The 271,334-nt window shown below is 45.8% G+C and overlaps 2 protein-coding genes across 2 annotated transcripts; both read left to right on the forward strand.

The window, feature by feature from the left end:
- The first annotated feature begins 9,837 nt into the window (after nt 1–9,837).
- Nucleotides 9,838–144,310, forward strand: dync1li2 (dynein, cytoplasmic 1, light intermediate chain 2). The gene is made up of 13 exons (XM_068049063.1): nt 9,838–9,946; nt 10,471–10,544; nt 10,959–11,075; nt 28,732–28,962; nt 64,099–64,265; nt 93,007–93,100; nt 94,322–94,457; nt 100,169–100,280; nt 101,652–101,711; nt 105,771–105,812; nt 108,261–108,363; nt 133,654–133,773; nt 141,451–144,310. The coding sequence occupies exons 1-13, from the start codon at nt 9,861–9,863 to the stop codon at nt 141,558–141,560; spliced, it is 1,452 nt and encodes a 483-aa protein (XP_067905164.1). The 5' UTR covers nt 9,838–9,860; the 3' UTR covers nt 141,561–144,310.
- Nucleotides 144,311–178,743: 34,433 nt separating this feature from the next.
- Nucleotides 178,744–266,228, forward strand: cmtm4 (CKLF-like MARVEL transmembrane domain containing 4). Its single transcript, XM_068049064.1, has 4 exons — nt 178,744–179,341; nt 237,598–237,774; nt 261,316–261,414; nt 262,792–266,228. The coding sequence occupies exons 1-4, from the start codon at nt 179,159–179,161 to the stop codon at nt 262,966–262,968; spliced, it is 636 nt and encodes a 211-aa protein (XP_067905165.1). The 5' UTR covers nt 178,744–179,158; the 3' UTR covers nt 262,969–266,228.
- Nucleotides 266,229–271,334: the final 5,106 nt, after the last annotated feature.

A 271,334-nucleotide genomic window follows, 5' to 3' on the forward strand; every position in this document is an offset into this window, starting at 1 on the left:
ATTAAATCAAGTTAGGGAATTCCCTCCCTAAACCTCTCTGAGTCTCTACCTCTTTCATTCTTTAAGATGTTCCTTATAACCTACCTCTTTGATTAAGATTTTTGTCATCAACAACAACAACTTGTATTTATATAGCACCTTGAATATAATAAAATGGCCCGAGGCACTTCATAGGAGCTATATAGAGCAAAAATATGACACTGAGCCACATAAGGAGATATTTGGTCAGATATCCAAAAGCTTGGTCAAATTGGTAGGTTTTAAGGAGTATCTTAAAGGAGGTAAGTGAGGTGAAGAGGCAGAGAGGTGTAGGGAGCGTATTGTTCAGTTCAGTTCAGAGATACAGCACTGAAACAGGCCCTTCGGCCCACCGAGTCTGTGCCGACCATCAACCACCCATTTATACTAATTCTACACTAATTCCATATTCCTACCACATCCCCACCTGTCTCTATATTTCCCTACCACCTACCTATACTCGGGGCAATTTATAATGGCCAATTTACCTACAAACCTGCAAGTCTTTTGGCTTGTGGGAGGAAACCAGAGCACCCGGAGAAAACCCACGCAGACCAAGGGAGAACTTGCATACTCCACACAGGCAGTACCCAGAATTGAACCCGGGTCGCTGGAGCTGTGAGGCTGCGGTGCTAACCACTGTGCCACTGTGCCGCCTGTCACCTCAAGTGTGATGCCACCACCAAACGCATCTTCCCCTCCTGTCAGCATTCCAGAGAGATCGTTCCCTCCGCGACACCCTGGTCCCCTCCTCCATTACCACCACCTCGTCCCCTTCCCACGGCACCTTCCCAGGCAATCACAGGAGGTGTAATACCTGCCCTTTTACCTCCCCTCTCCTTACCGTCTAAGGCCCCAAATACTCCTTCCAGGTGAAGCAGCGATTTACTTGTACTTCCTTCAATTTAGTATATTGTATTTGCTGTTCACAATGCGGTCGCCTCTACACTGGGGAGACCAAAGGTTGATTGGGTGACTGCTTTGCGGAACACCTTCGCTCAGTCCAAAAGCATGACCCCGAGCATCCGGTTGCTTGCCATTTCAACACCCCACCCCCCACCCCCTGCTCTCATACCCAAATTTCTGTCCTTGGCCTGCTGCAGTGTTCCAGTGAACATCAACGCAAGTTTGAGGAGCAGCACCTGATCTTTCGATTGGAGACTCTACAGCTTTGCGGACTGAACGCTGAGTTCAACAATTTCAGAGCATGACTGGCTTTTTTTATATTTCTCTTTTTTAATTATTTCATCATTTGCCTGTTTTTCAAATAACAAAACTGCTTATTATTCTGCCATTAACACTCTTTCTGGATTAATGCTTTGTCTTTCACCACAAGCATTACACACTCTTTGCCTTTGTCCCATGACAGCTTTGTTATTTAATCTCTCCTGCCCTCTGCCCTATCACACACCTTCCCTTTTGACCTCCTCTCCACCAACCCCACGCCCCCTTCACTTACTTAAAACCTAACTCTTTTCTAACCTTTGCCAGTTCTGATGAAAGGTCACAGACCTGAAACGTTAGCTCTGCTTCTCTCTCCACAGATGCTGCCTGACCCGCTGAGTATTTCCAGCACTTTCTGTTTTTATTATCGCCTCATATGTCATTGGGAAATTGCTGGAGTCCACAATTAAAGATAGGGCAAATGAGCACCTTGAAAATTTTTTACCTATCAGAGCCTGCATGGATTTGTAAAGGGTAGGTCATGCCTGATGAACATGATTAAAATAGTAGACAGGGTATTGCCTATGGATTTATATGGACTTCCAGAAGGCATTTGATAAAGTCCATGTTAAGTAAAGTTCAAGTGAAGGTAAATTATTGACCTGATTAGGAAATTGACTGAGCAGCAGGAGACAGAGTAGGGATACTCTGATCGGCGGGATGGATACTCCCTGTTTAATTTTATCCCATTGAGGGAGTTAATGCCTTCAGCAAACATAAGATTATTAGAGATAAGACCAGAGCCAAGCAACCCTAATGTTGAAATCACATAAGCTAAGATGAGAGAGATTCTAGTGAGGGTCTCAGCAAAAACTAAATTGAAATTTTAGGGTTTTTGAAAAAACAATAACTGCAAAATAAACCTAAAACTACAAGCCTTAGGCATGATACTGTTTATGCAACACTGCACATTTATGTAAAAGCAAAATACTGCGGATGCTGGAAATCTGAAATAAAAACAAGAAATGCTGGAATCACTCAGCAGGTCTGGCAGCATCTGTAGAAAGAGAAGCAGAGTCAACGCCTCGGGTCAGTGACCCTTCATCGGAACCGACAAACACCAGAAAAGTAACAGGCTACAAGCAAGTGAGGTGGGGGTGGGGCAAGAGACAACAAAGGAGGTCGAGACTGGACCAGGCCACACAGCCGACCAAAAGGCCATGGAGCAAAGGCAATTATTCTAGAGGTTGGGGCCTAGGCCTGGCCACCGAAGGGAGAAAATCAGGGATGCACAAGAGACCAGAATTAGGTGAACGCAGATATCTCAGCGGGTTATGGGGCTGGAAGAGATTACAGAGAGAGGGGGGTGTGAGGCAATGGAGGGATTTGAAAACAAGGATGAGAATTTGAAAATCAAGATGTTGCTTGACTGCGATCCAATGTGTGTCAGTGAGCACAGGGGTGATAGGGGATCGGGACTTGAGCAAGTTTAGACATGGGCAGAGTTTTGGATGACCTCAAGTTTACGGAGAGTAGAATGTGGGAGAGTAACCAGGAGTGCGTTGGAATAGTTAAGTCTAGAGGTAACGAGAGTTTCAGCATAAGATGAGCTGAGGCAGGTGCAGAGTCGGGTGATGTTATGGAGGTGGAATTGGGCAGTCTTAGTGATGGTGCTGAGATGTGGTCAGAGGCTCATCTCTGAGTCAAATATGACAGCAACCTTGGTGTCACATTGGACTCACAGATGAGCATCCTACCTCATATTTCCATCTCCAGACATCAGCCGACTTTGTTGATGCAGTAACGGCAATATAGTTCCAAGTCAGGATGATGTGTGACTTGGAGGGGAACTTGCAGGTAGTGGTGTTCCCATGCATCTGCTGCCCTTGTCCTTCTAGGTGGTCATGGGTTTGGTACAGTTAAGTTTCTGGTCAATGGTGACCCCCAGGATTCTGACAGTGGGGGATTCAGTGATGGTAATGACATTGAATGCCAAGGGGAGATGGTCAGATTGTCTCTTGTTGAAGATGGTCATTGCCTGGCACTTGTGTGGCACAAATGTTACTTGCCACTTAATCAGCCCAAGCTTGAATGTTGTTCAGGTCTTGCTGCATTTCTACACTGACTGCTTCAGTATCTGAGGAGTTGCGAATGGTTCTGAACATTGTGCAATCATCAGGGAACATACCACTTCTGACCTTATGATGGAGGGATGGTCATTGATGAAGCAACTGAAGATGGTTTGGCCTAGGACACTACCCTGAGGAACTCTTGCAGTGATGTCCTGGGACTGAGATAATTGGCCTCCATCAACCACAACCATCTTCCTTTGTGGTAGGTATGACACCAACTAGTGGAGAGTTTTCCCCCAATTCCCATTGACTTTAGTTTTGCTAGGGCACCTTGGTCACTCTCGCCTCACCTCTTGAGTTCAGCTCTTTTGTCCATATTTGGACCAAGGCTGTAATGAGGTGTGGATCTGAGTCGACCTGGTGGAACCCAAACTGAGCGTCAGTGACCAGGTTTTTGGTGAGTAAGTGGTGCTTGATAACGCTGTCAATGACACCTTCCATCACTTTGCTGATGATCGATAGTAGACTGATGGGGTAGTAATTGGCCGGGTTGGACTTGTCCTGCTTTTTGTGTACAGAACATACCTGGGCAATTTTCCACATTGCCAGGTAGATGCCAGTGTTGTAGCTGTACTGGAACAGCTTGGCTAGGGGCATGGCCAGTTCTGGAGCACAGGTCTTCAGTACTATTGCTGGAATGTTGTCAGGACCCATAGCCTTTGCAGTATCCAGTGCCTTCAGTCATTTCTTGATATCACGTGGAGTGAATCGGATTGGCTGAAGACTGGCATCTGTGATGCTGGGGACCTCAGGAGGAGACTGAGATGCAAATGTTTCAGCCTTGTCTTTTGCATTGATGTGCTGGGCTCCCCATCGGTGAGGATGGGGATATTTGTTGAGCCACCTCCTCCTGTTAGTTGTTTAATTGTCCACCACCATTCACGACTGGATGCGGTAGGACTGCAGAGGATAGATCTGATCCGTTGGTTGTGGGATCGCTTAGCCCTGTTTATCACATGCTGCTTCCGCTGCCTGGCCCGCAAATAGTCCTGTGTTGTAGCTTCACCAGGCCGACACCTCATTTTTAGGTATGTTTGGTGCTGCTCCTGCCATGCCCTCCTGCACTCTTCATTGAATAATTCAGGGGTGTAAAAGGCAACTCTCTCCCCAAAATTTTCTAGGTGTTGGGGGGTCAATTTAAATTTTCAAGACGGAAATTGATAGATTTTTGTTGGGTAAGGGTATCGAGAGATATGGAGCAAACGAGAGTAAATGATGAGGTACATGATCTGCTTGATTGGTAGAACAGATTCGAGGGGCTGAATGGCCTCCTCTGTTCCTTTGTTCTGCTGTAGGCTGCAAGTACTATTAACAGAGCCAAGCTGCACTTTGGAAAGTAAGAAAATAATTCTTATTTGAACAAAATAGCCTTTAGCAACAGTTTTACTTTGATTAATAAGATTATTAATACATTTAATATCTGTTTAACACCTAATATTTGAGTTCTCCATGATAGTGATGGTCCAGTGAGTAGAAGAACCATACAAACAGGAGGGTCCCAGGTTTGATGCCCCTATTTGCATCGAGTTCACTGATCTCAGCCCTGTTTACAATAGGCTTCTAGTCCCACTTCCTCTGATCACTAACAACTGACCCTGGTGGAGGGGATGTGTGTGTGTGTCCTTCACCCCACCATTGACACTGTGCCTTCAGCCATCTTGGCCTAAGCTCTGTGATACCCTCCCTTACCCTCTCTACCTCTCTCTCCTCCTTTAAGACACTCCTTAAACCCTCTGACCAAGGTTTTAGGTCACCTGGAATAATGTGGTTTAACGGGGCATTTTCGAGTTGGCATGCTGTAACTAGTGGAATGCTTCAAGGATCAGCGCTGGGGCCTCTGCTATTTACAGCCTATATTCATGACTTAGATACAGACACAGAGAATAAACTATCCAAGTTGTTTCCAATCCAAAGTTAGTTGGGAATGTAAGCTGTAAGTAGGAAACAAAGAGGCTGCAAAGAGATATAGACAGGTTAAGTGAGTGGGCAACAAGGTGGCAGATGGAGTACAATGTGGGGAAGTGTGAACTTATTCACTTTGGTCATAACAGCAGAAAAGCAGAGCATTTTTTAAAAAGTGGGAAACTTCTAAATATTGATGTGCTCGTACAAGGCACACAGAAAGTTAGCATGCCAGTATAGCAAACAATTATGAAGGCAAATGGCATGTTGGCCTTTATTGCAAGGAGATTGGAGTACAAGAATAAAGGAGACTTGCTACAGTTGGAAGGGCTTTGGTGAGACTACATCTGGAATCCTGTGCGCAGTTTTGGTCTCCACATCCAGTCTCTGGATAAGGGGCTGATCATTTTAGACTGAGATGAGGAGATGTTCACTCAGAGGGTTGTGAATCTTTGGAATTCTCTACCCCAGGGGGTTGTGGATGCTCCATTGTTGAGTATATTTAAGGCTGAGATAGACAGATTTTTGCTCTCTTAGGGAATGAAGAGATTTGGGGAATAGGTGGAAAAGTGAAGTTGAGGCAGAAGATCAGCCATGATCTTAGTGATCGGTGAAGCAGGCTTGATGGGCCGAATGGTCTACTCCTGCCCCTATTTCTTAGTTTATTTCCTTTATTTGACAATTTCTCCTGTGAAGCATCTTGGAATGTTTAAATGAGTAAAAGGTGCTATATAAATACATGGATAGATTGGAGAGGCTGGGGCTGTTCTCCTTCGAGAAGAGAAGGTTGAAAGGAGATTTGATGGTGGTGTTCAAAATTATGAGGGGCCTGGACAGAGTAGATAGAAAGAAACTGTTCCCATTGGTGGCAGGATCGAGAACCAGAGGACACTGATGTAAGGTGATTGGCAAAAGAACAGAAAGCGACATGAGGAATAACTTTTTTACACAGTGCGTGGTTAGGATCTGGAATGCACTGCCTGAGAGGGTGGTCGTGGCAGGTTCTATTGTGGCTTTCAAAAGGGAATTAGATCAGCAACTGAAGGGAAAAGATTTGCAGGAATGTGGGGAATGGCAGGGGAGTGGGACTAGGTGAGTCGCTCTTGCAGGAGAGGCCAGCTTGGGCACAAAGTTGTTCTTGTTGGTGGAGACATTTGTCTTAGAGTTGCTCCACAGCGACACTGCAGATCAGTTGGGGAATTGCAACAAAGGAAAGTCATGGCTGCAGTTCACCAAGAAACCAATGGTGTCACTGTGGAACCAATTAGTGGCACAGATGAAACGCTGAATGGGACAATAACAGAAAGACTCACATTTCTATAGCGCCTTTTGCAACCACCAAACATCCCAAAACGCTTTACAGCCAATGAAATACTTTTGAAATAAAAACAGAAAGTGCAAACACAAAATACTTTTGAAGTGTAGTCACTGTTGTAGGAAATGCAGCAGCTAATTTGCACACAGCAAGGTCCTATAAACAGCAATATGCTAATGATCAGATATTCTGTTTTTGTAATGTTGATTGAGGGACAAATATTGACCAGGACACCACTGAATCAGTGCGTTTACCACAAAGTCGTTGCATTTGCAAGTGGGTCACTGCGTTTAGTGAAAGTGAAACTAAGACAGGGCGGCACAGTGGCGCAGTGGTGAGCACCGCAGCCTCACAGCTCCAAGGACCCGGGTTCGATTCTGGGTACTGCCTGTGCGGAGTTTGCAAGTTCTCCCTGTGACCGTGTGGGTTTTCGTCAGGTGCTCCGGTTTTCTCCCACAGCCAAAGACTTGCAGGGGGCGATAGGTAAATTGGCCATTGTAAATTGCCCCTAGTGTAGGTAGGTGGTAGGGAATATGGGATTACTGTAGGGTTAGTATAAATGGGTGGTTGTTGGTCGGTACAGACTTGGTGGGCCGAAGGGCCTGTTTCAGTGCTGTATCTCTAAATAAAATAAAAAATAAAATAAAAGGAGAAGCCTTTGTGTTTAGGTGCTGCAGTCTCTCTGTCTTTGCTTCATACCTTATACTAAACTCACCTAAATCTCACTCCAGTCCTCAGGACATTACAGAGGAGATTACAAAGATAGTAAGGGATTTGAACATTTGGAGGAGAATTCGAGAGGGGTATATGTGGTGAAGGCAGGTGCCAAGTGAATTGGGCATGTTGTGTAGATCCTTAATAAAAACAGAAAGTGCTGGAAATACTAGGGCGATCTGGCAGCACCTGTGGAGAGAGAAGTAGAGTTAATGTTTCAGGTCAGTGATCTTTCATTAAATCCTTATTGTTAAAGAGCCTGTGATCACTCACTGTCTAGCTACGTGAGGAAAGTGGGGAGCGGGGGCTTATGGAGGATGAGTTCTTGAACCGCTACAGTCCATGTGGGGTAGGTACTCCCGCAGTGCTGTTCGGAAGCGAGTTCCAGGATTTAGATCCAGTGACAGTGAAGGAACGGCGATATAGTTCCAAGTCAGGATGGTGTGTGACTTGGAGGGGAACTTGCAGGTGGTGGTGTTCCCATGCATCTGCTGCCCTTGTTCTTCTAGTTGGTAGAGGTCGTGGGTTTTAATGGTGCCTTGGCAAGTTGCTGCAGTTAATATAGTATGTAAATGCATTATTTTAAGGAAGAAAATTGGCGCATCCATGGGCTCAAAATCAGTCGGTCTTTCCAGATCAGATACAATTGTCAGTCCTAAAATTCCCCTGAAGTTGACAACAAGAACCTATGTTTATATAGTGCTTTTAACACAATAAAACTTCCCAACGTGCTTCCTAGGAGCATTATAAAACAAAGTATGAACTGAGCCACAAAAGGAGATATCATGTCAGATGACCAAAAGCTTGGTCAAAGAGTAAGGTTTTAAGGAGTGTCTTAAAGGAGGAAAGCAAGGTGGAGAGGTAGAGAGGTGTAGGGAGGATATTCCAGAGCTGAGGGCCTAGGCAAATAAAGGTGTGGCCACCACTGGTGAAGTGATTCGAATTGGGGATGCTCAAGAGGCCAGAATTAGAGGAGCACAGATATCTGAAAGGGTTGAGGGGCTGGAGGAGATTACAGAGATAGGGAGGGGTGAGGACATGGAGGGATTTGGAAACAAGGATGAGAAGTTTAAAATCAAGATGTTGCTTGACAATGTAGCTCAGCAAGGACAGGGGTGATAGGGGATCGGGACTTGGTGCGAGTTTAGACACGGGCAGCAGAGTTCTAGATGACTTCAAGTTTACAGAGAGTAGAATGTAGGAGACCAGCCAGGAATGCGTTGGAATATTCAAGTCTAGAGATAATATAGGAATGAATGAGGCTTTCAGCAGCAGATGAGCTGAGACAGGGGTGAAGTCTGGCGATGTTACAGAGATGGAAATAGGTGGTCTTAATGATGATGCACATATGAGGTCGGTAGCTCATCTTGGGGTCAAATATGAGACCATGATTGTAAACAGACTGGCTTAATCTCAGACAGTTGCCAGGGATAGGGGTGGAGTTGGTAGCTAAGGAATGGAAGTTTGGAGTGGGGACTGAAAACAATGGCTTCAATTTCGCAATATTTAATGGGGGGAAATTTCTGCTCTTCCAATACTGTATGTTGGATAAGCAGTCTGATAATTTAGTAACAATGGAGGAATTGAGAGACGTGGTGGTGATGTAGAACTGGGTGTCATCAGCATACAAGTGAAAACTAACGCTGTGCTTTCAATGATGTCTTCGAAGGGCATCATGTAGATGAGAAATAGGAAGGGGCCGGTCACCAGAGCTAACGGTGCGGGAGCAGGAAGAGAAGACATTGCAAGTGATACTCTGGCTGTGATTAGATAGATAAGAGTGGAACCAGTAAAGTGCCTTATCCAGCTGGACAACAGTGGAGAGTCATTGGAGAAGGATGGTGTGACCAACTGCGTCAAAGGTTGCAGACAGGTCGAGAAGGATGAGGAGGGAAAGTTTGACATAGGCTCTCATTTGTGGCTTTGATGAGAGCCTTTCTGGTACTGTGGCAGGGGCTGAAATCTAATGGGAGGGATTCAAACATGGGAGCTCCTGGAAAGATAGGCTTGACTTATATCTTCCCTTATCTGTGTGCTTTTATTGTTAAATCCCCACAGGCAATGCACATAAGGCTGCATTTATCTGGTCTCTGTTGACCAATAGACAGAGCAGATTGTGCTTGGTCACAGTCTCAGCCCCTTTAACTTGCTGAGTCAGAGTCAACTCCATCTCCAAAGATGTCATTGACATCATGGACCATCACAAGAGGGCCTAACTCTCAACCTCTGCCCATACAGTTGCCTTACAAAAATAACATTTAGAAACAGAAAACATACAGACCAGCTAAGAAATGAAAAAGGCAAATAATACTAATATTAATTTTCAAAGGAGAGAACAGCTGCAGGGCGGTCAATGACATCATTGGAGAGTCACGTGACTACACCTCATTGTAGCCGTCTTCAAATCTGCCTGAAATATCAAAATAAATTCGAATAAATCTGAGTGCAGGAGTGATAACCAATTTATTTTGCATGAATATCTCTATAGTATTTCAATTAAATAAATAGATGATTAAGTATATAGTTACAGGCGGACGCCGGGGTCAGTCCCGGGACCCTGCGGTTACTGGGGTGACGTCATTGATCCGGGTCCTCGGCCGGGCGCAGTGGCCAAGATGGCGCCCGTGGGGGAGAGGAAGCTTTTGGGCGGAGTGGCGGAGGGACAAGAGGCAACGGAGGAGGACGAGGGCCAGAACCTGTGGTAGGTCGGCCGGGCTGGACGGCGGTGACAGTGGGAGCGGCCTCCCTGTTCCAGCCACCGGTTGCTGCCGCCTCCTTGGTGTGAGAGCGGTGCGGGCGGACCCGGCCGGCCGGCCCAGTGTTTGTGAGCGGTGCGGTGCGGGCGGGCCCCTCTGTAGTTTTCCTCTCCTCCATCTCCCAGCTCTATTAGTGCGCGGGCGGGTCTGTTTTTCTGTTTTGTTTTCAACAACAGCAACTTATATTCATAATCTATAGCGCCTGTAAGGTAATCAGACGCCCCCAAAGCGCTTTACAGGAGCTTTATAAAGCAAAATTGGACACTGAGCCACATGAGATATTAGGACAGACGATTCAAAAGCTTCGGTTTTAAGGAGCGCCTTAAAGGAGGTGGAGAGATTTAGGGAGTTAATTCGAGAGTTTAGGGGTCAGACAATGGTGGAGTGATTAAAATCAGGGATGCTCAACTAGTCAGAGTTAGATGAGTTTTTTCCTTTCCCTCCCCTAATGTCCCTTCTATCTCTGCAGGACCTCCATCCTGAGTGAAGTCTCCACCCGCTCTCGGTCCAAACTACCCACTGGGAAAAATATCCTTGTGTTAGGTAAGCATGAGGATGATAAATTAATGCAAAAAAAAATCTGTCCGTAATACAACGTTAAAGCTTCGGTCTTAAAGTCTTTGTTCAATACAGATGTAATTCAAATCAGTTGTCTTAATCATTTCTGTAATTCCTAGAAAGAAATGTTTGTAATTAGTAAGGAAAAGTATTACATGATGGGGTGGATGTACCATAAAACAGTAGATTTTCTTTAAAAGCATCATTTCTGTATATGTAATGTAAGATTTAAATAGACAATTTGAATCATTTTGAAATGTAAATTAATATTGCTTTCTGTATGAGGGAGCGGGATCTGTATTAGCTTTCTGTGTTTTGCTGTGTCGTCTTGTCTGTTTATTCCTTTTTCAGTCCAGTTTCATTGTTAGTAATTGTTGATGAATGTTAAATCTCTTGTAGGTGAGGATGGATCAGGCAAGACGACACTCATGGCCAAACTCCAGGGAACAGAACACAACAAGAAAGGGAGGGGACTGGAATATTTATACCTAAATATACACGATGAAGACAGAGATGGTCAGTGAGACATCTGTGAAAGCAGCATGGTGATTGTGTGTGTGTGCGCATGTCAAATGCTACTGTGATATGCTAGGGGTTGGTTGGTGAATACAGCAGAGCAGACTTTCACCTGGTGTGGTGTCTTTCTACCATGTGTTCAATTTTTTTGTGCTTTCACTTTATTTTAGTTCAGTGAAGTGAGACTTCTGTGCCGGGGGGGGGAGTGTTGGAGTGATCTAATGGTTTCAAGGTATTGTGTGTTCGGCTATTGCAAGTTCCTCTGTTGACAAACTGCAGTTGAAATGCTTTCACCAGGCTTCTCTTGCCTCCCCTCCCGCCCAAACCTCCAGTGGCTGAGCCAAACACAACTGTCGGAGTGACCCCAGGCCCTTCCTGAAATGTGTACTGTTGGGATAAACTTGCTAAGCCATCGGGAGCTGCTTGGAAGTAATGGTTATCTGGGAAGTTGCTGTGCATTGGAGTGATTGGATTGTAAACAATTAAGGTTTAGTTTATACTGTGTTGCATATAGGATTTTTTTTTAAAGTAACAAGTGAGTTAGGAAGCAATGTGTGTGCAGGTTAATGTTTTTTGTTGGCAGGTGATCAGGTTTGGGGTGTGCCCGAAACACAGACAACCAATGCACGACTCTGTATGATACCTGCTATTTGTATCCCGCAAGTTTTTAAAGTTATTCCAGTTTTTTTGGGGGCACTTCAGTTTTGGGTCTGCTTTTGTGCCAACTGCCAGTATTTTATTTCCATGATTATTTGTCATTGGAGTAATAATGAGCTTTGTTACCAAGTTTGGTATGGTGAATTGTTTTCAGTAATAAATGCCCCAAGGACTGAGTCGCTCACTGTCCAATGTTGAACAAAGCTATACAGATAAGGTTCAGGGTTTGATTCCTGGTTAGTTGATTTCAGCAGTATCAGTGGTATTGTTGGTCTCTGTCTCTGTGTCTGGGTTTTAAGAATGTTCCTACTGCTGATTGCTATCCTTGTTGGGAAGTGTTTGTGTTGAAGTCTGGTGAGGGCAGAATTGAGTTCGTTAGTAATATCCCATGTGGTTCAGTTGCATCCTGACACTTATGCTCAGAGTCACTTGATCTAAGAATCAGAACTGTTGCTGATTGTGGAACTGGACACCAGAAAGAATCTGTTTGTTAGAATGGGGAAGAAAGCATTCAGAATTTATTGTAGAAAAAAAAATATATTGACTCAAAGTAATGCTGTTTGTAAAGCTGTTCCATGTTTTGGGTGAGACTGAGGCATTTTCTGTCTGTTTGAGTGGTTCAGGTGGACATCAAAGATTTCAAGAGTGTTTGGTTCTCTTGGTGTCTGGCCAACACTGTCTCAAACCACTGCATAAAACTGAGTTTCTGACCCTATATCTTCTCCATCACGAATACAGCCTATTTCTATCTTTTTAATATTGTCTGCTTATGCTCCTACTTAAAGGCATCTGCTGCTGAAACCTTCATCCATTCCTTAGTCCCCTCCAGATTTTACTATTCCAATGCTGTCCTGCTGGCTGGGCCTACTTAAAATTCATCTTTGACTAAGCTTATGCTCACCCCTCCCAATACCTACCTGTTCCTTTGGCTTGGCATCCATTTATTTCTGATTATGCCTCTGATTATACCACTTCCTCGGGACATCCCAAAAGTTCTTCATAGACGAACTTTGCAAGGAATTTCTTTCCTGAAGGTGACAGGATAAGTTGAAAGGTTGCTAAAAAGGCATATGTGATCCTTGGCTTTATGAATAGCTGCTGAACCTTTTATAAAGCTCTGCCTGTGGTGGGGGGTGGGGATTTTATGCTGTCCCCTGCAGCGGTTTTAGAGGCAGGGAGAGCATATAATTGGGTTGGGGGGTGGGAACCCCACCACCTTCCTGCCTCTGCCAAAATTAAGGCTTGAAGGTCAGTGAAAGGCAGCTCTCAGAGGGCAGGGCTTCTGTCACTGGGGTCCTTCGTGGGGAAAGCCTGCCGCTGTTCAGTTAAGTGCATAATTGGCACTTGATTTAGCAGGCCTCCAACAGAAAAGATGACGCGGGGCTCTTGGCATCACCTTTTCTAGCTTCGAGGCCCCTGTCGCCCGGATAACATTCCAGCCTCGGCCTCAGCTGGAGTGTTGTGTCCAATTCTGAGCACCACAGTTTATCAAGAATGTCAAGGCCTTGAAGGTGCAAAAGAGATTTTCTAAAATGGGACCAGGTTATGTGAAGAGCCTGGAGAAACTGGGGTTGTTCTCCTTAGAGCAGAGGAAGTTCAGAGGAGATTTGATTGAGGTGTTCAAAATCCTGAAGGGTTTTGATGCAATAATTAAGGAGAATCTGTTTCCAGTGGCAGAAGGGTCAGTAACCAAAGAGCACAGAATTAAAGTGTTCGGGAAAAGAACCAGAAGTGATATAAACTTACCTGGCAAGTTATGATCTACAATGTGCTGCCTGAAAAGGTGGTGGAGGCTGATTCAGTAGAAACTTTCAAAGGGAATTGAATAAATACTTGAAAAATGATAACTTGCTGGGCTGCAGGGAAGGAGCAGGGGAGTGGGACTGGTTGGATGGCTCTTCCAAGTAACCAGGGCTGGCACGATGGGCCGAATTACCACCTGTGCTGTATTATTCTATGATTCTAAGTTATGTAGAGTGTTAGAGGCTGGAATCGAATCAAGGGTTCAGCTGGTTTACCGAACGAGTAATGGATACCTGGGATTGGGCTTTTGAACTGAAGGAGAAGAGCCATGATTTTTAGGTTTCTTAACTTGGAGTGACGGACAATAATCATATGGTAAGGTTATCAGTTCCTGCACACATTTTGTCGGTGTCTTACTGTCATTGTGGATAGCTGTCATTGATTACTTATAATTAATGAGGACCCACCCTAACTCCCACCAAGTCCCGCTTGCCCATCACCCCTGTCCTAACATCACTGACCTACATTGGCTCCCAGTCTGACAACACCTTGATTTTTAAAATTTTCATCCTTGTTTTCAAATCCCTCCATGGCCTCGCCCCTCCCTATCTCTGTCATCTCCTCCAGCCCTTCAACCCTCCCAGCTTCTGTGCTCCTCCAATTTGAGCCTCTTGTGCATTTCCGGTTTCCGTCGCTCCATCATTGGCAGCTGAGCCTTCAGCTGCTGAGGCTCTGGAATTTCTCCCCCCTTTTTTCTCCCCTCCCCTAGATCTTTCTGCCTATCTACCCCTCTGCTTTTTTGTATTGGTTCGGGGGATGTGGGTGTCACTGGCTAGGCCTGCATTTATTACCCATCGCTAATTGCCCTTGAGAAGGTGATGATGAACTGCCTTCTTGAACCGCTGCAGTCCTTAGGGTGTTTGGAAGGGAGTTCCAGGATTTTGACCCAGCGACAGTGAAGGAACATACGAACTATAAGCGGGAGTAGGCCACTCTACCCCTCGAGCCTGCTCCGCCATTCAATAAGTTGATGGCTGAACTGATTACTCCACATTCCCACCTACCCCCAAAAATCTTCCAGCCCCTTGCTTATCAAGAATCTATCTACCTCTGCCTTAAAAATATTCAAAGACTCTGCTTCCACTGCCTTTTGAGGAAGAGAATTCCAAAGACTCCGACCCTCTGAGAGAAAAAATTTCTCCTCATCTCTGTCTTAAATGGGTGACCCCTTATTTTTAAATAGTGACCCCTAATTTGAGATTCTCCCACAAGGGGGAACATCCTTTCCACGTCCACCCTGCCAAGACCCCTCAGGAGCTGATCTGTTTCAATCAAGTCGCCTCTTACTCTTCTAAATTCCAGCGGATACAAGCCTAGCCTGTCCAATATTTCCTCATAAGACAGCCTGCCCATTCCAGGTATTAGTCTGGTAAACCTTCTCTGTACTGCCTCCAACGCATTTACATCCTTCCTTAAAGAAGGAGACCAGTACTGTACACTACTCCAGATGCGGTCTCACCAATGCCCTGTATAGCTGAAGCATAACCTTCCTACTTTTGTATTCAATTCCCCTCACAATAAATAATAACATTCTATTAGCTTTCCTAATTACGTGCTGTACCTGCATACTAACCTTTTACGATTCATGCACCCAGATCCCTCTGCAATCTCGCACCATTTAGCTGATAAGCTTCTTTTTTATTCTTCCTGCCAAAGTGGACAATTTCACAGTTTGCCACATTATACTCCATTTCTCTGGTCTTTGCCCGCTCACTTAACCTATCTATATCCCTTTGTAGCCTCCTTATGTCCTCTTCACAACTTAACTTTCCTACCTATCTTTGTGTCATCAGCAAATTTAGCAACCCCATACCTTCGGTTCTTTCATCTAAGTCATTTATATAAATTGTAAAAAGTTGAGGCCCCAGCACAGATCCCTGTGGCACACGACTCGTTACATCTTGCCAACCAGAAAATGACCCATTTATGCCTACTCTCTGTTTCCTGTTTGCTAGCCAATCTTCTATCCATGCCAATATGTTACCGCCTACACAATGAGCTTTTATTTTCTGCAATAACCTTTGATGTGACACCTTATCAAATGCCTTTTGGAAATCCAAGTACAACACATCCACTGGTTCCCCTTTATCCACAGCACATGTAACTCCCTCAAAGAACTCCAATAAATTGGTTAAATGTGATTTCCCTTTCACAAAACCATGTTGACTGCCTGATCATCTTGATTTTTTTTCTAAATGGCCTGCTTTAACATCTTTAATAATAGCTTCTAACCTTTTCCCTAATACAGATGTTAAGCTAACTGGACTGTAGTTTCCTGCTTTCTGCCTCCCTCCCTTTTTGAATAAATTTGCTATTTTCCAATCTAAAGGAACCTTCCCCGAATCTAGGGAATTTTGGAAAATTAAAACTAACGCATCAACTATCTCACTAGCCACTTCTTTTAACACCCTAGGACCTGGGGATTTGTCAACCCGCAGCTCCAACAATTTGTCCAGTACCGCTTCCCTGGTGACTGTAATTTTCTTGAGTTCCTCCCTTCCTTTCATTTCCTGACTCCCAGCTAATACTGGGATGTTACTTGTATCCTCAATAGTGAAGACCGATGCAAAATATCTGTTCAATTCATCTGCCATCTCCTTATTATCCATTATTAATTCCCCAGACTCACTTTTTCTAGGACCAACGCTCACTTTGTTAACTCTTTTATTTTTAAAATATCTATAGAAACTCTTATTATCTGTCTTTATATTTCTTGCCAGCTTTCTCTTGTACTCTAATTTTACCTTCTTTCTAAATCTTTTAGTCCTTCTTTGCTGTTTTTTATATTCTGTCCAATCTTCTGACCTGCCTCCCAACTAGGCTTTATAGTTCCAAGTCAGGATGGTGTGTGGCTTGGAGGGGAACTTGCAGGTGGTGGTGTTCCCATGCATCTGCTGCCGTAGTCCTTCTAGGTGGTAGAGGTCGCGGGTTTGGAAGGAGCCTTGGTGAGTTGCTGCCGTGTATCTTGTAGATGGTACACACTGCTGCCACTGTGTCGGTGGTGGGGGGAGTGAATGTTGAAGGTGGTGATGGGGTGCTAATCAAGCGGGCTGCTTTGTCGTGTATGGTGTTGAGCTTCTTGAGTGTTGTTGGAGCTGCACCCATCTAGGCAAGTGGAGAGTTTTCCATCACACTCTTGGCTTATGCCTTGTAGATGGAAAGGCTTTGGGGAGTCAGGAGGTAAATTAACTCACCGCAGAATTCCCAGCCTTTGACCTGCTCTTGCAGCCACAGCATTTATGTGACAGAAACAAAAACAAGAAATGCTGGAATCACATCAGCAGGTCTGGCAGCATCTGTGGAAAGAGAAGCAGAGTTAACGTTTCGGGTCAGTGACCCTTCTTCGGAACTGACAAATATTAGAAAAGTCACAGATTATAAGCAAGTGAGGTGGGGGTGGGGCAAGAGATAACAAAGGAGAAGGTGCAGATTGGACCAGGCCACATAGCTGACCAAAAGGTCACGGAGCAAAGGCAAACAGTATGTTAATGGTGTGTTGAAAGACAAAGCATTAGTACAGATTAGGTGTGAATACACTGAATATTGAACAGCAGCAAGTGCAAACCTGAAAAAAACAGTGGGTAAGCAAACTGAACAAAGTAAGATGAAATGAAATAAATGCAAAAAAAGATTGTAAAAAAGAATGTAAAAAAAAAGGAAGAAAAAATAACTAAAAATGAAAGTAAAATGGGGGGCTGTCATGCTCTGAAATTATTGAACTCAATGTTCAGTCCGGCAGGCTGTAGTGTGCCTAATCGGTAGATGAGATGCTGTTCCTCGAGCTTGCGTTGATGTTCACTGGAACACTGCAGCAATCCCACGACAGAGATGTGAGCATGAGAGCAGGGGGGACATTTCAACACTCCCCCCTGCTCTCATGCTCACATCTCTGTCCTGGGATTGCTGCAGTGTTCCAGTGAACATCAACGCAAGCTCGAGGAACAGCATCTCATCTACCGATTAGGCACACTACAGCCTGCCGGACTGAACATTGAGTTCAATAATTTCAGAGCATGACAGCCCCCCATTTTACTTTCATTTTTAGTTATTTTTTCTTCCTTTTTTTTTACATTCTTTTTTACAATCTTTTTTTGCATTTATTTCATTTCATCTTAGTTTGTTCAGTTTGCTTACCCACTTTTTTTCAGGTTTTTTTTCAGGTTTGCACTTGCTGCTGTTCAATATTCAGTGTATTCACACCTAATCTGTACTAATGCTTTGTCTTTCAACACACCATTAACATATTGTTTGCCTTTGCTCCGTGACCTTTTGGTCAGCTATGTGGCCTGGTCCAATCTGCACCTTCTCCTTTGTTATCTCTTGCCCCACCCCCACCTCACTTGCTTATAATCTGTGACTTTTCTAATATTTGTCAGTTCCGAAGAAGGGTCACATACCCGAAACGTTAACTCTGCTTCTCTTTCCACTGATGCTGCCAGACCTGCTGAGTGATTCCAGCATTTCTTGTTTTTGTTTCAGATTTCCAGCATCCGCAGTATTTTGCTTTTATTTATGTGACTGGTTCAGTTCAGTTTCTGGCCAATGGTGACCCCCAGGATGTTGAAAGTGGGGGATTCAGTGATAGTAATGCCATTGAACATTAAGGGGAGATGGTTAGACTGTGTCTTGTTTGAGATGGTCATTGCCTGGCACTTTTGTGGCGCGAATGTGACTTGCCACTTATCAGCCCAAGCCTGGATGTTGTCCAGGTCTTGCTGCATGCGGACACGGACTGCTTCATTATCTGACTAGTCGTGAATGGTGCTGAACATTGTGCAATCGTCAGCAAACATCCCCACTTCTGACCTTATGATGGAGAGAAGGTCATTGATGAAGCAGCAGAAGATGGTTAGGCCTAGGACGCTACCCTGAGGAACTCCTGCAGTGATGTCCTGGGACTCTTCCTGTAAGATGTTTCTTAAAACTTACCTCATTTTGATCACTTGTCCTAATATGTCTTTATTTGGCTCGGTGTCAAAATAGGTTTGATCGCTTGTGTGAAGCACTTTAGTAAGTTTCGCTATGTTAAAGGCACTAGATAAATGCAGGTTCTGTGAGGCCATTACTAGTTAACTTGAGGTTTAATCTGGGGGTCTGATCTGGACATTTACTGAATCCTGGCCTTGTTTACAACTTTCCTGATGTCCTTAAGTGGAGAGCTGGAGGAGTTTTGCTTGAAAAACAGATTTTGTTCCTGCTTACTTTGGCGATAGTGTTGGTTTGCATAGTGAAGGTTGCTTTTACACTACTTTTAGTCTGGTATCTCTCAAGGATCTACCCTCGACACACTCCTATTTCTTGACGACATGCTGTCCCTTGGTGACAGCATCTGAAAACACAACGACAAGTTCTACGTGTAGGAGGGCTGACGAGGCACAGCACTACTGCACCGTCACCATTCTCAACCCTTTTACTGTCTCTCTAACTTGACAGACTACTTGTCCAACATCCAGTATTGGATGAGCAGAAATTTCCTCCAACTAAATATCGAGAAGATCGGAGTCATTGTCTTCAGTCTCCGCCACAAATTCCGTTCCCTTGCCCTGGTAACTGTCTGAGGCTGAACCAGACTGTTCACAATCTTGGTGTCATGTTTGACCCAGAGATGACTTTCATCTGCACCACTTCCGCAGCATCGCCCGACTCTGCCCCCTGCCTCATCTCGTCTGCTGCTGAAACCCTCATCCAAGCCTTTTGTTACCTCAAGACTTGACTATTCCAATACACTCCTGGCCGACCTCCCACGTTCTACCATCCGTAAATCTGCGGTCATCCAAAACTCTTGCCCATGTCCTAACTTGCACCGGGACCCATTTTTAGAAACAAAGAAAATTTATGGCACAGAGGGAGGCCATTTGGCTCATCGTATCTGTGCCAGCCGAAAAGAGCTATCTAGCTTAATTCTACTTTCCAGGTTTTGGTCCGTAGTACTGTAGGCTATGGCACTTCAAGCATATATGCAAGGGTTTTTGTTGTGATGAGGGTTTTTGCCTCTACCACCCTTTTTAGGCAGTGAATTCTGGACCCTCAACTTTCCTCTAATTCTGCCAATTACTTTAAATCTGTGCCCTCTGGTTATAGACCTTTTTGTTGAGGGAAATAAGTCCTTCCTATCCGCTGTATCTCGGCCCCTCAGAATTTTATACACAATTAAATCTGCCCTCTGCCTCCTCTTTTCCCCAAAACACAACACAGCCTATTTGATCTTTCCTCATAGCTAAAATGATCCATCAGATAGTCTTTCAAAAAATGCTCGGAAACTATGCAAACAAATCTCCTTGTATGGAATCATACAGCACAGAAGGTAGTTTTTTGACCCATCTTGCCTGTGCTGGCTCTTTGCAAGAGCTGTCCAATGTAGTTTTAGCTCTTCAAGTATATTTCCGTAGATATGGAAGAAATCAAAATACTTTGTGGGAATTTGCTGTCTGCCCTCTGACTAAAGCTGAAGTTCCTTGGGACCTTTCACTACATGGTTGGTTGACATCCTTCCATCAGTGAAAGATGATGAACACAAAGTGAACAGTCTGTTTCGGTGGGGTGCCTTTTCTTTGTGCACCTTTGCTGATGGCACATATCAGGCACCATATAAATGCAAGTTCTTGAAATGTTGAGTTTCTCGGATCTCCTTCGGAGTGAAATTAATATTTCCAAGATGGGTTCTAATAAACAAGGCCCATTGGATCTCCTATCAGGATATTAACACTACCATCTTTTTATTCATACATGTAGCTGTTTCTTAAATAGGTGCAGTGACTTCCTGGACATTTTCCCCTTTGCAGCATGAACCTATACCTCCTTGTCCTTGTGTATTTTAAAGCATTTGGGTCCCTAACATTCTCTACCTTAAGTGTATTGAGTATTTGGGTACAATGTTCCAGTAGTATTTCTGCAGCAAAGTAAAGTAGTTTAGGTTTGGGTGGCTGCGATAATAACTGGAGTCTCACAGTGGCTGTGTGCAGCCCTTGTTTAAACTGGTTTTGAAGTAGTTCGTCACTTTGCTCCTCATTTCCGTGGTGTAAGTTCCATACATACAAAGTAACTTGCATAGTATTACCACTTGCGAGTGCAAAAGACTTATTCATTTACTGATGTACACTGCCTTTTGAGACCAGAACGCTTTGAAATGCAGTGCCTGTCACCAGCTGTGTTAATATCTAACAGTGAGTTGAATAGTTTTTTTTTGGTATGCTAGTTGTCCAGGACACCAGGAGAACTTGCTGCTTATATCTCAACAGCAACTTGAGATTTTATTTACCAGATCAGGCAAATGGGACCTTTCTCATCCAAAGGATAACATTTCCATCAGGGGCAGTATTCCCTTGGTACTGCCTGGACTATCAGTCTGGATCATGGGCGTCACGATTTATCATGGAGCTTTGTGGGGCCGCACACACAATTTTAAATCCACCTTTCAATAATTTAACATGTTACGGAAACTGTAGAAGCAAGCAAATCTTGGCCTTCTGATTGAGGATTTATCCACTAATGAGACAGCGGTGCTGAAGACGGATCTTTTCAAACCTCCAGACCAGAAAGTTAATCGAGACAAAGCAATGAGGAAATAAGCACAAATAGGACTGAGTCACCTTGGCTTTGAAGGCCACGGGCTGCGTTACTAGGACTGCTATTGGCGAGACGCCCCAGGCCTAGATTACACAATGGGCGGTCAGTAGTACCCTGGGCTAGCTGCTGTCTCGACTCTGGCAGTGGTGGTGCTTTGCTTAATAGTGTTGCTGCAAACAGCAGCTTTGGTTGAAGAAACCACTCGCGTTTCTTATCATTTGGGCTGTTTGAGAGTTTCACAGGGCTTAATTCCTGTGAGAAGCATATCTGTTGCTGTATCTCATTGCAAGGCTGGATCTGGTTTGTAGACTTCTGCACAGCATGGGAAAGTTGCATCAAATAGTTAATTATCTGTAAGATGCCTGCTTCCTGGGGTAAATCTGTTAAACCTATGTGTATCGGGTTCTCTCCTGTGATCACTCCCCATAACAGCCACATTAACAGATGTTACCGTTGAAGCTTGTCTAATGAAAAAAAGATTCCAGTTGAGCAATAATTGATGTGCATTTGATAGCATAGAGTTAAGGCGTAACAACGAAAGGCTAATGGCACTGCCTACAAGCTCTCTAACTAGAGATGAACAGTGAATGCTGGAAGTAACAGCAGATCTGTCAGTGTAGTGATACACTGATGATTTGAACCATTTTATTTGCTGTTTTTATTTTTGGAATTTTATACTGCTGTACGTCATGCAGGGAAACAGCAGCTTGCTAATTGACCAATAGAATTCCTGCTACGTGCCGCTATCAACCCATTACTACTTGAAATAGGCGAGGGTAGAATATCTTAATTATCTGTGTAATGTAGTGTGTGGTCATGAACAGTACTTTAACTCAAATATTAGCCGGCCCCCTCCTTTGGTCAAATGTTTGATTCCTGATGTCAGTAGTTATTGCAGTACCGTCTTCCTGTGACTTGTAGTGATGGACTGCTATGATTCAACCACCCAGCTCAGTCTTCGAAGTCAACCACACTATGCTGGGTGGATGCCGAGTGAGGTCCTTTGCGGTAGAAGGGTCGAAGAAATCAGCAGTATCCAGGCAGTTGCTGCTCTTCTCTTGGTTGACTCTAGCAGCACAGTTGGACCCTGTGGTCTATGGACAACTGGTCCCAACTTGTTTGCAGGAAGGTTGCAGTCTAGAGAAACCAAAATTGGAGAACAGGTTAGGACAATGGAAAGCAATGTGTCTTCAAGGGAAGCCCAAATTAGTCGCTGGGGACGAGGGTTACTGGTTCCTAGTGACTTAATAAGTCAAATTCTGTTTTTTAATATCACAAGGTAATTATGAATGGGGAGGCCATTTGGGCCATCTTGATTCATCTATCTGCAGAGATCCTAATGTTCCCTTTATTGTATCATCTAATTGTTAAATAATTTCCGGGGTTTTGTTTCCAATACTCTTATCTGAATGTTTAGTTTGTAATTCAACCATTCTGTGAAGAATTATTTCCTGATATCAGTCTTTAAATATTTAAGCCCATGTCCCTGAGATCTTCTACAGTCTAATTTAGTGCTCTGGGCTAAGTTTTTCTACGCTGTTAGTCATGATACCTCGAGATTATCTCTCTGCTGCTGCCTTTTCAGGCTAAAAAGCTTAAATTGCTCCAGTCTTTTCTTCTAACTCATCTCTTGCTGCTAGGGATCATCTTGTGGTTCTTCTCTGCACATTCCAGGATTTTTACTGGTGCCTTGGGAATTGCATTCTTTTATCCATGAGGACTGCATTGCAACATCCTTGATGACCTATTTTTATCAGATTTGATACTGCGGTTTCATCCATCCTGTTCACCCAAATCACATCAAGTATTCGAATGCCAGTAGCTAGCAGTACATTGTGCCAAGGGCAGTTAATTCCTGTATTTTAATCTTTTAAAATTTCGGTGTCCTTTATTTATTTTCTGAAACCATGACTTCTCACTGAAGCAGTTTTGTGCTTGTTGGTCACATATTTGTCCAGCTAGCTGCTACTGTGTATAGCTGGACAACAGCTTGCATTTATACACCACCTTGAACAGTCAAACAGCCCAAAGTGCTTCACAGGAGCATTATTGGACAAAATTTCACACCGAGCCACATCATGAGATATTGGGACAGGAGGTGGAGAGGTTTAGGGAGAGAATTCCAGAGCTTAGCACCTGGACAGCTGAAGGCAGTCACCAGTCATGAGCAAAGGAAATTGGGGGATGTGCCAAAGGCAAGAATTGGAGGAGTTAAAAGATCTCAGAGGGTTGTATGGCTGGAGGAGGTTACTGAGAGTGTTTAGCATGCTTTTTGTTTGGGGCCATCAGCTCAATCGGGTATCTATATATGCATATACCTACTAGAAGGGGGTTACCAGATTGCAGTAAGGTGTGGGAACCTGGGCTAACTAACTCCCCCGGCACCCCAGCCCATGCTTTTCCTGCTAACCCCAGCCCTTAACCTAATGGGAGCAGAGTGCCATTGGAGTGTGCATGCTGCCATTTCAGCTGGCATCAGCTGTTCACTTCAGACCAGGAGCTGAGCCTGGTATTTCTTAGATAAAAGCAAAATACTGCAGATGCTGGAAACCTGAAATAAAAACACGAAATGCTGGAAATACTCAGCAGGTCTGGCAGCATCTGTGTGTGTGGTGCAGTGCTACACCATGTATTGGTGTTAACTGCTCTGCCTTGGGGATTAAGATCTTCATTATTTTCTACTATCTTCATTCACTTTGATTCCAGTTTAATTTTTTTGTTTTTAAAAAAAGGCGCTAATCTTTAGATGCTTAAATAGAGTTCAACCCTGGACAGAGACACGAGGAATACATCCAGCCCCGAGAAGGGTCACGAGACTGATTTGTAAAGTTAGAGATCCAAGGGTTATAATCTCCTAAGTGAAATGGGATACTCCTGAGTACCAGTTCAAGTTAAACCATGACTTCAGGACAAGGGAATGCAGTTGTACACTGGCAAAAGGCAAGTCTAGGACTGATATAGAGCAATGCTTCTTCGAACAGTATGATGGATACCTGGAATGGCCAACAACCCAAGCTGGTATTGGAATAGTCTTGTGGAAGAGTAGTGCAGTCACAATGTGTGGTGTCAGCTGACAAACAATTAAATGCTTCGATTGGGGAGGGGGAGAAATCTGTCGGTTTCTCTGCTTTATAAGCATGTTAGCTGTAGATCAGTCAATAGCACTTTCGCCTCTGAATCACAAGATTCCGCATTCAAGTCCCACTCCAGGACGTGAGAACAAAAATCAAGACTAACATCTGAAGGAGTGCTGCACTGCCACCTTTCAGATGAGGTGCCACCTGCCTGCTCTGCTGGATGTAAAATATCTGATGACACCACTACTCTTCAAGATAGTGCCCTGGCCAATACTTATACCTCAATCAACATCACAAAAACAGATCATCTGGTCAGTATTGTATTGCTGTTTGTGGGATTTGCTGTGTGAAAATTGGCTGCCATGTTACCTGCATTTCTTTTCTTTCGGGCCTCCTTATCTCGAGAGACAATGGATACGCGCCTGGAGGTGGTCAGTGGTTTGTGAAGCAGCGCCTGGAGTGGCTATAAAGGCCAATTCTAGAGTGACAGGCTCTTCCACAGGTGCTGCAGAGAAATTTGTTTGTCGGGGCTGTTGCACAGTTGGCTCTCCCCTTGCGCCTCTGTCTTTTTTCCTGCCAACTACTAAGTCTCTTCGACTCGCCACATTTTAGCCCTGTCTTTATGGCTGCCCGCCAGCTCTGGCGAACGCTGGCAACTGACTCCCACGACTTGTGATCAATGTCACAGGATTTCATGTCGCGTTTGCAGACGTCTTTAAAGCGGAGACATGGACAGCCGGTGGGTCTGATACCAGTGGCGAGCTCGCTGTACAATGTGTCTTTGGGGATCCTGCCATCTTCCATGCGGCTCACATGGCCAAGCCATCTCCAGCGCCGCTGACTCAGTAGTATGTATAAGCTGGGGATGTTGGCCGCCTCGAGGACTTCTGTGTTGGCGATACGGTCCTGCCACCTGATGCCAAGTATTCTCCGGAGGCAGCGAAAATGGAATGAATTGAGACGTCGCTCTTGGCTGGCATACGTTGTCCAGGCCTCGCTGCCATAGAGCAAGGTACTGAGGACACAGGCCTGATACACTCGGACTTTTTTGTTCCGTGTCAAGTGTGCCATTTTCCCACACTCTCTTGGTCAGTCTGGACCTGTTACCTGCATTACAACAGTGAATACCTTTAAAAAGTACTTCATTGGCTGTAAAGTGCTTTGAGTTGTCCTATGGTCATGAACAGCACTATACAAATGCAGGTTTGTCTGTCTTTTTTCAGCACACACTGATTCCATTTAGTCTCTCTATCTGAGTTGAATTCCATCTCCAGTGTGTAGTTTGCCTCTGTTCTAAAGCAGCCACTGCAATTTATCAAATTACTGTTCCCACACTCGTGTTATGGTATGCAGTGGGATAGAAATCTTGTCACTGAGCTGGCAGATGATCGGAAACTGAGGCGTTCCTTCATGTCTGACTGCTTATTAACCCTTAAATAGACTGCAGGCTGTGGACTAGGCATTAATGTAATTCACAGACCTCTTGAAATGTTTTTGTTTATTTCCAGAATTATTGGTTGGAGAGAATTTCTTTTGCTACTTTTGTACAAAATCCAAGCTTTTCATTTGAACAATTGAAGGGTGTTATTACATGAAGTTTAGTGTAGGATCTGAGATGTTATTTTGGAAGAACAAAAGCTCGCCAGTAGGTTGTTTTCAAAATTATCTTCCAAAAGCAGCTAGTAGATTTTTAGATTTCCTACATTTTGGTTCTGCATGGACCTGTTGGGCTGAATCTCATCCTTGTTTTCAAATCCTTCCATGGCCTCGCCCCCTCCCTCACTCTGTCATCTCCTGCAGCCCTGCAACTCTTATATCTGTCCTCTGACCATCCATGGTTTTTAACATCCCTAATTTTTAATCACTCCACCATTGATGGCTGTACCTTTGATTGCCTTAAGCTCAGAATTCCCTCCCTAAACCTCTCCACCTCTCTTTCTTCTAAGATGCTCCTCAAAACCAACCTTACTCATCCGCCCTAATATCTCCTTATGTGACTGGTGTCAAGTTTTATTTGATAATGCTACTGTGAGGCACCTTGAGATGTTTTACTACATTAAAGGCACTATATAAATGCAAGTTGTTGTTGGTTTAAATGCTCATGAGGTGAAATCCACTCCATTTGCATTTTGGGCTGGTACCTAAAAGCAGCTGTGCTTTAAAGGGTGCAAGGCATTCCCTGATGGTGATGGTACCACCAGCAGCTTGCCCTTTATATAACATTTTTAATGTTGTAAAATGTCCCAAGGAGTTTCTCGGGAGCAAAATCAAACCAAATTTGACACTGAGCTACATGAGATATTAGGACAGGTGACCAAAAGATTGGTCAGAGTTAGGTTTTACGGAATATCAAAGGAGAGAGAGGTGGGGAGATTTAGGGAGGGAATTCCAGAGCTTAGGCCTCGGCAGCTGAAGTCACGGCTATCAATGGTGGAGCAATGAAAATCAAGGTCTTGCAACCCACTGCTTGATAATGAGCTGATCATCCCAGGCTTGAGACCAAATCTATCTTGAGCGTTTCATTTGAAGGCTTTTTGTGGGCTCAGTGCTGTGAGTGGGAACACTCATTCACAGTTACTGCTGCCAAGCGATCTCTTCACTGTAAAATTGTTGCCCGGTGCAGTTGTGATATCCTCTACAGTTGAATAGCCAACTGATGCTCTTTGCCAAAGCTCAAGTAAGAAGTTTTTTTTATTCATTCATGGGATGTGGATGTCACTGGCTATGCCAGCATTTATTGCCCATCCCTAATTGCCCTTGAAAAGGTGGTGGTGAGCTGCCTTCTTGAACCGCTGCAGGGTAGGTACACCTACAGTGCTGTTAGGAAGGGAGTTCCAGGATTTTGACCCAGCGATTGGCAACTTGGATGCCTGTGGCATTGTAACCTAACATCTGTCAACTTCAAAATACTGCAGATTGGGATGGAACCGAGATATACCATTGTATGTGATTTTGCAATGTTGACCCAGTGCAGATCCTGTTTTCACATCATTATTGCTGACTAATATATTGAAATCTGCTGCGTTCTGATTAAAAGGTACATGTAATGGTGAGAATTCAGCAGTTTGAGGATCTGTGCTCCAGTGTATTAAGCTTGGACTTTCTGCTGCACTCAGCAACTCTGATCATTTGAGCTTTAAGACTTTGGCAACTCCCATGCCCAACCTGTTCCACCTTCCTTGCTGTAGCGGTTCCCTCCTTGCCCTTAGGCTACTGTATTGGAGTCTGTAGGTGTAATTTGTGATGAAATTTGAACAGTTGATGACTTGCTTATATTCTGTCCCCTCAAAGCCCTCCAACCTTGAATATAATTTGCTTTGCTATTGGTTCTCCCTGAGAATCTATAGGAATGCTCTTTATAACTAAGTCTCTTCTAAGGCACCTATGCTGTCATCCTTCTGCCTAGTGTTCTCCACCTAGGGTGCCAATTGTCCTGGAGTATCTAGGAATTGAAGATTAGTCTCCTGGACACAGCTGCAAACAAACCAGCAACAGCACGGCGAGATAGGGAACTCACAAAAGAAACATCAGAAATAGCAGGAGTAGGCCATACAGACTGTTGAGCCTGCTTCGCCATTCAATAAGATTGTGGCTGATTGTTGACCTCAACTCTACTTTCCTGCCCTATCCCCACAGCACTTGCTTCTCTTAGTGCCCAAAAATCCTTAATCCAATCCATTGCCCCCAATCCTGAGTGATTGAGTACTCTTCGTTATTATTTACTGCTATAAAATGTGTGCGTGTGGAGATTTTGGTTGATACATAGGAACAGGAGGAGGCCTTTCAGACCATAGAGCATGTTCAACCATTCAGTTAGATCATGGATCTGTATCTTAACTTCATTTACCCCAATTGTTTCCATAACCTTTAGGGCCCTTGCCTGTCTATCAATCTAAGTTTTGGATTTAATTGACCCCTCAGCCTCAACAGCTTTTTGAGGGAGAGCATTCCATGTTTCCACTTCTTTGTGTGAAGAAGTGTTTCTGACATTACCCCTGAATGGCCTGGCTCTAATTTTAAGATTATGATCCCTTTGTACTGGACACTCTCAACGGAGTAAATAGTGTTTCTCTATCTACCCTGCCTACTCCTTTAAACACCTGTAAAATGTGTGTGGAAATTCTGGTTGATACCTCGGGGCCATTGAGCACCTCCAGCCTGTTCCACCGTTCAGTGTTTGCCGGGAGCGGTTGAATAGTGGTTATGTTACTGGGCAAGTAATCCAGAGACCTGATGGTCTGGAGCTATGTGCTCAAATCTCACCAAGGCATCTGGGAAATTAAATAAATCTGGGGGAACTAAAAGTAATGGTAACTAATGTTGTAATGTAACTAACTCGGAATGTAACTATCGGATTTTTTTTTTTAAAAACAACCCATCTGGTTCACTAATGTCCTTACAGTATGACAAAGTATTGCTGTGCTATTGCACAATCCTTTCTGTACTAACACTGCAGTTTCCTTGCCAGTGTAGTATAAAGGCTGAGCTTTCCAGGCTGACTAGTGAATGTCTTTAATCTAAGTGGGTAATCCCAGTTGCCTGTCTCTCCACAGATCACACGCGCTGTAATGTATGGATTCTCGATGGTGAACTGTACCACAAGGGCCTCCTTAAGTTTGCTGTTTCTGGGGACAACTTGAAGAACACACTGGCAGTCTTTGTGGCAGACATGGCCAGACCTTGGACTATCATGGATTCTTTGAGGAAATGGGCCAGCGTCTTACGCGGGCACATCGACAAACTGAAAATCGCACCTGAGGAAGCGAGGGAAATGGAACAGAAATGTGAGTATGGGAACATTTTTTAATATAGAATGGGGGGAAAGCTCTATTCAGTGTGCATCCTGTGGACTATTTTGATGAGTTGGATTGTATTAGATGCAGTGGAAAGAATGTTGGTGTTCTGTTCCACCTCTGGTGTTACTGGTGTGTTCTGTAACTACAATATTGAGAGCTCTAGTGACACTTAGTGTTGATTCTAGAAATGTTCTACCTATTAGAACTTACTGTGTAACTACTTCTTGTGGTGGTGTCCATTCTGTAATGTTATCTCAACTGCAGTGATGGGTCTGTCAATCTAGTTAGATTAAATTACTTTTGACATTCTGAAATGTCGTCTTTGGCCTCCTTATCTCGAGAGACAATGGGGAAGCACCTGGAGGTGGTCAGTGGTGTGTGGAGCAGTGCCTGGAGTGGCTATAAAGGCCAATTCTAGAGTGACGGGCTCTTTCACAGGTGCTGCAGAAAAAATTGTTTGTCGGGGCTGTTACACAGTTGGCTCTCCCCTTGCGCTTCTGTCTTTTTTCCTGCCAACTGCTAAGTCTCTTCGACTCGCCACACTGTAGCCCCGTCTTTATGGCTGCCCGCCAGCTCTGGCGAACGCTGGCAACAGACTCCCACGACTTGTGATCAATGTCACAGGACTTCATGTCGCATTTGCAGATGTCTTTAAAGCGGAGACATGGACGGCCGGTGGGTCTGATACCAGTGGCGAGCTCGCTGTACAATGTGTCTTTGGGGATCCTGCCATCTTCCATGCGGCTCACATGGCCAAGCCATCTCAAGCGCCGCTGACTCAGTAGTGTGTATAAGCTGGGGATGTTGGCCGCCTCGAGGACTTCTGTGTTGGAGATACGGTCCTGCCACCTGATGCCAAGTATTCTCCAGAGGCAGCGAAGATGGAATGAATTGAGACGTCGCTCTTGGCTGACATACGTTGTCCAGGCCTCGCTACCATAGAGCAAGGTACTGAGGGCACAGGCTTGATACACTCAGACTTTTGTGTTCCGTGTCAGTGCGCCATTTTCCCACACTCTCTTGGCCAGTCTGGACATAGCAGTGGAAGCCTTTCCCATGCGCTTGTTGATTTCTGCATCTAGAGACAGGTTACAGGTGATAGTTGAGCCTAGGTAGGTGAACTCTTCAACCACTTCCAGAGCGTAGTCGCCGATATTGATGGATGGAGCGTTTCTGACGTCCTGTCCCATGATGTTCGTTTTCTTGAGGCTGATGGTTAGGCCAAATTCGTTGCAGGCAGCCGCAAACCTGTTGATGAGATTCTGCAGACACTCTTCAGTGTGAGATGTTAAAGCAGCATCGTCAGCAAAGAGGAGTTCCCTGATGAGGACTTTCCGTACTTTGGACTTCGCTCTTAGACGGGCAAGGTTGAACAACCTGCCCCCTGATCTTGTGTGGAGGAAAATTCCTTCTTCAAAAGACTTGAACGCATGTGAGAGCAGCAGGGAGAAGAAAATCCCAAAAAGTGTGGGTGCGAGAACACAGCCCTGTTTCACGCCACTCAGGATAGGAAAGGGGTGTGATGAGGTGCCGCTATGTTGAATTGTGCCTTTCATATTGTCATGGAATGAGATGATGATACTTAGTAGCTTTGGTGGACATCCAATCTTTTCTAGTAGTCTGAAGAGACCACGTCTGCTGACGAGGTCAAAGGCTTTGGTGAGATCAATGAAAGCAATGTAGAGGGGCATCTGTTGTTCGCGGCATTTCTCCTGTATCTGACGAAGGGAGAACAGCATGTCAATGGTTGATCTCTCTGCACGAAAGCCACACTGTGCCTCAGGGTAGACGCGCTCGGCCAGCTTCTGGAGCCTGTTTAAAGCGACTCGAGCAAAGACTTTCCCCACTATGCTGAGCAGGGAGATTCCACGGTAGTTGTTTCAGTCACCGCGGTCACCTTTGTTTTTATAGAGGGTGATGATATTGGCATTGCGCCTGTCCTGTGGTACTGCTCCCTCGTCCCAGCACAGGCAAAGCAATTCATGTAGTGCTGAGAGTTTGGCACTCTTGATTATTTCAGGGGTAATGCTGTCCTTCCCAGGGGCTCAGGTTTGACATTCTGAAATGTAAAGTCCCTTTTTAAAAAAAAAAAACTTTTTTTGTTGGATTATGAATTTCTGATTTGGGTTTCCTTTTGCCTGCATACTGCTCTACAAAAAGGAGTTAAGCAGGGGAATGACAAATAAAATGAAGGAATTTGATGACAATTGGGAATGTTGAATGATCCGTGGAGGATGTTGATTTCATGTCATCCTGTGCAACATCTGTTTTCATCTGATGCAGAGCAAGAGAGCGGCTGTGCATCAGGAAATACTGTATCCCTTCCTTTCTGCTTACTTGATCCCTTAGTATTTTGTCAAGACCACAGAAGACTTTTTTTTTACATAAAATGCATTGTACTTTGTTATTGGGTGTAAATTGCATTTCATAGTCTTCAAAAATGAAATTGAATTCATTAATAGTTTGTGGGCCCACATCCCCAAGGAAGAAGCGTCATCTTTGGACCATGGTCAGATATGAGAGTGAGATTACAGTACCGCAAAGCTAAATACAAACGAAAGGAATTTTTTTTTTTCATTTGTCCATAGAAACCTGCAGTCGATCATGGTTCCGCCCTTGTTTGGTGACTGCACAGTCTACTCAATAATGCCCCCTCCGCTCCTTTCGCTGAGATCAGCACAAACTGAAAATCTGACCAGAGACGCACAAAACTGTATGACTCTGCCTTTACCAATTGAGCCTTCGAGGAACAGTAGGTTTTATTAATTTTGGGTTTTGGGGGCTGGTTAATGCAGTGGACCTTTTTTATTTTTTTTGGGATCTGGTCCCAAACCTGAGCCAAACCAAAAGTCGACTTTGCTGACTGGCAGTAAAGATCCTGCCTCCTTGGTCTGGGAAGCATAACCACAGCATCAAAAAAATGCTAACTGGCAGTATGTTTTTGCAGCTTGACAAGCTTCACCCTAGAGTATAATGGTTCCACACTTGAACTAATGGCATAATAGAATCATGATAATGTGGGTTTATGCATGCTTGTCAGCTTAGGAGAACCTGTATCAGGGGACTAAACATGAGAATCTAGTCTCCATCTTTGCGCTCCACAGGGAGAATGGCCTCCCCAGACCTGAAATGGGAATTATTTTAGTTGCCAGCATGAATTGGGAAATCCACTGGTTTAATATGCATCGATTTTTAGTGAAATGTGCATAGAAACTAATTCTTGCACATCACTGACTCTGTTGCTTTGATAGTCGACTGTGAGAAATTGGCATGTATATTGAAGAATGCTTCCTAACTTTAGTAGTAGATGCTTTTATATTGCTGTTGTCTGTAACAGGTGCCCTGTACTCCTGCTACTTACAACATGCTGCATTAGAAAAGGACTTCCAAGTGATGTTTTGGGTCTATCTGTTCCCATCTTTTTCCTTCCCACATCCCAGGAATGACCCCAAGGCTGCTTCCTATTGGCTCTTCAGATGCAATATGAATTTGTGGAAGCTGCTGATAAATTTTTTTAAAATGGCTTGGCGATGCTCTGACATTGCAGGCCTCCACTGGAACACTGCTGAATAAGCCAACCCAATGGAGATTTTCAGTAATGTTTAATGTGGAGATCAGTGATTTATGTTGAAATGCAGCATTTAAAAAAAAAAGTTAATTATATGTTATTAATACTGGCTCTAATACACTCTATTTGTTCGGGAGAACTGAGATTTCTACTTAAACAGTATGTATATTGTGTGTGTAGTAAAATATAATATAATTTTATGTATGTCTATATATATTTCCTGTATGTGACCAGGCTGGACACATTGCCTACAGAAAGCAATGGATATACTGTAAATGGCTTCCTTCTGTTGTGCATCATCAGTTGCTTTTTTTCTTCAAAATGGACTGTCTTTACAAAAAGTGCAACGGTCATTCCCATAGGCTGTGTTTATTCAAGAGTATGATATTTTCCTAGGCCAGTGTTATTCAGTAGAAATGTTGACTAACTATAGGTGTGGCTGTGCCAAATCAGTTTTGGCCACATATACTCATTATAGTAGAAAATGCTTGAACACAATTCAGGTAAATGCACTTCATGTGTTCATTTACTGTTACGACCGAGGTGGGAGGAGTGCACTGTTTATTCTAGTTCCACTTCTCCACAGGTCACAACATATATTTACATGTTTTCCCACTTACCAATGCTGTCAATCATAGGCTCTATTTTTATCCCAGAATAAAACACACCAACCAGGTTTCTTTAATAACAAAATTATCAGTTTATTATAAAACAAGTCTTAACCAGTAATGGAACAAAGTATAAACAAACAGATTGAAATATTAAAGTTCCCTTTTTACCTTAGCCTCCCCCCCTCACACGCACATACACCAGTTATCCATAAAAATAAAGGGATTTTTGTTTTTAGAGCTCTATTACAGATTTTAAAAAAACAGTGAAGCTGTGAGAGTTGCTGGAAAACTGAGCTGGGTTGTGGTCTTTCTTGGGAATTCTCTTTTCTCCTTGGGAATTCTCTCCTTTTTTATACAGTTCATCCGCAACTCAAAGCAATTCAAAATTGGAATAAAAACAAGAAATGCTGGAAATACTCAGCAGGTCTGGCAGCATCTGTGGACAGAGAAGCAGAGTTAATGTTTCGGGTCAGTGACCCCTCATCAAAAGTGGAACTGACAGCAGGAGGTCAACCTTTTAACCTCCATCAATCTTGACCAGTCACTTCTTTGTAAACAACTTCTCCAGGTGTCCAAGTTCTTTGTTGTTTTTTGAGCTAGAAGTCGGTTGGTTTCCCAGAAAGGCTGGTTTTCCTCACAAGACCTCTCGGTGTCCCGTTTAAAAAAAACATTTCCAGGGACTGTTTTTCAAAAACAAGTGGCCTTTACATGAAGCTGTGAGGGAGCAGCGGTGAGAGTTTATTAACAGTGAGCCTGTGAGGGAGCAGCGGTGAGAGTTTATAAACAGTGAAGCTGTGAGGGAGCAGCGGTGAGAGTTTACAAACAGTGAAGCTGTGAGGGAGCGGCGGTGAGAGTTTATAAACAGTGAGAATGTGAGGGAGCGGCGGTGAGAGTTTATAAACAGTGAAGCTGTGAGGGAGCAGCGGTGAGAGTTTATAAACAGTGAAGCTGTGAGGGAGCGGCGGTGAGAGTTTATAAACAGTGAAGCTGTGAGGGAGCGGCGGTGAGAGTTTATAAACAGTGAAGCTGTGAGGGAGCAGCGGTGAGAGTTTATAAACGGGGAAGCTGTGAGGGAGCGGCGGTGAGAGTTTATAAACAGTGAAGCTGTGAGGGAGCAGCGGTGAGAGTTTATAAACAGTGAGAATGTGAGGGAGCGGCGGTGAGAGTTTATAAACAGTGAAGCTGTGAGGGAGCGGCGGTGAGAGTTTATAAACAGTGAAGCTGTGAGGGAGCGGCGGTGAGAGTTTATAAACGGGGAAGCTGTGAGGGAGCGGCGGTGAGAGTTTATAAACGGGGAAGCTGTGAGGGAGCGGCGGTGAGAGTTTATAAACGGGGAAGCTGTGAGGGAGCGGCGGTGAGAGTTTATAAACAGTGAAGCTGTGAGGGAGCGGCGGTGATAGTTTATAAACGGGGAAGCTGTGAGGGAGCGGCGGTGAGAGTTTATAAACGGGGAAGCTGTGAGGGAGCGGCGGTGAGAGTTTATAAACAGCGAGAATGTGAGGGAGCGGCGGTGAGAGTTTATAAACAGTGAAGCTGTGAGGGAGCAGCGGTGAGAGTTTATAAACAGGGAAGCTGTGAGGGAGCGGCGGTGAGAGTTTATAAACAGCGAGACTGTGAGGGAGCAGTGGCAAGAATATAAAAACCGATCTCGCAGCACTATTTGATGTGCTTGGAATTCTCCCAGTCTTGTCGCAAATATTCCTCCCTCAACCATACATGACTAAATGAGACGGATTAAGTGGCCATTCACAGAATCATGGAATTGTTACAGTGCAGGAGGAGGCCATTTGGCCCATCGTGTCTGCACCAGCTCTCCGAATGAGTAAGTCACTTAGTGGCATTCCCCCCTGCCTTCTCCCCGTTACCCTTCTTCCTTTCTTCTTTTTCAGGTAATAGTCTTAATTCCCTTTTGAATGCTTCAATTAAACCTGCTTCCACCACACTCTCAGGCAGTGCATTCCAGACCTCAACCACACGCTGCATGAAAAAGATGCTCCTGATGTCGTTTTTGCTTCTTATACCAATTACTTTATATCTGTGCCCTCTCGTTCTTGGTCTTTTCATGCATGGGAAAAGTTTATCTCGCTCTCGCTCTCTCTCTTTTCCCCCCCCCCCCCCCCATCTGTCTAGACCCCTCATGATTTTGAATACCTCTATCAAATCTCCTCTCAGCCTTCTTTTCTCTAAGGAAAACAGTGCTAACTTCTCCAATCTATGTTCAAAACTGAAGTTCCTCATCTCTGGAACCATTCCCATGAATTTTTTATGTACTCTGTCCAATGCCCTCTCATATTTCCTAAAGTGCGGTGCCCAGAAACAGACGCAATACCCTTGCTGAGGCCAAACTAGTGTCATATGAGTCCAATATAACCTCCCTGCTCTTGTACTCTATGTCCCTATTAATGAAGCCTAGGATACTATCTGCTTTATTAACTGCTCTCTCAACCTGACTTGCCACCTTCAATGACTTATGCACATATACACCCAGGTCCCTCTGTTCTTGCACCCCCTTTAGAATTGTACCCTTTATTTTACCAAAATGAATCACTTTACATTCCTCGGCATTGAACGTCATCTACCACCTGTCCTTAAGAAATCCATGCTGGCTTTCTTTAATTAACCTGCATTTGTCCATGTGGCTTTTAATTTTGTCCCGAATTATTCTTTCTGGAAGTTTCCCCACCGCCGAAGTTAAACTGACTACCCTGTAGTTGCTGGGCTTATCTTTATACCCTTTATTGAACAAGGGTGTAATGTTTCAATGCTCCATACTCCAGCACCACCCAGTCTAAGGAAGACTGTAAAATATGCCCAGTGCCTCTGTAATTTTCACTTTCACTTCCCTCACTATCCTTAGATGCATCTAATCCTGTCCTGGTGCGTTATCCATTTTAAGTACAGACAGCCTATCCGAAACCACCTCCATCAATTTTAAACCCTTGTAGTGTCTGAATAACCTCCTCTTTCACCATTGCATCGTTCTTGGTAAAGACAGATGTAAAGTATTCATTTAATACCTCAGCCATGCCCTCTGCCCTCGAGCATAAATCCCCTTTTTGGTCCGTAATGAGCCCCACTCCTCTTTTTACCACCCTTTTTACTATTTATATGCCTTAAGACTACTTTGGGATTCCCTTTTATGTTAGTTGCCAGTCTTTTTCATACTCTCTTTGCCTATCTTATTTGCTTTTTCATGCCCCTCTGAACCTTCTATATTCAATCTGGTTCTCAATAGTATTTTCTACCAGACATCTGTCATACACACTTTTTTTCTTTATGTTAATCTCTACATGTTTTGTCATCCAGGGAGCTCTGGATTTGTTTTCCTTACCTTTCCCCTTCGAGGGAACATGCCTTGACTGTGCCCAAACTATCTCCTCTTTGAAGGTAACTACTGTTTTTCCTGCCAATCTTTGTTCCAGATCAGCTCTTACCCCATTGAAGTTGGCTTTCCCCAGTTAATTATTCTGAGTCTGGATTGTTCTTTGTCCTTTTCCATAGTTAGTTTAAACCGTGTGATACAATGATCACTGTCCCCTAAATGTTCTCCTACTGAAGTTTGATCCACTTGGCCCACCTCATTCACAAGAATCAGGTCGAGCAGTGCCTCCTTTCTCATTGGACTAGAAACATACTGCTGTAGAAAATTTTCCTGAACACACTATAGAAACTCTTGCTCCTCACTGCCCTTTACACTACTACTATCCCAGTCTCGCCTTTATTTTCCCCTTATATTGATGACTGTATCAGTGCCGCTTCCTGCTCTCGTCCAGAACTGAAAAATTGCATCAACTTTGCTTCCAATTTTTACCCTTCTCTCACCTTCACGTGGTCCATCTCCGACTTTTCCCTTCCCTTGCTCAACCTCTGTCTCCATTTCTGAGGGTAGGCTATCAACCAATATTCACCATATCCACATACTCCACAGTGACCGGGACTGTACTTCCTTACACCCTATTTCCTGTTTCTCTGTCTGTCACATCCGTTTAAATGATGTAACCTTCCATAATAGTGTTTGATATGTCTTCCTTTTCCCCTCACTGTGATTAACAGGGCCCTCGACCATGTCTGCTCTATTTCATGCACTTCTGCTCTTATCTTTTTGTTTCCCACCCCAGAACCACGATAGGGTTCCCCTTGTGCTCACCTTCCACCGATCAGCCTCCATATTCAACGGATCATTCTCTACCATTTCCACCTCTAAACACATTTTCCCCTCCCCTCACCTTTCAGCATTCCGAAGGGACCGTTCCCTCTGCAACACCCTCGTCTGCTCCTTAGTTACCGCTAACACCCCCTCCCTTTCTATGGCACCTTTCCATGCAAGTGCAGGAGATGCAATACCTTCCCTTTTACCTCTTCCCTTCTCACTGTCCAGGGCCCCAAATGCTCCTTCCAAGTGAAACAGCAATTTATGTACTACTTTCAATTTAGCATACTATATTCGCTGCTCGTGATGTGGTGACCTCCACATTGGGGAAACCAAACTCAGATTGGGTAACTGCTTTGCGCAACACCTCCATTTAGTCTGCAAGCACGACCCTGAGCTTCCTGTTGCTTGTCATTTCAATTCTCTACCTTGCTCCCACTCTTACTGCAGCAAGCTGAGGACAGAAAGGTATTCCAATGAAGCTCAAAGCAAGCTTTAGGAACAGCACCTCCTTTTTCGACTGAGCACTTTACAGCTTTCCAGACTTGACATTGAGTTCAACAATATTAGATCATAACCTCTGCCCCCATTTTGCTTTGTGTTTTTTTTGCTCGTTCATTTTTTAAAAATCTCTTAATCCCTTTACTTTGTGTTCAGACAGCTGCTATCTTGCCATTCACACCTCATCCAAGCACATCTTTTATTTCTTTACTTGTCCCTTTGGCCTTGTACCATGAAACCTTTTTGTCATTTAATCTGACCTGCTGTCCACTCCTTCATAGACCTTCCCTTTAGTTTTTGCCACTCTTTCTCCGCCACCCCCCCGCCTCCTTTCACTTGCTCAAAGCTAGTTCTGATGAAAGGTCAGAAACCTGAAACGTTAACTATGTTTCTCTCTCCACAGATGCTGCTAAACCTGCTGAATGTTTCCAGCATTTCCTGTTTGGTTTCTTCACTGGTTGTTTGTCATTGTTTTAGTTATTTGGCTAGTTGTTCTATGCCTGTTCAAGCCATTGAAAAGTTTGCTTAAAATGGGCAGTAAATGGAATATAGCTTGGTTTGAGTTTGCACCTCCAGCTCACACTTCACCACTGCTCACTGGGCTGTGCACCTCCTGCTAGCTGCTTACTCCCATGGTATCAAAACACACGGGACAATGAGCTCATCGGCTGGGGGAATCACTGGGAGCTCATCCCGAGCTCAAAAACAAAAGATGATGCAGTTTTTGAAGAGGTGATTACAGTACTGGATGTCATTTATATGGATGTCAGGAGGCATTTCCCCTCACTTGAGGCTTAGCTGAAGTTGAAGCACATGGAATTGAAGGCAGATTATTGAGCTGGTTAGTAAATTGGCTGACTGGCAGGATACGGAGAGTAGGGATAATGGGCAGGCACTCTAATTGGTAGGATGTGCCTAGTGGTGTCCTACAAGGAGCTGTGTTGGGGCCTCAACTATTCATTGTATTTTTTTTTAACGACTTTGATGTAATAGCCACAAATCCAAATTTGCCAATGACGCAAAGATATGTGGTATTGTAAGTAGTATAGATGGAAGCATAAAATTACTTTGGGCCTAAAAAGGATAGAACAGGGCATTTTCGAAATGGTGAAAAGCTAGAAACAGTGAAGTTCCAAAGAGACTTGGGGGTCCAAGTACATGGATCATTAAAATGTCATGAGCAGATTCAGTAAATAATCAAAAAGGCTAATGGACTGCTGGCTTTTATACCTAGAGGAATAGAATACAAGGGAACTTCAGCTGTAAAATTGAAAGATAAATTGAAAATAAACAGGAATGGGGACTGTGATAACAGGAGGAGGCCATTTAGGCTCTTGGGCATGTTTCACCTTGTTCTTATGTTCACCATTCATTTGGGTCAGGGCTGATTTGTATCTCCATCTACCCGCTTTGGTTCTGCAACGCCTAATACCTTTGCCTAACAAAAAAAAATGTATCAATCTCGGTTATGAAATCTTCAATTGGCTCCCCCATCCGACCCTCCCAGCATCAACAGCTTTTTGTGGAAGAGAAATCTAGATTTCCACTCTCCTTTGTGTGAAGAAATACTTCCTGGCACCATGCTTGAACAGTCTAACTCTAATTTTAAGCATAGGCCCTTTGTTCTGGACTCTCCCGCCATAGGAAATAGTTTCTCTCTATCTATCCTGTCGATTCCTTTAATCATCTTTAACACCGTTAACACAATGGTTGTTACTGGGAATTTTTATATTGCTGGCTGGTACTGTATATATGGTGCAGCTTCTGCAGCCAAGACAACAAAGAAACACCAAGTGATTCTGCTATTGAAGAATTGACTCACTGGCTGGTATGAGTGAAGTTGAGAGACTTTCTGGCAGTCAGGGGCAATGGCTGCCTGTAGCTGTGGCAAGAGTTTTTTTTTAGAATTAGAATTAGAACATTACAGCGCAGTACAGGCCCTTCGGCCCTCGATGTTGCGCCGACCTGTGAAACCATCTGACCTACACTATTCCATTTTCATCCATATGTCTATCCAATGACCACTTAAATGCCCTTAAAGTTGGTGAGTCTACTACTGTTGCAGGCAGGGCGTTCCATGCTCCTACTACTCTCTGAGTAAAGAAACTACCTCTAACATCTGTCCTATATCACCCCTCAACTTAAAGCTATGTCCCCTCGTGTTTGCCATCACCATCCGAGGAAAAAGACTCTCACTATCCACCCTATCTAACCCTCTGATTATCTTATATGTCTCTATTAAGTCACCTCTCCTCCTCCTACTCTCTAACGAAAACAACCTCAAGTCTCTCAGCCTTTCCTCGTAAGACCTTCCCTCCATACCAGGCAACATCCTAGTAAACCTCCTCTGCACCCTTTCCAAAGCATCCACATCCTTCCTATAATGCGGTGACCAGAACTGCACGCAATACTCCAGGTGCGGCCGCACCAGAGTTTTGTACAGCTGCAGAATGCCTTCTGGAAATCTAAGTACAATACTTCCACTGGTTTCCTTTTACCCACAGCACATGTAATTCCCTCGAAGAACTCCAATAAAGTGGTTAAACATGATTTCCCTTTCACAAAACCATGTTGCCTCTGCCTGATTACCTTGAATTTTCCTAAATGCCCTGCTATAACATCTTTAATAATAGCTTCTAACATTTTCCCTAAGACAGATGTCAAGCTAAGTGGACTGTAGTTTCCTGCTTTCTATCTCCCTCTCTTTTTGAATAAAGGAGTTACATTTGCTATTTTCCAATCTAACAGACACTTCCCCGAATCCAGGGAATTTTGGAAAATTAAAACTAACACATCAACCATCTCACTAGCCACTCCTTTTAACATCCTAGGATGAAGTCCATCAGGACCCGGGGACTTGTCAGCCCGCAGCTCCAACAATTTCCTACTTGAACTTTCTCTCTGACAGTGCTGGCGGCAGCACCTTTTGTGCAACTGCTTTGCCTCATCTAGTTCACTTTAGTTAAACTCAAGCAGTAAAGAATGTGAGCTGTTGGGCAGGATTCAGGATGGGCTTTGGTTGTCTAACAGTCTCAGGAATATGATGGATAGATAACTGCTCAAGTTTTGCTCTTGACATTTACACTTCCATTCAAAGCTCTCTTTACTACTGTAGTATTTTACAGTACCCTCCTATATTATGTGCACTACCTGCCAGATTCTGATTATTGTCAGACAGTCTATTGTTGACTCAGTTATGTTGCAAAGTAGTACTGCTCCCCTCATCCCAATGCTTTCCTTGTTGGATTCTCTTCCTCCCCCATACCTTGGCAGAGAGGACAGGCAGATGACCTGTTCCCCTTGGCTGCTTCTTCAGCTATTTAAAAAAATATATATATAGTTTTGCTAATTTTCCTCTCTGCTGAAGGCATAAACTTGAACTGGGTTACAGTTGCTTGAGTGTCTGGTATGTAGTCCAAGTGACCAATCTTCAGGTGACCCCAGGAAACGGGTGTAGTCCCCCAATTTGACCATCGAAGGTCTTCCAACCAAGTGCATTCAAATATTTGCCCTAAATCCAAGCATCACTGGACAGCATTCTGGATCCCAGGACGCTGGTTTCCTCTCCACTTGCTCATCAACCCCCCGCCACCCCCCTCCACCCCAACCCAAACATCTCACATTATAGGTGCTGAGGCAAATTGTAGCACGCTCAGTTGTTCCAGCAGAGTTCAGCTTACTCAGTGCAGAGAATTGAATCTCAGAAAGTTGTGCACATGGCCACTGCCCCGGGGAAACTCCTAAAGTTGTGCTTGACTATAAATGATGCGAAAGTACCCCTCATTTCTCTGTCTCTGCTCTCCTGATGAAGTATGTCAACTATGTTTTGGTGCTTTCCCCTAGATGGCGCTGGGGTAAGACTGTGCTCTTGCCTTGTTCGCAATGACTGCTACGCTGGCAAGTTTTACATTTTTTGGCAGCAAGTACAAGACACTGTGTAAATCCAGGAAATCATTGATAACAAATACACAAGACTGTGTGGATTTTCCCAGACTTCTGTGAAAGAATTTACATAGTAGCAGGGTCAGCACAGGTTACCAATTCCCCAGGATGATTGTTTTATGTGGGGGGTTGGTATGCATTCGTATTTACTCACTTGGAAAGATGAGCTCATGCATTGAACACAAAGCTCGTATTCTTGAATGTAGTGTACTGGCTGCCAATGAGATGACATCATAGGCAGTCCTTGTTTCTAATCCTGTGTATGGATAGATTACCATCAGAATGAAAGCTAGAATCAGATTTACATTTTTCTTTGTAAAAATGAGACGTGAATGGCTAGTGCAGCATGTTAGTGCTGGTCAGTGGCATAAAGTGGCGCGAGATGGTCTTTTTCTTCTGAATTTCCCCGCATTTGGCATTGACTCCGTGAGTAGTGGGGGTGGGGTCACCCTCTGCTACTTCATTCAAACATTCTTATGTGAACCTAAGTTCATTTAACTATTTTTTCAAATAGTATTATGGATTTTTTTAATGTCCACCTGAACAGGCAGACATTATGCATTCCTCCAACCCTGGCATCTCATGCATCTCTCCTTCCCTTCGCCCCACCATTGATGGCTGTGCCTTCAGCCTTCTAGACCCTAACTCTGGAATCCCTTCCCGAAAGCTCTCTGCATCTCACCCTCTCTCTCTTTAAAACACTTAAAACCTAACTCTTTGACCAAGCTTTTAGTTCCCTGTCCTAGTAATTCTTCCCTCAATTCAGTGTCAGTTTGTGCTCGGCTATGCTGCTTTGAACATTCTGCTATGTTGCAGGTCCTATATAAATGCAAGGTTCTTATCCTTCACTTTCTCTCTTTCTTCCCCTTTTTCTTTCCCACGATCTGGAAGCTGCTGGACAGTGATCAGAGGGAGAACCCTTGCTGTTTTTCCCCATCCCCCACTAGCCCAGATGTGCAATAGCCCTAATTCTATTTTGTCCTCTGTTGGCCTGTTTGAGGACAGACTAGGCAGGGATTGAAACTGGAACTTTTTGGTCTGTTACCAGTTTACCAAATGAGCTATGAGCACAGTACCAATCTTCATCTTAAGCCTAGAGGACTGAACCTACATGACACTGCCATGATAAGGAAGGGAGTATTAGCGTCTGAGGAGTTTCTCAAATGTGATGAGGCACTGTACATAAGTACAGTTCTCCCACTACATCCTCCATAACATTGCTTTTGGTTCCCCAAGTACAGTCTCTAATGCACATCACTGTCTGGCAGTTTCTTGCATATTTCGTGAAGACTGCTGATGGGATCTGGGTAGTTATGCTCTGCATTGGCACTGATGGCAATATCTGCTCCTTCTTTACTTAAAACAGTATGGATTCCTGCAGCTATCATTGGCTGTTCCCAGTGTTTTAAGGGTTGAATGGCTTGTTGAAGGCTGTGCATCATTAAGTACTCCCTGATATGTAAATGCGCCAAGCCAGTTTCCAAGTTAGAAAATGGAGCAGTCGCATCAAGATGATGAGACATTGATCCATTGCTCAGTTTGTCTTGCTGCTGTCACACAGACTGGAACTTTCAAATGCTATCCTACTCAAATGACAGGAAAATGTGTGCAAGCTCCTAATTTTTATAACCTGCTGTATAGGTATACTGGTAGAAATTAAATAAAACCAGTCACCCAGCTGCCAATTAACAGGTAGGTGGCAATAAGCAAGCAAGTTAAAACTACTCAGGGAAATGTACTTTGAAAATCCACTAAGTTCTGTAATTCTTCCTTCTAAACTGAATGCAACAGTAGTGCAGGGAGCATGAGTCAAAACTGATAAATTTCTGACTGATGTTAGAAGTCATTTACGTGAAAAATGATCAGCATTGGGCATTTAATGAGCAGGTGCAGTAATAGAAGAAAAAAACGTGGAATCGTTTAAACCATTAGATGCTATAACAAAAGGGCTGTCGAGTCTTTGTCATGGGAGAGCTGAGGGGGGAAATGACTTTCCTCACGAATAGTGACGATCTGAAATTTTGCAACTACTCACTACCCACTACCTGAGTGTTCAGGTGAAAACTCAGTCCAGCTTTCAAGAAAAGTGGCGAGTGCGCTCGCTCTCTGGCCCCTGCGCTCTCTCTCTGTGGAATGATGTGACTGTCATGCGCTAGCAATGTCCCACAGATAGCAAAGAGATGGATGATTGGCTAATCTGTTTGGTATTGGTTGAGGGACGACTGTTGCCCAGGACACTAGATGGGACCACAGGATCATCTTCAACTGCCTGAGCAGGCAAGATGAGACCTCAGGTCCACTTGATAGCACTTGCAACAATGCAGCACTCCCTCAGTACTGCACTGCAATGTCAACCTAGATTACCAGCTCAACTAGATTATCTGGCAACAGAGGTTCACCAGACTAATCCCTGGGATTGTTTTATGAGGCGAGATTGCAGAAACTGGGCCTATATTCTTTATATGGCTGGTGAGTCTAGAACCAGGAGACATAGTCTCAGAAGAAGGGGCAGGCCATTTAAGACTGAGATGAGAAGAAATTTCTTTACTCAGAGGGTGGTGAATCTTTGGAATTCTCTACTCCAGAGGGCTGGGGAAGCTCAGTCATTGAGCATGTTCAAGGCAGAAATCCATAGATTTCTGGATACTAATGACATCAAGGGATATGGGGATAGTGGGGGAAAATGGCATAGAGGTAGATGATCAGCCATGATCTGTTTGAATGGCAGAGTAGGCTCGATGGGCCGAATGGCCTACTCCTAATCCTATTTACTATGTTCCTAAGCCCCAGTCTGGATTCAAACCTACACCCTTCTGAGACAGAGACAAGGTGCCAACTGAGCCAAGTTGACACAGGTTGTAGCTGAAGTAAGTCTTCAGTGGTTAACAGGCGCTGCCACTCCTATTGTGGGTTGATACACCCTTCATTCTTTCAGTCCTTGTAACATCTACATGATATTTCAGTCTTGGGCAGAAGCCACAATAACGCACCAGACCAAGTGTCTGTGAAATGGGAAGTAACAGATCTAATTATAGAGGAGGAAGTGACTTGGTGTGCTAGAGTAGCAGTTTGGTTTACAAACGTGATGTGTATGTTTCCACTGTCTCATGAGATGAAGCAACCTGGGACCTCCGCCCATTGAGAACTGCGAGAGTAACTCAGTTGTCCAGTTTTAGTTTGATGAATGTTTGAAAAATACTTGTATTTTCACAGTACCATATGCCAATCTGAGAGAGTGGGAGACGATGGCTTAGTGGTAATGTCACTGGACTAGTAATCCAAAGGCCTAGACTAATGCCCTGGGGACACTGGTTCAATCTCATCACGACAGCTGGTGGAATTTTAAATTCAATTAATTAAAAATCTGGTATTGAAAGCTAGCCTCAGTAAACTATCATCGCCTGCCTAATATCCTTTAGGGAAGGAAATCTGCTTTCTTTACCTGGTATGGCCTACATGTGACTCTAGACCCACAGCAATGAGATTGACTCTTAACTGCCTGCTGAAACGGCTGAGCAAGCCACTCCGTTCAGGGGCAATTAGGGATGGGCACCCACTACTGCCCTTGCCAGCGACGCCCACACCCCATGAAAGAATAATGGCTGCGTTTGCTGACAACGCAACCACTAGTTGGCGCAGTGCTGACACGCGCACAAATGCAGCCTCATCCACTGAAAAGTCACTGCGATGTCTCAGGCAGCTGTCAGTAATAAAGATAGTACTGCTCAATTTGTCACACACAAAAAATTAAACCCAAATCCCCACAATAGCTGCGATTGCTGCCTCCAGCCCATCCCCAGCAGTATCCCGCTCTTTCCTGCCATTGCGCTTCTCTTCGCCGCTCCCTCCTGCACCCGACTGCTCATCGCTCGCTCCCTGCCTCACCGCTGCTTTCCCTCAGCCATTTGCTGCCACCCTCAGCCACTTGCTCCCCGCTTCCCCACACCCCCAGCTGCTCGATCCAGGCTGCCCGCTTCCCTCCTCTCGCTCCCACATCGCCCTGTCACCCCCTTGGCTGCTTGTGCTCCCTGCCTTGCCACATGGTGGCTCGTTCCCCACGCCCCACCGCCGCTTTGGGTGGCGCAGCGGGGAGTGATCAGCCCAAGGGTGGGGAAGCAACGAGGGCGGGAGCGAATGACTGACGAAAAGCAGCGGGGAGCGAGCGTCTGAGGGAAGACAGCGGCGAGGCGGGGTGCGAGCGACTGAGGGAATGCGGCGGGAAATTGAAAGCCGCAGTTGAAGCGGGGATAGCGGGAGGGAGTGGGGGAATGGAGCTGGCGATTGCGGCTGTTGAGGGATGAGGACTTCATTGCGTGGTGATGTCCATGCGCACATTCATACTGGAAAGCTGGCAAACGTTTGAGGCACTGATGACGTCCGTGATCGCTCTGCGTTGTCAGGAGTCACTGTGAAGAATAAAAAAACACTTCACGCAGTGAATTACTTTGGAGTGCAGTGACTGTCATCTGGGCAACCCCAGCAGCTTCAGCCAGCATCAGCAGAATCCGATAAACATGAATGAAATTAACCAAAACAAATGGAAAAAAAATGGAAATCAAAGCAAATGAGGAGTGAGAGTTACCACAGTAACAGCTGCGGCATTGCAAGAGTTGTGAAAAATGCTGTGCTTATATCACTGATTAGGATGATCACGATGCAAACCTTAGTCATGACCTGGACTTGGATATGCAGAGCACAATTCAAAATTTGGAGATGACACAAAAAGTGGAAGTATTGTGAACTGTGAGGGGGATAGTGATGGACTTCAAGAGGACAAGGACAGGCTGGGGGAAAGGTGGACTCATGCAGATGAAATTTAATGCAGAGAAATGTGAAGCGATACATTATGGCAGGAAGAATGAGGAAAGGCAATATAAAATAAAGGATACAATTCTAAAGGGAATGCAGGAGCAGAGGGACCTGGGGCTATATGTGCAAAAATCATTGAAGATGGCAGGGCAAGTTGAGAAAGTGGTGAATAAGGCATACAGATTCGTGGGCTTTATAAATAGAGGCATAGAGTACAAAACCAAAGCGGTTACAATGAACCTTTGTAAACTGGAGTACTGTGTCTAATTCTGGTCACCGCATTTTAGGAGGGATGCATTCGCATTGGAGAGGGTGCAGAAAAGATTTACGAAAATGGATCTGGGGATGAGAGACTTCAGTTACAAGGATAGACAGGCAAAGCTGGACTGTTCTCTCAACCTTCTCTAATTAGGAGACTTGATAGAGGTGTTCAAAATCATGAGAGGTCTAGACAGAGTAGGCAGAGAATTTGTTCCCATTGGCAGAGGGTTGAGAACCAGAGGGCGCTGATTTAAAGTGATTGGCAAAAGAACCAGAGGCGACATGGGGAAAAACTTTTTTTTTATGCAGCATGTGGTTAGTATCTGGAATGCACTGCCTGAGTATGGTGGAGGAAGATTCATTTGTGGCTTTCAAAAAGAGAATTGGATAATTTTCTGAAGAGAAAAGATTTGCTGGGCAATGGGGAAAGGGAGTGGGATGAGCAGAGTTGCTCAGACATGACTATGAAATTTCTATGAAATTGAGGGAACGGTGCTGATCACAGAATTGTTCCAGCACAGAAGGAGACCATTCGGCGCATTGTATCTGCACCCTTTCCGTGTGAGCAATTCACTTAGTACCATTCCCCTGCCTTCTCCCAGTCACCCTGTATATTCTTCCTTTTCAGGTAGCTGTCTAATTCCTTTTTGAATGCCTCGATTGAATCTGCCTCCACTGTCTGGCAGTGAATTCCAGATCCTAACCACTCATTGCGTGAAATAGATTTTCCCCATGTTGCCATTGTTTCTTTTGCCAATTAGTTTAAATCTGTGTCCCCTCATTCTTGATCCTTTGACGGGTGGAAACAGTTTCTCCCTATCTACTCTGTCCAAACCCCTCATGATTTTGAATGCCTCTATTAAATTTCCTTTGTTTTCTTGTCTCCAAGGAAAACAGTCCCAACTTCTCCAATCTATCTTTGTAAATGTAGTTCCTCATCCCTGGAACCATTCCAGTGAATCTTCTCTGCACTCTCCAATGCCTTCACATCGTTCCTTAATTGTAGTGCCCAGTATTGGACACAATACTCCAGCTGAAGCCGCACTAGATGTGTAAAAAGAATTTTCTAAAGGGCTGTACCGTGTGTTTAAGTGTGCAATCACTTATTAGTCCCTCATACTGACCGAGCCAGCTGAGTCCTGAAGCGCATATCTGCTGGACTGGGTCTGCGGCAGGTGGTGAGGGAACCAACGAGATGGAAAAACCTACTTGGCCTCGCCAATCTACCTGTTGTAGTTGCATCTGTCCATAACAGTATTGGTAGGAATGACCACTGCTCAATCCTTGTGGAGAAGAAGCCCTGTTTTTACACTGAGTGCCACACAACACCATGGAGTGTGTCTTATCACTGTGCAAATTGGGATAGATTAAGAACAGATCTAGCAGCTCAAAACTGGGCATCCATGAGGTGCTGTGGGCTATCAGAAGCAGCAGGGTTGTATTCATCTACAACCCATACCTCATGACCCGATATATCCCTCACTTTGCCATTACCATCAAGCCAGAGGCTCAACTCTGGCTCAATGAGGAGTGTTGGAGAGCATGCCAGGAGCAGCGCCAAGCATACCTTAAAATTAGGTGCCAACCTGGTGAAGCTACAACACAGGACTACATGCATTCTAAACAGCAGAATATAGACAGAGATAAGCAATTCCACAACCAGCGGATCAGATCAAAGCTCTGCAGTCCTGCCACATCCAGTCATGAATGTTGACAATTAAACTACTAACTGGAGGAGCAGGCTCCACAAATAGCCCCATCCTCAATGATGGCGCGGAGCCCAGCGCGTCAGTGTAAAAGACAAGGCTGAAACATTTGCAACCAGCTTTAGCCAGAAGTGCTGAATGGATGATCCATCTCAGCCTGCTCCTGATCCCCAGCATCACAAATGCCAGTCTTCAGCCAATTTGATTCACTCCATGTGATATCAAGAAACTGTGGGCGGCACAGTGGCACAGTGGTTAGCACTGCAGCCTCACAGCTCCAGCGACCTGGGTTCAATTCCGGGTACTGCCTGTGTGGAGTTTGCAAGTTCTCCCTTTGTCTGCGTGGGTTTCCTCCGGGTGCTCCGGTTTCCTCCCACATGCCAAAGACTTGCAGGTTGATAGGTAAATTGGCCATTAGCAATTGCCCCTAGTATAGGTAGGTGGTAGGGAAAATGTAGGGGACAGGTGGGGATGTGGTAGGAACATGGAATTAGTGTAGGATTAGTATAAATGGGTGGTTGATGGTCGGCACAGACTCTGGGCTGAAGGACCTGTTTCAGTGCTGTATCTCTAAAACTAAAACTGCTGAAGGCACTGGATACTGCAAAGGCTATGGGCTCTGACAACATTCTGGCTGTAGTACTGAAGACTTGTGCTCCAGCACTATCTGCAAGCCAAGCTATTCGAGTACAGTTACAACACTGACATCCCAGAGTGTTGAAAGAGGTGACTGTAGAGATAGTGGATGCATTGGTGATCATTTTCCAAGATTGTATAGATTCTGGAATGGTTCCTGAAGATTGGAAGGTAGCAAATGTAATCCCACTATTCAAGAAAGGTAGGAGAGAGAAAATGGGGAACTACAGATCTGTTATCCTGACATCAATCGTAGGGAAAATGCTCAAATCTATTGTAAAGGATGCTATAACTGGACACTTAGAAAATAATGGTAGGATTGGGCAAAGTCAACATGGATTTATGAAAGGGAAATCATATTTGACAGACCTGTTGAAGTTTTTTGAGGATGTAACTAGCAGAATAGATAAGGGGGAATCAGTGGATATGGTGTATTTGGATTTTTAGATGGCTTTCGATAAGCAGGAGGTTAGAAAGCACAATTAGAGCACATGGGCTTGGGGGTAATATACTGGCATGGATTGAGAATTAGTTAATGGACAGAAAACAGTAGAAATAATTGATTATTCTCAGGTTGGCAGGCTGTTACTAGTGGGGTACTGCAAGGATCAGTGCTTAGGCCCCAGCTATTTGCAATCTATATCAATGATTTGGATGTGGGGACCAAATGTAATATTTCCAAGTTTGCTGATGGCGCAAAACTATATGGGAATGTGAGTCGTGGGGAGGATGCAAAGCAGCTTCAAGCGGATTTAGCCAGACTAAGTGAGCGAGCAAGAATGTGGCAGATGGAATATAATGTGGAAAAATGTGAAGTTATCCACTTTGGTAGGAAAAACAGAAATGCAGAGTATTTCTTAAATGGTGAGAGATTGGGAAGTGTTGATGTCCAAAGGGACCTGGGTGTCCTTGTTCATGAGTCACTGAAATCTAACATGCAGGTGCAGCAATCAATTAGGAAGGCAAATGGTATTTTGGCCATTATTGCAAGAAGATTTGAGTACAGGGGTAAAGATGTCTTGCTGCAATTGTATGGAGCCTTGGTGAGACCGCACCTGGAGTATTGCGTACAGATTTGGTCGTCTTGCCTAAGGAAGGATATACTTGCCATAGAGGGAATAAAACGAAGGATCACCAGACTAATTCCTGGGATGGCAGAATTGTCCTTTGAGGAGACTGGGCCTATATTCTCTCGAGTTTCAAAGAATGAGAGATGATCTCTTTGAAGCATACAAAATTCTTACAGGGTTCGACAAGGTTGATGCAGGAAGGATGTTTCCCCTGGCTGTGTGAGTCTAGAACCAGGGGACATAGTCTCAGAATAAGGGTCAGGCCATTTAGGACTGAGATGACGAGGAAGTAAGGAGGCATGGGGTACAGGGAAAGTTGGCTGTCTGGATACAGAATTGGCTGGCCCATAGAAGACAGAGGGTGCTAGTAGATGGAAAGTATTCAGCCTGGAGCTCTGTGACCAGTGGTGTTCCGCAGGGATCTGTTCTGGGACCTCTGCTCTTTGTGATTTTTATAAATGACTTGGATGAGGAAGTGGAAGGCTGGGTTAGCAAGTTTGCCAATGACACGGAGGTGGCTGGAGTTGTGGATAGTGTGGAAGGCTGTTGTAGGTTGCAACGGGACATTGACAGGATGCTGGGCTGAGAAGTGGCAGATGGAGTTCAACCTGGAAAAGTGTGAAGTGATTCATTTTGGAAGGTCGAATTTGAATGCGGAATACAGGCTTAAAGACAGGATTCTTGGTAGTGTGGAGGAACAGAGGGATCTTGGGGTCCATGTCCATAGATCGCTCAAAGTTGCCACCCAAGTTGATAGGGTTGTTAAGAAGGCGTATGGTGTGTTGGCTTTCATTAACAGGGGGATTGAGTTTAAGAGCCGCGAGGTTATGCTGCAGCTCTGTAAAGCCCTGGTTAGACCACACTTGGAATATTGTGTTCAGTTCTGATCGCCTCATTATAGGAAGGATGTGGAAGCTTTAGAGAGGGTGCAGAGGAGATTTACCAGGATGCTGCCTGGACTGGAGGGCATGTCTTATGAAGAAAGTTTGAGGGAGCTAGGGCTTTTCTCATTGGAGCGAAGAAGGATGAGAGGCGACTTGATAGAGGGGTACAAGATGATGAGAGGCATAGATAGAGTGGATAGCCAGAGACTTTTTCCCAGGGCGGAAAGGGCCATCACCAGGGGGCATAATTTTAAGGTGATTGGAGGAAGGTTTCGGGGAGATGTCAAAGGTAGGTTCTTTACACAGAGAGTGGTGGGTGCGTGGAATGCACTGCCAGCAGTGGTAGTAGAAGCAGATACATTAGGGACATTTAAGCGACTCTTGGATAGGTACATGGATGATAGTAGAATGAAGGGTAGGTAGTTAGTTTGATCTTAGAGTAGGTTAAAGGTTCGGCACAACATTGTGGGCCGAAGGGCCTGTACTGTGCTGTACTGCTCTATGTTCTATGAATCCTGCGGCGAGTAACTCACCTCCTGACTCCCCAAAGCCTGCCCACCATCTGCAAGGCACAAGTCAGGAGTGTGATGGAATACTCTCCACTTGCCTGGATGGGTGCAGCTCCAACAACACTCAAGAAGCTCGACACCATCCAGGACAAAGCAGCCCGCTTGATTGGCATCCCATCCACAAACATTCACTCCCTCCACCACCAAAGCACAGTGGCAGCAGTGTGTACCATCTACAAGATGCACTGCAGCAATGCGCCAAGGCTCCTTCGACAGCACCTTCCAAACCCGTGACCTCTACCGACTAGAAGGACAAGGGTAGCAAATACATGGGAACGCCACTACCTGCAAGTAACCCTTCAAGTCACACACCATCCTGACCTGGAACTATATCGCTGTTCCCTCACTGTCGCTGGGTCAAAATCCTGGAACTCCCTTCCTAACAGCACTGTGGGTGTACCTACCCCAAATGGACTGCAGCGGTTCAAGGCAGCTCGCCACCACCTTCTCGAGGGCAATTAGGGATGGGCAATAATTGCTGGCCTGGCCAGTGACGCCCACATCCCATGAATGAATATATATATTAAAAAAGTATGATTTGTGCCTCACAAGTGCCAGGCAATGACTATTTCCAACAAAAGAGAATCTGATCATCTCTCCTTGACTTTCAATGGCATTACCACTGCTGAATTCCCCGCCATCAGCATTGACCAGAAACTTAACTGAACCAGCCATATAAATACTGTGCCTACAAAAGCAGGTCGGAGGTTGGGAAATCTGTGGTGAGTAACTCGCCTGACTCTCCAAAGCTTGCCCACCATCTGCAAGGCGCAAGTCAGGAATGTGATGGAAAACTCTCCAGATGCCTGGATGGGTACAGCTACAACAACACTCAAGTAGCTTAACACTATCTAGGGCAAAGCAGCCCGCTTGATTGGCACCCCTTCCACCACCTTCAGCATTCACTCCCTCCACCATCGATGCACAGTGGCAGCAGTGTGTACCATCTACAAGATGTACTGCAGCAACTCGACACGGCTCCTTCGATAGCGTCTTCCAAACCCGCGACCTCTACCATCTAGAAGAACAAGGGTAGCAGATGCATGGGAATATCACCACCTGCACATTCCCCTCCAAGTCACACACGATCCTGACTTGGAAATATATCGCCATTCTTTCAATATTGCTGGGTCAAAATCCTGGAATTCCCTTCCTAACAGCACTGTTGGAATACCTACACAACATGGACTGCAGCAATTCAAGAAGGTGGCTCACCACCACCTTCTCAAGGGCAATTAGGGATGGGCAATAAATGCTGGTCTTGTCAGCGATGCTCACCTGCCTTGAACAAATTTTTTAAAAAAAATTACCCTCATCAGAAAACTTAATCATGTTAATTAAACATTATTTGCCTTTAATAAATCCATGCGAGCTTTCCCTAATTACTCCGCAGTTGTCCAAGTGACTGTTAATTTTGTCCCAGATTATTGTCTCTAAAAGCTTTCCCACCACCGAGGTTAAACTGACTGACCTGCAGTTGCAGGTTTTACCTTTGCACCCTTTTTTGCTCAAGGATGTGACATTTGCAATTTTCTAGTCCTCTGGCACCATGCCCATATCTAAGGAGGATTGGAAGATTATGGCCAGAACCTCTGCAAGGTCCACCTTGCAGCCTCTGATGCATCCCATCCAGTCTTAATGACTTATCGATTTTGAGTACAGTCAGCCTTTCTAATACCTCCTCTTACTGCTCTTCCAGTAGTGTTGTGGGATCTTTTACTTCCACCTGAAGAGTGAAAATGGAGCCTTGGTTTAACGTCTCATCTGATCGACAGCATTTGTGAAAATGCAGCACTCCCGCAGTACTGTGGTATCAACCAAGATTGGATGTCCATTTTCTGGAGTGAGGCTTGAACCCGCAAATTTATTACTCTGATGCGTGTGCTGCCATTGAGCCAAGCTGCAGTCGTGAAAGTTTAAATCTATTTCTGTCTCCAAATACACAAATATTACGTATTGTACAGACTGCAGTGTCTTGAGACTTGCTATGTCGTTTTGAGATTGTCAAAGTTCCTGGACCACAGATAAGGAAACAAACTTGACATGGAGATATCCGCGCTCTCTTTTGAGATTGTAATATCATGTTTAATTTATGCTGAATCGACATGTCCTTTTTATTATCTGTGGACAGGGAACTGTTTCATTTCTTTAATGTTAATGTAACATAATAGAAAACATTCTTGGAACAGGAGGGAAAAGCAGTTGTTTGGGATGATCAGTCAGTCTCTTTTAAACCAAACTCACAGACACCTCTTCCTACCTCCCTCTGGACCATGACCCCACCACCGAACATCAAGCCACCGTCCAAAGGACTGTCACTGACCTCATCTCCTCTGGAGATCTTCCCTCTACAGCTTCCAACCTCATAGTCCCGCAACCCCGGACAGCCCGCTTCTACCTCCTTCCCAAAATCCACAAACGGGACTGTCCCGGCAGACCCATTGTGTCAGCCTGCTCCTGCCCAACTGAACTTATTTCTTCCTATCTAGACTCTATCTTTTCTCTGCTGGTCCAGTCTCTTCCCACCTACATCCGTGACTCTTCTGACGCCCTCTGTCATTTTGACAATTTCCAGTTTCCTGGTCCCAACCGCCTCCTCTTCACTATGGACGTCCAATCGCTCTACACCTCCATCCCCCACCAGGATGGTTTGAGGGCTCTCCGCTTCTTCCTGGAACAGAGGCCCAACCAGTCCCCATCCACCAACACCCTCCTCCGCCTGGCTGAACTTGTTCTCACATTGAACAACTTCTCCTTCAACTCCATGCATTTCCTTCAAGTAAAAGGTGTCGCTATGGGTACCCGAATGGGTCCTAGTTATGCCTGTCTTTTTGTGGGATATGTCGAGCATTCTTTGTTCCAGTCCTACTCAGGCCCCCTCCCCCAACTCTTTTTCCGGTACATTGATGGCTGTATCGGTGCCGTTTCCTGCTCCCGCCCCAAACTAGAAAACTTTATCAACTTTGCTTCCAATTTCCACCCTTCTCTCACCTTTACATGGTCCATCTCTGACACTTCCCTTCCCTTCCTCGACTTCTCTGTCTCCATCTCTGGGGATAGGTTGTCTACCAATATCCATTATAAGCCCACTGACTCCCACAGCTACCTCGACTACACTTCACACCCTACCTCCTGTAAGGACTCCATTCCATTCTCCCAGTTTCTCCGTCTCCGGCGCATCTGCTCTGATGATGCTACCTTCCATGACGGTGCTTCTGATATGACCTCCTTTTTCCTCAACCGAGGATTTCCCTCCACTGTGGTTGACAGGGCCCTCAACCGTGTCCGACCCATTCCCCGCACCTCTACCCTCACCCCTTCCCCTCCCTCCCAGAACCGTGACAGGGTTCCCCTTGTCCTCACTTTTCATCCCACCAGCCTCCATATCCAAAGGATCATCCTCCGCCATTTTCGCCACCTCCAGCGTGATGCCACTACCAGTCGCATCTTCCCCTCCCTTCCCCTGTCAGCATTCCGAAGGGATCGTTCCCTCCGCGACACCCTGGTCCACTCCTCCATTACCCCCACCACCTCGTCCCCGTCCCAGGGCACCTTCCCTTGCAATCGCAGGAGGTGTAATACCTGCCCCTTTACCTCCTCTCTCCTCACTATCCCAGGCCCCAAACACTCCTTTCAGGTGAAGCAGCGATTTACTTGTACTTCTTTCAATGTAGTTTACTGTATTCGCTGCTCAGTGTGGTCTCCTCTACATTGGGGAGACTAAGCGCAGACTGGGTGACCGCTTTGCGGAACATCTCCGCTCAGTCCGCAAGCAGGACCCTGAGCTTCCGGTTGCTTGCCATTTCAACACTCCCCCCCCTTCTCTCATGCTCACATCTCTGTCCTGGGATTGCTGCAGTGTTCCAGTGAACATCAACGCAAGCTCGAGGAACAGCATCTCATCTACCGATTTAGGCACACTACAGCCTGCCGGACTGAACATTGAGTTCAATAATTTCAGAGCATGACAGCCCCCCACTTTACTTTCATTTTTAGTCATTTTTAGTTATTTTTTCTTCCTTTTTTTGCATTCCTTTTTACATTTTTTACAATCTTTTTTTGCATTTATTTCAGTTCATCTTAGTTTGTTCTGTTTGCTTACCCACTGTTTTTTTCAGGTTGCTTTTCTTCAGGTTTGCACTTGCTGATGTTCAATATTCAGTATATTCACACCTAATCTGTACTAATGCTTTGTCTTTCAACACACCATTAACATATTGTTTGCCTTTGCTCCGTGACCTTTTGGTCAGCTATGTGGCCTGGTCCAATCTGCACCTTCTCCTTTGTTATCTCTTGCCCAACCCCCACCTCACTTGTTTATAATCTGTGACTTTTCTAATATTTGTCAGTTCCGAAGAAGGGTCACTGACCCGAAACGTTAACTCTGCTTCTCTTTCCACAGATGCTGCCAGACCTGCTGAGTGAATCCAGCATTTCTTGTTTAGGTTTCAGATTTCCAGCATCTGCAGTATTTTGCTTTTATTTTCTTTTAAACCAAGGTTGGTAATAACCAAGCAAGCTCCTTGGCAGAAAGTCTGTCTACCTATCCCACTTCCAGGTATCTCCTGACAGAGTACTTGAAAGGTTGGAAGTAAGAATAGTTAATATATAAACACAATGCTGGAAATCCTCAGCTAAGGCAGCATTGATAGAGAAAGAGTTGATGTTTCAGGTGACTGACCATTCATCAGAATTGAAAATATTTCACCTCGGCTCCTTCGTGTTCCAGTAGATCAGAGCCCTGTCTACTGCACAGCTGCCCCTGCACAGAACAGCTAGGTCCCATCTTGGATGCCTTATCTGTGTGGGTTAGGTGTTTTATTTTTATTCTTTCATGGGATGTCAGCGTTGCTGGCAAGGTCAGCATTTGTTACCCTAATTTCCCTTCAGAAGGTGGTGGTGAGCAGCCACCTTGAACCACTGCAGTTCATACGGTATCGACTTTCCTATAGCAGTTTGATGCAACTGAGTGGCTTGCTCGGGAAGTTAAGAGTGAACAATATTGCACAAAGTCTGGAGTCACATGCCAGCCAGACAGATAAGGGCAGCAGATTTCCTTCCTTAAAGGACATTAGTGAGCTAGATGGGTTTTTACAACAATCAGTAACTATTACATATTATCATTACTGAGGCGAGCTTTTTGTTCCAGATTTATTTAATTAACTGAATTTAAAAAATTCCACCAGCTGCCGTGGTGGGATTTGAACTCGTGTTTCCAAAGCATTAATCCAGGCCTCTGGATTACTAATCCAGTAGCATTGCCACTATACCACCGTTCCCCTGTAGTCAGCTTCAGTGGCTGTAGTTTAGGAAGTGAAAAAGATTTTGCCAAGGCTCCTGATTGCTATCTAGTGATCACTGTTGAATTGATGTGGATGGATGTGTGGGTGTAGGATTTGGGGATCTCCCATGATGCCCTTAATAGACAAATAGCCTGCTAATCCTCATCTGGTCTAACAGGTATTGACCTAAGGAAGGAGGCAGACACATGTGCAATAATACCTCAGCATTTTTTGAGAGACAAAAATAAGTAGCAGTCTGAACAAATGCTTGCTGTACTTGTTATTGAATTAGAAAGCTAGGACGCTACTGTGTTACTCTAATGCTAGAGTTAGATTTTGACTCAACAGATCATGTGCTGCATTTTTCAGTGATTAGGTAAAGACAACACTGGTTTAATCATTGCAGTCGCTACTCAGAGTGTCCTCAGAAAATTCCAAAGAAAACAAGGAATGTTTGCCCTATAACTTGTCCTGTAACTTGTTGCAAAATAAAAACTAAACCAAAAGCAGAAAATGTTGGCAGCGCTCAGCAAATCAGTCAGGACCTGTAGAGAGAACGGGTAACTTAAGGTTTTAGGTGTAGACCCTTCATGAGAAGTTTAAAAGAAACCCTTAATGTCCTTTCATTTCAACTCATACCTTTGGATTGCAGGAGCCTGCTCGCTATTGCTTGCTGTGAAAGCAGATTGTTGCCAGGTCAGAATCTGAAAACAAAACAAAATTAACTTTCCGAGTGCTGCCCATTTATAGAATAATATGGGTTGGAGTGGAAAATGTGTATGTATAACTGCCCATGGGATTGAAGTGATATTAATAAAGTGTAGGTGATATCTGTTCTTTGCTCTGACTGCCTTAAGGCACACGGCAGCTTGTGTGTCAATGGGTTGTAATTGGGACTGTCTAGTAACATGGAAAGTGAAATTTTTTCCTGTGCTTTGATATTGTGAAAGCTCATTCTATTTGCTTTCCTCAGAGCATTTTCAGTTGTGCATATTGTGTTTAAATGTCTAAAAGTTGCTTCAGTACTTTCATCAAGGATGTGGTGAACGTACTATTTGTTGCCATTGTTGAATTGTACATGACTCTTCGTCAGTCCCTCTCTCCCCCTCTCTCTTTCCCTCCTTCCCTCCTTCTCTCCCTCCCACCCCCCCTTGCTTTAAGAGGGAGGTGTGTCAGAATAGAACCAGGATATCTCTCTGCAGTGTACAAACTTTTTTGCTATGACTTTTCAGTGCTTCATTCGTTAATTAGACTTCTATAGAAAAAAACAATGCAATTCTTTCTGAAAGGATTGCTGTAACTTTGCAAATATGAGGAGAGGTTTCTGTAGTCTCCAGTGTTAAACAATGAAATATTCTTTGATTAACATGGGTGTGGTTTCAGACATGATTTAGAGTCTTTTATATTATAGGATGAATCTAGGAAGCAGTACTGTTCCTAGCTTTATTTTTGAACTGCGCAGTCTGAGTGTGTCTGCCTGTGTGTGTGTCTCTCTCTCTGAACTGGCTGCAGAGGGGTAAGTACAGCTCCAGATAGATTACGCTGCACAGTGGCCAAACTGTCATGAAGTCGGTATCGTTCTACTCCAGACAGCAAAGATAGATCCCCATCCTAATCTTTAGAAACTTTAAAAGATTTTATATACAAATACACATTACAAGCATGCACCTCCAAACCCTAAAACCGCAGTTTCAGTTTGCTCTTATATAAGGGGGCACAAGTGAATCCTCAGTTAATGCCCACCATTTGAATATAATTAAACAATTAATATACAACAAACAATTAATATACAACTAACAATCAAATGATGTCACGAAGCGCAAAGTATGGGATGGGGACCTGTTAATGACTGGGTGCAGTTAGACTAGTGACAAGCACCAAGACCCAGGGATAGGGTCATAGCCATCCAGCACCCAACTATTCTAATCCCATATTCCTGCGTTTGGCCCGTAGCCTTGTATGCTATGGCGTTTCAAGTGCTCATCTAATTACTTTTTAAATGTTGTGAGGGTTCCTGCCTCCACCACCTCCTTTAGGCAGTGCGTTCCAGATTCCAGCCACCCTCTGGGTGAAATTTGTTTTCCTCAAATCCCCCTAAACATCCTGCCCCTTACCCTAAATCTATGCCCCCTGGCTCTTGACCCTTCTGCTAAGGGAAAAAGTTTCTTCCTAACTAACCTATTAATGCCCCTCATAATCTTGTACACCTCAATCATGTCCCCCCCTCAGCCTTTTCTGCTCCAAGGAAAACAACCCTAGCCTTTTCAGCCTCTCTTCATAGCTGAAATGCTCCAGCCCAGGAAACATCCTGGTGAATCTCCTCTGCAGCCTCTCCAGTGCAATCACATCCTTCCGAAAGTGTGGTGACCAGAACTGTACACAGTACTCCAGCTGTGGCCTAACTAGAGTTTTATACAGCTCCGTCATAACCTGCCTGCTCTTATATTCTATGCCTCGGCTAATAAAGGCAAGTGTCCCATATGCCTTCCTAACCACCTTATCTACCTGTGCTGTTGCCTTCAGTGATCTATGGGCAAGTACACCAAGGTCTTTCTGACCCTCTGTACTTCCTAGGGTCCTACCATCCATTGTATATTCCCTTGCCTTGTTAGTCCTCCCACGTGCCAGGGCGGCACAGTGGCGCAGTGGTTAGCACCACAGCCTCACAGCTCCAGCGACCCGGGTTCAATTCTGGGTACTGTCTGTGTGGAATTTGCAAGTTCTCCCTGTGTCTGCGTGGGTTTCCTGCGGGTGCTGCAGTTTCCTCCCACATGCCAAAGACTTGCAGGTTGATAGGTAAATTGGCCATTATAAATTGCTCCTAGTATAGGTAGGTGGTAGGGAAATATAGGGACAGGTGGGGATGTGGTAGGAATATGGAATTAGTGTAGGATTAGTATGGGTGGTTGATGGTCGGCACAGACTCGGTGAGCCGAAGGGCCTGTTTCAGTGCTGTATCTCTAAACTAAACCAAAAAATGCATTACCTCACACTTCTCAGGATTAAATTCCATTTGCCACTGCTCTGCCCATCTTACCAGCCAATCTATGTTGTCCTGTAATCTAAGGCTTTCCCCCTCACTATTTACGACAGCACCAATTTTCGTGTCATCTGCAAACTTACTTATCATACCTCCTATATTCACGTCTAAATCACTAATGTACAATACAAACAGCAAGCGTCCCAACACCGATCCCTGTGGTACACCACTGGTCACAGACTTCCAATTGCAAAAACAACCATCGACCATTACCCTCTGCCTCCTGCCGCTAAGCCAATTTTGGATCCAAATTGCCCTGGATCCCATGGGCTCTTACCTTCTTAACCAATCTCCCATGCGGGACCTTATCAAAAGCCTTACTGAAATCCGTGTGTACTACATCATCTACTTTACCCTCATCAACGCATCTAGTCACCTCCTCGAAAAATTCAATCAAGCTCGTTAGACACAATCTCCCCCTGACAAAGCCATGCTGACTATCCCTGATTAAACCCTGCTTCGCCAAGTGGCGATTAATCCTGTCCCTCAGAACTTTTTCCAATATTTTCCCAACCACTGATGTTAGACTCACCGGCCTGTAATTACCTGGTTTATCCCCACTACCATTCTTGAATAATGGTACCACACTCGCTGTCTTCTAATCCTCTGGTACCTCCCCTGTGACCAGAGAGGATTTGAAAATTTGTGTCAAAGCCCCTGCAATCCCCTCCCTTGCCTCACATAACGGCCTGGGATACATCTCATCTGGGCCTGAGGGTTTATCCACTTTTAAGCCCGCTAAAACAGCTAATATTTCTCCCGTTTGATGCTAATATGTTCAAGTATATCACAATCCCCCTCCCTGATCTGTACACCTACATCGTCCTTCTCCATAGTGAACACCGGTGAAAAGTAATCATTTAAAACCTCACCTGTGTCCTCCGGCTCCACACACACATTGCCACGTTGATCCCTAATGGGCCCTACTCTTTCCCTAGTTATCCTGTTACCCTTAATATACTTATAAAACGCCTTGGGATTTTCCTTTATCTTGCCCGCCAGTGTTTTTTCATGTTGCCTCTTCGCTCTCCTAATTACTTTTTTAAGTGCCACCCTACACTTTCTATACTCCTCTAGGGCCTCCGCTGTTTTCAGCGCTTGGGATCTGCTGTAAGCCTCCTTTTTTTTCCCCCTGATCCTCCACTCTATATCCCTTGACATCCAGGGTTCCCTGGGCCTGTTAGTCCTACCCTTCACCTTAACGGGTACATGTTGGCTCTGAACTCTCACAACTTTCTCTTTGAATGACTCCCACTGACGTGATGTAGACTTTCCTACAAATAGCTGCTCCCATTCCACTTTGGCCAGATCTTGTTTTATCATATTGAAATTGACCTTGCCCCAATTCAGTACCTTTATTTCTGGTCCATCTTTGTCCTTTTCCATAACTACCTTAAACCTTAGAGTTATGGTCCCGCACTGACACTTGACCGGCTTCATTCCCTAGGATTAGGTCCAGTACTGTCCCTTCTCTTGTTGGACTTTCTACAAACTGGCTCTAAAAGCTCTCCTGTATTTTAAGAATTCTGCCCCTTTTAAGCCTTTTGCATGAAAACTATCCCAGTTAATATTGGAGAAGTTCAAATCCCCTACTATTATTACCCTATTATTTTTGCACCTCTCAGATTCGCCTACATATCTGCTCCTCTGGTTACTGTTCTAAAATTTGATAATTTTGAGTCTAAGTCTATAGCATTTGGCTACCAACTCCCTTGTCTTACATCAAGCAACATATGAGGTTTGGTATTCTTGTATTGAGGTCCAACCACATTAGCCAAAATCTCAGCTGCTCTGTGCATGCGTTTCCACTTTGCCACTGGTTTACCAGGAGACCAAGGATGTTGTTTGAAAGCAAAGATGGGATAAAGGCACTCTTGGTAGTGGGGGAGGTCTGTTGTACAACGAAGAAGGCCCTTCACCTTCATTTGACTGCTGGTTGCAGGCAACACAAATTGGAAGGATCGGCAGCAGCTGCTAAGAACAATATAACAATTGAAGTGCGGCAGGCAGCTTCTAAGATGGTGTGCGATCACTAGTCTGTTCAGCCTCCAACACCTAGTTAATTCGTTTTTTCAATGCCTCTGAGGAAGGACATGTTAGATTACTGGATGTTCACTGGTAGTTGGGAGTGTGTTCGCTGTTTGTCATGTGGTAATTAGCTACTGCTGTTCAGGAGTTCCTTTCTTTCTGCATAGCTGCTGTCAGCCCGTGTTATGGTGAGGATTGTTTCGAGGTGTTTTTTACCAGCATTTTGTAGTTCAGATTGTGGGAGAGCAATGTTGGTTTACAACCCCTATGCCCCCCCCCCCCCTTTAAAAATATAAACAAGCAACGTGTGGATTGGGGCTGATCTCCCATGTGCCAAATCTACTCCAGTGTGAAAATTCCTCTTCTGTTCAGTTTCGGTGCTTTTATCTTTCTAGTAGTTCTGGTTTCACTTGATGTGCTGTCTTTGTGTTGTTGTTTGGTTCTGGTCTCTGTGTAGAAATAACTCTGAAACAGGAGCCCACACTGCTTCAAGCGTGCCCAGTTCCCAAGTGCTGACAATGTGGCACTGGGTATCCGTACATACATAGGAAATGTGACGTTAATCGTGACAGCAAGATCCAGCAAAAGATGTGTCTCGCTATCATTGATTGTCCGTTTACACCCACCAGTACCATTGACCTTACAATACGCTCTTGCCTGGAGTAACTGGCTAATCAAATTTCGAAGGATGGTGCCAGAATGAGGGGTTATAACTTATCAGTCAATGGCTAAACATACTGGAGCTCTTTAGAAAAGAGAAAGCTGAGGAGTTATCCAATAGATGTCTTTTAAAATTATGATGATAGGGTAGTTGTTGTGATGTTAGGGAGCCCAAAACTAGGGGTTATAAATATAAGACAGGCATGAATATATCCAATAGGGAATTCAGGAGAAAGTCCTTTACCCAGAGAGTGGAGAGAATGTGGAACCCACTACCACAAGTAGTTGAAGTGAATAACCTAGATGCATTTAAAGGGAAGCTAGATAAGTACATGAGAGAGAAGGGAATAGAAAGATTTGCTGATACAATGCGCTGAAGTCAAGTGGAAGAGTTTCAAGTGGGCTGAATGGACTGTTTTTGTGCAGTTCATTCTTTGTAGTCTGTTTTTAGTCGTGTTGGTTGAAGGAGGAATCTTGACAAGATGGGCGCTCCTCAAAGTGCACCTGAGCAGGCAGTTTGAGGTTTGCTCTAACTTGTCGACTGAAGTAATTTAGCACTTGCTCAGTACTGCATTTAAGTGTCAACCTAAACGGTTTGCTTAAATCTGGTGTGGGGCTTTAACCCAGAAACCTCTGATTTGGAGCAGAAAATGAAACCAACTGAGTCAATCTGACTTGTATGAAGGCAGTGAGAATGAGCTTTGTTGGTCTTTTGGTGTGGATAACATGAACGTTTTTGTAGTTAACCAGCTTCTCTGGGGAGAAAATAAATGATCTAACTATGATTCAGGAACTGGCTCTAATATTGAGTAAGATTGCCAACCATGGCTGTGATCAAGTTAGTCTCCACCTAGTGCTTTGCACTCCGTGTCTTCAAAATATGATGCAAGCACTGCTTGTACCTTTTGAAAACTGAAAATCAGGAACTTACTTTAGTTATAAATCTCAGTGTACTGTGACTAGCTTTTCCATGGGTTTCTACATTTTAACTACTAGACTTGCTAGAGACTGTGACTTTTGTAACTGGCTCGGATAGTGAGAACCCAACCTGAGGAGATATTACAAAATTCACAGCCTCAAGCAAGATGTGAAATTCGAAAGAAAGGTTTTCCCCACAGGACAGCAAAAATGTGAAATAGACTACTGCTGCAAGTAGCTAATTGTTGTTTCATTGATGCCTTTTTACAAAGGAACTGGATTTATAACTGTTGAGGATTAGAGTTGAGGATGCATCTGTTTTCAATCACATGGGAGTTGGGGAGAGAAAAAGTAGATCTTGGATTGCAGGAGTAAAGCAAAAGCTGGCTCCTGATTTGAAGTGAACTGACTATTGGAAGAGCGGGATTGATGATCCGGATGCCTTTTTTTGCTCCAGTTTTATGCCCTTTGTGTATTCTCTGTCCTTAGTGGTGAAGGAATTCCAGGAGTACGTAGAGCCTGAGGAGGGATCTCACGGGTCCCCACAGAGGAGAGCCCCAATGTCTGGTCAGGAAGACGAGGAGGTGGTTTTGCCGCTGGGCGAGAATGTACTAACGCACAATCTGGGCATTCCTGTACTGGTCGTCTGCACAAAGGTAGGATTGTTATCTCGTGAGGCTCAGCATTGCAAAAAAATAAATCTGCAAATTAGTTGAGTCGGAGCTAATTAAGGTTTTTAGTAGCTGGAGTGTTGCTGCGGGAGAATTCATCTCAAATGCAATCGCTGTTCTGTGCAGAAGTAGTTGCCAATTTTGTACTTGATACAGGTAGTGTGGTTGGTAAACGCATACTGCCTCGTGATCAGGTGATTCATTTAGATCAGGAAAGGCCCTGGTTTATACCTAGTTAGTTGATCTTCGGACCAGCAGTCAGTGCAGTGCAGTTGGGCTCATTGCCTTTTTAGTGGCCTCAGTTAGAAAGTGTGTGTGTGTGTATTTGATAAGTGCAGGATTGGGCCTCACATTGATTGCCTCCTCTCATCAAATAGCCTGACCCTTCTGTTTAGGCTCACACATGAGGAATGGTCAACCTTGCGATGCTGGCTGGCTGTCATTCCCATGAAACTCAACCCCAGCAACAGTCTGTGCCTTGAGAAGCGAGAATAACATTTTACTTGGCAATGTTTGTCGTGCCTGTTGGTGTTCTTGTCCCAGTAAGGATGGGGAATACAAACAACAGACATCTCTGCGATGTCATGTTGTAAGGGGATAAGAAAGAGCATTCCTGTTTGTGGAATATTGAAATATATCATGAACAGCAAAGTAACTCCCAAGTTATTTCTCAAATTACGCATTATCACAACTCTGTGCATTGATGTTCATCATTGCTATGTCATAATCCAAGAGCTTCCTTTGTAACAACATTTTAGGAACACCGTCACTCAGAGCAGTGGAGCAGTTTAAGTAGGTCCACCACCACTGCCCCAGGACAACTAGGGATGGCAGTACTAAGGCTACATCCCGAGGAAAAATGTAAAAAGAAGAAATATGTCGGATGTTGTTGTTTATAGGAAAGGTGAAAAGTGGAGGAATGAAAGTGCTGGAGTGATGTAGTGATTGGTTTTAGCAATGTGTATGTGGGAGTGGTGCATCATGTTTGTGATCGGTTCCATCTCGGTCTGAAGATACCCCTGAGTTTTCCTGCATAAATACAAAGAACTGAAAAGACCATTGTGTTGGGGGGACGATCACAAAATCCCGCACACTACTCACTCTCTCATAGAAAAATAAAAAATAGGAGCAGGAGTAGGCCATTGGGCCCCTCAAGCCTGCTCCGCTATTCATTGTGTTCATGGCTGATCATCCAACTCAGTAGCCTATTCCCGCTTTCGCCCCATACCCTTTGATCCCTTTAGACCCAAGAGCTATATCTAACTCCTTCTTGAAAACATACAATGTTTTGGCCTCAACTGCTTTCTGTGGTAGCAAATTCCACAGGCTCACCACTCTCTGGGTGAAGAAATTTCTCCTCATCTCAGTCCTGAAAGGTTTACCCCATATCCTTAGACTATGACCCCTGGTTCTGGACTCCCCCACTGTCGGGAACATCCTTCCTATATCTACCCTGTCAAGTCCTGTTAGGATTTTATAGGTTTCTATGAGATCCCCCCCCTCACTCTTCTGAACTCCAGCGAATATAATCCTAACCGACTCAATCTCTCCTCATACATCAGTCCCACCATCCCAGGAATCAATCTGGTAAACCTTCGCTGCACTCCCTCTATAGCAAGAACATCCTTCCTCAGATAAGGAGACCAAAACTGCACACAGTATTCCAGGTGTGGCCTCACCAAGGCCCTGTGTAATTGCAGCAAGACATCCCTGCTCCTGTACTCGAATCCTCTTGCTATGAAGGCCAACATACCATTTGCCTTTTTTACTGCCAGTTGCACCTGCATGCTTACCTTCAGCGACTGGTGTACGAGAACACCCAGGTCTTGCTGCATATTCCCCTCTCTCAGTTTATAGCAGTTCAGATGATAATCTGCCTTCCTGTTTTTGCCACCTGTATCATGAATGTATATTGTGAATAGCTGAGGTCCTAGCACCGATCCCTGCGGTACCCCGCTAGTCACTGCCTGCCATTCGGAAAAAGACCCATTTATCCCTACTCTTTGTTTCCTGTCCGCCAACCAATTTTCTATCCATCGCAATACACTACCCCCAATCCCATGCGCTTTAATTTTACATGCTAATCTCTTACGTGGGACTTTGTGTAAAGCCTTCTGAAAGTCCAACTAAACCACATCCACTGGCTCCCCCTCATCAACTCTACTAGTTACATCCTCGAAGAATTCTAGTTGATTTGTCAAGGATGATTTCCCTTTTGATTCTACCGCTGTTCTCCAAATGCTCTGCTATAAAATCTTTGATAATGGACCCTAGAATTTTCCCCACTACCGACGTCAGGCTGACTGGCCTATAATTCCCTGCTTTCTCTCTACCTCCCTTTTTAAATAGTGGGGTTACAGTAACTACCCTCCAATCTGTAGGAACTGTTCTAGAGCCTTTAGAATCTTGGAAGATGACCACCAATGCATCCACTATTTCTAGGTATGTCTCATACTCTTCAAGCCCCTCTCTTGAATTATATTGAAATATATATATATTTAAATATAAATATATTATTGACCTAGACCTTGGTGTACAGGGCACAATTTCAAAGTTTGCAGATGATACGAAACTTGGAAGCATTGCGAACTATGAGGAGGATAGTGTAGAACTTCAAAAGGACACAGACAAGTTGGTGGAATGGGCAGACAGGCGGCAGATGAAGTTCAATGCAGAGAAATGTGAAGTGATTCATTTTGGTAGGAAGAACATGGAGAGACGATATAGAATAAAGGGTCCAGCTCTAAAGGGGATGCAGGAGCAGCGGGACCTGGGTGTATATGTGCAACAGTCATTGAAGGTGGCAGGACAGGTTGAGAGAGCGGCTAATAAAGCATTCAGTATCCTGGGCTTTATTAATGGGGGCATAGAGTACAAGAGCAAGGAAGTTATGTTGAACTTGTATAAGTTCGGCCTCAGCTGGAGTATTGCGTCGAGTTCCGGGCTGTGCACTTGAGGAAAGATGTGAGGGCATTGGAAAGACTACAGAAAAGATTCACGAGAATGGTTCCGGGGATGAGGAATTTCGGTTATGAAGATAGATTGGAGAAGTTAAGACTGTTTACCTTGGAGAAGAGAAGGCTGAGAGGTGATTTGGTAGAGGTATTCAAAATCATGTGGGGTCTGATGAGAGTAGATAAACTGTTCCCACTTGTGAAAGGATCGAGAACGAGAGGGCACAGATTTAAAGTATTTGGTAAGAGAGGCGAAAGTGACATGAGGAAAAACTTTTTCACGCAGCGAGTGGTTAAGATCTGGAATGCACTGCCTGAGAACATGGTGGAGGCAGGTTCAATTGAGGCATTCAAAAAGAAATTAGACAGCTATATGTAGAGGAAGAATGTGCAAGGGAATGGAACTGAGGGAATTGCTCTTTCAGAGAGCCAGTGTGGACACGATGGGCCGAATGGCCGCCTTCTATAACAATTGTGATTTTGTGAATTGTTCGACACTGTCCATTTCTGTTGCCTTCGTTGGGTGGTCTGTCCCATATACTAGCTGCTGCTTGTGTAATTATGAACTGTCCACTCCCTTGTCTGGCTCATATTTTATGCACATACGAATTAGGAGCAGGAGTAGGCCACTTGGCCCCTCGAGCCTGCTCCGCAGTTCAACAAGATCATGGTTGATCTGATTGTAACCTTGACTCTGCATTCCTGCCTACCCCCCATAACCTTCCACCCCGTTACTTGTCAAGCATCTACCTAATTCTGCCTTAAAAATATTCAAAGACTCTGCTTCCACCGCCTTTTGAGGAAGAGAATTCCAAAAACTCCCAACCCTCTGAGAAAAAAATTTCTCCTCATCTTGCCTTAAATGGGCAACCTCTTATTTTTAAATCGTGGCCCCTGGTTCTAGATTCTCCCACAAGAGGAAACATCCTTTCCACATCCACCCTGTCAAGACCCCTCAAGATCTTATATGCTTCAATCAAGTCGCCTCTTACTCTTCTAAACTCCAACAGATATAAACCTAGCCTGTCCAACCTTTCCTTATAAGACAGCCCACCCATTCCAGGTATTAGTCTAGTCAACCTTCTTCCCCCACAAACTTGGGACACAATAATTGTTGCACCGCTGCCCCAACTGAGGTCGCTGTCTCTGCACAGGCTGGGCCCAATCCCAAACTCCAGATGTACCTGGTCTGTAGCTCAGTATCACGCCTGGCCTTACATTTCATTTATTCAATGAACTTCGGCGAGAGGAACAAGTAAATAACGATGAATTTGAATTAGTAATTCAGTCTGTGTCTGCTGATGTTCAAGACACTCCGGCATTGCTGTTGCTTGCTGTGTCACCAGAACAACTTGATTGAATTACTAGCATTTAGCTCACTGCTGGATGTTAATAAATTTCTGCTATATTTAAACTGCTGGAGTGGTTTTGCAAATGCGTCACAGAATACATCTTATTCACCCAATCGAGCCTGGTCATACTTGTTAAAATCTGTTTTTAATGTGGCATTGGATATTGTACTTCAGTATTCCTTAATTTTTATTGCTTTTCAAATACACACACATTTTGTGAAGTTATTGTCCATATAGAGGTACAGCCATTGTATTGTGTGGGACAGGCTGGACCAGAGAATCTTTTCCTGTCTGTCATTGGTTGCATAATTTGGTGAGTATGCAGATTTTGAGGCCACTGTACATTCACACATACACATTAAAACTGTTGTGCAGTTTGATTGCATCGGGCTTGAGGAAGGAATGGACTGATATATCCAGGTTTCTGTCTGCCTGCATTCCTGAGGCAGCTTCCTCAGTCTTGAATTCTAGGGCTTAGTTATGTCTGGTGATAGTATTTTTCATGTCAATCCTTTTCATTGTCTATTTGGTTTGTTAACTTAACATTGAGAGACTCTTAAACTTCATGATTCCATGGTTGTGGTGTTACTCCCCATCTCTTCTGAAAGCCTTGACTCATGATGGGGTACAGTCTCACGAGTGCAGGTAACCATTTTTCAAATATGGACCCAGAAAGGGGAGCTGGGGCATTCAACTGAAGTTGACAATGTTAATTGCCTATTAATTGTTTTTAATTGTATGCAGGTGGCTGGGCATTAACTGGGCATTCACTTGTGCCTCTATAAATAGACACAGACTGAAACTGTGGTTGTTGGGTTAGGAGGCGTATGCTTGCAATGCGTAACTCTTGTAAATAAGTACTTATAAAAATGTGCAAAGATTGTCTCGGGTTCCATCTGTCACTAACTGGCTTTTTGGATTATAATAGGCGTTACCTCTCCGTTTAACCAATGGCAACATTTTCATTTGAAGCAGTGATCAAGAGCCACTGTCTGATTTCCCACCTTCGAAATACACCTCTCCCCACCCTAAACCCTTTTTAACCCAGTGGGTGCAGAGACCGTTTAAAAAAAAATTCGTTCATGGGATGTGGGTGTTGCTGGCCAGGACGGCGTTTATTGCCCATCCCTAATTGACCTTGAGAAGGTGGTGGTGAGCTGTGCTCTAAGGGTGTGTCAGCAGTATAGTTTATTAGCACCCCCAGGACTATCGCCTGGCACTCCCTTTCATACGGACCTTGGCTCCTAGTTAAGCAGTGCCTTGATTAAAAATTTTCATCATTGTTTTCAATCCCTCCATGGCTTCGCCCCTCCCGATCTCTGTAATCTCCTCCAGCCCCACAACCCTCCAAGATATCTGCAGTCCTCTAATCCTGGCCTTTTGAGCAGTGCTGTAAGTGCTGCTGGAGCGGAGATCTGATTACAAAGTGAACCTGGAATCTTCCAGTATTAATCAGCACTCAGGCCTGTGTAAAGATTGGCAGTAACATTACAGTCAGTGGGCATGCATTCAGACACAGCCCAATTCACGCTATTGCTGTATCCTGATCATTTAGTCTAAAAGTGACATCTTCTGGCAAAGATCAGGTACTGCAATAGAATGCTGCATTGAACAGCACAGTAAGTGAGAAAGTTACGGAGGAATTACAACACAATGGGGGCTGTTCAGTCCAGCTAGTGCAAATTCATGGTTATCCTCCACGCACAGTAGTCCTGATCCCATGTGGGTGCCCTGTTCCCATATCCCTTTGTGCCCTTTTCTTTCTCTTTATCTTCAACCTTGCTAACCTGTTTTCAAATGCTGACGGTCTCTGCTTCATCTGTGCATTCCAGTCTCAGTACTCTGTGTAAAAACAGTAGCTCCCCTGCTCGCTCGCTCGCTCTCTCTCTCCCCCTCTCTCTCTCCCCCTCTCTCTCTCCCCCTCTCTCTCTCCCCCTCTCTCTCTCCCCCTCTCTCTCTCCCCCTCTCGCTCTCCCCCTCTCGCTCTCCCCCTCTCGCTCTCCCCCTCTCGCTCTCCCCCTCTCGCTCTCCCCCTCTCGCTCTCCCCCTCTCGCTCTCCCCCTCTCGCTCTCCCCCTCTCGCTCTCCCCCTCTCGCTCTCCCCCTCTCGCTCTCCCCCTCTCGCTCTCCCCCTCTCGCTCTCCCCCTCTCGCTCTCCCCCTCTCGCTCTCCCCCTCTCGCTCTCCCCCTCTCGCTCTCCCCCTCTCGCTCTCCCCCTCTCTCTCTCCCCCTCTCGCTCTCTCCCCCTCTCGCTCTCTCCCCCTCTCGCTCTCTCCCCCTCTCGCTCTCTCCCCCTCTCGCTCTCTCCCCCTCTCGCTCTCTCCCCCTCTCGCTCTCTCCCCCTCTCGCTCTCTCCCCCTCTCGCTCTCTCCCCCTCTCGCTCTCTCCCCCTCTCGCTCTCTCCCCCTCTCGCTCTCTCCCCCTCTCGCTCTCTCCCCCTCTCGCTCTCTCCCCCTCTCGCTCTCTCCCCCTCTCGCTCTCTCCCCCTCTCGCTCTCTCCCCCTCTCGCTCTCTCCCCCTCTCGCTCTCTCCCCCTCTCGCTCTCTCCCCCTCTCGCTCTCTCCCCCTCTCGCTCTCTCCCCCTCTCGCTCTCTCCCCCTCTCGCTCTCTCCCCCTCTCGCTCTCTCCCCCTCTCGCTCTCTCCCCCTCTCGCTCTCTCCCCCTCTCGCTCTCTCCCCCTCTCGCTCTCTCCCCCTCTCGCTCTCTCCCCCTCTCGCTCTCTCCCCCTCTCGCTCTCTCCCCCTCTCGCTCTCTCCCCCTCTCGCTCTCTCCCCCTCTCGCTCTCTCCCCCTCTCGCTCTCTCCCCCTCTCGCTCTCTCCCCCTCTCGCTCTCTCCCCCTCTCGCTCTCTCCCCCTCTCGCTCTCTCCCCCTCTCGCTCTCTCCCCCTCTCGCTCTCTCCCCCTCTCGCTCTCTCCCCCTCTCGCTCTCTCCCCCTCTCGCTCTCTCCCCCTCTCGCTCTCTCCCCCTCTCGCTCTCTCCCCCTCTCGCTCTCTCCCCCTCTCGCTCTCTCCCCCTCTCGCTCTCTCCCCCTCTCGCTCTCTCCCCCTCTCGCTCTCTCCCCCTCTCGCTCTCTCCCCCTCTCGCTCTCTCCCCCTCTCGCTCTCTCCCCCTCTCGCTCTCTCCCCCTCTCGCTCTCTCCCCCTCTCGCTCTCTCCCCCTCTCGCTCTCTCCCCCTCTCGCTCTCTCCCCCTCTCGCTCTCTCCCCCTCTCGCTCTCTCCCCCTCTCGCTCTCTCCCCCTCTCGCTCTCTCCCCCTCTCGCTCTCTCCCCCTCTCGCTCTCTCCCCCTCTCGCTCTCTCCCCCTCTCGCTCTCTCCCCCTCTCGCTCTCTCCCCCTCTCGCTCTCTCCCCCTCTCGCTCTCTCCCCCTCTCGCTCTCTCCCCCTCTCGCTCTCTCCCCCTCTCGCTCTCTCCCCCTCTCGCTCTCTCCCCCTCTCGCTCTCTCCCCCTCTCGCTCTCTCCCCCTCTCGCTCTCTCCCCCTCTCGCTCTCTCCCCCTCTCGCTCTCTCCCCCTCTCGCTCTCTCCCCCTCTCGCTCTCTCCCCCTCTCGCTCTCTCCCCCTCTCGCTCTCTCCCCCTCTCGCTCTCTCCCCCTCTCGCTCTCTCCCCCTCTCGCTCTCTCCCCCTCTCGCTCTCTCCCCCTCTCGCTCTCTCCCCCTCTCGCTCTCTCCCCCTCTCGCTCTCTCCCCCTCTCGCTCTCTCCCCCTCTCGCTCTCTCCCCCTCTCGCTCTCTCCCCCTCTCGCTCTCTCCCCCTCTCGCTCTCTCCCCCTCTCGCTCTCTCCCCCTCTCGCTCTCTCCCCCTCTCGCTCTCTCCCCCTCTCGCTCTCTCCCCCTCTCGCTCTCTCCCCCTCTCGCTCTCTCCCCCTCTCGCTCTCTCCCCCTCTCGCTCTCTCCCCCTCTCGCTCTCTCCCCCTCTCGCTCTCTCCCCCTCTCGCTCTCTCCCCCTCTCGCTCTCTCCCCCTCTCGCTCTCTCCCCCTCTCGCTCTCTCCCCCTCTCGCTCTCTCCCCCTCTCGCTCTCTCCCCCTCTCGCTCTCTCCCCCTCTCGCTCTCTCCCCCTCTCGCTCTCTCCCCCTCTCGCTCTCTCCCCCTCTCGCTCTCTCCCCCTCTCGCTCTCTCCCCCTCTCGCTCTCTCCCCCTCTCGCTCTCTCCCCCTCTCGCTCTCTCCCCCTCTCGCTCTCTCCCCCTCTCGCTCTCTCCCCCTCTCGCTCTCTCCCCCTCTCGCTCTCTCCCCCTCTCGCTCTCTCCCCCTCTCGCTCTCTCCCCCTCTCGCTCTCTCCCCCTCTCGCTCTCTCCCCCTCTCGCTCTCTCCCCCTCTCGCTCTCTCCCCCTCTCGCTCTCTCCCCCTCTCGCTCTCTCCCCCTCTCGCTCTCTCCCCCTCTCGCTCTCTCCCCCTCTCGCTCTCTCCCCCTCTCGCTCTCTCCCCCTCTCGCTCTCTCCCCCTCTCGCTCTCTCCCCCTCTCGCTCTCTCCCCCTCTCGCTCTCTCCCCCTCTCGCTCTCTCCCCCTCTCGCTCTCTCCCCCTCTCGCTCTCTCCCCCTCTCGCTCTCTCCCCCTCTCGCTCTCTCCCCCTCTCGCTCTCTCCCCCTCTCGCTCTCTCCCCCTCTCGCTCTCTCCCCCTCTCGCTCTCTCCCCCTCTCGCTCTCTCCCCCTCTCGCTCTCTCCCCCTCTCGCTCTCTCCCCTCTCGCTCTCTCCCCCTCTCGCTCTCTCCCCCTCTCGCTCTCTCCCCCTCTCGCTCTCTCCCCCTCTCGCTCTCTCCCCCTCTCGCTCTCTCCCCCTCTCGCTCTCTCCCCCTCTCGCTCTCTCCCCCTCTCGCTCTCTCCCCCTCTCGCTCTCTCCCCCTCTCGCTCTCTCCCCCTCTCGCTCTCTCCCCCTCTCGCTCTCTCCCCCTCTCGCTCTCTCCCCCTCTCGCTCTCTCCCCCTCTCGCTCTCTCCCCCTCTCGCTCTCTCCCCCTCTCGCTCTCTCCCCCTCTCGCTCTCTCCCCCTCTCGCTCTCTCCCCCTCTCGCTCTCTCCCCCTCTCGCTCTCTCCCCCTCTCGCTCTCTCCCCCTCTCGCTCTCTCCCCCTCTCGCTCTCTCCCCCTCTCGCTCTCTCCCCCTCTCGCTCTCTCCCCCTCTCGCTCTCTCCCCCTCTCGCTCTCTCCCCCTCTCGCTCTCTCCCCCTCTCGCTCTCTCCCCCTCTCGCTCTCTCCCCCTCTCGCTCTCTCCCCCTCTCGCTCTCTCCCCCTCTCGCTCTCTCCCCCTCTCGCTCTCTCCCCCTCTCGCTCTCTCCCCCTCTCGCTCTCTCCCCCTCTCGCTCTCTCCCCCTCTCGCTCTCTCCCCCTCTCGCTCTCTCCCCCTCTCGCTCTCTCCCCCTCTCGCTCTCTCCCCCTCTCGCTCTCTCCCCCTCTCGCTCTCTCCCCCTCTCGCTCTCTCCCCCTCTCGCTCTCTCCCCCTCTCGCTCTCTCCCCCTCTCGCTCTCTCCCCCTCTCGCTCTCTCCCCCTCTCGCTCTCTCCCCCTCTCGCTCTCTCCCCCTCTCGCTCTCTCCCCCTCTCGCTCTCTCCCCCTCTCGCTCTCTCCCCCTCTCGCTCTCTCCCCCTCTCGCTCTCTCCCCCTCTCGCTCTCTCCCCCTCTCGCTCTCTCCCCCTCTCGCTCTCTCCCCCTCTCGCTCTCTCCCCCTCTCGCTCTCTCCCCCTCTCGCTCTCTCCCCCTCTCGCTCTCTCCCCCTCTCGCTCTCTCCCCCTCTCGCTCTCTCCCCCTCTCGCTCTCTCCCCCTCTCGCTCTCTCCCCCTCTCGCTCTCTCCCCCTCTCGCTCTCTCCCCCTCTCGCTCTCTCCCCCTCTCGCTCTCTCCCCCTCTCGCTCTCTCCCCCTCTCGCTCTCTCCCCCTCTCGCTCTCTCCCCCTCTCGCTCTCTCCCCCTCTCGCTCTCTCCCCCTCTCGCTCTCTCCCCCTCTCGCTCTCTCCCCCTCTCGCTCTCTCCCCCTCTCGCTCTCTCCCCCTCTCGCTCTCTCCCCCTCTCGCTCTCTCCCCTCTCGCTCTCTCCCCCTCTCGCTCTCTCCCCCTCTCGCTCTCTCCCCCTCTCGCTCTCTCCCCCTCTCGCTCTCTCCCCCTCTCGCTCTCTCCCCTCTCGCTCTCTCCCCCTCTCGCTCTCTCCCCCTCTCGCTCTCTCCCCCTCTCGCTCTCTCCCCCTCTCGCTCTCTCCCCCTCTCGCTCTCTCCCTCTCTCTCCTCTCTCTCTCCCCTCTCGCTCTCTCCCCCTCTCGCTCTTCCCCTCTCGCTCTCTCCCTCTCGCTCTCTCCCTCTCGCTCTCTCCCCCTCTCGCTCTCTCCCCCTCTCGCTCTCTCCCCTCTCGCTCTCTCCCCCTCTCGCTCTCTCCCCCTCTCGCTCTCTCCCCTCTCGCTCTCTCCCCTCTCGCTCTCTCCCCCTCTCGCTCTCTCCCCCTCTCGCTCTCTCCCCCTCTCGCTCTCTCCCCCTCTCGCTCTCTCCCCCTCTCGCTCTCTCCCCCTCTCGCTCTCTCCCCCTCTCGCTCTCTCCCCCTCTCGCTCTCATCCCCCTCTCGCTCTCTCCCCCTCTCGCTCTCTCCCCCTCTCGCTCTCTCCCCCTCTCCTCTCTCTCCCCTCTCGCTCTCTCCCTCTCGCTCTCTCCCCTCTCGCTCTCTCCCCCTCTCGCTCTCTCCCCCTCTCGCTCTCTCCCCCTCTCGCTCTCTCCCCCTCTCGCTCTCTCCCCCTCTCGCTCTCTCCCCCTCTCGCTCTCTCCCCCTCTCGCTCTCTCCCTCTCGCTCTCTCCCCCTCTCGCTCTCTCCCCTCTCGCTCTCTCCCCCTCTCGCTCTCTCCCCCTCTCGCTCTCTCCCCTCTCGCTCTCTCCCCCTCTCGCTCTCTCCCCCTCTCGCTCTCTCCCCTCTCGCTCTCTCCCCCTCTCGCTCTCTCCCCCTCTCGCTCTCTCCCCCTCTCGCTCTCTCCCCCTCGCTCTCTCCCTCTCGCTCTCTCCCCCTCTCGCTCTCTTCCCCCTCTCGCTCTCTCCCCCTCTCGCTCTCTCCCCCTCTCGCTCTCTCCCCCTCTCGCTCTCTCCCCCTCTCGCTCTCTCCCCCTCTCGCTCTCTCCCCCTCTCGCTCTCTCCCCCTCTCGCTCTCTCCCCCTCTCGCTCTCTCCCCCTCTCGCTCTCTCCCCCTCTCGCTCTCTCCCCCTCTCTCTCTCTCCCCCTCTCGCTCTCTCCCCCTCTCGCTCTCTCCCCCTCTCGCTCTCTCCCCTCTCGCTCTCTCCCCCTCTCGCTCTCTCCCCCTCTCGCTCTCTCCCCCTCTCGCTCTCTCCCCCTCTCGCTCTCTCCCCCTCTCGCTCTCTCCCCCTCTCGCTCCTCTCCCCTCTCGCTCTCTCCCTCTCGCTCTCTCCCCCTCTCGCTCTCTCCCCCTCTCGCTCTCTCCCCCTCTCGCTCTCTCCCCCTCTCGCTCTCTCCCCTCTCGCTCTCTCCCCCTCTCGCTCTCTCCCCTCTCGCTCTCTCCCCTCTCGCTCTCTCCCCCTCTCGCTCTCTCCCCCTCTCGCTCTCTCCCCCTCTCGCTCTCTCCCCCTCTCGCTCTCTCCCCCTCTCGCTCTCTCCCCCTCTCGCTCTCTCCCCCTCTCGCTCTCTCCCCCTCTCGCTCTCTCCCCCTCTCGCTCTCTCCCCCTCTCGCTCTCTCCCCCTCTCGCTCTCTCCCCCTCTCGCTCTCTCCCCCTCTCGCTCTCTCCCCCTCTCGCTCTCTCCCCCTCTCGCTCTCTCCCCCTCTCGCTCTCTCCCCCTCTCGCTCTCTCCCCCTCTCGCTCTCTCCCCCTCCCCCTCTCGCTCTCTCCCCCTCTCGCTCTCTCCCCCTCTCGCTCTCTCCCCTCTCGCTCTCTCCCCCTCTCGCTCTCTCCCCCTCTCGCTCTCTCCCCCTCTCGCTCTCTCCCCCTCTCGCTCTCCCTCTCTCTCTCCCCTCTCGCTCTCTCCCCCTCTCGCTCTCTCCCCCTCTCGCTCTCTCCCCTCTCGCTCTCTCCCCCTCTCGCTCTCTCCCCTCTCGCTCTCTCCCCCTCTCGCTCTCTCCCCCTCTCGCTCTCTCCCCTCTCGCTCTCTCCCCCTCTCGCTCTCTCCCCTCTCGCCTCTCCCCCTCTCGCCCTCTCCCCCTCTCGCCTCTCCCCCTCTCGCCCTCTCCCCCTCTCGCCCTCTCCCCTCTCCTCCCTCTCCCCCTCTCCCCCTCTCCCCTCTCCCCTCTCCCCCTCTCCCCTCTCTCCCCTCTCCCCCTCTCCCCCTCCCCCTCTCCCCTCTCCCCCCTCCCTCTCGCCTCTCCCCCTCTCGCCCTCTCCCCTCTCCCCTCTCGCTCTCTCCCCCTCTCCCCCTCTCCCCCTCTCGCTCTCTCCCCTCTCGCCTCTCCCCCTCTCGCTCTCTCCCCCTCTCGCTCTCTCCCCTCTCGCTCTCTCCCCTCTCGCTCTCTCCCCCTCTCGCTCTCTCCCCCTCTCGCTCTCTCCCCCTCTCGCTCTCTCCCCCCTCTCGCTCTCCCCCTCTCGCTCTCTCCCCCTCTCGCTCTCTCCCCCTCTCGCTCTCTCCCCCTCTCGCTCTCTCCCCTCTCGCTCTCTCCCCCTCTCGCTCTCTCCCCCTCTCGCTCTCTCCCCTCTCGCTCTCTCCCCCTCTCGCTCTCCCCCTCTCGCTCTCTCCCCCTCTCGCTCTCTCCCCCTCTCGCTCTCTCCCCTCTCGCTCTCTCCCCTCTCGCTCTCTCCCCCTCTCGCTCTCTCCCCCTCTCGCTCTCTCCCCTCTCGCTCTCTCCCCCTCTCGCTCTCTCCCCCTCTCGCTCTCTCCCCCTCTCGCTCTCTCCCCCTCTCGCTCTCTCCCCTCTCGCTCTCCCCCTCTCGCTCTCTCCCCTCTCGCTCTCTCCCCCTCTCGCTCTCTCCCTCTCGCTCTCTCCCCCTCTCGCTCTCTCCCCCTCTCGCTCTCTCCCCCTCTCGCTCTCTCCCCCTCTCGCTCTCTCCCCCTCTCGCTCTCTCCCCCTCTCGCTCTCTCCCCCTCTCGCTCTCATCCCCCTCTCGCTCTCTCCCCCTCTCGCTCTCTCCCCCTCTCGCTCTCTCCCCCTCTCGCTCTCTCCCCCTCTCGCTCTCTCCCCCTCTCGCTCTCTCCCCCTCTCGCTCTCTCCCCCTCTCGCTCTCTCCCCTCTCGCTCTCTCCCCTCTCGCTCTCTCCCCTCTCGCTCTCTCCCCCTCTCGCTCTCTCCCCCTCTCGCTCTCTCCCCCTCTCGCTCATCTCCCCTCTCGCTCTCTCCCCCTCTCGCTCTCTCCCCTCTCGCTCTCTCCCCCTCTCGCTCTCTCCCCCTCTCGCTCTCTCCCCCTCTCGCTCTCCCCCTCTCGCTCTCTCCCCCTCTCGCTCTCTCCCCCTCTCGCTCTCTCCCCTCTCGCTCTCTCCCCCTCTCGCTCTCTCCCCTCTCGCTCTCTCCCCCTCTCGCTCTCTCCCCCTCTCGCTCTCTCCCCCTCTCGCTCTCTCCCCCTCTCGCTCTCTCCCCTCTCGCTCTCCTCTCGCTCTCTCCCCCTCTCGCTCTCTCCCCTCTCGCTCTCTCCCCCTCTCGCTCTCTCCCCCTCTCGCTCTCTCCCCCTCTCGCTCTCTCCCCCTCTCGCTCTCTCCCCCTCTCGCTCTCTCCCCCTCTCGCTCTCTCCCCTCTCGCTCTCTCCCCTCTCGCTCTCTCCCCCTCTCGCTCTCTCCCCTCTCGCTCTCTCCCCCTCTCGCTCTCTCCCCTCTCGCTCTCTCCCCCTCTCGCTCTCTCCCCCTCTCGCTCTCTCCCCCTCTCGCTCTCTCCCCCTCTCGCTCTCTCCCCCTCTCGCTCTCTCCCCCTCTCGCTCTCTCCCCCTCTCGCTCTCTCCCCCTCTCGCTCTCTCCCCCTCTCGCTCTCTCCCCTCTCGCTCTCTCCCCTCTCGCTCTCTTCCCCTCTCGCTCTCTCCCCTCTCGCTCTCTCCCCCTCTCGCTCTCTCCCCCTCTCGCTCTCTCCCCCTCTCGCTCTCTCCCCCTCTCGCTCTCTCCCCCTCTCGCTCTCTCCCCCTCTCGCTCTCTCCCCCTCTCGCTCTCTCCCCTCTCGCTCTCTCCCCCTCTCGCTCTCTCCCCCTCTCGCTCTCTCCCCCTCTCGCTCTCTCCCCCTCTCGCTCTCTCCCCCTCTCGCTCTCTCCCCCTCTCGCTCTCCCCTCTCGCTCTCTCCCCCTCTCGCTCTCTCCCCCTCTCGCTCTCTCCCCTCTCGCTCTCTCCCCCTCTCGCTCTCTCCCCTCTCGCTCTCTCCCCCTCTCGCTCTCTCCCCTCTCGCTCTCTCCCCCTCTCGCTCTCTCCCCCTCTCGCTCTCTCCCTCTCGCTCTCTCCCCCTCTCGCTCTCTCCCCCTCTCGCTCTCTCCCCCTCTCGCTCTCTCCCCCTCTCGCTCTCTCCCCTCTCGCTCTCTCCCCCTCTCGCTCTCTCCCCCTCTCGCTCTCTCCCCCTCTCGCTCTCTCCCCTCTCGCTCTCTCCCCCTCTCGCTCTCTCCCCCTCTCGCTCTCTCCCCCTCTCGCTCTCTCCCCCTCTCGCTCTCTCCCCCTCTCGCTCTCTTCCCCCTCTCGCTCTCTCCCCCTCTCGCTCTCTCCCCCTCTCGCTCTCTCCCCCTCTCGCTCTCTCCCCTCTCGCTCTCTCCCCCTCTCGCTCTCTCCCCCTCTCGCTCTCTCCCCCTCTCGCTCTCTCCCCCTCTCGCTCTCTCCCCCTCTCGCTCTCTCCCCCTCTCGCTCTCTCCCCTCTCGCTCTCTCCCCCTCTCGCTCTCTCCCCCTCTCGCTCCTCTCCCCCTCTCGCTCTCTCCCCCTCTCGCTCTCTCCCCCTCTCGCTCTCTCCCCCTCTCGCTCTCTCCCCCTCTCGCTCTCTCCCCCTCTCGCTCTCTCCCCCTCTCGCTCCTCTCCCCCTCTCCCCCTCTCGCCCCTCTCGCCCTCTCCCCCTCTCCCCCTCTCCCCCTCTCTCCCCCCTCTCCCCCTCTCCCCTCTCGCCCTCTCCCCTCTCCCCCTCTCCCCTCTCGCCCTCTCGCCCTCTCCCCCTCTCGCCCTCTCCCCCTCTCGCCCTCTCCCCCTCTCGCCCTCTCCCCCTCTCGCCCTCTCCCCCTCTCGCCCTCTCCCCCTCTCGCCCTCTCCCCCTCTCGCCCTCTCCCCTCTCGCCCTCTCCCCCTCTCGCCCTCTCCCCCTCTCGCCCTCTCCCCCTCTCGCCCTCTCCCCCTCTCGCCCTCTCCCCCTCTCGCTCTCTCCCCCTCTCGCTCTCTCCCCCTCTCGCTCTCTCCCCCTCTCGCTCTCTCCCCCTCTCGCTCTCTCCCCCTCTCGCTCTCTCCCCCTCTCGCTCTCTCCCCCTCTCGCTCTCTCCCCCTCTCGCTCTCTCCCCCTCTCGCTCTCTCCCCCTCTCGCTCTCTCCCCCTCTCGCTCTCTCCCCCTCTCGCTCTCTCCCCCTCTCGCTCCCTCCCCCTCTCGCTCCCTCTCCCCCTCTCCCCCTCCCTCCCCCTCCCTCCCCCCCACCCCCCCCCCCCCCTCCCCCCCACCTTCAATCTCTTGCATTTAATCATATCTATGACCCCTTATTTCTCAATCACTGGAAACAATCTTCCTTCTGAGCTGTAACTATTGAGATTCTGTAAGAAAGAATGTGCAGGGGAACGGCACTAAGTGAATTTCTCATTCGGAGAGCCACTGAAGACACGAATGGCCGCCTTCTGCGCTGTAACTATTCTGTGAAATATTTGGATGGCCGAAGCCATTGTATTTCGTCTCTGCTGCACACTCCATTCCCTAACTTTTGACTCCGTCCCTCTCCCTGCCACTGTCTGAGGCTGAACCATACTGTTCGCAACCTTGGTCTCATACTTGATCCACAAATGAGCTTCCAGCCACACAATCATGCCATCACCAAGACCACTTATTTTCACCTCGGTTACATAGCCTTGCTCCATCCATACCTCAGCTCATCTGTTGCTGAAACCCTCATCACCTCTAGGCTTGACTCTTTCAACACACACTTGGCCGACCTGCCACGTTCTATTCTCCATTAACTTGAATTCATCCAAAATTCTGTTGTGTCCTTACTTGCACAAAAGTCCCATTCAGCCATCATTCCCTTTCTTACTGACCTTGGCTCCCAGTTAGGGAGTTCCTCCGTGGCCTCGCCCCTCCCTATCTCTGTAATCTCCTCCAGCCCCACAACCCTCTGATATCCGCAGTCCTCTAATCCTGGCCTCTTGAGCATCCCCAATTTTATTTCTCCATAATTGGTGTCTGCGCCTTCAGCTGCCAAGCTCTGGATTTTCTTCCCGAAACCCCTCTGCCCTACTACCTTGCTTTCCTCTTTCAAGACACTTCTTAAAACCTGCCTCTTTGACCAAGCAATTGGTCATCTGCCCTAATATCTCCTTTCGTGGTTGTGTCAAATTTTGCTTTTTAATGTTTCTGTGAAGTTCTTTGGGATGTTTTATCATGTTAAAATCACTATATAAATACAAGTTGTTGTTTCTGTCTACTCTGTCCTGTCCCTTCACAATTTTAAACGCCACTATCCAATCATCCTCTGAGCCCCTCCGTTCTAACAAAACAGCCCCAATTTTCCAAGTCTTTCTTTGTACTTTCTCACACCAGGCAGCAGTGGAGTGAAAATAGTCCGTTCAATCTGCCGAGAACTTCAAAGACTCAAGGAAGCGTTGCTTTTTGAAATGGTGGCAGACTATTGTGGAGGTCTGTGCTGGAGAAGCGCAGCTCACAATTGGGCGCTTTGAACATGTTTTCATGCTTTCAGTGCTGTCCAACTGTTTGGGTGCCAAGGCAACAGCACTAAGAACAACCCCTGCCAAATCTCCACAACAGTTGATCAGGCGAAACATAAGCACAATAAGAAATATAAGGACAAATAGGGACAGATTTCCGGGCCCTTGGGCTGTAGTATTGACAGTCCTGCTCTGTGTTCTTCCAATTACTAATATTTCTTTGTAAAGATGATGTATAGATTGGATTTTCCAAACTCCTTGTTTATTTTGTGTGTCTTGCTGTGGATCAAAAATGTTCTGGAAACCGCCCCTCCCCAATTTAACGAAAGTCTCAATTACTTTGGAAAGCAGATAGGAGCAGCAATCTTCCACTTTTTTTTCTGTCTCCCCTTGGTTACAACATCTCTACTGCCGGTGTTGAGATTGCTTCACTCTGCACGTACAAAGCAATCAAACTTGGGATCTTCCTGGTCTAGATGGTCAGTGCTACATTTCCCTCAGTCAGCTACTTACTTTGTACAAGTTGTCATGCCAACTGGCTTTGTTGAATGATAATTTTCTTTGGTCCACTGACTGGAGAGCTGAATTTATTTTTTTTGAAGAAATTTTAAAAGAACATTTAAAAAAGGATAACTTTGCTGGCAACTTAAGATGGCTACCTAATTTGTAGCACTGCAACCTACGCTGCAGTGCTTGTGAGGAGGGAGACAAAATGTCTGCTTGTGCCCCAGCAAGAACCAAGACCCAGGAAGTTTAAAGGAACTACCTGTTCTTTTTAGCAAGAGAGAAATACTGCTAACTGCTATGTTTGAATGACTGAGTGACTGTCATGTAACAAGCCCCTCTCCATCTGTGGTTTTAAGCTCTTGCCTTTCTGCAGCAGAGAGAGAAGCAACTGGACTCTGACACATGCAGACCCGAGTGGGGTCTCTCACGCTCTCTCTTCCAGCTTGAAAGCTTTCGCATCCTGCCTGTTGACTGATCTCCGGCTACAATCAGAAACTCCGTTGGAGGAAATCATCAGCATCGCCGTTTCCAAGACACCAACTGAACCAGTCATCTACCTCTTTAAACCTAAAGCCTCAGGACCACCGAATTCAGCTAGAAGTCAGATGAATCACCAAACCCCACAGACTGTATACCCCTTTTTTCTATGGACGCTAACTCAACCAATCTAACTTTCCGCACTGTAACCTATTTGTGTGTGCGCAAACCTCTAGTGTGTATATGTGTGTTAGTGAAAGTTGGCTCGTTATTATTTTTATTAGTTCGGCTTAAGTACAATAAAGTTAACCTCTTGCTTTGTTAACCTCAAGAAAACCTATCTGATTGGTCCTTGTTATGATCATAGCAAGTAAGTAGTCAGATACCAACTGAATTGGCCATACGTCCACTTTAAGAAAGAATTAAACCTGTTGTGGTCAAACAAGGAGAGAGAAAAGATGGAAGCCCTTCAACCCCTCCTCACTTGACTGTAACAAAGTGGACCTAACCTTTTCTCTCCGCAGCCATAACTGTACAATGCTTTGGTTATTTTGGCCCCATTCATACAGGGAAATCTACTGCAGGCATGAGGGCAGAATATATATACATGCATACATACGTTCAGCCCAACAGGTCTATGCTGGTGGTTATGCTCCACACAAGCCTCCTCCCACTCTAATGCATCTAACCCTCTCTGCGTTACCTCTTATTTCTTTCTCCTTTATGTACTTATCTAGCTTCCCCTTCAATGTCTCTGGGCTATTTGCTTCAACTACTTCCTGTGGTGGCGAGTTCTACGTTCTCACCATCATCGAGGTAAAGAAAAGCTGGGAGAGCAGCTGAAGCAGTGCAGGAAGCGATTCCAGTTCGGGCTGCATGTTGAAACTGGATTTGCATAGCAGTGCGTGGAAAGAGGTAGAACCAGATAATAAACATCTCCATCAGCTGTGACTGCTGCCTGTACAGAGACCGCCCCTCAGCACTGCTGTCTCCCTTACCTCCGAGCCACTCGTCCCATTAGCAGGAAGACTCACTCGCAGCCTCCGGTTGCTTTTCAAAGACTGTCTGGAGGAAGCAACACTTTTGCTTTCAAAAAGGTTCTGAAAATGAAAAGAGGGGGAAACTGGTTTGTGCTAACTTTTTCTTGTGAAAATAACATTTCCCCCCTCCTCCTTCCGTGTGTGAAAGCGCCAACTTGGTATTGGGGGTAATGTGTTGGCATGGATTGAGGATTGGCTAACACACAGAAGGCAGAGAGTCGGGATCAATGCGTCTTTTTCAGGTGGGAAAGCCGTAACTAGTGGGGTGCCACAAGGATCGGTCCTAGGGCCTCAGCTACTTATTATCTACATTAATGATTTAGAGGAAGGGACAGAGTGTAGTGTATCCAAATTTGCTGCCGATACAAAAATAGGTGAGAAGGTATGTAGTGATAAGGACACAAAGAATCTGCAAAGAGATATAAATAGGTTAAGTGAGTGGGCAAAAACTTGGCAGATGGAGTTCAATGTGGGAAAGTGTGAGGTCATCCACTTTGGTAGGAAAAATAAAAAGGCAAATTATTATTTAGATGGAGAAAGACTGCAAAATACTGCAGTACAGAGAGATCTGGGTGTTCTTGTACATGAAACACAAAAGGTTAGTGTGCAGGTGCAGCAAGTAATTCGGAAGGCAAATGGAATTTTGGCCTTTATTGCTAGGGGGTTAGAGTTTAAAAATAGGGAAGTCATGTTACAACTGTACAGGGTGTTGGTGAGTACTGGAGTACTGCGTACCGTTTTGGTCCCTGTATTTAAAGAAAGATGTACTAGCATTGGAGGCAGTTCAGAAAAATTTCACTAGGCTGATTCCTGAGATGAAGAACGGCTGAACAGGTTAGGCCTTTATTTATTGGAGTTTAGAAGAATGAGAGGTGATCTTATTGAAACATATAAGATTTTAAGGGGGCTTGACAGAGTAGATGTTCAGAAGATGTTTCCACCAGTGGGGGAATCACGAACTAGGGGACATAATTACAGAAGAAGGGGGCAGACATTTAAAACAGAGATGCGAAGGAATTTCTTCTCCGCCTCAGAGAGTTGTGGAGGCTAGGTCACTAAATGTATTTAAGGAGGAGGTAGATAGATTTTTGAAATCTTGAGTCGAGGGTTAGGCAGAGCAGGCCCGAAAGAGAAGTTGAGGACTGGGTCAGATCAGCCATGATCTTATTGAATGGTGGGGCAGGCTTGAAGGGATGAATGGCCCACTCCTGCTCCTATTTCTTATGTTCTTATGTAACTTCATCAGTTCCACAGGCACCGGCTGCTCGCTATGTCCTCACCCCACGTGGCCATTTGTCAGGTGCAAGTTTACATGCTGGCAGGCTATTCAACTGTGGTGAGAATCAAAGCAAAGACTAGTCCTGTCCTCGCTTCCACATGCATCCATGTTCCAGCAGGGGTTATTGGACAATCAGGAACAGGAATCCTGAACCATTTCCCCACCTCCTCCCATAGCCCTGGGGGTGCTGATAAACCATACTGCTGGTCACAGTCTGCCTGAGATCGATTCATGGCACAGACCGCAGGGCCCTCCTTGAAACCCACCAGCCTGCATTTTTGTCACTGGTCCATCTTGACACCTTTTAATTATGTATATTTGACAAGAGTGTTGATTTAATAGAGAGGTAATAAAAGCATCCAAGTGGCCTAGCTAATGTGCTATCAGCACAGCACTGAGCACAAAATACCCATTTACAAACCATCAAGGAAATTTCAAAGTTAAGCTTACAACCGAGGTGGGAGGAGTACACTATTTATTCTAGTTCCACTTCTCCAGGGGTCACAACATATATTTAAATTTTTCCACTTGTCAATAGTCAATCATATACTCCATGTTTCCCAGAATAAAACACACTAATCGGGTTTCCTTCATGAACAACAAAATTATCAGTTTATTATGAAACCAGTCTTAATCAGTAATGAAGTAAAGCATAAACACACAGATGGAAATTTTAAAGTTCCCTTTTTACTTTAGCCCCTCACACTCGCACGCATACACTCCCACATGTACCAGTTAACCGGAAAAATAAAAGGGATTTTTGTTTGGAGCTCTGTTACAGACAAAAAAAAAATGCCTGGGCTGGATACTTGCTCATTCTTGAAGAAAACAGCAGATGGGATATGATGTGTTCCAAAACAGGCATACAGTCTGGCCTCCGAGTACACACAGGAGGGTCACTGCGATCTTTTAGCACAGATCTTTTCAGGCAGCCTTGAGAATTAATTTAGCAGGCTTCTCTTCAAAGACAGGAGACAAAATGAGTTTACACAGTTGACTTCTCAGGGTCTTATAGAGAGGTGCTGGAAAGATGAACTGGGTTGTGGTCTTCTCTCCTTCCTTGAGAATGCTCTTCTCTCCTTGGAAGTTCTCTCCCTTTCTCTGTAGGTTTTTTTAAGAGATGGAGCAGGCTGGGCTGAGCTGGGGTTCTGTCCTTCAGTTTTATTTTTTAAAACCCTAATCCCTTTTAAACAGTTCATTCCTAACTCCAAAATTCAAAAATGAAGCCGGAAACAGAAAGTCCACCTTCTGGCCTGTCATTTCTCTGCATACTTCTTCCCCAGTTACCAGGGTTTCTGTTCTATTTTTAACTTGTCATGTGGCAACCAGTTACCATGTGTTACTGTCAAACAAGTCCTTTCAGTGTTCTCTTGATGACCCTCTTGGAAAAAAAACTTGTCCAACATTTTTTCAGTTTGACTACGAATACTCAAAAAAAAAAAATCTTTTTAACAAAACCAGAAGCTTTCGTAGTAGGTGATTGAGCACAGAAAGGAGTTCCTTGGGCCATTGTGCCTGTTCTGACTGGCAGAGCTATCCAATTTGTCCCACTCCCCTGCTGTTTCCCCATAGTCCTGTAATTTTTTTTCTTATCAAGTATTTATCCAGTTCTCTTCTGGAAGTTACTGTTGAATCTAATTCTGCCAATCTTTCAGGAAGTGCATTCCAGATCATCATCATTTGCTGTATAATTTTTTTCCTCTCCTGTTGCCTCTGCTTCTTTTGCCAATCACCTCAAATCTGTCTTCTCTGGTTACGGACCCTTTTGTCACTGGAAACTGTTTCTCCTTATTTACTCTTATCAAAATCATTCATGATCTTGAGCGCCTCTATCAGATCACCTCGTAACCTTCTTTGCTCGAGGACTACCTCAGCATCTTTAGTCTCACCACATTTACTGAAGTCCCTCATCCCTGGTACCATCTTTTCTGCACCTTCTCCATGACGTTGACATCCTTCCGAAAGTGCGGTGTTTGGAATTGGGCACAATACTCCACCTGAGACCTAACCAGTGTTTTACAAAGGTTTTGCATAACTTCCTGGCTTTTGTACTCTTTGCCTCTTAATAAAGCCATATGCATTTAACAAACTTAACATCGGCCACCTTCAAACATTTGTGTAAATTCACCCCCAGGTGTCTCTTCCTGAACCTCTTTTAAAATGGTACTGTTTAATTTATATTGCCTTTCTTCATTTTTCCTACCAAAAGTGATTACTTTACACTTCTCTGTGTTAAATTTCATCTGATGTGTGTCTGTCCATTTCACCACTCTATGTTCCCCTGAGGTCTGTTACTCTCCTCCTCGTATTCTACATTCGAGTCACTATTACCTGAAAAACTTTAGAATGCTCTGTATACACAAGTCCAGGTCATTAATATATATTAAAAAGAACAATGGTCTGAATAACAACCCTTGGGGAACACCACCATATACTTCCCTCCAGTCCTAAAAATAAACTGTTTACCACTACCTTTTGCTTTCTGTCCTTTAGCCAATTTTGTATCAACACTGTTAATGTCCCTTTAATCCCATGGGCTTTAATTTTGCTAACAATCCTATTCTGTGGTACATTGAACACATTTTGAAAGTTCACATACACATCAATTGCACAGCCCTTATCCACCTCCACTGCTTCAACAAAGAACTCGATCAAGTTAGTCAAACATGAAATAAAAACAAGAAATGCTGGAATCACTCAGCAGGTCTGGCAGCATCTGTGGGAAGAGAAGCAGAGTTAACGTTTCGGGTCAGTGACCCTTCATCGGAACTGACAAATATTAGAAAAGCCACAGGTTATAAGCAAGTGAGGTGGGGGTGGGGCAAGAGATAACAAAGGAGATCTAGATTGGACCAGGCCACATAGCTGACCAAAAGGTCACGGAGCAAAGGCAAACAATATGTTAATGGTGTGTTGAAAGACAAAGCATTAGTACAGATTAGGTGTAAATACACTGAATATTGAACAGCAGCAAGTGCAAACCTGAAAAAAAAGAGTGGGTAAGCAAACTGAACAAACAAAGATGAAATGAAATAAATGCAAAAAAAAGATTGTAAAAAAGAATGTTTAAAAAATAACTAAAAATGAAAGTAAAATGGGGGGCTGTCATGCTCTGAAATTATTGAACTCAATGTTCAGTCCGGCAGGCTGTAGTGTGCCTAATCGGTAAATGAGATGCTGTTCCTCGAGCTTGCATTGATGATCACTGGAACACTGCAGCAATCCCAGGACAGAGATGTGAGCATGAGAGCAGGGGGGAGTGTTGAAATGGCAAGCAACCGGAAGCTCAGGGTCCTGCTTGCGGACTGAGCGGAGATGTTCCGCAAAGCGGTCACCCAGTCTGCGCTTAGTCTCCCCAATGTAGAGGAGACCACACTGTGAGCAGCGAATACAGTATACTACATTGAAAGAAGTACAAGTAAATCGCTGCTTCACCTGAAAGGAGTGTTTGGGGCCTGGGATAGTGAGGAGAGAGGAGGTAAATGGGCAGGTATTACACCTCCTGCGATTGCAGGGGAAGGTGCCCTGGGACAGTGACGAGGTGGTGGGGGTAATGGAGGAGTGGACCAGGGTGTCGCGGAGGGAACGATCCCTTCGGAATGCTGACAGGGGAAGGGAGGGGAAGATGCAACTGGTAGTGGCATCACGCTGGAGGTGGCGGAAATGGCGGAGGATGATCCTTTGGATATGGAGGTTGGTGGGGTGAAAAGTGAGGACAAGGGGAACCTTGTCACGGTTCTGGGAGGGAGGGGAAGGGGTGAGGGTAGAGGTGCGGGGAATGGGTCGGACACGGTTGAGGGCCCTGTCAACCACAGTGGGGGGAAATCCTCGGTTGAGGAAAAAGGAGGTCATATCAGAAGCACCGTCACGGAAGGTGGCATCATCAGAGCAGATGCGTCGGAGACGGAGAAACTGGGAGAATGGAATGGAGTCCTGACAGGTGGTAGGGTGTGAAGAAGTGTAGTCGAGATAGCTGTGGGAGTCGGTGGGCTTATAATGGATATTAGTAGACAACCTATCCCCAGAGATGGAGACAGAGAAGTCGAGGAAGGGAAGGGAAGTGTCAGAGATGGACCATGTAAAGGTGAGAGAAGGGTGGAAATTGGAAGCAATTTGTCAAACATGATTTGCCTTTGACACATCTGTGCTGACTTTCCTTTGTGAGCCCATATTTTTCCAAGTGCCAGTTAATTTTGTCCTGGATTACTGTCTCTAAAAGATTCTCTTCCCCACCCCCCCGGCAACTGTGACGCTGACTGGCCTGTCATTGCCAGGTTTATCCCTCCTTTTCTGAACAGGAGAATATGTGCAAGCAATTAAGAAGGCAAATGGTATGTTGGCCTTCATTGCAATGGGATTTGAGTACAGAAGTAAAGATGTTATTGCTTCAGTTGTATAAAGCATTGGTGAGACTGCACTTGAGTATTGTGTACGGTTTTGGTCTCCTTATCGGATGAAAGATATACTTGCCATAGATGGAGTGCAGCGGAGGTTCACCAGACTAATCCCTGGGATGGCGGCATTGTCTTGTGAGGAGAAATTGCAGAAACTGGACATATATTTTCTAGAGTTTAAAAGAATGAGAGGTGATCACATTGAAACTTACCAGATTTTTACAAGATGTGACCAGGATGGATGTGGATAGGATGTTTCCTCTGGCTGGTGAGTTTAGAACCGGGTGGGACACAGTCTGACTAAGGAGCAGGCCATTTAAGATTGAGATGAGCAGGAATTTCTTTACTCGGAGGGTGATGAATCTGTGGAATTCTCTACCCCAGAGGGCTGTGGAAGCTTAATCATTGAGCATGTTCAACAACATCAAGGGATATGGGGATAGTGAATAAAATGGCGTAGAGGTGGATGATCAACCGTGATCTGTTTGAATGGTGGAGCAGGCTCGATGGGCCCTACTCCTGCTATTTCCTATGATCCTTTAGTCTTCTGGCACCAGCCCATATCTATGGTGTATTGGAAGATTGTGGCCAGTCCCCCTGCAACTTCCATCCTTACTTCACTCAGTTACCTACAAGGCACAAGTCAGGAGTGTGATGGAGTACTCTCCACTTGCTTGGATGGGTGCAGCTCCAACAACACTCAAGAAGCTCAACACCAGCCAGGACAAAGCAGCCCGCTTGATTGGTGCCCCACTCACAAACATTCACTCCCTCCACCACCAAGGCACAGTGGCAGCAGTGTGTAACATCTACAAGATGCACTGAGCAATACACCAAGACTCCTTAGACAGCAGCTTTCAAACCCGTGACCTCTACCACCTAGAAGGACAAGGGCAGCAGATGCATAGCAAAACCACCACCTGCAAGTTCCCGTCCAAGTCTCTCCATCCTGACTTGAAATTATATTGCCATTCCTTCACTGTCGCTGGGTCAAAATTCTGGAACTCCTTTCCTAACAGTACTGTTTGTGTAACTACCCCACATGGACTGCAGCGGTTCAAGCCAGCTCACCACCTCCTTCTGAAGGACAATTCGGGATGGGCAGTAGATATTGGCCTAGCCATCGACGCCCACATTCCAAGAACATATTAAAAAAAAAACATGGATTCCATCTGGGCTGGGTGACTTTTCTGCTTTGTTGCCCTCCCTTAGTTCCCCCATTTACTAATGCCTCTCCCCAAATGTTCCCATTTTCTGGCCCATCCTTTCATTATTCTATTAACTGATCTTTTCCCCTGTTCTCTTTGTAGTTATGTGTTGGTGCACATTAGTCTGTGAATACCTGCATGTCGACTCCTTCCCTCCTTTACTGATCAAATTAGCCAAACGTGATTTGTCTTCAAGTCCATGCTGGGTGCGGTAGGTTAGTAGTTATGGTTAATAATCAGTAGGTCTGGTAGCATCTGTGGAGAGAGAAGTAGAATTAATGTTTCAGGTCAGTGACCTTTCATCAGAATGGATTTCTGATGAAGGGTCAGTGACCTGAAACATTAACTCTGCTTATCTCTCTACAGATGCTGCCAGACCTGCTGAGTATTTCCAGCATTTCTTTTTTATTTCAGATTTCCAGCTTCTGCATTATAGTAGTTATGGTTGCTGGACTAGTAATCCAAAATCTTGAACTAATAATCCACAGTGAGTTCAAATCCCATCATGGCAGTTCAAAACTTTAAATTTAGTCAACTAAAAAAAAAAATCTAGAAATTTAAATTTGCTGGCACCTGCCCCTAATTTCAGTATGAGCCAGTGGCTGCAGCTTGTGTTTAAATAAGAGCACAGTCTGTGCCATTAGCAATGCTGTTTGTTTTTGTAGTACAATCACTTTCGTTATTTGAATGTCTTGTGATTTTTTCTTTTCTCCACACCCCCCCCCCCCCCCCTTTACAATGTTTTGGATATCGGCCCAGATGTGCAGATGAATGGAATGTTATGAATGCTTGTTTTGGATCTAATTTTTGACCTTATTCATTGAATATCACTGCTCCAGTTAAACACAATTCCCTCTTGCAAAGTTTCTACCCTCTTCCTGAAGGTGCCCAGTCTTGCTGGGATGCCATTTTAATGAAGTGTGGTACTATAGTAGTTATGGTTGCTTAACTAGTAATCCAAAATCTTGAACTAATAATCCAGGTCCCATCGTGGCAGTTTGAGACTTTTAAATTGGCTGACTTAAAAAAAAAAATGTAGAAATTCTTTTTTTAAAAAAAAAGCTGGTCTCAGTAAATTGATCATGAAGCTATTGATAAAAACCCAACTGCTTCACTGTCCTTTAGGGAATAAAGCCTGCCGTCCTTATCCAGTCAAGGGCCCATAAGTGACTCTAGTCCCACATTAACTTGGTCAATTGTTAACTGTCCTCTGAAATAGCCTAATAAGGCACTCAGTTGTGTCAAATCAGCTTCTAACAGTTCTAGGAGATGTGAAGGAATCCGGCCATAATGAGGGATTATCAGTTTAAAATAATCATTCTCCTATGAATGAGGGATTTGAACATTTTTCTAAAAGGTTCATCTTTTGAAAAGTTACAAAAATTAATTTCTGTAATACAAAAAGCCTCAGCAAAAACTTTTGCCTCATCTTAGAACATAAAAGCAACTTCTGATGAGAGAGATTCACTCCAAAAAGTCACAAACCTCATCACACAGTAAAACATTGATAACATACAAACGGTCCCGAAAGCCACCACAGTTTAATACTTGATAAGGTAGTTTAATGTGGACAATCCTAGGTGGATCGTAACTAGAAATTAATAGTTATAGTTGGGAAATAAAGGGGGACAAACTTACTTGCAGAAGAGGTAACGCCCCCATATGTAAGAAATTAGTTATGCAAATTGAAACACAGTATAAATATAGGAAGCATGCACTAAATTTTTAGATTGGTTGGACACGCTCCACCGTGTCTCATGCACTAAAGAAATGTCTATTGGGGTGAAGCGATGATAATTCTCCCCTTGACTGGGACACAGGTATCTCGTTAAACGCTGTAGTCTTTTCTACTCGGGGATTTAAGGTAAATGTTACTTTAATTGATGGATGGCTTAACTATTTTACTGTAACAATATTTAGATTTAAAAATGGGATTCTCTACGAGAAACGAGATTGTACTCTTTCTTTTCTGAGGACTATTAACATTGTGATTGTTTCACCAACTGTGGATTGCATGTTCAGTTCTTTAGATATAATTCAGAAATTATATTGTCTCACATAGTCTTCTGTATCGCTGACTTCTGAACCCATCTCTACGCTCTTTGATGGGAGGTGTGTTACTGAGGAGAGATACCAGGATCCTTATAATATCTGGGTTATTATAATCTGGTTGAAAGTTGTTTAAAAAGGCTAACTGGTGGATAGTAATATTCTCAGCTGTTTCCTTTAGGGAGAGCTCGATCAGTCCTTCAGACCCATTTGGGTGTCTTTAATATCTGTCTTTCTCAACCTGGAGTGAGAGCGATCATCTGAGAAGTACGCCTGATCAGAGAGAGCCCCAAAAAGGGGCTAGGGTTATAATCCACCACAGAGAAAGCTCACAACCATCATCTTAAATGACTAAGGATGGGCAATAAATGCCAGCATTGCCAGTGATGCCAACATACCAAAAATGAGTAAAAATAAAATTTCAGAGATTGGGAGGTATTATTCATCTTGCGTCTCTAGGACCTCAGTTTGAATCTAGCTCAGAATGATGGGATAGACATCTCTGCACTAGTTGTATATGAGTTCAGACTGGTTATTTGTTGTCCAGAGAAATGCAGGCAAGGTACTTTGTGGAGCCTTTGGCCTTCTCTGACAATGTACTGGTTTCTTGTCTCTCTCTCCACTTTGTATGTATTAGAAACAGACTAAAAGGTTCTCAGGGTTCAAAGGTCTGTAAAATGCTGTAGTTGTATGTTTGCTAGATTCTGTTGTAGTTCATTTGTGCTGATCATTTACTGTATGAGCTCACCTCCCTTTTCTTTTCTCCTGCAGTGCGATGCGGTCAGTGTACTAGAGAAGGAACACGATTACAGAGATGAGCACTTTGATTTCATTCAGTCACATATTCGCAGATTCTGCTTACAGTGTATCCTTCAGAAATGACAAATGATTATCGCCATAGTGCAGATGTTGACCCCACTCTTGTCCTATCCTGTAGGGACTGCCTATGCTTGGCAGCTTCTCACACCACTCGTTAAATATGCAAACGAAGAAAGACAAATGGGAAGAGATCAGTTCATGTCATTGTTGCTTTTAGGACCTTTCTGTGCACAAATTGACTGCCATGTTCACCTGCAAAAACATTCTGTAGCTTTTCAATTGGCTGTGATGGGGTTTGCAGTGGCCCAAGATGCAAAAGGCGCTAGTTGAGTGCAAATGTGTTCTTTTGTCGTTGCTCTCTGCCCTTCTAAGAGCCATGAAGAAAATTTGCTCATTTTTGCAGTTTTGAATTATTCCAAAGACCAATTGTGGTTTTGTACAAAGCTAATTTCAGTGAGGAGAGCTTTCCTGATGTGTTCAGGTATTTTAGCTAGTTGAGTAGCTGAGCCATTCAGCTGAGGAAAGGTCTAGGTTCAGGGCCCAGCCTGTTGAGTCAGCTGACCTCAGCCAGGACATTGAGAAGGCTGCTGGGTTAGGGAGGGTAAATTCAAGGCAGGGTTTCCACTCCTGATTGCCCTCAGTCAAAAAGCTTCCTGATAACCACCGTCGAGGTTCATGCTTGCAGAACTAATTAATGGTGACTTGGGGAGAGGTATCAGCTGGCACCCTGTACCTGTGGAAACCAGGCAGGAGGGTGGGAGAGAATAAAAGAAGAAAATCAGTTTAAAAATAATTCTGAGGGGGTGGGGAGGGAGTGAAGGGCAGAAAACACACAACAGACATCAGTTTGAAACATTACCGTGTTGAATTGAGTGGTGGCTGTGTTGGTTTAAGCGTAACCAGAACCACAGACATGCCATTGTAAACTAGCCGAGAGCATGGGACACCCGATACCAGTTTGATTCAGCGATTCTCATGCGTTGCCTCAAAGTACTAAAGCAGTGTCATCACGTGCTACAGCTCATTTTTTAAAACATTTTTAAATCCTCAAATTCCTGAATGTTTGTCGAGCTCATTTTTTAATGTTCCTTCAGGCAGTGGTTAAGGTGCAAAATTAAGTTGAGGCCAAGAGAATAACGGTTTTAATTAGAGTGTGCTGAACAGGGTAGATTTCAATACCAGGGAAAGCAGTTTCCTCCTCCTCTGCCTGCCACACCTGCATCAAATGCGACACCCAGTCAGATGCTTTCCTTAACCAGCCTTTCAGATGGTGCTGCCTTGATTTACACGTCAATAAAAGAAGAGAAGAATATTGATCTCTTATATAAATACCTTGTCCACAAATTGTATGACTTCCAGTTTACTACGCCTGCCTTAGTGGTAGAGAAAGATGCGGTTTTTATGTAAGTATCTACCTTAACTTAATGTATTACACAGGTGCGCCAATGCACTAAAGTACATTTGCAGTGTGCCAGTGACTTGATGCTGACTGATTCTGATCAGCTTGAAACTGGCAGTACTTTTCAGTCTGCTATATTGTGTCAGTCATGGCTTCGTGGGCAGCACTCTCGCCTCTGAGTCAGAAGGTTGTGAGTTCAAGACCCACTCCAGGGCTTGAGCATCAAAATCAAGGGAGTGCTGCACTGTTGGAGGTGCTGTCTTTCGGATGAGACATTAAATTGAGGCTCCGTCTGTCATTTCAGGTGGACCTAAAAGATCCCATGGTGCTATTTTTAAGATGATCAGGGGAATTATTCCTGGTGTAATAAAAACAGAAAATGCTGGTGGGTCAGGCAGCATCCATGGAGCGAAAGAGAGAGTTAACATTTCAGGTTCAATGACCTTTCATGAGAACTGGGAAAAGTTAGAGATGTTACAACAGGTTTTGAGCAAGTGAAAGGGGAGAAGTTGGGGGAAAAAGAACCAGCCGGCAGCAGTTCATCATTCTGCCATTCACACCCCTAAACCTTTGTATGAGGGCATGAAAGCAGAGTTAGCTAAATTGAACTGGCAAATCTGGTTAAGGGATAAGTCAATAGAGATTCAGTGGCAGACATTAAAGGGGATATTTCAGAATACACAGAATAGATACATTTCAACGATAAAGAAAAATTCCAAGGGTGGGACCCGCCATCCGTGGTTAACTAAAACAGTTAAAGATAGTATCAAACTTAAAGAAAAAGCCTATAATTGTGCAAGGATGGGAGGCAGGTCAGAAGATTGGACAGAATATAAAAATCAGCAAAGAATGACTAAAAGATTGATAAGGAAGGTAAAATTAGAGTAGGAGAGAAAGCTAGCTAGAAATCTAAAGACAGATAGTAAGAGTTTCCATAGATATTTATAAAAGAAAAGTTAACAAAGTGAGTGTTGGTCCTATAGAAAGTGAGTCTGGTGAACTAATAATGGATAATAAGGAGATGGCAGATGAATTGAACAGATATTTTGCATCGGTCTTCACTATTGAGGATACAAGTAACATCCCAGTATCAGCTTTAAGTCCAGAAATGGAAGGGAGGGAGGAACTCAAGAAATTTACAATTACCAGGGAAGTGGTACTGAACAAATTGCTGGAGCTGCGGGCTGACAAGTCCCCGAGTCCTGATGGACTTCATCCTCGGGTGTAAAAAGAAGTGGCTAGTCAGATAGTTGATGAGTTGGTTTTAAAGATCCAAAATTCCCTAGATTTGGGGAAGGTTCCATTAGATTGGAAAATAGCGAATGTAACTCATTTATTCAAAAAGGGAGCGAGACAGAAAGTGGGAAACTACAGGCCTGTTAGCTTAACATCTGTCTTGGGGAAAAGGTTAGAAGCTATTATTAAAGACAGTATAGCAGGGCATTTAGAAAAATTCAAGGTAATCAGGCAGAGTCAACATGCTTTTGTGAAAGGGAAATCAGGTTTAACTAATTTATTGGATTCTTTGAGGGAGTTAAATATGCTGTGGATCAACTGGAGCGGTGGATGTATTGTGCTTAGATTTCCAGAAGGCATTTGATAAGGTGCCACATCAAAGGTTATTGCAGAAAATAAAAGCTCATGGTGTAGGGGGTAATACCTTGGCATGGATAGAAGATTGGTTAGGGCTCCTAGCCAAACTGTTCCAGTACAGCTACAACACTGGCATCTACCCTGCAATGTGGAAAATTGCCCAGGTATGTTTTGTACACACAAAGCAGGACAAGTCCAACCCAGCCAATTACCGCCCCATCAGCCTTCCATCAGAAAAGTGATGGAAGGTGTCATAACAGTGCCATCAAGCGGCACTTGCTTAGCAATAACCTGCTCAGTGATGCTCAGTTTGGGTTCCACCAGGGCCACTCAGCTCCTGACCTCATTACAACCTTGGTTCAAACATGGACAAAAGAGCTGAACTCGTGAGGTGAGAGTGACTGCCCTTGACATCAAGGCAGCATTTGACCAAGTATGGCATCAAGGAGCCCAAGCAAAACTGAGGTCAGTGGGAATCGGGGAAAACCCTCCGCTGGCTGGAATCATACCTAGCGCAAAGGAAGATGGTTGTGGTTGTTGGAGGTCAATCATCTGAGCCTCAGGACATCACTGCAGGAGTTCCTCAGGGTAGTGTCCCAGCCCAACCATCTTCAGCTGCTTCATCAATGACCTTCCTTCAGTCAAGAGGTCAGTAGTGGGGATGTTCGCTGATAATTGCACAATATTCAGCACCATTCGTGACTCCTCAGATACTGAAGCAGTCCGTGTAGAAATGCAGCAAGACCTGGACAATATCTAGGCTTGGGCTGATAAGTGGCAAGTAACATTCATGCCACACAAGTGCCAGGCAATGACCATCTCCAACAAGAGAGAATCTAACCATCTCCCCTTGACATTCAATGGCATTACCATCGCTGAATCCCCCACTATCAACATCCTTGGGGCTACCATTGACCAGAAATTGAACTGGAGTAGCCATATAAATACCGTGGCTACAAGAGCAGGTCAGAGGCTAGGAATCCTGAGGTGAGTAACTCACCTCCTGACTCCCCAAAGCCTGTCCACCATCTACAAGGCACAAGTAAGGAGTGTGATGGAATACTCTCCACTTTCCTGGATGGGTGCAGCTCCAACAACACTCCAGAATCTCGACACCATCCAGGACAAAGCAGCCCGCTTGATTGGCACCCCATCTACAAACATTCACTCCCTCCACAAACATTCACTCCCTCCACCACCGACGCACAGTGGCAGCAGTGTGTACCATCTACAAGATGCACTGCAGCAATGCACCAAGGCTCCTCAGACAGCACCTTCCAAACCCGTGACCTCCTCCAACTAGAAGGACAAGGGTAGCAAATGTATGGGAACACCACCACCTGCAAGTTCCCCTCCAAGTCACACACCATCCTGACTTGGAACTATATTGCCGTTCCTTCACTGTCGCTGGGTCAAAATCCTGGAACTCCCTTCCTAACAGCACTGTGGGTGTACTTACTCCAAATGGACTGCAGTGGTTCAAGAAGGCAGCTGATCACCACCTTCTCAAGGGTAATTAGGGATGGGCAATAAATGCTGGCCTGGCCAGTGACGCCCAAATCCCATGAATGAATTTAAATAAACAGGAAACAGAGTAGGCATAAATGGGTCATTTTCTGTTTGCCAAGATGTAACGAGTGGTATGCCACACGGATCTATGCTGGAACCTCAACCTTTTACAGTTTATATAAATGACTTAGATGAAGGGACCGAAGGTATGGTTGCTAAATTTGCTGATGACACAAAGATAGGTAGGAAAGTAACTTGTGAAGAGGACATAAGGGGGCTACAGAGAGATATGGATAGGTTAAGTGAGTGAGCAAAGACCAGGCAAATGGAGTATAATGTGGGAAAATGTGAAATTGTCCACTTTGGCAGGAAGAATAAAAAAGAAGCATATTATTTAAATGGTGAGAGATTGCAGAGCTCTGAGATGCAGAGGGATCTGGGTGTCCTAGTACATGTATCGCAAAAGGTTAGTATGCAGGTTCAGCACGTAATTGGGAAAGCTAATAGAATGTTATCATTTATTGCAACGGGAATTGAATACAAAAGTCGGGAGGTTATGCTTCAGTTATACAGGGCATTGGTGAGACCACATCTGGAGTACTGTGTACAGGATTGGTCCTTATTTAAGGAAGGATGTAAATGCGTTGGAGGCAGTACAGAGAAGGTTAACTCGACTAATACCTGGAATGGGCAGGCTGTCTTACAAGGAAAGATTGGACAAGCTAGGCTTGTATCTGCTGGAATTTAGAAGAATAAGAGGTGACTTGATTGAAACATATAAGGTCCTGAGGGGTGTTGACACGGTGGATGTGGAAAGGACATTTCACCTTGTGGGAGAATCTAGAACTAGGGGTCACTGTTTAAAAATAAGGGGTCACCCATTTAAGACAGAAATGAGGAGAAATCTTTTCTCTGAGGGTCGTGAGTCTTTGGAATTCTCCTCCTCAAAAGGCAGTGGAAGCAGAGTCTTCGAATATTTTTAAGGCAGAGGTAGGTAGATTCTTGATAAGCAAGGGGTTGGAAGTTTATCGGGTGTAGGTGGAAATGTGGAGTAATCAGTTCAGCCATGAACATCTTGAACGTCGGAGCAGGCTCGAAGGGCCTGGTGGCCTACTGCTGCTCCTAATTCATATGTTCCTTTACCTGTCCTATTACCACTCCTTTGGCCTTGCACCATGAACCCTTTTGTCATTTAATCTCTCCCAGCTTCCAATCTATCACAGGCCTTCCCTTTTGTTCTTTTTCCCCATCCTCCCTCCTTTCACTTGCTTAAAACCTGTTACATCTCTAACTTTTACCAGTTCTGATGAAAGGTCATCAACCTGAAACGTTAACTCTGCTTCTCTCTTTACAGATGCTGCCTGACCTGCTGAGTATTTCCAGCATTTTCTGTTTTCATTTCAGATTTGCAGCATCTGCAGTGTTTTGATTTTGTGTTATCCCCGGTGTCCTGGCCAATATTTATCCCTCCATCAACATCGCAAAAACTGATTATCTGATCCTTATCATATTACTGTTTGTGGAAGCTTGCTGTGTGCAAATTGGCTGGCCCGTTTCCTACATTACAATAGTGACTGTACTTGAAAAGTAATTAATTGGCTGTAAAGCGCCTTGGGACATCTGGTGGCTGTGAAAGGTGCGTTAGACTTAACAAGTCTTTTTCCCTTGAGCCAAACAATGAAGCCCTCATTCACCATCACCTATAACGACTGGACTTTGCAGCCTTGAACACTTCTATTTTTTTTAATCCCAGTCTAACCTGTAACTGACCCCACCATTGATTTATAGAGTCATTATGGCACAGAAGGAGGCCATTCGGCCCATCAAGTTCAAGATGGCTCTCTATAGAGCAATTCAGTCAGTTCCACTCCCCCGCTCTATCCCCCATAGCCCTGCAAGTTTATTTCCCTCAAGTGCCCATCCAATTTCCTTTGGAAATATTTCACCGTGTCTGCTTCCACCACCCTCGTGGGCAGTGAGTTCCAGGTCATGCCACTCGCTGTGTAAAGAAAGTTCTTCACATTGCCCTGCATCTCTTGCCCAAAACCTTAAATATGTGTCCCCTAGTTCTCGTACCATTTTTCCTTGTCTACCTTATCTAAACCTGTCTGCCTCTATCAAATGGTTGGCACAGACTCGGTGGGCCGAAGGGCCTGTTTCAGTGCTGTATCTCTAAATAAATAAATAAAATAAATCTCCCCTCAATCTCCTTTGCTCCCAAGGAGAAAAACCTCAGTTTCTGCAACCGAACCTTGCAGCTAAAATCTCTCATCCCTGGAGCCATTTCTGGTAAATCTTCTCTGAACACTCTCAAGGAGTTTCATGATGGCAGAGCAATTACATCTTGTAGTCTTGAAGCTGCACATTTAACAGGAAAATAATACATTCTGTTTTGCCAGCAGATCTCTGGTGGTATTGCTTACTGTGAGCAGAGGTTATGCTGAAGTGTGATGAGAAGTGCATTTTATATGCAAGTCTTTTAAAACATAGATTTTGATATGGTGTGACATGTCTGTCCTTGTAAAATAACTGATTTACCATGAGTGTCATTTATAATTGGTTTTAAAGGCATCTGCCGTGTGTTCTACTGTTGCTTCTCTCTATGCTTTTCAGTCCTGCAGGATGGGACAAAGATAAGAAAATTGCTATTTTACACGAGAACTTTGCGACGGTGAAACAAGATGAGGCCTATGAAGATATAATCACGAAACCCCTGATCAAAAAGGTAACACAATTGATAGAGTTCTGCCTGCACTAACCTCCCTGCATCACTCAGTTAAAGTTATGTGAAAGCAGCAGCTAGTGATCAGGACTGGGGAACCCCTCCCCTACCTGCCCCCCCCCCCCACCCCCCCTGGCTCAGCTGTGACACCCACCCAGCTCACAACTGAGAAGCCCGCTGACTCTGCCTGGATCCCCACACGGAAGAACGGTCATTTGGTGAGGTGCTGAGAGCTGTGCTGCTGCCCGTGCCCCGGCTGAAGGTTTGTCAAGTTTGCGGAGCTGAGCTGGGCGAGGGGTTACGAGAAATTGTTACATAGAGTATGAATAGAACATGGAGCACATTTTCAAGAGTGGCTACTGACATTGAGTCAATCCCATCTTTTAAGAGGGTGTTAGACAACCGCTTGGAAAATAGTAAGGTGGATGTGGAAAGAACTGGGGAATGGAGCCCACAGTGGGACAAACATGATGAGTGAAATGACCTCCTTCTGTGCTATAACCATTCTATGATTCTGAATTGCCAAGTGTCTCTGGTAGAATGCTTAATTTGCATATTTAATAAATAAAACAAATGTGTTGATTTTATTTATCAACAGAAAAAAAATTAATATAAACCCAACTCTGAATTATGACAATTTTTAATATTTTGCTATAATTTTGTCAGTGATCTCTAAAACAAACTTTGAGGCGTCTAATTAAGACGATTCTTTTGGCTATTGATTCTCATGATTTAAAAAAAATTTCTAATAGCACATTCAGAATAATTTATTGTCTCAGCTATATTAGAAAGAATAATGGTCACAACCATGAAACCTGATCCTCAAATCAAAGGCATAATCTGTAACCATGGTGCAGCTATACCACTCAAACAGGTTTATTTAGAGAACAATGACTTTCATTAAAATAAGTATTTGAAACTGTAAAGTGCCGCATAATTAGCTTTTCATCCTCTCAGTAAAAGCACAGCTCTTACTTTTCTTGACTTCATTTTTTTTTTTAAATGTTTTTTCATGATAATGCAGTCCAGCTAGGAAAGGTTGGGAGCAGCAAATGAGATGTTACAGCCACATGCAGCAGCAGAGCTGCAGGTTACAAACCCCTGTTCTAAGTGCTGCCTTCGAGAAATGGAAACAAATTGGGGAGGAACATTTTTAAAAAACAAAGTTTTCAGATTTATTTTTGGGCTTTAAGTTTTGACCGGAATGGAAATTGTGTTCAACTTAGATATAAATCAGCTGTGATCTAATTGAATGGTGGAACCGGCTCAAGGGGCTGAAAGAACCAACTGCTTGAGAGGAAAAAGGAGGAATATTGCTGCTTTCTCAGTGCCACTTTCTGTTTAATATTCACTCTAGACCATGTCTTTTTCCAGCCAGTCCATGATAAAGAAGTGGCCGCAGAGGACGAGCAAGTTTTCCTCATGAAGCAACAGGTGAGATTGCACCGCTGTGAGTGGTTGGAGACCTTCTGCCTCAACAACCTGTATCTTGTGAGACGAGAATGAAAATTTCTTTCTGGCTTTCAGTCTGGGAAAGGTGGAGTTTGTTGCCCTCTTGTGGTAACACCTTCCTGGGTATCGCTGTTAACACTTCATTTTTAGCTGTATTTTAAGTGGTCTTTTTTTACACTGCATCTGTTTTAATTCTGAATTGAGGTGGACTAGCGTATTAACCTTAAGAGCCGGCATAGACATGACAGGCTGATCGACATTCCATAAACGAGGTCATCCAAAAGATTTGCTGCCCGTGTCCTAACTCTCACCAAATCCTCTTCATGCATCACCTCTGTGCTCGCTGACCTACACAGGCTCCTGGTTAAGCAACACCTCTTTTAAAATTCTCATCCTTGTTTTCAAGTCCCTCCATGGCCTCACTCCTCCTTATCTCTGTAATCTTGGGCTGTGGACATTGCGTTTACTGCCCATCCCCTAATTGCCCTTGAACATGGTGGTGGGCCGTCTTCTTGAAACTGCTGCAGTCTGTGTGGCATTGTGATATAAATGAATGCCTTGCTGGGCCACTTCAAAGGGCATTCAGAGTTAGCCAATTGGTGTGGGGCTGGAGTCTCATATGCCAGACTGGGTACAGACAGCAAGTTTCCGTCCCTAGAGGACATCAATTGGATTTTTACGATGATCCAGCAGCTCATGGTCACTTTCACTAATAGCAGTATTTTATGTTTTAAGCTGAAATCAAATTCTCAAACTGTCCATGGTGGGATTTGAGCTCTTGTTCTCTGCATTATTAATCCAGGCCTTTAATTTGTGATGGAGAATGGGGAAATTACTTTGTGTCTGTCTTCAAGGAGGAAGAAACAGAAAATGTCCAAGAAATATTAGGGAACCCAAGGACTTGTAAAAATGAGGAACTGAGAGAAATTTCGAGATAGTTCTCGAAAAATTAACTGGATTGAAAGTTGATAATGACCTGGACCAGATGAGCTACATCCTAGAGTATTGAAGGAGGTGGCTATCGTTATAGTGAATGCATTGGTGGTTATCTTTCAAAATTCTATAGATTCTGGAAGGGTTCCTGCAGACTGGAAAGTAGCAAATGTAACCCCACTTTTTAAGAAGGGAACGAGAGAGAAAACGGACAACGACAGACCTGTTTGATGTCAGTAGTTGGTAAAATGTTAGAAACTATTATAAAGGTTGTGACAACTGGACACTTGGAAAATAATGATACGATTGGGCAGAGTCAACATGGATTTAGAAAGGGAAATCATGTTTGACAAACCAGCATGGTGAGGGTGAGAGTTAGAGTGACTGCCCTTGACATCAAGGCAGCATTTGACCGAGTATGGCATCAAGGAGCCTTAGCAAAACTGGAGTCAATGGGAATCAGGGGGAAAACTCTCTGCTGGTTGGAGTCATACCTAACGCAAAGGAAGATGGCTGTGGTTGTTGGAGGTCAATCATCTGAGCTCCAGGACATCACTGCAGGAGTTCATCAGGGTAGTGTCCTAGGCCCAACCATCTTCAGCTGCTTCATCAATGACCTTCCTTCAATCATAAGGTCAGAAGTGGGGATGTTCACTGATGATTGCACAATGTTCAGCACCATTCGCGACTCCTCAAATACTGAAGCAGTCTGTGTAGAAATATCCAGGCTTGGGCTGATAAGTGGCAAGTAACATTCGTGCCACACAAGTGCCAGGCAATGACTGTCTCCAACAAGAGAGAATCTAACCATCTCCCCATGACATTCAATGGCATTACCATTGCTGAATCCCCCACTATCAACATCCTAGGAGCTACCATTGACCAGAAACTGAACTGGAGTAGCCATATAAATACTGTGGCTACAAGAGCAGGTCAGAGGCTAGGAATCCTGCGGCGAGTAACTCACCTCCTGACTCCCCAAAGCCTGTCCACCATCTACAAGGCACAAGTAAGGAGTGTGACGGAATACTCTCCACTTGCCTGGATGGGTGCAGCTCCAACAACACTCAAGAAGCTTGACGCCATCCAGAACAAAGCAGCCCGCTTGATTGGCACACCATCCACAAACATTCACACCATCCACAAACATTCACTCCCTCACCCACCGCACAGTGGCAGCAGTGTGTACTATCTACAAGATGCACTGCAGCAACGCACCATGGCTCCTTAGACAGCACCTACCAAACCCGCGACCTCTACCACCTCGAAGGACAAGAGCAGCAGATGCATGGGAATACCACGACCTGCAAGTTTCCGTCCAAGTCACACACCAACCTGACTTGGAACTATATTGCCGTTCCTTCACTGTCGCTGGGTCAAAATCCTGGAACTCCCTTCCTAACAGCACTGTGGGTATACCTACACCCCAAGAACTGCAGCGGTTCAAGAAGGCAGCTCACCACCACCTTCTCGAGGGCAATTAGGGATGGGCAATAAATGCTGTCCTTGCCAGTGATGCCCACATCCCATGAATGAATAAAAAAAAAAGTTGCAGTTCTTTGAGGATGTTGCTTGTAGCATAGATAAAGGAGAACCAGTGGTGTATTTGGATTTTCAGAAGGCTTTTGATAAGGTCCCACACAGTAGGTTAGTGAATAAAATTAGAGCACATGGGATTGAGGGTAGTATACTGCTATGGATTGAGAATTGTTTAACAGGCAGAAAGCAGAGAGTAGGAATAAACGGGTCATTTTCAGGATGGCAGGCTGTTACTAGTGGGGTACCGCAAGGATCTGTGCTTGGCCCACAGCTATTCACGATCTATATAAATGATTTGGATGTAGGGACCAAATGTAGTATTTCCGAAGTCGCTGATGACACAAAACTAGGAGGGAATTTAAGTTGTGAGTAAGATGCAAAGAGGCTTCAGGGGGACTTGGACAGGCTAAGTGAATGGGCAAGAACATGGCAGATGGAATATAATGTGAATAAGTGTGTAGTGATCCACTTTGGTAGAAAAAACAGAAAGGCCGAGTATTTCTTAAATGGTGAGAGATTGGGAAGTGTTGATGTCCAAAGGGACCTGGGTGTCCTTGTTCATGAGTCACTAAAAGCTAGTATGTAGGTGCGGCAAGCAATTAAGAAAGAAAATGGTATGTTGGTCTTCATTGCAAGAGGATTTGAGTACAGGGGTAAAGATGTCTTGCTGCAATTGTATAGAGCCTTGGTGAGACCGCACCTGGAGTATTGTGTACAGTTTTGGTCTCCTTATCTAAGGAAGGAAATACTTGCCATAGAGGGAGTGCAACGGAGAGGTTCACCAGCCCATTCCCTTAGGAGAAATTGCAGAAACTGGGTCTGTATTGTCTAGAGTTCTGAAGAATGAGAGGTGATCTCATTGAAACTTACAATATTCTTAGAGTGTGACAGGGTGGATGTGGTTAGAATGTTTCCTCTGGCTGATGAGTCGAGAACTAGGAGACACAGTCTCAGAATAAGGGGCAGGTCATTTAAGACTGAGATGAGGAGGAATTTCTTTATTCAGAAGGTGGTGAATCTGTGGAATTCTCTACCCCAGAGGGCTGTGGAAGCTCAATCATTGAGCATGTTAAAGACAGGATTTGATAGACTTCTGGATACTAATGACATCAAGGAATATGGGGATAGTGGGGGAAAAGTGGTATAGAGGTAGATGATCATCCATGATCTGTTTGAATGGTGGAGCAGGCTTGACTGGCCGAATGGCCTACTTTTATTTCCTATGATTCTGTTACTGGTCCAGTAACATAACCACTACACTAACCCACTGTTATGGCTTTGAATATTTACAATGCTTCATGTAAGCAATAAAAATAGAAGGGATAAAGTCACTCTGTGCCCTTTTCTCCCACCCGCTTCCCCCAACCCAAACCTGCAAAATGGGGTTGGATCTCAAAAATGCAGGCTTTTGACCATCTGCATACGTCCCAAAGCTTAGCCTGAGCAGGAACACAAGCTGATATCAATGACTTGACAAAAACTGCAGTGTACTTTCCAGTTACTCTCTGTGCTGAGACAGTATGGCCCCTTTCAGATGTATTCTAACACTGGCTACCCTTTCTCTTGCAGTCTCTTCTTGCCAAACAACCTGCCACTCCTTCAAGACCTGCCGTAAGTCTGAAAAAAAGAGAGCTTGAACTTTCTGAAATGAAAACTTATGTTTGTTTTTTAAAACCAAAAGAAGGCTTTGTGTTCTTCTGGACTGCCCCATTATCCCCATGGAGTGAGATCCCTCTGCGCTTACCTGGTGTGCCTAAAGATGCCTGTATATTTGTGCTGCTTTATAATTTGAGTTCCAGGAGGCCAAGATCCGTGTGTTCACCTTATCCAACCAGCAAACTCATGGGCAAGAGTCTAGAGAATCTGCTAGTGCTGGGGACTTAGATTTAGTAGTGTGAATGTTGAAAGCTGGCTCAGGGATTCCTGTACTCAGATGCAATATAAAAGCAGGTTAAGTTGCTCCTTCTTGTTACCTCTTGCACTATAGAACTGCCAGTTGTAGAGGCAGCCAGAGAATGGGCAGCACTCCTGACTTGATGCTTGGGTGCAGTGTTCCCGTACGGTGCGGCAGAGCTGTCTATCGACATTGCTGCAGCAGGACTTTAGAATGTCACTTGGATGTGCTGTGTATGAGGAAGGGGAACAGGGAACATGAATTCCCCCACCCCCGCCATGTTTATACTGCAAACCAGCTACAATGCACTTCCAGCATTGGCAGGGCAACAACATATGCAGTTGACATAATGAAGTCATTATTCTTGCCCTGGACCTTCCTTAATGTTTTTTGAGGGTCTGGTCATTGGTGGGGGTGGGGGAGCATGATGTGGAAGATCTATTAATGGCAACAGTATAAAAGCTGTTTTGAATTATTGATGAAGGAGGCCATTCAGCCCATCGTGTCTGTGTTGACTTTGAGAGAGCGATCCAAAAGTAATTCTGTTGTTCATTGCCCTGTATCTTCCTCCATTTCAAATACTTATCCAGTTTTCCCTTGCAAGATGCTAAAGTCTCTGCCTCAACTAATCCTGTGGCAAAGCATTGCATGCTCCAGTGCTCAAAAGCAATTTCTCCTGCTCTCTTTGCTGTCTTAGTGACAATTTTAAATTGATGATTTTCATCCATAATTCCCCACCCTATTCATTACATCAAACCCTTCACAGTTTTAAAGCCCCTGAAATCTTTTAACCACCTTTGCTTTGCTGCCATATAAATAGAATCACTCCTTATAGAAGAAAGATTGACTTGAATGTATGAAACACCTTTATGACTTTAGCACTTCCCAAAGCGCATTACAATCAATAAAGAACTTTGGAAGTGTAGTCACTGCTGTAATGTAGAAAATATGGCAGCCAACTCGGCTTACGGTAGCTGAGTGGTTATACTACTGAGTTAGTAATCTTGAGGTCTGGGTTAATGATCTGGTGACATGAGTTCAAATCTCATTATGGCAGCTGGTGAATTTAAATTCAGTTAATTAAATAAATCTGGAATCAGAAACTAGTGTCCTTAATGGTGCCATGAACGACTGGATTGTTGTCTTAAAAAAAAAAATCTGGTCTGGCCTATATGTGACTCTAAAGCCATGGTAAAGTGGTTGATCTGAAATGGCCTAGCACCCACCACTCAGTTGTATTCAGGAAGGCAGCTCACCACCGCATTCTCGAGGACGATTAAACATGAGCAATAAATGCTGGCCTTGCCAGCGACATCCACATCCCTTGAATGAAAACAAGAAAAAATGGTGAACTGCAAACCCTACGAGCAGTAATGAGATAATGACCTGACCATCTGTTTTCATGATCGTTGAGGGAATGATTATTGGTCCCAGGATGCTGGGGACAACTCGCCTATTCTTTAACCCGAGAGTGCAGACTCGGTTTGAAATTCAAAAGACAGCTTGTCCAGCAGTCCAGCACTCTCTCATTACTGCCCTGGCATTGAGCGCTTAGTAGGATGAAATGAGAATAAATTGAACTCTGACAGTATGTACACTGCTCTGTCATGTTGAGAGATTAAATTAATGATTGAATAAGAAAGCTGGAAGGGTATCTCAGTGGGAAATAAAGTCTGGCAAAGAGATCGCAAGAAGCGAGTTTACATTCATTGCTTGCGATCTTCTGTTACTGAACAAAATGGAAAACCACAAGCTTTAAGATCTGAAGTTCACTGCCTGAAAGGGTGGTAAAAGCAGATTCAGTAGTAAGCTTCAAAATGAATTGGAGATATTCTTGAAAAGGAAAAAAAGTCAAGAATACAGGCAAAAAGGAGGGGTGGAACTAATTGGATAGCTCTTTCAAAGAGCAGGCACAGGCATGATGGGCTGAATGACCCCCTTCTGTGCTGTATGGTTTTATTGTGGCCTGGCTGTCAGGAAGACCCAAGCTGGAAGGCCACCTCTGTGGATTATGGGGGTAACATCAGTTCTGGGTTCAAAATGCCAGATGTGGTAAAAGTATTGCCACTTCCCAGCAATGTGAGCTTGCTCACGTTGTACTTTTCCAAATATATTAACGGATTTAAAGTCAAACGTGAGTGATGTTTTATTGTAATTGCTCCCAGGATTCTCCAAGGCAACCGGGTGGCTCCCCCAGAACCCCAAGACAACCTGGTGGGACAAACATGGTGACTGCAGTCCCACCCATCACATCTGGAACTCCGAAAGGTGAGTGCTGTAAGCCACAGGTGATTTAGTAACTGTTGGGTCAGTCTGCTGTGAGGAGTGAGATGCATTCATTTCTTTAATGAAAAGTGTGTTTATTTATTTGATATGGATCGTAAACTGAACAAAAGAAAGAACGTGCATTTATATAGCGCCTTTCCTGCCCTCTCGATGTCCCAAAGTGCTTTACAACCAATCAAGTACTTTTTAGTCACTGCTGTAATGTAGGAAATGTAGCATCCTATTTGTACACAGCAAGATCCCACAAACAGACATGGGATAGCCAGATCCTTTTTTTTTTTATGTTGATTGAGGGATAAATATTGGCCAGGACACTGTGGAGAACTCCCCTGCTCTTAAAAAATAGTGCTGCGTGTGAGGCAGGCAGTGCCTCAGTTCAACTCTGTTCTCCCTTCATTGAGAGTGTCTGCCTAGATTTTGTGCCCCAGTCTCTGAAGTGGGACTTGAAACCACAATCTTCTGATTCAAGGTGAGAGCACTACCCACTGAGCTGTGGCTGATTCCATGAAGCATTAAGGGAATATAAATTGATCACCAGCTCCATACAGTTATTCTATGAACTCCTCCCCTTGCTGCCATCAGCAACCAGAGCTGCAGTACAAAGGAATCTCACTGCTACCTTCTTGGGCTCCAGAAATGAGCAATAAATGTGGCGTCACTCGCATCTTGACCAATATATTGAAAAGAATTGCCTCTAAGTAATGCATTCCAGGACAGGGTGTAGTATTCCCATTATAATTCCCTACAGTTACCTGAGCTCAGGAAGTAAGTAACTTAGAATTACCAAGTATTTACAGCACAAACGAGCCATTTGACCCAACCAGTCTATGCCAGCATATATGCTCCAGTCGTGCCACCTTCAGTCCTTTCTCATCTAACTTTATCAGCATAACCCTATATTCCCTTGCTCGTATTTATCTAATTTCCCCTTAAATACATCTATGCTATTTGCCTCAATTATTCCTGTGGTAGTGAGTTCCACATTCTTATCACTTTCTGGGTAAGGAAGTTTCTTCTGAATTTTCTTGGTTGCTATCTTATATTGATGACCTTTAATTTTGCTCTCCCCACAAGTTGTGTCCTGGCCGACTGCACCCTTGCAGTGCAAATGTATTATCCCTTAATCTAACGTTCCAAGGGCCTTCATTGTCCTATTTCCAGACTTGTTGACAGTGATACCTTTCCCACATTTTTAAATCCCACTCGTACCCTTTTGTTTAAAAATTGCTGTTGTTCTTTGGACATTTCCAGCTGGCCACGGAAAGTATTGCCCTCCAGCAATTCCATTGTTCCAGCAAGGGGAAGTAATACCAACTCTGACAGTAAGAGGCCATTCAACCCTCAAGCCTATTCCACCATTCAATCAGAACATGGCAGCTCTGTACCTTAACTCCATTTTATGCTGTTGCTCCATAATCCTTGGTTATCCTTATCCAACAAAACCTATTGATCATCTCGGTCTTGACATTTTCAATTGACCCCCAGCTTCCACAGCCTTTTTGAGGGAGAGTGTTCCAGGTTTTCACTGCCCTTTGTGAAGACAAAATGCTTATTGGTTTTACTCCTGAAACGTCTGGCTCTAATTTTAGACTATACCCCCTAGACCGAGGCTCCACAGCCAGCAAAAATAGTTTCTCTCTGTCTACTTTATCTGTTCTCCTTAATATCTTGAACTTCGATCAAAATCACCTCTTATCCTACTAAATTCCAGGGAATATAACAATTGTTCGTGTAATATCTTATCCTAATTTAACCCTTGGAGTCTACGTATCATTCTGGTAAATCTGTGTTGCATTCCTTCCAAGGTGTGGTGCCCAGAACTGCTCGGAGCACTACAGATGTGGTCTAACCGGATCAATAACTTGTCTTTATCTATACCTAATGATCTCTTATGAGGGACTTTATTTGATGCTTTCTGAAAATCCACGTAAATAACACCCATAGACATGCCCATATCCACTACTTGAGTCACTTCTTCAAACAATTCCGTCAGGCATGACCTACCTGATCAGCTGAAAATTTTCAAGGTGTTCAGTAACACTACCCTCAATTACAGACACTAATAGTTTCCCAACACCAGATGTTAGGCTTCTTTGGCCTCCTTATCTCGAGAGACAATGGATAAGCGCCTGGAGGTGGTCATTGGTTTGTGAAGCAGCGCCTGGAGTGGCTATAAAGGCCAATTCTAGAGTGGCAGGCACTTCCACAGGTGCTGCAGAGAAATTTGTTTGTCGGGGCTGTTACACAGTTGGCTCTCCCCTTGCGTCTCTGTCTTTTTTCCTGCCAACTACTAAGTCTCTTCCACTCACCACACTTTAGCCCCGCCTTTATGGCAGCCCGCCAGCTTTGGCGGACACTGGCAGCTGTTAGGCTAACCTGTCGATAATTCACTGGTTTCCCCCCTCCCACTTTTCTTCATGGGGTGACATGCTCAATTTTACATAGAAACATATAAAGCAGGAGTAGGTCATTTGGCCTTTCAAGCCTGCTCCGCCATTCGTTATGATCATGGCTGATCATCCAACTCAGTAACCTGTTCCGGCTTTCGCCCCATACCCTTTGATCCCTTTAGACCCAAGAGCTATATCTAACTCCTTCTTGAAAACATACCATGTTTTGGCCGCAACTGCTTTCTGTGCTAGCCAATTCCACAGACTCACCACTCTCTGGGTGAAGAAATTTCTCCTCATCTTAGTCCTGAAAGGTTTACCCCGTATTAGACTATGACCCCTGGTTCTGGACTCCCCCACCATCGGGAACATCCTTCCGGCATCTACCCTGTCAGTCCTGTTAGAATTTTATAGGTTTATATGAGATCCCCCCTCACTCTTCTGAACTCCAGTGAATATAATCCTAAACGACTCAATCTCTCCTCATACGTCAGTCCCACCATCCCAGGAATCAGTCTGGTAAACCTTTGCTACACTCCCTCTATAGCAAGAACATCCTCCCTCAGATAAGGAAACCAAAACTGCACACAATATTCCAGGTGTGGCCTCACCAAGGCCCTGTATAATTGCAGCAAGACATCCCTGCTTCTGTACTCGAATCCTCTCGCTATGAAGGCCAACATACCATTTGCCTTTTTACCGCCTGTAGCACCTGCATGCTTACCTTCAGCGACTGATGTACAAGAACACCCAGGTCTTGCTGCATATTCCCCTCTCTGTTTATAGCCGTTCAGATAATCTGCCTTCCTGATTTTGCTACCAAAGTGGATAACCTCACATTTATCCACATTATACTGCATCTGCCATGCATTAGCCCACTCACTCAACTTGTCCAGATCACCCTGAAGCCTTTCTGCATCATCCTCACAACTCACCCTCCCACCCAGTTTTGTGTCATCTGCAAATTTGGAGATATTACATTTAGTTCCCTCATCTAAATCATGAATATATATTGTGAATAGCTGGGGTCCTAGCACTGATCCACTAGTCACTGCCTGCCATTCGGAAAAAGACCCATTTATCCCTACTCTTTGTTTCCTGTCCACCAACCAATTTTCTAACCATCGCAATACACTACTCGCAATCCCATGCGCTTTAATTTTACATGCTAATCTCTTATCTGGGACTTTGTCGAAAGCCTTCTGAAAGTCCAAATAAACCACATCCACTGGCTCCCCTCATCAACTCTGCTAGTTACATCCTCGAAGAATTCTAGTAGATTTGTCAAGCATGATTTCCCTTTTGTAAATCCACGCTGACTGCCCGATTCTACCACTCTTCTCTAAGTGCTCTGCTATAAAATCTTTGATAATGGACTCTAGAATTTTCCCCACTACTGACGTCGAGCTGACTGGTCTATAATTCCCTGCTTTCTCTCTACCTCCCTTTTTCCAATCTAAAGGAACAGTTCCCAAATCGAGAGAACTTTGGAAGATTATAGTTAGGCCATTTGCAATGTTCTCACCTACTTCCTTTAAAAGCTTGGGATGAAAACCATCTGGTCCTAGTGATTTGCCACCTTAGTCCCATTAATTTCTTCACTACTGTTATCTTGCCTGTTAATTTTGGTGAGTCCCAGTCCCTGATTCCATAATAGTTTCCTTGGGATGTCTGGCATGCTAACCTCATCTTGTACTGTAAATATTGACACATCTGCCATTTCCTTATTTTCATATCACCACTCAGTTTTTAAGGGGCCCACATTGCTCTTGATCACCTCTTTTGTAATGCAATTGTAAAAATGTTTGTGCTGATTCCAATATCTATACACCACTCCCACTGTGGTCTTGAATCCTTTTTCTACTTTTTAATTCTACCCATAATGTCTCCACTGATTGCTTCCCTCTTGTATGCTCCCTTACCATTAAAGTGATTTCATCCTTAATCACTAAGGCTACTCTTTCCCCTCTACCATTTTCCCTGTCCTTCCTGTAGACCAGTCCTGACTGGCTTGCAATTATGTCCCAGTCAAAACTACCATGTCATACCTTCCAAGTTAATTTTGCATCTGCAGTTCATCTTTTTCCTTACACTCCATGTGTTAATGTAAAGAATGTTTATTTGGACCACACACCCTCACCTGTCCTTCTGCCCTAATGTTTTTCTCTCATTTCTCTTCCTGGTTTAATTACATCTTTTAGCTTTCCCTTTACTTGCAGTGCCTAAAGCAAAATTTGTGACTGTGACTTTACTGTTCCCTTTTTTGTTTTTGATCTATTATCTATACTGCCATTTTCACCTGAGCTCTTTCTCCCCACCTCTCCTGCCCCCCCCCCCCCCCCATCCAGAAACTTGGTCTAAGAGGTAGGTTTTAAGGAGAGACTTAAAGGAGGAAAGTGAGGTGGAGAGGTATGGAAGGGCATTCCAGAGCTTGGGGCCTAGGCAACTGAAGGAGTGTCTATCAATTTGCATGTGGCTCAGGTAATATTCCAGAGATTATTATAACTCTTGAGATCCTGTTTTTTCTTTTAGCTGCTAGTTCTTGATACTCTCCAAACAGGACCTCTTGTCTGTTCCCTGTGTTGGTGTCAACATGGATTGCAACGACTGAATCCCCTCTCTCCCTCTAATATCCTTTCAAGCCAGTTTGACATTTCCTTCACTTTGGCACCAGAAAGGCAACTAGAATCATAGAACAACACAGCACAGAAGGTGTCCATTCGGCCCAACAAGTCTCCATCAGCTGCTTCAACAAGCAATCCAAATAGCCCTGCTCTCCTGCTCTTTCCCTATATCTGTGTAATTTTTTTTTCCTTCAGGTATTCATCCCATCTCCTTCTGAAGGCTGCTGTTGAATCTGTATTCACCACCTTATCAGGCAGTGTATTCCAGATCCTTACCACTCACTCTTTTTGGTTTATTCCTTCATGGGATCGGAGCATTGCTGGCAAGGCCACCATATGTTGCCCATCCCTGATTGTCCTTGAGAAGGTGGTGGTGAGCTGCTGCCTTGAACCACTGCAGTCCATGTGGGATAGGTACACCCACAGTGCTGTTAGGAGGAGAGTTCCAGGTTTTTGACCTGGTGAAGGAATGGTGATGCAGTTCCAAATCAGGATGGTGTGTGGCTTGGAGGGGAACTTGCAGGTGGTGATGTTCCCATGCCTCTGCTGCCCTTGTCCTTCCAGGTGGTAGAGGTTGCAGGTTTGGAAGGTGCTGTCTAAGGAGCCTTGGTGCATTGCTGCAGTAAATCTTGTAGATGGTACACGCTGCTACCACTGTGCGTCGGTGGTGGAGGGAGTGAATGTTTGTGGATGGAGTGCCAATCAAGCGGGCTGCTTTGTTCTGGATGGTGTCGAGCTTCTTGAGTGTTGTTGGAGCTGCACCCATCCAGGCAAGTGGAGAGTATTCCATCACACTCCTGACTTGTGCCTTGTACATGGTGGACAGGCTTTGAGGAGTCAGGAGGTGAGTAACTCGCTGCAGGATTCCTAGCCTCTGACCTGCTCTTGTAGCCACAGTATTTATATGGCTAACTGGAAAACCTTATCAACTTTGCTTCCAATTTCCACCCTTCTCTAACCTTTACATGGTCCATCTCTGACACTTCCCTTCCCTTCCTCGACTTCTCTGTCTCCATCTCTGGGGGCAGGTTGTCTACTAATATCCATTATAAGCCCACCGACTCCCACAGCTACCTCGACTACACTTCTTCACACCCTACCTCCTGTAAGGACTCCATTCCATTCTCCCAGTTTCTCCGTCTCCGACGCATCTGCTCTGATGATGCTGCCTTCCATGACGGTGCTTCTGATATGACCTCCTTTTTCCTCAACCGAGGATTCCCCCCCACTGTTGTTGATAGGGCCCTCCACCGTGTCCGGCCCATTTCCCGCACCTCTACGCCCACCCCTTCCCTTCCCTCCCAGAACCGTGACAGGGTTCCCCTTGTACTCACTTTCCACCCCATCAGCCTCCATATCCAAAGGATCATCCTCTGCCATTTCCACCACCTCCAGCGTGATCCCACTACCAAACGCATCTTCCCCTCCCTTCCCCTGCAATCGCAGAAGGTGGAATACCTGCCCATTTACCTCCTCTAACCTCACTATCGCAGGCCCCAAACACTCCTTTCAGGTGAAGCAGCGATTTACTTGTACTTCTTTCAATGTAGTATACTGTATTCGCTGCTCACAAAGTGGTCTCCTCTACATTGGGGAGACCACACGCAGACTGGGTGGCCACTTTGCGGAACACCTCCGCTCAGTCCGCAAGCAGGACCCCGAGCTTCCGGTTGCTTGCCATTTCAACGCTCCCCCCCTTCTCTCATGCTCACATTTCTGTCCTGGGATTGCTGCAGTGTTCCAGTGAACATCAACGCAAGCTCGAGGAACAGCATCTCATTTACCGATTAGGCACACTATAGCCTGCCGGACTGAACATTGAGTTCAATCATTTCAGAGCATGACGGGCCCCCCATTTTACTTTTATTTTTAGTTATTTTTTCTCTTTTTTCTGTTTATTTCATTTCATCTTAGTTTGTTCAGTTTGCTTGCCCATTGTTTTTTTTCATGTTTGTACTTGCTGCTGTTCAATCTTCAGTCCGTTAACACCCTATCTGTACTAATGCTTTGTCTTTCAACGCACCATTAACATATTGTTTGCCTTTGCTCCATGACCTTTTGGTCAGCTATGTGGCCTTGTCCAATCTACACCTTCTCCTTTGTTATCTCTTGCCCCACCCCCGCCTCACTTGCTTATAACCTTTGACATTTCTAATATTTGATCGTTCCGAAGAAGGGTCACTGACCCGAAACGTTAACTCTGCTTCTCTTTCCACAGATACTGCCGGACCTGCTAAGTGGTTCCAGAATTTCTTGTTTTTATTTCAGATTTCCAGCATCCGCAGTATTTTGCTTTTATTTATATGGCTACTCCAGTTCAATTTCTGGTCATTGGTAGCCCCTAGGATGTTGATAGTGGGGGATTGTGCGATGGTAACGCCATTGAATGTCAAGGGGAGATGGTTAGATTCTCTCTAGATTCAGCAATGGTAAGGCTGTTAAACATCATGGGGAAATGGTTAGCTTTTCACTATTTGGAGATGGTCATTGCCCGCCTCTTGTGTGGCACGAATGTTACTTGCCACTTAATCAGTGCAAGCCTGAATGTTGTTCAGGTCTTGCTGCATGCGGGCATGGACTGCTTCAGTATCTGAAGAATTGCGGAGGGTAATGAACACTCTGCAATCATCAGCGAAGTCCCCATCTCTGACCTTGTGTTGGAGGGAAGGCCATTATTGAAGCAGCTGGGTCAAAATCCTGGTACTCCCTTCCTCATAGCACTGTGGGTGTACCTACCCCACATGGGCTGCAGCGGTTCAAGAAGGCAACTCACCACCACTTTCTCATGAGCAATTAGGAATGGACAATAAATGCTGGCCTGGCCAGCGTCGCCCACATCCCATGAAACGAATGAAAAAAAAGCTGAAGATGGTTTGGTCTAGTACACTACCTGAGGAGCTCCTGCAGCAATGTCTTGGGGTTGCGATGGTTGGCTTCCAACAACCACAACCATCTTGCTTTGCACGAGGTATGACTCCAACCATTGCTGAGTTTTCCCCTTGATTCCCACTGACTTAAATTTTTCTAGGGCTCCTTGATGCCACACTCTGTCAAATGCTGCCTTGATGTCAGGGACAGTCACTCACACCTCACCTCTTGAGTTAAGCTCTTTTGTTCAATTGCAGGGACAGATGGCATCATTTGTAAGCAGGATTGAGAGTTCCGCATATATCCTGCATGGAAGGGAAGCTGTTTTGTACCAGTGCTACATTTGGAGCCGCCTTTTTGTTTTGCCAATCACCTTAAATCTGTGCCTTCTGGTTATCGACTGTTCAGGCTTTGGAAACTGTCCATTTATTTACTCTGTCTAAACCCTTCATGTTTTAAAACTTCTCTATCAAATCTCCTCTTAGCCTCCTCTAGTCTATCCATGTATTACATAGTTGCTCATCTCTGGAACCATTCTAGCAAATCTGTCTGTACCCTCTGCAAAATTTGCGACCTTCCTAAAGTGTGGTGCCCAGAATTGGACATTATGCCTGGAGTTTTACAAAAACAGACCAGTAATATATTTCATATCCCAAGCACATCTTTGGGTGCATTCTCAGTCCAACTGTAGTGTTCATGCAAAACAGTTTCCCTTCCTATCAAATTACAATACCATGTGGGACTCTTGATCCTGCTTACAAATGATGCCATCTGTCCCCCTAATTATTGAATTCCCTACAGCTACCACGTTATGTTTCTCCTCCTACTCTTCCCCACTTTGGATAACTGCCTGCTCCAAGGTGCCATGGCCGACATAGAATGGATACAGCACAGAAGGAGGCCATTTGACCGGTCATATCCATGCCAGCTCTCTGCAAGAGCAACTCACCTAGTCCCACAGTCCCATCATTTCCCTATTGCCCTGCAATTTTTTTCTCTTCGGAATATTATCCAATTCTCTTTTGAAGGCTTCAGTTGAATCTGCCTCCACCACACTCTCAGGCAGTTCATTCCAGATTCTAACCACTCACTGCGTAAAAAAGTTTTTCCTCGAGTCGTTGTTGCTTCTTTTGACAATCATCTTAAATCAGTGTCCTCTAGTTTGTGATCCTTCTGCCAACGGAACAGTTTCTTCCTATTTACTCTGTCCAGACCTTTCATGGTTCTGTCTATTCTTCTATGAGTCTTTTATCCTTATCTTCACTCACAGGTAGCAAGTACATTATACTTTTGGATAGGATCAGTTTCTGCGGTTCAGCATTGTTATCTCACCTGGACTTCCCTTATTCTTTACACTATTGCTCACACCAACTTATTCTGAACCTGCACCTCACCGAAGTCTGGAGAAACCTATCCAAGTACTGCTTCCCGGTGTCGGAGTGTCTCTGACTCGCACGAAGCTCATGAGTGAGCCAGAAAGATTCGAGACAGAACTATCTACTGCAGATTAGAGGCCTGCTCAGGTCGGGGGGGAAAAAAGACCTGACCTGAACCTGATCAATCCACAGCGGACCTGGCCCGAGTCCTTCCAATTTTGCCCCAAGCCCGACCTGACCCAAGACCAACCCGACTTGACCCTACCTGAGACCGACCCGACATCCCTTTACTTACCTTCCAACTGGTAAGCTTCGCGAAGCTGCAGCACGTGCGTGATGGATGTCATAGTGACGTCACTTGCTCACTGCACAGACTCAGTTTTGTCCCGAACTCCCAGCTCAGGTAAGTTTTTTTTTTTTTATTTCAATACTTTTCGGCAAAGCACTTACCGTGTGTGTCCGACTCGACCTGGACTTGGCCCGACTTGACCTGAACCTGACACGTCGTCGGGTCCGGGTCGGGAAGCAGGCCTCTACTGCAGATGTGTTTGCTTGGGACAGTCTTGCTGTCCACAAACTCCCACATACTGCCATCCAGACACACAGCCTACTCTGTCATATCCTAGTTTAGATTATTTATATCTACTTATGAGTTGAAGTTTTTTTCTTTTTCTGTACACGTGCACTAAACACTGGACTAAAATTTTAAATACTTATTGCCCAAGTTTACATGAACCAGGACAAGTCTTGGAAGCAATAAAGCAGCACCTCCTTCCTGCTCTGCAACAAATTCCTGAGTTTTGCATTCTATTTACACTGCAGTCTTTTTACAACCAGTCTGTGAGACCGACTCTTGTGTGTTAGCAGAGACTGCTTACTTTAGACACCTTTTTGAGCCACACTCAGGCTACAAATGCGGACGCAGATTCCTATAAACTGTAATTAGCGCCTATTCAGGTAGTCACTTGCAGCTGATTGACAGTTTCTATTAATTAGCTATAATAATTCAGAAGTTTAGTTCTAGTTCTGAAGAAGGGTCACTGACCTGAAACGTTAACTCTGCTTCTGTCTCCACAGATGCTGCCAGACCTGTTGAGTATTTCCAGCATTTCTTGTTTTTATTTCAGATTTCCAGCATTTTGCTTTTATTCTATTAATTAGCTTGCAGTTTTAAAGTTCTAAGTTAAATTCAGAATGTTAAACCAAATTTCAGTTTGAGAAATACTCATCTATGCTTTGAGAATTCCCACTCTCACTAAATTCCCAACTTTTGCCCTTTATTTACGTTGCGTTCTTTACACAATCTATGTGCGACCACTATTCTATACAATCCGTATACCTTCAAAAAAGAAAAATGGTGATTTACCTCAGGATTATGTCTGAGCTGCAAAGCTTAAAACTGGAGATAGGAAGGTCCAACAAGTTTTTAAATGAAGTATTCAGTATTCTAAAGAACACAGGTAAATTTAACCCCAGTACGTTTGACACAACTACAAACTCTAATGGGGTTGGGGCCGTCATGGTGGGTGGGTGATGGTGGATGCAGACTTAAGCTCAGAAGAAGGAAATGGGCAGGCAGTTTAGATTTTTTTTCTGACAAGGCATGTGGGGAGAATCTGACCAGTGTTTCTGGGAACTGGAAAGATAAATGTCAAATTAAAAAGGATTGATGATGAAAGGTAGAGGATCAAATGCTACTTTTTGAGCTTTGTGGCCAGTTATGTGTACTCTGGAGGTGCTGCACATTCTTCCCATTACTAAAAGTGATCCCTTGTATCTATTTTGGAAAAATTAATAATTGAAACAGATGTTGTAAAAGCTCACCACACTACTTTTTGACCTGATCGAACGCACTCAGTATGAAGTCTCTACTTCCAGTGCACTTATGAGACTGATTACAGCTGTAATACTGCAGTAAGCTCTTAACTGTGATTAAGTAACTTGTGAGTGTGTCAGTACAATTCATCTACTTTAGATTGGATTTCACTTGAGTAAAATGTGGGAAGATGGGTCTTTGTAAATCAAGTTTTAGTGACCGATTGTAATCTTGCCTGAGAGACTGAATTCAGCAGTATTTATATCTCAATTTATGGGAGCTGTTGTAAAGTTTAAAATCTCTCTTTAGCCTGCAGGTAGGAAGCCGATCACTAGAGGGCTCTCTTGTCTGGTTTAAATGTCGCAAAATTTGGGGGAATAAGATCCTTTTGATCTCGTTTCTTCCAGAGTAACAACACTTATCGCCACATCATTTCTGCACTTGACTTCCACCCGAACAGGCAGGCAAGGCTGTTTGACTGGTCATCTAAAGAAACCGCACTTCTGACAATGCAACACTCCCTAATGTATGGCACTGGATTATCAGCCTAGATTAAACACAGAAGTTGTGGTTTAATTTTCAAACACAATATGAACCAGCTGATGTTCTAATCTTGGCATTCCTGTACTATCAATAATGATTTGATATTGAGAAGGGTGGCTTTCAAGTGGACTGCCTGGTTCCTCAGTAATAAACAATCTTATTAAACTTTCAAAGCAGAGAAAGAGGCATGCTTTGGGAAGAGATTGGGGAAATGGGATTCATACAGAGCTTTGGGGAAAGGGCACGGCAGTGGGACTGGTTTGGGTTGACATTGGGCTGTGGGGAGGTGGAGGTCCAAAGAGACTTAGTTCAGGCACATCGATCATTAAAATGACATGAACAGCTAGAGAAAATAATCAAAAAGGCTATAGGAATGCCTTGGAACATCGAGAGGCCTGTAGTACAATGGGGTAGAAGTCATGCTTCAGCTATTCAAAACCCAGATTAGACCACACCTTGGATTACTGTGAGCAGTTCTGGGCACCCACACCTTTAAGGACTGTATAGTGACCTTGGAGGGTGCACAGCAGGTTTACCAGAATGATACCTGGACTCCAAGGGTTAAATTATGAGGAGACGTTATTCAAACTAGGGTTGTATTCCATGGAATTTAGCATGTTAAGGGGTGATTTGAGCAAAGTTTTCACGATATTAAGCGGAATAGCTAGGTGGTAGAAGTTTGGAACTCGTACGCAAGTGGCAGTTGATGCTAGATCGATTGCAGATTTTACTTGAGATTGATTCCTTTTAACGGTATTAAGGGAAATGGGGCAATATGGCGGGTATATAAAGTTTGGTTGCAGATCAGCTATAATCTCATTGAATGGCGGAACAGGCTTGAGGGACTGAATGGCCCACTCCTGTTCCTGTGTGCCTATAGTAGTGTGGGGAGAATGTGCAGCAGTGAGGCTGGTTTTGGATTGACGCAGGGCAGTGAAGAGTAGGAACAGGAGTAGGCCATTCAAGTAGACCATGGCTGATCATCTATTTCAGCGCCACTTTCCCATTCTATTGCCATATCCCTTGGTCATTTGTCTCCAGAAATTTATGGATTTCTGTCTTGAACATGCTTAGCTTGCACAGCCCTCTGGGTAGAGAATTCCAAAGATTCACCACCCTCTGAGTGAAGAAATTCCTCCTCATCTCGGTCTTAAATGGCCTCCCCCTTATTCTGAGATTATGTCCCCTGGTTCTAGACTCACTAGCCAGTACAGGGCAGTGGGACTGGTTTTGGATTGATTCAGGGCAATGAGACTGATTTTGGGCTGACGCAGGGCAGTGGGGAGATTGTGGTGCAGTGGGACTGGTTTTGGGTTGATGCAGGGCAGTCGGCGAGTAGGGGGCAGTGGGACTGGTTTTGGGTTGATGCAGGGCAGTGGGGAGATTGTGGTGCAGTGGGACTGGTTTTGGGTTGATGCAGGGCAGTCAGCGAGTAGGGGGCAGTGGGACTGGTTTTGGGTTGATGCAGGGCAGTGGGGAGATTGTGGTGCAGTGGGACTGGTTTTGGGTTGATGCAGGGCAGTGGGGAGATTGTGGTGCAGTGGGACTGGTTTTGGGTTGATGCAGGGCAGTGGGGAGATTGTGGTGCAGTGGGACTGGTTTTGGGTTGATGCAGGGCAGTGGGGAGATTGTGGTGCAGTGGGACTGGTTTTGGGTTGATGCAGGGCAGTGGGGAGATTGTGGTGCAGTGGGACTGGTTTTGGGTTGATGCAGGGCAGTCGGCGAGTAGGGGGCAGCGGAACTGGTTTTGGATCGACACAGCAATGAGCTGGCACAGATACTAAATGACCACTTCCTCCTGACCAGCAAACCTCTGCTTCTGTCAGAATTGTCTCAGGTTGAAGTCAACTATTTGACCCTGAGCTGAGATCCCTGCCCTATATTTTCTCCATCACCTCCAGCTTAGTTAGGCCAGTGCTATTCTGGTCGACCTCCATGCTTCGTTAAGTTCAACTCATTGAAATATCTGCTGCCCGTCTCCTAAACCTCATCACGTTTCCCTCATCCGAGTTCTCACTGACTTGCATTTGACTGCATTCCTCCAACTCTTTTAAGTTTAAAATTCTCATCCTTGTGTTAAAATCCCTCCATTGCCTCACCCTTCCTCATCTCTGTAACCTCCTCAAGCCTTACAACCATCTAAGATCTCTGCATTCCTCCAACTCTGGGCTATTTCACATCCCCAATTTTCTTTGCTCCACCATTGGTGTCCATGCCTTCAGCTGTCTCGACCTTAAGCTCTGAAATTCCCCTTCTAAATCTCCATCCGTAACTCCCTTTCCTCCTTTAAGACCCTCATTAAGAGCTCGCCAAGCTTTTTATCATCCTTCCGTCTATCTCGACTTTTGGCTCAGTGTCATTTTCTATGTAGCAATGTGGGTGTTCCATAACATTAAACTGATTATCTGGTCATTAGCTCACTGCTGTTTGCGGGGCCTTGCTGTGTGCAAATTGGCGGCCAAGGTTCCTACATTACAACAATGGCTTCATCTCAAAGTACTTCATTGGCGGTAAAGTGCTTTGGGACGTCCTGAGGTTGTGTAAGGTGCTATATAAATGCATGTTCTTTCCTTTCTGTTGAGTCTGGAATATGCTTATCTTCTGCAAAATTGTATTTCCATGAAGCTTTCGAATAGTTTAGTCTGGGGGCAGTGAGGAATGTTTTGAATGTACATCTCGACTGCAGTCACAATTTCCGCCTTCTGGTCTTGTCACATGAACAATCGATTTTCCTTGGCTTCTCCTGTGAGACAGTGTCATGAAGCAATAGTTTCTGTGTTATCAACCTTTTGGCATTTCCAAATTCTTATTCTTTTATCAGTGTTTTCTTAGAGGGGTGACTACTCAGCATTTGCCAGTCTCTGTCTTTATTTGCTGCTGCATTTCCTGCATTACAGCAGTAGCTACACTTCAGAAATGCTTAATTGGTTGCAAGGTGCATTGGGACATCTTGAGGTCGTGTAAGGTGCTATATACACGCAAGTTATTATCTTCTCTTCTGTTGGCCAGTCCTTCTACCAATCTTAATAGTGTCCCACCAAGTTTTGGTTTCAGGCTGTATCGGTGCTGAAGTCTGTTTTTATTTCAGGTTTTTGGCCGTCAGTTTTCCTCTTTGAGTGTAAAGCTGTGGAGATTGATTTAATGAGGGCGAAGGCTTTTAAATAGAAAGCAGGGGATGCTGCCACTGGTAGCTGATGGAGTGTGAAATAACAAGAACTGTTGGAATGATGAAGTGGTGATTTACTGTTCGCAGTAGATATTTTTCTAACTTGAAGGCGCTAGTGGAGTTTGGCAACCTAACAAAAAGTGTAAATATAACTTTCACTTGTATTTCAGTTCCCTGTAGCCTTGTATTATTTGTTAAAACTGGTTTTTATGTCGATTCAAGAACTCCTGCAAACATTCATGTGCGCACAGACCAAGGAAGGTTCCGTTGGTCAGTCTCCTCCAAGTTAGCTGATCTCGTGGAGAGTGGCCGTAGGAACACTGCAGTCAACTTCCTAACTGGTTGAGCAAGGAATTCAGGGAGGCTGCTTGGTCCCATCGACTGATGCCCCCAACCATCCCCTTCCCGACTGAATAGTGCTTGGTGAGGACAGGGATATCAGGTTCAGTCGTGATGGCCAGTAGCTAACCGACGCTAATCATCGTGGATAGCACGTACAGGGAGGTGGTCACACTGCAGGTACAGACTGCTCGGGCAGAAAGGGAATGGGTGAGTGCCAGCCGGAGTAGAAGAACTAGGCAGGTGGTGCAGCAGTCCCCTGGGTCCATCTCCCTATCTAACAGATTTTCCACTTTGGATACTGTTGGAACAGATAGCTTCTCAGGGGAATGCAGCAAGAGCCAAGTCTGTGGCACCTCGGGTGGCTCAGCTGCACAGGAGGGGAGGAAAAGGAGTGGGAGAGCTATAGTGATGGGGGATTCTATTGTAAGGGGTACAGATAGGCGTTTCTGTGGCTGCAAATGTGACTCCAGGATGGTATGTTGCCTCCCTGGTGCTAGGGTCAAGGATGTCACGGAGCGTCTGCAGGACATTCTGAAGGGGGAGAGTGAACAGTCAGAGGTCATGGTATATATTGGTACCAACGACATAGGTAAAAAGAGGGTTGAGGTCCTGCACCAAGAATTTAGGGAGCTAGGTAGCATATTAAAAAGCAGATCTCAAAAGTTGTAATCTCCGGATTACTCCCAGTGCCACGTGCCAGTGAGTATAGGAATAGGAGGATAGAGCAGATGGATGTGTGGCTGAGGAGATGGTGCAGGAGGGAGGGCTTTAGTTTCCTGGATCACTGGGTCTGTTTCTGGCAAAGATGGTACCTGTACAAGTTGGACAGGTTGCACCTGAACCAGAACGGGACCAACATCCTTGCTGGGAGGCTTGCTAGTGCTTTTGTGGGGGGTGGGGTGGTTAAACTAATTTGGCACGGGGACAGGATACAGAGTGGAGGTACAGTAGGAGGTGATGCACAGTCAAATATAGAAGAGAAACTGAGTTAGTTTGGAAGGCAGAGCAAATGTAGACCTGTTAAGGCACAAGTGAACAATGCAAGGCATTGAGCTTTTAAAGTCACTTGAGAAAGCATACTGACAGAGAAGGCTTGTGGGGCTGAATGTTCTCATGAGTGGGGGTGATGCCATTTTGAACCTATCTTGATTGTTCCCCCCTAGAACTTACGGGCATCTATACACTGGCAGTGGATGTGGGTCCAGACAATTATGGCTGGATGCTCTGTCATTATCACACCGTTGGACTAATCATGATACTCAGCATCCTCCGCAGGTCCTATTCTGTCAACATAGAAACAGGAGGAGGCCATTCAGCCCCTCAAGCCATTCAAGTAGATCATGACTAATCTGTACCTTAATGCCATCTACCTTGGTTCCATAACCCTGACTATCCTTGCCTAACAAAATCTATCAATCTCCATTCTGAAATTTTTAAATGACCCACACCCTCAACAGCTTTTTGGGGGGAGAGTTTTCCAGATTTCCACTACGGTTTGTGTGAAGAAGTGCTTCCTGACATCACCCTTGAATGGTCTGACTCTAATATTAAGATTGTCATTTGTCCTGTACGCTGCCACCAGAGAAATAGTTTCTCCTGATCTACTCTATCGAATCCTTTAATCATCTTAAACACCTGAATTAATCTTCTGTAGTCAAGGGAATAAAAGTCCAGTCTATGCAACCTGTCCTCCTAATTCATCCCTTTTAGCCTTGGTATCATTCAAGTGAATCTGCATTGTACTCCCTCCAAAGCCAATTTATCCTTCCTGAGGAGTGGTGCTCAGATTGAACTCAGTACTCCAGATAGAGCCGAACCAGAGCATTATATAGCTGTGGAATGACTTTCTTCTCTTTGTCTTTATCTTTAGAGGGCTGGAATACAATCATTCTATTGACCTTTTAAATTATTTGTCGTCCCTGTCCACTAGTTTGTAGAGATTTCTGTCCAAGAGCATTTGCTGTGTTGCTGCCAGGATGTGTGCATGGTACTCTCATCCAGGAATGAAAAATATTTCTCCTCCCCCTCCCCCATCCATCATTATTGGGATGATTCTCGCTTTCTCTTTATTCAAAAATACAGGTGAAGAACCCACACACACCCACAGAGTGGGACACCAAGGTTGGAAACATAAAGTAAATCAGGAAGGAGTCATTAGCAAACTCCCAAGTTTTGGATATAAAAGCCTGTGAATTGTAAGACAGAGAGGTAGAGTGGAGGTAAAGAGTTCCACAGTTTTGAGATTCTAGGAAGGAATGGGGTCAGAGAAGGAGTTAGTATGAAGAGCCTTGATGTTTAAGAAATTGCAAGGAATGATGTTAAACCAAGCCCCCCCCCCCCCTGCCCACCTCCATCCCTTGGGATGTAAAAGATCCCACGGCACTATTTGAAGAGTAGGGGAGTTCCCCCCAGTCTCCTGGCCCATATTTATCCCTCAACCCAACATTACAACAGTGATTACACTTCAAAAAGTACTTCATCGGTTGTAAAGTGCTTTAGGACACACTGAGCTTGTGAAAGATGCTGGAGAAATTCAAGCCTTAATTTAAATGCAAGTCTTAAAACCTTGTCAAATCGCAACCTCTAAATTTAACACCCCTCGTTTGAGAGAGGCACTGACCAGTTGAGCTGTGATGGTTAGTGAGAGTTTGGTGAGAACTGGGTTACCCACCAGAACAAATGCTGTTCCTGCATATTCTGCTTTTTATTGTATTCCCTTGGAGGGAAGGTGAGCCTAGAGTTTACTATTTAGGCTTCACAGTAACCTGGTGCCCTTGAATGGAACCATCCCCCTCCCCCCTCCCCTCAAGTATAAATTGCCCTTAATAATGTTGGGCCGCCAATCCTGGAGCCTGTAAATCAAACATAATATGTAAATACCATGCTCAATTCAGATCTCGTTTTATAAAGAGGATATAGAGGCACTGGAGAAAGTGGAAACAAATTGACAAAGATGATACCAGAGCTGAGAGGTTATAACTATGTGGAAAGGCTGGGGCTTTTTTTCTCTACAGTAGAGAAAGCTGAGTGGTCATCTGACAGGCTTTTAAAATTATTTGGGTGGTGTTTGATAGGGTGAGGAAAAAGGTCTCGGGCTCGCCTTTTGCCCTTTCTCTGGTTTGACCGCAACAGGGTTTATCCTTTTAACACAGTGATTTAACTTACCACCTCAGTGAGCACCTGTTCCTGCTTCTAATTATAATTGTAAATGAACTAATCAGATGGTTTTCTTGAGTTTAAACAAGATGTGAGTTTATCCGTCTAAACCGGTTAAAATTACTAAAATACACGATGCATCCACACTCCCATTCGTACGAGAGGCACAAGTGCACACAAGTAGATAGAGGGGAAAAACAGAGTGGGGAGGTTGGAGTAGAGTCCTTAGTAAAAATGGAATTTAAATACGGAAGTGTAGTCCCAGTGTCCTTAGGTGAAACTGAAGTCTTGAAGTCCTCGCTGGGCCATGTGCACAATTCGGGCTTGCTTCTCTGGTTCCAGAAGGCTGAAGAGAGGCTTTATCTGTCCTCCTTGTTGCTGACTGTAAGGATCTGCAGCTTTGAGGTCTAGCTGCAGCCGAAGCTCCCTTGGGACTTCGCTGAAGAGAGAGAGAGAGAGAGAGTTCCTTCCTTGGAGTTCAGTTACTGTCTGCTGTCTGAGGCACCATTCACACAAACTCTGAGTTACACAGGTAGTCATGTCATGTGACCACCTCTTTGTTTGAAACAGCACCTTCTGGAAGGATTTTTGAAATTCAAGGCTGTTCAGACATACTTGGTGGGGCGGTGGGGTGTGGATTGGCCCTTTCAAAGTCAGTGGTTGTTGATGGCTTTTGACGATCAACATTGACAAAACCATTCTAGGTAATTGCATCAGAGAGCATCCCGTTCTTCTAGCTAGACTGGGTAATCACTTCTGTCTCTGGTCGGCCTTTGGCTTTTCAGGTGCAAATTCGTGCGTGGCCATCTTTAGCTACTCATTTCTGCTTTTTAAAAGTTATTTGTAATAATGTCCGGTAGAAGTCTTCAGGCAAAGTTCCATATGACAAAATTAATATTTCCATGTGGCATATGGGGTTTCCATTACAACACAGAGGATATTTCTACTTGTGGGAGAATCCAGAACTGGGGACCAAAAATTAAAGATAGTCACTAATAAATCCAATGCAGAATTCACGAGCAACCTCTTTACTGGTGAAAATGTGGGTCTCGCTGCCATATGGAGTAGTTGAGGTGAGTATCATAATTGCATTTTAAGGGAAAGCTAAGTGAACATATGAGAGAGAACGGAATAGAGGGATATGCTGATAGGGTGAGATGAACTAAAGTGGAGGAGGTTCGTGTGGAGCATAAACACCAACACAAATCAATTGGGTCGAAAGGCCTGTTTTTGTGCGTTAAATTCTCTGGATGTCCTTGTCAATGGCTGGTTATTGAAGACATTCTTTGGTCTTAAATAAAAACAAAAATTGCTGGCAATATTCAGCAGGTCTGGCAGCATCTGTGGAGAGAGAAACAGAGTTCATGTTTCAGGTCGATGACCCTTCATCAAACTGGGAAAAGTTAGAAATGTAATAGGTTTTAAGTGGATCAAATGGGAGAGGGTGGAAAAAGAATAAAAGGGAAGGTCTGTGATAAGGCAAAAGTCGGGAGAAAAGAGTTGGTGGGACAAAGTCAAAGGGAGTAATAATTGGACAAGTAAAGAAACAAAAGATGTGTTGACAGGAGGTGTGAATAGCAGAATAATGAACAGCTGCCGTCCAAAATTAAAACAAGAGAAAACTAGATTAAAACAAAAAAAAAGAAACAAAGAGGGGCTTCTGGTGGCCTGCCATTTTATTTCTCCACCTTCCTCTCATGCTGACTTTTTTTTTGTTCATGGGATATGGGCTTCACTGACGAGGCCAGCATTTGTTGTCCATCTCTAATTGCCCTTGAGAAGGTGGTGGTGAGCTGCCTTCTTGAACCACTGCAGTCCATGTGGGGTAGGTACACCCACAGTGCTGCACATCTCTGCCCTCAGCCGACTACTGAGGCTTACAATGCTGCAAAAAAAAGAGTAGCAAGTCTGAGGATTGGGAGTGTTTTAGAAATCAGCAAAGGGCTACCACAAGGTTGATTTTTTAAAAAGGAAAAAAATAGAGTGAGAGTAAACTAGCCAGTAATAGAAAAAAGATTGTAAGAGTTTTAATAGGTATATAAAAAGGAAGAGAGTAGCTAAAGTAAATGTTGGCCCTTAGAAGCAGAGACAAGAGAAATTATCATGGGCAATGAGGAAATGGCAGAGGCATTGAACAAATATTTTGTCTGTCTTCACAGTAGAAGACACAAGTTTCATACCAGAAATAGACAGTAACCTAGGGGCTAAAAAGAGTGAGGAAATTAAGGAAATTAATATTAGCAGAGAAAAAGTATTGGAGAAACTTAAGGGACTAAAATCCGACAAATCCCCGGGACCTGACGGCCCTCACCCTAGGGTTCTAAAAGAGATATCTGCAGAGACAGTGTATGTAGCCATGATTTTCCAAAATTCCTTAGATTTGGGAACGGTCCGGTCAGATTGGAAGATTGGGGCGGCACAGTGGCGCAGTGGTTAGCACTGCAGCCTCACAGCTCCAGGGACCCGGGTTCGATTCTGGGTACTGCCTGTGTGGAGTTTGCAAGTTCTCCCTGTGTCTGCGTGGGTTTTCTCCGGGTGCTCCGGTTTCCTCCCACAAGCCAAAAGACTTGCAGGTTGATAGGTAAATTGGCCATTATAAATTGTCACTAGTATAGGTAGGTGTTGGGGAAATATAGGGACAGGTGGGGATGTTTGGTAGGAATATGGGATTAGTGTAGGATTAGTATAAATGGGTGGTTGATGTTCGGCACAGACTCGGTGGGCCGAAGGGCCTGTTTCAGTGCTGTATTTCTAATCTAATCTAAAAAAAGTTGGCAAATGTTGCACCGCTTTTCAAGAAAGGAATGGGGGAAAAAATCTGGGTATCCTAGTTCATGAATCGCAAAAGGTTAGTATACAGGTACAGCACGTAATTAGGAAAGCTAATAGAATGTTATCGTTTATCACGAGAGGAATTGAATACAAAAGTAGGGAGGTTATGCTTCAGCTATACAGGGCATTGGTGAGACACGTCTGGAGTACTGTGTGCAGTATTGGTCTCCTTATTTAGGGAAGGATGTAAATGCGTTATATACTTGGAATCAGTGGGCAATCTTGTGAGGAAAGATTGGACAGGCGAGGCTTGTATCCGCAAGAGTTTGGAAGAGTAAAAGGTGACTTGATTGAAACACATAAGATCCTGAGGGGTCTTGACAGAGTGGATGTGGAAAGGATGTTTCCTCTTGTGGGAGAATCTAGAACCAGGGGTCACTGTTTAAAAATAAGGGGTTGACCAATTAAGACAGAGATGAGGGGAAATTTTTTCTCTGAGGGTCATGATTCTTTGGAACTCTCTTCCTCAGAAGGTGGTGGAGGCAGAATATTTTGAATATGTTTAAGATCGAGGTAGATAGATTCTTGATGAGCAAGGGGGCGAAAGGTTATCGAGGTAGGTGGTAATGTGGAAAAATCAGTTCAGCCATGAACTTATTGAATGGCGGAGCAGGCTCAATGGGCCAAGTGGCCTACTGCTGCTCCTAATTTGTATGAGGGAGAGAGAGAGAAAACGGGGAACTACAGGCCAGTTAGACTGACATCAGTCATTGGGAAAGTGCTGGAAACTATTATTAAGGAAGTCTTAAAAATGCACTTAGAAAAGCACAGAATGATTACATGTCAACATGGTTTTCTAAAGGGAAATCCTGTTTGACACATTTATTAGAATTTTTTGATTATGTAACTACTAGGGTAGATAAAAGGGAGCCAATGGATATAGTATACCTGGATTTCCAAAAGGCATTCAATAAGGTGCCACACAAAAGGTTAATAGGCAAGATAAGGGCTCATGGAGTTGGGGTAATATATTAACATGGATAGAGGATTGGTTAATGGACAGGAAGCAAAGAGTGGGCCTAAACGGAGCGTTTTCAAGTTGGCAGACAGTAACTAGTGGAGTGCCACAAGGATCGGTGCTGGGGTCTGAGCTGTTTACAATCTATATTAATGACGTAGATGAAGAGATAGAGAATAATGTATTTATGTTTGCTGATGATACAAGGGTAGGTGGAAAGCTAATGCTGTGGAGAGGACACGGAGAGGCTGTAAAGAATTATAGAAAGGTTAGGTAATGGGCAACAAGATGGCAGGTGGAATATAACGTAGGGAAGTGTGAAGTTATTCACTTTGGTCTTAAGAATAGAAAAGCAAAATATTTTTTAAAAGGTGTAAAACTTGTAAGTGCTGATATTCAACTTGTACAGGGAATGCAGAAAGTAAACATGCAGGTACAGCAAACAATTAGGAAGGCAAATGGCATGTTGTAAGGGGATTGGAGTACAAGAATAAAGAAGTCTTGCTACAGTTGTACAGGGTTTTGGTGAGACCACATCTGGAATACTGTGTGCAGTTTTGGTCTCCACATTTAAGAAAGGATATACTTGCATTGGAGGCGGTACCGCTAAAGTTCATTAGATTGGTCCCTGGGATAGGGGGTTGTCCTATGATGACAGGCTGAGTAAATTGGGCCTATATTCTCTGGAGTTTAGAAGAATGAGAGCTGATCTCATTGAAACATACCAGATTCTGAAGGGGCTGGATAGGGTAGACACTGAATCAAAGAATCTCAGAATTGTTACAGCGTTAAAGGAGGCCATTTTGCCCATCGTGTCTGTACCAGCTCATCGAATGAGCAATTCATTGTTTCCGCTAGTCGAGGAATCTAAAACACACGGGCACAATCTCAGGATAAGGGGCCGATCATTTAGGTTTGAGAGAGGAGAAAATACTTCATTCAAAGACTTGTGAATCTTTGGAATTCTCTAACCCAGAGGGGTCTGGATGCGCATCATTGAATACATTTAAGGCTAAGCTAGATAGCTTTTTGGTCACTCGGAATCAAGGGATATGGCGAATTGGTGGGAAAGTGGAGTTGAAGCCCAAGATCATCCATGATCGTATTGAGTGGCAGAGCAGGCTGCAGTGTTCCAATGATGCTCAACGTAAACTCAAGGAACAGCACCTCACCTTTCGATTAGGCACTTTACAGCGTTGAGTTCAAAAATTTCAGACTGTAATCTCTGCCCCCATGTTGTTTCCTTTCTCTGCATGTTTCAGTCTTAATCTTGTTTTCTCTTGTTTTGCTTTCGAATGGCTGCTGTTCATTATTCTGCCATTCACACCTCCTCTAGGCACATCTTTTGTCTCTTTAGTTGTCCCATTATTACTTCCTTCGGCTCTGCCCCATGAACTCTTTTGTCATTTTACTGTCTCCCATCTTCCGCCCTATCACAGACTTGCCCTTTTGTTCTTTTTCCACTCTCCCGAATTTGAACGATTTAAAACCTATTACATTTCTAACATTTCCTAGTTCTGACGAATGGTCATCAACCTGAAACGTTAACTCTGCTTCTCTCTCCACAGATGCTGCCAGACCTCCTGAGTATTTCCAGCATTTTCTGTTTTTTATTTCAGAGTTCTAGCATCGGCAGTATTTTGCTTTTACATCCTTTGGTCAGGTTGATTGTGTTTCAGTCCACTTACTGGCAGGAACCAAAAAGTGAAACTGAACTCTGTACACGACAGCTGCTTTGTGCATTTGAGTTTTTTTTTACTGTCTTTGTGTGACTGAGAGGAAAGTAACAGAGCTTGGGTGTTCTAGCTCTTGCTGCTTGCAGCTATCTTGTTTTGTTTAAAGGTGATTGCTTTATTTAAAAAAAGACTGTCCCTGATTAATTTTTTGCTTGCTAGTTTACGGTGCCGGTGGAAAATCTGTATTAAGTTTGGGAGGGATCCTTACCAAGAAAGATGTCATCGCAGGCTAACCAATGAGATCAAGTTCATGCTTGCCAGAGCTGTAAAATATTCTGTTCTCCTTGAGTACACAACCATTCTGTATATTAAAAAAAACACAATCACTGTTTCCTTAATGACACACAAAATGCAAATGTTGTCAGCTCCATCAGCATCTGCATGAACTCTTTTTTTTGTCACGCTCTTTTGGAGGCTCAGCAAAGCATTAAAAGATCTCCCTATCACCGCCCCTTCCCCAACGCCAAAGACCAAACACCAGAAATGGCTAAGCAGCAAACAGGACAAGGGAGCACAAAGCCATACTAGTGAAAAGGAAAACTTAAATTCACTCTGGGGAAACACCAAGACCCACAACAATGGGGTTGACTCTTAACTGCACTCTGGAATGGCCTAGCAAGCCACTCATTTGTGTTCAGGAAGGCGGTTCATCATCATGGCCCTTGCCAGTGACACCCACATTCTGTGAATGAATCAGTAAAAACCCAAAGAGTGAGCAGCGTGAAATGGATGTCCTGATCAAAGACTTGAGGTAAAAACCCAGCATTCATTTAAGAAACTGTTGGATATTGTGATGGGGGAGAAGGTTATTGTCCCTCCCTGAATGAATGTTTTTTTCATTCTTTCATGGGATGTGGGTGTCGCTGGCATGGCCTACATTTGTTGCCCATCCCTAATTGCTCGTGACAACTGAGTGGCTTGCGAGGCCATTTCAGAGGGAAGTTAACCACATTGCTGTGGGTCTAGAGTCACATGTGGACCAGACCAGGTAAGGACGGCAGATTTCCTTCCCTAAAGGACATTAGTGGACCAGATGGGTTTTTTTTTTTACAACACGATGCCATGAAGCTGAGGCAAGCTTTCAATTCCAGATTTTTAAAAATTAGTTGTATTTAAATTCCACTAGCTGCCATGGTGGGATTTGAACCCGTGTCCCCAGAGCATTAGCCTGAGCCTCTGGGTTACTAGTTCAGTGACATTACCACTACACCACCATCTCCCCCAGCTAGGCAGACAGCCTTCCTCATGATGTCTTGATAGAAGCTGTATAGGTTTGAGCTATGTGCTGTTTTGTTGACTTCATTGTGTCTCCTCCTTCTCATTCTCCCAACCAACCCCCGTCTAATAAACAGGGGCACGATTGCAGGAATCCATTGGGAGAATGCCCCTGGTCCATCTGTGTACTTGAGGTCCAGGTTCTCTTGAAAGCATCAAGGCTGAGTTATTTTTTCCTTTCTGGTTTCAGGTCCTGCTGCTGCAAATGAAGGAGTGCTGGCTAACTTCTTTAACAGTTTATTGAGTAAAAAGACAGGTTCTCCTGGGAGTCCTGGAGCTGGAGGAGTACAGAATGCAGCCAAGAAGTCAGGTAAGCCCTTACCATCTGTGTTGGAAATGGCTCATTCAATAGCATTGTTAATTGCTGAGATTTCAGTAAAGCATCCCGGGGGTGGGTGGGGGTGGTGTGGTGGGGTGGGGTGCAGGGTGAAGGAAATTTTCATACATGCTCATGGGAAGCACCCATCAGTACTTCTAAATATGGGGACAGTTTTGACCAATGAATTCAGGGCATCTTGATGGCTGATCTGTGAGACTAGAAAGATCCCACATTCGATCCTTGGTTCATGCTGAGTTAACTGGTCACTGCCAAGACAGTGACATTTAGCTACATGTCCCTAGTTTATGGAAAGGATAATCATCTGTGGGTCACTGCTCCTGATCGCATGCACCATTTAACTAAGTTAAGCTTAAGATTAAAAATGGCAGGAGATCTCAGACCCATGTCATGCTCCTCTTGCTCAATGTGGGAGCTCAGGGACATGGCTGATGTCCCTGACTCCTTCACGTGCAGGAAGTGTGTCCAACTGCAGCTCTTGTTAGACCGCATGACGGCTCTCGAGCTGCGGATGGACTCACTTTGGAGCATGCGCGATGCTGAGGAGGTCGTGGATAGCACGTTTAGTGAATTGGTCACACCGCAGATTAGGATTGCTGAGGGAGAAAGGGAATGGGTGACCAAAAGGCAGAGAAAGAGCAGGAAGGCAGCGCAGGAGTTCCCTGCGGTCATCTCCCTCCAAAACAAGTATACCGTTTTGGATACTGTTGAGGGAGATGGCTCACCAGGGGAAGGCAGCAGTAGCCAGGTCCATGGCACCGTGGCTGGCTCTGCTGTTCAGAAGGGCGGGAAAAAGAGTGGAAGGGCTATAGTCGTAGGGGATTCGATTGTAAGGGGAGTAGATAGGCGGTTCTGTGGTCGAAAACGAGGCTCCCGAATGGTATGTTGCCTCCCAGGTGCACGGGTCAGGGATGTCTCAGATCGGCTGCAGAACATTCTAAAGGGGGAGGGTGAACAGCCAGTTGTCATTGTGCACATAGGCACTAATGATATAGGTAAAAAACGGGATGAGGTCCTACAAGCAGAGTTTAGGGAGTTAGGAGCCAAGTTAAAAAGTAGGACCTCAGAGGTAGTAATCTCAGGATTGCTACCAGTGCCACGTGATAGTCAGAGTAAAAATGAAAGAATAGTCAGGATGAATGCGTGGCTTGAGAGATGGTGCAGGAGGGAGGGGTTCAGATTTTTGGGACATTGGGACCGGTTCTGGGGGAGGTTAGACTATTACAAATTGGACGGTCTACACCTGGGCCGGACTGGAACCAATGTCCTTGGAGGTGCTTTTGCTAACGCTGTTGGGGAGGGTTTAAACTAATGTGGCAGGGGGATGGGAACCAATTGAGGTCAGTTGACAGTAAGGAGGTAGTAACAAAAGCCTGTAAGGAACTAGATAATGAAGTCAGTGTGACTAAGGGGAAGAGCAGGCAGGGAGCAGATGATGAATATAAAGGGACTGGTGGTCTGAGGTGCATTTGTTTTAATGCAAGAAGTGTAGTAGGTAAGGCAGATGAACTTAGGGCTTGGATTAGTACCTGGGAGTATGATGTTATTGCTATTACTGAGACTTGGTTGAGGGAAGGGCATGATTGGCAACTAAATATCCCAGGATATCGATGCTTCAGGCGGGATAGAGAGGGTGGTAAAAGGGGTGGAGGAGTTGCATTACTGGTCAAAGAGGATATCACAGCTGTGCTGAAGGAGGGCACTATGGAGGACTTGAGCAGTGAGGCAATATGGACAGAACTCAGAAATAGGAAGGGTGCGGTAACAATGTTGGGGCTGTACTACAGGCCTCCCAACAGCGAGCGTGAGATAGAGGTACAAATATGTAAACAGATTATGGCAAGATGTAGGAGCAACAGGGTGGTGGTGATATGAGATTTTAATTTTCCCAACATTGACTGGGATTCGCTTAGTGTTAGAGGTCCAGATGGAGCAGAATTTGTAAGGAGCATCCAGGAGGGTTTTCTAGAGCAGTATGTAAATAGTCCAACTCGGGAAGGGGCCATACTGGACCTGGTGTTGGGGAATGAGCCCGGCCAGGTTGTTGAAGTTTCAGTAGGGGACTACTTTGGGAATAGTGATCACAATTCCGTAAGCTTTAAAATACTCATGGACAAAGACGAGAGTGGTCCTAAAGGAAGAGTGCTAAATTGGGGGAAGGCCAACTATACCAAAATTCGGCAGGAGCTGGGAAATGTAGATTGGGAGCAGCTGTTTGAAGGTAAATCCACATGTGATATGTGGGAGGCTTTTAAAGAGAGGTTGATTAGCGTGCAGGAGAGACATGTTCCTGTGAAAATGAGGGATAGAAATGGCAAGATTAGGGAACCATGGATGACAGGTGAAATTGTGAGACTAGCTAAGAGGAAAAAGGAAGCATACATAAGGTCTAGGCGGCTGATGAAAGACGAAGCTTTGAAAGAATATCGGGAATGTAGGACCAATCTGAAACGAGGAATTAAGAGGGCTAAAAGGGGTCATGAAATATCTTTAGCAAACAGGGTTAAGGAAAATCCCAAAGCCTTTTATTCATATATAAGGAGAAAGAGGGTAACTAGAGAAAGGATTGGCCCACTAAAGGACAAAGGAGGAATGTTATGCTTGGACTCAGAGAAAATGGGTGAGATTCTAAACGAGTACTTTGCATCGGTATTCACCGAGGAGAGGGACATGACGGATGTTGAGGTTAGGAACAGATGTTTGATTACTCTAGGTCAAGTCGGCATAAGGAGGGAGGAAGTGTTGGGTATTCTAAAAGACATTAAGGTGGACAAGTCCCCAGGTCCGGATGGGATCTATCCCAGGTTACTGAGGGAAGCGAGAGAGGAAATAGCTGGGGCCTTAACAGATATCTTTGCAGCATCCTTAAACACGGGTGAGGTCCCGGAGGACTGGAGAATTGCTAATGTTGTCCCCTTGTTTAAGAAGGGTAGCAGGGATAATCCAGGTAATTATAGACCGGTGAGCCTGACGTCAGTGGTAGGGAAGCTGCTGGAGAAGATACTGAGGGATAGGATCTATTCCCATTTGGAAGAAAATGGGCTCATCAGTGATAGGCAACATGGTTTTGTGCAGGGAAGGTCATGTCTTACCAACTTAATAGAATTCTTTGAGGAAGTGACAAAGTTGATTGATGAGGGAAGGGCTGTCGATGTCATATACATGGACTTCAGTAAGGCGTTTGATAAGGTTCCCCATGGCAGGCTGATGGAGAAAGTGAAGGCGCTTGGGGTCCAAGGTGTACTAGCGAGATGGATAAAGAACTGGCTGGGCAACAGGAGACAGAGAGTAGCAGTAGAAGGGAGTTTCTCAAAATGGAGACGTGTGACCAGTGGTGTTCCACAGGGATCCGTGCTGGGACCACTGTTGTTTGTGATATACATTAATGATTTGGAGGAAAGTATAGGTGGACTGATTAGCAAGTTTGCAGACGACACTAAGATTGGTGGAGTAGCAGATAGTGAAGGGGACTGTCAGAGAATACAGCAGAATATAGATAGATTGGAGAGTTGGGCAGAGAAATGGCAGATGGAGTTCAATCAGGGCAAATGCGAGGTGATGCATTTTGGAAGATCCAATTCAAGAGTGAACTATACAGTAAATGGAAAAGTCCTGGGGAAAATTGATGTTCAGAGAGATTTGGGTGTTCAGGTCCACTGTTCCCTGAAGGTGGCAACGCAGGTAAATAGCGTGGTCAAGAAGGCATACGGCATGCTTTCCTTCATCGGACGGGGCATTGAGTACAAGAGTTGGCAGGTCATGCTACAGTTGTATAGGACTTTGGTTCGGCCACATTTGGAATACTGCGTACAGTTCTGGTCGCCACATTATCAAAAGGATGTGGATGCTTTGGAGAGGGTGCAGAGGAGGTTCACCAGGATGTTGCCTGGTATGGAGGGCGCTAGCTATGAAGAGAGGTTGAGTAGATTAGGATTATTTTCATTAGAAAGACGGAGGTTGAGGGGGGACCTGATTGGGGTGTACAAAATCATGAGAGGTATAGACAGGGTGGATAGCAAGAGGCTTTTTCCCAGAGTGGGGGTTTCAATTACTAGAGGACACGAGTTCAAAGTGAAAGGGGAAAAGTTTAGGGGGGATATGCGTGGAAAGTTCTTTACGCAGAGGGTGGTGGGCACCTGGAACGCATTGCCAGCGGAGGTGGTAGATGCGGGCACGATGGAGTCTTTTAAGATGTATCTAGACAGATACATGAATGGGCAGGAAGAAAAGAGATACAGAACCTTAGAAAATAGGCGACATGTTTAGAGAGAGGATCTGGATCGGCGCAGGCTTGGAGGGCCGAAGGGCCTGTTCCTGTGCTGTAATTATCTTTGTTCTTTGTTCTTTGTTCACCACAGTCCTGCTGGTGATGTGCATGTACGGATGTTAGGTGGGCGACTGAGTAATTGTTTATGTCCCCCATGGGCACCCAGCTGACGCTTACCATCAAAACAGATGGATAATGATCACATGCATAAGGCACTGGAGATTGACTGACTGCTGCTTGTGAAACTGTCCCTGTATCAGGTAGTCAACACTTCGGAGAGATGGGTATCATCCAAAAATCCAGGAGGTGAAGGATAGAACTGGAGACCACCTTTACACAATTTTATAAGCATTTATTTACAAAGATACACATTACAAATATGCACATCCTCACTGAGCAACTCACGTTTTCAGTCTGTGCCTTTTTATAGGGGCACAAGTGAATCCCCACTTAATGCCCACCACCTGCAGACAGTTAAACACAATTAACAATGGAGAGGGGTAAAGTTACTCCAACTTTTAATGCCGATGCCTCATAGACTGACACTTACTGATTTACATCTGCGAATTCTGAGAAAAGCTCATAAGGAGATAGCAGAGACGTTGGCTATGTCAGGGGTGATGGTGGAAATCCCCATGCTTTCGTTGAGAGGAGTAGGAAGGAGTTTTTAATGTAGTAACAACACTTACTCAAGTTTTTTTCATATTACTTTCCTCCAGTCCAGTGTGTTGTTGTCCAAGTTAAAGTATCTGTAACCCTCATTATTTACCGACCTGGATCATGTCCCAACTCGCCATTTGTTTTGCTCCCCCAGTGAAAATAAGTTTCTGCATCACCCTGTCCCCTAAAGACAGGAATTGCCCTGCTGCTGTATTCTGTTCAAAACTACTGTTACAGTACTCGCCTTCCCCATTAGTTACTGACTAGACCTTGCTGAGTTTAAACTGTAACTCTGCTTCAGTTAGGACCACGGGATTGAATGGGAGCAGCCTTAAGTTGATTCAGTCTAGCTGTAATGATACCAGCGGGCTTTGGGGGATATGTTGTTTCCAAAGTTGCATTTTGTGTTTTTTGTGTGTTGGGGAGAATCAGATAACTCAATCGTCAGGAACTGTGTGCTAAGGAGTTCCCAAGATCTTTATTTTAATCAGGCTACAACCAGCCAGGCAATTCCCTTTGGAGTTGGTTGGAAATTCCTGAAATTCTTTGGAGCGGAGAGACTGGATGTTTAGGCTGTTTGAAAAGTAACAGGACAACATTTACTCAGCAACTAACCACAGGGTGGTCATGAAGCAGTGTCCTGACAATTTATACCTCTACCTGCCAAGTCGTTTTTACACTAGATTTATGAAACTTCCCCCAGTGGAAACTAAGCAAAGAAAAGAAAGTAAGTCTGGCATTTATTTAGCAACTTTCATGGTCTCTGACAAAAAGCAGATCGAATTACTTAGCAGAAACCAGGAATCTAATCGGCAATCATCTGTCTGTTGCAGCATCATAGCACATGGTTTCTTCTGAATCACAGTTGTGGGTTTAAGTTTGCACTAGAACCATAGTAAAGTTACAGCACAGAAGGAGGCCATTCAGCCCATCTTGTCTGCGCCGGCTGAAAAAACTAGTCGTCCAATCTAATCCCACCTTCCAGCACCTGGTCCGTAGCCTTGCAGGTTACAGCACTTCAGGTGCAGGTCCAGGTACCTTTTAAATGAGTTGAGGGCTTCTGCCTCCACCACTGATCCAGGCAGTGAATTCCAGACACCCACTACCCTCTGGGTGCAAAAGCTTTTCCTCATGTCCCTTCTAATCCTTCTACCAATCACCTTAAATCTGTGCCCCCTGGTAATTGACCTCTCCACTAGGGGAAACGGGTCCTTCCTGTCTGTCTAGACCCCTCATAATTTTGTACACCTCAATTAAGTCACCTCTTAGCCTCCTCTGTTCCATGGAAAACAACCGTAGCCGATCCAGTCTTTCCTCATAGCTGCAACTTTCAAGCCCTGGCAACATTCTTGTAAATCTCCTCTACTCTCTCCAGAGCAATTATGTCCTTCCTATAAATGTGGTGACCAGAACTGTACGTAATACTCCAGCTGTGGCCTAACCAGTGTTTTATATAGTTGCAGCATTACATCCCTGCTTTTGTATTCTACACCTCGGCCAATGAAGGAAAGTATTCCATATGCCTTCTTCACTTTATCTACCTGTCCTGCCACCTTCAGGGACCTGTGGACATGCACTCCAAGGTTTCTCACTTCTTCTACTGCTCTCAATATCCTCCCTCTATGCACTCTATAGACTTGAGCACAGAAATCTAGGCTGACACTCCAGTGCAGTACTGTTGGAATGCTGCATTGTTGGAGTTGTTGTCTTTCAGATGAGACATTAGAATCGAGGCCTTATGTCTGCCCCCTTATGTGGAGGTAGAAGATCCCATGGTACTATAGTGAGGAAGAGCAGGTGTGTTCTCTCTGGTATCCTGGTTAATATCTACCCGTCAACCAGTATCACTAAAAGCAGTTTACCTGTTCACTGTGTCATTGCTGGGAGCTTGCTGTGCGCAAAGCAGCTGTTGCATTTATTTACATTACAATAGTGACTATACTTCAAAAGTACTTCATTGCCTGTAAAACACTTTGGGACATTCTGAGGACGTACAGGTGCTGTAAAATTGCAAGTCTTTTTCGTTTACCATCTGCAAGAACTTTGAGCCAGTTCGTCTCTTCATCTCAATATTTGCGCTGCAGCTGAGTCTGTATCTACCAGAGATCTGCAGTGGATTATGGTTGCAGGAGGTACTGATGCTGATACTTAATCTTAACTGGCACTAACAAAACCAAGCAGATACTTATTGAAGGATGAGCCCCATTCTTGCCCTATGCATCAGCTCTCGTTCTCTCCCCCTCTCTTTCCTCTCTCTTCCCCCCCCCCCCCACACATTCTCTCTCTCTCCTCTCCCCCCACCCCCCCCCCCCCCCCCAGCCATCACCACCACCACCTCTCACACACAAGCTGACTCTTGAACCCATCTATCATATCTGGTTCAATGGTCTTCCCTGGTAACATCTGGAATGCAATATCAGAAAGGGCAGTGGAAGCAGAGTCAACAGTGACCTTCAAAAGAGAATTGGATAAATACTTGAAAAGGAGAAAAATATTGCCCAGTTATGGGGAAAGAACAGGGGAGCGGGACTAATTGGTTGGCTTTCTCAGAGCCAGCACAGGCACGATGGGTCGAATGGCCTCTTTTTCTGCTATACGATTCTCTCCTGCTGACTGGGAGAAAGAACTGAGAAAATGTAAAGGAAACACATGTGACAGGATTTACAGTGATTGGCTGTTTCATTGTGATTTTTTTTTAAATTGGGTTTTCTATGTATTTCTAGGACAAAAGCCGGTTTTAACAGACGTTCAAGCAGAGCTGGACAGGATGTCTCGGAAACCGGATTCTGTAGTCACAACAAACAACTCTTCTCCAACAGAGAATGAAGCCTAAAAGCTGCAGACATGCTGTGTATTATAATATTTAAAAGTAAAAGACCAAATTAGACAATTGTATCAATCGAGAGGGCCAGCAGTTGTCTAAATGCAGCAGCCGCTATCAATTTTACTTTGGGGCGGGGTGGGGGGGGGGGGACATGAAGGCATTAACTAAATTTTAAAATGACTTGTCACAGGATAAGTGTGTGCATTCCAGAAATGTAAATAAATCCCTTTGTCTGACAACACCTCAATCAAAAAAAATAAATGTTTTATCAGAAAAGTTAAGGGGGAATAAAATCTCACTTGGCACGCTGGCAAAGAAGTGTGCTACTGGGGTTTGAAAGAGTGCCCAGGAGGAGGTGGCAGTTTGGGTAGGAAATTGGACTGGGTTGCTTAGCATGTTAAAATTCTGGGGGGTGGGTATGAAGCGATCTTGGTCTCAGCGACTAAGATTAATAGCAAATCCCGTACTGTTATTCCCTTTACCCGTTGGCTGCTTGTAGAGGTGTTGGTAAGCAACGCCAGTGAGGCAGCCAGGCGGTGTTGATCAGTTAGTAATCTGCAGAGTCGGCTGTTGGATGGAAGGACCAAACTGGTGCAGGAGGTGGAACCGCCAGCAGCAGCAGGGCAGCATGTGTGAGGGTTGGGAGGAGGAGGGAGCATGAAGGACAGGAGGATTCTGAGTCGATGGCTGTTCTGTAAATAATCAAAGTATGGAAACCTAGCAGAGTGAAACAGTTTTTTTAAGGGACTTTTCGAATTAATCAGGACTTGAGGGTGGACAGGGAAGCAACTCTTAATAATCATGTACTTATCGAAGACCAAATTGTGTCTTTCATTTAAACACTGTTGGGATGTTTAGAGGGCACATTGAATTATTTGTTGTTGAGGACATAGGGAAGAAGGAGAAACCTGCTGGATACAAGTGCCTGACACACCACCATGCAGGTGTCATCATAAGCGCTCAACTCAAACATGCACTATAGCACAAGCGGTCAGTCGCTTCATGGCAATTTATTTTTTTTAACTTAATTTAAAACTTATTTTATCCAGTAATGGAAAGTTTTTAGTTTTAATTTTTCTGATAGCTCCTGCCTTCCTTGAACCGTGTTGAGTTAGGCCATCTTGAAATGAGAATGGACGAAAAGGAAAAAAAAATATTTTTTTCCCCTCACCCCCCTCAGCCCATCCCTCCCACTGAAAGATATATATATCTGAGGAAAGCATCATTCCATTGTCTAGCTGCAGTTAATGAAATGGCACATTATTTCTGAGTGTAAACACTACTCGATGTAAAATACCTTATTGCATTGTATTCTCAAGGGGATAACCACAGAATGGAATTGTGCAAACTTCTAATTTCTGTTACATGAACTGTACTAACTTGTGCTGAAATGGGAGGTCTGGATAATCAGCATTTTCCCTATAACCTTGCATATATATTAAAAGCAGTAATATATTTACCACTGAAAGCTAGGCATAATTAGTTTGAGTACTTTCCAATAGCAAGGCTGTTTGTATAATTTTTTATTTTTTTTTGATGCTCTTATCTGTAATATGTGTGTGTACGGAGGTAACCAGGAACAACCCACTCGTGTTCCCGGGTTCCTTGCACCAAGGAAAGGAAGGGGAATGTTTCCAGATTTGTCTGGAGATTATACCTGAAATATTTAACCAAAGTTGATGTAGCTTTGGAGAAACTGCACAGTTGGTCCACTTTTTTGTTTTTTTTAGATTAAACTGCTGGAACCAAACATGCAAACAAATTTTAAACTGCTTTGAAGATAACAGAACAAAAGTTTAATCTGTATGACTGTTGTATAGCGGGATGCTGAATAATTGTTACACTAACCTAGAGAAACTCAATTAATGCTTAATGGACTTTTTTCTGTCTTTGTCTCTTCCTGATCCATCCTCTCCCTTCTGCCCTTTTCCTTTTGTATCTCTTCCATTCTACATGATCCCACCCACCAATACCTTTTCATTTCTTTACTGTCTGTATTTTTGTCTCTTTCCGCCCTCCAGCTTTTTCAGTCTGGATATCTGTTTCCTCTGAGTCTTCTACTTTTATCTCCCATCATTTTCTGTTTTTCTTACCCCACCCACCCAATTCCTCCCTTCCCCCTTCTTCCCTGTTTCTTGGCTGTGTTTGTTTCTCTCCCTCTTACGCCGTATCCTTTTTCAGTCAGTGTGTTTTATCCTATTTCTGTTCTTTCCTCCCTGCCTCCCTTCTCCAATCTGTGCCCCTCTCCTTTTCATTTCTCTCTCCCTCTCTATGTTCATCAAAGTTGCAATTCTGACCAAATGATGCTGTAGTCCAAAAGATCTGGCTGGATCTTGTTCACATATTCTTATTAGAAATGAAATATTTATGCTGCTTAATTTAAAGTTTGCACTTGAAATATTTACGGGAGAAAAACAACAAATTGGCATTTTAGAAACAAGTTTTAAATGAAAAATTATTTAACAGTGATATGAGTGCTAATGTTCACCTTTTAATGAAGGGGAATAATGAATAGAGGGAGAGAGATGGGGGAGATATATATATGTATGTATAAAGTTCTCTTAACCATATTAGGTTAAACTATTTTGTACTGTGTTGGACTGAAATTGTACCATTGAGAGGAGCATTCTGAATTAGTTCACGTGTATGGCTTTAACCTGATACAGTCATGTGGAATCTTGCTTTTTCTCTAGTGCTGACAAAGACAAAAATGTGTGTCTTCATGTACCGGCTTCAATAAAAGTGAATCCAGACTCGGTTATCTGCCCTTGTTTTCTAATCTTTTAGATTTGGTGAAAGTAGCTCGGGGATACTTCTGAATATACTGACTGCTAGGATATTGGGTCCAGGCCCTGAGTCATGCTGGGTTATTAGCTCTGTGGGCCCTGACCCATGCTTTGTTATTGTTTCCATGGGCACTGACTCCTTGCTTGTTAGGTGGTTAAGGACAGGACTAGTGTCTGCTGAGATGCTCTTCATTGTTGATTAGCCAGCCAGTATTCACTCTCTTAGCCATGCAGGATGGATGGTTCAAAATCAGAGGGTAAACTGGTCTTAGAGGTGTGCCCGAGCCAGGAGTCATAACCTGCTGTAGGTGTGAATGGCCATTATTTTCACTTATGGAGGCGTTCTCCCTCATAACATAAATTTGTTGCAAGAAACTGGCTACCTAACATCCAATTTTGTTGCCAATTCACTTATTTGGATGTATTTCTTTCAGAAGTTAATAAATGCTGATGACATCATTGGGAGCTAATGGCTTTGAGTCCGATGGTGCTGAGAGTCGGCTAAGCATCTCTTCACCCCTGTCTCACTCATTGTTCTTCCCTGTCCATCTGTTTATGACCATGCCTCCACTGGTACTGTACAAATTCCACTCCAGTACCCTGATGGTTGGCAAGTTTATCCATAGAAGGCAAAGTAATTTGCATTTGTATAAAGCATCTTTTAATGTCCTCAGAACATCCCAAGGTACTACACACAATAAATTAGTCGAGCATAGTCACATTTGAGCAAACATGTATAGACTCTGGGGGCTTTGAGGGATAGTGGGGGCACAGGGACAGAGGTGACCAGGCTGCCTCACCTTCTTGCATTCTGTGCTGAATTGACTGACCCTGGTGGGGTGTTGCAGTTAGCACTAGGGAGCCTGGAGTTAGGGAAGTGAAAATCAGCCAGCATACCCATCCATTCACAGCTGCCAGACCAGCACTAGCGTTCAGTTAAAGACTAGATTGGCCTCCATATCAATGGACTCGCCTGCTAGCATTCACTAATGCCAGCATAGAGGTCAGTCAGAAGGGTCACTGCTGCCCACTGAAGAAGAAAATTTGGCAAGATAAAATTTAAAGCAAAAATGCAGTACAACTAATCATTGGACTAAACATTTTTAACACAGTCTGGTTTTTGTGCCATCCTAACGCACAAAAATATGATTAATTGAATACTATAAATGGTAATACTAATTATTCTTTGTGTCTTTTTTGACCGATAGGAGGGAAGACTGGAGAAACGTAAGCTTTGCAGCCTTGAAAATGGTGCAACATAAAATAGCAGTGTGGAAAGGTAAAGTAGGAACACAATTTCAAGTAAACTGGCAGTGGGTCTAGGGTACACAATTTCACAGTAATAAAAGGCAGATTTAGTTCTAATATCGGGAAGCACTTCATGAAGCAATCAATACAGGAAGGAATTAATGAACTTGCAGCATGGCTATTTAATTGGCAAATAAATTTCTATATATTCAGCTTATATTTCTATAAGCTGGCGGGCAGCCATAAAGACAGGGCTAAATTGTGGCGAGTCGAAGAGACTTAGTAGTTGGCAGGAAAAAAGACAGAGGCGCAAGGGGAGAGCCAACTGTGCAACAGCCCCGACAAACAAATTTCTCTGCAGCACCTGTGGAAGAGCCTGTCACTCCAGAATTGGCCTTTATAGCCACTCCAGGCGCTGCTTCACAAACCACTGACCACCTCCAGGCGCGTATCCATTGTCTCTCGAGATAAGGAGGCCCAAAAGAAAGAAGTTCTAATATCGGGAAGCACTTCATGAAGCAATCAATACAGGAAGGAATTAATGAACTTGCAGCATGGCTATTTAATTGGCAAATAAATTTCTATATAGATAAATGTGAGGTGTTGCATTTGGGTAGAAAGAATAAAGAGGCTACATATTGCTCGGATAATAAGAGTTGCAAAGAAATTTGGGATTAAAGATACAAAGTAGTGATGCAGGTTAATGAAGTTTAAAAAAAAACTAAGCATAGGTTAATTTCTAAAGGGTTAGAATTGAAAAGCAGAAAAGTTGCCAAACTTGTATCGAACTTAGGTTAGATCACATTTAGAATGCTGCATAGTTCTGGTCTCCATATTGTGTGTATAGAGGCATTAAAGAGATTCACAAAGATGATACCAGAACTGAGAGGTTATAAATAATCAAGAAGGACTAGACATGCTGGGGATCTTTAGAGCAGAGAAGGCTGAAGGGTAACCTGATAGAGGTCTTTAAAATAATGTGGTGGAGTCTGCAAACAGCAGCCATAAGTATAAGATAATCACTTTTTTTAAAAATCCAATCGGGAATGCAGGAGCAGTTTCTTTACTCAGTGGTTAGAATGTGGAACTCGCTATCATAAAGAGTGGTTGAGGCAAATAGTGTAGATGCATTTAAGGGGTAGCTAGTTAAGCATGAGGGAGAAAGAAATAGAGAGATATGCTCATCGGGTTCGGTGAAGAGGGGTGGGAGGAGGCTCGTGTGGAACATAAACTAGCATAAACCTGTTGGACCTAATGTAACTTGATATAACATGGAATGGATATTGGATCGGAGTGGAGGCAAAAATCCCTGAAATCATTTAAGCAACAGTTGTATATTATACTGGAGAGGGAAAACCTAGGGTAAACTATAAATGGTAATACTAATTATTCTTTGTGTCTTTTTTGACCGATAGGAGGGAAGACTGGAGAAACTTAAGCTTTGCAGCGCAGTGGTTAGCACCGCAGCCTGACAGCTCCAGCAACCCGGGTTCAATTCTGGGAACTGCCTGTGTGGAGTTTGCAAGTTCTCCCTGTGTCTGCGTGGGTTTTCTCCGGGTGCTCCGGTTTCCTCCCACAAGCCAAAAGACTTGCAGGTTGGTAGGTAAATTGGCCATTATAAATTGTCCCTAGTATAGGTAGGTGGTAGGGAAATATAGGGTCAGGTGGGGATGTGGTAGGAATATGGGATTAGTGTAGGATTAGTATAAATGGGTGGTTGATGGTCGGCACAGACTCGGTGGGCCGAAGGGCCTGTTTCAGTGCTGTATCTCTAAACTAAACTAAACTATAACCTTTAAAGGAAATGCTTTCGTCCCATGAGCAAGGAAGATGTATACGGAAGAGTTTAGTCTGTCCACTGAGTAAATGCACAGTGTAACTTGGTGTTGACCTGTACAGACCAACAGAGCTCTGAAGTTTTAATCTTTGGGTGTGGCAAGACTGGCCTTTATTGTCCATCCATAGTTGTCCCTGAGAAGGTGGTTTGATGCAACTGAGGGGCTTGTTAAGTCACTTCAGATTGCGGTTAAGAATCAATCTTGTTGCTGTGGAACTGGAGTTACGCATAGGCCCAGCCCAGGTAAGGATGGATTAGCTGATGTCAGCTGGGCCAATGATGGGGATATTACAGTTGATCTAGGTGCCTTTGGGCTTGAAAGATAAAGCACCCAGGATTCTCACTGCAGCTCACTGTCTACTGATTTGGACTGGAGAGTACATCAGTACACCAAGCAAGGTGGAATGAATCAAAAGTCGGAGTAAAACAAAAGAGACTGCAATGGTGTAATGGGAAAGAACATGAGAACAAATAGTAGCAAGAGTAGGCCATTCAACCCCTCAAGCCTGCCCCACTATTCAATAAGATCATGGCTGATCTGTCCCAGGCCTCAACTCTTTCGGGCCTGCTCCGCATAACCTTCGATTCCCTGAGATTTCAAAAATCTACCTACCTCCTCCTTAAATACAATTAGTGACCTAGCCTCCACAACTCTGAGGTAGAGAATTTGAGATTCACCACCCTCTGAGAGAAGAAATTCCTTCGCATCTCAGTTTTAAATGTCTGCCCCCTTATTCTGTAACTATGTCCCCTAGTTTGAGATTCCCCCACCAGTGGAAACATATTCTCAATATCTACCCTGTCAAGCCCCCTTAGAATCTTTTATGTTTCAATAAGATCACTTCTCATTCTTCTAATCAGGAGTTACAGGAAGCATGCATATAATAACTTTCATTTATATAGCAGCTTTAACATAGTAAAACGTCCCAAGGAGCTTCACAAAAGCGTAATCAGAAATGAATTTTAGAATTGAGGCCTTGCTGGGCCGGGAGCCAATGTACATCAGTAATTATGAGGGTGATGGGTGAACAGAACTTCGTGTGTTAGGATACGCCAACAGCGTTTTGGATGAGATTAATTATAAGGTAGGTGGAAGATCGAAGGCTGGCCAGGAGAGCATTGGAATAGTTGAGTACGCGAAGACTTAAAAAAAAAAATTGTTGACAATCAGAAGGTTGTGGGTTGAAGTCCCACTCCAGGATTTGAGTGCATAAATCCAGGCCAACACTTCAGTGCAGTACTGAGGGAGTGCTGCACTGTTGGACCTGCTGTCTTCCAGATGAAACTTTAAACCAAGGTCCTATCTGCCCTCTTGGGTGGACCTAAAAGAACCCATGGCACTGTTTCGAAGAAGAGCAAAGGAGTTCTCTCCAGTGTCCTGGCCAATATTTATCCCACCATCAACATCACAAAAATATCTGGTCATTATCACATTGCTGTTTGTGGGAGCTTGCTGTGAGCAAATTGGCTGGCCCATTTCCTACGTTACAACAGTGACTACACTTCAAAAGTACTTCATTGGCTGTAAAGCACTTTGGGACGTCCGATGGTCATGAAAGGCGCTATATAAGTGAAAGTCTTTTTCTTTTTACAAATTAGTGTGTATGTACTTTGTGCATATCAGATGTCACACACTCTCCAATGCAAAGCAGTCAGTAATGACAGGGAAAAACTGTCCTGTAACATAAAGTCCTTGAGCCACAATTTCTGCCTGTTCCTAACTGACCTTCCAGAAACAAAACTAGCATTCTAACCTCAGGCCTAAATAGTAATTAACCTTCGAATGAACTCAGCCAGTGTTTACTTAACACCAAGTATAATTTGCAGTTTTAAAGTGACACACCCAATACTTCAGAATAATACCTTATATTTGTACATGGTGCAGCATTTGTGTTCATGTATAGTGTATCCTATGCATTGGCGTGAGGGGTTTCTTGGAGAGATTTGTTATATATGAAAGCAATGCGTGTAAAGTTCATCATCCCCATCACAGCTGTCTATATGCAAATTTTACGAAGTGTTTTTGAAAAAAGGAAATAGTTTGCCATTTGGAGAAATTATACCAGCAAGAAAAATTACCTGATTAACATAAGAGAATGATTGTTTGCAACTTCTGATTAATGTTAGTATTGTTGTCTTTTGGATGTAATGATAAATTGAGGCCCGTGGAACACTCCCGCTGAAAGATCTATTGAGGTTAGGGGTCAATTATCAAAATGGAGATTGATAAGATTTTTGTTAGGCAAAGATGTTGATGGCTACAGAAACAAGACAGGTAAATGGAGAGAAGAGAAAGGTAGCCATGATCTAACATGGTGGAACAGATTAGAGGGGCTGAATTGCCGCCTCCTGTTCCAGTGTTCCTCACCCTGTTTATTTAATGACAGCTAGACCTTGGGTCTTTGAAAGAATATCGGGATTGTAGGCGCAATCTGAAACGAGGAATTAAGAGGGCTAAAAGGGGTCATGAAATATCTTTAGCAAACAGGGTTAAGGAAAATCCCAAAGCCTTTTATTCATATATAAGGAGAAAGAGGGTAACTAGAGAAAGGATTGGCCCACTCAAGGACAAAGGAGGAAAGTTATGCGTGGAGTCAGAGAAAATGGGTGAGATTCTAAACGAGTACTTTGCATCGGTATTCACCGAGGAGAGGGACATGACGGATGTTGAGGTTAGGGACAGATGTTTGATTACTCTAGGTCAAGTCGGCATAAGGAGGGAGGAAGTGTTGGGTATTCTAAAAGGCATTAAGGTGGACAAGTCCCCAGGTCCGGATGGGATCTATCCCAGGTTACTGTGGGAAGCGAGAGAGGAAATAGTTGGGGCCTTAACAGATATCTTTGCAACATCCTTAAACACGGGTGAGGTCCCAGAGGACTGGAGAATTGCTAATGTTGTCCCCTTGTTTAAGAAGGGTAGCAGGGATAATCCAGGTAATTATAGACCGGTGAGCCTGACGTCAGTGGTAGGGAAGCTGCTGGAGAAGATACTGAGGGATAGGATCTATTCCCATCTGGAAGAAAATGGGCTTATCAGTGATAGGCAACATGGTTTTGTGCAGGGAAGGTCATGTCTTACCAACTTAATAGAATTCTTTGAGGAAGTGACAAAGTTGATTGATGAGGGAAGGGCTGTAGATGTCGTATACATGGACTTCAGTAAGGCGTTTGATAAGGTTCCCCATGGTAGGCTGATGGAGAAAGTGAAGGCGCATGGGGTCCAGGGTGTACTAGCCAGATGGATAAAGAACTGGCTGGGCAACAGGAGACAGAGAGTAGCAGTGGAAGGGAGTTTCTCAAAATGGAGACGTGTGACCAGTGGTGTTCCACAGGGATCCGTGCTAGGACCACTGTTGTTTGTGATATACATTAATGATTTGGAGGAAAGTATAGGAGGTCTGATTAGCAAGTTTGCAGATGACACTAAGATTGGTGGAGTAGCAGATAGTGAAGGGGACTGTCAGAGAATACAGCAGAATATAGATAGACTGGAGAGTTGGGCAGAGAAATGGCAGATGGAGTTCAATCAGGGCAAATGCGAGGTGATGCATTTTGGAAGATCCAATTCAAGAATGAACTATACAGTAAATGGAAAAGTCCTGGGGAAAATTGATGTACAGAGAGATTTGGGTGTTCAGGTCCATTGTTCCCTGAAGGTGGCAACGCAGGTCAATAGAGTGGTCAAGAAGGCATACAGCATGCTTTCCTTCATCGGACGGGGTAGTGAGTACAAAAGTTAGATTAGATTAGATTAGAGATACAGCATTGAAACAGGCCCTTCGGCCCACCGAGTCTGTGCCGAACATCAACCACCCATTTATACTAATCCTACACTAATCCCATATTCCTACCAAACATCCCCACCTGTCCCTATATTTCCCTACCACCTACCTATACTAGTGACAATTTTTTATAATGGCCAATTTACCTATCAACCTGCAAGTCTCTTGGCTTGTGGGAGGAAACCGGAGCACCCGGAGAAAACCCACGCAGACACAGGGAGAACTTGCAAACTCCACACAGGCAGTACCCGGAATCGAACCCGGGTCCCTGGAGCTGTGAGGCTGCGGTGCTAACCACTGTGCCGCCCAGTTGGCAGGTCATGTTACAGTTGTATAGGACTTTGGTTCGGCCACATTTGGAATACTGCGTGCAGTTCTGGTCGCCACATTACCAAAAGGATGTAGATGCTTTGGAGAGGGTGCAGAGGAGGTTCACCAGGATGTTGCCTGGTATGGAGGGCGCTAGCTATGAAGAGAGGTTGAGTAGATTAGGATTATTTTCATTAGAAAGACGGAGGTTGAGGGGGGACCTGATTGAGGTGTACAAAATCATGAGAGGTATAGACAGGGTGGATAGCAAGAAGCTTTTTCCCAGAGTGGGGGTTTCATTTACAAGGGGACATGAGTTCAAAGTGAAAGGGGAAAAGTTTAGGGGGGATATGCGTGGAAAGTTCTTTACGCAGAGGGTGGTGGGTGCATGGAACGCATTGCCAGCGGAGGTGGTAGACGCGGGCACGATAGCGTCTTTTAAGATGTATCTAGACAGATACATGAATGGGCAGGAAGTAAAGAGATACAGACCCTTAGATAATAGGCGACAGGTTTAGATAGAGGATTTGGATCGGCGTAGGCTTGGAGGGCCGAAGGGCCTGTTCCTGTGCTGTAATTTTCTTTGTTCTTTGTTCTTTGAGATACTGCTTCACCTTAACAGCAGAATAATACACCATAGATTGTATGGGACAATTTTCCAGTAGTTTTTGAATAGTATGCTTATTTAAATTACACTGAGAACCACAACAGGAGCTCTGCTGGTATTTGTATCAAAGTTTTTCATCTAGTATGTGTCATTCACTCTCTACTGCAGAACAGTATGGAGGGAGTGCTGCACTCTCTGAGGTGCTGTCAACTGTGACCATGTGGGTAGCACTGTCACCTCTTGAGTCAGAATGCTGTGGGTTCAGGTCCCGCTCCAGAGATTTGAGGGCAAAATCTCGGCTGACAATCCAGTGCAGTATTGAGGATGTGCTGAACTGCTGAATGTGCTATCTTTCTGAGGCCCTGCCTGTCCTATAGGTAAAAGATCCAAGGGCACTATTTGAAGAAGAGTAGGGGAGTTCTCCCCAGTGTCCTGACCAAAATATATCCCTCAACCAACATTGGCAAAGCAAATCACTTGGTCTTTATCATGTTGCTTTTTGTGGGAGCTTGCTGTGCACAAATGGGTTGCCATGTTTCTTGCATTACAACAGTGATTATGCTTCAGAAGTACTTCATTGACTGTAAAGCACTTTGATATGTCCTGAGGTTGTGACAGGTGCTATATAAATGCAAGTCTTTTAGACAGTTATAATCAAAATGTCACACTTGGTTGTAAATGTAAAACATATATTTTTCTGTTTTTTCCTGACAAGCCTGTCATTTACAAGCTGTTTCTCTGGCCAGAGTACTGTCCTCCACAGCTTACAACCAGCTACAATGAACTACATTCCCCAATTAAGAACAGTGGCCTTACTCAAAGGGACAGGCCAAGTTAGCAACTAAACATAACATCATGCTCCATCCTAAGACTGTCCTTAAACAATGCCATGGGAGATCTGCTAATTTTGTAAATCTTGTAACTATGTTTTTAAAAATTATACAGACCTTTTGCTTTGTAAATAGAGACATAGAATACAAAAGCAAGGATGTTATTTTGAAGCTTAATAAATCATTGGTTAGACTCTAGCTGGAGTATTGTGTTCAACTCTGGGCACCACACTTTAGAAAGGATGTCAAGGCCTTGGAGTGGAAGAGATTAACTAGAATGGTACCAGGGATGAGGATTTACGTGGAGAGACTGGAGAAACTCCTTGGATTAGAGAAGGCCAAGGGGAGATTAAGAAGTGATCAAAAATTAAGGATCTTGATAAACAAGAGGCAACTGGACCAGAGGGGAGATGAAAATTTTTAAGTCTTATTATAGTGTGGAATGCACTACCTGAAAGGGAGATGAAAGTAGATTGGCGTAACTTTCCAAAGGGAATTGGACATGTATTTGAAAGGGAAAGATTTGTAGGGCTTTGGGTTAAATGTAGGGGAAACATGTGGATGTGGAAAGGATGTTTCCCCTTGTGAGAGTATCGAGAACTAGGGGTCACCCATTTAAGACAGAGATGAGGGGAATTTTTTTCTCTGAGGGCCGTGAGTCTTTGGAACACTCTTCCTCAAAAGGCAGTGGAAGCAGAGTCTTTAAATATTTTTAAGGCAGAGGTAGATAGATTCTTGACAAGCAAGGGGGTGAAAGGTTATCGGGGATAGGCGGGAATGTGGGGTTGAGGTTACATCAGGTCAGCCATGATCTTATTGAATGGTGGAGCGGGGCCGAGTGGCCTACTCCTGCTCCTAATTCATATATTCGTATGTGAGCAGGACTAATTAGATATCCCCTGTGAAAGAGCTGGCTCAGGTAAGATGGACCGAATAGCCTTTTATGCTGCATGATTCTAATTTCATTAACCGAAACACTCTGCCAGATCAGTAAATTTCTTCCATTGAAACGCCCATAAATTGAACTTTTTGTTTATCTAGATGCAAGTCTTTCTCAGATACCTGTTGTGCTAAATGGAAAGCATCCTCTCCATTATCGCAGCTAATTAAGTTTTCCTGCCCCCTGTGGTTAGGATAGTTGGAGCTCGTCTGCATCTTCACTCAGTTCCAGTATTGTACTAAGGATGGCAGATATTAATATACAAGGCAAGCGTTCCTGACTGCTTGTAACTGGAATTGACCACAATACACAACATTAAATCCTTGATACAGTCCTTTGCTGCAATCATGCAACCATAACAACTTGCATTTTGGTTGGCATCTTTCCATCTACAAAAGATGATGGACACGCTAAAAAAACCCATTTAGTTGGGGTGTCTTGGTGCACCTTTGCTGATGGCTGTGAAGACCAATCCTTGAGAGGCAGATTCTGTCACAAGTGCTGCACGTGAAGCTGCCAAGTGGCGCTGTGAGTTGTTTTCAGCATAGGCGCCTGTTGCCAAGCTGCTGTAGCAAGTGATTGTTGTGATAGTGCACACCAGTCCACGGGATGTGTCGCCATTTCCCTCTTGTGCCAGCTAGTGACTCCCAGGTGTGATAGTCGACAATTAGGGCCTTCATGTCATGCTCGCGAGCATCCTTGAAGCAGAGCTTTGGGCGCCCCACTGGTCGTCTGTCCCCCGGCTACCTCACCATACAGAAGGTCCTTGAGTATGTGACCGTCTTCCATCCTGTGAACCTGTCCAATCCACCAAAGCCGCCTTTTTTTGATTAGTGCCAACACACTTGGGAGCTCTGCCTTTGAGAGACTGCCATATTTGTGATTGTGTCCTGCCTGGATATATCCATAATGCACCGCAGACAGTGAAGATGGAAATTATTGAGCTTCTTTTCCTGGTGGCTGTAAGTCGCCCATGTTTCACACCATACAGCAAAGTGCTGAGAACACAGACTTTATAAACCATCAGCTTGGTCCTAAGGGTCAGCTTCGTGTTATTCCATGTGCGTCTCACGAGTTGGCCAAAGGTAGTAGCTGCTTTCCCTATACGTGTATCAAGTGTCTCCATCAAGGGACAGATTGGCTGTCAGCGTGGACCCAAGGTAGCAGAATTTGCTAACCACTTCCAGTTATTTAGTGTGATCAGGGGCGGAGATACGAGCATATGAATTCAGCATGATCATGGCTGATCTGATTGTAACCTCAACTCCACATTCCCGCCTAACCCAATAACCTTTCACCCCCTTGCTTATCAAGAATCTATCTACCACTGCCTTAAAAATATCCAAAAACTCTCCTTCCACCACCTTTCGAGGAAGAGGTTCAAAAACTCACGACTCTGAGCGAAAACATTTCTTATCTCTGGCTTAAATTAGCGACCCCTTATTTTTAAACAGTGACTCCCTAGTTCGAGATTCTCCCATTTGAGGAAACGCCCTTTCCACATCCACCCTGTCAAGACCCCTCAGGATCTTATATCTTTCAATCTAGTCGCCTCTTACTCTTCTAAATTCCAGCAGATACAAGCCGAGTCTGTCCAACCTTTCCTCATAAGATAGCCCGACCATTCCAGGCATGAGTCTAGTAAAACTTGTCCCATGACCATGGTTTTTTGACCCTCATAGTCAAGGAGAACAAGTTACAGGCATGGGAGAGACAGTCCATGAGTCTTTGTAGCTGAGTTTCCATGTGAGCGACTAGCACAGCATCATCAGCGTAGAGGAGTTCTCTGATCGGGACGTGATGTGTTTTTGTCTTCGCGTTCATCTTTGATAGATTGTAGAGCTTGGCGTCTGACCGAGTATGCAAGTAGACTCCTTCCATATTTGCAGGGAAGGCGAAGGTCAGGAGCATGGAGAAGATGATGCCAGAGTGGGGGATAGGACACGACCCTGTTTCACTCCATTCTTCACTCTGAAACTGCCGGAAGTGGAGCCATCAAACTGTACAGTGCAGTGCATGTTGTCAGGGAAGGAGCGGATGAGACTGAGGAGCTTCAGTGGACATCCAATGTTTCCAAAACCTTCTCGAGCCTTGCCCTGATGATATTGAATGCCTTAGTGAGATCTATAAAAGTAATCTAAAAGGGGTATACTCTGTTCCCTACACTTCTCTTGTAGCTGGCATATGGAGAAGGTCATATCCACAGTAGATCTGCCGGCACGGAAACTGCACTGCGCTTCCGGGCACACTTGGTCTGCAAGTAAATGGAGTCTTTTAAGTATTACCCTAGCAAAGGCCTTCCCTATGAGTGAGATGCCCATGTAGTTGTTGCAGTCTCCTCTGTCACCTTTGTTATTTGCATAGTGTGATGATTTTGGTGTTACACATCTCATGTGGAATAGAACCTACTTTCCAGCAGAGAAGGAAGAGGTCATAAAGGTGTGGCAATAAATGGGACTTTCCGTGCTTGAGCAGTTCGGCTGGGATTCCATCCTTGCCGGGTGCTCTTTTGTTCGCTCGGCAGTCTATGGCCTCCTTCAGCTCCAGTGATGAGGGTTATTCATCTAACTCATCCATGACAGGAAGTTGCGGGAGAGCATCGAGCGCAGACTGGGAGATGTCCGACTCTCAGGAGTACAGCTCACAGTATTGTTCAGCCCAGCAGGACATCTGTTTATATAAATGGGTGGTTGATGGTCGGCACAGACTCGGTGGGCCGAAGGGCCTGTTTCAGTGCTGTATCTCTAAACTAAACTAAACATTGGTCAGTGAGTAATTCACCATCTTCCGACTTCAGGGGAGCAACTTTGGTGATGGCAGGGCCAAGTGCCGTAGTTTTCCTTTGTCACATGCAGTTTGGATGTCTTGACTTACGCTGATGCAGTGTTTTTTTGCGCAGTATCTCCCTCTCCTGTGCACAGCTGTCATGGCTACTTTCAGGTCATGCAGTGTCTTAGCTGTTGGGTTTATGTTTTGCATCGTGTAGGCTTTGTTTTTTGCATCAGTGACAGATATCATCTCAGCTGAGTAGGTCTCAAACCAGCCCTTGTTGTGGGTTCCGCCTTTACCAAATGATGCTTCTGCTGCTTCCTAGATGATTGAGCTTAGTGACTTCTAAGCTTCATCAATGCTGACATCTTTGGTGGGTAGCAGGTTTTCTAGCGAGAGTGCAAAGTGCTGGTATTTGGCATCATTGCTTATGCAAGGGATGTTGACGCACGGAGGGCCGTCGTGTTTGAAGCTGTGGAACTTTCAGGGGTACACCTTCACTCTGCTGCTGATAAGAGAGTGGTCAGTGTCGCAGTCTGCGCTACAGTAGGTGCGGGTGTGAAGAACACTGGGCAGATCGCGCCTCCTCGTGATGACTCGGTCTAATTGGTGCCAATGACCAGACCTTGGGTGACGCCATACCTTGTGGCGATGTCTGCCCTGGAAGAAGGTGTTGGTGATGCAGAGTTCATTCAGGGAACAAAGCTTAAAAAGGTGTCCCTGTTATCATTAATCTTGCCCACCCCATGACGACCGAGGCGCGGTAGCCATGAATCACTGTCTGCTTCAACACGTGCGTTGAAGTCACCCAGGGTGAATTGCCTCTCGCCATTTGGGATGTTCCTCAGAACGTCACCTAGGGAGTCATAGAAATGCTCTTTATCGAGATACATGCGTTCAGAGTTACATATGATGTTGTCTGTGCCTCCATCAGATGATAGCCACGGGGAGATGAGGCGCGCCGAGGCTGCTACTGGTGGCTCAATTACTGTATCAGTCGGTTGCTCACTGCAAAGAATACATCATGCTCATGACCTTCTTCAGCACTCTCCATGCCAGTAAAAGGTGTAATTAACCTTTCAAATAGAGGCTGTGTCAGCTAATCTGGTTTCGACACCAAGCTTGTGTAGCACACGGTCAATCACAAAAACACAAGAATTAGGAGGAGGAGTAGACCATATGGCCCATCGAGCCTGCTCCGCCATTCAATACGTTCATGCATGATCTTAGGCTTCAACTCCACTTTCCTGCCTGCTCGCAATAACCCTTAATTCTGTGAGAGACCAAAATCTGTCTATCCCAGCCTTAAATGTATTCAACGATGGAGCATCCACAACCCTCTGGAGTAGAGAATTCCGAAGATTCACACCCTTTGAGTGAAGTAATTTCTCCTCATCTCCGTCCTAAATGATCGCCCCCTTATCCTGAGGCTGTGTCCCCGTGTTTTAGATCCCCCGACTTGCAGAGAAATAATCTCTGTGTTTACCCTATTCAGCTCCTTCAGAATCTTGTATGTTTCAATGAGATCACCTCTCATTCTTCTAAACTTTAGAGAATATCGGCCTAATTTCTCAGCCTGTCATCAGAGGACAACCCCCTCATCCCAGGAACCAATTAATTGAACCTTCACTGTACCGCCTCCAATGCAAGTATATCCTTTCTTAAATGTGGAGACCAAAACTGCACACAGTACTCTAGATGTGATCTCACCAAAACCCTGTATAATTGTAACAAGACTTTCTCATTCCTGTACTCATATTTCAAGCCGAAAGGTTACCTTTCTTTGTTTGCTGTGCAGCCTAGGCATGGTTTTAGGAGGTGCAGACTTGCCTAGCATCTGCACCCCTCTCTTGACCTCGTAGGCTGGTATCCAGAGGAAAGACAAAAGCCTATCTGTCTGGGGCTTATTCAGTTGCCGGAAAGAGGGAAACACCAAACGCCTAATGAGACTCCACTCCAGATTTTGTCGAGTTTACTCCCTTAGCCATTAGCTCTTGATGTTGTTGTTGTTAACGTTGAAGGCCCCAACCAGCAGGCCCTAGATGGGTACAAGAGTAGGTGTGATGTTGCCCCCCCAGGTTTGCGAAGGGAGCAGCTACAGATTGCTGCTTCCCATTCCAGGTTGCCCCCTCCAGCCCCCAAACCCTCCAGCTACTACACCCTCAGGTGATCAGTCTGAGATGAGGTCATTTAGGATTAAACTCAGCGCAGGCAAATGATTTTCTGGCCAGGAACAGGCTGAAGCAGAAAAACCAGTATAACCAGTACAGGATTTGCGGTAGATTGAAGTCTCTCATTCACAGCAGTGGTGGGGGAAGGGCAGTAAACTGATCACACCAGAAAGCAATTCAGAGACAAATTTGGGTCTTATGTTATAACCAGGGCAGTCCAGAGCAAACATGTCTTCTTGATAAAAGAAGTCCAGAAGTTTGAAGCCAAGTTTGAAAGAAGATCTAGATTTTTCTGGATATATTCCACAGCTTACAGATCAGAAAGAAAAAAAACTTGCATTTTATATTGCGCCTTTTACATAGTATAATATCCCAAGATATGAACTACAAGAAAGCCCCCAGCGAGTGAACATCCGTAGCAGTTAAAGCAGCCAGAAGCACTGCACAAAGAACAGCCAGGCGCTGTGCAAATGACTACTGGCAACGCTTATGCAGTCATATTCAGCTGGCCTCAGACACCGGAAACATCAGAGGGATGTATGATGGCATTAAGAGAGCTTTTGGGCCAAAAATCAAGAAGATCGCCCCCCTCAAATCTAAATCAGGGAACACAATCACTGACCAACGCAAGCAAATGGACCGCTGGGTTGAGCACTACCTAGCACTGTACTCCAGGGAGAATGTTGTCACTGAGACCGCCCTCAATGCAGCCCAATCTCTGCCAGTCATGGATGAGCTGGACGAACAGCCAACAAAATCGGAACTCAGTGATGCCATTGATTCTCTAGCCAGTGGAAAAGCCCCTGGGAAGGACGGCATTACCCCTGAAATAATCAAGAGTGTCAAGCCTGCTATACTCTCAGCACTCCATGAACTGCTTTGCCTGTGCTGGGACAAGGGAGCAGTACCTCAGGACATGCGCAATGCCAATATCATCACCCTCTATAAAAACAAAGGTGACTGCAACAACTACCGTGGAATCTCCCTGCTCAGCATAGTGGGGAAAGTCTTTGCTTGAGTCGCTTTAAACAGGCTCCAGAAGCTGGCCGAGCGCGTCTACCCTGAGGCACAGTGTGGCTTTCGTGCAGAGAGATCGACCGTTGACATGCTGTTCTCCCTTCGTCAGATACAGGAGAAATGCCGCGAACAACAGATGCCCCTCTACGTTGCTTTCATTGATCTCACCAAAGCCTTCGGCCTCGTCAGCAGACGTGGTCTCTTCAGACTACTAGAAAAGATTGGATGTCCACCAAAGCTATTAAGTATCATCGCCTCATTCCATGACAATATGAAAGGCACAATTCAGCATAGCGGCACCTCATCAGACCCCTTTCCTATCCTGAGTGGCGTGAAACAGGGCTGTGTTCTCGCACCCACACTGTTTGGGATTTTCTTCTCCCTGCAGCTCTCACGTGTTAAAGTCTTCAGAAGAAGGAATTTTCCTCCACACAAGATCAGGGGGCAGGTTGTTCAACCTTGCCCGTCTAAGAGCGAAGAACAAAGTACGGAAAGTCCTCATCAGGGAACTCCTCTTTGCTGACGATGCTGCTTTAACATCTCATACTGAAGAATGCCTGCAGAGTCTCATCGACAGGTTTGCGGCTGCCTGCAACGAATTTGGCCTAACCATCAGCCTCAAGAAAACGAACATCATGGGACAGGACGTCAGAAATGCTCCATCCATCAATATCGGCGACCACGCTCTGGAAGTGGTTCAAGTGTTCACCTACCTAGGCTCAACTATCACCAGTAACCTGTCTCTCGATGCAGAAATCAACAAGCGCATGGGAAAGGCTTCCACTGCTATGTCCAGACTGGCCAAGAGAGTGTGGGAAAATGGCGCACTGACACGGAACACAAAAGTCCGAGTGTATCAAGCCTGTGTCTTCAGTACCTTGATCTATGGCAGCAAGGCCTGGACAACGTATGTCAGCCAAGAGCGACGTCTCAATTCATTCCATCTTCGCTGCCTCCGGAGAATCCTTGGCATCAGGTGGCAGGACCGTATCTCCAACACAGAAGTCCTCGAGGCGGCCAACATCCCCAGCTTATACACACTACTGAGTCAGCGGCGCTTGAGATGGCTTGGCCATGTGAGCCGCATGGAAGATGGCAGGATCCCCAAAGACACATTGTACAGCGAGCCTGCCACTGGTATCAGACCCACCGGCCGTCCATGTCTCCGCTTTAAAGACGTCTGCAAACGCGATATGAAGTCCTGTGACATCACAAGTTGTGGGAGTCAGTTGCCAGCGTTCGCCAGAGCTGGTGGGCAGCCATAAAGGCGGAGCTTAAGTGTGGCGAGTCGAAGAGACTTAGCAGTTGGCAGGAAAAAAGACAAGCGCAAGGGGAGAGCCAATTGTGTAACAGCCCTGACAAACAATTTTTTCTGCAGCACCTGTGGAAGAGCCTGTCACTCCAGAATTGGCCTTTATAGCCACTCCAGGCGCTGCTCCACAAACCACTGACCACCTCCAGATTAAGCCAGTCTGTTCACAACCTTGGTGTCAGATTGGACCCAGAAATGAGCTTCAAACCTCATACATGTGCCATCACTAACACCACCTATTTCCACGTCTGTAACATCACCCGACTTCGCCCCGTCTCAGCTCATCTGCTGAAACTGTCATTCATGCCATCGTTACCTCTAGACTTGATTATTACAATGCATTGCTGGCTGGTCTCCTACATTCTACACTCCGTCCTATTCACCCATCACCCCGTGCTCGCTGACCTACATTGGCTCCTGCTCAATCCACATCTTGATTTTAAAATTCATATCATTGTTTTCAAATCCCTCCATGGCCTATCCCCTCCCTATCTCTAAGCACCTCCAGCCCCACAACCCTCCAAGATATCTGTGCTTCTCTAACTCTGGCTTCTTGAGCATCCTTGTTTTCAATCGCTCCACCATTGGTGATTGTGCCTTCAGTGGCCTAGGTCCCAAGCTCTAGAATTCCCTCCCTACACTTCTCTACCTCCCTACCTCACTTTAAGACACTCCTTAAAACCTACCTCTTTGACCAAGCTTTTGGTCATCTGACCGAATAGCTCCTAATATGGCCCGGTGTCCAGTTTTGTCTGATTATGCTCCTGTGATTCTCCTTTGGGATAGTTCATTACATTAACAGTGCTGTATAAACGTATGTTGTTTCAGTGATTGCGTTTACCTGAGACTGTTATGGTTGAGTGCACCAATTTCATGTTGTCACATTGATTTTATTGGTGATGGGACTACTCTTGTTATAGTCTTCCCCATTGATTTCTTTGCCTCATTGAATACTGTTGCAACCGAGGCGGGAGTAATGCACTGCGAACTCTGGACGAGCTGACAAAGGCCGTCAGGTCCTTCAAGACGAGTAAAACTCCCGGAAGCGATGGCTTACCAGTTGAGTTGTATTCGGCTTTGTGGGACTAGGTCGGCCCAGACCTGCTGCAAGTGTACTAGAGTATGCTTCTGGCCGGCAGCATGTCAGAATCCAAGAGGAAAGGCATCATCACCCTCATCTACAAGCGGAAGGGGGAGAGGGCGGAAATAAGAAATTGACGGCCCATCTCACTGTTTAATGTTGACTACAAGATTCTGTCCGAAGTCATCGCCAGTCGAGTCAAGTCTGCTCTGAAGTTGGTGATTCACCCTGTCCAGACCTGCACTGTACCCGGCAGGAAGATCTCTGATAGTCTCGCGCTACTCAGGGATACGATCGCCTATGTACGGGACAGGAGGGTGGACACCTGCCTCATTAGCCTGGACCAGGAGAAGGCTTTTGACAGGATATCGCACACCTACATGATGGACGTGCTTTCCAAAATGGTGTTTGGGGAGGGAATCTGAAATTGGATCACACTGCTCTACACAAACATCAGTAGCGCAGTCTCAATCAATGGGTGGGAATTGGAAAGTTCCCCGATCAAATCTGGAGTCAGCCAGGGCTGTCCTCTCTCTCCTGTTATTTGTTTGCTGTATCGAACCTTTTGCTAAGTCCATTAGGAAGGATGTGGGCACAAGAGGGGTGACAATCCCAGGCAGCAGAGGTACTCAGGTTAAAACCTCCCTGTACATGACGCCGTCTTCTGCTCGGATCTGCTGTCCGTTCACAGACTGATCAGCATCTGCGATCAGTTCGAACTGGCCTCGGGAACCAAAGTTAACCACGGCAAGAGTGAGGACATGTTCTTTGGGAACTGGGCTGACCGATCCTTTGTTCCCTTCACTGTCAGGTCAGACTACCTGAAGGTGCTGGAGATATGGTTCGGAAGGGGCGTGCACCAGAACCTGGAAGGAACAAGTAGCCAGGGTACACCATAAACTGAGCATGTGGGAGCAGCGATCTCTCTCCGTTGTGGATAAGAACCTGGTCATCAGGTGCGAGGCGCTCACGTTGTTGCTGTACGTGGATCAAGTCTGGCCCATACCCCACTCCTGCACTGTGGTGGTCACCCGAGCCATTTTATGCTTTATCTGGAGATCAAAAATGGACCGGGTCCGGAGGGACACGATGTTCAAACCTCTGGATAGGGGCGGGAAAAATGTACCCAACGTCGCCCTCATCCTGATGACCACCTTCGTGTGCGGCTGCATTAAATTGTGCGTAGAATCCCAGTATGCAAACACCAAGTGTCACTACGTGCTGAGGTTTAGAATTAGAATTAGAACATTACAGCGCAGTACAGGCCCTTCGGCCCTCGATGTTACGCCGACCTGTGAAACCATCTGACCTACACTATTCCATTTTCATCCATATGTCTATCCAATGACCACTTAAATGCCCTTAAAGTTGGCGAGTCTACTACTGTTGCAGGCAGGGCGTTCCACGCCCCTACTACTCTGAGTAAAGAAACTACCTCTGACATCTGTCCTATATCTATCACCCCTCAACTTAAAGCTATGTCCCCTCGTGTTTGCCATCACCATCCGAGGAAAAAGACTCTCACTATTCACCCTATCTAACCCTCTGATTATCTTATATGTCTCTATTAAGTCTCCTCCTCCTTCTCTCCAACGAAAACAACCTCAAGTCCCTCAGCCTTTCCTTGTAAGACCTTCCCTTCATACCAGGCAACATCCTAGTAAATCTCCTCTGCACCCTTTCCAAAGCTTCCACATCCTATAATGCGGTGACCAGAACTGCACGCAATACTCCAGGTGCGGTCTCACCAGAGTTTTGTACAGCTGCAGCATAACCTCGTGGCTCTGAAACTCGATCCCCCTACTAATAAAAGCTAACACACCATATGCCTTCTTAACAGCCCTATTAACCTGGGTAGCAACTTTCAGGGATTTATGTACCTGGACACCAAGATCTCTCTGTTCATCTACACTACCAAGAATCTTCCCATTAGCCCAGTACTCTGCATTCCTGTTACTCCTTCCAAAGTGAATCACCTCACACTTTTCCGCATTAAACTCCATTTGCCATCTCTCAGCCCAGCTCTGCAGCCTATCTATGTCCCTCTGTACCCTACAACATCCTTCGGCACTATCCACAACTCCACCGACCTTCGTGTCATCCGCAAATTTACTAACCCACCCTTCGACACCCTCTTCCAGGTCATTTATAAAAATGACAAACAGCAGTGGCCCCAAAACAGATCCTTGTGGTACACCACTAGTAACTAAACTCCAGGATGAACATTTGCCATCAACCACCACCCTCTGTCTTCTTTCAGCTAGCCAATTTCTGATCCAAAGCTCTAAATCACCTTCAACCCCATACTTCCGTATTTTCTGCAATAGCCTACCGTGGGGAACCTTATCAAACGCCTTACTGAAATCCATATACACCACATCCACTGCTTTACCCTCATCCACCTGTTTGGTCACCTTCTCGAAAAACTCAATAAGGTTTGTGAGGCACGACCTACCCTTCACAAAACCGTGCTGACTATCGCTAATGAACTTGTTCTTTTCAAGATTTCATAATTATAAATCCTGTCTCTTATAACCTTTTCCAACATTTTACCCACAACCGAAGTAAGGCTCACAGGTCTATAATTACCAGAGCTGTCTCTACTCCCCTTCTTGAACAAGGGGACAACATTTGCTATCCTCCAGTCTTCCAGCACTATTCCTGTCGACAATGACGACATAAAGATCAAGGACAAAGGCTCTGCAATCTCCTCCCTGGCTGGCTGGTTCTATCTGTCCCCGGTGTTGTGAAGGTTGGGTCTGGTCACATTGCCGCGGAATGCTCCATCCAGTTGGACTGTGCTGTACCACCTATCCTTCATGGGAAAGTTTCTGCAGGAAAACACCTTTGACCACCAATCCATCAGGTAGTGGTCTGCACGGAATGCCCTCAAGGCCCTACGGGAAAAGGGGATGTGGATCCTTTTGGATGGTTCCCTGAGCAGACTGCCAAAGTCATTTGGCAGAATGCCTCATCACCAGAACTTTCAAACAAGCACCAAGACATAGCTTGGTAAGAAGGGCCCTCCCTGTCAGATCCTTCCTGCATGCCCGGAGTCTAGCCCCCTCAACACGCTGCCCTCGAGGTGGCTGCGGTAGGAAGAGACAGTTGCCCATCTCCTACTGGAAAGTGTCTTTGCAAAGCAGGTGTGGGAAGAGATGCGGTGTTTTTTGTCGAGGTTCATTCCAAGCAGCTCTGTAACACAGGAGTCTGTGCTCTACGGGCTGTTCCCAGGGACGCACACCGCGATAAATATCAACTGCTGCTGAAGGACAATCAATTCGGTGAAAGACGCTCTTTGATCTGCCCGAAACCTGCTGGTCTTCCAGTTCAAAGGTTGTCCACGACCAAGTGTTGCAGACTGGGACATTCCAAGGTCCAGGACTATGTGCTGAGGGACGCACAAAAGCTTTGGGTGGCCACCACAAAGGCTCAATGGGGAAAGACCACTGTGTAAGGTCTTCCCACCAAAGTGAACTGAGGGGCTGGACCCATGGGAAACTCCTCGGGCTGTATACACCAAATATGGGTTTGCTGTAAAATGTACATGGCATGTAAAATGGAATGGAGGGTTGCGAGGCAACTCACTCCGGTATTGAAGAAAACTGATTTCCTTTACATTTTTTGGAATGTCAACTTGGTGCTGTTTTAAACTTTTGTAATGTCTTTTTTTTCACAAATTTTTATGAATAGAGTTTTTGGGGAAAAAAGCACTGTCAATTCAGTCCCATTACTCTACAGGTCACAGCATATTATGAAAGTTTCCCACCTACCAGAAATTAGCCAAATTAATAAATTTATTAACCGCCAGACTAAAACACACCAAACCAGGTATCTTTAAACAACAACAAATTAACTATTTATTAATACACTAAATCTTAAACAATACTGAGATAAATCTATGTCTGAAAAGACTTTATAACTTCTTATTCCTCCTAACCTTCATGCACACACATATATTCAAAAACCAACAGTTAACTGGTTCTAAAATTTTTTGAAAATTAGAACTGTTTCTTAGGAATAGTAAAACAACTGGGTTGTTCCCCTTCTCCTTTTGCTATCTCTTGCCCCACCCCCGCCTCACTTGTTTATAACCTTTGACATTTCTAATATTTGCTAGTTCCGAAGAAGGGTCACTGACCCGAAACGTTAACTCTGCTTCTCTTTCCACAGATGCTGCCAGACCTGCTGAGTGGTTCCAGCATTTCTTGTTTTTATTTCAGATTTCCAGCTTCCGCAGTATTTTGCTTTTATTATATGGGTTGTAAGTCTTGGTGGGTTACATTCCCGGTTCGGTGCGGTGTCCCGGAGTCAAATAGTCAGATGCCACTCGAAGTCTCCAGGCGAGTTTGATGAACAGTCTGTAATGGATTGGCGTTCACGGTACTTCGGCTGCAGTTGCGTCACACAGATCTTTCAACAAGGAGTATAACAACAGGTCTATTTAGATTTTTGAATTAGCAGTTTATCAGTAGAAACTTTGCTGAGTTTTCAGAACTGCCAGAAACACGAAAGACAACAGAAAGTCAATTCTTTCCAGGGGTTTTTTCCTCTCTAGGTGAAACACAGCCTGCAGGCCAATGTAGATTTTCTGCTGAGAGAGACAAATTCTTCCTTCTTTCAGGAGAGCACGCTTCACTGGTCTACCAGTTCAAACTGGTTCTGGCCAGTCTTTACACACAGTCAAACTGATACAATACGGCTCTCTCTTGCTGTTTCTTAGGAAACAGGCTTGCAGCTCACATACTGTTCCCAGAGAATATAAAAACTGCTCTCAGTCTTACAAGCACACAGACCCCCCCCCACCCTACCCTTTAGTTTTTAAACAGAGAGGAAAAAACACTTCCATGACAATACATTGATGTCAGGTTGGCCTGTTATTTATTTTGTTCATTGTATTACATAGATTCCAAGCTGGCCTATGGAGTTTAGTTTGTCTATTGTAAATCATAGCCAGAGAATCACCTGCAATGCTTCTCTTTTCACCCCTGCACCATTACATCTGGTGTTAGCCAAGGATCTTTCTTTGTCTGACATCCAGTATTGGTTTTATGAGGTTTTAAATGATTAGTTTTCATCTGTGTTCACTATAGAGAAGGACGATGTAGGTGTAGAGATCAGGGAGGGGGATTGTGATATACTCGAACATATTAGCATTGAAAGGGAGGAGGCATTAGCAGTTTTAGCGGGCTTAAAAGTGGATAAATCCCCAGGCCCAGATGAGATGTATCCCAGGCTGTTATGTGAGACAAGGGAGGAGATAGCAGGGGCTCTGATACGAATTTTCAAATCCTCTCTGGCCACAGGAGAGGTGCCAGAGGACTGGAGGACAGCAAATGTGGTACCATTATTCAAGGAGGGTAGCAGGGATGAACCAGTTAATTACAGGCCAGTGAGTCTAACATCAGGGGTCGGGAAACTATTGGAAAAAATTCTGAGGGCGGTATTAATCTCCACTTGGAGAGGCAGGGATTAATCAAGGATAGTCAGCATAGCTTTGTCAGGGGACATCTTGTCTAACAAACTTGATTGAATTTTTCAAGGAAGTTACCAGATGTGTAGATGAGGATAAAGTAGTTGATGTAGCGTACACAGACTTCAGTAAGGCTTTTGATAAGGTCCCGCATGGGATATTGGTTAAGAAGGTAAGAGCCCATGAGATCCAGGGCAATTTGGCAAATTGGATCCAAAATTGGCTCAGTGGCAGGAGGCAGAGGGTGATGGTCGAGGGTTGTTTTTGCGATTGGAAGCCTGTGACCAGTGGTATACCACAGGGATTGGTGCTGGGACCCTTGCTGTTTGTAGTGTACATTAATGATTTAGACATGAATTTAGGAGGTATGATCAGTAAGTTCGCAGATGACATGAAAATTGGTGCTGTCGTAAATAGTGAGGAGGAAAGCCTTAGATTACAGGACGGTATAGATAGGCTGATAAGATGGGCAGAGCAGCGGTAAATGAAATTTAATCCTGAGAAGTGTGAGGTGCTGCATTTTGGGAGGACTAACAAGGCAAGTCAATATACAAGGGATGGTAGGACCCTAGAAGTACAGAGGGTCAGAGGGACCTTGGTGTACTTGTCCATAGATCACTGAAGGCAGAAGCACAGGTAGATAAGGTAGTTAGGAAGGCATATGGGAGACTTGCTTTTATTAGCCGAGGCATAGAATATAAGAGCAGGGATTATATGATGGAGCTGTATAAAACACTGGTTAGGCCACAGCTGGAGTACTGTGTACGGTTCTGGTCACCACAGTATAGGAAGGATGTGATTGCACTGGAGAGGGTGCAGAGGAGATTCACCAGTATGTTGCCTGGGCTGGAGCATTTCAGCTATGAGGAGAGACTGGATAGGCTAGGGTTGTTTTCCTTGGAGCAGCGAAAGCTGAGGGGGGACCTGATTGAGGTGTACAAAATTATGAGGGGCATTGATAGGATAGATAGGAAGAAACTTTTTCCCTTAACAGAGGCGTCAATAACCAGGGGGCATAGATTTAAGATAAGGGGCAGGAGGTTTAGACGGGATTTGAAGGAAAAAAAAATTCAGCCAGAGGGTGGTTGGAATCTGCAACACACTGCCTGAAGGGGTGGTAGAGGCAGGAACCCTTACACTATTTAAGAAACATTCACTCCCTCCATCACCGACGCACAGTGGCAGCAGTGTGTACCATCCACAAGATGCACTGCAGCAATGCACCAAGGCTGCTCAGACAGCACCTTCCAAACCTGCAATTTCTACCGACTAGAAGGACAAGGGCAGCAAATACATGGGAACACCATCACCTGCAAGTTCCCCTCCAAGTCACACACCATCCTGACTTGGAACTATATCGCCGTTCCTTCACTGTCGCTGGGTCAAAATCCTGGAACTCCCTTCCTAACAGCATTGTGGGTGTACCTACCCCAAATGGACTGCAGCGGTTCAAGAAGGCAGCTGACCACCACCTTCTCAAGGGCAATTAGGGATGGACAATAAATGCTGGCCTGGCCAGCGTCGCCCACATCCCATGAATGAATGAAAATAAAAGTATCTACATGAGCACTTGAAATGTCATAGCATACAAGGCTACGGGCCAAATGCTGGAAAATGGGATTGGAATAGATAGGATTGATGGCCAGCGCAGACACGGTGGGCTGAAGGGCCTGTTTCTGTGCTCTATGACTCTAAGGGTGAGCAGAAATTTCCTCCAACTAAATATTGGGAAGACCAAAGCCATTGTCTTCCATCCTCATGCTCCATTCCTTCGCTACTGACTCCATCCCTCTCTCTGGAAAATGTCTGAGACTGAACTATTCACAACCTTAGTGTCATACGTGACCCTGAGATGAGCTTCCAACCACATATCTGCACCATCACTAAGACCGCCTGTTTCCATCTCTGTGGCATCGCCTGACTCCACACCTGCCTCAGCTTATTGCTGCTGAAACCCTCATCCATGCCTTAGTTACCTGTAGACTTGACTATTCCAATGCACTTCTGGCCAGTCTACCCCATTCGACCTTCCGTAATTTTGAGGTCATCCAAAACTCTGCTGCCCGTGTCCTAATTCACAGCAAGTCCCATTCACCCATTGACCCTGTGCTTGCTGACCTACACTGGCTCCCAGTTAAGCCTCGTTTTTAAAAAAACTCATCCTTGTTTTCAAATCCCTCCATAGCCTCGCCCCTTCCTATCTCTGTAACCTCCTCCAACCCTCCAAGAACTGTGCACTCCTCTAATTCTGACCTCTTGAGCATCCCCGATATTAATCGTTCCATCATTGGTGGCCATGATGTCAGCTGCCTGAACCCTAAGTCTGGAATTCCCTCGCTAAACCTCTCTGCCTCTCCACCTCGCTTTCCTCCTTTAAGACATTCCTTAAAGCTTTTGGTCACCTACCTTAATATCTCCTATGTGGCTCTGTATCAAATTTTCTTTGATTACATTACCGTGAAGCACCCTGAGGCATTTTATTACGTTAAAGGCGCGATATAAATACAAGTTGTTATTGTTGTAAAACACACATCTGTAACTGTTTCATTGAGTTATTGCCCACTGAATGCACTGAAATTATTTGTCCTATAGCGTTTGTTTTGTACACTCTCTTCTGGTTGATGTTGATGTAGAGTAACAACAATAATTTTACCTTCAGAATAAGCCAGATAATTGGGTCAGGAGTAATGAAGTGTATTGCTGTGATGCCTCCTTCGTATTTGTGAATCGGACATTGAGTCGTTCTGTGTTCCATGTTCTGTTCTGGGTGACCACAGTCACACACTGGAGAGTTTTTAATTTCCTATTTGTGCATCTGCCATGGTTGTAGTATAAGGATGTAAATGGTTGATACCGAAGACAGTGAGAGAGACCCATCCCACTGTACGAGCCATGATGTAACACTCACATGGGATAGGCTTGAGAAGAAGAAGGTATGGCAGCACGAAGGATGCTAGCTTAGGTGGCTTGTGGAGAGTGTATATAGTAACTGTATATAATAAAGAGTTGTTAGTTAATCTTTACCGGAGTTGAAGACTTTCTCTAGAATACCCTACAAGGCTACTAATACAAACCCAACAACCGAACAGGGATTTGTGTGGATGCACTTTAGCATTGCCCATTAGCTTTGCGGAAGATCGAAGCCAGGGATCTTCTGCGTCGGGTCTTTCATGAGGTGCCTGTGACTTCTTTTGAACTCCATTTGGCTTTCCGAGCTTTATCGGCTTGAAGTTGCACTGAAAACACAATCTCAGCCTGACCCATTGATTTTTATTTTGCTCAGTGATTGCACTTATCAGACTTTCACACTGATATTTCTTTCATACTGACTGTACTATTCTCACTCCGATCGTAAACTTCCCACTTGTTTATTATTACTCATTGAATACATGGACTTTAGACTGTTGCAAACTTAACCCATTGAGTTGTGAATGATGGAGAGAGGTGCAAACTGAGAATATGGACAAGAGATGGCGAACAGAGAGAGTGATGGTAGAGAGAGAGAGAGAGACTATGATTAGAGAGAGAGAAACTGGAGGATGGTAGCATAGTGGTTATGTTACTAGACTAGTGATCCAGAGGCCTGGACTAATGATCCCGAGCCAAGAGTTCAAATCCCATTATGGCAGCTGAGAAATTTAAATTCACTTAATTAAATAAATTTGCAATAAAAAGTAATGGACCATGAAACTACCAAATTGTCATGAAAGCCCAGCTGCTTTGCAAATGTCCTTTAGGGAAGAAAATCTTACGTCCTTATCCAGTCTGGCCAAAGTGTGGCTCCAGATCCCCACCAATGTGGTTAATTCTTAACCACCCTCTGAAATGGCCTAGCAAGCCACTCAGTTGTATCAAACTGCTACAAAAAAGTACAATAAGAAATAAAACTGGTCACTACAAAGGCACATCCAGCTCAGTTGACACTGCAAAATCCTCTTCGCTAACATCCAGGGACTTGTGCCAAAAGTTGGGAGAGCTGTCCCACAGACTAGTCAAGCAACAGCCTGACATGGTCATACTCACGGAATCAAACATTACAGCCAATGTCCCAGACTCCTCCAACACCGTCCCTGGGGATGTCCTTTCCCATCAGCAGACAAATACACCAGAGATGGCGGCATGGTGGTACACAATCGGGAGGGAGTGGCACTGTGAGTGAAGATTGAACTCTGGACCCTATGGGCTGGATTTTAAAGCCTTCCGACATCAGGAACGGTGGTGTATCAGTGGGGTGGGGAGGGGGGATGAAAATAGCAACGGAGGAGACTTGCACCGACCCCGACGCTGGCAGGCCCCATACCAAGCTCGGCGGCGGTGACGAGGCCCTCGTGGCGGCTGCCTCGCCGCTCAGCGGTGGGACCCACAATATAATATGTAAACTGATACTTACCTTTAATGAATATGCAGGCCACAGCAATTCTGCCAGCAGGTTGGGATCTTCATTCCGGTGGCCGGCAATGCCGCACCTTCGAATCCCCGTTCGGGAAAACGAGGCGTGACACCTGTGGGGAGGGGGGAGGGGGTGATTTTTCTCTAGTCAGGAGTGGGGAGCAGGGTTACAATGCTTCGGATTGGTTGGAGGGGGTGATAGGAAAGGGTAAAGGACAAAGGTTCTGAACTCTTTGTGGGGGGTGGTGGGGGTAAGGTCAAATTGTAACGGTAAGTATTCTGGGGGTCGGGGGGGGGAGGGTGGAGAGACAGGGCAGGAATGATGTGTAATGCCATTGGGGAGGTGGGAGAGGGCATGGAAACCTTGTTCATTTTTAAAATGTAAAGGTCACTTTCTCTTTAAAATTTATATGCTCATTGAGGGCCAGTGCCTATGCATTGGCGCCGGACGCCATCGCCGGGGACAGCTCGCCCGTCTCCTCCACGTGCGCCCCATGTGTGCGGGCCACAAATGTTTACGCCCGCCGCCTATTTCTGCGGCGGACTTTTAAAATGCAGCCCTATGATGTTTCAGGGCATTAGATCAAACAGGAGCAAGGAATCCTCCTGCTGATTACCACCTAACACCCTCCCTCAGCTAATAAATCAGTGCTCCTCCATGTTGAATACCACTTGGAAGAAGCACTGCAGACAGTAAGGGTATGGAATGTATTGTAGGTGGGAGAAGCAACACGATGAAAAAAGTTACTTGTTCCATCCTCGCCAATCTCCCCATCTCAGATGCATCTGTTCATGACAATATCGGTAGGAGTGACAACCTCACAGCCCTTGTGGAAACAAAGTTCCGTCTTCACACTGAGGACACCCTCCATCGCGTTGTGTGGCACTACCACTGTGCTAAATGGGATAGATTCAGAACAGATATAACAGCTCAAAACTGAGCATGAGGTGCTGTGGGCCATCAACAGCAGCAGATTTATATTTCACCACAATCTGTAACCTTGTAACAATCTGTTACCCCTCAGATACTGAAGGAGCACATTGCAGCATGCAGAAAGGCCTGGACAACATTCAGGCTTGGGCTGATAAGTGGTAAATAACATTCGCACAACTCAAATGCCAGGCAATGACCATCTCCATTAAGACAGAATCGAACCATCTTCCATTGACATTCAACGGCATTACAATCACTGAATCTCCCACTATCAACATCCTGGGGGGGCGCGGGGGGGTGAGGGGGGGGGGTCAGAATTGACTAGAAACTTAACTGGACCAACCACATAAATACTAAGGATACAAGAGCAGGTCAGAACTTGGGAACCCTGCAGAGAGTAACTCACCTCCTGACTGATGATTCCTCTAATTTTTCTTTGTTATGTGTGGCCTGTTTGTTTCAATGTGCTGTACCTTTAAATTTTTTGCGTGGACGTACATTCACAGCATCTTAAAGGGGACAGTTTATGAGCAGCCTGTACGGTACCTTCATGATTGCTACGCAGCAATGTGCAGCTGAGAGTGAACATTGCTCCTGACTCCCCAATGCTTGTCCACCATCGACAAGGCACATGTCAGGAGTGTGATGGAATACTCTCCACTTAAGGAACTTAAGCAAGGAGTCAGGAGGGCTAAAAGGGGTTATGAGAAGTCATTGGCAAACAGGATTAAGGAAAATCCCAAGGCTTTTTATATGTATATAAAGAGCAAGAGGGTAACCAGGGAAAGGGTTGGCCCACTCAAGGACAGAGAAGGGAATCTATGTGTGGAGCCAGAGGAAATGGGCGAGGTACTAAATGAGTACTTTGCATCAGTATTCACCAAGGAGAAGGACTTGGTGGATGATGAGCCTAGGGAAGGAAGCATAGATAGTCTCAGTCATCTCATTATCAAAAGGGAGGAGGTGTTGGGTGTCTTGCAAAGCATTAAGGTAGATAAGTCCCCAGGGCCTGATGGGATCTACCCCAGAATACTGAGGGAGGCAAGGGAAGAAATTGCTGGGGCCTTGACAGAAATCTTTGTATCCTCATTGTACAGGTGAGGTCCCAGAGGACTGGAGAATAGCCAATGTTGTTCCTTTGTTTAAGAAGGGTAGCAAGGATAATCCAGGAAATTATAGGCCGGTGAGCCTTACGTCAGTGGTAGGGAAATTATTGGAGAGGTTTCTTCAGGACAGGATTTACTCCCATTTGGAAACAAAGGGACGTATTAGCGAGAGGCAGCATGGTTTTGTGAAGGGGAGGTTGTGTCTCACTAATTTGATTGAGTTTTTTGAGGAAGTGACAAAGATGATTGATGAAGGAAGGGCAGTGGATGTTATCTATATGGACTTCAGTAATTCCTTTGACAAGGTCCCTCATGGCAGACTGGTACAAAAGGTGAAGTCACATGGGATCAGAGGTGAGCTGGCAAGATGGATACAGAACTGGCTCGGTCATAGAAGACAGAGGGTAGCAGTGGAAGGGTGCATTTCTGAATGGAGGGATGTGACTAGTGGTGTTCCGCAGGGATCAGTGCTGGGACCTTTGCTGTTTGTAGTATATATAAATGATTTGGAGGAAAATGTAGCTGATCTGATTAGTAAGTTTGCGGACGACACAAAGGTTGATGGAGTTGCGGATAGTGATGAGGATTGTCAGAGGATACAGCAGGATATAGATCGGTTGGAGACTTGGGCGGAGAAATGGCAGATGGAGTTTAATTCGGACAAATGTGAGGGAATGTATTTTGGAAGGTCTATTGCAGGTGGAAAGTATACAGTAAATGGCAGAGCCCTTAGGAGCATTGACAGGCAGAGAGATCTGGGCGTACAGGTCCACAGGTCACTGAAAGTGGCAACGCAGGTGGATAAGGTAGTCAAGAAGGCATACGGCATGCTTGCCTTCATCGGTCGGGGCATAGAGTATAAAAATAGGCAAGTCATGCTGCAGCTGTACAGAACTTTAGTTAGGCCACACTTAGAATATTGCGTGCAATTCTGGTCGCCACACTACCAGAAGGACGTGGAGGCTTTGGAGAGGGTACAGAAGAGGTTTACCAGGATGTTGCCTGGTCTGGAGGGCATTAGCTTTGAGGAGAGGTTGGATAAACCCGGATTGTTTTCACTGGAATGACGGAGGTGGAGGGGCGACGTGATAGAGGTTTACAAAGTTATAAGCGGCATGGACAGAGTGGATAGTCAGAAGCTTTTTCCCAGGGTGGAAGAGTCAGTTACTAGGGGATATAGGTTTAAGGTGAGAGGGGCAAAGTTTAGAGGGGATGTGCGAGGCAAGTTCTTTACACAGAAGGTGGTGAGTGCCTGGAACCTGTTGCCGGGGGAGGTGGTGGAAGCAGGTACCATAGAAACGTTTAAGAGGCATCTTGACAAATACATGAATAGGATGGGAATAGAGGGATACGGACCCCGGAAGTGCAGAAGGTTTTAGTTTAGGCAGGCATCAAGAACGGCGCAGGCTTGGAGGGCCGAATGGCCTGTTACTGTGCTGTACTGTTCTTTGTTCTTTGCCTGGATGGGTGCAGCTCCAACAATACTCAAGAAGCTCGACACCATCCAGGACAAAGGAACCGGCTTGATTGGCACCCATTCCACCACATTAAACATTCACTCCCTCCTCCACCGATGCACAGTGGCAGCAGTGTGTACCATCTACAAGATGCACTGTAGCAACGCACCAAGGCTTCTTCGACAGCAATTCCAAACCCATGACCTCTACCAACTAGAAGGACAAGGGCAGCAGATGCATGGGAACTGCACCACCTGCAAGTTCCCCACCAAGCCACACACCATCCTGACTTGCAACTATATCGCTGTTCCTTCACTGTCACTGGGTCAAATTCCTAGAACTCCCTTCCTAACAGCTCTGTGGGTGTACCTACACCTCAAGGACTGCAGTGATTCAAGAAGGCAGCTCACCACCACCTTCTCAAGGTTAATTAGGGATGGTCAATAAATGTTGTCCTTGTCAGTGAGGCCCACATCCCATAGAAGAATTAAAAAGAATAGACAGAGACTGGAAATAGAGATGAATAGTTTCAGAGAGAAACGGAGAGTAGAGACAGAGAACAGTGAATAGAGAGAGACCGAGAGTGGGAAGAGAGACAGGCAGAGACAGATGGAATCAGGGCCAGCCCTTAGAAAAATTGGTGCCCTGGGTGAATCTATATTTTGGTGTTGTCATGAAGATCCCCACCTGCCAAGACTGAGGCATATTATGAGGCATATTAATGTTGTCATATGAACAATAATTTTAAACTGTTGCTGGAATGAAGAAATGACGTTTAAAAAGAGATCACCAGACACTTGGCTGGAGGGTATTTGCATATCAAGAGACAGTGCTTGGAGAGACAAAAGAATTGCTCACTGATTCAATTAATGGAGATTGGACTGGGCAATGGTGATCCACGTCTTGTTGTGGTAAGAGACAGCACCCCCCACCCCCACCCTGCCACCACCACAGAGAGCTTCGGAATCTACAAATGCAGGAGTGGGTAAGCCAGCTGGTCACATGATATTTACCGGCTGGTTCAGGCATTTTGAACTAGACACAGGACAGTTTGAAGACAGACTGCAGATTGTAACTGAACCTGGAACAAGACAGTCTCTCCCCTGGCTGGCTCTCTCTCGCTTTCTCACAAGCCTCCGGACCCACTGAAGACACGTAAACCTCAAGAGAGAAAAGACTCCTGCATCGAAACAAGTTAAAGCCTGCACTGGGCCCCAATGAACAGCAAGACTTACCGGCAACCAAAGACTCCACATCAAACTCAAAGGACTGTAACTACAATCCATCTATTGCCTCAAACTTTTCTTCTTTATTCTTTTCTACTTTTTCTGTCTCTATTTGCGTGTGTTTATCACGTATACATGCTAGGTGGTCGGGTCACATATTCATAGTCATTAACCGGATTAGAGTTTAAGATTAATACATTTCCACCTTTCTGGTTTAAATCTAAGAAAACCTGTCTCATTAATTTCTTTGCCTTACAATTGGAAAGAGGTGAACAAGGATTCACTGAGGGGGAGCTAAAACACGTTTTTAAATTAAACCCTGTTATGGTTAAACCAGGCAAAGGCTGAGAGGGAACCCCTAGACCCCTTCCCACCTGGTCGTAACAGTGTCCTTTATTTGAGTTTAGTATGTAGAACTATTAATGAAAAGAAGCCCCACTTTTAAATGTCTAATTCCTTTTGTCTCTGTTAAAGTCATCCTGCAATAGATTTGCATTCCCTAGGCAAATTTCACCTACGCCTGACAATAAACAGAGTGACTCACTCCCAACTGCTGCATATTTAAATATTTTCAAAATTCCCCTCTCTTGAGCAAGGCTGTTTAAGTGTCTGTGTGTTAAGCACTGAGGTTCTTTTATTCATTTTACAGATTGTTTGGACTATTTAGAAGCCAGCCTGAACTCACCTGGCACCCACTGCCAGCCTTGGTAACTGTGTGTCCACCTGCTGACAGTGGTGCTGCTCTCAGCTCTCCTCCCTACGCACCTTCCTAGGTGAGAGAGCCAGCCCATTCTTCGCTGGGCGTGTGGCGACCACACTCCACTCTCGCTTCCAGCTGCCGGTCGTTCACTTACTCATCTGATCCGCGTTCCCGATGGGAGTGCTGATTATTCCGCCTGTGGCTGTTAATCAAACAGACTGGCAGCCCAGTGTTGGAACTCCCTATTGAAAGGTTTGGACGTGGGGAGAGAGGGAGGTTCAGCTCAATCTGATTGCAAAGTAGTTTGCTACTCAGACTGCCTGTGGAAAAAAAAAAATTACTGAGTCAGTTTCTTTTTAACCAACGTGCATTGGTTATGCCCTTCTTGACCACGATGCCCATGTCACCCATCTGTAAGGGTTGGCCCCGGTCAGGATAATGATGGAGACTGAGATTAGAGAGAGATTGGGAATAGAGAGGAGGAGGGATAGAAAGATTGGGAGCAGAGAGGAAGAAAAGACTTGTATTTATAGTGTGCCTTTATTTTTGTGCTCAACCCTTGGAGTAGGACTTAAACCCAGAACCTTTTGACTCAGAGGTGAAAGTTACTGACAACCAGAGGCTGGCACAATTGAGAAAGATTGGGAACGGGCAGATACTGGGAATAGCAAAAAGAAATTGCATTTCTATAGCACCTTTCACGACCACAGGATGTCCCAAAGCACTTTACAGCCAATGAAGTGCTTTAGACCTGTTGTCGTCATTGTAATGTTGGAAACGCAGCAGCCAATTTACACGCAGCAAGCTCCCACAAACAACAATGTGATAATGACCGGATAATCTGTTTTTGTGATGTTGATTGAGAGGTAAATATTGGCCAGGACACTGGAGAGGAACTCCCCTACTTGTCTTTGAAACTGTACCCACAGGATTTTCTATAACCAGCTGAAAAGGCAGATGGGGCCCTGGTTTAATATCTCATCTGAAAGACAGCACTTTTGACACTGCAGCACTCCCTCAGTACTGCATTGAAGTGTCAGCTTGGGTTTGGCACCGAAACAAGGGGTAAAGAGACAGGGAACTAGCGAGGGATTGATAACAGGTAGGAAATACGGTGGATAGAGAGAGATTGTGAGCATCAACACTGGGAATGAGGGAGATTAGACTGGAATGAAGCCACGGGAGGCGGAGTGAAGCTTTCATGAGGAAGGGAGGGAGGCGGCAGAGAGAGGGAGCCCGTGAGAGGGGGAGCAGCGAGCGGCGAGACAGCAGCAGGAAGACGGGGCAGCGGCTTCGGCTCCTCAGTCTGCCCCGGTTCCCGAGCCTGAGAGGCGGAACGGTCCCGGGGACAGGAGCTGCTGCTGTGGCCGGGGAGGACACGCTGCTTGCGGGCTTTGTGTGAGAAAGCAGCCGCTCTCCTCCCTTTCCCCCTGGAATTAACTTACAGCCTGTGGAGACCCTTTAAAGTGAAGGGCAAAGTTTCCTAGAGGCTGCATTCATTTTATTTGTTGCATTTCATTTCGCCTCATTCATTTAATCTTGGCTTGCTTGTCATTTTGATTGCATTAGTTTCAGTTTAGGGCGCCTGTGTGTGTCTAGCTATATATTTGGATTGATCGGATTGTCTTGGAGGATGAGGAATGCCGAGGAGGGGGACGGCTTCGAGGGAGAAGCCTCCAGCACCTCCATGATGTCGGGAGCCAGCAGCCCGTACCAGGCCACCACGGAGCCGGTCACCGCCACAACCCGGCTCGGCATCAGGTGTGACAGCGACTACCTGCGCTCCAGCTTCGGCATCCTCAAGATCCTGGAAGTGGTGAGTCTGACTAGTGCAATTAAACACACTCTCACACACTCACTCTCACACACACACACTCAGTCACACACACTCAGTCACACACACTCAGTCACACACACTCACATATACACACACTCACATATACACACACTCACACACACTCACTCACTCACTCATTCACTCTCACTCACTCATTCACTCACTCACACACACACTCACACACACACTCACACACACACACTCACACACACACACACTCACACACACACTCACACTCACACTCACACATACACACTCACTCACATACTCACTCACTCACATACTCACTCACTCACTCACATACACACTCACTCACTCTCACTCACTCATTCACTCACTCACTCACACACACTCACACACACACTCACTCTCACACACACACACTCACACTCACACACACTCACACTCACTCTCATACACACACATAGTCACACACACACACTCAGTCACACACACTCAGTCACACACACTCAGTCACACACACTCAGTCACACATACTCACATATACACACACTCACACACACACACACACACTCACTCACTCATTCACTCTCACTCACTCACTCATTCACTCACTCACACACACACACTCACACACACTCACACACACTCACACACACTCACACTCACACACACTCTCACACACTCTCACACACTCTCACACTCACACATACACACTCACACATACACACTCACACATACACACTCACACATACACACTCACTCACATACTCACTCACTCACATACTCACTCACTCACTCACATACACACTCACTCACTCTCATACACACTCACTCACTCACTCTCATACACACACATAGTCACATATACACTCACTCACTCACACTCACTCACTCACTCACTCACTCACTCACATACACACTCACTCACACACTCACTCACTCACACTCACTCACTCACTCACACACACTCACTCACTCACTCTCACTCACTCACTCACTCACTCACTCACTCACATACACACTCACTCACACACTCACTCACTCACACTCACTCACTCACTCACACACACTCACTCACTCACTCTCACTCACTCACTCACTCACTCACTCTCACTCACTCACTCACTCACTCACTCACTCACTCACTCACACATACACACTCACTCACACATACACACTCACTCACACATACACACTCACTCACACATACACACTCACTCACACATACACACTCAGTCACATACATACACACTCAGTCACATACATACACACTCAGTCACATACATACACACTCACTCACATACATACTCACTCACTCACTCACTCACTCACTCACACCCTCACAATCACTCACTCACCTAATATCACTCACACCTCTCAGTCATGGGAACTTAACATTAAAAAAAGGCCCAGCTTCAACTTTTGAATTTGACTGAAATTAAAACAAAGGAAACATGTTGGAAACACTCAGCAGGTCAGGCAGCATCTGTAGCGAAACAGTTTATGGTTCAGGGGGACCTTCCCTCAGAACTGGGGAAAAGTTAAGACCAGCAACAGGATTTAGAGCAGCTTACACACTCCGCTGGAATATAGTTCTGCTGCTCTTCACCCTCATGGATGCCCAGTTTTGAGCTTCTGGATCTGTCCCCACTGTTTCTCTCCACAGATGCCTGACCTGCTGAGCATTTCCAGAATGTTCTCCCTTTCTTTCCAGTTTCCAGCATCTGCAGTATTTCGGTTTCCAATGGAGTGTGAGCCCTGTCTTGGTGCCTAGTGCTCTCAGCTCTGAGCCAGAAGGTTCTGGATTCAAATCCCCACTCCAGAGACTCAGCACAAAATCTAGGCTGACGCTCCAGTGCAAGTACTGAGGGGGTGCTGCATTGTCAGAGGTGCCGTTTTCGGATGAGATTCTTTAATCTAAGGCCCCCGTCTGCCCTCTCAGCTGGACATAAAAGATCCCATTGCAATATTTTGAAGAAGAGCAAGGGTGTTTTCCCTGGTGTTCGAGCCAGTGTTTATCCCTTAACCAATATCACTATATAATGTCATTTATCTCATTGCTGTCTGTGCGAGCTTGCAGTGCACAAATTGGCTGCCATGTTTCCTGCATTACAACAGTGACTTCAAAAATGGTCTGTAAAGTGCTTCGGGACTTCCTGAGGTTGTGAGAGGTGCGACAGAAATGCAGATTATTTTTATTTTTTTCTCCTTTACAACTCCTTCCCAATCAGTCAGCAGTCCTGTTCCAGCTGAAACCAAGGCAGCACAACATAGACCAGGATGAAGCCTCGAATGTTCTTGAACTATGTTTGGGAGATACCTTCACCCACAAAGCCACTGAGAGGCTACATGAGTGATGTTTAACAGTGAAACTTGTTCTTAATGCCTTGAAGGGTTAGGAGCTAATTTTTGCTTTGAGAGATGGAATCGGCACTGATTATCTAAACCTTTCCTCCGATCTGTTTGTTTATTTCCTTTCCCATGCTATCTGGAATTCCCACAGGCTCATGGTAGAAGTTACTGATGTTGTTTGATGCACTGGGAGCTGTTGATAACACTTTAAGTAGTTTATGCTCCTATTTGAATCCCTCCCTGCCAGGCTTGCTCTGTTTGAGCAATTTTCTGTGCTTGTATATTACTGCACCTTCAGGCTGATTATTTTGTTACTGCACCCAGCCTTGGAAAGTTTCTCTTAAAAATACACTTTGTCTCGCTACCACCCAGCCTCCGAAAGACCTGCTTAAGAACTTGTCATTTTGGCTGTTCCTTCAGATCTATCTTCATCCTTTCCCATATGCTTCCCTTTTCTGCCCTGTGACAGATTCTGAAACAGGTTTGACAGGAAGAGCATTGTGAAGAAAGACTTGCATTCCTGTAGCACTTTGCACAACCTCAGCACATCCCAAAGCATTTTACAGTCAATGATGTACTCTGTGAAATGTAGTCCACTGTTGTAGAAAACGCGGCAGCCAATGTACACACAGCAAGATCCCACAAACAGCAATGTGATGAATATTGGTCAGGGCACCAGGGAGAACTCTTAATCTTCAAGGGCATGCTGCAGTGTTTCTGTCTGTGCACATTCATGAATTGGATTAGATCAGCCTGAAGGAGGTGACCCCCAACTGTTGAAAGAGAGATCTGTTGAGACAGTAACCATGCGCGCCTCCATTTTTAATGATGTATTCGCTTTTCTGTTTAAAGATTGTAACTTCCTCTCCTCCCGGCACAGCCAGGGGCCAATTCCACAACTCTCTTGTCATGAGTTACACAGCATTTTAGATTAGAATTTGTGGCTTGTAAGCATTGAGTTGAATTTCATTTTGTTTATTATTGAGGAATCTAGTGTATGAGCCAAGTCATATCATGCAGAAGCACTGTCATGGTTAAAGGAACAGCAAAGTCCACTAGTAATAGTTGAATGGCGACAGGTTTGAGTTTTAAAAAGCCTGTAGCTTGTCGAGGCAAGGAAAGTTGAGGGAGTCTGATCAGGTCTCAGCATCTTGGGAATCCATTCGAGCTCCTGGGTTTCGATTTTCAGGATCTGTTCATGCCTCAGTTGTTTGTATTGTTTTCAGATTGGGTCGCATTTCAAATGTGGCACAATAAGTTGCATGTAAACCTGTTGGTACTATGTCAACAAGAGCGAGAGAGACCTGCCCACACTGATGGAACAGGATTATTTGTTGCAGTTGAAAGGGAGGAGATGATGGTGTCATTGAGAATCTGTTGCGCGTTCTGAAGTCAGCATGACATATCAATAATGCTGTTGTACTTTACTGCCCATGTCTCACTCTCAGCCTACAGATGATGCTCCTGTAAATACCATCCTACACACGCTTCTTTCTCATTGTTTTCGAAATCAAAACTCATCACATCATCTCCTGTGGCCTTGGCTCTATGTGTATCACTTTTGCTTTGGAGTCACGAGGTTGTGTGTTCAAGTCCCGCTCCACGAACATGAGCACATAATCCAGGCTGACACCTCCAATGCAGTGTTGAATGAGTGCTGCACTGTTGGAGGTCCTGTCTTTCAGAAGAGAGGTTGAACTGAGGCCCCGTCTGTCCTCTCAGGTGAAAGTGAAAGGTCCCTTGGCACTATTTCTTTCTCATATTGTTGTTTATGGGAGCCTGCTGTGCACAAATTGGCTACTGCATTTCGTACATCACAACAGTTACTACATTTCAAAAGTCCTTCATTGTTTGTAAAGTGCTTTGGGACGTCCTGAAACTGCAAAAAGCGCCATAGAAATGCAAGTCCTTTTTGCCTACTTTTACTCAACTGCTGAGCTCCTTACCTCCCTCAGTCTTTGTTCCCCCATTGTAAAACTGTAGCTTTGTTTGAGTGAGGTAGGTGAGCTGGCTTTTGTAGGAAGAAGAATTTGACAGTGTTGGGATTCTGTGGAAGATTGAGTTGGAGTAGGAAGTGGCTACAGAGGAAGGAAAAGGACTTGATTCAGGTCCGGGGATGAAAGGGTGCTGCAACCCAGCATTAGTAAATTAACTGATGGTTTGTGTACTCTGTACAGTGTCCTTCGCAGAGCTAGACTAAACATTACATCAAAGGTCTGTATGCATTACAGTCCAAGTGTGATGGCTAGACTCTGGGAAAGGCAGTCCAAATATCTCAGAATCGTTACAGTGCAGAAGGCCTTTCGGCCCATCGTGTCTGCACTGGCTCTCTGAAAGAGCAATTCCCACATTCGCATTCCCCTGCCTTCTCCCAATAACCCACAGAATCACAGAAATACTATCAGCATTATGTAAATTACTGAAGTCACTAATGTCCATCTGTAGTAGAGTTGTAAGCCTTGGTTCAAACATGGACAAAGAGCTGAACTCAAGAGGTGAGGTGAGAGTGACTGCCCTTGACATCAAGGCAGCATTTGACCGAGTATGGCATCAAGGAGCCCTAGCAAATCTGAGGTCAATGGGAATCAGGGCGAAAACCCTCCGCTGGCTGGAGTCATACCTAGCGCAAAGGAAGATGGTTGTGGTTGTTGGAGGTCAATCATCTGAGCTCCCAGACATCACTGCAGGAGTTCCTCAGGGTAGTGTCCTAGGCCCAACCATCTTCAGCTGCTTTATCAATGACCTGCCTTCAATCATAAGGTCAGAAGTGAGGATGTTCGCTGATGATTGCACAATGTTCAGCACCATTCACGACTCCTCAGATACTGAAGCAGTCTGTGCAGAAATGCAACAAGACCTGGGCAACATCCAGGCTTGGGCTGATAAGTGGCAAGTAACATTCGCGCCACACTAGTGCCAGGCAATGACCATCTCCAACAAGAGGGAATCTAACCATCTCCCCTTGACATTCAACAGCATTACCATCGCTGAATCCCCCACTATCAACATCCTAGGGGCTACCATTGACCAGAAACTGAATTGGAGTAGCCATATAAATACCGTGGCTACAAGAGCAGGTCAGAGACTAGGAATCCTGAGGCGAGTAACTCACCTCCTGACTCTCCAAAGCCTGTCCACCATCTACAAAGCACAAGTCAGGAGTCTGATGGAATACTCTCCACTTGCCTGGATGGTTGCAGCTCCAACAACACTCCAGAATCTCGACACCATCCAGGACAAAGCAGCCCGCTTGACTGGCACCCCATCTACAAACATTCACTCCCTCCACCACCAACGCACAGTGGCAGCAGTGTGTACCATCTACAAGATGCACTGCAGCAATGCACCAAGGCTCCTTAGACAGCCCCTTCCAAACCCGCGACCTGTACCAACTAGAAGGACAAGGGCAGCAAATACATGGGAACACCACCACCTGCAAGTTCCCCTCCAAGTGGCACACCATCCTGACTTGGAACTATATCACCGTTCCTTCACTGTCGCGGGGTCAAAATCCTGGAACTCCCTTCCTAACAGCACTGTGGGTATACCTACCCCACATGGACTGCAGCGGTTCAAGAAGGCAGTGCACCACCACCTTCCCGAAGGCTATTAGGGATGGGCAATAAATGCTGGCCTGGCCAGCGATGCCCACATCCCATGAATGAATTAAAAAAAAAATTAAACCAAGGTCCCGACTGCCATCTCGGGTGAATGCAAAAGATCCCATAGCACTATTCAAAGAGTAGGGGAGTTCTCCCCGGTGTCCTGGTCAATATTTATCCTCAAACACTGACCTCATTTGTCACATTGCTGTTTGTGGGAGCTTGCTGTTTGTAAATTGGCTGCTGAGTTTCCTACATTACAACAGTGATTACACTGCTTCATGAAGTATTTTAATGGCTGCGAAGTGTTTGGGATGCCTTGAGGTTGTGAAAGGTGTTATAGAAATACAAGTCTTTTAGCTGAAAGTGAATCTTTCCTTGATTCAAGAATCTTAATGGCTTCAGGTGACATATGATGCAGAGAAAGGATATAGTCGCCTGAGGTGATTGCCCATCAAGTTTAAACTGGGCACCCTTGGGGATGGTCTCTCCCAGTGATCCGGTGAACCAGAAACTGGCAGGCAGACGTGCTTCTGTGCTCGTGTATGAGCGGGGCAGTTTGACACCTGGACACGTCCGTGTTTAATTGGCTCATTCCCACATTCTTTTATCGAATGGAAAAAGTATGGCAACTCCAAGTGGCCTCTCTAGTTAGGAGTGGCACATTGTGTATGAGGACTGACGAGAGTAGAAATTTCACCAATAAATCCAATAAGGAATTCTTTACCCAGAGAGTGGTGAGAATGTGGAACTCATTGCCACGTGGAGTAGTTGAGGTGTATACCGGAGATGCATTTAAGGCGAAGGTAGGTAAGTATGTGAGGGATATGTTGATATCATGAGATAAAGTAGGTTTGGGAGGAGGCTGATGTGGAGCATAGACACCAGCATGGATCAGTGTTGTAAATACTATTTAACTCTATGTAGTATCTTCTGTTTAAGAAGGTCATGGTAGTGTAAACAGAGTGGGAGAGTGTGTGTTAGTTTTAATCAGCCGCAATGTGTACAGCAACAACAACTTTATTTATATGCGTGCAGGCGCAAGAATAGATAGAGAGGTATAAAAGAGTGAGATAATTTGTGCGTACGTGATTACATGCCTGAGCTTGCTCGATCCTTGACACCAAGTATTTGCTCCACGTCTCAGCTACAGGTGCCTCTGGTCACAAATACAGTTTTTAAATAAGTACAGAGTCATTGTGGCACTTGTGGCAGAACCTGCCTCTCAAGGATTGGCCTTCACAGCCATCAGCAAAGGTGCACCAAGAGAAGACACCCCACCAAAATGGATTGTTTGCTGCGTGTCCGTCATCTTTTGTAGATGGAAGGATGCTGACCATCCAACAGAGTCGTCGAAAGGGGGGAGGGGAGAAAAAAACAAATGCAGGAGGCCTGTGATTGGGGGAAGGACAGGAGAGATGAAATGACAAAGGGAACGATGATGCAAGGGTGTGGTAAATGGACAAGTAAAGAAACAGAAAATGGGTCTAGAGGAGGTGGAAATGGATCCAGTAGAACAGGGTTGCAATTCTGGATGTATCCCTGGAGATTTGTTCATGTGCCCTCCCAGTGGGTCAAATGACCTTTATTCCCCATTTCCAATATTTCCATAATTAATAAAATGGAAGTGTTCAAAGCAAAGCAAATTGGGGAGGAAAAAAATCCCATTTTATTTTTAAAACGAGCCTATGTTTTTTGTCCCAGGTTGCTGGCAGCAGTGTCTGTGACATTAATCTTTATAACGGTCTGGTTTATGAACTGATTGTCTGAGAATTTTGAAGCTTTAAAGTGGGTGCCAGCAGTTTGTGTTTACATGTCTTTTCCTCTTCCTGCGTCCTGAGTTACACCTCAGCTGAAGATTGCATTCCCATCCCTACCGCTGTGAATTTTTGAGAATGCAATAGAAGGGTCAGCGAGCCGATTCTGCTTGAACAAGGATGAATCTAAAACTCCGAAGCTTTAACCTTTTAGTGTTTTGTGTTTATAAAAGAGCGGAAAAGTTAGGCAGACTGCTGCACAATGGGACTGAACCTGTTGAACCTATATTTCCAGCTTGGCTGGGTCATCATTAGGATTGGAGTGAAGGGCAGGCGAGCAGAAATATTTGTACCATGCTCACTCCAGCAGAATCAAGAGCTGTGAACAGGAAGAAATAAATTTGCATCTATAATAGCCTCTTTTGCAACTTCAACAACTTGCATTTAAATAGCACCTTTGGGTATGGAATGGAATGTTGGCCTTTATTACAAGGACTACAGAGAGGTACAAGTTATGTCATAACTGTACAGAGCTCTGGTTAGACCCCATTCAGAGTAATTGCATTCAGTTACCTCGCCTTAGGGTATTGGCTTCGGAAGTCTAGCAGTGTAGACTCACCATAATGATACTGGTGCAAATTATGAGGACAGGCTTGTATATACCAAGTTTGTGTTGCCATGAATAAAGCATACAATAATATAAAAGGATTTGCATTTATATATCATCTTTCATGACCTCAGGATGTCCCGAAACACTTTACAGCCAATTAATCAACCTTTTAAACTGGAGTCACTGTTGTAATGATGGAAACACAGTCGCCAATTTGCGCACAACAAGCTCCCACAAACAGCGATGTGATAATGACCAAGATACTCCAATATAATTATATATTCATAAAAAGATAGTATAAATGACTTTTTTTTCTTTCAATGAAACTAAAACCAGTTGAAGTGTAAAATCAACTTTTCACCCAAACCCAATCACATTCTCAACAGGCAGGTTTGATTACAATTGTCACTCGCCACGCACTCCCCAACACCGCACACCCGCCCCCCCACTCCCGCCCCCCCCCCAACTCCCCGCCCCCCCCACTCCCCCTCTCCAATATTACCGTCAGCTCAAAAGTATCTCAGACTGCAAAAAATAGAAAGACTTGCATTTCTATAGCACCTTTCACGACCTCAGGATGTTCTAAAGCCTTTACAGCCAATGAAGTACTTTTGATGTGTATTCACTGATGTAATGTAGGAACCGGAACGACCGGAAAGGGGAGGGTGAACAGCCAGTTGTCGTTGTGCACATAGGCACCAATGATATAAGTAAAAAACGGGATGAGGTCCTACAAGCAGAATTTCTCGCCCCCTCCGCACAGTGCCCCCGCGTTGGCTGTGGTGGGGAAGAGACGGTCGCCCACCTCCTCCTGGAATGTGTCTTTGCAAAGCAGGTGTGGAAAGAGATGCAGTGGTTTTTGTCGAGGTTCATCCCAAACAGCTCTATAACACAGGAGTCTGTGCTCTACGGGCTGTTCCCAGGGACGCACACCGAGACAAACATCAACTGCTGCTGGAGGACTATCAATTCGGTGAAAGTCGCCCTTTTGTCTGCCCGAAACTTGCTGGTCTTCCAGCGCAAAGAGTTGTCCACCACCGAATGTTGCAGACTGGCACATTCCAAGGTCCAGGACTACGTGCTGAGGGACACACTAAAGCTTGGGGCAGCTGCAGCAAAGGCTCAATGGGGATAGACCACAGTGTAAGGTCCCCCCACCAAGCTGAACTGAGGGGCTGGATCCATGGGAAACCCCTCGAACTGTATCGTTAATATTTTCATTTGCTGTAAATGTAAAACTGTAATTGGCATGACAATTGTGAAATGGAAGGGTTGTGAAGAAACTCATGATAGTATTGAAGGAAACTGATCTCCCTTGCAATGTTTGTATTTTTTGGTGCTGTTTGAAACTGTTTGGCAATGTAATTTTTGCAGATTTTTATGAATAAAGTATATTTTGGAAATTTAAAAAAAAAAAATTTAGGGAGTTAGGAGCCAAGTTAAAAAGTAGGACCTCAGAGGTAGTAATCTCAGGATTGCTACCAGTGCCACGTGATAGTCAGAGTAGAAATGAAAGAATAGTCAGGATGAATGCGTGGATTGAGAGATGGTGCAGGAGGGAGGGGTTCAGATTTTTGGGACATTGGGACCGGTTCTGGGGGAGGTGGGACTATTACAAATTGGATGGTCTACACCTGGGCCAGACTGGAACCAATGTCCTTGGGGGTGCTTTTGCTAACGTTGTTGGGGAGGGTTTAAACTAATGTGGCAGGGGGATGGGAACCAAATGAGGAGGTCAGTGGACAGTAAGGAGGTAGTAACTAAAGCCTGTAAGGAACTAGATAATGAAGTCAGCGTGACTAATGGAAAGAGTAGACAGGGAGCAGATGATGAACGCAAAGGGACTGGTGGTCTGAGGTGCATTTGTTTTAATGCAAGAAGTGTAGTAGGTAAGGCAGATGAACTTAGGGCCTGGATTAGTACCTGGGAGTATGATATTGCTATTACTGAGAGTTGGTTGAGGGAAGGGCATGATTGGCAACTAAATATCCCAGGATATCGATGCTTCCGGTGGGATAGAGAGGGAGGTAAAAGGGGTGGAGGAGTTGCATTACTGGTCAAAGAGGATATCACAGCTGTGCTGAAGGAGGGCACTATGGAGGACTCGAGCAGTGAGGCAATATGGGCAGAACTCAGAAATAGGAAGGGTGCGGTAACAATGTTGGAGCTGTACTACAGGCCTCCCAACAGCGAGCGTGAGATAGAGGTACAAATATGTAAACAGATTATGGAAAGATGTAGGAGCAACAGGGTGGTGGTGATAGGAGATTTTAATTTTCCCAACATTGACTGGGATTCACTTAGTGTTAGAGGTCCAGATGAAGCAGAATTTGTAAGGAGCATCCAGGAGTGTTTTCTAGAGCAGTATGTAAATAGTCCAACTCGGGAAGGGGCCATACTGGACCTGGTGTTGGGGAATGAGCCCGGCCAGGTGGTTGAAGTTTCAGTAGGGGACTACTTTGGGAATAGTGATCACAATTCCGTAAGTTTTAGAATACTCATGGACAAAGACGAGAGTGGTCCCAAAGGAAATTGGGGGAAGTCCAACTATACCAAAATTTGGTAGGAGCTGGGGAATGTAGATTGGGAGCAGCTGTTTGAAGGTAAATCCACATTTGATATGTGGGAGGCTTTTAAAGAGAGGTTGATTAGCGTGCAGGAGAGACATGTTCCTGTGAAAATGAGGGATAGAAATGGCAAGATTAGGGAACCATGGATGACAGGTGAAATTGTGAGACTAGCTAAGAGGAAAAAGGAAGCATACATAAGGTCTAGGAGGCTGAAGAAAGACGAAGCTTTGAAAGAATATCGGGAATGTAGGACCAATCTGAAACGAGGAATTAAGAGGGCTAAAAGGGGTCATGAAATATCTTTAGCAAACAGGGTTAACGAAAATCCCAAAGCCTTTTATTCATATATAAGGAGCAAGAGGGTAACTAGAGAAAGGATTGGCCCACTCAAGGACAAAGGAGGAAAGTTATGCGTGGAGTCAGAGAAAATGGGTGAGATTCTAAATGAGTACTTTGCATCGGTATTCACCGAGGAGAGGGACATGACGGATGTTGAGGTTAGGGACAGATGTTTGATTACTCTAGGTCAAGTCGGCATAAGGAGGGAGGAAGTGTTGGGTATTCTAAAAGGCAATAAGGTGGACAAGTCCCCAGGTCCGGATGGGATCTATCCCAGGTTACTGTGGGAAGCGAGAGAGGAAATAGCTGGGGCCTTAACAGATATCTTTGCACCATCCTTAAACATGGGTGAGGTCCCAGAGGACTGGAGAATTGCTAATGTTGTCCCCTTGTTTAAGAAGGGTAGCAGGGAAAATCCAGGTAATTATAGACTGGTGAGCCTGACGTCAGTGGTAGGGAAGCTGCTGGAGAAGATACTGAGGGATAGGATCTATTCCCATTTGGAAGAAAATGGGCTTATCAGTGATAGGCAACATGGTTTTGTGCAGGGAAGGTCATGTCTTACCAACTTAATAGAATTCTTTGAGGAAGTGACAAAGTTGATTGATGAGGGAAGGGCTGTAGATGTCATATACATGGACTTCAGTAAGGCGTTTGGTAAGGTTCCCCATGGCAGGCTGATGGAGAAAGTGAAGGCGCATGGGGTCCAGGATGTACTAGCCAGATGGATAAAGAACTGGCTGGGCAACAGGAGACAGAGAGTAGCAGTGGAAGGGAGTTTCTCAAAATGGAGACGTGTGACCAGTGGTGTTCCACAGGGATCCGTGCTGGGACCACTGTTGTTTGTGATATACATAAATGATTTGGAGGAAAGTATAGGTGGTCTGATTAGCAAGTTTGCAGACGACACTATGAATGGTGGAGTAGCAGATAGTGAAGGGGACTGTCAGAGAATACAGCAGAATATAAATAGATTGGAGAGGTGGGCAGAGAAATGGCAGATGGAGTTCAATCAGGGCAAATGCGAGGTGATGCATTTTGGAAGATCCAATTCAAGAGTGAATTATACAGTAAATGGAAAAGTCCTGGGGAAAATTGATGTACAGAGAGATTTGGGTGTTCAGGTCCATTGTTCCCTGAAGGTGGCAACGCAGGTCAATAGAGTGGTCAAGAAGGCATACGGCATGTTTTCCTTCATCGGACGGGGTATTGAGTACAAGGGTTGGCAGGTCATGTTACAGTTGTATAAGACTTTGGTTCGGCCACATTTGGAATACTGCGTGCAGTTCTGGTCGCCACATTACCAAAAGGATGTAGATGCTTTGGAGAGGGTGCAAAGGAGGTTCACCAGGATGTTGCCTGGTATGGAGGGCGCTAGCTATGAAGAGAGGTTGAGCAGATTAGGATTATTTTCATTAGAAAGACGGAGGTTGAGGGGGGACCTGATTGAGGTGTACAAAATCATGAGAGGTATAGACAGGGTGGATAGCAAGAAGCTTTTTCCCGGAGTGGGGGATTCAATTACTAGGGGTCACGAGTTCAAAGTGAAAGGGGAAAAGTTTAGGGGGGATATGCGTGGAAAGTGCTTTACGCAGAGGGTGGTGGGTGCCTGGAACGCGTTGCCAGCGGAGGTGGTAGACGCAGGCACGATAGCGTCTTTTAAGGTGTATCTAGACAGGTACATGAATGGGCAGGAAGCAAAGAGATACAGACCCTTAGAAAATAGGCAACATGTTTAGATAGAGGATCTGGATCGGCGCAGGCTTGGAGGGCCGAAGGGCCTGTTCCTGTGCTGTAATTTTCTTTGTTCTTTCTTTGTTCTTTGACACTGAAAACATCAGACGAATGTGTGATGGCATTAAGAGAGCTTTTGGGCCAACCATCAAGATGATCGTCCCCCTCAAATCTAAATCAGGGGACATGATCACTGACCAACGCAAGCAAATGGACCGCTGGGTGGAGCACTACCTAGAACTGTACTCCAGGGAGAATGATGTCACTGATACCACCCTCAATGCAGCCCAGTCTCTGCCAGTCATGGATGAGCTGGACGAACAGCCAACAAAATTGGAACTCATTAAGGCCATTAATTCTCCAGCCAGTGGAAAATCCCCTGGAAAGGACGGCATTACCCCTGAAATAATCAGGAATGCCAAGCCTGCTATACTCTCAGCACTCCATGAACTGCTTTGCCTGTGCTGGGATGAGGCAGCAGTACCACAGGACATGCGCGATGCCAATATCATCACCCTCTATAAGAACAAGGGTGACCGTAGTGACTGCAACAACGACCGTGGAATCTCCCTGCTCAGCATAGTGGGGAAAGTCTTCACTCGAGTCACTTTAAACAGACTCCAGAAGCTGGCTGAGCGCGTCTCCCCTGAGGCACAGTGCGGCTTTCGAGCAGAGAGATCCACCATTGACATGCTGTTCTGCCTTCACCAACGACAGGAGAAATGCCGCAAACAATGGATGCCCCTCTATGTTGGCTTCATAGATCTCACCAAAGCCTTTGACTTCGTCAGTTGTGGTCTCTTCAGACTATTAGCAAAGATTGGATGTCCACCAAAGCTACTAAGTATCATCTCATTTCATGACAATATGAAAGGCACAGTTCAGCATAGCGGTGCCTCATCAGACCCCTTTCCGATCCTGAGTGGTGTGAAACAGGGCTGTGTTCTTGCACCTACACTGTTTGGGATCTTCTTCTCCCTGCTGCTCTGACATGCATTCAAGTCTTCAGAAGGAGGAATTTTCCTCCACACAAGATCAGATGGCAGCAAATTGCTGGGGCCTTGACAGAAATCTTTGTATCCTCATTGGCTACAGGTGAGGTCCCAGAGGACTGGAGAATAGCCAATGTTGTTCCTTTGTTTTAGAAGGGTAGCATGGATAATCCAGGAAATTACAGGCCGGTGAGCCTTACGTCAGTGGTAGGGAAATTATTGAAGAGGATTCTTCAGGACAGGATTTATTCCCATTTGGAAACAAGTGGACTCATTAGCTAGAGGCAGCATGGTTTTGTGAAGGGGAGGTCGTGTCTCACTAATTTGATTGAGTTTTTTGAGGAAGTGACGAAGATGATTGATGAAGGAAGGGCAGTGGATGTTGTCTACATGGACTTCAGTCAAGCCTTTGACAAGGTCCCTCAAGGCAGACCGGTACAAAAGGTGAAGTCACATGGGATCAGAGGTAAGCTGGCAAGATGGATACAGGACTGGCTCGGTCATAGAAGACAGAGGGTAGCGGTGGAAGGGTGCTTTTCTGAATGGAGGGATCAGTGCTGGGACCTTTGCTGTTTGTAGTATATATAAATGATTTGGAGGAAAATGTAGCTGGTCTGATTAGTAAGTTTGCGGACGACACAAAGGTTGGTGGAGTTGCGGATAGTGATGAGGACTGTCAGAGGATACAGCAGGATATAGATCGGTTGGAGACTTGGGCGGAGAAATGGCAGATGGAGTTTAATCCGGACAAATGTGAGGTAATGCATTTTGGAAGATCTAATGCAGATGGGAAGTATACAGTAAATGGCAGAACCCTTAGGAGTATTAACAGGCAGAGATATCTGGGTGTACAGGTCCACAGGTCACTGAAAGTGGCAACGCAGGTGGATAAGGTAGTCAAGAAGGCATACGGCATTCTTGCCTTCATCGGTCGGGGCATAGAGCATTAAAATTGGCAAGTCATGCTGCAGCTGTACAGAACTTTAGTTAGGCCACACTTGGAATAATGCGTATAATTCAGGTCACCACACTACCAGAAGGACATGGAGGCTTTGGAGAGGGTACAGAAGAGGTTTACCAGGATGTTGCCTGGTCTGGAGGGCATTAGCTATGAGGAGAGGTTGGAAAAACTCGGATTGTTTTCACTGGAACGACGGAGGTGGAGGGGCGACATGATAGAGCTTTACAAAGTTATGAGCGGCATGAACAGAGTGGATAGTCAGAAGCTTTTTCCCAGGGTGGAAGAGTCAGTTACTAGGGGACATAGGTTTAAGGTGCAAGGGGCAAAGTTTAGAGGGGATGTGCGAGGCAGGTTTTTTACACAGAGGGTGATGAGTGGCTGGAACTTGCTGCCCAGGGAGGTGGTGGAAGCAGGTACGATAGCGACGTTTAAGAGGCATCTTGACAAATACATGAATAGGATGGGAATAGAGGGATACGGTCCCCGGAAGTGCAGAAGGTTTTAGTTTAGACAGACATCAAGATCGGCGCAGGCTTGGAGGGCCGAATGGCCTGTTCCTGTGCTGTACTGCTCTTTGTTCTTTTGTTCTTTGTCTAAGAGCGAAGACCAAAGTACGGAAAGTCCTCATCAGGGAACCCCTCTTTGCTGACGATGCTGCATTAACATCCCACACAGAAGAGTGTCTGCAGAGACTCATCGACAGGATCGCGGCTGCCTGCAATGTATTTGGCCTAACCATCAGCCTCAAGAAAACAAACATCAAAGGACAGGACGTCAGAAATGCTCCATCCATCAATATCGGCGACCACGCTCTGGAAGTGGTTCAAGAGTTCACCTACCAAGGCTCAACTATCACCAGTAACCTGTCTCTCGATGCAGAAATCAACAAGCGCATGGGAAAGGCATCTGCTGCTATGTCCAGACTGGCCAAGAGAGTGTGGGAAAATGGTGCACAGACACGGAACACAAAGGTCCGGAGCGTTTCAAGCCTGTGTCCTCAGTACCTTGCCCTATGGCAGCGAGGCCTGGACAATGTATGACAACCAAGAGCAACGTCTCAACGCATTCCATCTTCGCTGTCTCCGGAAAATCCTTGGCATCTGGTGGCAGGACCGTATCTCCAACGCAGAAGTCCTCGAGGCGGCCAACATCCCCAGCTTATACACCCTACTGAACCATCGGCGCTTGAGATGGCTTGGCCATGTGAGCCGCATGGAAGATGGCAGGATCCCCAAGAGCACATTGTACAGCGAGCTCGTCACTGGTATCAGACCCACCGGCCGTCCTTGTCTCCGCTTTAAGGATGTCTGCAAACGCGACATGTAGTCCTGTGACATTGACCACAAGTTGTGGGAGTCAGTTGCCAGTGATCGCCAGAGCTGGCAGAGAGCCATAAAGGCGGGGCTAAAGAGAGGCGAGTCGAAGAGACTTCGCAGTTGGCAGGAAAAGAGCCAGAAGTGTAAGGAGAGCGCCAACTGTGTAACAGCCCCGACAACCAATTTTATCTGCAGCGCCTGTGGAAGGGTCTGTCGCTCTAGAATTGGCCTTTATAGCCACTCCAGGCACTGCTCCACAAACCACTGACCACCTCCAGGTGCTTACCCATTGTCTCTCGAGACCAGGAGGCCAAAGAAGAATGTAGGAAACACATTAGCCAATTTGTACAAAGCAAGCTCCCACAAATAGCGATGTGATAATGATCAGCTAATCTTCTTTTGGGATATTGATTATGGGATAAATATTGGCCATAATTTATCAAGAGGCACTCCCAGAAAGAGAGGATCTGTGACGGGAGCACGCGATAGCAAAGCCCCCTGTGTTAACGCAATAGTTTCAGTTGATCATCTTAAGTTGTCCCCAACACATGAACAGTATAGAGTTGAAGGTCCTGTCTATAAATACAGAACCCAGGAAAAGTGGAAGGGAGAGGGAAGAATAAAAGGGAAGCAATTAATTTTTTTTTGTTCATTCATAGGATGTGGGTGTTGCTGGCTAGGCCAGCATTTATTGCCCATCCCTAATTGCTCTTGAGAAGGTGGTGGTGAGCTGCCTTCTTGAACCACTGCAGTCCATGTGAGGTAGGTGCACCCACAGTGCTGTTAGGAAGGGAGTTCCAGAATTTTGACCCAACGATAGTGAAGGAACGGCGATATAGTTCCAAGTCAGGATGGTGTGTGACTTGGAGGGGAACTTGCAGGTGGTGGTGTTCCCATGTATTTGCTGCCCTTGACCTTCTAGGTTGTAGAGGTCGCAGGTTTGGAAGGTGCCTTCGAAGGAGCCTTGGTGCGTTGCTGCAGTGCAGCTTCTAGATGGTACACACTGCTACCACTGTGCATCGGTGGTGGAAGGAGTGAATGTTTGTGGATGGGGTGCCAATCAGGCGGGCTGTTTTGTCCTGGATGGTGTTGAGCTTCTTGAGTGTTGTTGGAGCTGCACCCATCCAGGCAAGTGGAGAGTATTCCATCACACTCCTGACTTGTGCTTTGTAGATGGTGGACAGGCTTTGGGGAGTCAGAAGGTGAGTTACTCGCCGCAGGATTCCGAGCCTCCGACCAGCTTTTGTAGCCACGGTATTTATATGGCTACTCCAGTTCAGTTTCTGGTCAATGGTAGCCCCTAGGATGTTGATAGTGGGGGATTCAGCGATGGTAATGCCATTGAATGTCAAGGGGAGATGGTTAGATTCTCTCTTGTTGGAGATGGTCATTGCCTGGCACTTGTGTGGTGCGAATGTTACTTGCCACTTATCAGCTCAAGCCTGGATGTTGTCCAGGTCTTGCTGCATTTCTACATGGACTACTTTAGTATCTGAGGAGTCGTGAATGGTGCTGAACATTGTGCAATCATTAGTGAACATCCCCACTTCTGACCTTATGATTGAAGGAAGGTCATTGATGAAGCAGCTGAAGATGGTTGGGCCTAGGATACAATCCTGAGGAACTCCTGCAGTGATGTCCTGGAGCTCAGATGATTGACCTCCAACAACCACAGTCATCTTCCTTTGTTCCAGGTATGACTCCAACCAGCAGAGAGTTTTCCCACTGATTCCCATTGACTTCAGTTTTGCTAGAGCTCCTTGATGCCATACTCGGTAAAATGCTGCCTTGATGTCAAGGGCAGTCACTCTCACCTCACGTCTTGAGTTCAGCTCTTTTGTCCATGTTTGAACCAAGGCTGTAATGAGGTCAGGAGCTGAGTGACCCTGGCAGAACCCAAACTGAGCATCACCGAGCAGGTTATTGCTAAGCAAGTGCCCCTTGATAGCACTGTTGGGGTGGTAATTGGCTGGGTTGGACTTGTCCTGCTTTTTTGTGTACAGGACAATTTTCCACATTGCAGGGTAGATGCCAGTGTTGTAGCTATACTGGAACAGCTTGGCTAGGGACACGGCAAGTTCTGGAGCACAGGTCTTTAGTACTATTGCTGGAATATTGTCAGGGCCCATAGCCTTTTCAGTATCCAGTGCCTTCAGTCGTTTCTTGATATCACGTGGAGTGAATCGAATTGGCTGATGTCTGGCATCTGTGATGCTGGGGACCTCAGGAGGAGGCCGAGATGGATCATCAGCTCAGCACTTCTGGCTGAGGATTGTTGCAAATGCTTCAGCCTTATCTTCTGCACTCATGTGCTGGGCTCCCCCAACACTGAGGATGCAGATATTTGTGGAGCCACCTCTTCCAGTTAGTTGTTTAATTGTCCACCACCATTCACAGCTGGATTTGGCAGGACTGAAGAGCTTAGATCTGATCCGTTGGTTATGGGATCACTTAGCTCTGTCTTTTGCATGCTGCTTACGCAGTTTGGCATGCAAGTAGTCCTGGGTTGTAGCTTTACCAGGTTGACACCTCATTTTGAGGTATGCCTGGTGCTGTTCCTGGCATGCCCTCCTGCACTCTTCATTGAACCAGGGTTGGTCTCCCAGCTTTGCTGGTATTGGTAGAATTGGGGAAATGCCGGGCCATGAGGTTACAGATTGTGGTTGAATACAATTCTGCTGCTGCTGATGGCCCTCAGTGCCTCATGGATGCCCAGTTTTGCATTGCTAGGTCTGTTCAAAATCTATCCCATTTAGCATGGTGGTAATGCCACACAACACGATGGACGGTATCCTCAGTGTGAAGGTGGGACTTCGTCTCCACACGGACTGTGCGATGGTCACGCCTGCCAATACTGTCATGGACAGATGCATCTGCGGCAGGCAGATTGGTGAAGATGAGGTCAAGTATGTTTTTCCCTCTTGTTGGTTCCCTCACCCCCTGCCGCAGACCCAGTCTAGCAGCTATGTCCTTTAGGACTCGACCAACTCAGTCAGTAGTGGTGCTACCAAGCCACTCTTGGTGATGGACATTTAAGTCCCCCACCCAGTGTACATTCTGTGCCCTTGCCACCCTCAGTGCTTCCTCCAAGTAGTGTTCAACATGGAGAAGTACTGATTGATCAGCTGAGGGAGGACAGTAGGTGGTAATTAGCAGGAGGTTTCCTTGCCCATGTTTGTCCTGATGCCATGAGACTTCATGGGGTCCAGAGTTGATGTTGAGGACTCCCAGGGCAACTCCCTGCTGACTGTATACCACTGTGCCACCACCTCTGCCCTGCCGGTGGGACAGGACGTACCTGGGGATGGTGAAGGAAGTGTCTGTGAGGTGTGATTCCGTGAGTATGACTGTGTCAGGCTGTTGCTTGACTAGTCTGTGGGACAGCTCTCCCAACTTGGGCACAAGTCCCCAGATGTTTGTAAGGAGGACTTTGCAGGGTCGACAGGGCTGGGTTTGCCTTTGTCGTTTCCGGTGCCAAGGTCCATGCTGGGTGGTCTGTTTGGTTTCATTCTTTATTGACTTCAAAGCGGTTAGATACAACTGAGTGGCTTGCTCGCGTATTTCAAAGTCAACCACATTGCTGTGGGTCTGGAGTCACATGTAGGCCAGACCAGGTACGCACGGCAGATTTCCTTCCCTGAAGGACATTAGTGAACCAGATGGGTTTTTAACAACAGTTGACAATGGTTTCATGGCCATCATTAGACTAGATTTTAATTCTAGATTTATTAGTTGAATTCAAATTCTGCCTTCTGCTGTGGTGGGATTCGAGCCCATGTACCTAGAGCAATACCTTAGGTTTCTGGGTTGTTAGTCCAGTGACAATACCACTACATTATCGCTCTATACTGTTAAGCTAGTTCATGTGTTGGGCACAACTTAACATGATCAACTGAAACTATTGCTTTACCACAGGGGGATTTTTCAATTGCGTGCTCCCGTCACGGATCCTCCATTTTTGGGAGTACCTATTGATAAATAGTGTGTACACAACAACACCAAATAACAATTATATTGTGCCTTTAATAACGACTTGCATTTATATAGCAACTTTAACATAGTAAAACATCTCTAGGCACATCACAGGTGACCAATCCTGACCCTTCTTCCGACTGCAGCCCCGTCACTCCAATATGCCCTCCTGTTTATATTGATTCAACTCAATTATCTCCAACATATTTCCTGTTGTTCATGCTGTTCAGGTGTCTGGGAGTTAACGCCTCTTAGTTTGTTCTACGCATAGACCAGATGATCAGTTCATTCTGGTTGAAACAATACTGTCATCCCAGGGACAAATAACCCAGATGAATATGTTCAGCTCTCAGATTGTTAAAACAATCCTCCTGCTGTTTTGAGGCAATACACCTGGCTCCAAGGTTGATGAAGGTGTGAATGACCCATCTCTCTCATGGAGAGGAACCAATCATAGTTACAATGGTCAGATTCCAGTACCATTGTCTCTGATGCTGACCTTAGTTGTATTACATTCCTTATTTGTGTTATATTGGGAATGTTTCTTGTACCGTTGTGCTGGGTAATCAGTCTTTTAATTACATTAGCCAAAGGCAGGTAATAGCTTTTCCCTGCTACCATTGTTCCAAGATAGCAGTCAGTCAACGTCCGAATCCTTTTGATGATCCACTGATGATTTACTGTCCGAATTAATCCCTTCCTGCCCAGCCCTGTGCTGTTGACTGCAGCTTGGCATTTTATAGTTCAAGAACATGTCCGTGCGCCTGGGTTTTTATATTTCATAAATTTCTCAGTTGGAGGGGATTCACCACCACCTTCTCGAGGGCAGTTAGGGATTGGCAACAAATGATGGCTTTGCCAGCGGTGCCCACATCCCATGAAACGAGTAAAAATAAAAGATTACAAAGCTGCAAACTGACCTTCACTCTTGTTTTCTGAGGGCCTTTGAATTTGCATGTGTAATAATAGAGGTACGTTGAGAATTTTTTTTTAACGTAGTGACTTGTAACAATCAGGACTGTACTGCCTGAAAGCCAACTCAATAGTAACTTTCATGGGGAAATTGGATAAGTACTTCAAGGGAAAAAATTTGCTGTGCTTTGTGGGAAAGAGCAGTGGGTTTCATTTGATAGCTTGTTCAACAAGCCAGCGCAGACACGATGGGCCGAATGGCCTCCTTCTGTACTGTATAATTCTTGGAATAGAGCCATGGAATCTTTAACTACCTGAAGTGCTGCGATCCTACCCTGCACCTTGTGTTGACTTCAGTCATCGTGTGCAGGCAATCGAGCCGTCTACTCCAAATGTGTCTCACCCAGGTCTCCGCCGTGACTGCACGCAAGCCTGGAGTTGCCAGTTGAATCTGCCGGAGCTCTGATAGCCTCGCCAAGATGCTGAGTCACTTCAGCATTCTGCTGAAGCAAAATAATAGCATTACAACGTGTGGGGCTGTGGCCCCAATCACCGTCTACCAGCTGGTCACATTTTTCTCTTTTTTTAAAAAGCAAAGAGCTTCTCGGTCTTATCCCTGCTGAAATGTATCTCCTCTATTATCAGATGTAAACCTCGCATTCTCCTCCAGCCTTGGTCAATTTCCCTCTGATAAACTTGGTTGTGCCTCCAAGGATGTCCCAAAATACCTCACAACCAAAAGAAGTACTTTTTTTTTGAACTGTGGAAATGTCAGAAATGCAGCATACAACTTCTGCACAGCAAGCTCCCACAAACAGCAATGTAATAGTTGACCAGATAATCACGTGCATCACAGAGCAGGTTGAAGTTCTGTTTATGACCGAGCTTCACGGACCAATGCTCCAAAGCTGCTGTTATTGACGTGCTCACAGGGTTGGTGTCAGCAGTGAATGACTGACTGGTAGTCTTGTTCGGCCAGAAAAGCAGCAGCACCTGATCTCGGCAGTCCCACTGGCCATACTGAGTCAAAATCCCGCATGCCAGCTTGCTTTTTTACCACTGCGATGAACTTCTGGACCATCTCTCTCCAATACTTAAGAGACCCAAGCAACCAATTTGAGCCTCAATTCTTAACCATGTCTGAAGGAGGGGTGTGGCTTGTAATATCTGTAGTTTGCTTCTTTACTCCCCTGTACATATCCTGGAGCTCACTCACAGAAGCACATTGTTTTTAATAGGATTTATAGACTACAGAAACAACAAAGAGGTCTTCCATTTATCTGGCGCCTTTCATGTAGTAAAACATCCGACGATGCTTCACAGGAGCATTATCAAACAAGATTGGATACCGAGTCACACATATTGGGACAGCTTCCCAAAAGCTTGTTCAAATAGGTAGGATATAAAGAGCATCTTTAAGGAGGATAAAGAGAGAGAGGGGCAGAGAGCTTCAGGGAGGAATTTCACAGCTGTGGGCCTGGACAGCCAATGGTAGAGTGATGCAAATCCACGATTTTCAAGAGGCCAAAATTGAAGTGCAGATATCTCGGAGGGTAGTGGGGCAGGAGGAGATTTCCGAGATACAGAGGGGCGAGGCTATGGAGGGATTTGAAAACAAAGATGAGAATTTTGAAGTAGTGGTAGTTCCAGACTGGGAGCTAATGTAGGTCAGTGTGAACAAAAATTGATGGGAGTTGGGATATGGGCCACAGAGTTTTGGGGTAAGCTCCTGTTTAGGGAGAGTAGAATGTGGGAGGCTGTCGAGGAGAACACTGAAATAGTTGAGTCTGGAGTAACAAAGGCATAAATGAGGGTTTCAGTCGCAGAGGGGCTCAGGCAGCCAGAAGGCGAATATCTCCCTCCCTATCTCGCCCAGTGAGTATTGAGGACAATTGCAGTGACCCTGCAATAAAAACAAGAAATGCTGGAAATACTCAGCAGGTCTGGCAGCGTCTATGGAGAGAGAAGCAGAGTTAACGTTTCAGGTCGATGACATTTCATCAGAAATATAATGGGTTTTAAGCAAATAAAGCAGGGGTGGGGCAAGTGAAAACGAAAGAGAAGGTGTTGATAGGACAAGGTCACAGAGAATAACTGACAAGAAGGTTGTGGAGCAAAGGCAAACAGTATGTTAATGGTATGCTGAAAGACAAAGCAGAGAGGGTGTTAATGAACAGTAAAATAAACAGCCCTGGCCCAAAGCACAAACATGAAAAAAACTGGGCAGGCACATGGTTAAAAAAATGAATGATGAAACAAACTAAAATAACTACATATAAAAAGAGGGGCCCATCATGCTCTGAAATTATTGAACTCGATGTTCAGTCCGGTAGGCTGTAGTGTGCCTAATTGGTAGATGAGATGATATTCCTCGAGCTTGCGTTGATGTTCGCTGGAACACTGCAGCAATCCCAGGACAGATATGTGGGCATGAGAGCAGGACAGTGTGTTGAAACGGCAAGCGACAGGAAGCTCGGGGTCATGCTTTCGGACTGGGCGGAGGTGTTCCGCAAAGCAGTCACCCAGTCTGCGTTTGGTCTCCGCAATGTAGAGGAGACCACATTGTGAACAGTGAATACAGTATACTACATTGAAAGAAGTACAAGTAAATCACTGCTTCACCTGAAAGGAGTGTTTGCGGCCTGGGATAGTGAGGAGAGAGGAGGTAAATGGGCAGGAATTACACCTCCTGCGATTGCAAAGGAAAGTGCCATGGGAAGGGAACGAGGTTTTGAGGGTAATGGAGGAGTGGACCAGGGTGTCGTGGAGGGAATGAGCCCTTTGGGATGCTGATGGGGGAGGGGAGGGGAAGATGCGCTTGGTAGTGGCATCACGCTGGACGTGGCGGAAATGGCGGAGGATGATCCTTTTGATGTGGAGGCTGGTGGGGTGGAAAGTGAGGACAAGGGGAACCCTGTCACGGTTCTGCGAGGGAGGGGAAGGGGTGAGGGTAGAGGTGTGGGAAATGGGCCGGACATGGTTGAGTCCCTGTCAACCACAGAGGGGGGGAATCCTCGGTTGAGGAAAAACGAAGACATATCAGAAGTGCTGTCGCAGAAGGTTGCATCATCAGAGCATATGCGTCGGAGACGGAGAAACTTGGAGAATGGAATGGAGTCCTTACAGGAGGCAGGGTGTGAAGAAGTGTAGTCGAGGTAGCTGTGGGAGTCAGTGGGCTTGTAATGAATATTGGTGTACAGCCTATCCCCAGAGATGGAGGCAGACATGTCGAGGAAGGGAAGGGAAGTGTCAGAGATGGACCATGTATAGGTGAGGGAAGGGTGGAAATTGGAAGCAAAGTTGATAAAGTTTTCCAGTTCAGGGCAGGAGCAGGAAACGACACCGATACAGTCATCAATGTACTGGAAAAAGAGTTGGGGGAGGGGGCCTGAGTAGGACTGGAACGAGGAATTTTCGACATATCCCACAAAAAGACAGGCATAACGCGGACCCATGTGGGTACCCATAGCAACACCTTTACTTGAAGGAAGTGTGGAGTTGAAGGAGAAGTTGTTCAATGTGAGAACAAGTTCAGCCAGGCGGAGGAGGGCGGTGGTGGATGGAGACTGGTTGAGCCTCTGTTCAAGGAAGAAGCAGAGAGCCCTCAAACCATCCTGGTGGGGGATGGAGCTGTAGAGAGATTGGACGTCCATAGTGAAGAGGAGGCGGTTAGGGCCTGGCTGAACTTCTTGTCACATTGAACAACTTCTCCTTCAACTCCACTCACTTCCTTCAACTAAAAGGTGTTGCTATGGGTACCTGCATGGCTCCAAGTTATGTCTGTCTTTTTGTGGGATATGTCGAAAATTCCTCGTTCCAGTCCTACTCAGGCCCCCTTCCCCAACTCTTTTCCCGGTACATTGATGACTGTATCGGTGTCGTTTCCTGCTCCTGCCCTGACTGGAAAATTTTATCAACTTTGCTTTCAATTTCCACCCTTCCCTCACCTTTACATGGTCCATCTCCGACACTTCCCTTCCCTTCCTCGACATGTCTGCCTCCATCTCTGGGGATAGGCTGTCTACTAATATCCATTACAAGCCCACTGACGCCCACAGCTACCTCGACTACATTTCTTCACACCCTGCCTCCTGTAAGGACTCCATTCCATTATCCAAGCTTCTCCGTCTCCGATGCATCTGCTCTGATGATGCAACCTTCTGCGACAGCACTTCTGATATGTCTTCCTCTTTCCGCAACCGAGGATTCCCCCCCACTGTGGTTGACAGGGACTCAACCATGTCTGGCCCATTTCCCACACTTCTGCTCTCACCCCTTCCCCTCCCTCCCAGAACCGCGACAGGGTTCCCCTTGTCCTCACTTTCCACCCCACCAGCCTCCACATCCAAAGGATCATCCGCCACGTCCAGCGTGATGCCACTGCCAAACACATCTTCCCCTCCCCTGTCAGCATTCCAAAGGCATCGTTCCCTCCGTGACACCCTGGTCCACTCCTCCATTACCTCCAACATCTCATCCCCTTCCCATGGCACCTTCCCCTGCAATCGCCGGAGGTGTAATACCTGCCCATTTACCTCCTCTTTCCTCACTCACCAAGGCCCCGAACACTCCTTTCAGGTGAAGCAGTGATTTACTTGTACTACTTTTAACTTAGTATACTGTATTCGCTGCTTGCAATGTGGTCTCCTCCACATTGGGGAGACCAAGCGCAGAATAGGTGACCGCTTTAATGAACACTTTTGCTCAGTCTGAAATTATGACCCCAAGCTTCCGGTTGCTTGCCATTTCAACACTCCCCCCTGCTCTCATGCCCACGTCTCTGTCCTGGGATTGCTGCAGTGTTCCAGTGAACATCAACGCAAGCTCGAGGAACAGCATCTCATTTACCGATTAGGCACACTACAGCCTGCCGGACTGAACATTGAATTCAATAATTTCAGAGCATGACGGGCCACTCTTTTTATTTGTAGTTATTTTATCTTTTATCTTTTAATTTTGTTTTTGTTTGTTTCGTCATTCATTTTTTTTTTTACCGTGTGCCCGCCCACTGTTTTTCATGTTTGTGCTTTTGGCCAGAACGGTTAATTTTTCTGTCCATGAACACTCTCTCTCTGCACGAACGCTTTGTCTTTCAACACACCATTAACATACGGTTTTCCTTTGCTCCATGACCGCCTTGTCAGTTATCCTCTGTGACCTTGTCCTATCAACACTTTCTCTTTTGTTATCATTTGCCCCACCCCTGCTTTATTTGCTTAAAACTGATTACATTTCTAACCTTAATTCTGATGAAAGGTCACAAACCTGAAACGATAACTGTTTCTCTCTCCACGGTTGCTGCTGGACCTGCTGAATATTTGCAGCATCTGCAGTATTTTGCTTTTATTGTTGCAGTGACTCTGAGTTGAGTTGAAGACGCCTTTATATTAATTTTGGCTTTTGGCAGAATGACACTAAATTGCCATCAAGCGACACTTTGCTGTCTGGGGACAGATGGTAATGTGAATGGTTGCTCAGCAACTGGATTGGGAGCAGCTCACTGCTTCCTGGGAACCTTTGTTTCCAGGTGAATGTGAAAGATCCCATGGTACGATTGTAAAGAGCAGGGGAGCTCTCCTGATTGTCCTGGCCAATATTTAACCCTCAACATGTTGTTTTTAGTGGGATTTTGCTGTGCTCTAACTGGCAGCCGTGTTTCGCAAATTGCAACAGTGACTGCACTTTTAAAAAATACTTCATTGGTAGTGAAGAGTTTTGGAATGTCCAGAGGATGCGTAAGGTGCTGTGTAAATGCAAGCTGGTCCCTTTTATACTGAGTTTGTGTATCTGCTGCAAATTAGATTTCATTTTAAACTTCTCGAAAAGCTTAGTCTGGAGGCTGTGAGGAATTTTTTTTGTGCACACATCCCGAGTGTAGTTATGCTTTCTGCCCTTTTGATCTTGTGACATGAGCAAGTAGATTATCCTTGGCCTCTCCTTGTGACACAGTGTCGTGAAGCAACAATTTTTGTGCATTTCTAAATCCTTATCCTCACTCAGAGGGGCAGCAACTCGACATTTACCAGTCTCTGTCTTTAATGCTGATTCATTCTGGTGTACATTACTTCAAAAACAACACAGCACTGAGCAGCAAGGTTCAGTCTGCTGTCTGTCCGATTAAGGCTTCTTCCGTTTGCTCAACTTGCAAACTGGCAACTAAAAAGACTTGCATTTATATAGCACCTTTTCATGCCCTTGGAACTTCCCTAAGTATTTTACAGTCAATGAGGTGTTTTCTGAAGTCTAGGCCCTGTTGTAATGTAGTAGTCAGTTTGCACTCAAACTGCACTGTGATAATCACCAGCAGGCCTGTCTCTTCTCTTTGGCCTCCTTGTCTCGAGAGACAATGGGTAAGCGCCTGGAGGTGGTCAGTGGTTTGTGCAGCAGCGCCTGGAGTGGCTATAAAGGCCAATTCTAGAGTGACAGACTCTTCCACAGGTGCTGCAGATAAAATTGGTTGTCGGGGCTGTTACACAGTTGGCTCTCCCCTTGCGCTTCTGTCTTTTTTCCTGCCAACTGCTAAGTCTCTTCGACTCGTAAGCATATCCTAAGATATGGAGTTGTGGTAGGGATCAGCCATGACCTAAATGAGTGGCAGACAGGCTCAAGGGGTTGAATAGCCTCCTCCAGTCTCCTCACTTTCCCCATTCCTACTTTCCCCCCATTCACTCCACTTCTCCACTCCCTTGCCCCTGTTTCTCCCCTCCTCCTGAAACCTCTCCCGCACTTCTTCCTTCTGCCTTCTTATTTGCTGTCCTTTCCTCCCTCTCTCTCGCTCTCTCGCTCTCTCTTGTTCTCTCTCTCACCACACCAACCGCCATCTCTGTCTCCCACCCTCCGGCTCTGTTGCTGTCCCCACTCGCACGCCCCCCCGCCCCCGCTTCCTCTGCCCCCCTTCCTCTCTCTCCCTCTGCCTCCTCCCACTCCTCCTAGTGTGTATTCATGAGAGAATGCTCCAGTTTTGCCTGGGTTTAGTGTTGCCTGAAATTCTCATTGAGAGAGCTACACCTAGCCCCGAGCTGGAAGGAGCAGTGCTGTGTCTACTGCACTTTGAACACAGATGCAGCACCTTCCTCTTCCAAGTCTAGAATTCCAATGGACCGAATCACTTCCCACTCAGTCCCATTGTGTAGAATTCCTGATCCAGGAATGATACTTCCTGATTATCTGGCATTGGAGGTTGTCAGCTGCCTCATGTATAATCGATTGCCAAATATCACCAGGGCTTCTGCATTAGGGAATGTCTGAAATCCAGGTTGTTTCCGCTATGTAGTTTGTGCTCTTTGGGAAAGTTTCTGTCAGATTATACAGAGTGTGATTTGGAAAACCAGCCACTTTCATCTGAAATTCTTAGCAGTCTGGGTAATGTTCAGCTGTAACTTGACTATCATCGAGTTGCGGAACTTGATGTGTTCCTCCACTTGTCGTCATCGTCGTCCTCTCCTGCTGCAATCTAATTCCAAGGGCACTGCTTAGCTGTCCAGCATTTCACATAATTGTGTCATCAGGTGTCAGCTCTGGATTGCTGGGTAGAACTCTTGACTGAAGTCGCAGTCTTAATCCCAACTCCAGAGACTTCAGCACAAAACCTAGGCTGACACTCCCAGTGCAGTACTGATGGAGTGCTGCTCTGTCAGAGATGCCGTCTTTTGGTGACACTTGAAACTGAGGTCCCATCTGTCCACTCGCGTGCAAGTAAAAGATCCCACAGCACTATTTTAAAGAAGAGCAGGGGAGTTCTCCCTGGTGTCCCAGGATAACGTTTATCCCTCAATCAACTTCATTAAAACAGATTATGTGGTCATTATCACATTGCTGTTTGTGGGAGCTTGCTGTGTGCAAATTGGCTGCTGCATTTTCTACAACAGTGATTACACTTTAAAAGTATTTCATTGGCTGTAAGGCACTTTGAGATATTTTGTTGGTAATTTTTTTTTCTCCCTTCAACAAAATAATGGTTGTCAGTGGTGGGGAATGGAAATCTAATAATTTCATGCAATCAGTGGCAGCATCAAACACTCCCCAGGACAGGTACAGCACGGGGTTAGATACAGAGTAAAGCTCCCTCTACACTGTCCCCATCAAACACTCCCCAGGACAGGTACAGCACGGGGTTAGATACAGAGTAAAGCTCCCTCTACACTGTCCCCATCAAACACTCCCAGGACAGGTACAGCACGGGGTTAGATACAGAGTAAAGCTCCCTCTACACTGTCCCCATCAGACACTCCCAGGACAGGTACAGCACGGGGTTAGATACAGAGTAAAGCTCCCTATACACTGTCCCCATCAAACACTCCCAGGACAGGTACAGTACGGGGTTAGATACAGAGTAAAGCTCCCTCTACACTGTCCCCCATCAAACACTCCCAGAACAGGTACAGCATGGGGGTTAGATACAGAGTAAAGCTCCCTCTACACTGTCCCCCATCAAACACTCCCAGGACAGGTACAGCACGGGGCTTAGATACAGAGTAAAGCTCCCTCTACACTGTCCCCATCAAACACTCCCAGGACAGGTACAGTACGGGGTTAGATACAGAGTAAAGCTCCCTCTACACTGTCCCCCATCAAACACTCCCCAGGACAGGTACAGCACGGGGGTTAGTTACAGAGTAAAGCTCCCTCTACACTGTCCCCATCAAACACTCCCAGAACAGGTACAGCACGGGGGTTAGATACAGAGTAAAGCTCCCTCTACACTGTCCCCCATCAAAAAAAAAAAAAACGGGGTTAGATACAGAAAACATCCAGAGGTACTTCTCTGGTTAAAAATTGAGGCTGAAACAAAGGAAGTGTTAGGAGAGAGTAACCAAAAACTTGGTCAAAGGTGGATTTAATAAAAGGTCATAAGGCAGAGATGGAGAGATTTAGGGAGTGAATTCCAAAGCATGGGATCCTGTTGCTGAAGTCACTGGTGTCAGTGATGGGGCAGAGGAGGGGGAAATCACAAGAGGACAGATTTGCAGGAACAGAGTTTGGGAGGGATGGAGGAAGGTACAGAGATAGGGAGGGACAAGGCCATGAAGGGATTTGAAAATGAGAATATTCAATTGGAGACTTTGGGGAACTGGGAACCAGTGTAGGTCAGTGAACGCAAAGGTGATGAGTGACTGAGACGAGGTGTGATTAGGATACAGGAGCAGAGGTTTGGATGAGCTCTAGTTTATGGAAGATGGGAAGCTGGTCAGGAGAGCATTGCAATAGTCAAGTCTGGAGATGACAAAGGCATGGATAAGGGTTTCAGCAGTGGATGAATGTGTGATATAACCTACACTCACTACATCGACCTGCTCCATTGTAAATACCAGAATATCTGGGCTCTGTCCCTCTCCTTGAACTTCCTTGTCTAATACACCAACACTCAAGAATTCCTCTCTGTATATTTGTAAATGTTGGGGGTATGTTAGCACAGTGATTATATTATGTTCCTGGACAAGTAATCCAGACACCAGGAGCAATGATCCAGTGACATGAGTTCAAATCTCACCACAGCAACTGGGGAATTTAAATTCAATTAATTAACTATATCTGGAATAAAAAGCTAGTCTCAATAATGGTGATCATGAAATTACTGTATTGTTGTAAAAACCCATCTGGTTCATTTAAGGAAATCTGCCATCTTTTGAAATTGTCTAGCAAGCTACTCAGCTGTATTCAAGAAGGTGGCTCATTACCACTTTCTCAAGAGCAATTAGATGGGCTGGTCTTGCCAGTGATGCCCACATCCCATGAATGAATAAAAATTTAAATTGTGCATATGTACAATAATTAAAAGCATAATACTGGTGGACTGGATGCAGTTGACCTATGTGGAAGGTGTAAGGGGAGCACAGGACAGACAGAGGTGGAGATCCCTGACAGTCAACCTTCTGGGAAGATGCTGACACCAATGAACAAACAAAATGCTGGTGGCCATGTATTTAGGAAACTAGTTTTTTTTTATTGAGACACTCGGTTGGAGGTCCGAGGCCCCTTACAGATGACTCTGCCAAGGTCAATCACGTAGAAGAGGTAAACCAGGAATAGTGGCTAGTTGATACTGGGTTTATGTATTTCAACATTTGTAGGTTGTAGAGGGAAGGGAAGACAATTGTGAAACATCTCCGGAATTATCAGACACTGAGTCAAAGAAGCCGATATTAGGACAGGTGTCTTAAAGAAGGAGAGAGAGACGGAGAAGTTTAGGGAGGGAGTTCCAGAGCTTAGGGCCCAGGCAGCTGAGAGCACAGCCGCCAATGGTGGAGTTATGGAAATCGAGGAATGTGCAAGAGGCTGTAATTGGAGGAGGGTGAGTAACTCCCCTCCTGACTCCCCACTGCCTGTCCACCATCTAAAAGGTGCAAGTTATGAGTGTGATGGCATATTCTCCACTTGCCTAGATGGGTGCAGCTCCAACAACACTCAAGAAGCTTGACACCATCCAGGCAAGTGGAGAATATTCCATCACACTCCTGACTTGCGCCTTTTAGATGGTGGACAGGCAGTAGCGAATCAGGAGGGGAGTTACCGCTTGATTGGCACCCCATCCACCACCTTCAACATTCACTTCCTTCACCACCAACGCACAGTGGCAGCAGTGTGTACCATCTACAAGATGCACTGCAGCAACTCATCAAGACTCGTTTGACAGTACCTTTCAAACCCGCGACCTCTACCATCTAGAAGGGCGAGGGCAGCAGATGCATGGGAACACCACCACCTGCAAGTTCCCCTCCAGTCCACACACCATCCTGACTTGGAACTATATCGCTGTTCCTTCACTGTCGCTGGATCAAAATCCTGGAACTCCCTTCCTAACAGCACTGTGGGTGTACCTACCTCCACATGGACTGCAGCGGTTCAAGAAGGCAGCTCACCACCACCTTCTCAAGGGCAATTAGGGATGGGAAATAAATGCTGGCTTAGCCAGTGATGCCCACATCCCATGAATGAATAAAAAAAATTCTTAGAAGGTTGTGGAGCTGGAAAAGATTGATAGATATAGGGAGGGATGAGTCACACGAGCGATTAGTACACAAGAATGAGAATTTTAAAACTGAGGCAAGTGGGGAGAAATATTTTGCCCCTAACTCCAAAAAGGTTCAAATCAACCTTAGTTTTAAAAATGTTAGTGACACCAATTCAATGGGAGAGATGTTTTCTTGTGTATGCAGGCTGGACCTCATATACTATGTGGAGTACTGATGCTGCAATTCACATTTATGGCCTGTTAATGAGTTCTCCATGTGTTTTCTCACTCTCTCTCTCTTTCCACCTCTGTGTGTCTCGCGCCATCTAATTTCTTATTTTCTCCCCTTCTTCCGGCTGCTGCAGCATAGGGCATCTATCCAGTTGTTTTTATGTCTGGGAATAGAGTGCAGCGTCGCTTAATTCCTTTTAAAATGTAACCCGGTTCAAATTATGTCAGAGGGATAAGAGGAATGTTCTCTGTTGCAAAGAATTCAGTGAGTGAATTGGGTGTTCCCGGTCTAAAGGTCTGTCTTTTCAGTCCTTCTTGAGCGATTCAGAGGGGGAGATATGAGTTTTCTTTTTACACAACAAGTTTAAGATCTGGAACGCGCTGCCTGAAAGGGCTGTGGAAGCAGATTCAGTGGGAACTTTCAAAAGAGAATTGTGCAAGTATTTGTAGGGGAAAACTTGCAGGGCTATAGGGAAAGAGCAGGGGGATTGGGATTAAATTGGACAGCTCTTTCAAAGAGCTGGCACAGACACAAAAGGGCTGAATGGCCGCCTCCTGAGTTTATAAGATCCTATGATTCACTGGATATGGAACCACTGCCATATTATGAACAGGCTTGAGCTCTCTGCATGATATCACTGCTCTCAGCTTATTAGAGGCTACTGTTCCCATAGCGACAGGAGCTATCCTGGGTGGTAGCTGAGCTGTTCCAGATGAGTTATGTTGGAGGTTTTGGTCAAGTTCAGACATTCTGTTAGAATTACGTAAAGATCATCACCAACCACTGAGTCCCATAACACTGTGATACATCCATTACTATAAACTATTTTTTATTCTTTCATGGGATGTGGGCGTTGCTGGCAAGGCCAGCATTTGTTGCCCATCTCTCACTGCCCTTGGGAAAGTGGTGGTGAGCTTCTTGAACCGCTACAGTCCAATTCTGTAGTGGTTTGGTACAACTCAGTGACTTTGACTCTTAATGCTCTGAAATGGCCTACAATCACATTGCCTTGGGTCTGGAATCACCTGTAGGCCAGACCAGGTAAGGACAGCAGATTTCCTTTTCTAAAAGACATCAGTGAACCAGAAGGGATTTTATAGCAGTCGATGATCGTCTCATGGCATCGTTACTGAGGTTAGCTTTCAATTCCAGATTTTTGTTGATTAATTGAATTTAATTTCCCCCAGCTGTTGTAATGGGATTTGAATGTGTGTCCCCACCCCCCCCCCCCCCCGGACATTAGCCTGGGCCTCTGGATTACTAGTCCAGTGATATTGCCGCTATGCCGCTGTCTTTTTCCCCCCCATATTGATCTTGTTTAAAAAAATACATACATGTGTATACATATTGTTGCGGCCAAGGTTAGAGGGGTGCACTGTCTCCCTCGAGTCTCAATACTCCACTGGTCACAACATATATTTAAAAATATTTTAACCAGTTATGGATGTGGCCAATTATATACTTTTATCTATTCATTTCAGAATACAAATCCACCAAACAGCTTTCTTTAATAAACAACACAATTATTATTTTATTATAAAACAAGACATATTCAATAAAGATGTAAAGCCTTATTAACACACAGGTTGAAATGTGGAAGTATGAATATATTCCCTTCTAAATAACCCAACGCACACACCGGTTAAAGAAAAAATGAAGAAGCTTTCTCTGCAGGGATCAACTTTACAAATACAAAAATACTTTGGCCAAATATTTCTTAATTCTTGAAGAAAAAAGGAATAAGATATGAAATTTTCTAGATGACATTCAGTCTGGCATCATGGTACACATAGACAGGTGTCACTTGACACTTGCCGTCGTCACTGGGATCTTTTCAGAAGCAGTTCTATTCAGGAGATGCTGAGTAGTCTAGCAGGCTTTTCAGTAGAATCACTGCATCAGTGGATCCAGCTATCACACTGGATTCTCAGAAGATTTTTCAACACAGGTGGCAAAGGATGAGTAGGGTGGCTTCTGTTTTAGCAGGATACACACCAACTGAATTCCAAACAATATCCAAAAATGAAACAAAAAACTCCTGAGCCATAAACACAGACATGTGACTGCTCTAGGTCCAAACAGTTCCATAGTCCATAAGGCTCCAGTTGTTTAATTGGCTTAAGTCATGTGACTTCCAGTAAGTGTGAGTATTTTTAAACAAGTCCAGCATCTCCTCAGGTATTTTCCGTAGTCTTTTAAACACAAGTCCTCAAAAATACTAATAATGGAAGCACCTTCACGACAATATATATAGTAACTGAACAGATTAATGTATTTTGTACATATAGATTATATTGGTAAATGCACATATAGTAAACTAACAGATGATAATATATATAGATTATGTTGATTTGTTGTCTGTTCACTATATATTACAGTATATATTTAGACATGTTATGCGTTGGAGGTAGTACAGAGAAGGTTTACTAGACTAATACCTGGAATGGGTGGGCTGTCTTATGAGGAAAGATTGGGCAGGCTAGGCTTGCATCCGCTGGAATTTAGAAGAGTAATAGGTGACTTGATTGGAACATATAAGATCCTGAGGGGTCTCGACAGGGTGGATGTGGAAAGAATGTTTCCCCTTGTGAGAGAATCTCGAACTAGGGGGTCACTGTTTAAAAATAAGGGGTCGCCCATTTAGGACAGAGAGGAGGAGAAGTTTTTTCTCTGAGGGTCATGAGTCTTTGGAATTCTGTTCCTCAAAAGGTAGTAGGAGCAGAGGCTTTGAATATTTTTAAGGCAGAGGTGGATAGATTCTTGATAAGAAAGTGGCTTTTTTCTGCACTGTAAACTTTCTATGATGCTATTCTATTCTAAGGGGGTGGAAGGTTATCGGGGGTAGGTGGAAATGTGGAGTAATCTTATTGAATTTATTGAATGGCGGAGCAGGCTCGAAAGGCCGAGTGGCCTACTCCTGCTCCTAGTTTGTATGTTACATATTAGTGTGTATCTGGAGATATCTGAAACCTGTAAAAATAGATACTCCCAAAATAGACACTGTCCAATAAAAGACACATATCACAGAATCATTGCAGCACAGGAGGAGGCCATTCGGCCCATCATGTCTGCACCAGAGAGATTCAAGTAACATACAAGGTAACTGGAAAAAGATTGAAAAAAAAAATCTTGGATTTATTTATTGCAGATCTCAGATGCATCTTAAAGTGTAAATTGTTTCAATTAGTTTTGAAGTGTAATGGCTCTTCTGTGGGCAAAGGCAGTGGCCATTTTGTGCATAGTGAGATCCAACAAACCGCACTGAGATGAAGGGCCAGCTAATCTTTTGAGACCCTAGACCTGAGGTGTGCTACTGCCAATCACCCTGGGCTAGAGCTGGTCACTATCGGAGGGAGACTGTAGAAATATTATGTTTACGACTGTTATTAACACTACAGGACAGGTGTAGGTGACTGTTTACGAGGGTGGGGTTTCTGCCAATTATGAAACCTTTTTACTGTCCCCAATATTTTTAGAATTAACAAACGAAAGCATTCAGGGAAAGTGAAAAAAATCGCAGTTTTTTAAACGTCTCGCTGATTTTTCTCCTGGATTTTGCTTGCAGCAGATTAATCTTTAATTCCTGGAGATTCCTGCTGCCACGTTGCTATGGTTCTGCTGCTGTAGTCAAAGCTTTTCTGCAGGAGTTGTGTGGTAATTGCAGTTTAAGCCTGTGAAACTCTGGCTGGTGTCCACTGTGAATAAATTGTCTTCTTGTCCTGTAATTGGTTTGTTGGCTGCAGGTGTGCTGTCTAATTTAATGCTGTTCCCTAGTAAATTATTCCACAACCTTCTAAACCTTTTGGTGAAAAATATTCCGGAAAGGCAACCTGTTGTCTTTACCTGGTCCAGCCGACATGTAACTCGAATCCCACACCAACGTGGTTAACTTTTGATGCCTTCAGGTCAACTTGGGATGGGCAAAATTGTAGTTTTACCATATCTTAAGAAAATAATAACTCGCATGAGCACGGAGTGTTTTGAAAAGTCTTCCTGTTTGATGAGCGCTTTTGAAATGCTTGTTGCTATCTTGGCCTGACACTCCAGAACTCGTCATTTTTACTTCTCCTCTCTTGACCGTACTTTTGGTGGTGTGGTTATGTTACATAGAACATAGAACAGTACAGCACAGGACAGGCCCTTCGGCCCACGATGTTGTGCCGAACTTTTAACCTACTCTGAGATCAAACTAACTACCTACCCTTCATTCTACTATCATCCATGTACCTATCCAAGTGGTAATCCAGAGGCTTGGTCCAGTATTCCAGGGAACATGAGCCAAGTTCCCACCATGGCAGTTTTAGAAAGTTATTTCAGCTTTTATTAAAAAGAAATCTGGAAATAAAAAGCTGGTATCAGTAAAAGTGGCCAAGAAGCTGTTGGATTATCCCAACTGGTTCACTGATGTCCTTTTAGGGAAAGAAATCTGCCATTCTTACCTGGTCTGGATCTGTATGTGACTCCAGTTCCACACTATGTGATTGGCCAGTTCAGAGGACAATCAGTTATATCAAACTGCCAGTGGTTCAAGAAGGCTACCGAGTGTTATGACCACATGGTGTGACATCGGTGGTTCCCACTGTTTAAATCCCCACGTGACTGCAGTGTTTATTTGTATTAAGAGATTAGCCCCTAAGTGTTTTATTTTTCAACTAAACAGACAACGACAAGTTTTCTTGTAGGTTATAAAAAAACAGAAGATTAGTTGTTTATTGATCAATACGTACAACTGCATCCACTCAGGCATACGCACACACGCAAGACGGAACAGAAGGGAGAAAGGAAAGTGGGTTTTAGTTGGGGGGGGGGGGGGGGGGAAGGTTGCAATCAACCTGTTGAATTTTCTTGGAAATCAAGTTCTTGATGGATGCAGGCCTGAGATGAGGGTAGATTTCTCTCTTGATTGAAGATTCAATTGAAGATGATGTGTTACTTCACTGCTGTATACTGTGGATGTCAGTTTCTGCAACAGGGCATGTGCTTTCAGGCTTGGCTGGAATGCAAACTGTTAGATGTTGCTTCTCCTCTTAGCTGAGTCTCTCTCTCTCTCTCTCTCTCTCACTCTGGCAGTCTCTTTTTTTTAAAGGTAAAACTGTTATCTCTCACCTCCTATCAGGACGTGCTCTGATTTCTTTCCCATGGTGATTGCACAGTGGCCCAGGACGTGGCTACTTCGCACTCCTTTGTTTCAGAAGAAAACATTCAATTCTGGAATGTTTTAGGATAGGTATAGGATGGGTTCCATTGATAACATTTAGCTTTGAAGATTTGTCCTTTGTCTTTGTCAGACAGTTTGAATACACAAAAGGCCAAACCCTTTTTCTTTGGTGGTCATTTTGGACCAATTTTCACTTTTAAAAATAAAGGCTCATTTTTGTTCCAGACAAAGATAATTTTTCACAACTCTTCATTGTTGTACCATTGGACTTCCAACGTACGTGACACAGAGGATGGGCAATAAATGATACTCATGCCAGCGATGCCCGCATCCCAAGAATGCTTAAGCTCCTCCCACTGCTGCTTGGTGTCAGTTTTCTCCTTTGAGCAGCACCCTTGGCATATTTACTATATTAGAGATGACGTATAATCCCACATTGTTATCTCATTCCTTCTACCCCCACAACCTCCTGTGCACCAGTTATGCCCAAATGCTTCTCTGCACTCTTGCTGTGTAAATGTTGCACTCCTGGTGTTAACCAGCATCAACCAGTTTGAGGCAGACTGGCTCTAGTTGCCACTGACTTCATGTTGTGCACACAGTACCGACTTCAGTCTTTATTTATGTAATCAATGTCACCCTTTGAGATGGATTTCTGTTTGAGGAGTGCTGTTGAAATGCACGTTGCTATCTCGGCCTCAGTCTCCTAAATCAGAAGGTGCTGGGTTTGAGTCTGTTCTGGAGACAGGAGCACAACATCCTCGCTGACATTCTCAGTGCAGTATTAAGGGGAGTGCTGCGCTGTTTTTTGGATGAGATATTAAAATGAGGCCCTGTCTGTCCCCTCAAATGGACGTAAGAGATCCCATGACACTCAGCTCCAGCGACCCGGGTTTGGATCTGGGTACTGCCTGTGCGGAGTTCTCCCTGTGACCGCGTGGGTTTCCTCCGGGTGCTCCGGTTTCCTCCCACATGCCAAAGACTTGCAGGTTGATAGGTAAATTGGCCATTATAAATTGTCACTAGTATAGGTAGGTGGTAGGGAAATATAGGGACAGGTGGGGATGTTTGGTAGGAATATGGGATTAGTGTAGGATTAGTATAAATGGGTGGTTGATGGTCGGCACAGACTGGGTAGGCCGAAGGGCCTGTTTCAGTGCTGTATCTCTCTATGACTATTTGGAGAAGAGCAGGGGAGTTCTGCCCGGTACCCTGGTCAATATTTATCCCTCAATCAACATCACTAGAACAGGTACACTCCTGCGAATTAGCTGCCGTGTTTCCTACATTACAATAGTAACTACACTTCAAAAATTACTTCATTGTCTGTAAAGCGCTTTGGGGCGTCTTGAGTTCGTGAAAGGTAAAAAGGTATAAAAATGTAAGTCTTTCTCCAGGGTCAGGTGCAGTAACTAATCAGTCTAGTCTCTTTGCTTTTCCTGAATTATATTGTTATCGAAACGTGGCAGGGATGGGAGCAGAATGTGTAGTTTCTGTCCCGGTGGGCTGATTGGCATTGAGTCACTTTTTTTGTTCAGTAATTTGAGCAATTTTATTTTTTTTAAACTTGACAGTGGGATCACTGTTCAGCTAATGAGAAAATCCCACTGAGCCAGACCATCCCCCATCCCCCTTTTTCAGCTGGATTGAGCAGTTTTCAATCTTTGTTTTCAGGAACGAGTGTGAGTGCAGTGGACACAGAGTGGAAGCTGAGTTTGTTAAATATGCAGGGCTAATACAGAATTAAATCTTCCCAATGACTTTTTAATCACTTGCTCTAAAAATAGCTCCGTGAACTCTCCCTTTTTAAGCAGCGTATTACAGCTCAAAGCACCCTTTCTAATGGCCTCCCCGCTGTGGAGACAGTTTAATTCATTGTCGTGCTGGGGAAGCCTGGCTTGCCTCCAGGTTTCACCTGAAGCTCGAATGTTTGCGGCATCTGGTGTCTGCAGTGTTCTCGTTTGTGGGTGTGTTGGGGGGGGGGGGTGGTGGGGTGGCGATGGGTGTGTGTGGGGGGGGGTGGAGGGGGGGTGGTGATGGGCGTGTGTGTAGAGACCATTCCTTTGTTGATGAAACACCAATTTCCTGTAATAAAAACAGAAACGCTGGAAGCGCTCAGCAGGTCTGACAGCATCTGTGGAGAAACCGAGGTCTGTGATAATCTCCCTTGTCAGTCTCTGTCTGCCCTCTCGGGTGGATGTAAAATATCCCATGGCACTATTTTTGAGGAAGAGCAGGGGAGTTCTCCCTGGTGTCCTGGCCGATATTTATCCCTCAATCAACATCACAAAAACAGATGATCTGTTCATTAGCACATTGCTGTTTGTGGGAGCTTGCTGTGCACAAATTGGCTGCCTTGTTTCTTACATTACAACAGTGACTACACTTCACAAATGCTTCATTGGATGTAACCAATTGGGATGTCCGGTGGTCATGAAAGGCGCTATATAAATGCAAGTTTTTTCCCCCACAGAGGAAGGGAGTTCTCCCCGGTGTCCTAGGGCCAATCTTTATTCCTCATCCAACATCACTTTAAAAAGAAAAATTTGGTTATTACACTTTGTTGTTTGTGGATGCTTGCTGTGCATTAACTGGCTGCAGAGTTTCCAACATTACAACAGTTCAAATAATACTTAATTGGCTGTAAGAGGTCTTGAGGTTGTGAAAGGCACTACATCAATGCAAATCTGTCTATCTTGTAATCTCATCTACTGGATTTTGTGTTTGCACTGCCAGTTTTAACTGTGGCAGCACATATAGGACAGTGAGCATTTGATTGAGGTGGTCAGGAATGCCACTGTACCTCAATAGGTTTCCACCTTCAAGTGATGAGGAAATTGGAAGGAAAATGAAAGGCATTTATTTAGAGACAAACTACAGCACTTCACAGCTGGTGAATTACTTTAAACATGTTTTGTGGTGGAGTTTTGAGGGAGAATGTTGTCTGAGGCGCCAGAAGAACTCTCCTGTTTTTCTTCAAATAATGCTCTGGCATCCTTTATGCCCACCTAACCAAGCCAGCGGCACCTCTGACAATGCAGTGCACCCTCAGTACCACACGAGTGTCAGCCCAGAGTGGGACTTGAACACACAACCTCTGACTCAGAGGCAAGGCAGCTACCCGATGAGCCAAGCGAAAATACACCTTTAAATGTTTTCTCAATCTTGTAGCTTTGCTATGCTTTGTTATTGTAGAATGCAAGAATTTGAGTCTAGGATTAGGGCATTCGGCCCAAGGAGTCTGTGTTAGCCCCATGTCACAACGAAACACTCTCATCCAGTCTCCCTCTGCCCTGAAGTATTTTTCTTTCAGTTTATCTAAGCCCCTCTTGAATTTGGTGATTGTGTTGGTCCCAAAGTCTTTTACAATTGATAGATTCCAAATTCTTTGTGTGAAAACAATTGAATTCAGTTTTAAAAGAAAATCCAGAAATAACAAGTTGGCCTCACTAAAAGTGACCATGAAACTGTCATATTGTCATTGAAGACCCAATTGATTCACTAATGTCCTTGAGGGAAGGAAACCTGCCGTTCTTACCAAGTCTGGACATATATGTGATTCCAGACCCACACCAACATGGTTGACTCTTAACTTGGCTGTTGATGTGGCTGGGCAAGGCACTCATTTGTATCAGGCCTGCTACCAGCTGTTCAAGAACGTGGCTCACTACAACCTTCTCAACGGCAGTTTGGGATGGCCAATAAATGCTGGCCCACATCCTGTGTCCATGCCCCCTTGTTACTGATTGAAAGACCAGTGACATTGACCTGTCACAATTTACCTTCCCAAAATCTTTCATCATTTTGAACACTTCTGTTTCTACCTCCCTCTCCTTCCCTTCTTTTCTCCACTTAGTACAGCCCTAAGTTTTCAGCGCACTCACAAAAACTGGATCCTCTCATTCCCTTATGAATCCACGTTGACCTTGGTTTCTGTAATGGCGTGCTCAACTCTGCAGCCAATGCTCCAACTCTCAGCACAGACCAGTTGGACCGAATGGCCTGTTTCTGTGCTGTACATTCGATGTAACTGGAACCTAACCATGGCTTTGTACATAACATAAAAATAGGAGCAGGAGCAGACCATTCGGCCCCTCGAGCCTGCTGCACCATTCAATACGATCATGGCTGATCTTCTATCTCAATTCCACTTTCCCTCTCACTCCCCAGAATCCCTTGCTCCCCTGAGTGACCAACAATTTGTCAATCTCGGTCTTAATTATCACAGAATCGTTACAGCACAGAAGGAGGCCATTTGGCCCATCATGCCTGCACCGGCTCTCTGAATGAGCAATTCGCTTAGTGTCATTCCCCCGCTTTCTCCCTGTAACCCTGCACATTCTTCCTTTTCATGATTATTCAATGATGGAACATCCACAACCCTCTGGACTAGCGAATTCCAAATTCTTCATTTTTTTTTTATTCCACACCCCTTGGGCATCAACAGAGCCTTTAAATTTAGCTCAGAAACATTGCTTTTTATTTCTGGAATGTCCTTCGATTAAGCTCTCTCTAATCCCGAACTGACAATTTATTTTCTTTGTTCTGTGCAATATTCCCAGCTGGCTTTAACTGCTCACTGTTTAGTTACAGCCTGTGAAACACCAGGCTTGTTAATTCTCTTCCCTTTGTCACTAAACCTTCCCAGGCCAACCTTGACAAGACATCTCTCCTTTTTCTAGATATTCAAGCCTGATTGCATATGAAATCTGGATTGGTCACTGGGATGAGTGGGTTGTCCTATGATTAGAGGCTGAGTAAATTGGGTCTATATTCTCTGGATGAGAGGTGATCTCATACAGGATTCTGAAGGGGTTTGACAGGGCAGACACTGAGAGATTATTTCCCCTGGCTGGGGAATCTAAAACACGGGGGCATATTCTCAGGATAAGGGGCTGATCATTTAGGACTGAGATGAGAAATTTCTGACTTGAAGGCTGTGAATCTTTGGAATTCTCTACCACAGCGGGTTGTGGATTAAAGGCCTGCTCAAGTCAGAAAAAAAAAAACCCGACCTGAACCCGACGGAACCACATCGGACCCAAGTCCGAGCCGACCCGAGTCCCTCCATTTCCCCCCCCCCCCCCCCGAGCCCGACCCGACCACCGCGATGTTCCCTTTGCTTACCTTACGACTCCCAATCTTCAGGAAGCTGTAACATGAGCGTGATGACGTCATAGAGTCGCTCACTGCGCAGACTCTGAGTTTCCCTGCTTGACGTCCCGGACTCGCAGCTCAGGTCAGTTTGTTTTTCCTTTAAAACACTTACCTGCAATTCTTGCAGTGTGTGGCCGGACCCAGAACAGCGACCCGACCCGACCCGAACCCGACACATGTTGTCGGGTCCCGTTGGGTTCAGGTCCGGTAGCAGTCCTTTATTGTGGATGCTTCATCGTTGAATATATTTAAGGCTACGATAAACAGTTTTTTGTTCTCTCAGGCAATCGAAGAATATGGGGAGTGGGCAGGAAAGTGAAGGTGAAGCAGAACGTCAGTCGTGATCGTATTGATTGGTGGGACAGGCTCGACGGCTGTATGGTCCACTCCTGCTCCTATTTCTTATGTTCTTATGATATAGTGTGATGTCTCAATCTGTTCCAAGAATAAAGCACCATTGCAGTTAGGAAAAATCAAAAATAAATCAGCCTCAGCCATCCCCTCCTCTGAAGACATCAGAGCAGGTTTTTTTTTAAGGGAGGGAGTCTTTTTTCTGAAGGTGTTGACCCTTGTTTTTCAAAATGAATCTGGGTTAATAATGAGACTCAAGAATCCTCTCTCCGCTAAATTTAAGTTGTCTGAGAGAATTGTTTAGTTGTGCAGTCAAAGGTGCTGTTTGAGCAATGAAATTGAAGCAATGCAGCAGGAACCCTGCCTTTTGTCCAAACCATTCTTTGGTCAAGCATTTGGTCACGTGCCCTAATATCTCCTGATGTGGCTGGGTGCCAAAGTTTGTCTGATAACATTCCTGTGTGAAGTGTGTTGGGATGTTTTACAGCATTAAAGGCAGTATATAAATGCAAGTTGTTATCGGGGAGGGGGAGTTTTGGTTCCTCATCTACCTGTTGCTCTTTCAACAACGATAGTAACTTGCATTTATACAACAGCTTTAATGTAGTGAAACATCCCAAGGTGTTTCACAGGAGCATTTTTTTTTTAACACTAATGGAATCAAGGGATATGAGGATAGGGCAGGAAAGTGAGGTTGAGTTAGATGATCAGCCATGATCTTAATGAATGGTAGAGCAGGTTTGAGGGGCTGAATGGCCGACTCCAATTTCTTATGTTATTACCAGACAATAATTGAAACTGAGCCAAAGGAGGCATTAGGACTGGTCACCAAACACTTCGTCAAAGAGGTAGGTTTTATTGAATCATAGAACGGTTACAGCACAGAAAGAGGCCATTCGGCCTTACCAATCCGTGTTGGCTCACTGCAAGGGCAACTCTGCCCATTTCACACCCCTGCCCTTTCCCGGTATCCATGTAAATTCCTTCAGGTGTTTGTCCAATTCCATTTTGAACGCCACGATTGAATCTGCCTCCACCACACTCTCGGGTAGTGCATTCCAGATCCTAGCCATTGCTGCTTAAAAAGGTTGTCACTGTTGGCTCTTTAAATTGGTGTCCTCTGGTTCTCAACCCTTCCGCCAATGGGAACAGTTTCTCTCTACCTACTCTCTCTAGACCCCTCATGATTTTGAACACCTCTATCAAATCCCCTCGCAACCTTCTCTTCTCTAAAAAGAACACCCCCAGCTTCACCAATCTGTCCTTCTAACTGAAGTCCCTCATCCCTGGAACCATTCTCGTAAATCTTCTCTGCACCCTCTCTAAAGCCTTCACCTCCTTCCTAAAATCTGGTGCCCAGAATTGGACACAATACTCCAGCTGAGGCTGAAACAGTGTTTTATAAAAGTTTAAGGAGTCTCCTTAAAGGAGCAGAAGTAAAAGGGGGAGGTTTAGGGAGGGAATTCCAGCAGCTTGGGGCCTGGCACAGCCTAGATTTGGGCTTGGGAATTTTTCCAGGTGGACGTTCCTCACTTGTGAACATAGGCCGTGTCAGGGCTGAGAGCTATTTGGTCTGAGAGGGCGTCACCACCAAATCTGCTGCAGCTGCCATGCATACTTGCTCAGTATGTCACAAGTATGGGTAGTGAGAGTCCTGCCTGTTTTTCCTTTCCCCTCACTCCTTCAGTTCATTACCATGCAGTGAGTTTATTGACATCTTGGGATGTGGGTGTCACTGGCAAGGCCAGCAATTATTGCCCATCCCTAATTGACCCGAGAAGCTAGTCCACCAGAGGGTATTTAAAAGTCAACTTTTGGACTGGAGTCACATGGAGGCCCAGATTGGGTAAGGACGGCAGATTTCCTTCCCTAAAGGACACTAGTCGAATTTTTAACGACTTCCGACAGCTTCGTGCTCACTGTCACTGAGACCAGCTTTTTATTTCCCACATTTTTGAAACTGAATTCAAATTCTCAAATTGTCTCGGGTGGATTTCAACTCGTGTTCTCTGGCTTCAGTTATGTGGAGAGACTGGAGAAGCTGGGCTTGTTCTCCTTAGAGCAGAGAAAGGTAAGGGGATATTTAATAGAGGTGTTCAAAATCATGAAGCGTTTTGCTAGAGTAAATAGGGAGATACGGTTTCCGGCGTCAGGTAACCAGAGGGAACAGATTTAAGTTAATTGGCAAAAGAACCAGAGGGGAGATCAGAATGTTCTTTTAACAACTTAAAGCAAGATTAAACACTGAACCACATTGAGCAGCATTGGGATAGATGGCCAAAAGCTTGCTCCAAGAGGTGGGTTTTAAGGAGCATCTTAAAGGAGAAAAGTGAGGCGGCGAGATGGAGAGGTGTGGGAAGGGAATTCCAGAGCTTAGGGCCTCAGTAGCTGAAGGCACAGCCACCAATGGTGCAGCGATTAAAATTGGATACTCGAGAGGCCAGAATTAGAGGAGCACAGAGATCTTGGTGTGTTTTAAGGATGGAGGGGATTACTGAGAGAGGGAGGGGTGAGGCCTTGGAGGGATTTGAAAACGAGGATAAGAATTTTAAAATCGAGGCATTCCTTGACTGGGATTCAGTGTAGGTCAGCAAGCATACAGCGAGTTGTTGTGATCTGGAATGCACTGCCTGAAAGGGCAGTGGAAGCAGATTCAGTAGTAACTTTCAAAAGAGAATTGGATTACTGGAAGGGGAGAAGTTTGTAGGGATATGGGGAAAGACCAGGGGAGAGGGAGACTAATTGGGTAGCTGTTTTAAAGAGCTAGTACAGGCACAATGGGTTGAATGATCTCATTCTATTCTGTCTGATTCTATTCTATGATTAGTCCAAGTCTCTGGATTATTAGTTTCATTACACACAATGTTACTGGACTGTGCTATAGGTGGGGGATTAAAATAGTTCCAAGTCCATTGTAAAAGGCATCGTTCCCGATGTATGATCTGTTGAGTTAGTTGCTGGTTTCCTTCTTGGCAGCAGGTGACCTTGGGTTGTATTTGTTTGTCTAGGCCTTCTGTGAATGAGTTGCTGCCTGTTGTTTGTTGTATGATTAATGTTAAACTCTGAGCTACTGGTTGCCCAGAAACAGAGAGCGGCAGGAGATGTATTTGCTGCTTATCCAGAATGCGTTTTGACTTCAATCTCTTGCTGCGGATCAGTCACATGATTTCAAGGATTGTGCCCGAGCCCTGCAGTATATTGTAAAGTGTTTCCAAAAAGACAAGCCTCAGTGTTTTATAGGGTATGTGTGGGTGACGCATCTTTTTAATTCTTTCACGGGATGTGGCTGTCACTGGCAAGGCCAGCATTTGTTGCCCATCCCTAATTGCCCTTGAGAAGGTGAAGGCACAGCCACCAATGGTGGAGAGATTAAAATCAGAGATCTTCAACAGGCCAAAATTGGAGGAATGCAGAGGGTTGTTGGGCTAGAGGAAGTTAAGAGATGGGGAGCAATGGCAGGGGTGGGGGAGGATGGCAAGGCCATGGAGACATTTGAATGCAGACCTGGTTGGGCAGGGTGCTCCTTTCCTTGAAGGACATTCAATGAATGAGTTGGAGTTTTACAACCATGCTATCAGATTTATGTAATGTGATTTTTTATATCTTCCTCCAGTGGGATTTAAACTCTAAACCTCTGGCTTGCTGGTTCTGGGCTGCTGACAAATTCTTTATGTGTGAGCGTCGACAAGCTATATTACCATGCACCGTGTGTGAACCTTTATAAAGCACTAGTTTGCCCTCAACTGGAGTGTTGTGTTCAATTCTGGGCACCGCACTTTAGGAAGGATGTGAAGGCTTTCGAGAGGGTGCAAAAAAGATTTACAAGAATGGTTCCAGGGATGAGGAACTTCAGTTACATGGATAGATTGGAGATGCTGGGGTTGTACTCCTTAGAGAAGAGGAGGTTGAGAGGAGGTTGTTTCGAGGTATTCAAAATCATGAGGGGTCTGGACAGAGTAGATAGAGAGAAACTGTTCCCATTGGTGGAAGGGTTGAGAACCAGAGGACACCAAATTAGGGTGATTGGTAAAAGAACCAAAAGTGAGATGAAGAAAATCATTTTTACGCAGCGAGTGGTTAGGATCCGGAATGCACTGCCTGAGAGTGTGGTGGAGGCAGATTCAATTGGATAATTATCTGAATAAAGAAAATTTACAGGGCTACGGAGAAAAGACGGGGGAGTGGGACTAGCAGAGTTGCTCTTGCAGAGAGCTGGCACGGACACGATGGGCCAAATGGCCTCCTTCTGTGCTGTAACCATTCTATGATTCTAATCTGGAGCAAGAAACATTTCCTCCTCTAACCCCACAACACAAGGCTCTTCCTACTGTCCCTATTTGTCTTCCCAAATTGGGATCAGCTAACTCCCTACAGAGTGGGAATCAGCCCTTGATGACTAACCTGCTCAGAGTTCTCCATCTGGACCAGCCCTACGTCACTTCCATCAATGACTGACATCCCATAATGGGCCTTGGTGCCGAGAGCGGGCTGGAAAGGGTGGATGGGAGAGGATACAGAAACTAGCCATGTGTCCCACTCCTGACTGAACCCAGTAGTTCTGTTGCACTGCAGAAATATTCTAATAGTTTAACATTAACTAGATTTAACTGTGTCAGCTACTTATTAATTTAGTTGTCGAGTACTTGCTTCAAAGCTTGGTTAGCCGTCACTCACAGTACCGTGTACAGTTCTGATTTCCATATTTCATGGAGAATATAGAGGTACCGGAGAGGGTGCAAAAAGGATTTACAAAGACACTGGCAGAACTGAGGGGTTATAACTATCAAGAAAGATTGAACAGGCTGATGTTCTTTGAGGGGGGACCTGATAGAACTCTTTAACAACAAGAAGGGGTTTGATAGGGTAAACATAGAGAAAATATTTGTACTTGTGGAGGAGACTAGGGGCTGTAGGATAGTCACGAACAAATCCAGTAGGGAATTCAGGAGAGATGTCTTTACCCAGAGAGTGTTGAGTGGTTGAGGTGAATAATATAGATACATTGAAGGGGAAGCTGGATAAGTATGTGAGGGGCAAAGGAATAGAAGAATATGTTAGGGTGAAATGCAGTAGAGTGGGAGGAGGCTCGTGTTGATAACAACAACAACTTGCACTTGTATAGCACCTTTAACACAGTAAAACATCCCAAGGGGGTGTTAAAAAGCAAAATTTGACACCAAACTAACTGAGGAGATTTCAGGACAGGTGATCAAGGACAGGTCAAAGAGGAAAGGTTTAAGGAGGGAATTCCAGAATGGCTGAGGGCATAGCCGCCAATGGTGGAGAGATTAAAATTGGGGATGCTCAAGAGGCTGGAATTAGAGGAGTGCAGAAATCTCGGAGGTTACAGGGCTGGAAGGCCATGGACCGTGAGCCAATGTAGGCCAGTGAGCACGGGCGATGGGTGAACGGGATTTGCTGTGAGTTAGGATACAGGACAGCATAATTTTGGATGGGCACCGGCATGGATTAGTTGGGCCATGATTCTGTGCTGTAGTATTCTAGGTAACTATCGCTGACTTGCAGTTGGGTGCTTGCCTGCTGTTTAGACTCTCTCTTCCCTGGGTCCCTGAGTGGGAATAGTGTGAGTAAATCTGCCAAGTGTGCATTGGATTAAAACCAAGTGAAGGACTGATTCAAGCAGGAGCTGAATTTAAATTCCTCACCTCCCAGGAGAAGTTGATCTTGAGGCTTCTTGGACCCAAGTTCAGTTTGTTTTTTTTTTCCCCTCACTTCCCACTCCTGTAAACAGTGGTGTTTACCAGTGAGTGACATTTCAGGGGCAGACTCTGACATTTACAGTGTGAGATCAGGTTATTGTGTAGAGGAATGCAGGGCTAACAGTAATGCAAGCCAACAGGTCAGCACTTAATAAAGCAGCCGCCACCTGAGTTGTACACAGTTGTCACCCATCTATAGTTTATCCCCTTGTGCTTTTTCTCTTTGTCTTGAAGTGGAAACACACTGTGGTCTGCTTTCTGCCAGCTTTATCTACACTCTGAGCAGAGTTGTCCGAAACCGCACAAAAGGTCAGGGGAATTTAAAATGTAGGTGGGTTCACTCTCAAAAATCACTCAGGTTCGTGTTTTCCGTGATCTTTTACAGTAGTTCAGTATTTAATTCACCCAGATCAGGCCCCATGCACAAAACTGGCCACATCTCAGGTGAAAATTGAGTGTTTCTGTCAATTGCACCGGATTTGGAAGCTTCTCTAGATTATCTTCATTTTCTAAGGAGTACAGAACTAGTTGGCATGCTTTAAAAGTTGCTTCATATCCAGAAATATTCAACTTGTCGAGAAACTCACTACTGTACATCAAAGGAACTATTAAAATGGTTCAGTATAAATGGGAGGTGATGGTGTAATGGTAATGTCACTGGACTAGTAATCCAGAGCCCAGGCTGAGGCTCTGGAGACAATGGTTCAAACCCCAGCACGGCAGATGGTGAAATTTGAATTCAATTAATAAATCTGGAATTAAAAGCTAGTCTAATGGTAACCATGAAACTATTGTTGATTGTTGTAAAAGCCCATGTAGTTCACTCATGTGCTTTAGAGAAGGAAATCTGCCATCCTTACCTGGTCTGGCCTACATGTGATTCCAGACACACAGCAATTCGGTTGACTCTTAACTGCCCTCTGAAATGGCCCAGCCACTCAGTTCAAGGGCAATTAGGGATGGGCAACAAATGCTGACCTAGCCAATGACGCCCACATACCACAAATGAACCAAAAAAAAAAGTTTTTTTAAAGTCATTTGTGCTTTTAAATCCAGTTACTCTGAAGTGGAAGACTGGACACCCTTTGTAAAAATAAATATTTTTTGTTATTAAACTCATTTTCTGCTGTGTTAATCAGACTTCACCTGGTTACGGCTCTTACATACATCGAGGAATGCTTTTTATCGGAACGAAAAGAAATTACTACATTTTATTATTCTGCTCAGTTGTGCTGGTTCATGGAAGATTCTATATTTGTGATTATGCAAATTACTTTCAGCAGAAATATGAGCTGTAAATCAATGCGCCAAGCTTCCTGATTGGTCCCAAAGTGGAAACACTATCCCTCAGTGCCTTGTAATCTGCTTTTGCACCTGCAGATTCAGCTGTGGATTCACTGTGAAGGGAATGAGATCATTCAGTTTCCCCAGTCCTGTTTACCCCACTCCCACTCTGCCACCCTCTTCTCCTGAAGGCGCTGACCCCACCCTCTCTTATCCTCAGGCACATGTTCCACAGGGGGTGGGGAATGCCCTCTAGTACCTCAGCCAGTCACTCCTGAATCTTGATGACAATCTGTCTGTTTTGTGTCTCCTGTGGGCCCCTCGGGTCTCCGAGCCCCCTCGTGCCGTTAGCGTCTCACTATTTAGGCTGTCTTTTATAATTGCTCGGATTCTGCGAGCCCAGCATTGTTGAGTTAGCATTTGGATTACATTGGTTTTGGACACCACACCTTAGGAAGGATTTATTGGCCCTTGGAAGGAGGTACAGGCAAGATGCACTAGAATTATAACCAGAGCTTAAAGGGTTAATCTACGAGGCCAGGTTTTATACACCTGGTTTATATTTCCTTGAGTTTAGAAGGTCGAGGGGAATGATCCGATCACTTTAAAATGATAAAGTAATGTGAGAGAGAGAAACAAATTGGTCTGTTGGGGAGGAGTGATTTCATTAAAACATATAAGACTTTGAGGGGGCTTGACAGAGTAGATCCTGAGAGGATGTTTCCCCTCGTGGGAGAATCTAGAACTAGAGGGGACAGTTTCAAAATAAGGGGTCTCCTCTTTAAGATGGAGATGAGGAGGAATTTCGTCTCTGAGGGTCGTTAATCTTTGGAACTCTCTTCTGCAGAGAGCAGTGGAGGCTGGGTCATTGAATATATTCAAGGCTGAGTTAGACAGATTTTTGATCTAAAAGAGAGTTGAGGGTTATTGGTGGGGGGGGGGGGGGCATCCGGAATTAAGGCCACAATCAGATCAGCCACGATCGTATTGAATGGTGGAGCAGGCTCGAGGGGCCGAATGGCCTCCTCCTGTTCCTGTATTCAGGTGTTACAGTAAGAAATCCTGTTCCCTAATCCCTATCACAGAATTGTAGATCCGGTGTTCTGCAGAATCTTTGATTTCCTCCACTGGGAGAAAGGAGGCGGATTTAATCATGGAAAACTCTAACTGTTTCGCCCAGAATTCATGTTAAAATCCCGGCCATCATAAAATCAGGATTATACTATAGCAGCAGCCTGTACTAACGCAGTCTGGCAGAGAGAGATCACCTGTATAATCAGTGACTCCGATATCTTGACCTATAATAGCCACCATTTCTTCAGTCTGTAAACATCACAAACCGTAAGGGTGCTCAACCTTTTACATCTTAAGAGTCAGGATTTTGATTTTGAGATGCCGCCTGAGGTTTATTTGAGAGAAAACCTGGAAAATTCTGGAAACCTGCCGCATTTCCCAGGCAGAGAGCAGGCATGACGTTTCCATTCAATTCTCATGCAGGGTCTGAAACGCCAATCCACACTCACTCTCTCTCTCTCTCTCTCTCTCTCTCTCTGTCTCTCTCTCTCTCTGTCTCTCTCTGTCTCTCTCTCTCTCTCTCTCTCTCTCTGTCTCTCTCTCTGTCTCTCTCTCTCTCTCTGTCTCTCTGTCTCTCTCTCTCTCTCTGTCTCTCTCTCTCTCTCTGTCTCTCTCTCTCTCTCTCTCTCTCTGTCTCTCTCTCTCTGTCTCTCTCTCTCTCTCTGTCTCCCCAGATGCTAAGGGACCTGTCATTTTCTGTTTTTTTTTATTTCGCATCTCCTTTTAGCTTTGACCTGATTAATGTTTCTGTCACATGGCACTGACACCAGGCTATCTTCCAATTTAACACTGAGTGTGTTTCTTCACTCTGTGACTCCAATTTGTTCTGTATAGCTTGTCTATTGCCTCTGAAAATCTATTTGCGAAATTAGGCAGACGTAACAACTTGTATTTACATAGCGCCTTTAATGTAGTAAAACGTTCCGAGGCATTTCACTGAAGCATTAGCCAACAAAATTTAGCAGCAAGCCATATAAGGAGACATTAGGGCAGGTGACCAAAAGCTTGGTCAAAGAAGTAAGTTTTAAGGAGTGTCTTAAAGGGGGCAAGAGGGACGGAGAGTTTTAGGGCCTTGTTAGCTGAAGGCACGGCCACCAGTGGTGGAATGAAGGAAATTGGGGACGTGCCAGAGACAGGGAGAGCTGTGAAGGAATTTGAAAATAAGGCTGGGATTTATTTCTATTCCAGCCCTTTGGCTGGATTATTGATCCAGCAATCCATCCACCACCACCCCCAATGCTCCTGACAAAGCAGTACAACATACATGTGTGTAAGTGCATGGAACGGTTGAATGAACAGTGAACTTGAACCCACTGACTCTCGGGCGACAGAGCTGCTCCACTGGGCTATGACTGACAATAGAAGATCGTTACAATCTGAGCAGATTAATTGCCCACTTGTCGCATGGCTGCTTTGTGGAATTTTTCAGTGAACAGGATGTTACCTCTGTCAACTTCACAGTCAATTAATTTCAACGCAACTGTTAGTGGAACATTTTGAGAGGTGTGATAGGGCACTGTGTTTTTTTTTATTGCTAATTGGGAGTGAATGGTACCATGAGGCCATGTCTGAGTCAAGGGGTGGCCGTTTTGGGAGAAGAGGGAAGATGATTGGAGGGATGGTGTGAAGAATGGTGGAACACGGCACTAAAACACAAGCCATTTGGTTTTATTTTTCTGCAAGCATTTGCAGGTTTGGGAAACTGGGTTCAAGCTGGAACCCAGTGAACAAAACCTGTGGAATGTTCAATCGCTGAGTGCATTAAGGCTTTTGTGTTTCAGAAATAAACTCTGCTTGCTGCATTAGTGGAAGGGATTGCTGCCAACATCTTCAGATCCCGACAACCGAAATATTCCAACAAGATACGATGGAGTCAGAGCTTTACACAGGAACAGGAGGAGGCCATTCAGCCCCTTGAGACTCTCCCTCTGATCAATTAGATCTTGGCTGATCTGTATGTAACTCCATTTACCCGACTTGGTTCTGTAACTCTTAACACCCTTGCCTAATATAAATCTATCAATCTCAGTTTTGACATTTTTAATTGACCCTGAGCCTCAATAGCTTTTTTGGGGGAGAGAGTTCCAGATTTCCACTCCCCTTTGTGTGAAGAATTGCTTCCTGACATTACCCCTGATAGACCTAACTCTAATTTTAAGGTTCTGCCCCCTTGTTCTGGTCCCCCCCCTGCTCCCCACCAGAGGAAATAATTTCTCTCTGTCTAGACCATCAATTCCTTTGATAATCTAAAAGCCCATAATTGCATCACCTTTTACTCTTCTGTATTTGAGGGAATACAAGCCTAGTCTATGCAACCTGTTCTCATAATTTTAAGCCTTTGTCAGAGTTCTCAGTGTGTTGAAAAGTTTGGATCCAACACAAGTGGGGGGAGTGCCGGGGCAGGGGAGGGGTTCATCGAAACACAAATACTGAGAATACTTATCAGGTCAGGCAGCATTGCAGAGAAATAGTTGATGATTCAAGTCGATGACCTTTCATCAGAACTGGAAACAGTTAGAGAAGTAACAGGTTTTAAACAAGTACGTCGTCAGGGAAATGGTGGGTGGGGGGAGGAGAAGGGAAGAACAAAAGCTGAAGGCCTGTGATGGGTGGGAGGCAAGACAGATGAATTGACAAAGGGGATGATGATGCAATAGAAAGGAGATGATAACGGGACAAGTAAAGAAACAAGATGGCTCTAGAGGAGGATTAAATGGAAACAGCAGAATCATCAACGGCTGCTGTCTGGGGGAAAAAAAAATGGGAGCAGAGATTACAATCTTGAAATTGTTGAACTTGATGTTGAGTCCAGAAGGCTGTAGAGTGTCCAATTGAAAGATGAGGTGCTGTTCCTCAAGCTTAACGTTGAGCTTCTGTGGAACGGTGTAGGAGGCTGAGGACAGAAAGGTGGGATTGGGGCTGATAATTAAAATAGGTTAATTACAGTTGAGAATCCATAGACTTAATCTTTAACCTTTGACCTGTATTCTCAACAGTCCCCTCCATCCATTCCCTATCTGGCAGCAGGGACCAATGTGTCATACGAAGGACAAGTATTGAATGATATGATTTGCTTGATGCCTGTTATGACTTCATTTTTCACAGAGTGACTTGCATTCAGTTAGCTCCTTGTTGCATCTCTCAGAAATGCCGCAAATACAGTGGTGACTAACAGTAAAAACTGACCACGTAACTCTCATGTAAAAACAGGTGGTTTATTAACGTCCTTTAGAAAAGGAAATATGCCCAGAAATATGTCCTTACCCAGACTGGGTTTATATGTGACTCCAATCCCACACCAACCTGGTTGACTGTTACATACTTTCTGAAGTTGCTGAGCAAACCCCTCAGTTATGGATAGATTTTCCTCAGAAAATAACATTTTGAGGATATAGTATGTGAATAATTTCAGACATGATGTACAGTGAGTCACAGAGCCATTGAGTCATAGAGAGATACAGCACTGAAACAGGCCCTTCGGCCCACCAAGTCTGTGCCGACCGTCAACCACCCATTTATACTAATCCTACGTTAATCCCATATTCCCCTACCACATCCCCACCTTCCCTCAATTCTCCTACCACCTACCTAGCGTGTCTGGGAGGAACGGGTGATTTTGGATGTGTGGTTCCCCAGGCTCGCCACTAGTGGGGTTTTTCCTCACCTCATGTCGGGGTCTGTTATATGTTCATTGATAGAGATTGATCGCTGTGATTGGTCAACAACTGCATTATCATTGGATCATGTGACTAGGCAAACTAGATGGACCTTGGTCTTTTTTTTTTGTCTTGCGATTCCTCTGTTTCTATGCATCAAACCAGTGCGGAAGCACCGTCATCACATGGAGTACAGAGGCTCAAGTGGGATGTTGTCCACCATGTCCAAATCACATGGAATTTACAGGACAGAACCAGGCCAATCGGTCCAACTGGTCAAAGCTGGCGTTTATGCTCACACTAAGCTCCTCCCACCCCTCATACCTTATCCACATATCCTTCTATTCCTTTCTCCTTCATGTGTTTATCTAGCTCCCCCTTAAATGCATCTATACTGTTCACCGCAACCACACACTGTGGCAATGCCTTCTACATTCTCACCAATCTCTGGGTAAAGACGTTTGACAACGTTAGCAGAGATCTGATGAACCTATTTCAAACTGTCAGCTTGTCTCAGTTGGTAGTACGCACTCGACTCAGGGTTGGTAGATTGTGAGTTCAAGCCTTACTCAAGGACTTGAGCACGAGGGATTTGCAATAAATCCAATACCCACATCCTGTGTATGAATTTTATTTTTAGAAGTGTAGGGAAAGGCCGCAGCTGTTGTGGGCTCTGCAAGCAGGAATGAGGTGAATGGTCAAGCAATTATTTCATAGTTGCAATAAAAACAGTGCTGGAAATACTCGGCAGGTCTGGCAGCATCTGTGGAGAGAGAAGCATTTCAGGTCTGTGACCTTTCATCAGAACTGGCAAAGGTTACGAATGTAATAGATTTTGAGCGAGTGAAGGGTGGGGGAGGTGCAGTAGAAGAACAAAACTATTAACACTCCTTTTGCTTTTTGTTCCATGACATCTTTGTCATTTAATCTCTCCTGCCCCCCACTCTATTGCAGACCTTCCTTTTTGCTCTCTTCCCCAGCCCCCCCCCCCACCCCCCACTACTTCACTTGCTGAAAACCTAACTCTTTTCTAACCGTCGCCAGTTTTTGATGAAGGGTCACAGACCTTAAACGTTAACTCTGCTTCTCTCTCCGCAGATGCTGCCTGACCTGATGAGTATTTCCAGCACTTTCTGTTTTTATTTCAGATTTCCAGCATCCAAAGTATTTTGCTATTATTTTAGTTTTTGGTTGTGTTGGCTGCGTTGTGTTTTTTTTTAAGAAAATCAGGTTTCTTTGCCAAATGAAACACTTGCTGTGCAGCTATTACTTTCCAAGCTGGCTATCTGGGTAGGCTAATGGAGGGGATGGGGGAGGGGTCTTTTAGGCTGCCTTACAATTGGAATGAGGCCTAGCGGAAAGTTGGCTGGTTGCCCTGCCGACACTGACAGTGAGGCTGAAAAGAATGAGAGAGATGATGTGGTAAATCCAGAAACAAGGATTAAATAGGTTGAAAAAAACTAGATTGTAGGAGCAAGCAATGACTGAGGAAGGTGAGGAGTTCCACAGTTTTGAGGTCCTAAAAAACAGAGTTGGAGTAGGAGATGGTGCCATGTGTCTCAAGGTAGGGAAAGCATTATTCTTTCATGGGAGGTGGGCATTGCTGTCAAGGTCAGCATTTATTGCCCATCCCCAATTGTCCTTTAGAAGGTGGTGAGCTGCTGCCTTGAACCGGTGCAGTCCATGTGGTGTGGGCACACCCACAGTGCTGTTAGGAAGAGAGTTCAGGTTTTTGAAGCTAAGAAGCAGAGTGGAACATCAATACCAACTTGCATTTTTATAGCACTTTTAACACAGTAAAACATCCCCAGGAGCCTAATACAACAAAATCTAACACCAAGCCATATAAGGCGATATTAAGACAAGTGGCAGGTGACCAAAAGCTTAATCAAAGAGGTAGGCTTTAAGGAGCAACATAGAAGAGGTAGAGGGGCGAAGTGGTTTAGGGAGGGAATTCCAGAGCTTAGGGCCTAGGCAGCTGAAGGCATTGCTGCTAATAGTGGAACGATTGAAATTGAAGATGCACAAGAGACGAGAGTTGGAGGAGCACAGGGATCTCAGAGGGTTAAAGAGCTGAAGGAGGTTACAGAGATAGGGAGGTGAAGGAGGTTACACAGGGCAGTGGAGGAGGTTACAGAGATAGGGAGGTGCAGGAAGTTACAGAGATAGGGCGGTGGAGGAGGTTACACAGGGCGGTTACACAGGTAGGGCGGTGGAGGAGGTTACTCAGGTAGGGCGGTGGAGGAGGTTACACATTTTGGGAGGTGATGAGACCATAGAGGCATTTGAGAATTTTAAAAGTTCTGAGGAGCTGAATATTAACTTTGATAGAGAGAAGGAGGGTAGGTTGTGAGAGGAAGAGTAGTTGTCGAATAGGAAGAAATCTATCAGAAGGGCTTGTCCAGGAGTATAAGAACATAAGAAATAGGAGCAGGAGTAGGCCTTTCGGCCCCTCAAGCCTGCTCCACCATTCAATAAGATCATGGCTGATCTGATCATGGCCTTAACTCCACTTTCCTGTCTGCCCTCCCTAACCCTTCACTCCCATGTAGATCAAAACTCTGTCTAACTCAGCCTTGAATATATCCAATGACCCAGCCTCCATTGCTGTCTGGGGGAGATTAACATCCTCGGAGAAGTTTAGTTTAGAGATACAGCACTGAAACAGGCCCTTCGGCCCACCGAGTCTGTGCCGACCATCAACCACATTTATACTAATCCTACACTAATCCCATATTCCTACCACATCCCCACCTGTCCCTATATTCCCCTACCACCTACCTATACTAGGGGCAATTTATAATGGCCAATTTACCTACCAACCTGCAAGTCTTTGGCAGTGGGAGGAAATCAGAGCACCCGGAGGAAACCCACGCAGACACAGGGAGAACTTGCAAACTCCACACAGGCAGTACCCAGAATTGAACCCGGGTCGCTGGAGCTGTGAGGCTGCGGTGCTAACCACTGTGCTGCCCACAAGAAGAAATTTCTCCTCATCTCTGTCTTAAAAGGGAGACACTTCAGTTTGAAACTGTGCCTCCTAGTTCCGGATTCCCCACGAGGGGAAACATCCTCTCAACATCTACCCTGTCAAGCCCCCTCAGAATCTTATATGCTCCAATAAGATCACCTCTCATTCTTCTAAACTCCAAAGAGTATAGGCTCAACCTTTCCTCATAAGACAACCACTTCATCCCAGGAATCCGCCTAGTGAAACTTCTCTGAACTGCTTTCAATGCAAATATATCCCTCTTTAAATAGGGAGACAAAAACTGTACACAGTACTCTAGGTGTGGTCTCACCAATGTCTTGTGCAGTTGTAGCAAGTCTTCCCTACTTTCATGCTCAAGGGGATTGAGTATAAGAGAGGTGAGTAAGAGACTGTGCAATAAGCATAGGTTTCAATGCAGTGAGGAGGAGGAAATGTGTGTCAGATGCTCTAACGGGAGTTTGAGAGGAACGAGAGGATAGTCAAGAGATGCAGTGACTGTATTTCTGTGAAACAGGCAGAGAATAAGACTGTGACTGGGAACAATGCGGGTGTGATTTAAAGAATGTGTTTTCCTTGCAGGTTTTGGCACTGATAGCCTTCATCTGCATTGAGACGGTGAAGGAGTGTTTACCGTGCGGGGCTCTGTACTTCTTTGAGTTCGTTAGCTGCACAGCATTCGTGGTCACCGGAGTTCTGCTGCTGATGTTTAGCCTGAATCTTCACACTAAAGTGCCACAGATCAACTGGAATCTGACGGTGAGTTTGGCAGAAACCACAACTCATTGGGTTTGACGGAGCTGGGATCAGGTTCTGTTACAGAACGATTGTCTTTAATATCTTTAATACAGTCCGTATTTTCTACCACACAATGCCGCTCCCGGTCGTCTTCATACTTGCTCTCAAAAGTAACAGCTCATAGAATCAGACAATGTTCCAGCATAGAGGTTAAGCTCCCTCTGCACTGTCCCATCAAACACTCCCAGGACAGGTACAGCACTGGGTTAGATACAGAGTAAAGCTCCCTCTACACTGTCCCCATCAAACACTCCCAGGGTGGGTACAGAACAGGGTTAGATACAGAGTAAAGTTCCCTCTGCACTGCCCCATCAAACACTCCCAGGGTGGGTACAGAACAGGGTTAGATACAGAGTAAAGTTCCCTCTGCACTGTCCCATCAAACACTCCCAGGGTGGGTACAGCACAGGGTTAGATACAGAGTAAAGCTCCTTCTACACTGTCCCCATCAAACACTCCCAGGGTGGGTACAGCACAGGGTTAGATACAGAGTAAAGCTCCTTCTACACTGTCCCCATCAAACACTCCCAGGACAGGTACAGCACAGGGGTTAGATACAGAGTAAAGCTCCCTCTACACTGTCCCCATCAAACACTCCCAGGATGGGTACAGTACGGGGTTAGATACAGAGTAAAAAAAAATGGGGCTAGATACAGAGTAAAGCTGTCTTGACAGTGTCCCAATGTTGTTTTGTGGACCAACCTCAATAGAGCGTCCCCTACTGCACATGCATGCCATTTTTGTATCTCCTGCATTAACCCTCCTATGGGCTTTTGGAAGCTTCAGCTGGTTGGACCTCTGTCCTTTCATTTGAAGAACTGTGGAGAAATGGGACTGTAGAAGTGGCTCCTTTCTTCTGGTATATTTAAAAAAAAAAAAAATTCCTTAAAGGGAGGGACCATGGGTTGGGTACAACTGCAGAGCAGGTTCAGTCCATTGTAGAATAGTACAGTACAGCACCGAAGGAGACTATTCGGCCCATTATGCCTATACTAGCCCTTTGAAAGAGCTATCCAATTAATCCTCCATTCCCCTGCTCTTTCCTCATAGTCCTGCAAATTCCTCCTTTCCAAGTATTCATCTAAGCCCCTTTTGGTAGTTATTATTAGGGCAGTGGAAACAGATTTTTCAGGCAGTGCATTTCAGATTACAACAATTCACTGTGTAAAATTGTTTCCTCATCTCATTTCTGTTCTTTTCCCAATTATCTTAAATCTGTGTCCTTTGGTTACTGACCCACCTACCACCGGAAACATTTATTCTCTATTAAATCTCCCCTTAACCTTCTCTGCTCTAAGGAGAACAATCCCAGGTTATCCAGTATGTCCTCGTAACAGAAGTTTCTCAGCTCTGGTACCATTCCGGTAAATTTCCACTACACCCTCTCTAAGGCCTTCCGAACGTGTGGTGCCCAGAATTGAACAGAAAGGAAGACGAGCATTTATATAGCACCTTTCATGACTACCAGACGTCTCAAAGCGCTTTACAGCCAAAGGGGTACTTTTTTTTGAAGTGTAGTCACTGACCAGTTAATTTGTGATGTTGGTTGAGCGATAAATATTGACCAGGACACTGGGGAAAACTCCCCTATTCGTCTTCAGAATAGTGCCATGGGATCTTTTATATGCACTTGAGCAAACAGATGGGGCCTCTGTTTATCATCTCAGCTGAAAAACAGCACCTCTGACAGTGCAGCACTCCCTCGGTAATGCACTGGAGTGTCATCCTTGGTTTTTGGTCTCAAACCCTGTTATGAAGTCAAGGACCCCATGTGGCTTTTTAACAGATTTCTCAACTTGTTCTAAGAACATAAGAAATAGGAGTAGGCCACATGGCCCCTCGAGCCTGTTGTGCCATTCACTAAGATTTTCTAACTCAACTCCACTTTCCCACTCGATCCCCATATCTCTTGGTGTCCAAAAATCTGTCAACCTCCGTCCTGAATATACTTACCGACTGAGTGTTTCGCAGCACTCCGAACTGGAGAATTCCAAAGATTCACAAAAGTTTGAGTGAAGACATTTCTCCTCATCTCAGTTCTAATTGGCTGACCCCTTATTCTGAGACTATGATATGTGGTTCTAGACTCTCCAGCCAGGGGAAACAGCCTCTCAGCATCTACCCTGACAAGCCCGCCTACTTGCAGCTTGGCGCAAAGTTACATCAAGTCTCAAGCCCATCGTTTTGAGAAAGTCCATCGTGGTGACAGCAGATTCGCAAATCCCGGTCCCCACTCCTGTTAAGTTTATGTTATTGAGCAGAACCATTGACATCGACAAGCGGTCATGTCAAAGTAACTCGGCTCCGAATGCCCAATTTGAGAGGAGCATTTCACCCTAAATTAATTTCTCTTCCCTTTGCGTTGATGGGATAGATAGGAAGAAACTTTTTCCCTTAGTGGAGAGGTCAATAACTAGGTGGCATAGATTTAAGGTAAGGGGCAGAAGGTTTAGAGGGGAGTTGAGGAGGAATTTTTTCACCCAGAGGGTGGTTGGAATCTGGAACACACTGCCTGAAGAGGTGGTAGAGGCAGGAACATTCACGACATTCAAGAAGTATTTAGATGAACACTTGAAAAGCCATAAGATTCAAGGCTACGGGCCAGGTTCGGGGAAATGGGATTAGTTAGGACGGGTGCTTGATGGTCGGCGCATGCGCGTTGGGCCGAAGGGCCTGTTCCTGTGCTGTAAAACTCTATGACTCTATGAAAGGTAGCACTCCCTCAGTACGGGACTCAGAGATGGGGGTGGGGTGGGAGGAGACACAATGACAGGAGAGAAAGGCACAAAGACAGACTGATTCAGAATTCGAAGTCAAACTGAGACGCTCCCAACTTCAAAGTTCTGGACCGTTTAGAATCGAGTGTGTTGATCTTGTTGTAATCCTTCGAGCACTCTCTTTATCTGAGTCTAGTCAGAGACCAGTGACTCCAAGGCTGATATCGAACCTATCATTTTGGCTGGAATGGAATTCCTTAAATGATGGGCTGAAAGGTGCAATCTGGGTTAGTGTGGGCTGTGTAAATGTTACGTGTCTCCTCCCCACATTCTTGGGTTTGTGTTTGGACCAAGGCTGGTTCCGAAGTTCTTGTATTTTGTGCTCCCCATTGTAACAGCTGCCTGTTGGCTTGCTGTTAACTGGTTCGACATGGAGTCTCTTCCAAAATGTAGGTTTTCTCAGCTTTTGATGTCTGATGAAGAGCTTTAAGTACACACTCATTCCATTTTTGTAGACCTTGAGGTTTCTGGCTGTCCGTCCCATGTACATTCTCTGTTTGGCTGTCCCTCCCCCTCTCACAGTCTCCCTCCTGCACCCCCCTCATGCTCTCCTATTGAATTCCCTATTGGATTTATTCGTGACCATCTTTATATTTATAGGCTCTAGTTTTGGACTCTCCAGCAAGTGAAAACATCTTCTCTACATCTACCCTATTAAACTCCTTCATCATTTTAAAAGGCCTCCATTAGGTCTCTGTTCAGCCTTCTCTTGGTTCTGCTATCATTCTTGTTGCACGGGTCATACAGCCTAAACTAACCTCTTGTGTCCAATATAATTGTACCCTGTAACATCTGTCAAAGAGAGAGATAAAATGGCCCAAGCCAACATTCCCATTGCCATGGCTGTTAATTGGCTGTTGCAGAGCATTTGATGTTGGATTGAAAGGCGACTGTGAGCTGGCTGAAGGAAGGTGAATAACTGACCATAAACTCAACAAACAGCACGACTCATGTGTCTTAAATTAGTCCCAGCCTTAGAATTGATCAACAATAACCATTTAATAATCAGACTGCTGCACATGTCAACAGAACATCTTAGATTGTGGTCAAACAGAACTCGCAAGTATATTATCTCAAGAAAACTCAAGATTAGATCACAAGCCAGATATAAAGGGAATGAGGTCAAGACCACATAACATGAAATAAATAGTCAGCAACCTCTGCAAGACTGAAGGCAGAGATCTTCACAACAAAGTCAGGAAGCTCCCAGCTTCAGTCTCTTGGGTTGTGCTGACCTCCGCCAGGGTGGATGTATCAGGCATCTTTGGCTGGGGAAGAGGTGTTTCACAGGGATAGGTTTTGGGTCCACTGCTGTCCATCATCTGCATAAACAATGTGGCTTTGGGAATCGGAAATACAATTTCAGGATTTGCAGATGACACCTAATTGGGCGGGCTGCATGTAGTTAATACTGAGGAGGAATGTGATAAAATACAAGAATGCAAAACTGGCGTATCAATGGCAGATGAATTTCAATGTGGTTCAGTGTGAGGTGGTACCTTTTAGTAGGGAGAATAAGAAGGACACATCCTCCTTGGAAAGTGAGTCTGAATGGGGTAGAGGAGGAGAGATTCAGTGATACATCATTGATGCATATTATTATGATACATGGACAGGTTAACGAGGCTAAAAAAAAGATGCAATCCAAGCACAGGGGTTCATTTCTAGGGGAATAGAATAGAAAAGCTGAAGGTTATGTCAATCATCTGTAGATCCTTGGTTAGACCACACTTGGAGTACTGTGCACTGTTCTGGTCTCTATTATAAAAGGAATTAAGAGATATTGAAAAGGGTGAAGAGGAGACACAAAAGGATGATATCAGAACTGAGAGATTATAACTATCAGGAAGGACTGTCTGGGCTGGGCCTCTATTCTCTAGGAAAGAAGGCTGAGGCGTGACTTAATAGAGGTCATAGACTCATATACGGCACAGAAGGAGGTCATTCAGCCCATTGAGTCCGTGCTGGCTGTCCAAGGAGCTATTCGTCAGTCCAACTCCCCCACTCAATCCCCATAGCCCTGCAAGTCTATTTCTGTCAGTTGGCCATCCAACTTCCTCTTGACGTCATTGATCATCTCCGCTTTCACCACCAGTGAGAAGATTTGAATAGTTTTAACTCTTGAATTTTACTTCTGTGCAGAGTTTCCAGGAAGATAATACTTTAAATGGGCGGCACAGTGGCGCAGTGGTTAGCACCGCAGCCTCACAGCTCCAGGGACCCGGGTTCAATTCTGGGTACTGTCTGTGTGGAGTTTGCAAGCTCTCCCTGTGTCTGCGTGGGTTTCCTCCGGGTGCTCCGGTTTCCTCCCACATGCCAAAGATTTGCAGGTGATAGGTAAATTGGTTGTTATAAATTGCCCCTAGTATAGGTAGGTGGTAGGGCATATGGGATTACTGTGGGGTTAGTATAGATGGGTGGTTGTTGGTCGGCACAGACTCGGTGGGCCGAAGGGCCTGTTTCAGTGCTGTATCTCTAAATAAAAAATAAAAATAAAAATTGACTTTTGAGTTTGTGGGAGTTCTTTGGTGTGACAGATCAGATATTAGTTAATACTTTGAAAGGCACAAAATGGACAATAGCTATGCTTGTACACAATGACCTACATTATTTTTAAGAGCATGTTAGTAAAAGTCATAAGGTTATGTTTAACTTGTGAGAAACCTTGGTTAGACCACACTTGAAGTACGTGCACAGTTCTAGTCTCCACTTTATAAAAAGGATATCGAGGCATGGGAGAAAGTGCAAAAAGATATTTACACTGATGAGGTCAGAACTGAGAAGTTATAACTATCAGGAAAGACTGAACAGACTGGGGCATAGAAGCTGAGGGGTGACCTGATAGAGGTCTTTAAAATAATTAAGGGATTCAATAGAGTGGACATATAGCGATGATGTTTCCACATGTGGAGGATTCCAAAACTAGGGGTCATAAAAATAAAAGCAAAATACTGCAGATGCTGGAAATTTGGAATAAAAGCTGAAAATGCTGGAAATTTTCGGAACTGACAAAACGAGCAAAGTTCTGATGAAAGGTGATTGGCCTGAAGCGTTAACTCTGTTTCTTTTTCCACAGATGCTGCCTGACATGCTGAGTATTTTCAGCATTTGATAGCCACTGGTAAATCCAATAGGGAATTTTAGGAGAAACATCTTTATCCAGAGAGTGGTGAGAATGTGGAATTCGCTACCACAGGGAGTGATTGAGGCAAATAGTATAGATACGTTTAAGAGGAAACTAGATAAACACATGAGGGAGAAATGATTGGAAGGATAATGCTGATAGGGTGAGATGCAGCAGGGTGGGAAGAGGCTGGTGTTGAATGTAAACATCATCATAGAGCAGATGAACTGAATGCTGTGTAACTGTGCTCTGTTGTAATGAAATTCTGTGCAAATCAACAATTTATATGATGTGTGTGTTTAAAGAGCTTGGATTTTCAGCTTGACAGTATTTTAACACTGATAGTTTACATTGTTGTTAAAATAAAGTGATCTGAAGTCCTGGCCAGTGCCTCATCATCAGGGTTTATTGTAATTCATTCAATTTCAAGTACCTCCCATCAACATTAACATTTTTGCCTGTTTTGCCCTATTGTTTTTGAAAAATTATCTTAAAAGTTAACCATAATCATATTAGCCGCTTGACCTGGAAGAGAGATCCTGATGGTGAAATCTTTTCTCATACAATCATGGAAAGACTTCATAACAACAGCTTTTATTTATATAGTACCTTTAACATGGTAAAATGTCCCACGCTTCACAGGAGAGTTATTGAGCAGAAATTGGCACCGATCCACGTAAGGAGATATTAGGACAGGTGACCAAAAGTTTGGCCAAAGAATTAGGGTTTAAAAAACGTCTTAAAAGGTGACGGAGAGGTTTAGGGAGGGAATTCCAGAGCATAGGGCCCAGGCAGCTGAAGGCATGGCCACCAATGGCGGAGCGATTAAAATCAGGGATACGCAAGAGGCCGGAATCTGAGGAGCACAGATATGTCAGAGGGTTGTGGAGCTGGAGATTACAGAGATGGGGAAGGGCGAGGCCATGGAGGGGTTTGAAAACAATGATGGGAATTTTAAAATCAAGGCATTGCCAAACTAGGAGCCAATGTAGATCAGCAAGCACAGGGAGTGATGGGTGAACAGGATTATTGATGCAAAGGGAGAGGACATTTGATGAGCTCAAGTTTATGGAAGTGGGAGGCCAGCCAGGACAGCCTTGAATAGTCAAGTCTAAAGGTAACAGTGATATGGATGAGGGTTTCAGCAGCAGATGAGCTGAGGCAGGGATGGAGTTGGCTGATGTTACCAAGGTCATGGACTGTCCGACCTATTTAATCTCCTTCCACAGCACATCTACAGTCTCCCGCATTATGGACTCTATTCCATCCATTTAAACTCCTCGCACAGGTTCTGTACACTCTATCCTTTTGTGGATTTTACCCACCCATTTAATCTACTCCCACAGCCCATGTACACTTTCCTCTATCATGGATTTAACCCCATTGAGTTTCAGATTCTTTCCCCTTGTACTCGATTACCCACCAGAGGAAATAATTTCTCTGTATCTATCCTATTGAAACCCTTAATTATTTTAAACACCTCAATCAGATCATCCTTCAACCTTCTATACTCAAGGGAATACAAGCCAAATAAAAGCCACCTGTCTTCCTAATTTAACCCTTTAATACAACACTATCCTCAGCCTGAGAATGAAGGAAAATTACAGAGGACTAAAGAATCATTATGTAGTTTTATTAGTTTTATTCACCAATGTTATCTTACATAGAGGAGCATAGGAACAGGAGTCAGCCATTTAGCTACTCGAGCCTGTTCTGCCATTCAGTGAGATCATGGTTGATCTGTGACCTAACCCCAGATACCCAGCTTTGCCCCATATCCCTTAATATGTGTGACAAACAAAAATCTGTCAATCTCAGACTTTACATTGACAATTGATCAAGCATCAACTGCTGTTTGTGGAAGATTTCACTCCGGAAAAGTCTGGCTCTAATATTACACAATGTCCCCGAGTCAGAGACTCCCAAACCAGTGGGAATAGTTTCTCTCTATCTACCCTATCAGTTCTCCTTAATATCCTGAAAACTTTGATCAAATCGTTCCTTAACCTTCCAAATTCCAGGGAATATAACCCTAGTTTGTGTAATCTCTCCTTCATGAGAATGATTCCAGGGATGAGGAGCTTTAGTTATGAAAATAGATTGGAGAAGTTGGGTCTGTTTCCTTGGAGAAGAGAAGGCTGAGAGGAGATTAGATAGAGGTATTGAAAATCATGAAGAGTCTGGACAGATTAGATAGAGAGAAACTGTTCCCATTGGTGGAAGGATCGAGAACGAGAGGGCACGGATTTAAAATTATTGGCAAAAGAAGCAATGGTGGCATGAGAAAATATTTTTCACACAGCGAGTAGTTAAGGTCTGGAATGCACTGCCTGAGAGTGTGGTGGAGGCAGGTTCAATTGAACCATTCGAATCAGACTGTTATCTGAAAAGGAAGAATGCAGGGTAGAAGGTGAGGGAGTGGCACTAGGTGAAATGCTGATTAGGAGAGCTGGTACAGACACGATGGGCCAATTGGCCACCCTCTGCAATATAACAATTCTGTGATTTTGTAATTTAACCCTTTGAGTTCAGGTATCATTTTGATCATTCTGGTAAATCCACGCTGCACTCCCTCCAAGGCTTCTTCCTAAGGTGTGGTGCCCAGAACTGCTCACAGTAACTTCAGGTTTAGAAACATCGAAACATAGAAAATAGGAGCAGGAGTAGGCCATTCAGCCCTTCGAGCCTGCACCACCATTTAATACAATCATGGCTGATCAGCCAAACTCAGTACCCTGTTCCCACTTTCTCCCCTTATCCCTTGATCCCTTTAGCCCTAAGAACTATATCTAACTCTTTCTTGAATATATTTAATGATTTGGCCTCAATTGCTTTCTGTGGTAGAGAATGCCACAGGTTCACCACTCTCTGGGTGAAGAAATCTCTCCTCATCTCAGTCCTGAAAGGTTTACCCCGTATTGGACTGTGACCCCTGGTCCTGGACTCCCCCGCCATCGGGAACATCCTTCCTGCATCTAGTCTGTCCAGTCCTGTTAGAATTTTGTAGGTTTCCATGAGATTCCCTCTCATCTTTCTAAACTCTAGTGAATACAATCCTAATCGACCCAATCTCTCTTCATACGTCAGTCCCGCCATCCCAGGAATCAGTCTGGTAAACCTTCGCTGCACTCCCTCCATAGCAAGAACATCCTTCCTCAGATAAGGAGACCAAAACTGCACACAGTACTCCAGATGTGGTCTCACCAAGGTCTTGTATAATTGCAGCAAGACATCTTTGCTCCTGTACTCGAATCCTCTCGCTATGAAGGCCAACATACCATTTGCCTTCTTAACTGCCTGCTGCACCTGCATGCTTACTTTCAGCGACTGGTGCACAAGGACACCCAGGTGTTGCTGCACCTCCCCCTTTCCCAATCTGTCGCCGTTCAGATAATTATCTGCCTTTCTGTTTTTGCCTCCAAAGTGGATAACCTTACACTTATCCACATTATACTGCATCTGCCATGTATTTGCCCACTCACTCAACCTGTACAAATCATGCTGGAGCTTCTCTACATCCTCCTCACAGCTCACACTCCCACCCAGCTTTGTGTCGTCTGTAAACTTTGATATATTACATTTAATTCCCTCATCTATATCATTAATATATATTTTGAATAGCTGGGGTCCTAGCACTGATCCCTGCGGTACCCCACTAATCACTGCCTGCCACTCGGAAAAAGACTTGTTTATTCCTACTCTTTGTTTCCTGTCTGCCAACCAGTTCTCTATCCATGTCAGTACCTTACACCCAATCCCATGTGCTTTAATTTTGCACGCTAATCTCTTATGTGGGACCTTATTGAAAGCCTTCTGAAAGTCCAAATACACCACATCCACTGGTTCTCCCTTATCTATTCTACTAGTTACATCCTCAAAAAATTCCAGTAGATTTGTCAAGCATGATTTTCCTTTTGTAAATCCATGTTGACTTTGTCCGATCCTGTCATTGTTTTCCACGTGCTCTGCTATTACATCTTTTATAATGGACTCTAGCATTTTCCCCACTACTGATGTCAGGCTAACCAGTCTATAATTCCCTGTTTTCTCTCTGCCTCCTTTTTTAAATAGTGGGGTTACATTAGCTACCCTCTGATCCATTGGAACGGTTCCAGAGTCTATAGAGTTTTGAAAAATGACCAGCAATGCATCTACTATTTCTAGGGCCACTTCTTTAAGTACTCTGGGATGTAAATTATCAGGCCCTGGTGATTGATCGGCCTTCAATCCCATCAATTTCCCTAACACCATTTCCCTACTAATACTGATTTCATAAGTTCCTCCTTCTCACTAGACCCTATGTTCCCCAACATTTCTGGGAGGTATTTTGTGTCCTCCTTTGTGAAGACAGAACCAAAGTATGTATTTAATTGGTCTGCCATTTCTTTGTTCCCCATTATAAATTCCCCCGTTTCTGACTGTAAGGGACCCACATTTGTCTTCACTAATCATTTTCTCTTCACATATCTATAGAAGCTTTTACAGTCAGTTTTTATGTTCTCTGCAAGCTTACTCCCGTACTCTATTTTCCCCTTCTTAATCGATCCCTTTGCCCTCCTTTGCTGAATTCTCAACTGCTCCCAATCCTCAGGTTTGCTGCTTGTTCTGGCCATTTTATATTTCTCCTCCTTGGATCTAAAACTATCCCTAATTTCTTTTGTAAGCCATGGTTGAGCCACCCTTCCTGTTTTATTTTTACGCCAGACAGGAATTAACAATTGTTGTAATTCATCCATGCGCTCTTTAAATGCTAGCCACTGCCTATCCACTGCCAGCCCTTTAAGTAACGTTCCCCAATCTATCATAGCTAACTCGCGCCTCATACCATCATAGTTTCCTTTATTTAGATTCAGGACCCTAGTCTCGGAATCAACTCTCTCACTCTCCATCTTAATGAAGAATTCTATCATGTTATAGTTGCTCTTCCCCAAGGGAACCAGCACAACAAGATTGTTAATTAATCCTTTCTTATTACATTAAACCCAGTCTAGGGTTACATTAAACCCAGTGGAGAACATGCTGTTCTCCCTTCGTCAGATACAGGAGAAATGCCGTGAACAACAGATGCCCCTCTACATTGCTTTCATTGATCTCACCAAAGCCTTTGACCTCGTCAGCAGACGTGGTCTCTTCAGACTACTAGAAAAGATCGGATGTCCACCAAAGCTACTAAGTATCATCACCTCATTCCATGACAATATGAAAGGCACAATTCAACATGGTGGCTCCTCATCAGAGCCCTTTCCTATCCTGAGTGGTGTGAAACAGGGCTGTGTTCTCGCACCCACACTTTTTGGGATTTTCTTCTCCCTGCTGCTTTCACATGCGTTCAAATCCTCTGAAGAAGGAATTTTCCTCCACACAAGATCAGGGGGCAGGTTGTTCAACCTTGCCCGTCTAAGAGCGAAGTCCAAAGTACGGAAAGTCCTCATCAGAGAACTCCTCTTTGCTGACGATGCTGCTTTAACATCTCACACTGAAGAATGCCTGCAGAGTCTCATCGACAGGTTTGCGTCTGCCTGCAATGAATTTGGCCTAACCATCAGCCTCAAGAAAACGAACATCATGGGGCAGGATGTCAGAAATGCTCCATCCATCAATATTGGCGACCACGCTCTGGAAGTGGTTCAAGAGTTCACCTACCTAGGCTCAACTATCACCAGTAACCTGTCTCTAGATGCAGAAATCAACAAGCGCATGGGTAAGGCTTCCACTGCTATGTTCAGACTGGCCAAGAGAGTGTGGGAAAATGGCGCACTGACACGGAACACAAAAGTCCGAGTGTATCAGGCCTGTGTCCTCAGCACCTTGCTCTACGGCAGCGAGGCCTGGACAACGTATGCCAGCCAAGAGCGACGTCTCAATTCATTCCATCTTCGCTGCCTTCGGAGAATACTTGGCATCAGGTGGCAGGACTATATCTCCAACACAGAAGTCCTTGAAGCGGCCAACATCCCCAGCTTATACACACTACTGAGTCAGCGGCGCTTGAGATGGCTTGGCCATGTGAGCCGCATGGAAGATGGCAGGATCCCCAAAGACACATTGTACAGCGAGCTCGCCACTGGTATCAGACCCACCGGCCGTCCATGTCTCCGTTATAAAGACGTCTGCAAACGCGACATGAAATCGTGTGACATTGATCACAAGTCGTGGGAGTCAGTTGCCAGCATTCGCCAGAGCTGGCGGGCAGCCATAAAGACAGGGCTAAATTGTGGCGAGTCGAAGAGACTTAGTAGTTGGCAGGAAAAAAGACAGAGGCGCAAGGGGAGAGCCAACTGTGCAACAGCCCCAACAAACAAATTTCTCTGCAGCACCTGTGGAAGAGCCTGTTACTCCAGAATTGGCCTTTATAGCCACTCCAGGCGCTGCTTCACAAACCACTGACCACCTCCAGGCGCGTATCCATTGTCTCTCGAGATAAGGAGGCCCAAAAGAAAGTCTAGGGTGACCTGTTCTCTAGTTGGTTCCTCAACGTATTGGTCCAAAAAACCATCATGTATGCACTCCAGGAATTCCTCCTCTACAGTATTATTGCTAATTTGTTTTGCCCAATTTATATGTATGTTAAAGTCACCCATAATTACAGTTGTACCCTTACTGCATGCATCTCTAATTTCCTGTTTAATGCCATCCTCTGCTGTCTGGGGGTCTATTTACAACCCCCACCAACGTTTTCTGCCCCTTGGTGTTTCTTAGCTCCACCCATACAGATTCCATATCAGGATTCTCTGAGCTAATATCCTTCCTCACTATTGTATTGATTCCCTTTTTACTAACAATGCTACTCCACCTTCTTTCCTTTTTTGCCTGTCCTTCCTAAATATTGAATACCCCTGGATGTTCAGTTCCCATCCTTAGTCACCCTGCAGCCATGTCTCTGTAATCGCAACTATATCATATCCATTTATGTCTATTTGCGCAGTTAATCCGCCTACCTATTGTGAATACTCCACGCATTGAGACACAATGCCTTTAGGCTTGTCTTTTTAAGATTGTTAGTCATCTTAGCATTATTATGCACTATGGCCCTATTTGTTTCTTGCCCCTGATTTCTATCCCTTCCACTTTTGTCTTTTTGTTTCCTGTCTTTCGTTTCTATCCTTGTTTCCTCCTCCTCAGTCTCCCCGCTCAGGTTCCCATCCCCCTGCCATTCTAGTTTAAATCCTCCCCAACAGCTTTAAGCAGGGCTTTGTGTAGCTGAAGTATGACTTCCACCCCCTTGTATTCTATTCCTCTGGATATAAAGGCCAACATTCCTTTAACCTTTTTGATTATTTTCTGTACCTGTTCATGACATTTTAATGATCTGTGTACCTGGACCCCCAAAGTCTCTTTGGACGTCCACTGTTTCTAGCTTTTCATCATTGAGAAAATACCCCGTTCTTTCCTTTTTAGGTCCAAACTGGATGATCTCACATTTGTCTATATTGAAATCCATTTGCTACAGTTTTGCCCATTCACTTAAAATTACCAAGAAATCTTGAAAGATTGTGCTTCCATCTATAATGCTCACAATGCTGCCTATCATTGGCAAATTTGGATGTGTGACTTTTTATCCCATCATTTAAGTCATCAATAAATCAGGTGAATAGTTGAGGCCCCAACACAGATCCTTGCAGGACACCAGGAGTAACACTGCCAATTAGTGTAGCTGCCCATTATCCCTACTCTTTGTCTCCTGCTGCTCAGCCAGTTTCCGTCTTCAATTCCATGAGCTTCAGCTTTAGCTAATAGTCCCTTTTGTGTGACGTGAATGTTATTTGCCATTATCAGGACAAGCCTGAATGTGGTCCAGGTCTTGCTGCTTGTGGGCACCGACTGCTTCAATATCTGAGGAGTTGTGAATGGAGCTGAACACTCTAATTGATTAGTACATTGTTGGATAGATAACTTAATATGCATTTGAACACAGCTTTCCAGAACAAAAGATTTTCTCAAATCTTTATCCATAGACTGATGCCCAAGCAGAAGATAATGGAAAAACCCTTCATTCAATGCTGATAGCTTTACAATTACATTATTTCAACATATTAAGGTCGTATAGATTCCATCTGATTCAATTCATGGACTATTTGCAGAACAAAGCAGGCATTCAGATAGAGGCCTTTAAAATTATAAAGAGGTTTAATGAGGTCACGTAGATGTTTGCATTTGTCGGCGCAGGCTTGTGGGGGTGGGGGGGGTGGTGAGGGAGGGGGGGAGCGGTGGTGATGGGAGTCCAAAACCAAAGGCCATAAATATACGATAGTTGCTAATAAATTCAACAAAGTGACTCCTAACAATGCAGAGCATGCGCAGAGTGATCGCTGACGTCATCAGTGCTCCGAACATTTGCCAGCTTGCCAGTATGAATCCACGCATGTGTGTGCCGAGGTTACAAGAACACAAGAAATAGGAGCAGAAGTAGATCATATGACCCATCGAGCCTGCTCCGCCATTCAATATGATCATGGCTGACCTTGGGCTTCAATTCCACTTTCCTGCCCGCTCCTCATATCCCTTCATTCCCTGTAAGACCAAAAATCTAACTAAACCAGCCTTATTCAATGATGGAGAATCCACAACCCTCTGGGATAGAGAATTCCAAAGATTCACAACCCTTTGAGTGAAGTAATTTCTCCTCATCTCAGTCTGAATGATTGACCCCTTATCCTGAGACTGTGTCCCCGTGTTCTAGATTCCCTGACCAGTGGGAACAATCTCTCAGCTTCTACCCTATCCAGCCCTTTCAGAATCTTGTATGTCTCAATTAGATCGCCTCTCATTCTTCTAAACTCCAGAGAATATTGGCCCAATTTACTCAGCTTCTCATCATCGGACAACCCCCTCATTTCAGGGACCAATTTAGTAAATCTTCGCTGCACTGCCTCCAGTACAACTATATCCTTTCTTAAATGTGGAGACCAAAATTGCACACAGTATTCCAGGTGTGGTCTCACCAAAGCCCTGTACAATTTTAGTAAGACTTCTTTATTCTTGTACTCCAATCCCCTTGCAATAATGGCCAACATGTCATTTGTCTTCCTAATAACCTGCTGCACCTGCATGTTAACTTTGTGTGTTCCCTGTACGAGTACCCACAAGTCTCTCTGAACATCAACACTTACCAGTTTCACATCTTTTTAAAAAAATTCTGCTTTTCTATTTTTACAACCAAAGTGAACAACTTCACACTTCCCTACATTATACTCCATTTGTCATCTTGTTTCCCACTCACTTAACCTGTCTACATCTCTTTGAAGTCTCTCTGCATCCTCCCTGCAGTTTACCTTTCCACTGAGCTTTGTATCATCAGCAAACTCAGATACATTACTCTCCATCTCTTCATCCAAGTCATTAATATTGAATGTAAATCGCTGAGGCCCCAGCACTGATCTTTGCGGCACCCCACTATTCACTGCCTGCCAACTTGAAAATGCCCCATTTATGCCCAGTCTCTGCTTCCTGATTGTTAACCAGTCCTTTATCTATGCTAATATATTACCCCCAACACCATGAACCCTTATCTTGCCTATTAATCTTTTATGTGGCACCTGATCGAATGCCTTTGGAAATTCCAGGTATACTACATCATCTGGTTCCCCTTTATCTACCCTACTAGTTACATCCTCAAAAAACTCTAATAAATTTGTCAAACAGGATCTCCCTTCAGTAAAACCATGCTGACTTGTTCTAATCATACTATGTTTTTCCAAGTGCAATGTTAAGACTTCTTTAATTTCCAGCATCTTCCCAATGACTGATGTTAGGCTAACTGGCCTATAGTTCCCTGTTTTCTCTCTACCTCCTTTCTTGAAAAGCGGCGTAACATTTGCCAACTTCCAATCTGAATCTAAGGAATTCTGGAAAATATAGCCAGCGCATCCACTATAGCTATCTCTTTTAGAACCCTAGGATGTAGGCCATCTGGTCCTGGGGACTTGTCACATTTTAGTCCCTCAAGTTTCTCCAATACTTTTTCTCGACTGATATCAACATCCTTAATTTCCTCACTCTTTTTAGCCCCGAGGTTACTGCCTATTTCTGATATGGAACTTGTGTCTTCTACTGTGAAGACAGGCACAAAATATTTGTTCAATGCCTCTGCCATTTCCTCATTCCCCATGATGATTTCTCCTGTCTTTGCCCCTAAGGGACCAATGTCTACTTTAGCTACTCTGTTCCTTTTTATGTACTTATAAAAGCTCTTACAATCTGTTTTTATATTGCTGGCTAGTTTATTCTCGTTTTATTTTTTCCCTTATCAACTTTTTGGTGGCCCTTTGCTGGTTTCTAAAACACTCTCAATCCTCAGACTTGTTACTATTTTTTGCAACATTGTAAGCCTCTTCTTTTAGTCAAAAACTCTCCTTAACTTCCTGAGTGAGTCAAGGATGGGTCTTTCTGGACGAGTTTATGTTTTTGAACGGAATGTACTTTTGTTGAACCCTTTGAATTGTTTCTTTAAATGTTTCCCACTGTTCATTTACCGCCATACTTTCCAGTCTATTTACCCAATTAACCTTAGCCAGATCTCCCCTCACACCTTCGTAATTGACTTTGTTTAAGTTTAAGATTCTTGTTTGTGATTGAAATGTGTCACTTTCAAACTTAACATGAAATTCAAATTACCACGTAATGACGTCAGACGTAATGATGTCCGAGCGTTTCCTCATCACCGCCTCCATCCCCAGCAGTACCCCACTCTCTCCTGTGATCGCCGCTCCCTCCCACATCCGTCTGCTCGCCGTTCCATTCCACCGTTCCCTGCTGCTCCCAACTGCTTGCCGCTTGCATCCCACCTCGCTGCCCGGAGAAGCGGGGGTGGGGGAAAGCGAGGAGCAGTGGGAGGGAATAGTGAACAGACGGGCAAGTTCGTGTGGCATATGAGGCGGCGATTGCAGGAGGGAGCAGGGTACTGTTGGGGGAGGATGGAGGCGGCGATCGCAGCCATTGAGGGGTGAGGGAGTTTGGGTTTCATTTGTTTCTGTGTCAAATTGAGCAGCGTCATCTTTATTACTGGCAGCTGCCTGAGACATCGCAGATAGTAACGTTTCAGTGGAAGAGGCTGCGTTTGCTTTTGTCCCAGTACTGCGCCACCTAGTGGTTGTATTGTCAGCAAACCCAATCCAATAAGGAATTTAGGAGAAATTCCTTTACGCAAGGAGTGATGAGAATGTGGAATCACTATCACAGGGGGTAGTTGAGACAGGATGCCGAGAAAGGAATAGAAGGTGATGCTGAAAGGGTGAGATGAAGTAAGATGGGAGGAGGCTCATGTGGAGCATAAACACCATGGACCTCTTGGGCCGAATGGCCTATTTCTTATCTGTGAATTCAATGTAATTCAATGTACTAAATAAAGATAGATTACAAAGAGCAAAGGACAATATGTCACACCAGGGTGCTGTCCTGTCAAACATCTGGCAGATTATGCATAGCGATGTCCCTGTTTTAGTTGAACTGTTCCATATCACAAGTAAGGGAATCCACCTGAATAGAAACAGTGAAAATGCCAAGTTACTGGAGAAAAGCAAGGTAGCAGATACCTAGCGAGACATAGGAAGTGTGCAGTCCTCTGATACGCCAACGTAGGAAGGGAAAGTTTGAAAGATGCCAGGAACTATTTCTTTCTACGAAGGTTGCTCGACATCTGGAATGCTTTGTCGGGGATAGTGGGTGAGCTTATATAAGAAACAGCTGAATATCATGATAAGGACATAGTTGGGTTTGTACATTGGGCCATTGATTTACTGGGATACTGCCAGAAATGAGAAAATACAGATATAAAGAAAGACTCAGAAATGTTGGGTCTTCTTTTGTTAGAACAAAGCTAGGAGTGAAATCCTTTACACAAAGGGGAGTGGAAATCTGAAACTCTCTTCCCCAAAAAGGCTGTGGATGCTTTTTTATATTCATTCATGGGATGTGGGCGTCGCTGGCCAGACCAGCATTTATTGCCCATCCCTAATTGCCCTTGAGAAGGTGGTGGTGAGCTGCCTTCTTGAACCACTGCAGTCCATATGGTGCAGGTATACCCACAGTGCTGTTAGGAAGGGAATTCCAGGATTTTGACCCAGTGACAGTGAAGGAACGGTGATATAGTTCCAAGTCAGGATGGTGTGTGACTTGGACGGGAACTTGCAGGTGGTGATGTTCCCATGCATCTGCTGCCCTTGCCCTTTTAGGTGGTAGAGGTCACGGGTTTGGAAGGAGCTGGGGTCAATTGAAAATTTCAAGACTGAGATGCCAGAGTTTTGTTGGGTAAGGCTATCAAGGGATATGGAGCAGAGATGACTATATGAAGTTGATGTGTAGATCAGCCATAATCCAATAATGAGAGAAACAGGTTTGATGGGCTGAATAGCCTACTCCTGTTCCTATATGAGCTGATGTGCTGGAAGTGTTTAAAATCATGAGAGAATGTGACAGGGCAGATAAATGCAGTCTGTTTCAAGTAGTTGGGTTAAGAATGAGGGACCATAGATGCAAGATGAAATGGAAGAGATTTAGAACAGAGGGCAGGAGAAGCTTCACACAAAGCATTGTGAGGTGCTGGAATTTGTGATTGACTCAGAGACTGCGTCAACATTCAAGATGAGAAGGATCGGTGAATAATGGAAATGCAGTTGACGGGACACGGGAACAGGGTGGGTAAAAGGGTATTTGTTTGTGTGTGTGTGTCTGTGTCTGTGTGTGTTGAGTTTGACTGTTGTGTCTTCTATGGTTGAGGATCTTACCAGCACCCACTCTCTAAGTTGAGATGTAGATAGTGACCACTTGAGTTGGACATTGGTTGCCTGTAGGCCACACTCGGCAGGTTGAGGAGGGGGCTGCGGAGGGACAGCTGGTGACGAGGAAAAAAACTAGAGGAAATTAAGCAATTGGACAACCCAGTGTGGAGGTGGTCACTCTGATATCTGTCGTTCCTCGAGCTGAGGTAAAAGCTGGTTCTTTTGCACATTGTTGTTGGGCTAAGTTTAAGGACATGTTCCTGCGCACACGTATTAAAGCTGAACCACAAAAATGTCAACAATTCCATTTGGAAGGTTTAATATCCGTGTGGTTTATGTTTTATTTAGAAGCACATTCCAGATGAGTTGTGCTGCACACTTTGAACTCACTGCATCTGCTGAACATGTGCCTCCAGGATTCTGTGTCTTATTTTAGATTGTAGGAACACTTTTCTTCAGCATCAGAATCCGATAATGGAGGCCTTTCAGCCCATTGAATATTGTCCTTCTAGCATTCCAACCCCCATTGTCTCCCCATTACAGCAGCAAATGATCCCAGTGTCCTGGCACAGGAACGCAGTCAACTTGAAAGAATGATGATGATTTCCCATTGGCTTCTATCCCAGGTCCTTCTCATGTGAAAAGACGAAACAATTCCCCCGTCTTCTACTTTTGGAGGCTGATTTTTCACTCAACCAAGAGACTCTTGAGTATTCATGGTGTTCAAAACTGTAGTCACATCCTTTGGATGAATAAATGTTGCATTGTCGGATGGGCAGTACTCGGAGTGCTGCTGTGTTGGAGGTGCCATCGTTCACATTAGATATTAACTGAGGCCTCCTCTCCCCTCTCAGGTGGACGTAAATAGTATAGCCACTATTTAAAGAAGAGCAGGGGAGTTCTCCCTGGTGCCCTGGACAATATTTATCCCTCAGCCAATATCACTTAAGAAGAATATCTAGTCATTATTTCATTGCTGTTTGTGGGAACTTGCTGTGCACACATTGGCCTTCTGTGTTTCCTACATTACAACAGTGACTGCACATCAGAGGTACTTCATTGGCTTGGGATGACCTGAGATTGTGAACCACGTCTTTATGCCTCATCTGAAAGATGACGACTGTCTCTGACAGTGCAGCGCTCCCTCAGTACTGACCAACCGATAGTGCAGCACTCCCTCAGTACTGCTCCTCCGACAGTGCAGCACTCCCTCAGTACTGCTCCTCCAACAGTGCAGCACTCCCTCAGTATTGTCCCTCTGTCAGTGCAGCACTCCCTCAGTACTGACCAACCGATAGTGCAGCACTCCCTCAGTACTGCTCCTCCGACAGTGCAGCGCTCCCTCAGTATTGTCCCTCTGTCAGTGCAGCACTCCCTCAGTACTGACCAACCGATAGTGCAGCACTCCCTCAGTACTGCTCCTCCGACAGTGCAGCACTCCCTCAGTACTGCTCCTCCGACAGTGCAGCACTCCCTCAGTACTGCTCCTCCGACAGTGCAGCACTCCCTCAATACTGCTCCTCCGACAGTGCAGCACTCCCTCAATACTGCTCCTCCGACAGTGCAGCGCTCCCTCAGTACTGACCAACCGATAGTGCAGCACTCCCTCAGTACTGCTCCTTCGACAGTGCAGCACTCCCTCAGTACTGCTCCTCCAACAGTGCAGCGCTCCCTCAGTATTGTCCCTCTGTCAGTGCAGCACTCCCTCAGTACTGCTCCTCCGACAGTGCAGCACTCCCTCAGTACTGCTCCTCCAACAGTGCAGCGCTCCCTCAGTACTGCTCCTCCGACAGTGCAGCGCTCCCTCAGTACTGCTCCTCCGACAGTGCAGCGCTCCCTCAGTACTGCTCCTCCGACAGTGCAGCGCTCCCTCAGTACTGCTCCTCCGACAGTGCAGCACTCCCTCAGTACTGCTCCTCCGACAGTGCAGCGCTCCCTCAGTACTGCTCCTCCGACAGTGCAGCGCTCCCTCAGTACTGCTCCTCCGACAGTGCAGCACTCCCTCAGTACTGCTCCTCCGACAGTGCAGCACTCCCTCAGTACTGCTCCTCCGACAGTGCAGCACTCCCTCAGTACTGCTCCTCCAACAGTGCAGCGCTCCCTCAATACTGCTCCTCCAACAGTGCAGCGCTCCCTCAGTACTGACCAACCGATAGTGCAGCACTCCCTCAGTACTGCTCCTCCGACAGTGCAGCACTCCCTCAGTACTGCTCCTCCAACAGTGCAGCGCTCCCTCAGTATTGTCCCTCTGTCAGTGCAGCACTCCCTCAGTACTGCTCCTCCGACAGTGCAGCGCTCCCTCAGTATTGTCCCTCTGTCAGTGCAGCACTCCCTCAGTACTGCTCCTCCGACAGTGCAGCACTCCCTCAATACTGCTCCTCCGACAGTGCAGCGCTCCCTCAGTACTGCTCCTCCGACAGTGCAGCGCTCCCTCAGTACTGCTCCTCCGACAGTGCAGCACTCCCTCAGTACTGCTCCTCCGACAGTGCAGCACTCCCTCAGTACTGCTCCTCCGACAGTGCAGCACTCCCTCAATACTGCTCCTCCGACAGTGCAGCGCTCCCTCAGTACTGCTCCTCCGACAGTGCAGCGCTCCCCCAGTACTGCTCCTCCGACAGTGCAGCACTCCCTCAGTACTGTCCCTCTGTCAGTGCAGCGCTCCCTCAGTACTGACCCTCCGACAGTGCAGCACTCCCTCAGTACTGCTCCTCCGACAGTGCAGCACTCCCTCAGTATTGTCCCTCTGTCAGTGCAGCGCTCCCTCAGTACTGACCCTCCGACAGTGCAGCACTCCCTCAGTACTGACCCTCCGACAGTGCAGCACTCCCTCAGTACTGCTCCTCCGACAGTGCAGCACTCCCTCAGTATTGTCCCTCTGTCAGTGCAGCGCTCCCTCAGTATTGTCCCTCCGACAGTGCGGCGCTCCTTCAGTACTGACCCTCTGACAATGCAGCACTCCCTCAGTACTGACCCACCGATAGTGCAGCACTCCCTCAGTACTGACGCTCTGTCAGTGCAACGCTCCCTCAGTATTGTCCCTCCGACAGTGCGGCGCTCCTTCAGTACTGACGCTCAGACAGTGCAGCACTCCCTCAGTACTGACGCTCAGACAGTGCAGCACTCCCTCAGTACTGACGCTCAGACAGTGCAGCACTCCCTCAGTACTGACGCTCAGACAGTGCAGCACTCCCTCAGTACTGACGCTCAGACAGTGCAGCACTCCCTCAGTACTGACCCTCCGACAGTGCAGCACTCCCTCAGTACTGACCCTCCGACAGTGCGGTGCTCCCTCAGTAACTGACGTCTGACAGTGCAGCACTCCCTCAGTACTGACCCACCGACAGTGCAGCGCTCCTTCAGTACTGACCCTCCGACAGTGCAGCACTTTCTCAGTACTGACCCTCCGACTGTGCAGCACTCCCGCAGTACTGACCCTCCGACTGTGCAGCACTCCCTCAGTACTGACTCTCCCACTGTGCAGCACTCCCTCAGTACTGACCCTCCGACAGTGCAGCACTCACTTGGTACAGACCTTTCGACAGCGCGGCGCTCCCTCGGTACTGAGTCTCCGACAGCGCGGCGCTCCCTCGGTACTGAGCCTCCGACAGCGCGGCGCTCCCTCGGTACTGAGTCTCCGACAGCGCGGCGCTCCCTCGGTTCTGAGTCTCCGACAGCGCGGCGCTCCCTCGATACTGAACCTCCGACAGCGCGGCGCTCCCTCGGTTCTGAGTCTCCAACAGCGCAGCGCTCCCTCGATACTGCACTGAGTGTGTCAGTCTAAATTTTTGTGCTTAGCTCTCAGGAATGGCACTCAAACTCCCACAACCCTCAGAACCAGAGGTGGCAGTGCTGTCATGGCTCGGGTTGTGACTCTTGATTAAACTGGGAAGGTGTTGGCATAGTGGTAATGTCACTGGACCAGCAATGCAGAGGCCCAGGCTAGTGCTGTGGAGACATGGGTTTGAATCTGAAATTTGAATTCAGTTAATAAATCTGGAATTAAAAGCTAGTCTAATGGTGACTGTTAAACCATTGTCGATTTGTTTTATAAACCCATCTGGTTCACTATTGTCCTTTAGGGGAGGAAATCTGTCCTTACCTCGTCTGGCGTATGTGACTCCAGACCCACAGCAATGTGGTTGACTCTTCAATGCCCTCTGAAATGGCCGAGCAAGCCACTCAGTTCAAGGGCAATTTGGAATGGACAACAAATGCTGGCCTGGCCAGCGATGCCCACATCCCAGGAACGAATAAAAAAAACACAATAATGAAACTGGAGTGTAGGAGGGGGAAATGGTCACAAATTTAAACTCATCCAGAACTCTGTTGTCTGTAGCCTAACTCACACCAAGTCTTGTTCTGCATCACCCCTTGTACTTTCTAATCTACATTGGCTCCTGATCTGGTGAAAGCTCGGTTTTAAAATTATCGTCTTTGTTTTGAAATCCCTCCATGGTCTCACCCTCTCCCTATTGCTGTAACCACATCCAGTCCCACAACTCTTTGAGATATCTGCGCTCCTCCAATTCTGGCCTCTTGCACATCCCCGATTTCCATCACTCCATCATTGGTGCCTACAGCTGCCTGGGCCCTAAGCTCTCGAATTCCCTCCCAAAACCTCTCCGCCTCTCAACTTCTCTCTCGTGCTTTGAGGTGCTCCTTAAAACCTAACTCTTTTTTAAAAAAAAAAAAAGCTTTTGGTCGCCTGTCTTACTATCTCTGTATGTGGCTCAGTGTTGAATGTTTTGTACGATTATATTCTTTTGAAGAGTCTTGGGACATTTAATTGCATTAAAGGTGCTAAATAAATGCAAGTTGTTGTTGAAATGGGATTTTCGTATCCAGGTTTATTCCATTTACTCTATTTTGTCGGCTTGTTTCTCAGGATTTGATCAACACCGTGGTCAGTGCTGTCGTCTTCTTCATTGCCTCCATTGTGTTGGCAGGCATGAACCACAACAGGAAAGGCGAGATTGCTGCTGTGGTAAGTTATCCTAGGGTAATCTCCAGACCATAGAGACCACAGGCTCCAGAGTATCAGCCCCGGCCTGTGCTGCCCACAGGGTCCTGGGTATCCTCCCTTCCCTGTCAACTCTCATCATCTAAGCTCACTTCATAAGAGGGCAGAAAACGTCCAGGGAGTGGTTGGCGGATTCAGTCATTGGGTACACACCCAAGAATTTTTACAGTGCTGCCTATTTAACAGAGCAATCCAGTTAGTCCCACTCCCCTGATCTTCCTCCATAGCCCTGCACATTTCTCCCCTTCCAGTATACATCCAGTTCCCTTTTGAAAGTTACTATTGAATCTGCTTCCGCTGCCCTTTCAGGCAGCACATTCCAGATCACAACAACTCACTGTGCTTAAAAAAAAAAAATTCTCCTCATCTCCCCCTCTGGTTCTTTTGCCAATTATCTTAAATCTGTGTCCCATAGAAACATAGAAAATAAGAGCAGGAGTAGGCCATTCGGGCCTGCTCCGCCATTCAAAAAAGATCATGACTGATTATGTAACTCAGTACCCTATTCCCGCTTTCTCCCCATATCGCTTGATCCCTGGTCCCACTGGTTACTGACTCTCCTGCCTCTGGAAATAGTTTCTCCTTATTTACTCTATCAAAACCCTTCATGATTTTGAACACCTCTATTAAATCTCCCCTTAACCTTCTCTGCTCTAAGGAAAACAATCCCAGTTTCTCCAGTATCACCGCATAACTGAAGTCCCTCATCACTTGACCCAAAGTTTCCATCTGATTGACTAGTGTCTTTTTGGGGAGCCCTCAAATCAACTCATTGAGATGACATTTGGTTCTATTTCTAAGTATTGTTGTGAAGGGGAAGGAAGCTACAGGATGTTGCTTCTGTTGGTGTCAGCTGAGCACTTTTGCCACCAGGGGACCTGAGCACGTAATCCAGACTGACACTTCCAGTGCAGTATTGAGGGAGTGCTGCACTGTCAGAAGCGCCGTCTTTCGGTCAAGTCATTAAACTGAGGCCCCATCTGCCTCTTAGGTGGATGTAAAAGATCCCACAGCACTATTTCTAAGAGCCACAGGGGAGTTCTCCCCAGTGTCGTGACCAATTTATCCCTCAATGGACATCACTAAAACAGATTATCTGGTCATCATCAGATTGCTGTTTGTGGCAGCTTGCTGTGTGAAAATTGGTTGCTACATTTTCTACTTTACAGTGACTGCACATCAGAAAAAGTACTTCATTGGCTGTAAATGGTTTTGGGACATCCTTTGACTATGAAAAGTGTTATATAAATGCAAGTCATGTTCATTTACTTCTTGAACTGTGCATTTTCGCTTTGAGAGATTGGTCCTTAATCTTTCTTCTGTTATCACCCCTCCCCCCAGGTGTTTGGTTTCCTGGCTGCAGCCGTCTACATGGTCAACTCATACTTGGCCGTTAAGATATGGAGACTGAATGCTCGGCGCCAGACTGGGGGTCCAGCCAGTGAGTATACGCGCGCTCGCTCGGAGTCTCAGGGAGAAGTGGAGAGACGACCTGAGATACAGCGCCTCGAAGGGTGAAGAGGGGAAACTGGCCTCCCTCTGCTGCAGAGAGAGAGAGAGTCTGGAGTCTGCAATATTTCGCAGCTGAAGGATCAAACATCCCAATATTTACAGAACAGACACTTCCAATTTTTTACGGTGCGGAGAGCAGGTTAACTGTGGAGAGACGGGAATATCGAGGTTTGGAGTCGTCCTGTGTTAACCAGTGGGCGTGATTTTCGAGGGAGGCCAGTGCTCCCCTGGGCTGAGACCCTAGTGAATGTTTGATGTCCAATCCAGGCCCTCCTTTGCCTTGTGCCTATTTTGGAGCTTGTCTGGTAGCGAGTGACCTATTAACTAATTAAAATGATTTATTTATTGACGACTGAAGTGGGAAGCGAGTTTGAAGTGTGATTTGTAATCAGTTCTTGAACAGGAGTGATGATCCCAAGGGGAAGTGATGGTGGGAGGGTGGAGGGGAAGGTGAGTGTAGGGGGTTGAGACTCTGCCTCAATCTAACACGTGCAAGAGTGTAATGCGCTTGGTACAAACCATGCACGGTGCAAGAAGGATTTATGAATGAAATTTGAGTGCTGTGCTGTCAACTTTACTGAGTTGCTTGTCATGTGGATGCAGACAGTTCACACTCTAAAATGAAATCTTTGCACTGGATTTCAGTTTAAATGACTGCATCATCCGCAAACATGCTTTCTTCCATGCATTCCACAGAAGATTAAAGTGTTCGTTGAAGTCCACCTTGTTTCTCTTCAAAGATACTTTCTTTTAATAAAGAAAAAAACAATATCCAAAGATTGATTTTTTTTTTGTTTTGTTATATTTCTGCTTATGACCAAAATCGAACTAAATCATGGCTAAAAAAAAGTTTTTTCTGTTTCTTGACGGAACAGTTTTGTAGATTTATTGAAATATCAGCTCCAAAATGAAGGCTGTTTGACTCTTAGTGGCAAATTCCAGGGTGTAACTTTCCTGAGTGTGATGATTTAGTTTGTCATAAATATTATCTGATGGTTTGAGTCAGTCCAAGTCAGGTGGCAGTTCCTGGTGCCGAACGTTTTTGTGTATATCTTGATTTGATTTCCTTTCTCTATTGTTGAAGCATTTCGGAATTCTGTATTTGTACATGCTAATAACTGGGTATTTATTACTACACTTGCTTGAAGCAGTTGCTGAATCAGAAATTTGCTTTTCAAGAAAAATGTTGGTTAATCAGCTGAAATTTCCTTCTTTCTCCTCAAGTTCCCTCTATCAATGTGAGTCTGTTCTTTAATGCAAGGGGAGTCCCTTTCAATATTCACTGGTTAGAACAGCAGTAGAGTGCTCCCACATCACTAACCCATACAGCAGAGTGTCCAGGCTGTCTACACCCTATCGAATCTTAAATGTCACACTAAAGGTTTGAATCCCAGTTCCCATTGATCTGCAGGTGTCAGCTGTGCCTCAGTAGGTAGAACTCTCTGAGTCAGTAGGTTGTGGATTCATAGCTCCTCTCCAGAGACTTGAGCACATGATCTAGGCTGACACTCACAGGGCCAGTACTGAGGTAGTGCTGCACTGTCGAAGGTGCTGCCCTTCAGATGAGCCGTTAAACTGAGGTCCCGTCTGCCCCCTCGGGTGGATGTAAAAGATCCCACTTTGCTATTTGAAGAAGAGCAGGGGAGTTCTCCCTGGTGGCCTGGGCCAATATTCATCCCTTAATCTTTTTTAGTGATGTAAATTATCACATGGCTGTTTGTGGGAGCTTGCTGTGTGTAAATTGGCTGCTGCGTTTCCTACATTACAAATACTTCATTGGCTGTAAAGGGATTTGAGAGGTCTTTAATGTTGAACAGCAGTGCAGATGGCACTTGCACCCCAGAGATTTTCCCAGTTATTTTACCAAAAAGATAAACTTTTTTTTGAAACAAAATATATCTTTCTGACTTCACATTGTCAAAGTACCAACCTAACATTGTTGATTAATACTGAAACTTGTACCCAGCGAGGGGAATGATGGGATGCAAAGTAGTGTTGCCTTCCTGCCACTAGATGCCACTGGCAACCTGCGATTTCCCCTTGTCTGAAGTGACTGCAGCTGGAGATGGTAAGTGTTTGCCCTGGAATACATGGGCAAACACCGCATCAGCCAATTGCAATCCCTGATGTTGGACAATTTATTTGGTGTTACCTGTAAAGCAAACTGTTTTTATTTTGAAAGAAGAACCTCTGGCCAAGAATTCCAACGCCAGACGGTTTATTTTAATTTTGTACAATGTCTTGCGCTATGTTGTAAATTCACGTCTCACCTAAAGTGCCTTTTACAGGAGCAGATGTTGGCCTCGGAACATCAGCCTTTATTTCCTATAATTCATGCCTGTGCATTGAGTTTATTGATTATGTTGGCTGCTTTTGCTGTGCTGGATTTCTGGGTGGAATACAGTCCGGGGGGGGGGGGGTTCAAGTTGATTTCTGATGTGCATTACCAGGAACATTCCCTCTCTAATGTGGGGGATGAACTACAGAATCCTAAGAGTTTTGGGGGGTTTTGATTTGCAATGGATGCTGAACTGCTCTGTTATTCCTCTCTTTGCACCGCACCCCTTCCCCACTCCGCTCAGGATGATAGAGTGAGGGGTGGGGGCACTGCTGATTGACTGAACCAGTGACCCTTGTGCACGCACGCAGTGATTGGGCGTGAGGACATAGTGTGGCTTGGCCACGATGCCCTCCAGGGTCAAAGAGCCCGTTGCCATTTATTATCCACTTTGACAGATGCCGGTGTGCCTGCTGGGAGGAGGTGGTTGTACAGTAATATCCCTTGAAACTTTTGGTTCTCTGCAAATTTTTAAAAAATGATACATTTCCACTGGATGTTCCTCAGTTAATGTGCTGGGATTCTTTGTCCATAATGCTTTTGTCTCTGGTGGGGAAACTGAGAACAGGATTGTGTTCCCCTTGTTTTTTGGGGTGAACTGGGGAGGGGGTTGTGGGGTAGTGTGAGCAGAGCAAAGGTGGTTTATACTGAAGGAGATTATGAATGTAAAAAGCTTTTTAACAATGTCAGGGACTGCCTGACGGTCTTTAAATGTTGCTGTTCATTGTAGTCACGTTTTATTTGTCCTGTCCCGAGTTGTGACAGTTTGTTCTGGGAACTTACTCGCTCCTGTTTGCTCCGTCTCCTCAAGAGCTGTATTTTTGTACTGTGCTTAGATTTATTTCGTTTTGTGGACGTCACTTGTTGGCAGTTTCTTGCACCTCTCTGTGTACCCTTGTTAACAAATAAAACTGATTTTAACTGTCAAGGTTGTTGAGAAATGATTGGCAATTGTGTGATGGACTCGTGTGACGACTCCGTGTTTTACAGAGGGTTTTACAGAGGGTTATACAGAGATAGGCTTACCATGTTATTTTCCCCTTTCTCTTTTGAAAGGCAGTTCCAAGCACTCCACCATGTCTGGATAGGGAGTGTAGGCAGGCAATTGGACAGATGAGTGCAGTCCTATCCCCACCATGCAGGTAGACTTTCCAGCACGGGTCGCTGGAGAGCGGGGAGTCCTGGTTGAAATTTCTGTCCTCCCACCCTACCTGAGGCCAACAGCAGCAGCTCAACTAACTCACAACTGAGTTTACTTTCTCCCCTGATGTAACAAGCTGCCTCAGCAGGAGAAGAATCCCTCTAGAAAGGCCGACAGTCGCGGCTCAGTGGGTAGTGCTTTCACTTCTCAGAAGGTTGTGGGTTCAAGTCCCCGCCCCAGAGACTTGAGCGCACACTCCCATTTGCAGTACTGAAGGAGTGCTGCTCTGTCAGAGGTGCCATGTTTTGGATGTGACATTAATCTGAGGACACGTCTGCCCTCTCTGGTGGACATAAAAGATCACATGGCCGCTATACAAAGGAGAACAGGGGAGTTCTCCCTGGTGGCCTAGTCAATGTTTATCTCTCATCCAACATCACAAACACAGAACAACTGGTCAATATCACATTGCTGTGTGTGGGAGCTTGCTGTGCACCAATTGGCTGCTGCCTTTTCTACAACAGTGACTACACTTCAGAAGTACTTAAATGACTGAAGTGCTTTGGGACATCCTACGGTTAGATGCAATGAATGAAAGTTGTTTTCTTTTATTGGTTTTTATATTTCTGTCCCTTTTGTTCTCAAGTTGAACCCCTTCATAATTTTACAGACCTCAATCTGGTCACCCGTCCCCATCACCCCAGAGGAGAGAGCCCCAGCCTGTTTAGTCATTCCTGATTTGGTATAACCTCCCAGTTCTAGTAACATCCCTGTTTAATCTTTTCTGCACATTCTCCAGTGCTTCCATATCCTTTTGCTTTCCCTGTAAATTGCTGCCCCATGGTTTTTCCTTGAACTTACTTTGAATTTAACACTAAAATAAAAGCAGATGCTGGAAATCTGACGTCTCACACCTGAAATGTTAACTCTTGTTTCTCTCTCACAGATGCTGCCAGACCTGTTGAGTATTTCCAGCACTTTCTGTTCTTATTTGATGAATTTAATACTTCCTGCACACTGAGCAGTTCCCGAAGTGGAATCTAAATTCCACTGCAGGAACACCAATAGTCTCTAGATGGCAGTGTGGGCAGGTCCACCTCCACTCAACAGCACCACCAACAGGCTCATTGTGTCACTGCGGAGACTGGAAACTTCAGTGTGGGTAAACCACCCCTAAATTCGCCCCCTTTGTACCCCACCCCCACAATTCACTTTGAGGTATAGCTGCATGAGCACTCGCCATTACTTCACACAAGTGACCCGTCTTCATGTGTGACACTTCAGAGCTGCATGGTTCTCCCCAGTGTCATAGAGTCATAGAGCATAGAAACAGGCCCTTCGGCCTACCGCTTCCATGCCGACCATAATGTCTATCTATACTAATCCCACCTGCCTACATTAATTTTATATCCCTCTATGCCTTGCTCATTCAAGTACCCATCCAGATGCCTCTTAAATGTTGCTACTGTTCCTGCCTCCACCACCTCCTCAGGCAGCTCATTCCAGACACCCACTATTCTTTGTGTGAAACATTTATCCCTTTAAACCTCCTCCCTCTCACCTTAAATCTATGCCCTCTAGTTTTAGTTACCCCTACCATGGGAAACAGACTCTGGTTATCTACCCTATCTATGCCTCTCATAATTTTATATACCTCTATCATGTCCCCTCTCAGTCTCCTTCGCTCCAGGGAAAACAGCCTATCCAATCTCTCTTTATAACTCAAGCCCTCCAAACCAGGCAACATCCTTGTGAATCTTTTCTGCACCCTCTCTAGCTTAATCACATCTTTCCTGTAGTGCGGCAACCAGAACTGCACACAGTACTCCAAGTGCGGCCTAACCAACGTTATGTACAACTGTAACATGACGTCCCAACTCTTGTACTCAATGCCTCGGCTGATGAAGGCAAGCATGCCATACGCTTTCTTCACCACCCTGTCTACCTGTGTTGCCACTTTCAGGGAACTATGTACTTGCATCCCAAGGTCTCTCTGCTCAAGAACACTCCCCAGGGCCCTGCCATTCACTGTATATGTCCTGCCCTGGTTTAACTTCCTAAAATGCATCACTTCACACTTTGTCTGCATTAAATTCCATTTGCCAATCCCTTGCCCACTTTCCCAGTTGATCTATATCCTGTTGTAACCTTAGACAACCTTCTTCACTGTCCACTATTCCACCAATTTTGGTGTCATCTGCAAACTTACTAATCATGCCCCTTACATTCACATCCAAGTCATTAATATATATGACAAACAACAGAGGGCCCAGCACCGATCCCTGCGGCACATCACTGGTCACCGGCCTCCAATCTGAAAAACAACCCTCCACTGCCACCCTTTGCCTCCTGTCACCAAGCCAATTTTGTATCCAATTTGCTAGCTCACCCTGGATCCCATGTGTTCGAACCTTCTGGACCAGCCTACCATGCAGGACCTTGTCAAAGGCCTTGCTAAAGTCCACGTAGACAACATCCATCGCCCCACCCTCGTCAATCCTGTTGGTCACCTCCTCGAAAAATTTGTGAGACATGATTTCCCAAACACAAAGCCATGCTGACTATCCCTAATCAGACCTTGCCTTTCCAAATGCATATAAATCCTGTCTCTCAGAATCCCTTCCAATAACTTTCCCACCACTGATGTAAGGCTCACCAGCCTGTAGTTCCCTGGTTATCCCTGCTGCCCTTCTTAAATAAAGGCACAGCATTACCTATCCTCCAGTCTTCTGGTACCTCACCCTGGCTAACGATGATAAAAAAATCTCTGCCAGAGCCCCAGCAATCTCCTCCCTTGCTTCCCATAGCATCCTAGGATACACCTGGTCAGGCCCTGGGGATTTATCCACCTTAATGCGCTTCAAAACCTCCAATATTTATCCCTCAACCAACATCACTAAAACAGATGGTCTGGTCATTACCAATGGGCAGTTTGTGGGATCTTGCTGTGCACAAATGGCTGCCGTGCTTCTTGCATTGCAACAGCGACTACACTTCATTGGTACTTCATGGACTGTAAAGCGCTTTGGGATGTCCTGAGGTTGTGAAAGGGGCTATAGAAATGCAAGTTCTTTCTTATCCATTCCAGGTCTCCACGAAATTATCTGCTTTCCAACCGGGATAAAGATCAGGCCTCAGTACTCCTGGTCTGGGTGGGTGTGTGGGGGGGGGGGAGAATTAGCCAGTGTTCCAAATCGTTGCCGTGCGACAGCTGCTGACAAGTTGCGTGTGTTTGTGAGACTCGTGTACAGTATAGACCAGTTGGACTGAATAGTCAGCATCTATACTGTACAATCTATGCAACTCTTTCAAAGCCAACGTTGTAATGGCGCAGGAACAAGTAATTGAATTCCCAAAGTCTGGCAGCTTCTAAAGCCTGTGGGGCTGGGCCCAAGTAACTAATGCCAGTCCAGCAGTGAACACTCTGTGCCATTTTTCAGGTAGCTGCATAGCCTCGAGGCACCTTCTGTAGAGGCTGTGGTGGAGAACCTGCAGTAAGAGGGCGAAGGAGCTAAATAACTGTGGTCCACAAGGATGATTTTCAGGAGGTAAATTATTGTGATGTTTGGGGTAATATTCCAGAGAACGTGATTTCAGATCTCACTGAGGGAGTTTAGAGAATTGGGATTCAGTTTCAAAATAAAAATCTAGAAATAGTTATCAGTTAATCAAATTTTCAATAATAAAACCAACAGGTTCACTCAAGCCGTTTAGAGAAAGAAATCTGCCGTCCTTGCCTGGTCTGGCCTTTACCCGACTCTAGACTCACAATAATGTAGTTGACTCTTAACTGCCCTTTGCAGTGACCTAGTGAGACACCTCAGTTGTAACAAACTTTGGGGCATTCGGGATGGGCAATAAATGCTGGCCTTGCTAGTGACCCACACATCCCGAGAACAGGGGGAGAAAAAGGTGATAGAAGTGGGGGATGAGACGTAGCAAGTCAGAGAGATTTAGGGAGCAAGTTCCGGAGTCCAGCATCGTGGTGGGGGAAAGAGATAACATGCCAATTTTCACGACGGAAGTCGTACAGTTCACAGGTTCCGGGAGTACTTATAGAATAAGAGAATCTTCCAGCGCAGGAGGAGGCCAGTCAGCCCTTTGTACCTGTGCTGGCTTTTTGAAAGAGCAGTTATACTTAGTCCCACATTGCCAGGTTTTTGTCCATAACCCTGTAAGTTCCTCATCTCCCTTTTAAAATTATTTATGGAATCCGCTTTCGCCACCTTTTCAGGTTGCGTGTTCCCAATCCCGACAACTCTCCCAGTAAAAGGATTTCTCCTAATCTTCCTTCTTAGCACTACGTGCTCCCTTGTCTTCACTTAGGACTGGTGAGACTGGGAATGTAACACTGGAGGAAATTACAGGGGGAGGGTGGAAAGACGATGAACACGAGGATATGATGGGTGGCAAAACTGATGTCTGCCTCTCTAGGATCACTTTTCCTTTTAACATGTTAAATACAGATGCTGAAGTGAGCTTTCTGGTGATCATTTGCAACACAATAGCCTCCTACTGTCAGCTGTGGTGCAGTGGGTAGCACACTTGCTTCTGGACTAGGAGGTTATGGGTTCGAGCCCCCCTCCAGAGACTTGAGCACCAAATCCAGACTGACACGCCCCATGCAATACTGAGGGAGTGCTGCGCTGCCACAGCGACAGTACCGAGGGAGTGCAGCACTGTCACAGGATCTGTACTGAGGGAGTGCTGCACTGCCACAGGGACAGTAGTGAGGGAGTGCAGCACTGTCACAGGATCTGTACTGAGGGAGTGCAGCACTGTCACAGGATCTGTACTGAGGGAGTGCAGCACTGTCACAGGATCTGTACTGAGGGAGTGCAGCACTGTCACAGGATCTGTACTGAGGGAGTGCAGCACTGTTGGAGGGTCAGT

Source organism: Heterodontus francisci, chromosome 17, assembly GCF_036365525.1.
Source record: "Heterodontus francisci isolate sHetFra1 chromosome 17, sHetFra1.hap1, whole genome shotgun sequence".
NCBI lineage: Eukaryota > Metazoa > Chordata > Chondrichthyes > Heterodontiformes > Heterodontidae > Heterodontus > Heterodontus francisci.

Coding starts and splice junctions, on each gene's coding strand:
- dync1li2 (XM_068049063.1), top strand. CDS start 9,861: ATGGCGCCCGTGGGGGAGAGGAAGCTTTTGGGCGGAGTGGCGGAGGGA. Junction 94,458..100,168: donor GAGAAAGATGCGGTTTTTAT/GTAAGTATCTAC, acceptor TATGCTTTTCAG/TCCTGCAGGATGGGACAAAG. Junction 108,364..133,653: donor CACATCTGGAACTCCGAAAG/GTGAGTGCTGTA, acceptor TTCTGGTTTCAG/GTCCTGCTGCTGCAAATGAA.
- cmtm4 (XM_068049064.1), top strand. CDS start 179,159: ATGAGGAATGCCGAGGAGGGGGACGGCTTCGAGGGAGAAGCCTCCAGC. Junction 237,775..261,315: donor AGATCAACTGGAATCTGACG/GTGAGTTTGGCA, acceptor CTTGTTTCTCAG/GATTTGATCAACACCGTGGT. Junction 261,415..262,791: donor AAGGCGAGATTGCTGCTGTG/GTAAGTTATCCT, acceptor CCCTCCCCCCAG/GTGTTTGGTTTCCTGGCTGC.